General features: G+C 29.2%; 15 protein-coding genes, 1 long non-coding RNA gene and 1 pseudogene across 25 annotated transcripts; 6 read left to right on the top strand and 11 right to left on the bottom strand.

The window, feature by feature from the left end:
• Nucleotides 1-21224: 21224 nt before the first annotated feature.
• Nucleotides 21225-25280, bottom strand: LOC132949134 (uncharacterized). Its single transcript, XM_061019913.1, has 3 exons — nucleotides 24653-25280; nucleotides 24017-24521; nucleotides 21225-23935 (listed from the first exon to the last, which is right to left on the bottom strand). Exons 1-3 carry the CDS (start codon nucleotides 25130-25132, stop codon nucleotides 21225-21227), a joined length of 3696 nt encoding a protein of 1231 aa, XP_060875896.1. The 5' UTR covers nucleotides 25133-25280.
• A 2539-nt stretch (nucleotides 25281-27819) lies between these two features.
• LOC132948266 (sodium/potassium/calcium exchanger 4-like) lies at nucleotides 27820-40100 on the bottom strand. Of its 2 annotated transcripts, none has more exons than XM_061018673.1 (10): nucleotides 39946-40100; nucleotides 38525-38674; nucleotides 38261-38467; nucleotides 33980-34170; nucleotides 33611-33758; nucleotides 33452-33559; nucleotides 33100-33345; nucleotides 31280-31381; nucleotides 30986-31215; nucleotides 27820-28914 (listed from the first exon to the last, which is right to left on the bottom strand). In XM_061018673.1, exons 2-10 carry the CDS (start codon nucleotides 38658-38660, stop codon nucleotides 28840-28842), a joined length of 1443 nt encoding a protein of 480 aa, XP_060874656.1. In that variant the 5' UTR covers nucleotides 38661-38674; nucleotides 39946-40100; the 3' UTR covers nucleotides 27820-28839. The 2 variants fall into 2 exon arrangements, with proteins under 2 accessions (XP_060874656.1, XP_060874655.1); XM_061018672.1 differs by having other exon boundaries at nucleotides 27820-28871.
• LOC132948269 (innexin inx3-like) lies at nucleotides 38006-51835 on the top strand. Its single transcript, XM_061018675.1, has 5 exons — nucleotides 38006-38087; nucleotides 46734-46913; nucleotides 47306-47637; nucleotides 48175-48654; nucleotides 51743-51835. The coding sequence occupies exons 2-5, from the start codon at nucleotides 46757-46759 to the stop codon at nucleotides 51833-51835; spliced, it is 1062 nt and encodes a 353-aa protein (XP_060874658.1). The 5' UTR covers nucleotides 38006-38087; nucleotides 46734-46756.
• A 4276-nt stretch (nucleotides 51836-56111) lies between these two features.
• LOC132948579 (probable citrate synthase 2, mitochondrial) lies at nucleotides 56112-64372 on the top strand. The gene is made up of 7 exons (XM_061019107.1): nucleotides 56112-56253; nucleotides 56355-56429; nucleotides 59530-59688; nucleotides 59762-60148; nucleotides 61928-62263; nucleotides 63414-63722; nucleotides 63805-64372. Exons 2-7 carry the CDS (start codon nucleotides 56382-56384, stop codon nucleotides 63982-63984), a joined length of 1419 nt encoding a protein of 472 aa, XP_060875090.1. The 5' UTR covers nucleotides 56112-56253; nucleotides 56355-56381; the 3' UTR covers nucleotides 63985-64372.
• A 16412-nt stretch (nucleotides 64373-80784) lies between these two features.
• Nucleotides 80785-84887, top strand: LOC132949562 (ADP-ribosylation factor-like protein 5A). Of its 3 annotated transcripts, XM_061020510.1 has the most exons (6): nucleotides 80787-81260; nucleotides 81323-81775; nucleotides 82017-82095; nucleotides 82174-82382; nucleotides 84364-84599; nucleotides 84667-84887. In XM_061020510.1, exons 3-6 carry the CDS (start codon nucleotides 82050-82052, stop codon nucleotides 84713-84715), a joined length of 540 nt encoding a protein of 179 aa, XP_060876493.1. In that variant the 5' UTR covers nucleotides 80787-81260; nucleotides 81323-81775; nucleotides 82017-82049; the 3' UTR covers nucleotides 84716-84887. The 3 variants fall into 3 exon arrangements, with proteins under 3 accessions (XP_060876494.1, XP_060876493.1, XP_060876490.1); XM_061020511.1 differs by having other exon boundaries at nucleotides 80785-81763; XM_061020507.1 differs by having other exon boundaries at nucleotides 80787-81775.
• Nucleotides 84888-87400: 2513 nt separating this feature from the next.
• Nucleotides 87401-101197, bottom strand: LOC132949133 (uncharacterized). Its single transcript, XM_061019912.1, has 11 exons — nucleotides 100961-101197; nucleotides 100067-100384; nucleotides 99756-99906; nucleotides 98709-98816; nucleotides 97495-97694; nucleotides 94492-94611; nucleotides 93644-93895; nucleotides 91119-91319; nucleotides 88698-88872; nucleotides 88503-88613; nucleotides 87401-87929 (listed from the first exon to the last, which is right to left on the bottom strand). Exons 1-11 carry the CDS (start codon nucleotides 101087-101089, stop codon nucleotides 87724-87726), a joined length of 1971 nt encoding a protein of 656 aa, XP_060875895.1. The 5' UTR covers nucleotides 101090-101197; the 3' UTR covers nucleotides 87401-87723.
• A 123-nt stretch (nucleotides 101198-101320) lies between these two features.
• On the top strand, nucleotides 101321-107608 carry LOC132949558 (uncharacterized). Of its 2 annotated transcripts, none has more exons than XM_061020503.1 (5): nucleotides 101321-101529; nucleotides 102323-105041; nucleotides 105348-105416; nucleotides 105470-105559; nucleotides 105626-107608. In XM_061020503.1, the coding sequence occupies exons 2-5, from the start codon at nucleotides 104217-104219 to the stop codon at nucleotides 105686-105688; spliced, it is 1047 nt and encodes a 348-aa protein (XP_060876486.1). In that variant the 5' UTR covers nucleotides 101321-101529; nucleotides 102323-104216; the 3' UTR covers nucleotides 105689-107608. The 2 variants fall into 2 exon arrangements, with proteins under 2 accessions (XP_060876486.1, XP_060876487.1); XM_061020504.1 differs by having other exon boundaries at nucleotides 102311-105041.
• Nucleotides 107609-108401: 793 nt separating this feature from the next.
• LOC132949560 (cathepsin B-like) lies at nucleotides 108402-113598 on the bottom strand. The gene is made up of 6 exons (XM_061020505.1): nucleotides 113435-113598; nucleotides 110193-110417; nucleotides 109893-110093; nucleotides 109185-109344; nucleotides 108966-109076; nucleotides 108402-108889 (listed from the first exon to the last, which is right to left on the bottom strand). Exons 1-6 carry the CDS (start codon nucleotides 113555-113557, stop codon nucleotides 108684-108686), a joined length of 1026 nt encoding a protein of 341 aa, XP_060876488.1. The 5' UTR covers nucleotides 113558-113598; the 3' UTR covers nucleotides 108402-108683.
• A 5410-nt stretch (nucleotides 113599-119008) lies between these two features.
• Nucleotides 119009-122944, bottom strand: LOC132949561 (cathepsin B-like). Its single transcript, XM_061020506.1, has 5 exons — nucleotides 122723-122944; nucleotides 122269-122646; nucleotides 120848-121004; nucleotides 119533-119640; nucleotides 119009-119464 (listed from the first exon to the last, which is right to left on the bottom strand). Exons 1-5 carry the CDS (start codon nucleotides 122819-122821, stop codon nucleotides 119253-119255), a joined length of 954 nt encoding a protein of 317 aa, XP_060876489.1. The 5' UTR covers nucleotides 122822-122944; the 3' UTR covers nucleotides 119009-119252.
• A 990-nt stretch (nucleotides 122945-123934) lies between these two features.
• On the bottom strand, nucleotides 123935-125768 carry LOC132949774 (uncharacterized; annotated as a pseudogene).
• An 880-nt stretch (nucleotides 125769-126648) lies between these two features.
• LOC132948317 (uncharacterized) lies at nucleotides 126649-128682 on the bottom strand. The gene is made up of 4 exons (XM_061018738.1): nucleotides 128020-128682; nucleotides 127122-127184; nucleotides 126814-126903; nucleotides 126649-126747 (listed from the first exon to the last, which is right to left on the bottom strand). The coding sequence occupies exons 1-4, from the start codon at nucleotides 128680-128682 to the stop codon at nucleotides 126691-126693; spliced, it is 873 nt and encodes a 290-aa protein (XP_060874721.1). The 3' UTR covers nucleotides 126649-126690.
• Nucleotides 128683-129911: 1229 nt separating this feature from the next.
• On the bottom strand, nucleotides 129912-132027 carry LOC132948122 (uncharacterized). Its single transcript, XM_061018446.1, has 4 exons — nucleotides 131284-132027; nucleotides 130386-130448; nucleotides 130078-130167; nucleotides 129912-130011 (listed from the first exon to the last, which is right to left on the bottom strand). The coding sequence occupies exons 1-4, from the start codon at nucleotides 131944-131946 to the stop codon at nucleotides 129955-129957; spliced, it is 873 nt and encodes a 290-aa protein (XP_060874429.1). The 5' UTR covers nucleotides 131947-132027; the 3' UTR covers nucleotides 129912-129954.
• A 1540-nt stretch (nucleotides 132028-133567) lies between these two features.
• On the bottom strand, nucleotides 133568-137215 carry LOC132949132 (uncharacterized). Its single transcript, XM_061019911.1, has 3 exons — nucleotides 136550-137215; nucleotides 134582-134644; nucleotides 133568-133624 (listed from the first exon to the last, which is right to left on the bottom strand). The coding sequence occupies exons 1-3, from the start codon at nucleotides 137213-137215 to the stop codon at nucleotides 133568-133570; spliced, it is 786 nt and encodes a 261-aa protein (XP_060875894.1).
• Nucleotides 137216-141281: 4066 nt separating this feature from the next.
• On the top strand, nucleotides 141282-150038 carry LOC132948585 (sodium channel protein para-like). 2 transcript variants are annotated; one of them, XM_061019114.1, is made up of 13 exons: nucleotides 141282-141460; nucleotides 141541-141751; nucleotides 142002-142132; nucleotides 142192-142475; nucleotides 144563-144736; nucleotides 145652-145774; nucleotides 146548-146670; nucleotides 146745-146939; nucleotides 147041-147185; nucleotides 147704-147807; nucleotides 147888-148158; nucleotides 148230-148534; nucleotides 148668-150038. In XM_061019114.1, exons 1-13 carry the CDS (start codon nucleotides 141442-141444, stop codon nucleotides 149457-149459), a joined length of 2877 nt encoding a protein of 958 aa, XP_060875097.1. In that variant the 5' UTR covers nucleotides 141282-141441; the 3' UTR covers nucleotides 149460-150038. The 2 variants fall into 2 exon arrangements, with proteins under 2 accessions (XP_060875097.1, XP_060875098.1); XM_061019115.1 differs by lacking the exon at nucleotides 145652-145774 and adding an exon at nucleotides 144931-145053.
• A 5450-nt stretch (nucleotides 150039-155488) lies between these two features.
• LOC132948878 (uncharacterized) lies at nucleotides 155489-157079 on the bottom strand. The gene is made up of 2 exons (XM_061019558.1): nucleotides 156037-157079; nucleotides 155489-155976 (listed from the first exon to the last, which is right to left on the bottom strand). The coding sequence occupies exons 1-2, from the start codon at nucleotides 156225-156227 to the stop codon at nucleotides 155802-155804; spliced, it is 366 nt and encodes a 121-aa protein (XP_060875541.1). The 5' UTR covers nucleotides 156228-157079; the 3' UTR covers nucleotides 155489-155801.
• A 204-nt stretch (nucleotides 157080-157283) lies between these two features.
• On the bottom strand, nucleotides 157284-229219 carry LOC132948876 (sodium channel protein para-like). 5 transcript variants are annotated; one of them, XM_061019554.1, is made up of 25 exons: nucleotides 228491-229218; nucleotides 177877-177970; nucleotides 177453-177681; nucleotides 177170-177202; nucleotides 174276-174431; nucleotides 173841-174046; nucleotides 173215-173343; nucleotides 172525-172616; nucleotides 172172-172384; nucleotides 172035-172101; nucleotides 171787-171931; nucleotides 171396-171560; nucleotides 171046-171327; nucleotides 170532-170675; nucleotides 169788-170036; nucleotides 169562-169658; nucleotides 169039-169107; nucleotides 164843-165123; nucleotides 164524-164697; nucleotides 164275-164437; nucleotides 164021-164208; nucleotides 161495-161699; nucleotides 160818-160940; nucleotides 159617-159731; nucleotides 157284-159354 (listed from the first exon to the last, which is right to left on the bottom strand). In XM_061019554.1, exons 3-25 carry the CDS (start codon nucleotides 177603-177605, stop codon nucleotides 159348-159350), a joined length of 3456 nt encoding a protein of 1151 aa, XP_060875537.1. In that variant the 5' UTR covers nucleotides 177606-177681; nucleotides 177877-177970; nucleotides 228491-229218; the 3' UTR covers nucleotides 157284-159347. The 5 variants fall into 5 exon arrangements, with proteins under 5 accessions (XP_060875537.1, XP_060875536.1, XP_060875538.1 ...); XM_061019553.1 differs by having other exon boundaries at nucleotides 157285-159354; nucleotides 164843-165150; nucleotides 228491-229217; XM_061019555.1 differs by lacking the exon at nucleotides 177170-177202 and having other exon boundaries at nucleotides 157286-159354; nucleotides 164843-165150; nucleotides 228491-229215.
• Nucleotides 229220-253980: 24761 nt separating this feature from the next.
• LOC132948419 (uncharacterized) lies at nucleotides 253981-255645 on the top strand. Its single transcript, XR_009665024.1, has 3 exons — nucleotides 253981-254017; nucleotides 254101-254190; nucleotides 255358-255645. It is a non-coding gene; the product is annotated as an uncharacterized LOC132948419 (long non-coding RNA).
• The last annotated feature ends 13785 nt before the right edge of the window (nucleotides 255646-269430 follow it).

Below are 269430 nucleotides of genomic sequence, written 5' to 3'. Positions count from 1 at the left end.
GTAACATGGGTACTGTCTGGTTTTTTCCCGTTAAGGGTCCCGGCGCCAGTTTTTAAAATTGTCCACAATTCTATAAAATTTGAAAATTAAATTTTATATTTTAGTTGCCACCTCAATTATAAGACTTCCACTAATCTACTACCCGATACCTATTTAGGGGGGGTTATAGGGTGTATTATATCGAAAAAAACGACTTTACGGGAATAATTCTCAAGCTTTATAGAATTGTCGGATTTTGATGACTATTTTTTTATTTTAAAGAAGAAGACTTCCTCAGCCCGCATCGATCTCTGATTTTGTATTTTATTTCAAATAATTGTATTAAAAAAATTGTAAAAAAATGCTTTTTATCTTGTATTTTTTTAGACATATTATAAAGTTTTAGAATAAAATATTGAAAAACAGAGATTGATGAGGGCTGTAGAATATTTCCCTCTAGCAATTAAAAAAAAAATTATGAAATTTGGTTGATTCTGTGTAGACGTAACTTATAACTTATAACTTTGGAACTAAGTCTGACCGACGAATTCTGATTGAACCATTGTACCTACTTAACTCATTGAACTATTTAAATTTCCAAAAATCGAGCTAAACTGATTTATTTCAATATATTTGTGCAATATTGCAATAGTGATTAGTGATTATTATGAAGTAATATTATTTTAGTTACAGCTACCATATAGGAAATTTGGGTTTTATTAGATGTTACTATAAAATATACTAAAAATAATAATATTTATAATTTATATAATTAAAAAAGTACATAAATATGATTCTTCAGTTTAAAAAAAAGTAATGGGGGGATACTGCAACATCTAAATCCCACTGTGTGGGTGGATATCACTATATCAGTGGTATATTATGCTTATTGTTAATACTGCAGGTCATGACACTACGTGTGGACAGTCGTGGACTACAGAGAAGCCACAATATTCCAGCTGCAGTGGGGGTGATAGCCACTGTCCACTGATAGCAGGTATCACTATTTGCATTTTTAGTGACTTTTTTGTACCAAACGAAATTTCCTAGCTGTTTTTTTCCGCCGATTCACGACCACAATAACATTAATATGTTATACCGACTTTCGATTGTGCCTTCCGCATTCTCGTGGCTTGAACGAGTTTTCCGTGTTCTCAATTCAAATCCAATCACAATATTATGCGTTATGTATGATAATTTAATGTCACGTTCCATTCAGTGGTAGACGGCCTTCCTCGCCACCCATAATATAGGTTTTATTTTAGTCTTTAAAGCTCTCGCCTTTATCACTATTACCTATAATATACAAAGCTATATTACGTATCTACTAGCACCGGATTTTATTTCGGATTTCTACGGTCCGAGACTACCTATACTTATTTTTCCACATATATACGGTCCGTGAGATTACTTTCCAGAGTTTGCGGCCTCCCGTATCACTTATAGATCGACGAGATCGATATCTTTTAACCTTTTAAGTGCTAATAAGTTTAAACAATTGGGAAACATACATTTAGTCACCAGGGTTACTTACGAAGTATATAGGTACCTATTAAAAAAAATTAGGCATACACTAGTTTATAGGTATGGAGCGTGTATGTCCAAGTTGCAAGCTGTGGTTTTGGAAATATATTTACATTTTAAATTAATTTTAATATTGGAAAATATTTTGATATTCAATTTGTATATTATTATATGTACTTAAAAAAAATTGTTCTGATTTCCTCGATGATAATATTTTGATTAATGGAGTAAAAATGTAATATGCATGAAAGTGTGAACGCGCCGCGAAGTATCGTATTTAGGATTATGCAGTTGCTCTAGCAAACTAGTTCTCTAGGTATAGATACATATACATATTTTATCGACTCGATACTATAAAATGTGCTTATAGATAACTTTTTTATACATATGCATCCTGCTCCTCCCCATAGACGTTTTAATCCCCCTCCAAACGTTTTAATGTTTAGCCCATCCTGCATTGCAGGCGCTACTAGGGGGGTGCAAAAAGGTCTTTAGCATCCCTAAGTTCTAATTTAGCACCCCATGTTTTTATAGGTCTAACTATCATTATTATATTGAAATACCATAAATTGTATGTTTTTAAAATATGAAATATTATAGCACCCCACGTTTTAGAGGTCTAGTTGCGCCTATGCATCCGCCTGGTTGTAATCCAAAATATCGCATAAAAAAATTGTCATTAAACCAATGATGAAAATTCTTTATCTAATTATATAAAATCGATAAAAAAACATATAAGCTTATATATAGCTCAATAATTATTGGTAGTTTATAAAAAATCTTAGTTAATATTTTTCATGTTTAACTATAACAGTAAATACAATATATTGTATGGATTTATAAAGACGTATTAAATGCCAAGTATTGAGTAACGTGTATGGTATAATAAGAGGCTAGTCAAGTTAATTGTGGCCAAATATTATCACCCAGTATCCGACTATCTAATTAATTATCTAGCGAGTAGCTTCTCTTACGTCACCTATAGTTAACTATACTTTGAAATTTGAAATCGATTATAGTTAAAAATAAACGTATTAAATAAATAGTATAAAATAAATTACATGTATATTATGTAATTATATTATTTAAAATATGTAAGATATCAGGTATAGGTGTACAGGTGTACATTATAATATTGTTTGCTCTGATTATTATGCATAATCAAGGTTAGGAAAAGCAGTAAAATAAATTGATGTAATAATCATTCTACAGAAAGTATATTGTTCTGAAATTATTACTAAAATCTTTTTATTATTTTAAACATGCCTAATTTTAGTTGTATTACCATATTATAACACTAATTTGTCTACACTACTACTCATATAATTGTAGTTTATTCTATGTCGATATACGTTATACATATAAGGTAGTTAACGTTTATATTTGTGTAAATAACAAACTTTGGACATGGTTAGAATGAGGACTTATAGTTGTAACTTGTTTTAAATTTATTATAGTTTAAATATTAAAGTATTTTCGTATTTGGCATAAAGATTATAATGAAAATTATATCTATAAATAAAAATATTCCTGAAAAAAAATTACAAAATAAATTAATTTAATTTTACATTTGGCGTTTATAGGTAGGTAGTTAATGGAATTTTAGGGAAGTATTAAAGACATAATAATATGTATATAAACTATTCGTTTTTAATTTTTATATAGAAAATAAAACAAATTTTATAGTGATCATAAACTCTTTTGTGCACACTAACCCTTCTTTATTAAGTTTCAAGTTTAAGATTATTTACTTATTACACTATTAAAAAAAGAATTAGTTACATTATATAGGTAGGTTTTATTTTATGATGTTAAAAAGCTTGTTGCAATGATACTGACTTAAATTATATTAGAGATACCTAACTATTTTTTTATACACATTTATTTGTTTAGTTAATCTTTATACGACTCGCATCTCGAACAAATACACGATATGAAAAACCGCATAAAAATCTTTGGAGTTCTAGCTATATCTATGTATTTTCTAGAGTTTTTCTCGCGACAGTAAAATGTAGGTAATCGACAATTGTTTCGAAATTCAGGAAAAGAATAACGATTCTCTCATATGTTTTCATTATTCGTGACATTATTAATTATGTTTCACAAGATCCAATGAAGATTCTGTTTTACAGAAAAACATCGCTTGATAAAAAGTATTATTTTTAACTTATAATATATGGCAATAGACAATGACCGGAATATTAATGTCTCCAAGCAATAAGACTTTACGTAAATTACTAGGATACCTGACCGGTATTGCTAATCTACAAAATAATGTAATAGGTTGATGACGACAACCTTTATTTTTAATAAGATAATATATTTACATATTGTCACTGTAATAATTATCCCAATCGCCTGACAAACTAGGTAACCGATGTTTTGGTAAACGGATATACACATTTGAAAGTGTTTTGAATGTACTTATGTTATTTTTTATTATATTTATCCTCTCTTCAAACCGAACAAAATATAATGTGTTATATAGATGGTAGATAGGTACACATTAAAAGAAACTAATCGGTGCTAGCCGCTAAGTGATTAAAAAATGTCAAACAGGATTTTTTATAAGATACCTATCAAATTAAATGTAAAAATAATTTGAACTTTAAAGGTATGACCAAACATTTGTAGGTGTTTTATTATATTAAATGATTATTTATAACTTTTATGTGACCGCGAACATGTTCAGTGGGCACATCATTATCTTCTCGAAGAATAAATAAAAATAAAATAAATATATTATAAAGTAGCGTGTTATTAGATATTTTTCCTGTGCAAAGAAAATTGAGGAATCATAGATATATTTTTGGGTATAGTTCCATAGTGCAGTAGTAAAACAACTACAGCATATTACTCGATATTTTTCATCATTCCTCTACCAGGAAAATCTATGAATCAGAAATATATTTTTGTTAATAAGTAACCATGACCTAACCTAACCATATTTTGCAAAATCGGTTGAGAAATAAAATATCTTGTCCAAAAACTTATTGATGTTAAAAAAATAACTATTACCTTTGTCTTATTAGTTATTAAATAATATAATATTATTAAGTAAGTGAACTACCTAAAATAATTAAATACAATATTATATCAATAATAATTAGTTTCTATATCCTATATATGTATAGTCGTATAGAATAGAATACAAATAAAAATGTTTTATTTAAAATAGACTTTTAGTAAGTTTTTAATTTTAAAATGTATAGGTATTAGGTATATATAAACTGGACAGACAAATTAACAAATTAAAAAAAAGGTGGGTAAGTGGATGTCGCTCTGCTGTACAGTAGGTTACAAGTGGATCACTGTAATGGATGGTGTTAAATTTGAATTCAATGATGTAATATCATTGTATGAGAAAAACGATTCTGAGCGAAAACGGACAGTCAGCCTATATATTATAACCTATTTACGTGGAGCCTTGTTTTAAATTTTCAATCCTTAGCCATAAAAGTTAAACATTTTATACATTTTTAACTACAAAATAATTAATAAATTATAAATTTGATAAATGTTGTCAAAATTTGAACTTTTAATGCTTATAAAAAAAATTGTGTCTATGTATTTTTAATATTTTTCAACTGCTATTAGAACGATATATCAGGAGCCTTAATATATTAAATTTTCACGCTTTTTTACCCAACAAATAAAATTTTATTGATATTTATAGAAAAAAAACTAAAAAAATTTAAAACTGACAATGTCCGTTAACAGCTCAAAAAGAGTCAAATTATTTTCAAAATTTTATTTTTTTCTTAATTTTTCTTTTGTTTTTCACGTCGCTTTTGAAAACTACTGGGAATTTTTTACTTTTGATCCCCCAAAGTACCAACTAGATTCACTTTCCTACACACATCATTGTAAAATCAATAAATTCATCGTTCCACTCAGAATCTAAAAAAACATATATCATTGTAAAATCAATACATTCATCGCTTCGCTCAGAATCTAAAATACCTACAACAATTTCTATATAATATAATTTTGTATATCATAAAAATGTATATAATTTATTAATTAATTGACTAAATTGTAAACATGGAATACCTACTGTTTATTATTACAAGATTGTTTGGTGACATTTCGAATTAATTTTTTATTATTTGTACCTAACCAGTAACCTTTTTACCTCTTAAATTGAAAAAACATGTTAAACAATAAAAACTATTCTCTCATTGAAAAGTTAAATGAAAAACGTTTTGACATACGTACATTCGTTAAATTAATATGTATAGGTACGAGGTACCTAAATATTATATAATATTATTATTTACAACATGTAAATGTTCCAAATAATAATTTGTTAAATAAATATTGTTTGTTCGTACACGTTGATTGTTATCTAATTACATTATCCTACCTATTAAGTCGTATCATTAAACATAATAATTATATTTTATCATATTTTTAATATTATAATTTATATTATGTTATACTATATCCTTCCACAGACGCATACGATAGGTAATTAAACATTAAGATCGACTACGAACAGCTATATAATGAGTGGTGTAAGATAAAAACTGTAGCGTCAAAGCAATCAAAAACTAGGTAGCTTTATTATAGGTTTATTGTTTTATCAATATAGGTAGGTAGGTAGGTAGGTAGTAAATAATATTATGCGAATTCTGCATATTTTTTTATAATACCAAAAAACGTCTCCGTACTTATGATAATAACTGTTATAGCACTCACTACTCAGTACTTAGGTCTCAGTATTCTTCACTTCAGTAATATCAAGGAACATTATATAACTAATTGTTTAGAGCACTTATATCAAGTGTATGCGTGTGGTCGTGTAATCCACATGAATATACATTATATACATTATATACTATGTTACATAATAATATATCCAATATAAAAGTCTTAAAATTTAGAGCTAGCTACCGAAAATAGCTAGTACCTATGTATTTGAAAATAATATTAATAATAACTAATAAGTAATGCCAAATTAATCTATTTAAATGGTTAGCTTTATAACATAAACTTTAAAAAGGTGGGTAAGTGGATGTCGCTCTGCTGTACAGTATGTTACAAGTGGGTCACTGTAATGGATGGTGTTAAATTTGAATTCAATGATATAATATCATTGTATAAGAAAAACGATTCTGAGCGAAAACGGTCAGTCAGCCTATGATTTTACCAAGTATATTTGATGATATTATTGTGAATAAAGTAATTTATATATAACCTATTTACGTGGAGCCTTGTTTTAAATTTTCAATCCTTAGCCATAAAAGTTAAAAATTTATAAATTTTTAACTACAAAATAATTAATAAATTATAAATTTGATAAATGTTGTCAAAATTTGAACTTTAAATGCTTATAAAAAAAATTGTGCCTATGTATTTTTAATATTTTTCAACTGCTATTAGAACGATATATCAGGAGCCTTATATTAAATTTTCACGCTTTTTTACCCAACAAATAAAAATTTATTGATATTAATAGAAAAAAAACTAAAAAAATTGAAAACTGACAATGTCCGTAAACAGCTCAAAAAGAGTCAAAATATTTTCAACATTTTATGGTGTATAGAAAATGCTAATATAAACATTCAGTGAAATTTTCAAGTATCTACAGTCATTCGTTTTTTAATTACAATAAAATAAGAAAATTGTTACATGAGAAATCAAGTAAATATCAAATGTTGTAAAAATATAAATTTCAGACGCTCATAAAAATTTAATTTAAGTTTCTTCTAGACATTTTTTTTTTTGATAAAGGTAGACAAACTTATGAGTAATCTTATATTACATTTTCAAATCTTAGATTTAAAAAGAAGAATTTTTATGAATTCTCATCAAAATAATTTGCTATTTTTCGTGATTTTTCCGTATTTTGTCAAAATTTGAACTTTAAATGCTTATAATTAAAAACTGTGACCTAGGATTTTTAATTTTTTTCATCTGCCTTTGAAACAATAACCTAGGAGCCTTGAATTAAATTTTCAAGCTTTTTTAATCAACAGATAAAATTTTATTGATATTTATAGAAAAAAAAACTAAAAAAATTGAAAACTGACAATGGCCGTAAACAGCTCAAAAAGAGTCAAAATATTTTGTAAATTTTATGGTGTATAGAAAATGCTAATATAAACATTCAGTCAAAATTTCATGTCCCTACGTTCATTTGTTTTAGAGTTACACCAAAAACCAAAATCGATTTTCTCGAAAACAGATTTTGCGTAAAAATTCCCGTTTTTCCTTAATTTTTCTTTTGTTTTTCACGTCGCTTGTGAAAACTACTGGGAAATTTTTACTTTTGACCCCCCAAAGTACCAACTAGATTCACTTTCCTATCAGAAAAGTTACTATTGAAGAAAATCCAAGCACTTTTACTGTCCTAAAATGTGATGACAGACACAAAAAAAAAAAAAAAAATAAAAAAAAAACACACATCATTGTAGAATCAATACATTCATCGCTTTGCTCAGAATCTAAAAATTGAAGGAGGGTGTTGGCGACCGCAGGCAAATGCTTTTTAAGAAACCAAAAAAAAAAATTTTGAAAAAAATTAACTGTAGGAATACACATTACAAAGTACAAACTAAATAGCTCAGAATCTTAAACAAAAAATACCATTTAATATATTTAGTTCATTAAAGATAAGGATTATTCAAGGGTACCCGATTGTCAATGTTTAAAAAATTTGGCTAGAGGTAAAATCATAAAAAAAAAATTGAAAGAGGGTGTTGGCGCCCGCAGGCAAATACTTTTTAGGAAATCATAAAAAAATTTTGAAAAAACAAAGTCAAAGTCCAAACTAAAATGCCCAGAATCTTAACAGAAAAATCTATTCAAAATATTTAGTTCATTAAAGAATGATAATTCATAGGGCACCAAGTTGTCAATTTTCAAGTCAATACCAAATATTCAACTAGAGTTACATTACTAAAAAAAAAAATTGAAGGAGGGTGTTGGCGCCTGCAGGAAAATGCATTTTAGAAAACAAAAAAATATTTGGAAAATATTTTACAGAAGAAGGTACCAGAATGTCAATGTTTAATAAATTTGGCTAGAGGTTAAATCATAAAAAAAAATTGAAGAAGGGTGTTGGCGCCCGCAGGCAAATGCTTTTTAGGAAACCAAAAAAAAAAATTTTGAAAAAATTTAAGTGTAGGAATACACATTACAAAGTCCAAACTAAAATGCCCAGAATCTTAACAGAAAAATCTATTCAAAATATTTATTTCATAAAACAAGGATTATTAAAGGGTACCCGATTCTCAGTGTTTAAAAAATTTGGCTAGCGGTAAAATCATAAAAAATAAAATTGAAGGAGGGTGTTGGCGCCCGCAGGCAAATGCTTTTTAGGAAACCAAAAAAAAAAATTTTGAAAAAATTTTACAGAAGAAAATACATTTCAAAGTTCAAACTAAAATGCCCAGAATATTAAACAGAAAAAACTATTTAAAATATTTAGTTCATTACAGATACGGATTATTCAAAGGTATCCGATTGTCAAAGCTTAAAAAATTTGGCTAGAGGTATTATCATAAAAAAAAAATTGAAGGAGGGTGTTGGCGCCCGCAGGCAAATGCTTTTTAAGAAACCAAAAAAAAAAATTTTGAAAAAATTTTACAGAAGAAGGGACCAGAATGTCAATGTTTAATAAATTTGGCTAGAGGTTAAATCATAAAAAAAAATTGAAGAAGGGTGTTGCCGCCTGCAGGAAAATGCATTTTAGAAAACAAAAAAAAATATTTGGAAAATATTTTACAGAAGAAGGTACCAGAATGTCAATGTTTAATAAATTTGGCTAGAGGTTAAATCATAAAAAAAAATTGAAGAAGGGTGTTGGCGCCCGCAGGCAAATGCTTTTTAGGAAACCAAAAAAAAAAATTTTGAAAAAATTTAACTGTAGGAATACACATTACAAAGTTCAAACTAAAATGCCCAAAATATTAAACAGTAAAAACTATTTAAAATATTTATTTCATAAAACAAGGATTATTCAAGAAGTACCAGATTGTCAATGTTTAAAAATTTGGCTAGAGATATTATCATAAAAAAAAAATTGAAGGAGGGTGTTGGCGCCCGCAGGCAAATGCTTTTTAAGAAACCAAAAAAAAAATTTTGAAAAAATTTAACTGTAGGAATACACATTACAAAGTTCAAACTAAAATGCCCAAAATATTAAACAGAAAAAACTATTTAAAATATTTATTTCATAAAACAAGGATTATTCAAGAGGTACCAGATTGTCAATGTTTAAAAATTTGGCTAGAGGTAAAATCATAAAAAAAAAAATTGAAGGAGGGTGTTGGCGCCTGCAGGCAAATGCATTTTAGAAAACAAAAAAAAATATTTGGAAAATATTTTACAGAAGAAGGTACCGGTATGTCAATGTTTAATAAATTTGGCTAGAGGTTAAATCATAAAAAAAAATTGAAGGAGGGTGTTGGTGCCCGCAGGCAAATGCATTTTAGGAAACCAAAAAAAAATGTTGAATAAATTTAACTGTATGATTACACATTACAAAGTACAAACTAAATAGCCCAGAATCTTAACAGAAAAATCTATTCAAAATATTTAGTTCATTAAAGAACTAGGGCACTTCATAGGGCACCAAGTTATCAATTTTCAAGTCAATACAAAAATTCAACTAGAGTTTTATTACGAAAAAAAAAATTGAAGGAGGGTGTTGGCGCCCGCAGGCAAATGCTTTTTAGGAAACAAAAAAAAAAAAATTTGAAAAAGTTTTACAGAAGAAAATACATTTCAAAGTTCAAACTAAAATGCCCAGAATATTAAACAGAACCTAGCCAGTCTCTTTTCAAATTATATATTATGTACACAGGTACTCAGCGTACTCCCAGGTATAGCCGGTTAATCTTGAAAAATGTTTATACAAAAAAATCTACTAGAGTTCAATGAAGTGAAAAAAAATTGTTTAAGAAATTTGGGTGAAATAACACTAAACAAAAAAATACGCTGGAAGCTAAATACTGCAATACATATTAACTACAATCCAAAAACTAGGTGTTGTTTACATTATAATAATGTGATCAGTTATTATGATCAGAGGTGTATCACGGTAATATATGTATTAGAAAATGTATAAAAACGAATGTAAATTATAAAGGATGCGAAGAAATTAAATAATAAAAGGTCCTGCACGGACTCTACTATGTGATTGTAATTTATAAAGGACATAAAATGATTAATTTAAAATAATATTATGTTTGGTGGGTCTACAGTCAATATTAAATTACAAACTATAAAGTCTAAATGCAAATAAAAACATAGTCAGATATCTGTTTTATTCTTTGTAAATATGTGCGGAAAAATGTTAGATTTAGTACAATGTAAAAAAATGTGGAAAGGAAACCCTGAGAATTCTTTGACAATAGGATATTAAAACACAAAACCATATATTAAAATAAAACTATTGATTTTATACATTTTCTATTTAAAAAAACTCATAAGTATTGAAAACCTTATAAAACCCTAATAAAATAATATTTTGTTATATTTTAAAATACATTTTATAATTTGTTTTGGTAAAAAAATCATTTTAATAACTATACTGGTACAACTCTTGCTGACAGTCTTTAAGAGCGTGTTAAAAACTATGATAATTAGTTAACATCTAATTTCCTGCCCTATCCGAACCTAACTTAACCTAACCAAATTAATAATATTTAAATATTTTCTTTCATCGTTATGTTTACAATATCGAATACCTTGATAGTTAGTAGGAAAAGATCATCGCAAAGCTCACGACCGGTGATGGTAGTCGTCTATCATCACCATAGCTTCAACTAACCATAGGTTTACCTAACTAACCTTCTCATGACTCATTAGGACACTTTGAATAAAAAGATCCTGAGTTACAGGCTGCCAAACTCAAGTGTTTGATTATCAAGTTGATCCTTAGATTGTTGACAACCTTAATCCATGCTATGGATGAAGCCCATAGATAATAAAGATATGGATAGTCCACGCCTATTTTAAATACATTTCAGGCCGCGTTCCCGGAGGGGAAGGAAATTGAGGCTCCTTTATATTGATAGTCGATACTCGAGTTATTGGCCTCAATTGTTCCCCTCGAAGATCAGACCGCTGATAAGACTATTATGTCCTATCCATTATGTTATATCTTTATTATCTATGATGGAGCCATACCCAGCTTAAACAATTTGAAGCACATAAAAGCGATCAACGAATCTCTATTATTATTTAAATATTTCAATTCATAATATGAATTCCCAGCCCTGTCCCCCATACTCTGATATTAAAAGCGCAGCCCACCTTCATATTATTCTCTATGCAAAAAGTAAATTTAAGACAAATTTGTAAATCAATGCACAGTCTCTCTATTGTACTAATATTTGTGATTTCATTAATTTTCAGTATTTATTATATAATTAGATTGGGAAAACATAAGACAATATCATTTACACAAGACTGTGGCTAACACAATCATACTTTGATAAAAGTAAATGATATAAGTACCTTCTATATTTGAATTAATCGTTTTTTTTTTTTTTTCGGGTACTTTATTGGTGGACAGCACTTTAACTACGGTCTCTTAACTTGCTGAGGAAACCTTGAGCCATTTCCTTTTAGGAAATCAATTAAATCCTCACACATAACTCTTAATTCAAGAGCTTGTAACTAATACAATCATAATATAATATGAGTATAGTACATTTCGTAATATTTTTTTATAATATTTACTGTTACTGAAATATTAAGTTTGTATTTCTAATATAATATATGTTATGATATTTATGGACGACACTTGCACCATGGCCCCTCGATATAGTAATGTGGCGACCCGGCACATCTCTTTTAGATAAATGATTAAATACTTAATCAAGTCTTCCAATTTACTAAACGTTTATATTTTGTAGATAATTTGAAGAAAAATTTAAAATTGAAGAGAGACTGTGTGAATTAACAAAATTTTTGGTATGAAATGTTTATTTGAACACCTTTTATAATGTATTATATTGAACTTAAGTTAATTTTTTATAATGTACTATAGTAAACATTTGAACATTTATTACAATATACGTATATTATACATAGATTTCAAGTATGATTTTTTTTAGTTTTTTTTTTTAAAGTTACCCACCTACTACAATACAAGACACTTTATTTTTTATATTTTGAAGCAATATATGTTTTGGATTATTTACATCTATATAAACTAAATTTCAGACCCATAGTTTAGTATTTAAAGTTTGTATGATCAAAGTCATGGAACCAAATTTTATCAGACTCTACTAGAATGTTGTAGTTAAATTAAACTATAATAAGTATGTGGAATAACATGAATAACATGTACCTAACCTTCTATGATAATTTGTTATGAATATAATATTTTAAGTAATAGCTCAAATTTAGCACTTTACATTACTTTACTTAATACATTTTCCTAATATTTTAACAGAAATTATGGAGCTAAAAATATAGAAATACCTATATTATGACACGGTCCATAGTTCATAGTTTTGTTTCATTTACAATAGTAATGCTTTTTAATATACTTTTTCATAAATTAATATTTATTACAGTTGGCTTTTATGATTTGTTTGAACTATTAGTACGTATTTTTGTTGGGAGATCCCTATTATTACAACACCGTTACCAATATGCGTTTTTTTTTTTGGGTTAGTTAATATAATTGCAGGTTTTCATGATTTCTTCGTATTTATGCTTATTTTCTTAAAATGTTTTTATATTTTCGGTTCATCCGTTACCTACCAAGTGTGTAAATAAAAAATTTTTTTTGTAAACCAATTTGAATTATAATTTATTAATTTAAAAAATGTTTAATAAAAACGTTTTCATTCAGTATTTTTTTGAATTTTAAGTGCATATTTTTGAATATTTCAGTGCATATATTTGCCTGTTTTTAGTGCATACATGCAGGCAAATATTTAACACTTTTTCATTGCATTAAATTCACAACCCTGATAACTTGATAACACTAAGAAGATGTCAGATTTTTAGCGCACCATTTATTTCTCTCTCTGACCCAATCATTTTAGTGTTTTCTTAATCGTACATTTGGTATGCTGCGCGTGGGTCAAAGATGGTAAACAAATAGTGCGCTGACATCCCAACCGGCAACATCTTTACACGAATGAGCTGGGTATGGCTCCATCATAGATAATAAAGATATGGATAGGACATAATATCTTTATTATCTATGGGCTTCATCCATAGCATGGATTAAGGTGTCAACAATCAAAGAATCAACTTGATAATCAAACACTTAAGTTCGGCAACCTGCAACTCAGGATCTTTTTATTCAAAGTGTCCTAATGAGTCATAAGAAGGTTAGTTAGGTAAACGTATGGTTAGTTGAAGCCAAAGAGTCAATAGGGCCTTTGCAATTCAAGATCTTTTCCTACGTATTCGGCATTGTTAACATAACTATTCTACCTTTACATTTTTTCTTCCCCCGTCTCTCACAGCTATATACAGGTTCAGCCACTCTCATTCCACACCCCCATATGATCGGTATTCTGTCCATCCATCTCTTCTTCAGTCTTCTCGCCCATCATTTCTCCGTTAAATTAACTTCTATAGCCACTCTCACTATCTCTTATCATACAGTGACCGAACCACCTAAACCTATTCTCTCTTGTTTTCACTACAATATGTACACTACCCTACACTACACTTAATTAATTAATTTCTTATTCTATCCTCTTTTGTACCTTAACACCTTACTTATTATTCTCATATCTGCTACTCTCACTCCGCTTACCTACCCTAACCTTACATTTCTTTTTCATCTTTCCCTTTCATACACCAAACATTCTGAAATCCTGTTGACCCATTTCCTTATCTTCCCTATCTTATTAATTCCTATTCACTCAGTCTCTAGTTACCTACAAGTCATCGTACTTGATTATCGGTGAAAATATTTAAATATCATTGAGCGAATTCCCTACTCAAAAGAATTGCTTAAAAAAATATCATACCTCACCAATTTTCTAATTTTGAACACGACTTTATTGATAGCCCGAATAGTGTTATACCAGTATAGTTACAATACAAATATTGAAAATTTTCGGGCAATACATCCCCTGATCAATTAACTATAATAAAAAAAAACCTACTGAGAAATAAGAAAATACATACCCCGTGACGGAATCAAAATCTGCTACGAAACTTAGTCTTCGAAACACTGAAACGTTCACACATTTCAATCTGCTTATGATATATTATTCCCAGTTTGAAAATGTTCACTGACGAATACCATTTCTGAAATAACACGCATCTTATGCAGTAAAATATTCTACAATATTCTAATGACCTATGCGTTACAGTCTACAGATATTATATAAACCTACCAATAAATACCTAATATAGTTTGTATTTTTAAATGTTGTATTCATGGATTTATTAGTTTTATTTTTATACCTAACAAAAATTACATTTATTCACAAGTCAGTTATCAACTAGAACTCGGCTACGAGTAAGACAGCGTTTGGATTGTTCGGACTGGCGTATAATTTATTATTATTAGCCTTTGGTAGGCAGTAGTAAACGTATATGCTTCTACGTTACTTAGTTAACAGATTTTCCGTGACAATAAATATTTAATTCAAGTCTAAAAAGTAAATGTAAGACCAAAATAATATAAAAACAAACTTACGCATAAACATCGACTCATCCAGTGAACCCTAGCTGTACTGCAGCACACGCTGTCGTCGAAGAAACAGCTATCTTCATCCGTCTACATCTCGTTCCATCTCCATCTCTCTCTACATCTCGCTAATTGAAACTTATCTAGTATACAATACTAGTATCTTTATGATCTGTAATATATAATGGTGTTCAATAAAAAAGATTGAAATAAGATAAAAATACATATTTTTTTGGTTTTGAATATGAAAGCTGTGAGATGATCGATATGAATTTTGTGAGAAATCTAGAGGTACTAGAAAACTGAGACGAGTGTGTTGAATGAAATAAATTAAAAAATTGATTAACACAACAATCGCTTAAAAATAATTTAATTCAAATAATGAGATGAACCTTATTAGATCATTTAAATTTTCCAGAACAAGCCCCCAGTTGTTGGTCGCATGCCAATTTTAACCATATACTACACCACAAGCTTATAGACATTCTATAATGCATTCTGCTGCCGGTGGCCCTAGACACTGTTGGGGAAATTATATTTCTTTAGTAATTAAATTACGATACGAATTATAAGTTACGTAGGTACTTGTCCAACACTCGACTACCAGAATTTAAATTAAAGAATGTGATATACCTAGGTAACATATCGATCGATTCTAAAACAGAAACTTAACCTAGGTACAAATAATATCACAATATCAAATAGTGAAATGTGGAAATTTGAAGAAAATTTCCTATAGGTATATCCCGTAAAACCCCCAAAATAAAACGTACGTTTGAGGTGTTCTCTTAAAACCCAAATATTTAATGCCCGTATCCCGTATGCATAGAAAATGTATGTTTCACATTTAACGAAAACTATAAAACTATCGTGACGGAACTGAATTACGAAGAACGTATAAAACAAAAATAATCGTCACCAAGTGATAGGTATAATCTGGTATGTACTTACAAATCATATTAAATAACATTAATCATTATGTATTTTCTTATTTTGTTAGGTAGGTATAAAAACCTACCTTCCTACTTATAAAAGCATTACCTAATCATTAATAAATTAATTAATAATTTTTAAAACATTGTGTTCAAAAAAATAAAAAAAAAATGTGATTTTAATTAGAGCCTTGTAATGTACCTACCTATATTTAAAAAATAAATAAATATAATAATAACTGTTGAACTTTAAGGGACATAATAGGTAACACATTCGTGTATGTAGTATTACACTATTTATATACCTATACGAGTATATGAGTAGGTATATTATTCATAAGTGCGCACACGTCAGGATAGGCAGTTGACCATTCCGTGAATATACTTTTATGTGTACATGGTTATACATCCCTAATCCCTAAGATATAGAATATAGATATTAGGTGAACAATAGAAGTTAAGTATGTGACACTAAATTAATAGTTACCTATAACTTATAACGTTGTATTTGGAAAAAAAATTACCAGTTATTAATTAAAATTGTATCTTATGACTATTATCAGCTGTAAGTCATAACATATATTTCTATAAATTAAACCAAAATATTTATATATTTATATTAAGTACCCTGTATAGGTATGCACCTATTAATTATAGTTATTCTACAAACAGGGACTGGAAAAACGACGACGGCGTTTATATCTCCCGTATTTTATACATTTCTAGTCCGGAACTAAAATATGCGCCTACAACACTTGGATAGCACATTTTTCGTGACATTAAATATTTGTTTTAAGTCTTAAAAGTAAATTTAAGCCCCAAAAGAATATAAAAACAAACTTACTTTAATTATCGACTCCTTCGGCGGAATCCGTGACGTGTGTGAACTGCGACGCCCATGAGGAAACGCTCCAGAATACAGCCAGAACTAAGAATATTGTGATTTATGAAAAATAAAATTATACGAAACGCAGTAAGTTTTTTGATCATATCTTCTTTGCTTATTGAAATTTTAGAATTTTTAATCGACTGTGTCTTCTGCAACGACTTTGAGATTTGCCATAGATTAAATAAATAAATGATAGATATCATACTAGGTACGTCAATATGATGAATCCATGGATATAATATAATGTAACTTTTTATATCAAAGACTTCTATGTTAAGGACCAATTTGTTCATTGAAATTTGATATGACAATAAACCAAAATAGTTTATAATTTTGAATTTGAATTATAATAATATGATATAGGTATTATTTAAATTATTATTTTCGTTTATCAATTTAATTATTGATTAAGGTGGTGAATAGATGTCAGAAGCACAAGAATATTTTTATAAGAGCACATTGTATTTTATGAATTATTAAATAAAAATGTGATTACTGGATGTTAGAGTTAACATAAAGCCATAAACGTATACAGCCATAACGTAATCTTATGGTCTGTGTAAACGATAAGTATTCGTAATAAAGATTCAATTTTCATATATAATATTATATTATAGGCACTCAGTATGTAATCATATGTTTATTTTTAGTTTAATTTAATTGTAGGTATTTAGTAAATAATAATAGGTATACGAAATTGTGTTTTTGAATAGCAATTTATTGTTTGTATTAATACCTACACCATAATAGGGAACTAAAATTTTGTAAATGATGTACATATTTATTTTTGGTGTTTTAAGGCTGCTGTAAGATCAATTTATGAGAATCCTTGCATTAAATTGTTAGGATTATTTGATATGAATAATTATTTTATTACATATAGGTTTATTACATATTGGTAAGTCGATCAGAAACTATATTTACACTGAATGTTAATAGTAAAAAGCTATTAAAAAATCTATTATTTGTATTTATTTGTTAATAATAATTAAGACTTAAATATTAGCAGTAATCTTGTTCCTTTCACAAAATGTTTTTAAATTATTTTTAATTTAATTTACATTTATCCCAAAGTGATATCTGAATAATCATTCAATGATGAATTTAATAGTTACATTCTCGGTTATATTAATTGGATTATAAATTAAAATAAACTACAGTTTCCAGCTTCTACTAAAACATTATTTTATATTTTATTTTATGTTTTTAATTTTTTAAACGCAGTCTGCACCTTGTGTTGGTGATTTCACACGTAATATAATAAAATTGATACTAGTGATGAGTAGGTAAGTACCTTATTGTTTAATCAAATTATTTACACGATTATTAACTAAAAAAATATCTATGAAGTATAAACATCGGCATTTCCATTAACTATAAATTCATAATTGTATGAGCTATACATGTTACATATATTTTTCGAAAAAACTATTTAAAAAAACAAGAATAATTCCTATTTGATGTCACACGGGTTGATCTAGCAACTGACTGCTACGACAACTGTGCAATTTTTTTTAAGCATAATACGTTTTGAAAACATCCAGAAAAGAGTTTGTTTTAAGACTGCAGTCTGTCTTGATAACAACTAATTTAATTTAGAGTGTATTGTTATATTATATTATAATGAAATTAATAATTATAGTAAAATATAAAATTGCAAGACATTTAATACCTTTATATCTATAGCCATCTAGGGTATAAACTACACTAAAAAAGGTGTAAGTATGCTAATAAAATATATGTGGTGTGTAATGTATAATGTATTTATGTATATAAAAATATAAAATATAAACTATAAAGATTAATAACATTATATTGTTTTAAATACTTCGCGCAAACCTAAGGTGATACCCGGCGTATAGTATAATATGCAAAAAGGTGCGTATTAAACTTGGCGTGGTGAAACGAAGACGGTCTCGCGTATTTTATACATTGCGCTATTGGGATTAAACTTATAAATGCTTCTACGTCACGTAGTTAACAGATTGTCCGTGGCAATAAATATTTAATTTAAGTCTAAAAAGTAAATGTAAAATAGTAGGTAATAATATGAAAACAAACTTACTTGTAAACATCTACTCTTCCGGTGAAACGTAGCTAGAGTGCCGCCATCGCCGAAGAAACAGCTATCTTCATCCATCTTTATCTAATCATCTCACTCACACATGAGCTGAAACTGGAAAGTATCAAAATATTTTATGAAAATAACGTGATCAAACGAAAATTGCGAATTTGTATTACAACTTATCCGGTTTAACGAACTGTCCGTTTATATTTGTGGCCTATTAGTTTTTTGTTCACTGAAATCAAAATATACAATATATTATATTTATAATACAATAGTATTGCTGAAATTATTAGAATTGTTAACCGTCGCCGACGAATTTCGACAATTGACGATTGCCATAGATATCATAAAATATATTATTTACTATGATAAATCCAAAGAACTTATATATTATTATATAAGTACTCAGTATACCTATACGGTATATTTATAAATCGTATTTACAGAAATCTTTGTGATCTGCAATGCACCTATTCTGCTTTTCTATTTCAATTATAGTTCGCATGCCAAATTTAACTATACAAACTGGTCCGCAAGTTTATACTGTTTATAGACATTCTAATACATTCTCCCGCCAGTGCCAATAGACAAAGTGTTTGAGAAGTTATATTTTTTTGGTATCTAATTAATTTACAATATGAATTATTATAAGTTACCTATGTAGGTACTTGTCCAAAACTCGACTACATGCAAATCATTGGTTTTTATGTTATAGCCTTACGAAGTTTACGATTTTCGGTGTTTTACGCACCTGTACGACGCTTAAAGTTTACCGAGCTTAAGTATTACAAATTAATTTTTTTTTTAATCTAGGTAAATCAACGTTTTAAAATTGATGATGCAAAAATAATTCTGACACCCACCCATGGTGGTTTTACATAACAAGTCGAGGGATGTTTTTGATTTTAATTGTTCGAGCAAGCGCAGTGTGGTATACCGGGTACATATGAAAATACCAAAAATTTCAATTAGTTATAATACATATAACTTAAAAATAGGACTGACCGCTAAGTTCAGACTTCCCTGTCGTTTTCAGTTAAAAACTAATGATTTCCGGCAATTATTTTTTGTAATATCGTTCTTAATTCGTTGTTACTTGTAATATATACATATGCCTATTTTAAAAATATTATTCGTGGGTAATTGAAACGTCTAAAATATATTATCATATACAAATACGATAATAAACAAATAATAATAATTCAACTTAACCGGCTACGGTATTAATAATATTTAATAATATCAATATAAATATAGTATACAATATCCTAGGCTGACAAATCGTCTCCACTGAAAATGGTTTTTCGTATACTATGATATTATATCATTGAATTCAAATTTAACACCATCCATAACAGTCACCCACTTGTAACCTTCTGTTCAGCCGAGTCACTTCCAATTTTTTTTTTTTAGATTCTGAGGGAAGCGATGAATGTATTGATTTTACAATGATGTGTGTTTTTTTTTATTTTTTTTTTTTTGTGTCTGTCATCACCTTTTAGGACAGTAAAAGTGCTTGAATTTTCTTTAACAGTAACATTTCTGATAGGAAAGTGAATCTAGTAGGTACTATGGGGGGTCAAAAGTAAAATTTTCCTAGTAGTTTTCAAAAGCGACGTGAAAAACAAAGGAAAAAACTGGAATTTTTTACGCAAAGTCCGTTTTCGAGAAAATCGATTTTGGTTTTTGGTGCAACTCTAAAACAAATGACCGTAGGTATATCCCGCAAACACTAAGCGATTGGCCTTGCGACTTATTAATTGTCATTGCGAACGCAAGGCGAACTGGGAATTGCAATCGTTTGAAGTCAAACGGAAGATCAGTCGGAATCATTGGTATTCGAGGAATACATACATTTTCACCTGCGTACTTTCCGTTAATAATGGTTGCCTCAATTAAATTCGGCATAAGTCTCTTTACCGAAAGTCGAGTACCGTTGCAAATTCGCGGTGGATTCAAATTACGCAGTATCAAAATAACTGTACCAACTTTCAGTTGCAAGTTATGTGGTGGAAATCCTGGTATCTCCAGAGAGTTCAAAAACTCCGTTGGATAATTTACTACATCATCGGGATTTGTTATTGAATCAACGGATTTGTATGTCACCAAATCGCCAGCAATTTTTGATTGAATGGTGAAATTCAGTGCGTGGACATCATTATTCTTTGCTGCAAGAATTGCTCGTTGACTTAACCAAGCATAATTCTTTTAATTCTCACTAATGTTTGGGAAAACATTTTCAATAAGAACTAATTGAGTGTCTACAAATCGGCAAAAGTCGTTGGTAAGAGTAATTAATCCAGATGTCGCATCAACTGGGACTTTTCCATTTCCAAGATCTAACAATTGTTTGGAAAATTGTGCAGCACTTTGATCATTTTGAAGTTGAACTCTAATATTAGTGGTTAGCGATAATGTTTTTACGTTATTCCATAAAGGTGATGCCTTTAGGCAAGCATTCAATTCATCTGCAGGCGTTCCACGGGGGACTACTGGCAACGTCTGCCTGAAATCGCCTGCCAACAATATCATCAAGCCGCCAAAGATGTTGTTATTTCTCCGAAGATCCTTCAGTGTGAAGTTAAGTGCTTCAAGTGATTTCTTATGTGCCATTGTGCACTCATCCCAAACAATGAGCTTGCATTGCATTAACAATTTTCCCATTGCACTGGATCGGGAAATATTGCACGTTGGAGTATCAATTGTGTTTAAATTGAGTGGCAACTTAAGCGCAGAATGTGCAGTACGACCGCCATCTAGAAGAGTCGCCGCAATTCCAGATGATGCTAACGCCAAAGCTATGTCACATCTTGATCGAATAGTGGCTAAAATCAATGAAATGACAAATGTTTTCTCTGTTCCTCCAGGTGCATCCAGGAAGAATAGACCACCAGTATTATTGTCCACCGCTTGCATTAATGTTTTGTATACTTGTTTTTGCTGTTCATTCAGCAACGGAACATTATTTCTAACGAATTCCTGCAATGTATCAACATTGTATTGCAGCTCTCGATTTAATTCTTGGTTGAATGCATCGTGCATCGATCGATTTGGCGCAATCATTCCTACTTCAATCAGTAGCTTGTTTGCAATAGTCAAGCATTGATCCTCAATCAGAATCAATCCTTCATTGTAGATTTCATCGGTTATTTGGATCTCAGGATTATTCGTTTGAATACGCAAGCGATGCAAGATATCTTCACATATGGCGTCTTTGTATTTGTTCCATAACTGAATTGGTTGTGAAGGAAAACATGTGGTGATGATAATTGCGAACAGCGTTCGTATTTGGTACGCATTTGATGAAACAACTGAATCTGCAAGTGTTAAATCCCAATGAGAATCGTTCTCCAGCAAACCCAATAGTTGACATGCTTCTCGATATGTTTGGCATTGGTGGCCATTCACAGTTTTCAAATGCGCAAATGATTTCGGTCCACGTACATTTACTAACAGCAGTCGCAAATAAAAACATTCATCGTTTCTAGGATGAACAGTGTACATACGACCTAGTGCATCAGTTGAAAACACCTGTGGCCAGTCTGGAACTGGGGTTCCTTGTTTGCGACGTTGGAATTTCTTTGTTGATTGATTCCAAGTGTAATACTTGGGCATTTCAACGTACATCAGCGTCGCTGCGAATGGATCTGCTTCACACATTGCAAAGAAGCTAGTCAATGTTGTCGATGGTGGTCTCTCAGCTCGTTGTGCCGCATTAGCCTCAGTGAAGTAAACTCTTTGGCCATTTTCCAAATGCACTGCTAAATGTACAACTGTGGGATATCTTTCATGAATTTGAAATGACAATAATCGCCACAGTGCTTCATTAGTACTGACGTATCTGCCCATTTGGAAGTTGCTGATTTCGTCATTCACATTTTCCGACGCAATACCAAACACAGCCATGTCGCTGCCTTTTGTGACGTACTTGCACAAATATTTGATTGATTTGGCCGAATGACAACTCTCAACGTTTGCATGTGTTTCGAAAATTCGTGATAGCAGCGGGCAATATGGTACAATGAATTCATTTCCGATCTCAATCTCTTGATTTTGAACTTTAACTTTGATAGTTCGACCGTTATCTTCTTTCGAACGCCGACGATAAACTGGATATCCATCGTTCCCTGTGACTGTTTCAGCAACTAACGGTCGCGGATATCGTTTTGTGCACTTTCCATCAGCCATGCAAGGCGATAATGGATTTAATGCACCGCACGGTCCATGCACCATCTGTGTCGTCACAATGTCGTGTAGACGGGGATCAGTGACTGGATCAGGAATTTCAGCTGATATGATGTCATCCACTTCATTTGAATGTAATTTGTTCAGCAACCAAATTAGGATATGAGCATGCGGTAGTCCACGCTTCTGCCATTCCACCGAGTACATATAACAACGTGTGTCACCAAAAACTCGATACTTAGTAAGCACATCCATCATAACCTTGAGTTTTTGCTGAAATACTCTGGCGATTATGTCATGGCGATCTTGCGGTTTTTGACCCGGTTCCAACTCGCGTTCAATTTCCGTCCACTTCGGATTGCATGTGACCGTAATAAATAAATCCGGAGTTCCATAATTTCGCACGTACGTCATAGCGTCTTGAGCGTATTCGTGCATGTGGCGTGGGCTTCCGATATAAGTTGATGGGAGAACCGTCAGTCGTCCAATATTCTGAACATCACCATCTGAATGAATAGCATCACGCAAGTGTATATAGTCCTCAGATCGTAGCTTTGGCTGATTGAATCTGATGAACGCTAAACGTTCGGTCTCGACTTTGACATACATGTCGACAGCGAATTGCTGGAATAGCCGACCGCACTTCAGAATGACATTCTCCTCATGTGTACGAATCATCATACGATACGCATAGTAATTCATTGCGCTTAGATTTTTATTATTCGTTGATACTCCTGAAAATGCAAAATTAAATGAATTGTTAATGGAAACCAATAAAAGTAATAATGGAAATAATTAGTGTGTGAATATTGTACCTGTAATTGGATCGACCATCTTCAACGTGATGTCGTATCCGTCTTGCCCTTGCCAATAAATGATTGGATATTGTAACGCATCGTACAAACGATGTGTCTCGTTTACACGATGCATGATATTGCTTCTTCGCTGAACGACAATGTCTCGTGATTTAGTTGGATCGCCAACAATAATTGCAGCAACATCATTAACGGTGGGTGCATTGAATCTTCGCACATGTTCACCTGTTGGAGTACAATCCGCTCTTATGACAAATTTGTGCGTATCCGATGGCATTCGTTCCAATGCTGTTTTGAACATATTAACCACAGCATTATTAGCGTGAAAAAATGCTTGCAACTGTTCAATAATTCGTCTCTTCAACTGTTGTGCTCCCTGAATATTGCACCGCACGTTCAGCTGATCCACCATCGACGAAATGAAATATATTTGCAGAAATTGATGCGGTTCATCTGGTGTGGTTGGCACCATTGAACCATGCAAATGATATATTTGACCTTGTATCTGTAATTGCAAATAATCATTAAAATTTGTTCATGAATACATTGTAAATCGTGTGATGGTGTAGTGTGTGGTGTATATGAAGTTGTTATGTGTTGCAATTATGTGTTGGTTATGTGTGTTGTATCTTTTACCTTGCAAGTCGGCATGAAGCCGCCTTCTCGAATGATATTAGCTCCAAAGGAAGTCATGCGAAAGCAGTTATTGTATTCAAGGATGTGTTGAAGAAAATGGCTGGAATCGGGATCACTTCCATCAAACAATGTTTTCAGTGGCTGTGGTGGTGTAAGTAATGGATCCAGTTTGACTTTTCCTTTTGCGCAGCACAATCCAACCGTTTCTCTTTTGAACTTTAACGCATTGCAATATCGGCATATAGTCGTCATTCGTCCAATATCCAAATTTTCATCATCACTGTAGTTCGCAGTGGGATCATATTGGAATGCCAAGCGATTGTATGATGCCAATGATCTTCGTGTGCTCACGCGATGTCTCAATCGGTCATTTTCTCTTATTATATTTTGTCTTTCTTCTCTTAAGTTCCTTGAATAGACTTGTTGCTGGCTTGCATGTCTTGTGCGGCGGCCGATGTTCGCACGTCGTTCTCTAGGCATTTTGGACTATGGACAGAGTGTTGAATTTAACTTCAAATGCACGATCCACATAATTTACACTGAGCTTAAATGAAATTAACTGAGCAGAGAATAATGACTATCTGTCAAACACTTTATCACGCACCGTTGCTATTGGTTTGAAGTACATGCTATGTATAATAGATGGCGTTGTACGTGAAAAACGATTTCCCCACTTTTCTGTTGAATTTTTCCTGAATTTTCCAGAATTTTCTTTGCTATAAACCTCACGGAGCCCAAGACCTTTCCAACGAATGCAAAACCGTGGAAATCGGTTCGTGCGTTCTGGAGTTATAGCGTCAGGGAGGAAAACCGGACTTATTTTTATATAATAGATTAATTATTTTGTAGTTAAAAATTTATAAATTTTTAACTTTTATGGCTAAGGATTGAAAATTTAAAACAAGGTTCCACGTAAATAGGTTATATATAAATTACTTTATTCACTATAATATCATCAAATATACTTGGTAATATCATAGGCTGACGGACCGTTTTCGCTCAGAATCGTTTTTCACGTGAATCATTTCAATGATTTTAGTTAATAATAAAAAACTTATATAGAACCTTGTCTGAAATTTCCAAAGTTTTTGACACACAAACGAAAATTTGATCATAAAGAAGTCAATATAAACTATAAGTCAAAAATATCAAACAAATAGCTCAAAAAGAACGAAAAGTATTTTGAAAATTTCACTATGTCTTGAAAATGCATATAAAAACATCTGTTGGAAATTTTAAATCGCTGCTAATCTTTGTTTTTGAATTACAAAGAAAGAAAAATTGATTTTATAGAAAACCAGTTGTTCGGTATTTTTTGTTGGTTTTTTTTCCCGATTGATTTGATAATTATGTGCGGGGAATTTTGACCCCTAAAGTACTAAGACCATTAATTTTAATTGAAAATATACCTAATATTTACCTATACTTACATTTTGACACTTTGAACTTTAATGGTATTTATAGGAAAAAAACTAAAAAAATTGAAAACTGACAATGTCTGCAAACAGCTCAAATAGAGTCAAATTATTTTCAAAATTTGATGTAGAAAATGTATAGAAAATGCTAATATAAACATTCGGTGAAATTTTCAAGTATCTACAGTCATGCGTTTTTTAATTACAGTAAAATAAGAAAATTGTTACATGAGAAATCGAGTAAATATCAAATGTTGTAAAAATATAAATTTCAGACGCTCATAAAAATTTAATTTAAGATTCTTCTAGACATTTTTTTTTTGATAAAGGTAGACAAACTTATGAGTAATCTTATATTACATTTTCAAATCTTAGATTTAAAAAGAAAAATTTTTATGAATTCTCATCAAAATAATTTGCTATTTTTCGTGATTTTTCCGTATTTTGTCAAAAAAAACTAAAAAAATTGAAAACTGACAATGGCCGTAAACAGCTCAAAATTGCATGTCTTCACGGTCATTTGTTTTAGAGTTACACCAAAAACCAAAATCGATTTTCTCGAAAACAGATTTTGCGAAAAAATTCCCGTTTTTTTCTTAATTTTTCTTTTGTTTTTCACGTCGCTTGTGAAAACTACTGGGAAATTTTTACTTTTGACCCCCCCCCCCCCCCCCCAAAAAAAAATACCAACTAGATTCACTTTCCTATCAGAAAAGTTACTATTGAAGAAAATCCAAGCACTTTTACTGTCCTAAAAGGTGATGACAGACACAAAAATAAAAAAAAAAAATAAAAAAAAATAAAAAAATAAATAAAAAAATAAAAAAAAAAACACACATCATTGTAGAATCAATACATTCATCGCTTCGCTCAGAATCTAAAAAGTAACTTAACTTTTAACTTAACTTAGTTATTATTTTCATGAAAAATTGTAACTTAACGTAGTTACTCAAATTCAGTAACTTTTTAAAACTAACTTTAACTTAGCTTAGTTATTTTTTATTTTAAGATAACTTAACTTTAACTAATTAAAAAATTGGTTAACTTGCCCAGCTTTGACAATACCTATGTAAATTGAAAAAATACATTCCACTAAGTATCTATATTGGTTTAGGGTTATCTATTGTATATTATAAGTATAACTAATAAACTAATTTGTCACAAACAATTTTTAATATTTCCCACAGTTTCTTTATATATTTAAAAAATAAACATTATAAATTGGAAGTAATACTAGATTAAACATTATGACTTTTGAGTTACCTATTTAATTTTAATTGAATATTCTAAAACTGTTGGTATTAATGATTTAAGTAACAAGCGTTCGAAAATATACGATAAGAGTAAAATTTAAGTATTAATGTAGCTATTTTTACGAGACCAGGAAAGTTAAACAGATTTGTTTATTTGTTGGTTCATTATTATAACATAAAACGTGGAAACTGAATGCTGCAATTATAATTTTATGTTATAAAATGAAATGGTTTCTTGATTGCGAGCCAGATAAAGTTTATCTACAGGCCGTGATTTGGTGACGACATTTAAATTAAAAATCGCTGAGATATATATCACCCATATAACCACAAACATTTGAAAACATTGAGGTATTATAAATTACAATAATCAAAACATGTTATTAGTACAATTTAAGGGTATAAATCAATAGACAAAATGGTTGCTTCAATAATATAATCATTCAATGAGAAATATTTATTTTATTTGAATAGAAATAACACAGAAGTATAAAAAACATATATATTATGGTTTATTGGTTTCTACTAACTAACAAAATTGAAAACTTAAAAATAATAAAATATATAGATTAATAATTACTATAGATTATTATCTATTAATTTTGATAATAACATTAGTTATTACTTATTAGTTATTATTAACATTGACAAATTATTCTATGAGTATCCAACGGATTATTAAATATTAAAAACATAATTGGGTGGGAAGAGGAAAAGTAGAACGCATTCTAGATTAATATTCATATAAGTAGGTTTTTTTCATTACAGTGAAGGTCAATTGATAGTATTTTATTTTCATATTGTATGAAATAAAATTAAAACATACAACAAAATGTAAGGTAAATGTCGCTAATTCAATGATAGTTAATACAATCTGGTCTAACTGTTTAATTTTAAATCTATAATTAACTATACATGGGTTTCGTTAGCAAATATGTTAAAAGATTAAGTATAATTTTACTTAAATATGTAATACATTGGAAACCTTTGTATTTCATTATTATAGGTTAAATTAAACGAATTTTCATTTTTAAATAATTTATAAAATAAAAAATGCTGTACACAAAACTATATTTCCGACATTAAAAATAAAAATATAAACTTTTTAAATATAATAATTATAATATGAACCTAGGTACATCTAGGCTATATTAAGTATTTATTGAAGTTTCTTTCAATAGTTTTTGCTTAACACAAGTAGGTATCTATAATATATTAATATGTCTAATCACAGCACATTATTATATATTATTATTTAATAACGTAAACGATCTTATGCTAGGTACCTATTTATACCAGACATTAAAATTGTCTCAAGTATTTTTAGAAGATAAGACGGGTCGGTCCTTTTGACGTATACTCAATGATCCTGATATTTCAGTCTTCAGAACCTAAATCAATATTCCGTGGCTCATTTCAACAGCGGCATTAGCCATAGACGAGTACTATTGGCTATTTACATGTCATCGTTCACCAACTCACGCAAATTGATTGAGCAATTAAGCTACACGAATTTTTCTCATTTTGTTGCATACTCATTGTACACCATGGCTGAGCAAATGAATAACCATATGAAAACAAGAAATCCACCTGACTATAATACATGAACAAATATTATTATTTTCTATCTGACAACATCGGCATTTAAAATGTTTTTGGAAGTTTTTTTATTAAAATTATTAATAAATCATCAAACAAGTATTTATCTATTAACTAGGTATTTGGATAATAATATAATATTAGATAAAAGGGAGTCAAAAAAATAATAGACCGTTTATAACTCAATAACGACTGGACCGATAGGTATCAAATAATTCTTTCATTATTAGAATGCTACATCTTCCCTGAGTGGCTGTATGCTTATTTAAAAAGGAAAAATTAAAACCCGGAGAAGTGCTCAAACAGGGGTTTTGAGATTTACGATAGAAATTTTTGTTTATAAATTGTTGTTATGGTTGCTATTATAATAATAATTATTGGTTGCCATTGGTTAATCGTTAATTAAATTAATATTATTTAATATATTCAAGATTATTGATGGAAATGATTAAGTTTTTTTTTATCGAAAATAGAAGCACCTTTTGTATTTACGTGCATATCTCAAAAAGTACCTACTCAAGGGATTTTCACACGGTTTTCACTAGTAGGTCGGTCGAGTCACGGGGAAGGATTTAATGAAAATTGGTCTTGGAAAAATTAATTGGGTGGCTGAAAATAATAACAATAATAAATTAATGTTTGTCTGTATGCCCTTTGGCCCTTATGCATTTCTAAACGATTGGACCGATTTTGATGAAATTTATGTATGTTTGAGTGGGTACCGGGATGGTTTAGATTCACAATTGGATTCGGTAGGTCCAATCCCGGGGAGGTGCTCAAACAGGGATTTTGATATTTACGATGAAAATGTTTGTTTATAAATGGTTGCTTTTTGTTATAGGAGAAATAATTAGTAGAAAATAGTATTTCATTTGTATATTGTAGGGTGCCATTTGTTGATTGAGCAGATCTGGTACAAGCATGCATCAAATCTAATGTTCGCACATTGCCTATCGAGGTGGCCGAGTTGCACTTACTGCAGAGAGTTACACCCAAAAGGAGTTGAACAATCACAATTTTTTTAAGAGTTGTCATTTTGTACGAGCAACAAAGTGCGCGGGATCAGCTAGTATAATATAAATTCCAATACAATAAGAGTCTTCCTCAAAAACAATTTTGTAAATGTTTCAAATTATATATGTTTTGTCGTTGTACCTAGGTACAATTAAATTGGCAACAGGAGTATTTATGTAACTACGGTCTACGACCTACTATTAACTTTTAATTAATTTCGAGATAATTTTCCTCGAACAAGACGTAGGTATACGACGGGATAAAAGAGATTTGCAAAAAATAGTTTCACGATGAATATCTGGGGATGAAGTGAAAAGTTCATCTAATCTGGTGAGTCAGAAATCAATTTTAGTCTATTTCACCAGACAACCGTTTGGGAAATAAAATTGTTAAATAGTATTTTTATTATAATGTTTTTGATCAATAAGGTTACTTAAATAAAATTGTATTTATCCTTTTAAACATTATTTATTTTTGGATAAGACTCATTACACATTTAAATTATTTAAAGTTTAAACTGGTAATAAAAAAAATGTTTTTAATTAATCAAATACTATTGTACCTACATGGGTAATATTACCTAGTTGACATTTGTCAGTTTCTGACTACATTTTTAGATTAGATAATATATTTGATAAAAAAAAAAACCCTCAAACATATCGAATACCTATTAAATTTGTATAAAGTTACGTTTTCCTTGCAGTGTCTAGAGTCAACAAACAGTTCTGATACAGTCGGCGTCTAGACGCAGCGTCATAAGTCATAACGCCACGCTGTTCTAGTGCTTGATTTGAGAAAAAATTAGATGGGCATGTAAAAGGGTTTTACAATGTGAGTACTTGAATATCTAAATGACTTATTCATTCAAATATAATTAGAAAATATGCGTTATAAATATTTTTAAAAAGAAGAGGGACTCCATCCCACCGCCCCCCCCCTCAAGGCCTTAACACTCAATACAAGCACTGTGTTTCACTTTTTAACACTACAAGGAAAACGTACTTTAAGTTATTCAAATATGAATCATATAAAAAAATAAATAATATACATACTTTTTTAGTTAACACAAATGATTTGGCACACATCAATAGCATAAAACCAATTGTACTTAACATTACAGCAATCGCACTATCGTCGAGACTTCTCGAGTGAACATTTATGGATGCACTTGAGTTTTCTTTATGGAACCACATAGCTTTTATAAACCATGGAACACCCAAACAAATTAAAACATCAAATGTTGATGAACTCAGTGCGGTACATAAAGCCATAGTTCCTTGTCCTAAAATTAAAACAAAACATTTATTTTTTGCTGTTTGTATTTTATATTTTACAATTTATTAAACCTTGTCTTGCTACTGCTATACTAGACACCATTTCGGGTACACTCATGCCAATTGCTAATAATGTAATGCCCATAACTGAATCAGGTATTAAGAATTCATTTCCTAAAAATGATTCCAATATTCATTATACTAATAATTACATATATAATAATTTATCTGGTTAATAATAAATATAAAATAAAGTTTGTTGACTGTTGTATATTTTACTGGTGTAGCTCTATAGCATTTTAGAGAACCTATTCAAACCCAATTCAAATTAATTATTAAAATTTATATGTATACTATGATAGGACATTTCTGAAACCAATAAAGCACCAAGTACCTTAATTTAAATCATCTTGCAATGGCTCTCGTTATTTTCAAATCAAATGTATAATGTATTATACAAAATAATATGATGAACTATACTGTGCGGCACAAGTCTGTGCCGATGATAGCGGACCCATTTGAGATTTATTTATTTCTATGATAGTTCAATTTGTAATTTTATTATTGAGAACTGAACAATTCATTCAAGGTTATCGATACCTAGTTAAAAACCTCAAATATCACTATAGGTACGTAACATATTTTTTTAAAAGTAGAAACTTTACAATACAAACAATTAGGGACAATATTCAATATGGCAGTAATGCAGTATGCATATTACTCAAAAAATCGTTTTTGAAGACAATAATTTATCACTGGAAAATGTTCCAACATTATAAACCTATCATTTTATAACATGATTAAATTAATTTCAATAAACATACATTATACAAAGTATACTAATCTAATAATTCATTTTTTAGAATTTTTGTATTATTTATGTAGTTTTGACGCTAGTTAAAATGAATTTTGATAATCGAATTCGTTATTGTGATTTGTGAACAAATAATTTTTGAATTACCATAATATAATGCTTTTTTTATTTCGAAAATACGCGGAAAATGTGCGTATTGTCTAATCACCACTTGTTTATGCCCATATAATATAGACCCCAATGTCTCTACTACCTACATCCTACAAATATATTTCTTTTATTATTCTTACTTTAAATTGTTTGTATCAAAAATTAATATAACCTAACCTAACGTAACCTACTTAATTATTGCTTTTTATATAGACGGGTTTGGGTTAAGGTTAATACTTTAATAAATTAATAACATTTCAAGAGAAGCTTTAGTATGCCTATAACTTACTCTTTAGTCTTTAATAGTTTGATGTAATCTTTTTTTTTTATTATTATTATTTAACAAATAATAGTACATATATGTATATGTAGTAGGTACCTATTATTAATTAAATATAATAATATATTAAGGAACCAGGTTTTCAAATTTTCTACAGTTCTATAAAATTTGAAAATAATTTTTAATATTTTAGTTGCTACTTTAATTATAATTATTTTCCACTAACCTACTGCCCGATGCCTATTTAAGGGTGGGTATACATTTCAGTGTATTATATCGAAAAAAATGACTTCACATGAATAATTCTCAGGCTTTGTAGAATTGTCGGATTTTGATAACTATTGTTTATCTGAAAGAAGAAGATTTCCTACAGGCCGCATCAAACTCAGATTTTTATTTTATTTCAAATAATCGTATAATATAATTTATAAAAAACGCTTAAAATGTTATTATTTTTGAAGACACATTATTATAAAGTTTGAGATTAAAATATTGAAAATCGGAGTATTGTGGAATAATACTCTCTATTTGTTTAAAAAAAATTATTAAATTTGGTTAATTTTACAAGACAGGATCATTATTCCCGTAGAGCGTATATTTTTGTGGACAAAATTACATTGGCATCGGGTTTTTTTATAAAATGCTCACCTATAATTGTAATCAATTCTACAATGATAAATGATCCACATCCAATCCAAAATATACACATACACATGGTAATCGGTATCCAAAAAACTCTATCTTGACTATTGCAGCTCGGAACAGTCACTTTTAAGATTAAGACTATAGGCCATACTAGTATTTCTTTGATATTTAATAGTTGATCACGAAGTCTGTCTTTCCATTTGGGCAAAATAATATGCTCTTGCACTATAAATCCATTTGCTACAATTCCTAAAGGTTGTTAATATGCATATATATTATATATATCTATATTTAAACTAATTTACATAATACTACTGTTTGTCTGTTCATCTACAAACTTCATATGCCAATTTACCATTTAGAGGAAGAATCGGTTGGTTCTCACTGCACCCTTCGAAAACTTTGTTCTCTTGTTGAGATATATATTTAAATATTTTTTCAAGATATGAGCTGTAAGAGAGAACTGTTGGGAATTATTGACAGCCATGAAAATAAGAAACAATAGATTACTTACTTAATAGGTACACCATGTAAACTATAATTAATATCAACGCTTCGTAAGCATAAACCTTGTTATCAGCCAATGACCAAACTAATAATGATATAGTTAAAAGATACATCGATACATCACGTGTGATGGGCCAGTTTTCCAGGTGTATGACCTATAAACATTTTCATTATATTTTACTAACAGTTAACACTAATGATCTTGTTGTATTGTTAGTTCTAATTTGTATCTATTTACCGTACTTAGTGCATTATTAAATCGTAGATATTAATAATATCAAATATGTATCGTATCGAGGTATCATAATTCCTAGTTTATTGTTGTACATAGGTAGGCCATAGGACATAGACTATTAAAAAAAAAAAAAACAAGTACCTTTTGATCAGCCATAAGTATACAAAGTCCAGGAACTAATAGTACATTAAATAAGCCAGTGCCAACTACAGTTCCGATTCCGACATCGCCCTCTGTAAAGAATGTAGCTAGTATATTGACGAATAATTCAGGACATGCCACTGCTGCAGCCATTACAGACGCTCCTGCAACATCTTCACTCAACTTCATCCCTAAAAAATTATTGAACATTATGTCAAAATACACGATACAAACACTATTATATCTAAATAATGTATTGAGAGTAATTATTTCACAATGAACACTACTTAACAACTAACTAACATTATTTAAAAAAGTATTAGTTTTTTTTTTAATAATACTTTTAGAAAATTGAAGATAAGCACATGGAATTCTAAAATTTTCTATAGATCTTATTATTTTCATTGTCGGTAAAAGCCTATTTGTTCAATTTACAATTCTATATACTTGTACATAAACATTTATATACAATTAATCTTCTTCAGGTTTTTAAATTATATATATATTTTACTATTTAAAAAAAAAAGTTGATAATGACGTAACAATTTAGTTAAATTGTCAAGTTATTGTACTATGGTAAAAAGGTCGTGTACGGTTGTGCCTTGTGCGTATGTGTTTATTATATAACCGTGAGGCTGAATGATGACGTAGAATTTATGAAACAATTTTAATGATAACCATGGCCCAATAATTTCAGCTATTTTACAATATAGGTAAATTATATAATAATAGACATGTCAAAACAATTTCATATATATTTTAACTGATTTAATATAAATTTGTTTATTTGTAGTACATTTTGATTCTGAGCGATAAATTTAACGACAATAATGTGTTTATTTTTAAATTCAAGAACAGTAAAAAACTAAAAATCAATGAAACTTATAAAATATTTTTACCAATTTTAAGCTATTAATGCCACGAACCTATTTATTTTCCACCATTATATGATACACTGGTATTAATCTATAAATGAATAACAATTATTACATATTATAAATAAAAAAAAGGTGGGTAAGTGGATGTCGATCTGCTGTACAGTATGTTACAAGTGGGTCACTCTAATGGATGGTGTTAAATTTGAATTCAATGATATAATATCATTGTATAAAAAAAACGATTCTGAGCGAAAACGGTCCGTCAGCCTATGATATTACCAAGTATATTTGATGATATTATTGTGAATAAAGTAATTTATATAATATAACCTATTTACGTGGAACCTTATTTTCAATTTTCAATCTTTAGCTACAAAAGTTGAACATTTTATACATTTTTAACTACAAAATAATTATTACATTTTAAATTTGATAAATTTGTCAAAATTTGAACTTACAATGCTTAAAAAAAAAAATTGTGCCTATATATTTTCAATATTTTTCAACTGCTATTGTAACAATATATCAGGAGCCTTGCATTAAATTTTCACGCTTTTCTACCAACAAATACAATTTTAATGATATTTATAGAAAAAAAAAACTAAAAAAATTGAAAACTAATAATGTCCGTAAACGCTCAAAAAACGTCAAAATATTTTCAAAATGTTATGGTGTATAGAAAATGCTAATAAAAACATTCAGTGAAATTTTCAAGTATCTACAGTCATTCGTTTTTTAATTACAATAAAATAAGAAAATTGTTACATGAGAAATCGAGTGAATGTTGTAAGAATATAAATTTCAGACGCTTATAAAAATTTAATTTAAGTTTCTTGTAGACAGTTTTTTTTGATAAAGGTAGACAAACTTATAAGGAATCTTGTATTACATTTTCAAATCTTAGATTTAAAAACAAAATTTTTTATGAATTTCGAACTCAAAATAATTTGCAAATTTTCGTAATTTTTCCGTATTTTGTCAAGATTTGAACTTTAAATTTTATAAATAAAAACTTTGATTAAGGATTTTTAATATTTTTCAAATATCATTGTAACAATATAGTAAGAGCCTTGTATTAAATTTTCACGCTTTTTTACCCAACAAATAAAAATTTATTGATATTTATAGAAAAAAAACTAAAAAAATTGAAAACTGACAATGTCCGTAAACAGCTCAAAAAGAGTCAAAATATTTTCAACATTTTATGGTGTATAGAAAATGCTAATATAAACATTCAGTGAAATTTTCAAGTATCTACAGTCATTCGTTTTTTAATTACAATAAAATAAGAAAATTGTTACATGAGAAATCGAGTAAATATCAAATGTTGTAAAAATATAAATTTCAGACGCTCATAAAAATTTAATTTAAGTTTCTTCTAGACATTTTTTTTTGATAAAGGTAGACAAACTTATGAGTAATTTTATATTACATTTTCAAATCTTAGATTTAAAAAGAAAAATTTTTATGAATTTTCATCAAAATAATTTGCTATTTTTCGTGATTTTTCCGTATTTTGTCAAAATTTGAACTTTAAATGCTTATAATTAAAAACTGTGACCTAGGATTTTTAATTTTTTTTCATCTGCCTTTGAAACAATAACCCAGGCGCCTTCTATTAAATTTTCAAGCTTTTTTACTCAACAGATAAAATTTTATTGATATTTATAGAAAAAAAAACTAAAAAAATTGAAAACTGACAATGGCCGTAAACAGCTCAAAATTGCATGTCTTCACGGTCATTTGTTTTAGAGTTACACCAAAAACCAAAATCGATTTTCTCGAAATCAGATTTTGCGTAAAAATTCCCGTTTTTTCTTAATTTTTCTTTTGTTTTTCACCTCGCTTTTGAAAACCACTTGGCAATTTTTACTTTTGACCTCCCAAAGTACCAACTAAATTCACTTTCCTATCAGAAAAGTTACTATTGAAGAAAATCCAAGCACTTTTACTGCCCTAAAAGGTGATGACAGACACCAAAAAAAAAACACACATCATTGTAAAATCAATACATTTGTCGCTTCACTCAGAATCTAAAATGTAGAAATTTTACTTTAAATCCCAATTGTGTAATATAAAGGCAACAATAGCATTAGTTATACCCACTGTTAGTTCTTCTAACCATTAATTAATACCTTTATAATTTGGCATTAGATTAATTTATTTATCTCAGTTTGAGAACTTTTTCGTCTGCTATAAATATTATGAACTGTCTGAACCTTTTGAATTGTAAGCTATAATAATGATAAAGTATTGTAAAAAACTTAAACGTCATATTTTGATTTATTCTGTTTGACGAACGCGGGAATGATCAATCAATGAATCTCTCAGAAGTCAGAAGTGTAAATTTTTATGTACATATTTCTAAAACTTAAACATTTTTACAATATATAGAGATATAATTTTGTTTATCATATGCCAACATTGATTACAAATAACTCTACTACCTACATAGTATTTTACATATTTTGTAACAGATGATATTATCGTCATATCAAATTATATTTTAGCGTTATTTCTTGTATTGTGATTTTTACCAAAAATATATTTTTTTATAAACTTATTTTTTTTTATAATAATAGGTACCTAGTAAAAAAGCAAAATTTTAAATAGTAAATTATTATTATTATTAAAATAAATAGACAACTTAAAAATGTATTGTTTACAAAAACTATTTTGTTTGACTGAACTTATGAGTTAGTTTTTTTTATTTATTTTAGTAAATATATCATAAACACGTTCACGTGATTTTATTAAGAATAAATTATTAACTGACTATATAGATTATTATTATAGCTTTAATTACTATAATTTAATAAGTATTACAATATAGTAATGATATATTCTATTTTTAAAATATAATTATTGCTTAAATGTATAAATAAATTATCATGATTAATGAATATTAATTTCCATTGTTGTTTAAGATGTAAAAATAAGCGAAACTATTTTGAACTCCTTTAAAAAGCTATTGTTATCAGTTATGCAATATAACAATCATTGTACCTACTGAGTGATCTGTTAATTGCTTTATAAATTGTATAGTCAAAGTCTAAATAAATTGATAGGTACCTACATGTTTTGTTATATAGAATCAAACAACAGTAGTACCTACAATCTGCTACTGATTTCATTTATTACATTATTGTTCTGAATTAATAACATAAAATTATTTCGGATTTTACTGCAATGATTTAGCAACAACAAATAATAGTTATATTATTAAGCAGGTAAGAATTCTCATGCAATAGTTTATTTATAGAAATGCGTAATGTTATATTATAAAGATGAAGTTCAAAAATTTAAAAATAAATGTTTTCCTACTTTTTCATTGAAAAAAATTCAATAATTAATTATATTTTATATTCTGTAGCACAAAAATTGATTATAGATATTTACTTACTGTGAGAAATTATATGAATGCATGGTACCAAATAACGATTGCATACTACTCCCAAAAATAAAAATAAGTATAAAGCAACAACAGAAGTACACAATATAGTGAAAGTGCGTTCCTCAAAAATAAAAATCTCTTCAAAAAACGATTTTTCTCTTTGACTGTTTGTTTTATTGATACTTGATAATAATACACGCCCGACATGTTTAATATCTGAAAAATATAACAATCAGCTGATAATTTTACTAAATTATACATTTTAGAACATACCAGATTCGTGTGAACTTCTAGTATATGACTTCAAACAATAAAATATGAGCATGAACATCGCTAAAATAATCGAAGATAATCTTGCTTTCCAGTTTTTTTGGTTTACTACACGTAAATAGTTCTCAAATGTCACCATATTTATTTATGTTTCTAAATAAATTTAAAAAAAAATTTTTAATTTAATGTGTAAAATTAAACAGTAAAATTATTTCTATTGAAATACGTCAAATTAATAATAGTCAAAACTCAAAATGTAAGTGTTTACATGGTCTCTCCCTCAAATTGTATGTAACAATTAATAGGGTCGGGATTATAGGTTCTTAAGCGATCCCTGCCGTTTTTAGGTTAGACAAAATGTAGGTTTTAGTTTACCTAGGTACAACTATAACATTATATATTATATTCATTGTTCATGGTTCATATACTTTTATAAAAACACTTGAAAAACTGTGAAAAACATGTAAATCATGCATACAAAGATGTATGAAATAAGGGGCTTGACAAATCTTGATTAGTTTTGGGTAAATTGAACTCCGCTCTGAATACTACTTTGAACACGACCAATGAACATTTAATTGAAATAGTGTAATTAGTAGTGATATAAACAATTTCTTATACAATACTAGTTTGCGCAAAGTGAGCGAAGCGAGAAGAGTACCTACCCGAGTCCGAGTGCATAACACTCAATGTGTGTCTGATGTTTTTATAGTTCAGGGATATAGGTACCACTATAATACATGTTAAAAATAACTATTTTTTATTATTTTAAAGGTGCTTCGTTATAATAAGATTTGTTTTAACTTTTAATGTTCATTTTATGTACTAAAACAATATACGTATTCTTAATTTAGTAAATAAAGATAAAAAATAACTATTATAACTGAATATTAAATCATGAATAATTAATCAAATTTAAAAATATTTATATTTATATACTGCAGTCTACAGCTGAGCATTTAAATTCAAAATAATATAATTATTATCTTAATCTATGATCAAAAAAAAATAGCTGTTTTCCAAGTTAGTACATATTTTTACCAAATAATATATTTAAATGTTTAATATCAATACATATTGTTGCTGCATCATTTTTCGTTTAAGATTTGTTTGCTCCTATGGAAATTGTATTGGTTTATTTAATCCATCTTTATTTAAAATGATTTTAACGAACGTGATTGAATAGTATTATATTAAAAAATATTTATTTTTAAGAATAATTATGCGGCTATAACAAATTTAAATAGACATACTTAATATAATATAGTATAGATATTAGATACATATTGAAAAAAACAATTACTAATGAGTTCAATATTACTATATTTAATATATTAAATTAAGAAAATGTTTAGTTAAAAATACATAAAACACATATTTTGTTTATTATAGTCCTTTAATAATAATAAACCTTAAAATCTTACCTATATTTCTGATAGTAAATAAAGCTGTCTTGAAAATGCAGGTGGTTAGGTCAAAGCGCAGATCGTCACTGGTTTAATTACTAATATGAATAATCTATATGAATAATAGAAATCAGTGTCTAACAAACTATCATAACAGAATATACGTCATAACTTGATAACAAATCGTAAATACAAAAACATTAATCAACTATATAAAAAATTAAATAAGGGTATCACTTATTCACTTGCAATTCATATTTTTTTACGTGTAAGTGTAATGATAAAAAATGTAATTTCTAAATATTGTAATTGGTATAATTTCAAATTTAAAAAAGATTAAAAATTTTATACTATGTAACCTAGTCATATGAATAAAAAACCCAACGCAAAAGAATAGTATTATTAATTAGAATGATTATTTACGTATTGAGAATAAGATAAGGTCTGTTACTACGATGATCAATGATCATTTTATGGAATTAACAATAGATAAACAAAGGAAATTTTATTATATCATATTCATTTTAGTCAGATAAAAGTATAAAACATTGTGTTTTAATAATTTAAAATTAAAAATAAATAATAATTATTGTTGTGTTTTTAGGTGTGTCCAGTAATGTAATAATATATTAGGCAACCTTTTTGGACCTTGTGAGAGCACGCGCTAAAGAGCACGAATTCATATTTTAATGCAGTTCGAGGCTGTATAATATATATTATATACTATACCTACACAAATATCATTGATAATAATCATTTGTTTTATAAAAGAAAATATTTTTCAAAATTATTATAATAAGGTATTATTATAAGGTTATTATAAGGTACCTACAAAAGTCATTGATCAATAAAATATAATTTTTACACTTATTTTCATAAATGCATCAATACACAATTACATTCCTACTGCAGCATATTATATTATAATACTCGTGTTTTAAAATATACAATATCTTGTTTAGACATTTTGACCTGTGCTTCAAGCAGTGGACAATACAATATAATTCTTTAACTATAATAATAATTAATAACTACCTATTTTAGTATATAAAACCTACGATTCTGTGCTTTTGATATGCATAAATCATAGACAACTAACAAGATTAACAAAGTATTGAAAAACTAATAAAATTAGTCAGATAAACAATAGTTATTGTTTTGATAATCCAATATGTACATAGTAATGTGATCCATTACATTTTTTAAATTTTAATAATATCAATAACATAATTTTAATTTCTATTAATTTTAATCAAAAATAAATCATACATTATAATTCAAATGGATGGCAATAAATTATTTAAATAGGCGTTGGGCAATGGTACCAATTATCATTTATCTGTATGAGTGTAAAATTATAATATAATATGCAATGTGATAACTGATAAGGATAGCCACACAATTATAATTTATATCTGTTCAAGCTAATGAAAGTAAATTTAATAATAAAAGGTTTCTGGAGCCAAACAAATTTAATTTACGTTGTTTTTATACGAAAATTTGAACAGTCGTCAGTTGAAGTCATATTATACTCATTTAACCTGACTACAGTAGGTACTGTCTGGTCGTCGAAATAACATTATAATAGTGGGGAATGTTTACGTTTTTATGTTAGTGTTTTGTTTTACAAATAAAAGTATTGATGACGTATAGTATTAATATTATAAAATCAAAATATTTTTTTAATTCTGAAATATATTTATTTGTGGGTCACCAATATTTTGATTATGTTTATAAGTCCCTAAAATTGTTTGGCCCCGGACACAAAAGTATCTTAATCCGGGCTTCTTGTTCTATGATCAAGCACAATTGTAGGTGTGGGTTAATAACAATCAATATAATCATTGCTTAAAATTTAAATAGCTTGACATTTAGTATTAACTATGTGAAGTTATTTAGATATATATACCTGAAAACTGGTGTATAATTTTACATAGTGAAGATGTTAATAATATGTTATGTTGTGCTACATAATGATTTATATTTGTTATCTAAGTGTTTTGCAGTGACGTATTTACTGGGGGTTTTATGGAGGAAAAGCCTCCTAAAGCCACCCAAGTCTTTTTTAGGGTTCAGTACGGTAAGACACTAAGATTATTACTATATAATAAGGCTCCGCCGTCCGTCCGTCTGTCACCACTCACCAGGGTGTATCTCATGAACCGTGAAAGTTAGACAGTTGAAATTTTCACAGATGATGTGTTTCTGTTGCCGCTATAACAACAAATACTAAAAATCCGTCAAAATATATAATATAAGTAGTGTTACCAACTTGTATTATAACACCGGAATGGACCGTTGGTGGCGACGGGGCTGGCTGCGTGCTACGGGTACCTAGGTATATACCTACGTCGTGTTCGTGGTATCTTTCGCAACCATTACCGCGGTGTACGTCTTTTGCGCGACTGCGCGCATTTATTATTACATTATTATTATAATATACGCACGGTGTTTGCGACTTTGCGTCCATCAGGCTGCCCTCAGCCTGGTATTTTAATGACATATTATTTTCAATAATCCTGTTTCTTTTAAGATCATAACACTGATCTGGATTGCATAAATATTGTTTTATATTAGTATTAAATTCTAAATTATTTTATTTTACCTGTTATTTGATTACATGACGCCTAGGTAATTCATATTTATTATAGATAATGGTATGGGACCCTTCGTGCGCGAGTCCGACTCGCACTTGGCTGGTTAGTTTTTTAGTTTTTACGAGTACGACATTCTTATAAGTGTGTTGGATAATATTTATATATACTTGATTAAGTAAATAAAGAAAATTAATAAAAAAATAGTGTTCGGTTTTTAATTCCCAAAAAAATTAATTTTTGACATAAAAACTTCAAAATATGAACTTAAAATATTTATTTTTTTTAATACTTTATAATACAGAACAATTTTTATTCAAATTTTATTAAAATAATGGGTTGACTTAATTATTTTGAATTAATATATAAATGACATATTATGTATGTAATCGGCTGTTGTTCCTTCTCATGTGACGATGACGGTCCGGTAGGCAGTAATTAAGGTAAAATTGGAAACTCGTGTTATTACTTATTTTAAAACCTGATTATTACATATTTTAGAACAAAAATGAATAAATACATAATTTTACATTTTAGATTCTGAGCGAAGCGATGAATGTATTGTTTTTACAATGATATGTGTTTTTTTTTGTGTCTGTCATCACCTTTTAGGGCAGTAAAAGTGCTTGGATTTTCTTCAACAGTAACTTTTCTGATAGGAAAGTGAATCTAGTTGGTACTTTGAGAGGTCAAAAGTAAAAATTTCCCAGTGGTTTTCAAAAGCAAGGTGAAAAACAAAAGAAAAATTAAGGAAAAACGAGAATTTTTTGCAAAATCTGTTTTTGAGAGAATCGATTTTGGTTTTTGGTGCAACTCTAAAACAAATGACCGTAGGTACATGAAATTTTGACTGAATGTTTAAATTAACATTTTCTATACACCATAACATTTTGACTTATTTTGAGCTGTTTACGGACATTGTCAATTTCCATTTTTTTTAGTTTTTTTTTCTATAAATATCAATAAAATTTTATTTGTTGGTTAAAAAAGCTTGAAAATTTAATAGAAGGCTCCTAGGTTATTGCTTCAAAGGCAGGTGAAAAAAATTAAAAATCCTTAGTCACAGTTTTTATTTATAAGCATTTAAAGTTCAAATTTTGACAAAATACGGAAAAATCACGAAAATTAGCAAATTATTTTGAGTTGAGAATTCATAAAAATTTTTCTTTTTAAATCTAAGATTTGAAAATATAATACAAGATTATCCATAAGATTATCTACCTTTATCAAAAAAAAAAATGTCTACAAGAAAGTCAAAAATTCATATTTTTACAACATTTGATATTCACTCGATTTCTCATGTAACGATTTTCTTATTTTGTTGTAATTAAAAAACGTATAACTGTAGACACTTGAAAATTTTACTGAATGTTTATATTAGCATTTTCTATACACGATAACATTTTGAAAATAATTTGACTCTTTTTGAGCTGTTTACGGACATTGTTAGTTTTTTTTTTATAAATATCAATACAATTTAATTTGTTGGGTAAAAAAGCGTGAAAATTGAATATAAGGCTCCATAATATATTATATCGTTCTAATAGCAGTTGAAAAATATTAAAAATACATAGGCACATTTTTTTTTTATAAGCATTTAAAGAACAAATTTATAATTTAATAATTATTTTGTAGTTAAAAATTTATAAAATGTTCAACTTTTATAGCTAAGGATTGAAAATTTAAAACAAGGCTCCACGTAAATAGGTTATATATAAATAACTTTATTCACAATAATATCATCAAATATACTTGGTAATATCACTAATATCATAGGCTGAGTGCTGACTGACCGTTTTCGCTCAGAATCGTTTTTTTATACAATGATATGACAACATAGCGACATCCACTTACCCTCCTTTTTTGGACTTGGATCAGTCAATATTTTTGTTTATATCATTTTCTTAATATAAGTAAAAGAATACCCAGCAAATAATACCCATTAAAGTTAAGCAAAAGACGGCGTTCGTGCTAGTAGATAAACAACTACATTCAGCTATAATATTGGTATTATTTTATTATTTACTATAATAATTTAATTACTTATGTTATGAATATTTTTTGTCATCACTAACAATAGTCGATGGTAATTATACTGACTATGTACTTAAAGTCTCAAAAGCATTTGATCGGATCAACCATAAGCTACTGTCTCGTTAGTCGTTTACCATAGGATTCCGGCTTTGGTGAACTTACCCTTTTCTGATTGACATCCTACTGACACAGTCACCCAAAATTGGTAAAATTACATGGTATTACCACCAATATTTATATCTATATAATTATAGATATTTATTCTACCTGTAATTTTGCTGTATTTTTTTTTGAGGGGGGGGGGAGCCATCGCCCCTTGTATAATATGTTAATTATGTTAAATTATTGTATTATTGTTGTGTGCTGTACTAAATAAGGAATTTTTATTCCGTAAATTAATTAATAAATAAATAAAATATTGTATAACTTCTTCTTCAGGTACTCCTCAAGGATCTATTCATTCCCCTTCTTTCGCTTCTGTTTGTAAATCAAGCCATTATTATACATAGTCTTATTACGTAGTAAACTTTTCATATTTGAAGATACTGCTATGAAACTCTTTATGCTATGCTCCTCCAATCTGCCCTTGCTCTCGGCTTGCTAACTGAAGTGAGCACTTAGGTATCTTTTTATAAAATATAGATAAATACAAAAAAACTCAAAATAACGACATTTTTTAGAATTTCAACTCCGTTAGCAACAATAATCCATAATAAACCTATTGACGTCTATTGTCCTATTATCTCTGCGGGTAATTCTGTTGTAGATCTTGGTTTTTGCGAATACCCCCGTCCCCCACCCTGTAAGATTCTCCAGGGATATGATTTTACTAGGACACCGGGATTAAACATAGAGAAAATAAAATTATTTTTAAGCTCCATACACAGATATCTATATTATAATATAGAATAATATAGCATAATATGGATATCTATGGCTTCATGATACAGTTTATTCTTTATCAAGAAAGTAATAATAATCGTCTATGGCTAACATTATTGTTTCATGTTAGGTTCATTTATGAGTACATTACTTTTTATTTTATACAAACTACTATTCATATTCCGGATATTTTACAGATCAATAAAATACCATTCTGCCATAGTTCTAAATTTGTACGTTTCAAATTTTCCCGTAGGTAAGCACATTTAAATTTGGTAGCTATACCTTAAGTAGTTTACGTTAATACAATAATATTTAAAATTTAAAATTTAATATTCTACAGTTGTAAAATTATTTTGGTAATTATTACCTTATTTATAATACCTATCTTTATTTGAAATTTAAATATTTTATGTAATAAAAATTAAATCATAATTAGGTAGCTAAAAATATTAAAACTAAATTTTAGGTTGTAGGTGCATATTTTTAGGTTAGAATTTTTATTTTAAATCAAGATCTGTTTTAAATTATTAGTATAATACTGAATAGGTATAATATTATAATAATATGTGTAATTATATAGTCTCAACTTTACATTAATTCAGTGGCGTGGTGAACTTGAAATTTTTCAGATGCTATATTCTAATATTTTCCCACCTTTCAGCACCAAAAACCCGATAAAGGCGCACTCACTGTCATATTTGTAATAACCTGTCGTAGTTATTACTAAAATACTATGGTTAATACTAAATTATCACCTATTGCGGCTATTGGCCATTATATACTATTATATTCATCCACCACCCCTTGTAAAACTCTGAGACGGCCACCTCTCGATTACCCCACTTCGCAACGCAAATATCTTTGTCATAAATTAAATCAACCTACCGTAAACTATCATGAAATATACTTGGTATTATAATATAAGCTGATAGACATCTTTGCTCAATATTGTTATTCATCATTGAATTCAAATTTAACTACCTATATATTACCTTACATTACTGCAGTGACTTACTGAATGACGAGGTACACTCGACACCTACTGCACAGCAGAGCAATTTCCTACTTTCCCTCTTTTTTTATTTGTAAATTTAATATGTAAGAAATGAATAATGAAGAATAGAAAAAATTTTAAAAACCATCGTATTACTTATTGGTAATTAATTATGTTACATGCAATATATAGGTAATAAATTAATAGGTATATCTATATTCTATAGCAATCTGGCAAATTAGTCACGTATACCTAAATTTAATCCATATACCTAATAGATTATGTCTTAACATTTACAGGAGGATAATATCAAGGAGAAGATATGATTCCTATCTTGCCATTCGATATTATTGCAAAATCGTTTAAAGTATGCAATGATAAACCTGTGATCGACGATTATATATTCCAATGCCACTATAAACTAACTACCAATATTTTATTAACGTTCTGTATATTGGTTACATCAATCAATTTAATAGGTTAGTACTTATTTTAAAACTATTAATTTTAATACTGAAATTGATTGATGATTTTATTACCTAAAAAAAAATTGTTTAGTAATATAGAATAGACAGTGGCGCCGAAGTCCAAAATGTTACCTATGACATTAGACACCTGCACATAACATATTTTTGACACCCACCTATTTCTTATAATTACCTTACCATACACCAACTATAGTTTTTATGTTGTCTATTAAACAAATGTTCATAAAATAACTATAGAATGACAAAAGTGACCCCCTACCTACTAAAATCACCTATGACAATTGTCATAGGTAAATATATATTTTTGCGCCACTGAGAATAGATACATATCATACGGGTGATATTCATTATCCATTCTGTGTTTAATATTTATGTTTATAAAGGAAATCCGATCGAATGCATAACGAACTCATCAAAAAATAAAGAAATGCAAAAAGTTATAAATAGTTATTGCTGGATGTCGAGCTTATACACATATAATAATATGAAACCAGAATTCGGTCTACCTAATATAAAAAATAACGAACAAAATATTAGATCCCATTCATACTATAAATGGGTACCATTTATGCTGTTCTTTCAATCTATGACATTTTATGTGCCTCATTGGATATGGAAAATATGGGAAGGAGGAAAAATACGTATGATCACAAATGGCATGCGTGGATTTTGTGCGGGTCCTGCTAAGACAAGACGTTTAAAACAAGATAGATTGGTTTGTATTTTAAACAAAAAAGTAAAAACAAATAAAAACTATAACCATGAAAATATTTTATAAAATATATCTACTTAATATTTTACCTTACAGGCTATAGTTTAGTTATATCATTGATTATAAATACTAGGTATAGTCTTTATAATCAATGGTTAAATTCTTAAGTCTCATAAGTCATAATAATGTGTACATTGTTATTTAGTATTTATATAGATATAATATAATAACTAATTATTTTAATTCAATCATAATTTTCATCACGAAGGATCTTAATCTTAAATATATAGCTATCGCCTACCTATTATAATATTGTATGGACATGATTTCATGGAATTACGGTGTATGACAGAGTGATAACAATATTTAGTTCAAATTAATTGTTAATATTGTACAATCAATTTTTTAAAAAACAACCATTTTTATCATTTTTATTTCATTGATCAGGAAACAATAAATATATGAATTAGTGAATATTTAAATATACACAATTTTAATTAATGTATTTTTAATAAAATATTAGTGATTTCTTAATTACAGGTACAATATTTCATCGAGAGCTTTCATACTCACAGTACCTACACAATTGGTTATATTTTGTGTGAATTAATGAATATATTCAACATTGGTTTCAACATTTACATTACTCATAAATTTCTTGGTGGATCGTTTCTAACTTACGGAATTGAAGTGTTTAAATACTATCAACATCCTAGCTACTTTAACCCAATGGAAGATATCTTTCCTCGACTTACTAAATGTAATTTTTTCAAGTATGGACCATCTGGCACTATTCAAAACATAGATGCTATGTGCATTCTCGCTCAAAATGTTTTAAACGAAAAAATATACTTATTAATATGGATTTGGTTTTTAATACTTGCTATTATATCCATATTTGCATTGGTCTATAGAATCACTATTATTACGCAAATACTATTGAAAACCACATTATTGATAAACATGTCCAAATTCACAAATAATAAACGAATAATTTCAATGTTAGTTCGTAAATTTCAAGTACGTATAATAATATTATATAATATTAGTTTATTGTTTTAGACTTTAGATATAAGTAAACAGTTATAATAATACCTTTTTTTACAATGTACCCAATGTACCTATTGTATTTCTATTTTTTTAGACCTTGGACATTATAATTGTTGAAAAATATGTGGATTTTTTTTAGATTCTGAGTGGAGTAATGAATGTATTGACTTTACAATGATGTGTTTTTTTAAAAAAAATTTTTGTATCTGTCATCACCTTTTTAGTTATATATAGGGTTTGAGGAAAGCCGTATGTTTAAATAAACGGGTGGTTTACGTTTGGTCGAGTTTGAAAAAATTGCAATATATTTAGGAAAATTGTTTTTCAAGTAGTTAAATTCACTTTAAACATAATTTTCAATTTTCAATCAAATTGCATCGTTTATTTCATTTCGTAGTAAAATTGTTTCAATTTTAAGATCCATATATTTGGCATACTACCTACAGGTAATAAATAATAACTAACACTATAACAAGTTCACGTTTCCAATACGTTCGAGCAAATGTATTCGATATTTGTCCCATAGTAAATTATTTTATTAATTTAGGTTTATATAATATGATATTTTACCTTAATATTTACAAATGTGTCTCTTATAATTTATATTGTATCATACTTGCTCAAGGGGGGTTTAGGGTTTAACCCCTCCCCCCCATGGACACTTTACAAATATAATATAATATTACATATAATTATCATAATTTATTGGAAACAAATCTAGTTTAGTGTCCACTCGAATTTTTCAATTTTTTTCGGAAACCCGTGTATTACAACGAGTTAAGACCGATGTCGCAAAAATAAATTTCCTGAAATCATTAGTTTCTAAATTATAGCCGTACAAAGTTCACAATGTTTGGTGTTTATATATGAATCTAGGAAAAAAAATCCCTAAAGCTATAACTAACCGTACTGTTAGGTAAAACAGCTGTAAAAAATTATAACTATTATATTATTATAATATTGATAAATAGGTACATATTAATATATTATATTATATGATATCGCTGTATAAATATTCATTTATTTGTTAATTTATAAACGGATAGGTATACACTTTGCATAGGCGCAAATTGACTAAATTTTTTGAGGGGACTCAAGCCCTTCTTCCCATAGGCCATATTGCTTAGTACCACAGAATATAAAAATGAATACTAATTACTAGATTTTGAACTGGGGGGACTTGACCGGCATTTGGGCCCCCCCTCTATTTGCGCCAATGACCCTTTGGTAATAAAAATTAAATGTACAGTAAGTTGAATCTCAATTTGCCAAATATTATACTGAAATTATACTGACATTTTCTGTTTTACTGAACAGTCTTTTTCCAATTTTTTATGTTTTAACTTACCTATGTAGTTAAGCATTGGAAACGATGGGGAAGTCTGAATTTGGTGATCAGACTTATTTTAAAGTTATACCTAGCTGGGTATAAATAAATAAATTAATAAATAAATAAATTTTTAGTATTGTATATATTCAAAAATATCTAAAATATAAAAATATGCTCCAACCGATGCAAAGTAGACTTGTTGACCAATTAAAACATCTTTACATTTTTTAAATTGAACCACTAGAAGTACTTTAATTTTTGTCAGTCACTAAGGTTGTTTTGATGAAAATTAATAGGGTTTTCAAGGGCCTTAATTAATATAGATATAAAAAATATAGATTTTAAAAATATTATACATATCTCGTTTCACTCAGAATCTAATATTTTTATTAAATTTAATGACATTTTTTAATAATTAGATTAAGACCATTGGTAAATAATTAGGTACCTACCTATATTTTATGAAAATACAATTATTGAGATTATTTTATATTTATATAGGTTATGATAGAAGAGGACAATTTTTATAATGTAGATAACGATTTGGCATCAATAATAATAAGTGATGAATTATAATTATTACTTATTTCATATTATGTTTGTTGATGTTATTTCATTCTGATATAAATTAAAAATAATAAGTTAGGTATTTCTAAGTTTCAACTTCAAATTTAATTTAAACATACATTGGAACATAAGGTAATAAAGAAATTATAAATGTATAGCATATTGTAACTAAAAATAACTTAATAGTTAACAAAAATTTTGAATTTCAAATTCTAGTCGGCAATTTTTAAGAATACACCCCCCTATGGTTTTTTTTGAGATCATCCCTGATTTTTGGCAATTACTTTTTGCACCATCGTTCTTAGCTGGTTGTAAATACATACATAGGTGTCTGAAAAATAAATTTAAAAACTCGAGTAGCTGCTAAACTAGATTTATAACAAAAAAAATTCAAATAACCCCCCCCCCCCCCCCCCCCATCATATTTCCTTTGAACGCTTCTGTACTCGCTCAAACACAGCATAAGGAACTTGGCCATACACATTGTTTTTTATTTTTATTAGGTGGGTAAAAAGGTAATTCGACCAAACGCATGATGCTAATATAAATTACTAAAACTAGTGATTAATGAGAAATTAATTTATACCATGAATCTTATCACACCGTTTACGGAAAGTCGGCCTGACTCAAAAGTTAATAACAATAATATATGATATAAATACCTAAATAGGTACTATTATAATATTTAAATATCAAAAATATAATAAATGTAATAATGTTTAAATGTTTCAAAAAATTAAATCAAATCAACTTGTTGTAATACTAATAGTAAAATGAACTACTTTAATAGCAATATAAAAAATCATATTATAAAATATTATAGGCCGAGTTCTCGCTCAAAATCGTTTTTCATGTGCAATGATTTAACATTTAATTTTAATTTAACATGTCATACCAGTGGCGTAATTAGGAATTTGGTTTGGGGGGAGATATACGTTTTTAGCAAACCTGAATGGTCATTACCAATACTTTGATCAAAATGTTAACGGTAAAATTAAAGTGTTTTTTTTTTTGGGGGGGGGTCCATCCCCCTAATCCTTCCCTTAATTATGCCCCTGTGTCAAACATTAAAGTGACTTACTCAAAATTCAACACATTATTATTAAAATGTAAAATAAAATTTCAATATAAAATAATTTTAGATGCAATTTATATTTTTAGGTAGGAGATTATATACTCCTTAATTTCGTTGAGAAGAATGTACATTGTATTCAATTTAAAGAAATGGTAGAAGAAATATGTATTCAAGTTTGAATGTATAAAACTATAACAAAATTAACTAATCTTTAAATAACTTAAATTTTTAATAAATAATCAAAAGTTATAACCAGATAAATGTTTAATTTTTAAATTAGAGGTATAGTTGTCATATTTTACAGTATTTAGGTACACATAGATACTAAACGGTAAATGTAAGTTGCGTCCCAAAAAAAAGGTTCTGATAACAATATACGTAAGTTGCGGCCCGGTATTTCTCAGGTACATACGTAAGTTGCGGCCTGTGTTTCTGTCATGTATACGTTAATTGCATCCGACGGAAAATCCGTAAAACTAACATTTATAATGTTTTTATCGATGGTATTTATAATGGTATTATCAAGAGTATATCCTGTTCTCTATCTGCAAAATTTTACTGTAGTAACATTTCATACGATGAACATATTTTAGTTCACCTGTAACCGTTCTATACGAGTGCACGTGGAGATTTTTGAAAATGAATGTGATCATTTTAATACAATGCTAAGTGAAAAAAATAAACCATTAAAAGTGATTGCTGGTCAAAAGTTTCGTTTTCACAAGTTTTTAATAAATGATGTTGAACGTTGGTGTTGCACCGTCAAAACGTGTAAATGCTTTGCAAAAGTAAATAGTCTTATTGATACTGAAATTGAGATTTTTAATGAACATAAACATAAGCCATTACCAGAAAATATTTTAACTAGACAAAAAATTAGTAACAATTTAAAACGGAAAGCAGTTGATGAAATGTTTATTAGACCATCAAAAATTTTACATTCTGAACTGAAAAATGATGATATTGAAAATATAACTTCTGGAGATGTTTTATTAATAAAAAGAAATATACATAATGCTCGATATTCAAAGCTACCCAAATTACCAACTACATTAACACAAATTCATGAGACTTTCAAAAATATGGAATTTAAGACAATTAAAGGTGAAGACTTTTTGTTAGTGAATAATAATGAAACAAATATATTAGGTTTCTCGACCGTTCGTAATTTACAAGCTTTGTGCAGTTTGAACACGATATTTGTAGACGGTACTTTCAAAAGTTGCCCGAAATTATTTTATCAACTCTTCACGATTCATGGTGTGTTAAATAATAATTATATCCCACTTGTTTATTTTTTACTGCCATCAAAGTCAACTAATTGTTGCATTTCAGCATTTAGTTGAAGAATGTAGAAAAAATGACATGCAATTCAACCCAGTTCGAATGTATGTCGATTTTGAAAAGGCTATACATACTGCTGCAAATGTTGTCTGAACCTTCTATTCAAGTAAAGGGGTGTAGATTCCACCTAGGACAAAGTTGGCACAGAAAGATTCAACAGTTGGGGCTTAGTACCGATTATAAAAAAAATATACAGAAATAAGTAATTTTTTAAAACTCTTTTTTGGACTTCCTTTCTTAAATCCACAAGATGTTGAAAACTGTTTTACTGAAGACATTATGGCAATACAACCACAAGATGCTCGAGTATTAGAATTCACAGACTATATATTAGATTAATATATAAAAAATGACGCTGACTTTCCACCAGAAATATGGTCAGAATATTTATCATCGACATTACGCACGACTAACAATTGCGAATCTTTCCATAGAAAATTAAATAGTTCGTTTAATTCTTCTCATCCTAATATTTTTAATTTTATAGATATTTAAAAAAATATACAAATTGATACTTATATAGCGTTACGAAGTCAAGGCTCAGAAAATAGAGTAACAATTGAAAAAGAAGGATATATTAAAAAAAAAATGGAAGAATTAGAAACTAAAAAAAATACTCAAATTGAATTTGTGAGGCAATTGTCATTCAAATTTTTACCTACTTCTATATAGACTTAAATAAGTTATACTGAATAAGTTAATAATTGATAAAGGACAAAGTTGGCACAGAAAAATTCAACAGCTTAGTATCGATACAAATATACAATTTTAAATAATAATAAATAAATATAATAATTAATATTAATAAATAATAATAATGTAAATAGTTAATTACCAATATTTTTAATCATACCAACATTTTACACAATTTACAATTTACACATACACAAAAAATACCCGGGACGCAATTTACATATACCCAAAAAAATACTCGGGACGCAATTTACATCAATAAGGTACATTGGGACGCAACTTACAGTCACCCATATTAAAGTATGTATGATGAATCAGTTTTCATACCTAGAATAGGTACCTACCACTGATTCTATCAGGTTATCCTTTCTAGTTTAAAAGACTACAGTTTCCTGCAAGTTTCCTCAGTAGCGTCGTTTCAGTTTTCAATAGAGGCGGCTAGGGAGCAAAAGTTTTGACCCACCCAAAGCGGTAACTTAAAAAAAACGTTACTTTCTTTTAGGTAAGTTCTCCTAAGGCTCTAGCACTAGAATAATTTTAATGCCCGAAGGAAAGACATCAAATATAGTTTATAATGAAGTCCTCAGCACAAATTAATTATCAAAAATCTGTTTAATATACCTATACAATTAATGTGTTAAAAATAAATATAAAATAAAATATAAGTTTAAATTTATGAATTTATAAATTCCTATACTATTTGTTATTGTTATAGATATTTATTATGCGTTTCTATCCCTGTAGGCAAACTTTGATATTAGTGTGGTAAGATGAGACATATAACTTTTTTCAATATTATAATAACGTAATTTAAATCCTTTAAAGTGAACAAATAACTTAGGAACTTTAACCTACATTAAATAGGTATGTAAATTACGAGTTTTATTAAAAAATACAACATACTATACAAGTAGACAGGTAGTTAAACATTAAGTGTTTCGTCTTACCCCAGATGGCCAGATTCCACTAATTATAAGGTAATAAATTGACATAGATTTAATATAGGTATAGGACATAGGTACTAGAATATCATAAAATTAACAGGTATACGTTTAATTAGAGATTATTAATTTTTATTATTATTAATGGATTTATATTTCAAAATTTCACTATGTTTTTTTATTCTGGTGAACAGTATTTTATTTCATAATATAGGTAGCCGTATTACTCTACTCCGCCCGGGTTAACTCTGCTGGGTACCTATAAGAAAACAAATTGAATATTCAAGTAATTTAAGATCCAAATTGATGGTTTTGTTATGTCGGTACAACGGTACCGATGATTACTTGAAACTGTAATATTTTTATTTTGTGTAAAAATGATGTTGAAACTTGAAAGCCTTGTTTTTCGTTTATAGGCAAATTGTAGTTTTGTAAGTAAATAGGATCTACATGTCAAAAAAAATAATCATTTTATAGTACCTATCTATAATCATTATAGATTATTTTTAATTTTTAATTTTTAAAGATTCACGTATCAGGCATCAGTCGTACTTTTTTGATGAACGGTGATCATGCTATATAGCCATATAGCTATATTCTTATTTTTTCTTTAAATTAGATGCGATACATTTATTATAGGCAGCTTATGTTCGGCAAAAACCTTATTCCGGCCCTGTAGTGTAGTGTTTACTGTTAACTGTTTTATGTTTAGTTGTTAGCCCGACTGTTAGGTCACAATATCATCCGTTGTTCGTGTACAATAGGTATACACAATACAGCAGGCAATTATTCTTAAAAAGTTTTGGTTTAGGAAATAACGTATGAAGAACACTTTGATAGGATTATTGGATGTAGATAATTGCTGATATTTTATTTTATTTTGCCTTGCCCTTGGGTTGCGATCATAAAATAACACGTTGGTCGCGCGACCATTCACCGCTCGACCATAGTAGCGCACAAATGACAATTGACATTATCAATTAATACTATGTATATTATGATTTATAGTATTTCAAGTATTTGCCACTATTTATCTATAATAGTAGAGGTACCTACGAGTAATTATTATTATAATATAATATTTTCAATTTTTCTGCGGTTGAAACACTCAACACAAATTATAGAATATAGATTTTATAATCGTGGCCCATGGGTTGGATACTTGGATCCACGATTCTAAAGATTTATAATAGAAATATAATTATATAATATAATACATTATAAATGTATTAAGTTCTTTATAATCGTGGTTGGACGATTACATTATTACCGTGCTCGTTTGCGCCGACATTTCGGTCACATCCCAGTGGTCACACCGACGATGGGCATCGCAACGACTCGTGACGTCACCGTAGTGTCATTTTTGCGTGTGGATGATGTGTCGGCCACACCGGACCTTGGGGAAGGGCATCCTACCGATCTAACTCGTTTGCCGACGCCGCCGCCGCCGCCAGGGTCGTACTCCAACTTGCTCGGTTCGCCTGCCGCCGTACCCGTTCGGCTTCGGTCTTTTCACGACCGACCCGCGCCACAGCTCAACGCCATTTTACCGCCCGCTCTGCCGACTGGTGCGCATGTTCGAAATCAAACACGCTCAAACGCTTTGATTACATTTTTTTGTACGTAAAGGAGGTTGTGAAGTGTGGACGAAAACAGTAGTTTTCGAAGCACGTTTGGCCGTTGCTTTTATTGATTTGTTTTTTACAATTCGTTTTTTTAGCTCCTTCGACATCACCCAGCCGCAAAAATGAGCCTGTTCCGTTCGACCGCCTCCAAACTCTTGGAAATCAACCAGGTACGTTTAGACAGGAGAACGACCTTTTGAATCTTAGAAAGGTTTCGTTTAAGTTCGTTTTCAGTTTCCCCACTCCGGGCACCCATCATCACTCGCGCTGCTAAGGTGTTTTCCGCGGAGTGATATGCCCATTTTTCCTACCGAATATCAATTTCTCGACGATTTGTGAATTGTGATACTTTGCTGGACCTATCTTATCATACTATAGTATAATAATATAAGCTTTTGTCCAAGTTTAAATTTTAAATTTTACCGTAAGATATGACTCATTACCTATTTCCTGAATTTATGTGCGATTTGTTGGATAGGTAACCTTACATACCTATTACTTTGTGTAGCTTGTGTACATCTAAGTCAAGATGTGGTGGGGAGAGGACTATTTTTATGTTAGTTTCTTCGAATATTTATTTTTTATGACCTGTGTTATCAATACACAACCTAGCAGTTTTGAGTTATTAGGTAATTACCTATTTCATAAATGACCTCCATCAACCTTGAGGTGATTCCCTTCAAACGGCATTAAAAAATTGGCAACATATGCTAATTTATTTTTTTATTTTAATATAATGAATGGAAATGACTTACATTTTTGGCACCATATCCAATTTTATTTTTTAGGTATTGGGTCATGGTTGAATTATTGTCTATTTATTAAGTGTTAGATTAAGTGTTGCTTATCAATTTGACAATAATTTAATTATATATTATACATATATGGGTATCCTATTTTTTGCAATTTTATTGCTATAAAAAGTTTATAGCTTTGGTTGGTATAAGCCTACAGAGTTTTAGGATTTCTAACGTTTGTTGACTACAACTACAGATACTGTATGATTCAATAATTTAATTCAATTGTATCTTCTACTAATTTCTCATTATCATATGAAAATATAATTATAGTCAAATACTCATGATTGGGCCCACCAAGATTATCTTGGTAGCTCACTGTCCCAATCTGGACCTGATAATTATAAAGAGACACAAATTAGTATTGGACTCTAATTTATTGCAAATTAACAATTTTTTTTATCATTGGGTACTTAAACTGTAATCAGGCTCCTGAATAATTTGAATAAGACTTAAAGATACTTTTAAATTATGTCTATATAATAGAACATTGATTTATAGGTACCTATAAACTAGGATACTAGGTGCATATTTATAAAACTAATAGGTTATGAACGTAAATCTATTTTATTTAAAAATAAACATTAGATTTACTTATGTAGTAGTGTACAGTACCAAATTTAAAACATTTTATGACAATATTTGTAATAAAACAGAATTTTGTCTAGCAGTCCTTAACACGCTGACTGGCAGGCCGACTGCCCGCGGTAATATAGCTGACTCTCCAACAGGGCCACGCTCTTTTTTTGATGTCATTCGTTTTGAATAATATCAGTTTTTCTTTTTTATTATACCTATAGTAATATTGATTCATTTTTAAGTGTATAATATTTTAGTCTGTTTAAGGCAACTAATATATCTTCCAATGCTAAATTTTCTCTTGAAAGCCATCATCAAAACATTTTCATTATTAGTCCAACCCCATAGAAAATTTTCCATTGATAAATAAATGTGTTTATGGCTTATAGAAAATAACATATTTATTCAATTGTATTTTCAAGTTCTTTTACTATATAGGTACCTACATTTAATATCTGTGTTTTATTGTAGTTATTTTGTAGTAGGTACTTCCTTGTATTGTTAATTCTCTATGGGTAATCGTACACATATTTAGGAGTATACAATTTGAAACTTATATATGAGATATACCTAAAATTAATAGCAGAAATTATAGGCGTCACTAAGTGGTATTAAGGGGGGTACTTTTGTTACACATACATTTTGTTGTAGAAAGGTATTGTTTTGCTACCAAAAGATTATAATATTTGATATTTATTATTCAAGAAACAGATTTTGTAAATATAAGTTGTAACTTATAGTATGAAGTAAAAATATTGTCGTTAAAACAATTTTTGATTGTTAAAATTTATGAGTACCTACTTTATTCTCATAATATAGGTAACCAAGTTCAGTTAAAACGATAAATATATTATACTGAGTACCTAAATATATAAAAAATATATTTATGTTTTTTAAATAAATAAACAGAAGGCAGTTATTAATATATTATAGTAATGTCAATGGCAGAAATTATACTATATATAGGTAGGTAATTAAATATTTCGTTTAAACATCAGGTTAAATAAAAACTTATTCCTATTGAACTTACATGTACTAAATGTGTTATCTTATTCAAATAATTATTGAAAATGTGGTATTATTAAAAATGTTACGCATCATTAAATTATCTAATATATAGTTTATCCTCGAGTTTATCAGTATCATAAAAAAAAAAATCATTAAATTATTTTTTATGATTAGGTACCTGGTTAATATTATGATTCCATACCTACGTAGATAAGTCTAAACTTTTTAATTAATTGTCGAAATGTAAATTATTTTTAAAATTAAATCTTAAAATTATTTTTTCATTATCTTATCATTAAAAAAATAATAGTCTTTCTCCTAATACATATTATGTAGGATCTTTATGATTATATATTTATATATAAGTACATAGCCTATTAGCTAATTTAATTTTATATAGTCTGGTATCTACCTCTTAAATTTAATATTAAAATAAAATAAAATTATTAAAAAAATATATATTTTTCAAAAACTCACTAAATAACCATTTTTGAAAAAAAGGATTTTCTCATTTTTATTATTTTTACGTTTATTACAAAGGAAAATCGATTTGCTGTACCTGTTATCCAAAATCTTTTTCAATGTCCCTCTCCAAATCTCTCGCCACCCTGTTCCTTTCTCACTCACTACTTCCACAACTATTTATGATTTAAAATGAGCCACTTTGTCGCTGAATGTATTTAGCGAGGTATTTAGCTAATCAAGGCCCTTCTTTTTTAGCTTTATTAATAATTAAATTATTTCTCTAACAATTTATTGTATTAAATATATAATCTGTATATTGGGCGAAAGCACGTTTTGTATTATAAAATAAGCATATGAGCCGTGTATTTGTTTAATTTATTTTGTTCATTTTTGAAATATAATTATTAAATATTCTTGTTAGGTCGCTGCTCCATTATGGACTGCTTCCCGGTCAATGGCATGTGCATCTACCGATCTGAAATCTGTAGTTGCTGAAAAATTAAAGCAGAGTGGAGAGGAAATCAAAGCCTTCAGAAAGCAACATGGATCTACAGTTGTCGGTGATGTAACTGTAGACATGGTAATTAAATATATATAATTCCAAATAAAAAAAAAAATACTCATATAAATTAAATGTTTTCATTTGTTTATAGATGTATGGTGGTATGAGAGGTATCAAGGCTTTAGTTACAGAAACATCTGTATTAGACGCAGATGAGGGTATTCGTTTCCGTGGTTATTCTATTCCTGAATGTCAAAAATTATTACCCAAAGCACCTGGTGGTTGTGAACCTCTTCCTGAAGGATTATTTTGGCTTTTGATAACTGGCGAGATTCCAACACCTGAACAAGTTAAATGGGTGTCTAAAACCTGGGCTGAGCGCGCTGAATTGCCATCACATGTTGTCACCATGCTTAATAACCTGCCCAACACTGTACATCCCATGACACAATTAACATCTGCTGTTGCTTTGCTTAATTCAGAAAGCAAATTTGTACAGGCCTATACCAATGGAGTTCATAAGTCACAATACTGGGAGGTAAGTTCTCGTGGTTTTTTCTTTTATCATTAATTATAATAAATTTATAATACTTTCATGTTATATAGAAAACCCTGATACATTATGTATATTTCTTTATTCCTATATTAAAAACCTATTTATTTAATATAGATCAGTTGCATAGCTAGTAGGTTGCTAGTTGGTTCCTGCACAAGTCTAAAATGTTATATACCGCCACTTCATCAGCATACCAAACATAAATTGTCATATAATTTGATAATGAACCAAATACACTGAATTACCAATAAAATATATTATGAGAAACATTGTTCAAAGTTATTCCTTGATATAGTACAAGCGTTTGACCATATTTTCTAACTTTTAAGTCCTATCTTGAAAACAGACTGCTGTAGAGCAATATGATATTATAATTCTTTCTACTATAAAATCAATGTTGAAATACCCCAAGGAAACAATATGTTACCTATCTTCTTTAATATTTACAATGCAGATCTCCCCCAAAACAAGCCATGCAACTCTAGTGACTTGTGAGTATGATACCATTCTATTTGTATCAAATGAAGATTAAGATAGCAACCCATGTTATACAATTTTACCTAAACCAAATTTCTAATTGGTCCAATAAATGAAAAATCAAAATACATAAAAGTAGGTCCAAATACATTTCAGTCTTTCACCTTTAGTCTGCGCCTGACTTAAACCGTTAAGTATATCACTCAATAGTACATTATGCAGTTATACCAAGTCAAAATGCAACTAAATGTTTAGCATTTCACTTGTAAAAGACTTGCTGGGGCCTAACTCACAAAATACAAAAGTAAACAATTTTACATACACCTTCATCTCTTCCCACTACTGTCAAATTCAAAGAATTTAAAAACAACATTTTAGTATATAAAACAATCATAACCTTACAGTGTTCAAATTTGTTTTCAAGCTAAGCCCTTCATATAAAACCTTTACAAGCTTTCCAGACTGTGTATTGGACCAGTGTTTCTTAACCTTTTTTTTAGAACAACACACTTAAAACATTAAAACATTAATAGATTTTTGAAAAAGTAACAATTATAAATCTATAAGTAAAATGAGAATAAGACTATCTTCACAATGGTTTTTTTTATCTGTAGTTTTAGACCATCACGTTATAACGTCACAATAATGTAATATATTTATACTTTGAAACATACAATATAAATAAACAATTTTATATACGCACATATATCACTGATTGAAAACATCTGTCTTAGACAACGAACTGATGTCCCATAGTATATGACCATTAATCTTCAAAAATTCCCTAATCTCCTACTTCTCACATACTCGTATCCATAAATAATAATAGCAATAAAAACAATATCTAAATAATAAAAGGTGAAAATATGAACAGTTTCTCCCACTCCCGCCCATCAAGCTATCTCTCGCTACCTATTGTTTTCACATTTACTCTTATGCTTCCCTTACAATAAATTTTGTATCAAGTTTTATTTACCTAATAAAAAATAAATAAATATGTGATAAGAAGTAGGTTCTTTGACAGTGTAATATTGTTTTTTTTTTTTGACATCACTAATACAAAAAAAATAGTTTGTATTCTAAAATCTGTTATTAATAATAAGTTATTCAAACCTGAAAACTTTTTTGCAAACTTAATATTAAAAAATGATATAAACAATTGGCCGATTTGGGTATTTTTTGTTTTTAGTTAGGTATGTTGTGTTCAAAATATACTCAATATTTATGTTTGTTATATCAGCAACACAAAACATTTTAACTTATTTTATAATTTTATTGATCTAGTATACATATGAAGACTCTATGGATTTGATTGCTAAATTACCAGTAATTGCAGCAACAATCTACAGGAACATTTATCACGGCGGAAATCAAGTTGGCACTATTGACACTGAACGCGATTGGAGTGCAAACTTTACATCCATGTTAGGAGCAAATACTTCTGAAGAATTTGTTGAACTTATGCGATTGTACTTGACCATCCATTCTGACCACGAGGGTGGTAATGTATCAGCTCATACTACTCATTTAGTAGGATCCGCTTTATCTGATCCCTATCTTTCATTCAGTGCTGGTATGGGTGGTCTTGCTGGACCATTGCATGGACTTGCTAACCAAGAGGTGATTATATTTAATATTAGAGATTTTATCAAACTCAGGAACAGTGATGTATATAGGAATTGTTTTCACTAGGGGCCCATTTACCTCTAGTCAAGCATAGCACTAATATAGCAATAACTAGAAATGTTTTAGGGAGCTAAGTGGTTATTATTAAAGCATAAACAATATAAATTGAGATTGCAGCATTTTATTTTATTAATATTTATTACTATATTATAATTATTATATATGAAAAATTAATTTTTATATACATTTTTTAAAAAAAATATTGACAATTTCATCTATAATAAATGTTATATTACAATGAATCATCATCAAAGGAAGTCCTGATAATCTAACAATTCCATTTTTCTTGTTGATTCCACAAAAATGTTTTTAACAAACCTAGTTTTGAAATATGACTGTAAACAGTGTAAATACAACACTGAATGGAAACCAATTTTTAAAAAATAGAATGCTCTGTTTACGTATCTAATTGACATTGATGGTTATCACTTGTCAGCAAGTATACAATTCTAATTCCAACTTTCATAATTCATATAGACTAGAGTGGTCCAACCCGCAGCCCTCAGTTTTTTTTTTTGTCCCCTGCCCCTAGAAGACATATTAAAATCATAACTTTTTTCAGAAAAAAACTAAAAATTACTATAAAACATAGGTATAAGTGCCATGAGCAACGTCCATAACCATGATTAAATTCAGCTCGCTTTATTTGTGCGTAGGTATTGTGTTTGTTTAGTAGCTACAGTGATTCCGAATTCACGTGTGACAGATTTTTTTTTCTTTTGGCGGCCCCCAGTGTATTTATGAAAGTGTAAATTGGCCCGCCAACTATAAAAGGTTGGACCACCCTGATATAAACTATCAAAAAACATAAACCTTAGGTATGACTTCAAAAGTACGTACAGGCAACAGGGGTATGGTTATGTAATATAGTATATCCATAAAGCAATATGCATACAATGTTTTTTAATTGAACCTATAATTTCATTATGGACCCTGTCAAAGGGACCTCCCCTATATACGCTTCTGCTCAAGAGTTACATGTATAATTAATTAATGGTTTTAGCGTAATATTTAATATAATCAAATAATATGAATTCAGAATTACAAATCATTTAAAATAAATTTATATTAATTCCATCTTTAGGTTTTAATATGGTTGCAAAAATTACGTAAAGAAGTTGGAGATTCTGTAACCAAAGAACAACTAAAAGAATTCATTTTAAAAACATTGAAAAGTGGACAAGTTGTACCAGGATATGGACATGCTGTGCTACGTAAAACCGACCCACGTTACACTTGCCAACGCGAGTTTGCTTTGAAACATTTACCTAATGATCCATTGTTCAAATTAGTATCACAAGTATTTGAAGTTGTACCTCCAGTACTTAATGACCTTGGCAAAGTCAAGAACCCATGGCCCAATGTAGATGCTCATTCTGGAGTTTTATTACAGGTGCGTGGATTTACCTAGATATAAAATATTATAATATTATACTGTCTCAAATCATTCTTACATTTTTAATATTATTTTATAGTACTACGGCTTGAAAGAAATGAACTACTATACAGTATTGTTTGGAGTATCCCGCGCTCTAGGAGTATTAGCTTCTTTGGTTTGGGACCGCGGTCTTGGTCTTCCCATCGAACGCCCCAAATCCTTCTCTACTGAAAAGATGAAGGAATTGGTCAGCAAACTGTCCGCAAAGGCTGCATAAACTGTGTACTGATAATGATATTTATTTTTTTCAAAAGAAAATCCTGCACATAACTTATTTTGTTTATTTCTTGATACCCCGTCCAATTAATTTCTTACCTTGTCAATAGAATTAAGTCAATATACCGGTTTTTTTTTTTTTTATTAAATAATAGCATACTTTCAGTTATTTCAATATTTTGTTTTAATTATTAAAGTAAAATCTCAAATCCAGTTATGTGAATTATAAATATATTTATATATTGTTGTTCGTTTTCTAATTTCCCAAACAATATGTATAATGTAGAAAAAAAATCCATAATGCGTCCTCCTGAATTACTTGGAGTATAACATTGCTGTTGTTTATTAGTATTTAAAAATTATTAAATAGATGATAAATTATTCATTTACTAGATTTTGTTGATTGTTTATATTAATTGACAAATGCATTTTAGTGCATTGGACAATAATTATTTTGTACAATATGCTTTTATTGAAAACAATTTTATTGTAAAATAATGAAGTTTTGTAGTTTTATACCTGTTCTTTTAAAAATCTATTGTTGATTAGTTATATATGACATAAAATATTAACATCACAATATCATTATGAAATATGAATTATAAAATGTTATTATGCTTATAAAGTTATAAAAAAGTCTTACTTGTAGTTTTAAATTATAATTATAATAATACTCTATTCGTATTTTCAATACTGAACTTAATATTTAGTTAAGCTGTATACAATTAGGTATGTGACAAACAGTGAAAATATAAAAAAAATGTTTATGCATAGAAATAATACTATTATTTACTAGTACAATAAAACAAATAATACCTATCCACATTTTGAGATGGTTAGTGTTTGAATAAAATTGTTTGTATACATTTTTTAACTTTTTCTAATTTACAACATGTTGAAGTAAAATAAATATCTATAGATGTAATTTATTTTAAATGTTGACATGAAAACTGTCAAAAGTCCATTGATTCCTTCGTTTTTAATAATCACCAATTAGATTGTAGGTTAGGTTAGGTTAAACATGGTTAGCGCGCTATAGTGTTTCGCTATCTAAGGCGTAATGTAGCGACGCTACGTCAATCGCTACAAATAAAGTAGTGCGCTACTCCCGACCACTGCCTATACTTGATAATATAGTATAGTTAGGGTTAGGTTATTATTGTATACCTATTGAAATATATATTTTTATTGAATAGGTACTAAGTAATCCAAAAGAGAAATATTTTTCGTGTTGTAGGTACCTATTAACTGTAATAAATCTAAAAACCAATAAAAAACTGCATATTTTTGCATTTTTTAAAAATAACAGTTATGTGCATAATGTGTATTACATTTGGTAAAATATGTGGAATAGGTACGTTTCTTTTTTTATTTAGGAACAGTAAACTACAACTATTTTTAATTAAATCATCAAAATATTTTCCGTTTGTTAATGAGATCAATTATAGTTGTCAATCATCAAACACAGATAATATATTATTTGACTAGGAACACTCAGGTTTTTTGTTTAACAGTTTTTGTCGGCTATATATAGTTAACTACGTGCTCGCACGTCTGTAGGTATCGTATCGACGGCTCTCATAGCTTGTAGAATCGTGTTTTCAGTATTTTTTTCTTACTGATTAGTACCTACCTATTAGCACATTTTTGTTGTACATTTGAAATGTAAAAATGTTTTTTTTTTATTTATATATTATTTTTACGGTTGTATACAATTTTAACTGCATATTTTCATTCAGCTTTATACTTAGGCAAATTTTTTTGTGCATATTTTCATGATTTTCAATGCTATAAATTCCCGAGCACTCACTACCTATATAGCCTTTATAGAATAATTAATACCTGTTGTAATAGGTAGGTAGGCGATGAGATTTAAAATTTAAACTCACTACAAATGCTATTTTTACTAATTATTATTATTTGTTCTCTATTAAACCACAGCAACAATTAATTTAAGAAGTAAAAAAAATACATAGTAATTAGTTATTACCTATTGAGAAGGTACTAATTCAGTAGGTAGGTATCAGAATAAAATAATATACAACAGGCGTCGACACATTGACTTAATTGTTAGCAAACCAAAAAAAAATTTATAAAAAAAAATACGCACATCCTTTCCCCGCCACCCACACATGACCACTTGTAATCAATCTAATTATTTAAGTATATAGTATTCGATAATATCAGAGTTGGCTTTTAAATAATAATAATATGAAATCAGTATTCAGCACAGTATTGTAAATAGGTAGTACTTTTATTTTGTTATCAAAATGCGTACCTAACATAGGCATAGAATGGGTAAGGGGGGGGGGGGGGGTCTAAGGGAGCTACAGCCCCCTGGAAATGTTTAGCCTCCCCATCCCGTATATTTTTAGAATATATTATGTGGTGTACTAAAAACGTAATAGGCTATAGCCCTCCTAAATAAATTCATCACGCCTATGATACGTCTTATACCTAGATAGGTAGGTATTTAAATCAATGAGTACTATTTTTTTCTGAATATTTGAAAAAAAAAATATATTGAAATACTTACTTACCTACATCATAAAGAATTGTTATTTATTTTTAAATTTGTTTAGTCTGATTTCAAGGTTACGCACCATTCTACATACCTACCAATATAGTATATCGAATTGTACCTATATGGCTTTGTATAATATATATATATTAAATAACCACCTAAAATATTATTGTTATTTATAAACTTATGGTAAACAAATGTCTGTATAAGAGACTTGTTTTATATATATATATAATATAGGTAATACCTATATAAATATATAATATTATATATACATAGACACAATGAAAATCAACTATATCTATATACGTGTGAACACGATTGTCGATTGTGCCCATATAATAATGCGTTGACCAAACGACAAGGATATAATATTAGGTAATAAGCATGAGATATACCTGCTATCTACCTAATTATCGTAAATACTGGTAATTTTGAACAAGGTTTTTAGTAGTACCAGAGTAGCTACTTATTTATACGGCCGCTAGATCGGATATTATATACATCATAGTCCATAGATTCATAGGCAGTAGGCACATTAGGTAGGTATGTGTAATATTCATATAGTGCTAGTTATAGTAGGTTACCAGTCTTGTTAAGTATTCAAATACTCGTATTTAAATACTTTTTGACCAATGTATTTTAAATACTTAAAAAATACTTTTTGTTTGTATTTTTATTCTAAAATACTAAATACTTTTTTTAATTCTCGTGGTCTATTCTAAATTCCAATTACTAATATTTTGGAATGTATTATTTTAATTACTATACTTAATTTTGTTTCTACAATATTACTTTAAAATGTTTCTAACTTCTCATAATTTATAAATAAGGTTTCGCCAAAATACAAGCAGATAACAGAATGAGTAAATACTGAAACCCCCGTCGGCTCCTCACTCCCGTATTATACCATGGCATACAAGAATACAAAACACTGACCACCACTGGTTGGATTGGCATTTATCTTGAATCTTTAATTAGTCTTTCTTCTTATTTAATGGGTGGTACTGTGGTAGTAGTTTATAATTTTAATACAAGTTTTGGTATTAATGTTAATAATGTTATTGAACTTTTTTTTATGTCATATTTATTTTAATTTGTACAATATATATAAAATATTTTTAAAATAAGCACAATAGATGGAGGGTTACATAAGAGGGTTTGGTTGGCTTGATTAAAGAAACTATTTAATAATAGTACCTCATGGCGTGGGTAGTAGACTTGTTATTGAATTGATTGAATTATTGATTATTAATTAGGTATTCATTTATTGAACTTAAAAAAAAGTATTTGAATACATTTGAAAAGTAGTCTTAACAAGAAGATACTGATCTTATAAGATAAATATATAATATTAAACAGACCAACAGTATACGATGATACATATTGCGTAAACATTAAACAATTACTTTTTACTAACCATATATTACTGGCTATTTATTTATTTTAAAAAATAAATAACTTAACTCAACTTAATAGGTTAATTGTAAGTTTCCATATAACTTTTAACTTAACTGAGTTAAAAAAAAATTATGATAACTTTTGATTCCTCCAACTTTTTTAAATGTTTTCTATCAACTTAACTCAATTAAAAACGATCATTAACGTTCCTATTATTCCTACTATTCCTACTATTCACTTTGAGATATGTACCCGTGTATACATATTATATTCGTGACTTCTGAAATAAATATTATAATCAAAGTCAATGACTATATAGTCACTATAAACACATTTAGTTTACCTACCTATTATCGTATTTGTATACAAATTCCTATACAGGTTACAGATACAGCTTATCGTTCTCCTTGACGAAACGGTGACATTGACCATCGTTTGCTCTTATTTGAAGGCCATATTATTTTTTGTTTTTTTTAGGTGTTCAATTTGTTATGATACATTCGTCGTGTATTCTATAATAATATTTCTATTATACATGTAACATACTAAGTACTAACATAATACTATGTGAATATTTGTTGAGTTGTGAGTATCACAATAATATGTATTATGCCTACTGTCTATTGGCTATTATAGGTACCTGCAATGCTCGGAAGTTTTAGGGAACGCATATTTTTTTTTGTCTTTGAACATCCAAATAATTTAGATGCAAATTTGTTTCACACTTCCCTAATGTCGTATACGACATTTTATTTTGCCAATTTTTGCATACCAACGGGGTTAAGTCATATTTTACTTATTTTGAATTTAAAGTGTTATTTTTTTTGTTTATATTTTTAGGTATTTTTTTATTTTTTATTTACATAATACACGAACAAAAATTATTCTATAGACAAAATTATTTTCAATAATTATAAATTAGAAAATAACCAGTTATACAATATTTTTCTCCTATCAAACAATCCGGAGTGAATATCTTTTTTTAAGCAGGTAATCGGCATTTGGTTAAAAAAAATTTGGACCTAGATAGTCGGCAAAATATTTTTAACAATATTTAACAGGCAAACCATAAGCTCTCTATAATACCTATTAGTAAAATTGATTTGATTACTTTTAAATGAGATGAGTTTTTAATTATGAATATTATAATATAGGTAGGAATTTTTTTGTTTAGTACCTAGGTATATAGACTTATTGGTAAGACACCCAAAAGCTAATAATTTTGGTTTCTTGAATATTCTAAGGATTTTTGTTTAAGATTATTCTTATAATGCAATTTATATTTAGTTGTAAATTGTTTATATCATTGTCACAAGACCGTATTGAAAAATAGATTGATAAAACGCAAAATATGTGTCATATTATATGGCATATATATTTTAGTTAAACGAATTTATAATTATGCAGCGACGCAGCGTTGCTATTACCAACTAAATTATTAATGTTAAGATCCTAAACTATATCGTATATATAAATATATTCATACGATGAATGGTCGAATGGAGTCAAACACATTTTGTTGAATTTTATTTATATTTGTTCATCAATAATGTCGAAAATTAGAATTAGAATTTATCGAAAACTCGCATTTTGATATTATTCCCCTTTTTTTAGTGATATGGAATAATTATAGCGCATATGTTGACGTTTTTAAGTGCATATTATAATAACACTAAAATGTATCTCTTTTAGTGCCACTGCAGTACCGTACGCAGGATTTTAGTTCGGTTAAGGTTTTACATCGGTAAATAATTTATATTATTTTTTTCTAAACAGTTTTTTACACACCAAATTATAGTTAGTCTCAAATTTAGTTTACATTTACAGTGTTTAACCTGGTCATCTATAGAGCACCTCCACAGGCAACGGACTGTAATAAACGTGGAATGTTCTAAATCAGTCAAAAAAAAAAAAACTGAAACCATGATTGTCGACGTCTTTGTCATATTCAACAATTTATTTTATATCTATTAAAAATGACCAACAATATTGATCTGTGTGTATGAAAATAGACAATAGTGGTAGGTATATATGATTTTTTTGTAGGAAAAAGAAATTTTAGGGGAGGAGGAGGTGGTTATAATAAATATTTAAATAAAAAATATATATATTTATTTATACGTCATATACTGATATCGATGTATAAATATATTATAGTATCTGTTTCAATGTTTATAGTGGTAAGTGGTGACGTATAATGGTATACAATAATGGTACCTATACATAAAAATATAAAATACATTGAAAATGTATGTAGCCATGTATAGTATAATATAATAAATATATATATATGTTATATTTTATGCTTGAATTGTTAGTTGTTTTAGTACTTATTACTATAATAGTATAATACTATTTACTATAATGGCTGGTGCTATAAGTCTATAACATATTATTGATATATTGAGGCCACTCAACGCGAAATAAACTTTTGTTGAAATTTATAAAATATTGCAACGTCCTTGTTGTATAGGCATAATATGTACATTGTACATGTATCTTTGTATATATGTGTTCACAAAATATAAAAATATATAATAATAAACATCAACCGGAAAATCCCCCACAGCGTTCCCTCTGCATGTAGTCTCAATCAAAAAAGTCCTTTATCGCTTTCATAATAAATTCAATCTATAAATGGCTTATAAAATATATAAATGGTTTTTTGGGCTTAAAGGTGAACAAATTATTATTTTAACTAAATGCCTGCATTTTTTTTTTTTACATAATTTGAGGTAATACAAAATTCCTCATAGGTTGTAAATGCAGGTAGATTAATAATATCATCAAATATACTTAGTAATATCATAGGCTGACTTTAGCATACCAACTTAAAAGTTAAAAAATCTAAAAGTCAGAGTATGAATTAATTCATAATATAGGTAATTATAGGAATAAATGCTGGTGAGCATTTTTGGTGAATCGTCCTGTACTCCTGTACGGCTGTACCTATACAATATACATGCTACATAGGTACAACAATAAATTCCTCTATATCAGTAGTTCTTAAACACTTCAGAATCACAGAACACTCATAATTGTATACGATTATTGCAGTCATAAAATAAAACAGTAGGGGGGAGCACGTTGAAATTATTGTCGTGTGGGACAAGTTGATTAGTTTTGTTTTATAATGTATTTAGAAATGTAGTTATAATTCTCATTTCTCGAAAACATTAAGAAATATATTGATATTTATGTGTAAATTATTATATAATAATAAAATATGTGCTCGTCTTATTATTTGTTAATTGTTTGCTTATTGCACAACAATTACTAATAATTAGTATTTAGTACGCGAAGGACGTAAGCAATAATGTGTCTACTGCAGTTTTCCAAAATCTTAAGTAGAAAAGTATTTGGTTACTTAAATATTATATACTAAATAGTGTTATTTAAAAAGGTTTATTTGATATTTACAAAATTGTATTCAACATAACTTAAATATTAATCCATTATAACCTTATTTAAATGTAATATTGCCCCAACCAAGCAGAGACAAGATTACGAAATTGACAAACCAGCATAAATTATTTTTAAAACATAAAATTCTGACTATTAAGAAACCAATAAATTACCATATTTTAATCTTGGTAAACCGAAGAGCGAAGATTGTCTGTAAAAAAAATTAACATAATTATTTACCTGCCACTTAAGGTCAACTTGCTCCAATTTAAAATTATATGTAGAGGTATACATAACAGTTTATATATCAGCCAATATAAAATTATGTAATTGTATAGTGGGTGCAACTGTACAAGCAAAGACGATGAAACTAAAAATTCTTCTTCTCAATAAACGTTTTTTTTTCACGGATTTAAATGTTGACGGAACACTTTAAGTTCATAATGAAAAAATGTAGCACCCCTATGTTCCACGTTCACTGGTTTAAGAATCACCGATCTCTATAAACTGCTTGTAAGTTGTACCTGCGATCGTAAAGTATTTTTTTTCAAGCCCAAACTTTTTTTGCAATGTAAACTCTGCAGTACCTAGTGAGTTCACAGTAAAAATACAAAAGATAGGTACCTAATATAATAATATTTAACCTCAATCGATGTCAGACGACTATGAATAATGATCCATTAAAAGTGTGGTCATTAAAAACAGATTTATCCTATATTACTGTGGACTGCTGTTGACTGTTGTTAACTGTGAGTGTAATGCAATAATAGAAAATTAGGTAAAAAACCACCGTCCGAAAATGAGCAGGATTTTAAGAAGACTTTCTTCTTTTTTAGTTCATAATATTATAACTATAATAATGTATTATAATATTATCATCGCATATTATACGATATACCTACGATAACAATATAGGCTATACCCAATCGTTGCAGTTGTTTTTGTTTTACAGATATATAAGACATTGTAATATAATATTATATATTATGTATTTGTGTTACATAACCGTACCCGTACGCTATAAATGCCCCCCCCCCCATTTTATCCTGAGTGGTCACATAATATATATTATATTACACAAGAAAAGAGTATTTAAACGATTTATTACAGACGTTTCAAAAACAAAAAGTCAATGAATTGTACCGTGTTATTTGTGGACTTGTGGTATACTGTGTACACAGTATGCTTTGCCCTTATTATATAGTAATATAACTTATATAACCTAATATATTATAATTAAAATATAATATTGTATGGTGTAATTATTCAATTAATATACACGGAATTTTTGTACAATGAAATCGTTGAAAAAATGTTGAAAAAAATATAATAATTATTGTAACATTATACGACCGTGTTTTAAGATAATACCTACCTAGTACCTTGTAATATTTTCTTTTCTTATTATATTGTATTGCATGATGACATTTAGACAACAACTCGGCTTACATTACGATTCCTATATTTCAGCGGTACCTAATCTACATTAGATTATGACATGTCTAACTTAAACGATGAATTATTTGTGTAAGAGATAATATTATATCTAACATGATAAATAAAATAAATAAATACTAAATATTCACTCTTTAAATAACGTACGTTTAGTGGTTAAAACAATTATAATCATTACAATTATAATCCATCGTTGTTCGTGCTTTGCTGCGGGCGTCACTATATAGGCCATATCAATAATAATGATATAATTAATTATAGGCATTAAGCTGCATTAAGCTCGGTGATGACGAGACAGTTGTAGGCAGCCGAAGAATATGCAATTGATGACAATATAATATAATACTGTTAAATATTATACTCATATACCCGAAATACGTGTCTTGACTCTCACAATAAGTTACATTCGTCAACTACATTAAGTTACAACGTAATAATATTATACAAGACATATTATAGTAACAACTAAAATATTATTATTGCACAAACATTGCCTAATCCTAATTTTTATGGATTATTATTTATTCAAAAACCTAATTGTAGTAAATATCTACTTGGTAATATAATTATTACCACGTGAACAATTTTTTTTAACTCGATATTTTAAACATCGCATACAAATATAACCAGACAAACTTGATAATCTATGAGATTACTATTTCGTTTATAAAGGTTAAGAGGTCTAGATTATTATGATGAATGCCTGAATGTAAATGTAAATTATGTAGATATTTACGTCCATCGTCTATCTGTAGACTAATTAGTAATTCTACAGGGTTAGCAATATTAAATATATCAATATTAGATATGTATGTGTGTAGACGATTTCTGGATATTTATTTATTGATCAATATACCTAATTATTTATTTAACGTCAATGATAGATAATCCATCACCGATTCCAAATGAAATTGTCAAATAATTAGTATCTATAAAACATAATAATTACAATCATTACAATATGATAGTGACAACTGACAATATACTTACTGAAGTCTGCAATCATTGTTTTTATATTATTATATTGGTTGTAACTTGTAGGTAAGTACGTGGACCAGTGACCTAAAACATAGTACCCCGTATAAAGTAGATATTACCATAGAACAATGTTCTATGATATTACTGTATTAAAGTATCAACTAAATTCACTTTCCCATCAGAAAAGATACTGTTGAAGAAAATCCAAGCACTTTTACTATCCTAAAATATGATGACTAGGGCTCGGGATTTATATGTAAATACATATTTTCTCTGCGACATGATAAACTAATTTCGGCAAGTGATAAATTTGTTTCACAAGATTTTTGATAAAACGAGCTATATTTGATTTTACATATTTTTACATATTTTGTCATAAATACCTGTTTTTACATATTTCACAACTATTCAATTTTTTCTCACATATTTAGACAATTATACTGTTTTAATGTCTTTTCTTCAGAGTTCAGAATTATTGAAAGGTTATCATGACTATATATTAAATTGACGATCTTTTGAATTCGAAAATTTAAAAATGAATGTTATTAATTGTAATCAATATAATTAGATAAATATACATTTTTTATTTCATTTTATTATATTATTAATTGTTATTATTATTTTTTTTTGATAATACATATTTTGAATTCTTTAGCACATATTTGAGTACATATTTTTGTTGTATAAATACATACTTTGGTTATATAAATACATATAAATCCGAGCCCTAGTGATGACAGACACAACAAAAAATTTAAAAAAACACATCATTGTAATATCAATGCATTCATCGCTCCGCTCAGAATCTGAAAAAATAAATAAATTAAAAAACATACATCATTGTAAAATCAATACATTCATCGCTCCAATCAGAATCTAAAAAACTTAGTCATATTTTTTATTATCAAATTATTATTTATTTAATTTATCGGTAACAAGCAAGTTTTTAATTTAACATTACGATAGTGTTATTGTTGTCAAAAAATAACTAATTACAAAAAATTGTCTACATTTAAATGAATAAATCAAATTTTTTAATTTTATTTAAAAAAAATTGTTAGTTACATATTTTGGTTATTTTAAGTGCATATGTGCATGCATATTTCCTACAATTTGTGTGCAATAAGTCCCGAACCATACTCATCACTATTCACTCACTATAGTCATTACTTATCAAACTAGGTAGTCACATACTTACTAATATTATAACTGTACTAATAAATAATAGGAAATACCTATCCATAATATATATCGTTGATTTTAAAATAACTAGTTAAAAACTTTTATTGAAGTTGTGGGCGTTTGATTTTTACAGCTATTTATATTATTATTATATCTACCTATACATATTATTATGTATAGGCGTAGGTAATGTTTCATGCCTTCATCTGCGTTTAACAAATGTAATCCATACCTAATGTATATAATATATTCATGTATAGTGTATACTACTATACTGTATAACGGAGAATCATTGTGAGTGACAAAAAAAAAATCGAAACCTTGGGAACCAGCTCCTTCAAATACCATGATATGTATACGGAAATGGTTTAATATACGTTAGGCAACTTATTTAAAATGTAATAAATTATTCTATATTTCTATATTATTATAGGTTATATTTATATATGTATAATAGATATAACGCACCTATATATAATATATTAAGTCAACAAATAACAATAATGAACAAGGTTATATTATATAGGATAGACAGGTAGGTACTGTAGTGGTGAGAATTTTACCCAATTACCAGGCACGTAATATACCATATGACAACTATAGGTCCCTGCGTATCCGCGAACCTACATCGATACCTTTAGATCAGTAATATTCGTAGTTCTTATTATTTACCTATAAAATTTTGTTTTAAATATAAACACATTTTTGGTTTGGTAAATGAATGAACGAAGTGCCAACACTGCATGCATATCTTAAATTGAAAAAAAGAATCACAATTTAGCTTTTGCCATTTTGTGCCAATTTAAGCCTTGATTAATGATTCTTCCCGTTAGAGTGTTAGACAATTCAAAAATCCGATAAAATTAAGAAAAATTGATGACGTTCTGCAATCATGATTCATGAAACAAAATTGTTTCTGCTGAACGCAAAATGGCTGTTATAAGTTTTTAAGAAGGAACAACTTTGAAGAAGTGCACAATACTATGTAGGTTCGGTGCCTCTGAATTCTTATGTAGTTTTTCAAGTGAATTCGAGCCGATCATACACCTGCAATGCACCATTACGATTACTATAATTATTAATATACCTACGTATTAATGTATTATACGCGTAGGTATATTATATTTTATATTGTTATAATATAGTACAGCACTTTCACAGTTTTCCACTTTCTCGCAGCTCCAAGAAACCGGAACCGTGCGTTTAGATACTGTGCTGTTAATGGAACAAGGACACTCTGAAGTCATATATCTATTATGTATATATTATTTTATAACGCAACTCAATTTGTATCATCTTCAGACTTCAGCGGAAGATCAAAGACAAATAAATTGAATACGTTTGTCGTGTATGCCGTACAGTCATTGGTGAATTGGTCGTTTGAATGTTTATTGTTTGATAACCGAAAAATACTCAAATCGGTTAATTTTTTCGATATTTCTATTTAATTAGGTATATTATAGTGTTAAACTATACTATATCCATGTCAAATTTGGCGTGGCTTAAATCGTTTTAAAGTGAAATAAGTACTGTTTGTCAAAATTAAAAAGAAAATAGACTTTCATATTTTAATTATGTCAATTTAATTTTGTGAGGGACCGCATAACATTACATTTTACGTACAAATATAGAGTTAATAAGTAAGTATATATACTAAGCCACTAAGGTAATCCACATATATAGAAGACCTGAAGACCTATACATTTTCCTGTTTCCCCAGCTTGCAGCTGTTAGGACTCAGTTATTCGTTTTTGATAAAATATCGTATTCAAACTTCCAAGGCTATTTAACATTATACGAAATACAAATACAGTTATCGAAATATTTAAATCGTAAACAATGTGTGCCCCTCGTAATATAAAATTGGAAATTGTATATTCACCTATCGCGTGCATGGATTGGCTTTAAAAAATTACAATCCGGTTACATTAAATTCAGGGAAATGAAAAACGTTTTTAATTTTAGTGGTTTTACAATATGGTGTTTTTTTTTTGTTTAATATTTAGTGTTGCGATATCAATGTATTGATTTTATAATGATGCGAGTTTTTTTTGGTGTCTGAAGTAGTCATTCTTTCTAGTAGAAAAAATGCGCTGATCGTCCACTTTGATAGGGACTTATTTCTGATAGCAAATTGTATTTAGTTCATAGGCGGAGCCAGAAGTGTTCTTCAGCGTATGCAGAATCTAAATCGGCCCACCACAATTAGGGGGAGGGGGGGGGCTAATCCCTAAAATGTTCTTAATGGTCACTTTAAAAATAATATTTAAAAATAATTTAGATTTAAGTATGGTATAAAAATATAACTGCATAACCTATGCCAGTACAGATAAAAAAATTATATAGTTTATTATATAGTAGGTATAAATAAAATTCACTCAAAAATATTATAAAGACATTCGTCTCTTAAAATCTACCGCTATCTTGAAATCGTCTATTACAGCATCAACATTGAGTGCCATTTCCTGTTCTACTGTTAATATCATCAAAGCATTTAATCTGTCTTGCTTCATGGTATATCTCAATTTGAATTTATTTAGGGTCAATTTAGAGAAAGACCTCTCAGAAGTACAACGTGTTACTGGGATCACTACAAACTCTTAAATGACATAAAAAAATTGGTTGAAGCTTTTATAATGATCATTAGATTTTAGCCAAATTAACCATTTATGGATTTTACTTTTCTTAATTAAATTAAATTTAAATTAAAGCAGCCTTCGGGGCGATTAGGGCGTGCAGCTGCATATATCCTGTACGCCCCGTGGCTCCGCCTATGATTTAGTTTGTTCTTTAGTTGGTAAAAAGTAAAAACGTAGGTATTGAATATAAACTAGAAAAAATAATTATTACAATAATATAATTATATTATTATAATAATTGTTATTGTTTGGCAACTATGGATAGTAAAAAGTAAGACCATTCAGAATCATTTTTTATTTTTATTTATAATATTTTGTATACAATGGTTTATCATTGAATTCAAGTTTAATACATTTATTACAGTGATCTACTCAATATCACTCGACACCTACGACCTACCTATACTTTACAGCAGAGTAGTTACCTATTTTGTTATACATTTTACCTGTAATTAAAAATTATAATTATAATTTGTAAATAAATTAAAAATTTAAAGTATGTAGAATTTGTTGCTGGGTATATGCAGCTGCATACCTATTATTATACTCGACACACCCTGTGCACACACCTATATATAGTTCAAAGTTCAAACAACACTTTTTCTTTCTTATAACCAGTAGAAGAATATTTAACATTAATTAGTTATTGTTAAAACTTTTACCCATTAAAATCCAAAATTTAAATTTGTGACTAAACCGATCGTTAGACGATGTGAAATCTTGTTGGATGTTCAAAATTTGTCGACTCGTAATTACTAAGAAGTTTAACTGTCTAGGGGAAAACAGAATATCAGCTAATTACCCCGTTGCGCATTGATTTAATCCGGGATTTGGGTGCATATAAACGCATTTTTATTTTTTAATTCACATTAAACTAATGTGCATTTATTATTTAATTCGGTTCGTCAAATCGAATTAACTCTTACTCCGGGATTAAGAAATGAATGTAAACGCTTTAATGCGAGTTAATTTTTTCGCGGGAATTTTGAAAAACATTTTTAGAATTGTTTTGGTCATGGAATACAAAGTATAAAACATGGACTAAAAAACATTCGCATTAACTTAAAATCTTATTCGAAATCTAATCTTGATATTTTAGGTGCATATAAACCCGCTCCCTAATGCGCATTAACTGCTGCATTGCTGCATATATAAACGTGGTAAATAAGGCTTAGGAATACAAATAGGCAGGTACATGATAGGTATCTATTAGATAACGCAACGTGGTCGTAAATCGTAGTATAGCTGCTATCACTGATTGGCGGACACATATATTTTCAATGGGTGGGTTTACATAAAAAAGTTATACAATATAATATTATGTAATGAAATAATTTTTAAATTGTACTCATTTTATTTATCTATGCATAGGTACAGGGACGATCTCAAAAAAAAAATCATGGGGGGGGGGGGGGGGTGTAATCTTCAAAATTTACGACTAGAATTTGAAATTCAAATTGTTTGTTATCTATTAAGTAATTTTTAGTTACATGCTATAAATTTATAATTTCTTTACTACCTTATGTTTCAATTTTTAGTTTGAACTAAATTTGAAGTTGAAACTTAGAAATACCTAACTTATTATTTTTTTACTATACAAAAAATATACAGAGCTAGTGTATCTTATGTCATTGTACGCAGGTTTTTTTTAACAATTATGGATCGTTGATAGGGAATTTCGTTAAAACAAAAAAAGACACGTGTTTCTTTATTTTTAACAAGCAATTTTTTATAACATTTTCAAAATTTTTCAACACGCAGTTGTACCAATAATAAAATCGACTTTATATTTAAAGATAAGCAAAATTTCAATATTAATAATTATTATTATTATTATAAGTCGATTTTACAAGTGTAATATACCGACATTAATCGTTTCCTTCAAACAAATACAGGCATACAGCTTATGATATTTACCATATTTTATCATAGGCAATATAAAATAATTGTAAAGTTTAAATAAAAATTAGATAATTACATTTATTCCCAAAAAAAAAAGTAAGAAATACAGTTTAATTTTTAAAGATTTATTAATATTTTAGGAAACAAATGAATAATTTATTTTGCGGGTGCTATTACAAGTTTTGGGGGGCTAAGCCCCCCCCCTCCACGCTAGTGGCGCTTATGGTTATGAGCCGTTCATTAGGTTTTTTTTATCTTGTACCGACTGCCGTTCCCGCAGTCTCGCTATACTTTTGTGAATCCGCTCCATAACTCATTACGAAAATATTGAGTTAAAACAATATTAACATTTAAACAATTTATTTCCTCGTCTTAAAAAAATTGGTTTAATTCAGGTGAAAATAAATTCCATTTTGCCGACTGAAAATCAAATATTGCCGATTGGGGGGGGTGTAACACCTCCCCCCCCATGACCCTTCTTCGGTTCGTCCCTGCATAGGTATATTGTAAAGAAATACCAAGGGGGGAAACCCAAAACCCCCGTGTGTTCAACTGTGCTGTGTGTACTCCACTGCTACCACTAGTAGATACCTATTACCAAGTACCAGTGTCCAGTACTACATATTATATAGTAGGTACATAAGTATTGAAAAAAATGTATCACCTACCTATCTAACCAACATATTTATTAATAATTGACGTGACGTTCTTAGGTACCTAGTACCAAGAATTAAGATATATCTAGCACTTGTTATAATTTATTATAACAGCCTAATATTTATGATTTAATAAGCGTGGGAACACGTGACGTCGTGACGTATTAGATAGTTATTGTTTAGGTGACTAAAATAATATTTGATCATGCACCTAACCACAGATGAGAGCTACTATAATATTGCTAGGTAGGTATATCTAATAATTAATATTGAGCACCAACTATTAATACTTGTACACAACACTATTGTATATGAGAATAAAGAATAATATTACAATTTAAAAGTAATAATTATATAATAGTTACAAGGAAGTAGGGACATAGGAGCTATAGTAATTGGTATGTAATTAATGAGGTATACAAGTCCTATCTCATTTTATAGTAAATTTTATTACGTCTAATATTCTGATCTGTGCATAAACATGGGAGCTGTTGCGTTAACTCACCACGCACGTTATCAATCATAGAAAATCGAGAAAGATAAGAATAGGAGGTAATTTATTTGTACCACCAACAAATAATAGTATTTTGTACTGTTATCTATCTAGAATATGTCGAAGACGAGCAGACTGGTAGAAGGAGACCGTAGCGATAACGCACGAAGTCGAACAAAGAATAATAATTATTAGTTTTTCTGTATTATGCTCCCATTAATCGCCCCACCAAGGCACCAAACACCACTTTCACTTTCAACCACCAGCGATCAACCTCGTACAAACAGTGGCGCTCAAACAGGCGCGTTTGCAGCTGAATCCGTCTAGTAGCGTGCAAAGGTTATCACCGTAGGTGACCCGTCGGACTTAGTGGTATACTGGTATAAACCGCGTATGCCTGTTATGTGTTGTTATTGTTGTTGTTGTTTTAACAACTACACTTATTAATTATTATTAACAATTAACATGTCACAGCGTTAAATATTAATTGTTAAAATATTGCATTTTCCCTACTCTCCTGTAAAAGTGTGAAAACGAGTCACCGCGATCCCGTCCGGTCGCGTTCCCCTGCCGTCCAGCCATCTATTAGTGTTGTCCGGCAGTGCGTTCTCGACGTTCTCGTCCGTCAGTCTCAGTCAGTCGGTCAGTCGGTCGGTCGGTCGGTCGTTTTCTCAATTCTCATTATTATTATATTAACGTCATAGATGTGGTCGCGCACTGCACCACCTGCAGCCCAAACGACGGCCGTGAAAATTAGTGCGGCGGAGGCGGCGGCATCGAAGTCAGCAGCAACGGCAGCGGCAGCTATGACCTCCGTACCTCGGAGGTGCCGAACGTGCGTCGCGACCAGCTGAAACCCGACACCCGCTGCGGTACGATATTTTACGCGTCCGCCGTGCGTGTGCGTATTCCGCGAGCGAGTACACGACGTCGGATAAAATATAATAATAAGGACAATACCTATTAGTATATTACGGTCAGTTGCAGCGGTGACGGTTGTCGTCTCGCTCCCACTGGTGCTGTGATATTATCTTAGCGCGCGCTATATCGTCGTTCGCGGGTTTTCGTCGTGCACCCGGACGTCGAAGCGAAAGAGGCGACGAAACACGCACTTACCTTCTTCTGTGGTCTGCGGCTGGAGATCGGTGAGTGTATAGGTATGTACCCTATGTCATCTGCTTACGACAGCAGTAGAGCGGATGTGTATAGTTGTAGTACCTACGTACAGCGTGGGAACGGGTCCGAAATCGAGGCGTACTCTTGACTGCCTGCCTGTCCATCCAACATAGTCAAGCGGTTGTATAATAATTGTAGTACCTACGCCTCGATTAGCAGCTCACGCTGTCGATGAATTTCTGATTTTTTTTAATTTTTCGCTCTGGTGACATTTGTCCGCAGCACCCCTATCAATTCGGCTTACCCACAGTCACCATGGGCCTCCTGTTTTCAAAAATATGGAGTTACTTCGGCACCGAAGGTAAATGTTTTTAAACGCCGTCGCCACACGACTGCCAATTCAAATGTCTAATAATTTAATGTTTTTGTATTGTTGCAGAGCACAAAATCGTCATCATTGGCCTGGACAATGCGGGCAAGACTACCATATTGTATCAGTTCCTAATGAACGAAGTCGTACATACTTCACCGACTATTGGCTCAAACGTTGAAGAAGTTATATGGAATAATATACATTTCATAATGTGGGATCTGGGTGGACAGCAGTCCCTCAGAGCTGCTTGGTCCACCTACTATTGCAACACTGAGGTATACATTAAGCCATAAACTCCGCTTTCAATCTTGAGATAATTTTAATAATATGTAAATATTTTTCATAGGTGAGTAGGTGTTTATAATGTTAAATTTCTTTTGTAATTACAATAGTAGGTATAATCATGTTTTTAAGATAGATATTAAGAGGATGCTACTTATGCATTTTTTGACTTTGTCATATACACGTATGAGTGTATGATATAGCAAATTTTTGTTCACTGGTTTCAATAGAGTGCTTTTAGTTTTGATATTAGAGTGAATTGACCTTTAAGAGGATGCTACGCATGCATTTTTTATCTCCATCTTATAAAAATTATATTATAACAATAATAAAAATGCTTAAACACAAATAATGTTCTTACCTAAAAGTTTAATAATAGGTCAATATTGTTGTATGTTTATAAAATGCAGATAATAAACGCATGGGTAGCATCCTCTTAAAGAGTATTTACTAATAATAGCTTACTAAAAAAAGATGTTAGTTGTTTAGAACAGCAAGATTATGAAGATAAGTTATAGACATTTCAGTTTTACCTACTAAACTAAGTATATATCAGAAAAATATTTTAAATTTATTGTACGTTTTGCTATTTCATATAATATACCTAACGCAAGTTATTAAGAGGCACCTTATTACAAATCTATTTATAATAAATAAGGTTGTAAAAATGTAGTTTCATAGGAATCAAAGTAGATTATAATAATAATAGGTACCTATAATCTACCGTAATAGGAATGAAAAAACCTAAAATTGCAAATATTTGTGTTATTCTATTTAAATATTTATTTAATATATTCAATCCTAATGTTAGACTTGTGTTAGAAATAAACTAAAATGTCAGGACTTGTTTTTAGTACCTATATATGTATACTTAGTACTCTCCAACTTACTAAAATACCGGTATCAAAAAATCTTTTGAAAAAATAAAATCATTTACAGTTTGGTAGTAGTGTAAATGTTAATATAATGTATTAAAATTTTTATTATGTTAATCTTATTCAAATAATTATTCATATATATTTCAAATTTGGTGTTATAAATTTTTGTATGGTTTTGATAGTTTTTCAAAGCTATGTATCTATGTATATTCTAAACATTTATATTTACAGTAAAAAAAATGGTTTTATAATTTTTTAATTCCTTTTTATTTTCAAAAAAATTACTTTTTGTTTTTACATTAGGTACTTACATTATATTTTTAATTTCTACTTAAGTGCAATTTATATATTATTCTATTTGCTAAATCATTTATAAATTATAATTGTTGATAAAACAATAGTCAGATCAAGCACGTATAGGTTATCATTTATTTTCTAATTTGGTTGCTGGCCAGAATATATTGTATAATATTATACATCAACATTATATAACACAATATCCTAGTAATGGATGCCATTTTTTCTCTATGTGGTTGATCTAACTATTATTTAATAATTGGTATATCTTCTCAATTAATAAATGTGTGATTAAGTAGGTACTGATTCCCAATTATATTTGGCCATGTCATATTTATAAATTGTTAATAAGGGATCAAGACTCGAGAGTGATAGAATAAATATTTAGGAGCTGTGCTTTGACCTTCATTTATTTCATATTCAATTCAGGAAGTGTTGAAAAAAACTTGTTCTATACTAAATAATATTTTATATTTAAATTATAATACTGTATAAGTATAGTAGGTATTTACGCACTAACGCTTTAATATTGAGTAGCATAATAATTACATGTTAACTTACAGTATTATTTGTAATGAAAGGTAAAATTAAGACAAATTCTACCAATGAGCATATTTTAAGGTTTATGATAAATTAATTTTACAAGATGAAAATCAAAATTGCTTATGATTTGTTTATAAAAAATATCCAGATGAAATACTCGTATATTTATCAACATAGTTGAAATTTTATCTGTTTCAAATATGTTGTAATTAACAGTTGTAGACACTTAATGATATTGCTTGTATGTTTGTTTCAGTTTGTGATAGTGGTCATTGACTCAACAGATCGCAGTCGTCTGGATTTGAGTCGTGAAGAACTTTATAAAGTGTTGAACAATGATGAACTATCTTCAGCTGCGATTCTTGTTTATGCCAACAAACAAGACATGAAAGGTGCATTAACTGCTGCAGAGATCAGTAAACATTTAAACTTGACTTCCATTAAGAAACAACAGTGGCATATCCAAGCTTGTTGTGCGTTGACTGGTGAAGGGTAGGTGATTACATTAATAATATTGTAATATAGCTTTAAAAAAATGTTGATACTATTTATCTTGCAGATTGTATCAAGGGCTAGAATGGATATGCAGTCAATTGAAGAACAAATAAACGCTTTCGTTGTTATTATTTTTTTATATGATGATTTAAAAAATTCCTGTTGTAGATAATCAAATGTGTAAAAAATATATTAATCAAAGTAAGTATAAATTATTGAAGTATATTAAAAATAAAATGTAAATAGTATTTTAAAGTTAAAATAATTAATAACTATTCTGTATAATTTGTTTGTTTGTTTTTTATTTTTACAATTTTTGGTTGAGTTGTGCCATTTAAATGTTTGGTTACTAACTAAAGTTATAAATAATATAAATATAAATAATTTGATTTTCCAAATCTAATTTGAGCTGGGAAACAATTCAATATGTTCTTTGTTTAGGACTTGTGTATCTACAAAATCTTATAAAACCTTGCCAATTACCAATATTCTATAGGTCACTTGTACTGGTTGTACTGGTGTTCATATAAAATATATACTTGTCTTAATATAAGTTTGTAATTCTATTAAGATATAATCATTTGAATAATAAAATATGAGGGGGGGACAGTTCTTCTGCAGTTCAACTTTTAACTGAACACTTATTGTTTTAAAACTTAGATAATATGGGTTACATGATAAATAATTTGTTTTATCGGTTTCATTTTTGGGTGGTGATCACCCATTCAAGTATAAACAAGAAGGAGCAGCTTGACAGCAGTAACAAATAGTTTTTGAAATGTTCACAATGTTCACAAGTTTACTCTGCTATACCAGACATAAATAAGATGAACTTGGAGTTAACAATATTAACGTGATAATGCCTATAGGAACTAACAACGATCAAACTACACAATTTTGAACTTACGTATTCAGTACTCGCCTGCCTGTAGTGGTTTAAAATAGACTATTTTATATTAAAATTTGCTGTATAATATTCAATCTTTACAATAAAACATTCCTGAAATCCTTACATTATTCTACACTATCTAAAAACATTACAATATTAGTTATGCGGAACAACAAAATATATAGTCAATGCAGTTAAAATGAAGATACTACCTATAATTATATATTAGTCCGTGATTATGATATAGGTAGGTTGTAGGTACCATCATTGCTATTTATATTTAACCCATTAGCGCCGGAGTTTTTTTATTTACAATTTTAATTAAAATTTTGTTGAAAATGTATATAATATATATTATACCTCAAAAATGATTGTAATAAATCTATGTTGCCATATGGCAACGCACGGTGTTAATGGGTTAACCATGGGTACCATGATAAGGGGGTGCAACAATTTTCACTTATGTGATATAATAGTATATTCATAGGCGCAATTTCAGTTTCTGACTGATGGGCTTTACATATTTAAATGAAATAGACCTGTGGGTGGCTCTGCCCTCCTCACCCCATGTTAAAATACATTACATCATTACTTTATTTTAATATTATATAACATGTATATTTTTTCTAACCCACTTTCCTACATTTAATGTACGTATTATAATTATGCATTTACACATTGCTAAAATGAAAACTATTTTATTAAATCAAATTACAACATTTAGGTACTTATACATATTATACTATAATTGTGACCGTCTATACGAATTTGAAAGTTTATATTAAAAATAAAACTAAAACTATAAAACTATGTATATTGTAAACAAATTAAAATGTTATCAGTAATATATTGTAATTGCTAATTTATAATACTATTATAGTATTATTGAACCTATATGACTATATTATGTTTGGTGGATCCAATTATCTATTATGGAAAACAAATTAATCATTCTTTAAACTTTATAACATAATTTATTCAAATATTTACTGTATTGGTATATTATATAATTAATAAAGGATTTAATATACTTCAATTGAAATTTGGAGGGTCTAAATTTAATATTGGAGTGACTTAGCCCCTCCAAGTCCTCCCCAAATTGCGCCTATAAGTATGCTATTAGCTATTATCATTATTATAATATTATATAAATAGGTATAATAATTTTAATTACTTTTATTTGTCACAGATATTATTATTAAAATTATCATTACTTTCTCAATGTATCTAATCTCCTGTTATTTAATATTTTGTATTCAGTATTCACTGCCATCTGACAATATAAATTATAAAGTAATTCAAATGTTCATTATTATAAATATCAAAGTTATTTAATTATACAATGTGGTTGTTTAATATTTATAAATAATATATTATTAAGATTAAGGAAACATTTTATGACTTATCTGTCAGCTTTAAGCTTTTTCCAAAATTGAATTTTAATGCTAGAATTAATTTAAAGGACTTAAAAATGAATTGCTGTTAAGTCAAATATTATTTGTGTATTAAGTTTTTTAAATTTACATCAAACTTTTTTTATACATTTGATACGACAAAAGGGTGAATTGAAATTTAAATAATAATTTTTAAAGTAAAAAAGTGGATTACTTATAGTTTTTATAATAGTAGGTATGGTACATAGTAACCAGGTAGGTAGGTTAAATCTTAAATCACTGTAAATTATGTATTTGCAATATTTATATGGTTATTCACTACCGCCATAGTATGAAACTATACTAATATTACCAATTTGTTTGTGGTGTCATCGTGAAAACAATTATTAAAGTTTGTTATATTATGCAGTGCTTGATTAGGAAAAAATTAGAGGGGAATTCTGTGGATTTTGGATGAAACTATGAAAGAGCGTTCCACACAGACCCCCTGCAGTTATAATCACACCAAAACAATATTAAATTTGTTCTATAAATATATATATATATATAAAAAACACTTATGTATTTATTAATTATTTTTTTAAAAACATAAAATTGGTTAGTTATGTATTAATAGGTTATCTAATGTAATGTAATAGTGAATAATTGAAAAAAAAAAACAAAAAAATGTCCTGTATTTTATTTTTACGTATTGTGTAATCACCTACAAAAATATTAAATATATAGGTCGGTAAATCAGTACCTACATATTATATTGCTGTCATATTTAGCGTTTTAGTATTATTATAGCTAATAGGTAGCCATATCTAATACATATTTAATTGAATTCACTTGGTCATCACAATTTTGGTACGCCGGCGTATCTGAAATTCTCAATCCAACATTCGTTTACGAAGCGTCTGATTTTGAAAAATCCTTTGTCACCCCAAGAAGTTCCCCATGAATTAGCTAACAACCAGTACGCGTGTACTCCTTCCAGACCCCATCCGATCATCCGAACCGACAACAGCCCCAAATAATCACCGGTGACATGATGGTAAACACCTGTTGTAAAAATAAAAACTAGATTAATCTAATATTCTAATAATACGCATGGCCAAAATATTACCTAATATGTTATTATTTGTCATATTAGTTATTAGGTACTCTTTAGGTAACGACTGCAGGGTTGGGAATAAAATCATTATTCTAGATATCTGCAGAACTTATATGGATTCCGAAATCCGGATAATCATAGGTAAGTTAATTTAACTCACCATACGTTATTTTTTAACCTAGTTAGATGTAGGCTGTTTAAACGAAATATTGAAACACAAGGAAATATTATATTTGTTTAAATAATATAATGGTAATAACTAATATGTAGTTAAGTAGTAATAGGTAATACCTACCTAATACTTATGCACTATTAAAGGTTGTTAATTAATTACAAAATAATATAGAAAAATAGGTTTGCGTAGAAAACGTAATGTCGTAATATAGGTAGGTTTATTATACGTATACCTAGATTATAGGTTAGGTAAAATATTATAATATAATATATTAGTATATTACGTAGGTATTACGTAATATACTTAAGTATGTATTATATTGTAGTATTTCATTTAAAATTTATACCAGATTTGTAAGTGAGAAAATCTTCGTAAACTCGCATCGTGACTACGTATGGGCCGTGTTTCCTCAGGTTTTTCCTCGCTGCACACCCGTCGAACGTAAAAACTTTCTTGGCTGTCACGAAAAACAAAATAGTATGTACTATATTATACTTTTCGTGGTAGTAATATTATCATTCTAAATCACTGTCTTCCGAACCTTTGATAATGTCGTCTAAGTATTTGCCTTCGTGTCGTGCGTTGTAGCAGCTCAGATCACATTTCGGAGTGGTTGCTGGGTCGCCACCGCACACGCCGTGTGGACCGAGCACCGAACTTGGATCGGCGGCCGTCGTGGATGCGTTGCACGGCTGCACAAGCCACGGTTGACAGCCCTATTAATATTAATTTAGCGAAGATAAGGAGACATTTTAGTATAATAATCATAATATTATTATGATCGTGGCCGCTGCAGGCGGTCCCGGTTCATAAAATTATTTTAATAAGTGATACATGCGTCCATGCGTGTCCCTTACTATAAAATAATATGTTAATATGCTTTGGTCGATTTTCCTATATATTATTTAAAGTAGGTAGTAAAATAGAATCTCAGACGATTATACATTAAAAAAAATAAAATAATTTTTAACATTTTTTTTAAAATGTACTTATAAAAAAATATTTTTTAGCTATAAAATATTATTAAACGTTATATTTTAATGCCAAATCTATGCGAGACAGTGATTTTACTTTCCTCATCTCAATAAAGCCGCTACTTTTTGTATTGTCATGTCATAAAATGATGAATGTTTTTATACACCACTATTTTATTTAAGAGTAAGGGGAGATAGGGGAGATGATAAACTGCGGCAAAATTCATTATATATACACTGTTAATTCTTTGCCATTCTGCCTAAACATTGTTGTAAATTCCATCACGCTGAATAAATATTAAACTTTTAGCTACTTCTACTAACATTTAACACTTATAAGTAGGTACTAACTAGTATTATCAAAAGTAAAGGAATCGATATTACCGATATGTTTCATTAAAACTTAAAAATACATTTGGATTTACTTTACCAATTTCTACGAAGACGCAACATCACATAATTAATTAAACGATATACGTACATAAGTACACGATATGTATATGATTTAGGTACTATAGTATAGTATATATAGAAGGCAGTGTTGGGAAGGAACGCGTTCCTTTTATAGGAACGAAGCTCGGAACGCGTTCCATTTAAAATATAGGAACGAGGAACGGGAACGAGTTCCTATTTTGAAGGAACTTGAACGAAAATTTCCGTTCCTCAAATAATGAAAAAATGTTAACACGTTGAGTGCCACAGTATATTTTATGAAGCGCATATAGTGTGTTTCCGCGCCAAAACTGAGCCGCGACGCCGTCGGTCGACTACGTGTCGTGTTCCGGGTCGTTTCCGGTTCCGCGCGCCAAATTAGTTCTTCTCAAACAAAACAAAATGTCAGTATAAAAATATTTTTTCAAATAAATTGAATTAAAAAAAAAAAAACAGATTGTTGTATCATACTATGTCCTATACTCCTATGGGCTATAAGCCTATAACCTATAGCATATCTCTATGTGTGGTGTATCGTGTATAGTACACACTATACACTGTATACTATACTACTATAGTAATATACATGTATAATATTATGCAATTATGCAATATGAATGTATATATATAAAGTTTCAAGTCTACGCTATACAACTTTTGAATTATAACAAAAAAAATCTAAGACAAATCATTTTTGTTAAAAATCGGTGCTCCTAGAAAGGAGTGAGTTAACCGATTTCAGTGGTGGTCAATGGTGTTTTTTGCGAAAAATTTTTAAGTCAGAAATAATCGGTTAACTCTCTCGGTTCGATTATTTCTGACTTAAAAATTGTTCGCAAAATACACCATTGACCACCACTCAAATTGCAAAAAAAGGAACATGAAGGAACGGGAACGCGTTCCTTTTTAAAAAGGAACGGGAACGCGTTCTTTTTTCGGGACAGGAAAGAGGAACGGGAACGAGTTCCTTCCTTACAGTAGGAACGAGGAACGGGAACGAGTTCCTTTTTAAAAGGAACTTTCCCAACACTGATAGAAGGTATATAAAACAAATTGCTGCAGTTTGTATAATGTATCTTATCGGTTTTGTCGCAGATTGTATAATGTAAAATTTTTTTGTCACAGTTAACGTACCTATCAGCTTTTAGAAAAAGATTAATTTTGCCGCAGTTTACATACAGCCGGAGATAGTACTATAGTAGTATTAAATAGCCGATTCAGAAACCTGCTCCTGCTCATTTGCACTCTGCTCCTTCTCCTCCCTGCACCATTGTCACTTGTCCACCACCACTGAACTAAGCACACCAATTCACTATGCCTTGGCGGCGGACTATGGAGTAGGGAGCAGATGAGCAGGAGCAGATTTCTGAATCGGCTAATTAATACTACTCTAGGGGGGAAGGGGGGCGAATATACCAAAATCCCAACTTTATTTCAAATATTATGCTTCACCGAGGAAACTTTATATTTGTGAATTCTAAATATACATACAGGTTCCCAAATCATTTTCACGTCTTACAGATATAAATATATAATACGCTTATAAATATGGTTACCTCGTTGCTCCCGTAGTCGCCACCAGTAACGATTCCTTTTTTTAGTATATACCTCCACGCGGCTGCAGTATATCCTCCGCTGCATCCGTTACCACAGTCTTCGCAACAGGAAACTAGTTTTTGCGGCGAATAAAGTGCCGTAATGTTACCCTGGGATGCGATACATATGCGATCGTTCATCGCCGATGTCACAGAAATCGCCTAAATGAATAATAGTTTTTTTTTATAGATTAAATTTGAATAAATTAGTGTATGGTGATGTTAAATCACTGCAATGACGTATCCTTAATATTGAATTTGTTATTCACTACCGTCAACCGTGATAGTGTAACACTGCTAATGGTTTGTGGTGAAGACAATTATAATATGTCCTAAGAAAAATGAGGTTTGTCGTTCACCCAACTAATACTGAAGTCTGAAATACCTAATGAATATAATATTATAATAGAGTATAATATTATATAGTATATACAATGTGCCCCGTGAAGACGTGACCGGCCGGCGTCATGGTATCCTTAAGGTACCTTAAGTCATGAAAAAACCCCTTTAAAGGGGGTCTATTATTTTTATTTTTTTAGATATGGGAAATTCAACTTTTTTTTTAATCAAAACCGAACTTACCGGTGTCTAACATACATTTGCTGTTGTCGCCGAGTGTTGTGTCTTCAAATATTTTCAACTTTTTATCTTAATTTATTTTTATTTTAAAGCTATTTTATTATACTATCAAATATAATATACACAATCAAACCAGAAATGAACAAATTATTTTTATTAAATCTAAAAAAGTAAAAAAAGTTATCAAGAATTAGAATTTTTGAAATGGAATCGTGTACAACTCCAAAAAATAATATAATCAATATTGTATTCATTATTAATTTTAAATATTATATAAATTCCGATTGTATTAAAATATTTATTCAAATGCTGTGATGCATATTATTTTAAAGTAAAATAAATCGCTTATTAAACATATTTGTTAGCATAAATACCTACTTATATATTGAAAAAAAAAAATTTAATAATTATCTGCGCATAATATATTATATTAATAGGTACGTTGAATCATACGTTTATAAAAGTCATTATGGATCAGAAATCACGACTCATTTTTTTTCTTAATAATGTGCAATTATTAATAACTAATTTTGATTAAAATATGGAGATGTCGATTAATTGTGGTTGCTCTCAGGTCTTTATGTTATTTGATAGATATTTTATAAAATAATCTATATTATATGTTACTAAACAATAAAAACATGTTAGTTCAATTAAGATGGTAGGTCTCTATTGATTTTAATATTGGTACATTTTATAATTTATAATAGGTAGTTAAACAAAATTCAGAAAAATGATTATAACTTTACTACTTTATTACTTTTTTTTTATAGTGCATACAATACGTATTACTGTATTAGAATCAGTAATAATATTAGATTTTTTTCATATAATTTAACCAGAAGTATACAATAAATATTACTCTTATAGTTAATAGTTTTAAATTATTTAAGATATTTCAATATATTTATGGTAAATTAATTTACAATATATGAACATTGACAATGTTCTAAATAATAATCTTATTTGCTGTAGATTATTTATAATATTATCTTTAATTACCTACTTGGTGTAAAGTTTATTTAATAATTTATTTTTAATGATAACAATATAAGTTGAATTTATTAGACTTTATTATATTATTATTTATTATTAATATGTAGATAATATAATTTATAATTTATCTTTAATTGACATACTTGTACATTTCTGTGATATATTTTATTTAGGAATATCAACTATTTTTTCATTCTTTTTTAGAAATACTTGAAATACTTGAAATATTATAATATTTTATCATGGAGTGTATGTTTTTAGATATTCAGATTTGTGATATCAGATAGTCATGTGAGTAAACTCGAGTGATCGCGACTGAGTTGTAATTCATATCATAACTTTAATAATGATTCGTGGGACAGTTCATGCATTTATGTGGATATATTTTAATAAATCCTCTCGAGTTTTGTCCCCGCAGTGTCACAAATTGTATCCCGCCACTTCTCCACATCTCAGTGGTAATAAGATAAGTTGGTAGGTACTTTACGTTTCGATTGAAAATAATTTTTTAAAAAATTCGCTAGAACAGTAAATCCTTTATAACAATCGATTTGATGAACCAGAAAATATTGGGTCTATATACTCTGTACGCTAGTTGGTAGTCATATCGTACCATAAATATATCATTATGGGTAGTAGTTTTATAAAACGATATTATTTTAGGATGTGCACGATTCACACCTAGGTTTGACTTTAAGTATATTTCGCCACCCGCTGCGATATTACAATATGTCCATATCTATCTATGACCAATATGCCGCCCCTAATTATTATCCACTTAAAACTTCCACTCGGTTCAGACGCACCGCTTTCCATTAGCCATCCCCGTTCACATCTATATCTATACCTAACGTTCAAGGCGTACATATCATATCATTTATATCAGTGTAGATAAACAACTTTTTGTATACCCAATCGGCCGCACAGTTGCCTTGATTCCAGATGTGCGAGATGGAAGTGCAATTGAACCAATGGTATCGGGCATCAAAAGTCTCAGGCGTTTCGTTTGCGTCTCCACCATCGTCTTCGTTGTCGTTATCACAATCGCCACCCTTGACTGGAACCCCATCGAAGGTCTCGTGTTCCAGACCGATCCACTCGGGATGGTAAAAAGTTCCCACCAACTTCTTGTGGTCGTTTGTATGAAAACTGTTTATTCCGGCCTGAATGGAATAAAAAAATTACGACGTAGGTACTTAAATGAAGTTATACTGCAGTAGGTAGGTAGTAAATCGAAAATAATATTAGAAGAACAGCGATATCATTTTAACTGCTAATATACCGCTGAGAATGCATGCAGTAGTATATATAGGCATACAGCTTATTTGTTTCATACCAAGCTGCACAACACGGCATATATAATTTTAAAATCAGCTATATTTTCAGTTTTCAAAACATAATATTTTTATGCGAATGGCATAATATTATAAACTATTTTAGTAACTAGTTATTCGCGAAGTTTTTAAGCACAAAACTGGATAACATCTTTAGGGTTTTCAATATAATAGCATTATGATTTTTTTTTTTTTAGTCTATATTGGACTATATTAGACTAAACAATGATTTTTTATTAGAAACAAAAAAAAAAAATCTGGAAAAGAGTGTTTGATTTCATATACCTATACGGTACCATCCGTAATAATTGGTTTCACAGAACAACTAAAAATGTGCAGGGTATCGTTTAAAATGGTCATCGTTAAACTTTCATACCATACATAATATATTATATAAACTACGGTGGGATATTCTTAGTTCTTACCTGCCATGCCACGTTGGCGCTGTTGACGTGTGTGACGATGTTATGCAATTTATCATTAGCGTTACACGTTAACCAAAAGCTGGATACGAGCAGCAAGACGATATTCATTTTTAGATGGCGTTACTTGAGTTTTTGACAGTCGTTAACTTGTGAGAGAGTAATGACGTATTGACAGAAGAAGAGTTGTTTACGTACATATATCTACATTATTTTTTGCAACTCAAAAATGTTTGTTTAAGAAACGAGTGATTAAATAAAAGTAAGTACTTGAACGAGTACCCATTATAATATAATCTTTCTTGTCAACATTTATCTGTTGTCCAAATGTTAAATATAATATTATTTTCGCACATTAAAACTTTGTGTGGTTACTATGACCTTGAAATGTAACTGTTGCCCGAGGGCGGCGATACTTAATTTTATAAAAGAGAGTTAAATAAAAAATAAAAGGAAAAAGGATAATGATGGTAGTAATTTGTGACAAAAATTGTTTAAGGAGGACATACAAGTAGATGAAAGAATAATAATAAACTATAATGGATTTAAATTTAACAATAACATTCAAAGATAATTTTATATTTATTTTAGAATATAATTTTAAGTGCAGAATGTATATAATATAGTATGTTGATATAAAATATCTTTGAGAAAGATTCACCATACGTGTGTATAAGCCATATTGACGTATCACGATTGCCACAGTAAAAATTAATTATATGTATTCAGGTATTCTAATGAATTACCTACTTATAAGGTACTCTGCACAGGTACTAAAAATGTATTTTTAATTTTTAAAACTTTTAGATCAAACATTAAAGATGAAACATTTGAATTTTAAAACGACGTAGTCTATAAATAATTTCTCACATTAGTTTCTTATTAATGCACGTGAATACGTGATATCTAAAACTGACTACTTTCAAAAACAAAATACTCATAATACATCTACATAAAAAATTATGATCGTTTTAATCAATCAACAAACGCGGTTAGTGTTATTTGCTGTCATTAGTTATTACCAGGGCTCGTAAGTTCATGCATTTGCATATCAATCTTGCTAAGTTATATTTAATGCTAGATGGCATGGAAATCCATTTAAAAGTACCATGGTTAAGTATGTGAAGTTTTATTTTGAATATTTTTGCATATTTGGCATAATTGTGAGTTTTTTTTTATTGGGCATATTTTGCCTACCTTTTTCAAAACTTGATTTTCAACTGTATAAAATATATGATGGGAATTGTTTTAAAATTTTTCAATTTTTATTTTGAAATGAACTACTAACTCGATGTTTATTTTATTTGATTATTATTTATTAGTACATAGATATTTTTTAAATATATATTTTGGAATTACATTTAAACAAGTAAAACATAACTTTTAAAAATATGAATGGATACATGACAAAAATGTCTTATGATTTCTTCTTTTTTTTAATCTGCATATATATAGTGCATATAAATGCATTTTTCTGAACTTTTTAAGGCATATTTGGCTAGTTTTTGACGCATAAGTGCATGCTTATTTGGATGCAAAGGAACTTATGAGTCCTGGTTTTAAAAGTAGCTTTTATTAATAAAAGTGTCCGCTTTCATAATATTATCCAACGATCCGGCAGGTTCATACTAAGTTTTAAAATAAAAAAGTGCCAAAAATGCACACATAGACGATGCAACACGTGAAAACTAGCCGGGTATAATTACAAGAAGCAACATGGTTTACGAAAAAAATTTCTTGAGAAACTATAACAAATTTGTAGTTGAATAATGAAGTTATCATCTAATTGAAATTTATATATTTTTCAAATAATTTTGACCAATATGAACAGTCATAGCCAATTTAACTAGAAATCATTGTAGCGTATTTTCCACAATTTATTAAATATAAAGAGATGTGAGTTTGCATTATACACTATACAGTGGTATAAAATTGTATTATATGAGGTGTTATACATATGATCTGTTTTAGTAAAACCAAAAAGTTAGTAGATATATATTTATATGCAGTTTGTGGTAAATAATGTTGCTAAAATTCTAATTTATGTCAACATTTAAAACATAACTTAAGAAAATTGATTTGATAAATGATGTTTAAGAATATAGATTAATTTACTATAAATTGGAATTACAATATTTTAAATTAAAATTATTTTTAGATATTATATTTGATTTTTCAGGATTGGTATAGCATAACTAAAAGTATTAATTTATTCTAAAATAATTGTATTATTGTGATTTTTAAAATGTTTTCTGAAATTATTAAGCCATTTTAAAATTGGTCATTAGTTTTATAATCTGTGTTCTATTTCCGATGATTTAAGGTACTATACAATGTTCTGCAATACAATATTACTTAACAAAAAAAAAAAAATTAAAATATCGTATTTTAACATCTTTAAAAATAAAAACAACAATGTACAGAATGATGTAGATTGTACGTATTTTAGTTGTTATGTAATGAATAATGAGTTATTCCACTTCACGCAACTCGTGCCATCGATCATATTTATTTTACAACAACTTACCATTATTGTAACTAATACCTATAATCTATATAATAGTATTATTATATACCTAAAAATTGTTATCCTAATATTACAATGTTGATTTGTTCTATTTTCAACATACTAATCGATCTAACGATCTGCCAACGAATTTGAATTTTTGTAAAGTCTACTTGAGATCCAAATTATTATCTTGTTAGGTCATACACTCATACCAAAGTCCTAAATTTTCTTTTTTCAGAGACATTATAACTTTTTAATATCATTAAAATTATAATACTTTAAATAGTGAATTCCAACATTTTATGTCATATAAAAGCTACGCTTACAATTATATTAAATAAAAAATTGGATTTTTATTTATTTTCCTTTTAATTTTATGTTTATTTAACAACATAATATTATTAGATAATATTAAATAACAATACAATTCTTTGATACAAAAGAGAAGAAAAAAACGTCAGGTAATCATCCCATCCTGACAACTGACATATAAATCACAACGGTAATCCAGCGTACATAAATTCTTCTATATAACATTCGTTGGCACCTCGTAATATTTTGACAAATCCGTTATCACCCCAGTACGTGTTAAACGAGTTGGCTGCCAACCAGTATGGCGTGCCGTTCTCTTCTCCCCAGCCTAGGATTTTAACCGCTTGAGTGGTAACGTATTTTCCAGAGTTGTATGCGTAAACGCCTTGAACAGAAAAAAACGCATAGTTTTGATATAATTAAAAATAATAATGGTTGTTACAAATTTATAGATCAACACGTTTATCCGATGGGCCATGGCGTAGTGGATTGGCCAATTGCCACCAGGTGTCGCAAGTTTCTAATACTCTCAAATGTTTTTACCCCCGGGTGGTACAATTATCTTAGGATAACTTACTTTACCGAGGGTAAAATTAACCTAGTATATTTTTAATGGGGGTATAACAAACATAGAATACTTTTACCCTCGTAATATTTTACCCGCATGGTAAAACGCTTCTAGAGCATATGGGAGATATGGAGATATGGAAGATATCCCGGGGCCCGGGGTGAAAATCGATTGTTACACCGACACTTGTTGTTTAGCCTTTCAACCGGTTGCTGGTTCTCGGATGTTACTATCTGAGAAAATTAAGAGGACGTGATACCCGCATATGTTGTCTCCGTCTTACAATCCGCATTCCGTGCGTAAAATAGCAAATTGTACGATCAGTAGAAAACGTGTAGCTCCGTTGGTAAAAAATAGTGAACGGAAGGAATTGACCTCATATAAAATTTAAAGGTAAAATTATTATCTAGGAAATATATTTTAATTTCAAAGCGAGTTATGAGTATTTTAAGATGTACAAACAATTTACAATTTTAGAATACTCATAACTCGCTTTAAAATTAAAATATAATAAAAAGCATATGATATTGCCTAGATAATAATCTTTTCTTTAAATGTTGTAAGAGGTCAATGTACCCTAATTTTTTTATTAACGGAGCTACACGTGTTCTTTTGTGCGTACAATTTGCTATGTTACGCACTTGTAAGACGGAGACAACACATGCGGGTATCACGTCCTCTTAAGCAGCCCGAACGTCATTAGGTATGTGTCGTGACGTGTTTTAAATACGAAAAAATCAAGTCTTTAAATAATAGTAGTTGTGATAAATAAATATATTATTAACTCTTAAAGTCTAAAATCTCTTGATAAAAAATGAAAATCATGCATACCCGATTGATAGTTGACAAAGTCTTGGTACATGTAAAACGACGCCGTTATCGGACCGTTTTCGTAAATTTCTTTCATCGCCGTATATCCTGGGACGCGATAATGCGTTCCTATACAATGTAATGTATTATGTTATAATATACTACAAGTAGGTACTTTAGTAAAATAATTAAGTCATAACACTCATATCTCATTAAAAAATGTCAATCATTTTGCATCATTTTTACTAACATGTAGTTGTGAGCTACGCACTTACATACCTTTCCTTTGTAAATTCGCAATTGAATACGAAATTACCATAATTTATAAATAATAGGTACTAAATTATGATAATTAAAATAAGTTATTTCAAATTGTCCTATTTTTAGATTATAACAGGAGCTATTTAGGCTAGTACATGAGTATAATAGATATATACCGATAATTGATTTTGCAATAATATGGAGTTTTTTTACACAATCAATTTTTGAGGGAGTAAAACTTTTTACTATTATGCCAATATTAATTTGATTTGAAATGAAAACAGAAGGTACTTTGTAAAGTTAATATTTTTAATTTCAAGAAAATTACCATAAACGCATATACAACTTAATGTAAATAGGTAAATATCAGTTTTTAACAAAATATTCCACCATTTTTGGGCAAACTGAGATCGGTTCAGATTCAGAATATTGTTTTAAAATATGACATTTGTCACGATCAAATTGAAATAATACTCATTCCACTTGGATACATTGAGGTAGAGGTCAACATGCAGTGGCGGATCCAGGGCTTAATTTTAGGAGTGGCATGGGGGGGGAAGTACAAAAAGTTTTAAAATTAGTTACAAAATTGGCTAAACACAGTGTAAAACAAAGGAAAACTACGGGATTGGGGGGGGGGGCAAATGCCCCCTTTGCCCTTCCCCTAGAGCAGCCACTGTCAACATGTATAATAATATGTACCTATTAAACATTTTATATTCAAACACTAATTTGAATGTTAATTATATTAGAATGATAATCATATCAATGTATACGAAATATAATTTGTATGTAAAAATTGTGTACCTTGATGATTGTCTTTCACGTATCTCGTCCCATAGTCGGGATTATAACATTGAACCTTGCACTCTGGAGTGAATAGTGTCTTATTCGAGCATGCGTTTTCTTCTGCAGTTTCTGTATGCTGGCATGGTTCAATCGTGTACGGTTGACATCCCTATAAAAAGAGAAAACCTGCCGTGTAACAGTGGAAAAAGATGGTAGGTACCCAATATTGATACCAAAATAAATAATATTATAATATATAATATGCGTTTGTTAATACTTAAATAAGTTTCCTAAAAATTAATAAGTTAATAATACATTTTTCATTATACCTCGTTCGAACCGTATTCACCTCCGGAAACCAACCCGTGTCTTCTGTAGAAGTCCCAAGATTCAAAATGTTTGCCGCCCGAACAGCCATATCCGCACAAGTAGCAGCAGGACAATATTTGCTGTGCCGATAGTTTTGGTTTTACCGTTCCATTTGAATGGATGCATATCCGGTCACTTATGGCTGACGCCACGGAAATAGCGTAGCTCGACTTGCAGTTACCCTGGTCGTATATCTGTCCAATGGACGGGCACATGTACCATTTTGCTCGGGCGTCAAAGCTTTTTGGCAGGTTCAAAGGATCCCAAAAACCGCTGTTCTATACAGATAGAATATTATTTCCAAACGTTCATTTAACGCGACTGTTGTTAGAATTGTTTCACTTTATGTATACAACAGTCACTAATCCACTAAGCTATATTTTTTTACCAGTATTACATATTATGTATATATATTAGACTCTTAATACGTTTGAAGATAGGGGAGTACAAATTTGATGTAAATTATAAAATTGAAACAGTTAAGTTATTTCTGTAATTTTAAATACTTATTATGTTTATTGATTAATTGATTAATTGATTAATTGATTAATAGGACATCCGAGTACGTCACTGCTCACGCAATATTCCTTACAGGCATTGTGTAAAACAAACAAAATTATTTACTTCGGCTATCACCTGAAATGTAAAATTTATCGGTGACAGCAAAATTTCGAGTTGTTGAGTTTTTTTGAGATCACGCAATTTAGATTATGCATTGAGTGGTTATGCTAATTTCGAAGAACCACAGGTTTTTTTATTTGAGACTTGAGGTGTCGATAATTCCAAGTTATTAAAGTCCGAGTTACCATGACTTGCCTGCAGTACCTATAGTGCGTATTAGTTTTTTTACATACCTCTGTTTTCGTGGCACCCGCTGGTACGTTTACATTGCCTAATAAATCATTTTTGTCGTTTAAAGATGCGCACCGTTCGACGAGAACGATTATGCTCACCAACAATACCAAAACGGTTACAACAGACATCTTTTGTGGGTGAAATCAAAACGAGAATGTACAATTCTTGTGGTTTTGGTTTTGAAACGTACTTCGTAATATTGTCGATAAACAATATTCTGACGTCTGAAGCGCCAACTTATATATTATTATCAATATAGGTACTTGATAAAAATAGGTATGCGTTGCGATATCTTTTTAGATAATTATAATTTAATTATTAATTAAAATAATATTCTTAACATAAACACCTGGTGTACAATAATGGCAGCGGAGTTGTTACTTACCTAGTTCTTCGACAAAATCGTCAAACCGTAATATTGTTGATATTTTCCACATTATTATGTTCATTTATATTATATAGTAATTATTTATCAAATCCAATATCGAAGATTATAGTGTAATTCATTGTGAACTCGTAATAACGATATACCTATTCGTTTTTCGTTTATCTCGTCCAAAAAATAAAGGTAAGTACGTTTTTAATGAATCGTTTATCGCAGATTTCATAGTTGTATGAAGTACCTCTTATAAGTGTTTACTTCAAATTTTTAATATGCCATATACTCTGATTACTCTAATTTAAATATATTGTATTTAATTAATATAAAAAAAAATGACACGTACGATGTTTCTTTCATGTCATTTACAAATCCAAAGTCATTGCGTTGAATTACCTTTTTAAATGTACGAAATTTTTTTAAAACCAACAATTTAAGCTACTTAATTTACTGAAATGTATATAATAATTATTATCATATAGACTTGATTAAAAAAATCACTTGATACATTTATTGATTAATATAACTGTGTGGTAATCCATATTAGATTCTGAATGGAGCAATGAATGTATTTGGTTTTAAAATGATGTGTTTTTTTTTGTATTTTAGTATTTGTCACAAATTTTGGATTTTTTAAAAATGCTTCAAACATTCTTCAACTTTCAACTTTTCTTTTTTAGTAACAAAGGGGAAATATTTGATACTTTGGGGAGTTAAAAGTAATTCCCAGTAGGTACCTACTTTTTTTAATAATTGAGAAAATTAAAAAAATATTAGGGAAAACAGGAATTTTTATATGAAAAATCGATTTTTTATCTTGTATTGTAATTTAAAAATGAATAATTGTAGATACTTAAAATCTACTCTAAAATTTGTTTGTACTAATTTAGGAATATCGTAAAATGTTTGTGTTGTATTTCATGTAAATTTTTACTTTTTATTTAAAAATGTGAAGAAGATTTTTTTTTAGTTTTTTTTTCAGATGAACCATAATCAATAGCAAGAAAGACAGAAGGACTCTGATTGACTGATTTCACAACTTCTCAAGTATCCATAGAATAATGCAGAAAAGAAAATAATCGTAATTATGGTCGAAGATTTTTAATTTAATTTAAATAAAAAGTTGACTTTAGTAGATTTTGATTTTGAACGGTAGAACGCATATGAACCATAGCCCAAATTGGATATTTTAATATCTAAACAATAAAAAAATAACAATTTTAGTTAATTTGCTTGGTAAAAAAAATATTATCTGTAGGAACTTGAGTTTTTTTGTCGGTTTGTATAATACTTTTAACGTCTTATAAAAATTAAATTTTCAAATAATTTAGATTAATCTCAAGTTACTTATACGACAAACCTATTCAAATTTCTACAGTATGTATAGTAATATTTTATGAAATAATATTATAATAGTTAGGTATTATATATAGGTAGGATGATAAACTATTTTTTTTCATAAATTAGTCGAACATACCGCGACCGTATAGAAAAAATAAATATTTATAGCAGTATAAATTTATTATAAAATATCCTATGAAGAATAGGCCGTCTTCGGTCAGAACCGTTTTCGTACGATTAATTAATTATTGAATTCAAATTTAACACATCCATTATAGTTGCCAACTAAATGGATATAGGCACACTTGTCACATACTATACAGCATATTGATTTTCCCACTTAATGTTTAACTTGGATGTTCACTAAATATTAATGCATATAGCATTTCTAGGCATTACATAATTTTCAAATTATTTTGGCTTATATCATGATATTCATAGAATTTTTTAGTATTTTATTGATTTATATAAAATATAATTTTTTTGTTTAAGTCGAGTGTTGAAATATCAACACAACGTTACCAAAACAGCACCTAAGTGTTTTTACGGGAATTAAAAAAAAGTGTACGCAATACCACATATATTTTTATGATCATGTGAAGTTCAAATTATGATGATTATTGCTTCAAATTGTAATATCTTCTAAATTGTTTCTATCTTTTTAAATCTAAAAAATTAAAAGTTATTTTGCATTAAGTTTTGAAAAATTAATTTTTTGTTCATACATCATAATGTTTATATTTTATAGTATTAAAATTGAACAATGTTGATTATGGCATTTCAAGCAAGCAGCTTTCTGTATTTTATTTATCTTAATTAAAATAGTAATAATATATATATTCATATTGTATATGTTAAATTATCAAATGTATGAGCATTTTCTGTCATCAGATCTGTTCAGGATTGTGGAACTGACTCTCAATATTTGCAGATAATTTCGAAATTTAATATAAAATATCTATAGTGAACTAAATAATTACGCATGGATTGTATTGTATAATATAATGCCAATGTAAACGTAAACAATGTATAGTTTTGGTTTGTAATTAATATAAGCTTAAAGATGAAAAATGTATTCATTTTTGTTATGTTTAGTATAATAATAATATAATATGCGTTTGGGTTTCAAAATATTTTACATATACCTAATGTAAAATCCATTACTGCAGAATAACTCACTCAAACATGGACTATTTTATTAAAAAGTGTTTTTGAGGGTGTGCATACACAACGTATTCATATTCGAACTTAAAAGTGTCCTAAACTAATCCTGTATAGGTGGATAGTTACCTGACCAAACCGTTCATTGTATTCGTGTTTACATATCCACTTGAGGCTTAAGGTACATGCAGGAGTATATCACTCGAAGGTTATTTGCTACCATTAATCGATCTTGACTATTGAAATTCCTATTGTTGTAAAAAAAACAGCAATTCTTTATTATACGCCTGAATCAAATATTGTGTACGGTATACCTATTGAGAGAAAAATTACAGATATCGTTAACATAATTCCGCGCGAATTACGTTTACGTCATGAAACCTTTACACGGTCGCATAAAACCGTTGATACATTTCTGCCTCCTATTTGGTATGGAGTTTTGTTGTAACGACTTTCAGATCGTTTATTTTCTATTGATATTCATTAATATGTCAGTAAGTATTTACATATACTATGAAATGTTCATTTATGTCCAAACGCATCTGTCGGAAATGTTTGACCTGTCTACAATAACGTCCGTGGTTCGACTGCATATCCGATTTTTAGCGCATCCGTTAATGATTGTATTGTTGTATGTCAAAAAGACGACCATTATGAACTACATAAGCGACTTTGATGATCTCGTCCACAGAATCAATGATGTCTCACTGAAGCCGTATATGATAAACTTCTTCGGTTGGCTGTCGACTATCTTGGTCGCGGAATTCATACAGATAATGGCGTTTCATCATCGCACGAACTTAAGATTTTTTACGATCTCTGCCACTGCTCAGTTCGTTATCTCTAATGTGTGGCTAGTCACACCAGTTTTGATGTACATTTTTCTCATCTCCTTGGTCTCCCACGGTATACGAGAAATGAACAACGACATAACCTCGATCAGAGCGTGGAGAACGCACATCCTCAAATGGAAAGAGCTGCAACACGTGGGAATAGTTCTAACTAACTCGGTGTTTGGAAAGATTATCATTATTTTTATAATGTTCACCATCATGGAATTAACCTTTTTCTGTTTTGCGATATATTTAAGTTGGAGAAGGAATTATCCTAATGAAATGTTTGCATACTTAATAATCCTGTTTGTTCGGGCAGGCTTGATGTTTCAACTTTTCCGAACAAGTCATAGTTGCAAGATAGAAGTAAATAAATTATTAAAATAATGCATAGTTGTATATTATCTTATGTTTAAAGAAAAATTATTTTCGTTAACCATTCGCAGTCATTTCAATATAAATATTTTTAAAGTTAAACAATTTTTGTCTATCTTTGAACCCTTCGTATGTGTTCAAATATTGTCCAATATAATTTTACATGATTAACTAAAATTATTTTAGATGGAGCAGATCATTTTTTTAATTTCTGGGGCATCACTATATAATGACTATAGTTAATTCATAAATAATTTGTTTTTATTTTCAATAATGTCTAATTATTTTATTTTTAAGAAACAGATGAAAAGGACACAAATACTTTTGAATAGTGCTGGTAAAACTACAGTATCAGATTACAAAGAAGTATGAAAAAGTAAATTGAACAATAATATAATAGCTAGTTTAATTATACTTAGTTTCAGTTCACCTCTATGTACATGCTGCACACTGATTTCAGTTTCATGCCGTGTAATATTTTTGATATTACGTACAGAAATTTAGTAACTGTAAGTAATTATTAAATTGTACCAACCTATAAGGGAAAATAAAAATAAAAATAAATTTTTTTATAGATATTCACCATAATTGCTGCCTACTCGGTTTTTCAAATTCAGATAAAACTAGTTTCATATTAATGCAACTAAATTATATATATATATATATATAGATTAATATTTGCGTAATTATATAAACATATTATAATACCTAATTAATAATATTTATTTTTATCATAATCAACTATACAATCAAATATACTTCAATACAATGCGTTCAAGAATTTAGATTCTGATTGGAGTGATGAATGTATTGAGTTTACAATGATGAGTGTGTTTATTTTTTTGTTAAATAAACAATAAAAATTTTTTTGCGTTAGGTCAAAAATGTTGAGAATTTTATACAAGGTTCCTCATAAGTTATAAGTCATTAATAAAGGAATTTAAAATAATATTAAAGATACATAACTACAATTATCTTTTATAAGCATTTCAACTTTTAAAGTTCATTATTATATTTTTGCTAACTAACCGAAAGTTTAATTTTCAATGACGGTTAAAGCGTTGGAAAGCGTCCTTTTTCCGTTCAGCAATCCCCAAAAGTGCTGAATGCGCATATCACGCGTATCCCCAGACAACCAGACGCTAAAATCTATACCACGATCCTTACAAGACATAAACTTTTGGTTACATCTTAATATCTTATATTCGTATTATAACATCCATGCATGACGCTCAAAATAAATAAAACCAAATCGTTTCTTTCGTGAAATTGTTTTCGTAGAATAGTATAATGGTTGTTGCATAGATCCCTGCATTAGGTACCTTTGCCGTGATCGATGAACGCAGAGTCGGGACAATAAATAATATGTGTGACTCATTCGAGAAGACAATTTCAGTCTTGGGTGAAATGCAGTTCGTGCCACCTACGTCGCCCGCGACTGAAATAGCTCACTTCACTTTATATCATTGAATTCAGATTTAACACCATTCATTACAGTGACCCAATATTGTAATCTATTGTACAGCAGAGTGAAACTCACTTATGCGGTTTTTTTTTTAAATTTTTTAAAATTAAAAAATTATATAAGATAATTGAAAACAGTAACTAGAATAATAATTCAGTGTAATTCAAAATTAAAATAACTTGTACGATTATTCTTAGTGTTAATATTATAATATAAAATATGAGCGCCCATAAAAAAAAATTATTATGGATTTACGCTTAATTTTTTTTATAATTCCCACTAACATCCTTTATGCTTATAAATAGTTCAAAAATAGTGATTATATTTTGAATTTTTTTTTGTGTTAAGGAGATGCCAATTTAAACATTTGGTGAAGATTTCATGTGTCTACAGTTATTATTTTTAATATTACAACAAAAAACAAAATTGAATTTTTCAAAAACTGATTTTGCATTAAAATCTAAGTTTTTCCTTTATTTGTTGTTTGTTTTTCTTAACGCTTTTGAAAAGTACTGGGGATTTTTATTTTTGACCTCCACCCCTCCAAAGTACCAAATAGATTGTTTGTTGGATACATTTCCTTCAAAAAAGATTCTGAAGTAGAAAATTGAAGCATTTTTACTGCCTTTAAACGTGATAAAAGACACAAATAAAAAAAAAATCATACATCGTAAATTCAATACTGTCATTGCTCCGCTCAGAGTAGTAGAATAGTACAGGTCGTATTATATTTGTTATTATTTGACATAATAGTTGATTAAAAATTAAAATATATAAATTAGTAAAATATAATTTACTTATAGTTAGAAGTTGTACATTTTTCTCTAGATTGCTCCATGCTATTAAATTGCATACACACATTGCCGTGTTTAAACTAAAATCTTATTATTTTTATTTATTATTGGACTATTTTTTGGAATATTTTGTTTTTGACAACTTTGAATAAAAACATTGAATGTATCAAATATATTCTTACAAAATAAATGTTTGTAGACAAATTTAAGTTACATACTCAATTTGTTAACAAGTAATTTAAAATTTTATATATAGTTTAAAGGAATTGTCAATTTGCCGAAAGCAGCTACAAACGTTTAAGGCGCATTTATTAAAAATAAATAATTATTATTTATTTACGTAACTATTGTAGTTGATATTTAAGTTGGTATATATTTTTGTTTTTTTTTCTTACAACGAAATAAATTTCAACCATTTATTTATGTATTTATATTAATTAATTCAATGTATAGTTAAAAATGTATATAGTTTGGTTCCTACTTCATATTATACTATATAATTCATAATATATTTGTATTGTGCACAAAGGTGAGCAATGTGAGATGAGTTCTTAATATCAGAGGCGTATTTGAGATGTATCGTTAACAGTGTGTTAATCATACGATGAAAACGACGAAAATACCGATCATCAGTAAACCACTAGTAAATTGTAAATCCTGTGTAGTATCTACTGCAAATAATATGCAATACTGGTATCTACGCTCTTATCCAATAATATAAAATATAAATATAATGTCAAACCAATGTAGGATTAAATGTGTCGGCTGCAGGCAAAGGCTCAGTACAAAAGGTGCTGCACTGCTGTGTTTAACCACGTACACGATGTAGTTAAATAGTTAATATTATAGGTACAGATAACTAGAAGAATAGTTTATAAAATATGTTTCATATACGTGACCACGTCCCACTGTGAAGGATACGTTGTACAACTTATACTGCAATCTGTCCACCCCACACTCCATTGACCAGTGACCGGTCAGTTACCAATTCTGCATCATAGTATGTGCCGTGCAGCGAATCCACATGGCTTTGTGATAAGGATAACAAATTATTTCTTATGGAAACATTTTTTTTTTTGATTGATTGTGCGATTATGAATAATTATATTTATTTTAATTTTTATAACTTTATAATAATTTTTGATTTACTTCGTATGTATTATTATAACATATTGTATTTATAATTATAGAGAGTTACTAAATATTTTTTATAATTGTAATATTTTTATGAAATTAATACGCAATTGTTCGTTGAGAAATACAACATATTATTATAATGTAGGTATCAATTTGAAATCCCATATTGTGTTATATCGTTTGCTAGTTTCTAGTATATTATTTCATAAACTAGAACTATTACGTTTGCGTTATAACTTATAATACTGGTCTTCCGCTTATAAAATAATCTTCAAACAAACATTCATTGTAACCACGACGGATTTTGAAAAATCCTTTGTCTCCCCAAGAAGTGCCCCATGAGTTGGCAGCCAACCAATATTGAACGCCTCTGTTTACACCCCATCCAATGACCTTTACCGTAATCTGACCAAGTAATTTACCAGTTACATGTTGATAAATTCCTGAAAATAAAAATGAAAATACAGTAATTGTATGGACAGTAATTTTTCCGAGATTAATTTTTATTTTATATTATACCTGACTTGTATGTTAGGAAATCTTCATAAACACGCATTATAGCAGTTGCAGGCCCATGTTTTTTCAATTCATTCCTGATCATTCCTGCACAATTCCAATCAATTCGTATTCCTAATATAAATGAAATATTTCAATATTTACAAAAAAAAATAGTTAAGATATTACGAAATATCAATTAATTATTATAATCCAATTTCGAAAAACTTTTCATCAACCTACCTTTTGAAATGTCTTTTAGGAAGGGTTTTGAATAGTTTGGGTTGTAGCAATTCAAAGTGCATTTTGGTGTCTCTGATTTATATTTTCCGCACATATATGATGGACTTCTTTCGTCCATAACCGTATGGTTACATGGTGGTATCAACCATGGTTGACAGCCCTATAATGACGTATTCTTTTTACTTAATTAGTTAAATTTATAAATCATAATCTATATTTTAATAACAACAGACGTAGTAAAAACATATTGGATTCTTTAAAAAATATTAAATTTATGGAACTTAATTTTTTTTATTTATTGGATTAAGGCTTTGACGACAGAGGTCATTAGCCTGTACGGTTGAAAGGGTTGGTACTATAAGGTTGGAACGGTTGGTACAGTTGTAAACACGTGTATGTGTGGTAAGGTTTTGCGCACTACGAACCCGGATCACCCATCCTGGAACTAGTGCAGCTTACTCTCAGTCAAGTTGCGTGACTGATAGCAGGCAACGCGCCATGCCAAGTCACAACTTTAAAATTGTAAGCTTTGTTAATATGTCATTAAAAAAAGAGAAAATAAAGAAGGAATTGTACGATATATCATTTCAATCCTAGTTGACATATTGTGTGAAAATGATTGCTGAGTGAAATAAATGTATCCAATCGCCTAGCAAATTTATTTCGTGTATTTAATATTGAATATGAATTGAGAAAAATTCAAATTACTTCATCGCTACCGTAATCGCCTCCTGTGACCAATCCTCTTTTCATCCAATATTGCCACGCGGCTCCGGAATAGCCGCCATTACATCCGTCACCACAGTCATCACAACATGACAACATTTTTTGTGGAGAATAAAACGCTGTTATATTTTTTTTTGACTTGATACATATGCGGTCGTTAATAGCTGAAGTGACGGAAATCGCCTGAACAAATCCATAATTTACCGTACACAAGTTTTGATAACACTTGTCACATTATTACGAAATTTAACGAAACCGCAAACGAATAAAAAAAATACACACCCAGTCGGCAGCACAGTTTCCCTGGTTCCATATGTGAGCAATAGAAACGCATTCAAACCATTTATTTCTGGCGTCGAAGGTTTCCGGCATATCGTTCGATCCATCATCCGTATCGTAATCATTGTCCTTGTGACCGATAATATCGATATCTTTACCATTTTTTTGAAAGCCCAAAGTTCCAACTATGTTTTTGTAGTCAGACGTACCGAGTTGGTTGATTCCGGCCTACACATAAAAATGTTATATTAGATGGTCCTAGCTGATTTAGTCCAGCCCATATAAAAAATGTATTTTTATTAGCTGGTACGAACTCTGTGGACATATTTTATGACTAGTGTTCAAGTGAAATATAAAACTGGACATTTTAATAAGATTATTTCAGTATAAGTATATATACTTAGGTTAAACATATTACACCTAATAGCTTATATTGTCCACGATTATAATAGATATAATAATACCTTTATTTAGTATACATGTTGGTGGATGATACATCAATGGATAATTTGTCAACATTTTAGATTCTGAGTGAAACGATGAATGTATTGATTTTACAATGATGTGTGTTTTTTTTTTTATTTTTTTTTTTTTTTATTTTTTTTTTATTTTTTTATTTTTGTGTCTGTGTACACGATAAGTAGTCGAAATAATGCTTCGATTTACGACTTCAGTATCTTGTTCGATGGGAAAGTGAATATCGTTGGTGCATTGGGGAGGTCAAAATTTTAATTTCCCAGTAGTTTTCAAAAGCGATGTGAAAAACAAAAGAAAAATTAAGGAAAAACGGGAATTTTTACGCAAAATCGATTTTTAACAAAATCGATTTTGGTTATTGGTGTAACTCTAAAACAAATGACCGTAGATGCATGAAATTTTCACTGGTTGTTTATATTTGCATTTTCTATACACAATAAAATTTTGAAAATAATTTGACTTTTTTTGAACTGTTTACGGACATTGTCAGTTTTCAGTTTTTTTAAATTTTTTTTCTATAAATATCAATAAAATTTTATTTGTTGGGTAAAAAAGCTTGAAAATTTAATAGAAGGCTCCTAGGTTATTGTTTCAAAGGCAGATGAAAAAAATTAAAAATCCTTAGTCACAGTTTTTTTTTATACACGTTTAAAGTTCAAATCTTGAAAAAATACGGAAAAATCACGAAAATTTGCAAATTATTTTGAGTTAGAAATTCATAAAAAATTTTCTTTTTAAATCTAAGATTTTAAAATCTAATACAAGATTCCTCATAAGTTTGTCTAACTTTATCAAAAAAAAAATTTCTACAAGAAAGTCAAATTAAATTTTTATGAGCGTTTTAAATTCATATTTTTACAACATTAGATATTCACTCGATTTCTCATGTACCGATTTCCTTATTTTCTTGTAATTCAAAAACGAATAACTGTAGATACATGAAAATTTCACTGAATGTTTATATTAGCATTTCCTATACACCATACAATTTTGAAAATATTTTGACACTTTTTGAGCTGTTTACGGGCATTTTCAGTTTTCAATTTTTTTAGTTTTTTTTTCTATAAATATCAATAAAGTTTTATCTGTTGGGCCAAAAAGTGTAAAAATTTAATACAAGACTCCTGATATATTTTTACAATAGCAGTTGAAAAATATTGAAAATACATAGGCACAGTTTTTTTTTATAAGCATTTAAAGATCAAATTTGGACAGAATTTATCAAAATCTCGAAAATTATCAACCATTGTAATTAATAAATTATAAAATGTTCAGTTTTTATAGCTAAGGATTGAAAATTTAAAACAAGATTCCATGTAAATAGATAATTCGGTTACCAAAAAATCTAAAAAATACACAAGCACAGTTTATTTGTATAGTCATTTTAAGTTCAAATTTGGACGAAATTACATAAAAACCTAGAATAACTATTTTAGTTATTTTGTTGTGATTGTATAATATTATTCGTGGGCACTTGAAACTTCTAATTTGTAATATTTTCATCGATATATTATGATGATAGTATCACGGTTTGTTGTTGATGTATAACGCGTTATATGTACCTAATGGATATTGTGATATGATTAATTTGGAATTTATTATAGGTCAATTTTTTTTTTAATACCATAGATAAGTGTATAATATGTCTTATACCTAGACTGACATATCGTCTCCACTCAGAATCGTTTTTCTTATACAATGATATATCATTGAATTCAAATTTAATACCATTCATTATACAGTGACCCACTTGTAACCTACAGTACAGCAGAGCGACATCCACTTGCCCACCTTTTTTTGTTTCTATTTTATCTATTGACTTATTGTAAAATATTAAAATTACACTTGCAGAGTAAACAATCATTTCAAATTAAGATTACTTCGACTTCAAAGAATTATCTTTTCTTGTCACCGAGTTTAATTTAATTCAATCAAGTCTAAACTGTATGATTGCATACAGTTTGACACAATACTACTGAAGTAAGTGTTACATTATTTTGTATTCATTTGAAATTAACGAAAAAACATTGCATTTGGAAAACTATTCTGAATGATGTTTCCAAGAATTATTAATTGTTATGTTTCTTTGCAAGTAAATAGTAATAAAGTGGTAACCTGAATATTATCAGTAACTCTGAAGTTGAAACTTTGTATTCACTTTTAAATTGAGACTCTCTTATAGTAGCCGATTCTATAAATAATTTTTATATAAACATAAAAATACCAAACATAAATTAATATACCTAATTAAATAAAAGTAAATAGTAATTTCATATATTATAAAAGTTATGTAGGTATTACATAAATATTTTACCATACTTAAATTGTTAGGTAAACGTAAAAAATGCCTAAACAATTATTTTTTATCTATAAATTAAAAACTATTATGAATATTACTATTTCAAATCACTAAAAATATTATAACATTAATTTTTAAATTAAGTAAAGTTATTTGAATCAGTTACTTCTGCAGGTTTCATGATAATCTTTTTTTTTTAATAAATTCAATTTTTTTTTAAAATGGACGAGTCATATATTGTAAGGTACCTACAAAGTTGAAAAAGTTTCCTAAAACAACCTATTTATAGTAATTTCATAGACCTTAAAAATAAAACAGTTTGTGATAAATATTGTATGCCCATAACTTAGGCGCATGAAATAATTGTTATTATATTGAACAAACATTAAATCGTTAAATAGCATTTAGGTATCTTAATGGTTGTATCTTATTTATTTTAATTTTTAAATAATTATATTGTTGAACTTACTTCCCATGGTACGTTAGCACGGTTTACGTGATCAACGATGTGTTGTAGTTTAAAATTTGCATAACACGACAGCCAAATATTACAAAATAATAGTAACAATAAAATCTCATTATTTCTCAACATGATGATGATTGAAATTGGTAATTTCTATTGTAAGTGAATACCAACAAATAATTTATATAGATATAATATATTGTTTAATGAAGACTGATATTGTTATCTCTTAAATTAACACTTAATTTTAAGTGTTATGTACGTTTTTAAAGCAGATTTATGTACTTAAATACTTACTTATTAAAATGTATAATGACATTGATATACCTACTTATAATACAGATATTGTTGAAGAGTAAATAGTATTTTGTCAAATTGTGTAAATAGACTTTTTATACATTTATAGATAAATCTATTTAAATAAAATATTAGGTATCTGATATGTACTTGATATTAGTTTATAATAAAATATGTAATATCTACGTGTGATAGGTACTATATAGGTAGTATATTGTATGATAATTTAATATAAGCGTAGAACTACCCACACTATTTCCATAGATTAACATTTTGTATTACTCGCCATTGACTAGATCACTGTAACGAATGTGTTAAATTTGAACTCAATGATAAATCATTGTACCTACTTAGTATAGACCTGCAAGGACCATACATTTTCGGCCTGGTACATTAATTTTATCCTCAAGCCTTGCCTGGCCCGGTCCAAAAGTTATTGTGGAAAAAAAGGCCCGAAAATAATGCTAAGCTCATAAAAAGCCCAGTCCGGTCCAACAATTTTTTTCTTAAGCCCGGTCCGGCTAGATCTAAAACATTTTGTGAAAAAAAACGCAGGCTCAGCACGAAAATAATGCTAAGTTCATAAAAAGCCCGGTCTGGTACAACAATTTTTTTTCTTAAGCCCGGTCCGACATTTTTTTTAAGGCACTATGGGTGCACTAGCAATAGTACTGTAGACTGTTGTTGTAGTAACTGGCAATTTGTATTCTTCAGTCAAACACAAAGAGTTTTTTATAAATATTCCAAATTAACGTTTCTATTTATCTTTAAATAGGTTTATTATACTCCCTCATCAAGATATTATTATTACATTAGTTGTGATTGTATCCATTTGTACCAACGTCAGTTCTATCGTTACTATTTATTATTTTAAATTATGATAATTTATTGTCGAAGAAAAAAGTCCGGTCCAACCCCTTTTTTATTTTAAACTTTTAAAGATCCAATGTCACTACGGACTGGGCTTTTTGAGAATCGGGTCGGGCCCGGCTTTGCAGGTGTTTACTACTTGGAGTACGGTTGAAAACAAGTGAAACCCATTCCTAGCGGAGACGGTCTGTCAGCCTATATTTCTCAGGGTATATTATTTTATCTTTAAATTGAAATTATTAATTCAATAGGTTGAACTAATTTTAAAAACAAATGGCATTTAATATCATATAATTATCATTACTATTACTAGCTATTATAAGTCTATATCATGGTAGCACAGTATGAATATCTTCGTAACATAAATAATTTAAAATGAATCTAAATATTTTTTAAATGTTATTGTGTAATGTGTTCCTAACTATATTAAATTACAGCAAAAAGTTTCCATTGCCTACTTCCTTCCTTAAAATAATATTATTTAAAATATTGATTTTTGTTTAAGTATTCAATGTTGTCAAAATCTGAACTTGAAATAGGATTTTTACTGTTCTAAAAGGTGACGAGTCTGATGACAAACAAAAACAAATTTAAATTAATGTACTTGCCAGTAACTTAACCACTAAACATTTTGAATTTTATATTGTATAAGTCGTAAATTTCATACTTTAAATTAATATGATGTTTCAAGTGCCTATACCTATGTACTATAATATACATTACTATGAGCTATATTTTATTCTCAATAGTGAATACAAAATTATTTATTCATATAAACTGTATTATTGTACTGTGTTTATTTAAAAAAAAACTTTTTCAAAAACGGTTTAAAATGGTTTATTTAATTATACTACCTACCTATTTTATATTTTAAAATAGATAATTATTTTGTTCAACCATTGAAGAGATAATTAAAGATAGAGGTCCACGGCTTTCTACGATCCACAATATTAATATAATAAAGAATAATAGTAAGTAGGTATAAGGTTATAAAACTGAAAAAAAATAAATACTTTATACATTCTATTTTTACCCGTATAGAAATATAGAATCATAATAAAAGGACCACTATGGCACTATCTATACTTAATATTCAAAAGTATGGTGGATTAAGGTGTATTATATACTTATATTCAACGGTGTAGCAAATCTAAACTCGTGCATAATCTTCTACATAAAACCGAGGAGCTTGAGAACTTTCGCATATAATTAAAGTAATAAGTGTTAGGTCAATGATAATATAGTATATAGGTAATCTGTGTGTGGTATATAATTTGTGGAAACTAGTTTATTGTATAATTAACTAAACCGGGAAGATGCAGCGATGTAGCGATGAGTGAGTGACTGACTCAGTGAGTGGTATTTGGCTTATATATAATATATATGTTACGGTGAATGATGTAAACGTGGTAAATGTCGTCATTCTCTGGTAAATGACGTTATTTACCTAAAAATTGGTGAATGTTGTAAATGTAGACATTCCCCGGTTATTGACGTCAATCCCCAGTTTAGTTGGGGAAAGAGGGCTTGTGACAAAACCAATTATACATTCCGCATTCAATTCAAGAGCGCAAATTGATTTGATTGACATGCAATCTCAAAATTATAATAATTATCGCTATATAATGAATTATCAAGATCATTTAACGAAATTTGTTATTTTAAAACCTCTGAAGACAAAAAGGGCCGAAGAAATCGCTTTAAATCTGATAGATATTTATACAATATTTGGTGCACCCGCTATACTCCACTCGGATAATGGTCGTGAGTTTGTTAATTGTATTATAACAAATTTAAATGAAATGTGGGGAGACATCAAAATTGTTCATGGCAAGCCTCGTCATAGCCAGACCCAAGGATCAATTGAACGCGCGAATAGGGACGTTAAAGAAATTTTGGCTTCTTGGATGGCTGATAATAAATCAAAAGACTGGCCAATGGCGTTAAAATTCGTACAATTTCAAAAAAATCGGGCTTTGAACTCAGGTAAGCTATTAGGTAACTAAAAACTATTTTTTTTAATAATTTTAATTTTAATTATTTAATTATTTTTTTTTTAATTTAAACATGTTTATAATAGGTATTGGAAGATCACCATACGAGGCGATGTTTGGTTGTACAGCGAGAACAGGGTTACTTTCAGCAGGGATACCTTACGATGAAATAGAAAAACTTAAGTCAGAAGAGGATATTGAAGAACTATTTAATAACAGCAACCATTCAGATCATATTAATGCAGTAGAAGATGATTTAGTCAGAGTTGGAGATCTTGAAAATGAAGTAAACTTGGAGACTGAAAATGAATTAAGAAAATTTAAAAAATTAAAGACAAGGAAATAACATCAAGAGAAGCCGCAGGACATGGAATAGCTGGTCATCAAGGATTTAATCGATGCAACTGCAAAACTGGTTGTGGTACTAAAAAATGTGCTTGGAATGCAGCGGAAATGTCGTGCAGTTCAAAATATCATGGTAACCAAAATTGTACAAATAAATAATTTATAATATGCACGTATTTAATTTTTTAATTAACCTATTACCGCAATCTCCACCATTCTACCTCTACTGCAGATATAATTACTTCTCTTTCGGAATTGGGACACCTGCAGGTTACCCACATTCATAACATTAAGCGCTCTTCCGATAAATCACCTCTACCTCTCTTTTTCGTCGACCTCAAAAAAGCCACCAACAACATGGATGTATACAAAATCGAGTATCTGCTGCACTCCAAAATTGTTGTCGAAAAACCCCACCCACGTAAAAGCCCACCGCAATGCCATCGCTGTCTGTCTTACGGGCACACTCAGAGTTATTGCATCCACATTCCACGATGCATCAGATGTGGCGAAGAACACAGATCTGACGTATGCACTATGTCACCAGAATCTCCGGCCAGGTGTGCTTTATGCCAAGGTAGTCACCCAGCAAATTACAAAGGCTGTCTCGTTTATAAAAAACTAAATTACAGACCACCTCGTCGTGAACATTTTATATCTACTCCCAAATCTCATACAAGCTTTCCTAAATCCACCTCAAATCCCAATACTGATAAACCATCATATGCTGAAGCTACTTCCTCCAATCATAACCATTCCCACTTATCTCCTAATACAGAAACTTTATTTACATCCTTTATTACCGAGTTCACTGCAATCATAAAACCCCTCCTGTCTCTGCTAACGGTTTTATTAAATAAAGGTAAATTGTAATTCCATATACCGTTATACGTCCACCATAATTTATTGTATCATTTAATTTTATATTATTATCTAATTATCTAATTATCTAAATTATGCTAGAATAAGATACTATATATTGTAAACCTTATCTATATTATATATTGTAATAATTGTCGAACTATAATAGTTATATACTGGAAGTTCTAATAAAAAAAAAAAAAAAACCTATTATCCCATTCAAATAAATACAAAAAAAAATTGAAACATCCACCAACAACAAATAATTATTATAAAAAGTACCTATGGTAAAAAAATCAGTGTATTATTTGAGATTTATCATCATTTACCACAAGTTTTGGTAAATGACGTCAATGACCGGTGAAAGATGTACATTTGAGTTTAAAATATGTGTTTTTACAACATTTACCTACATAATTGAATCATTTTGGTTAATGACGTCATTGACCGGGGAATGACGACATTTACCAATTTTCGTCTTTCACCGTAACATATATATAGATTCAGTGCATTTTAAATACCAAACCAAAAAAAAATATTTTTTTTTCGTGAGCTGAAAAAAATGCATGTTTGAGCTACCCTTTATCTAATCATAGGAGTTGATAAAATAACTAAAAAGTAAAATAATTCACACTTTGGGAATCGCAAACTGCTGCTAACCAAAAAAATGTTCAATTTCCATAATTTTCAGTTTTTCCTGAATTTTCCGGTTCCAATTTTTCACCCGTAAAACTTTAGTTAGACAGTATTATGAATATTTTTCAAAAATGAAGTAAGCCCAGCTGTTTTTAAGTGATTACCAATGAAGAGCATTTAATTTAAATTTAAATTTATAAATAACTAGCTGATCCCGTGCACTTCGTTGCCCATTAAAAACGCCAACTCTTTATGAATAATATGTTCAAAATAATAATAGCTTCAAAACCCAGGCAATCATTTATAAACAAAAATTTCCATCGGAAATCTTAAAATCCCTGTTTAAGCACCTTCCGGGGTTGGTCCTCTCCCTTTTTAAATAGTTAAAATTAAAATTATGTAATTATTATTGAGTTTTCAATGGTAGGTACTTAAACAAAATGTAAATCATAGTCTTTGAAGTGATAGGTTTTTTTTTTTATTTTAGCATCATGTATTTTATATACATGTCAAACATGTTAAATACATTACCTATTCAAAGTAGGTAAAGTAGGAGCAAACAATATAAACACTTGAATGATGATTATTTTTAATTGTATTTTAATTTATACGTATATTTGATATATTATATACATATAATCTATTATAATGTTATAAATGTTATAATACATTCCACATATTATATTTAATGTATACATTAATTATGATACCTATTGATTATATTGTGTAGGTACAAATTACATTTTATATTATTTTATATTTATCGTACCACCGAACACGAATTATTGATAATTATTTTATGACATCTTGAACAGTATTTACTACAATGGTAATCCAGCGTACATTTTTTCTTGGAAGAAGCATCCGTCATTACCTCTTGAAATCTTAAACGTTCCGTTGTAACCCCAATCTGTACCAAACGAGTTAGCAACCAACCAGTACGGGACACCATTTTCTACACCCCAACCGAAAATTTTTACGCTATGGACAGCAAAGAAATCAACATCTGACTGCTCGTCGTACTGATATACACCTTGAAAGTTAAAAAAAAAAAATTATTAATGAATGTAACTATCACAAAAACATATAATTTTCACATACCGGATTTGTAATCAACCAAATCTTCGTACATATAAAACTGGGTTGTTATCGGGCCGTTATCAAAAATTTCTTTCATTGCCATGTAAGGAGATAGTTTATAATATTTACCTATAGTTATAAAAACAATAACGATTAAGTACAAGAAATAATATTGTTTGTACATTAATGATATTAAAGACAAGATAATACATTTTGAAAAATAAAATACAAAAAACGTATTTAAAATGCACTGAATCTCTCTCTCTCTATATATATAAGCCAACTCACTCATTCGTGGCTACTTCTCAAAAACTACAAAAAGTATGAACTTTAAATGTGGAACGGTTATCATTCTTAAATGATAATATAAAAGATTTTTCAACATTCACAATTCAAAGAAGTGCAAACAGGGATGTTGAGATTCACGGTAGATATTGAAAATGTTTTTGTGTATACATAATATAAATTGTCGCCATTGGTTAATCAGGCAGATCAGGCACGAGCATGCTTAAAATTGTCGCGCTTATGGCCTCAAACTAAGAAACAATATCTTAAAACCAAATGTATGTGTGTAGCCTATATACTCAAAAAGTACAGAATTGAATTCGATGAAAATCTTAGAGATTGTTTTTAGAGACGTCAGAAACGTTTAGAGAGTAAGTAATTTAAACCGCGTTAAAAATATACCAAGTGCTAAATCAACTCTGTGACTTGCGGTTGCCCATCTATATTTTATATAGCTAGGTACACTGGTGCCGATTTGTCCATGAACTGATGTACCTACACTAAAACTGAAATAAACTCTAACCGAGATACACCTAATTAGCGTATTTACTAAATAGGATTTTCCACAAAAAAAACTGCAAATGGGCGAAGCCGAGATATCCAGTTAGTATATACCTAAATAATATTAAGTAATTTGAAATGTAAATCCTATACATTTTAGAAATTCGGCAGTTCTTTTTTATTTTGTTGAAAACAATGAAAGTTTTCATAGCAACCATACATAGTTTAAAATGTATAATAAAGTCATGATACCGACGATATTTTTAAACCTTTTTTTGATCCAAATAATAAGTACCTATCCTATGAATTAATAAATAAACGTTTTTTTTGTAAAAGTAATTATTCGATCAATGGTTGTTTGATTATTTTGCTTAACATTAATTAGAGTTTAATCTAATATTAATCAATTTATGTTAAGATAAAAAAAATATAAAACCTTAAAACATAACTACTTATAAGAAAATCACATAAATCAAACTGTATTCGATAATAATATCATATAATATATTATATAATATACATAATTATAAAATAGTATTATATTATCCACCTTTATAAATATCAGTTCTGAATGAAGTGTAGTAATTTGGGTTATAACACTTTTTTTCACATGTTGGTGTTTCCTCTCTGTGATATGTCGTACAACTGTGTCCAGGTGGATTTTCATGTATTAGTTTACATGGTGGAATTGTATATGGTTGACAACCCTAAAAAGTAAAATCTCATTATATAATAGTTTTGTAATTTTGAATGAATAAAAGTATGAAAAAAGAAATTAATTTTCACGTCGAATCAAAAACTTATTATAGAGCGTCCAAGACTTGTCAGGATTGGATGTAATACTTCATGTAGGTAGGTAATTAAAATGTAATAAAATTTTTTTTTATTTTAATATTTTATTTCAAATTCACTTTGATGATGATGTTTACCTATTCATTTTTAGGAGCCAATTTTTAATTAGTAGGTATATAATATGTATAATATTTTTTTTTATTATTAATGAACTCGCGGAAACTTAGGCAATTGGGTGGTTTTTAACTGTGGGGGAGGGTACTGTAGGTTTTTCTAAACATGTGTGTTTAGTTTAGCAGAATTTCAAATTTGGTACATGTAGGTTTCTGCCATGCCCGATCAGGGGATGGCGGCCTCTCTCTCCAGACATATATCTGCCCGGAGAGAAGTGCCGCCCGTGACCGAGATTCGTGTATAATAACATAAATATAAAACAATATGAATACCAAATACCTACATAACAGTTAATATACAATACAATTTTCGAAACCATTGTGTTAAATCATATTATTGTTACTCATAAATCATAGTAAGTACAATACAAAATTATAAAAAATAATAATACAATTTAACAAAATAATGTAAATTAAAATGGGTGTTTTGGATACCTAAAATTAATTGTTTGATAAAAATAATTAAATATACCTATAACCTGTAGGTTAACAATAATTCACTTTAATGTTCAATTTCGTTCTGAAGCGCCACGTTTGTTTTTAAATTGTATCACCAAAAAAGAATAAATCAAGAGAACAAAAATATAGGTTAGAAATCAAATGTGTTTCTACATTCAGTATCTAAAATTATAAAAGCGTTTTTATTATATACCAAATACATTTTAGTTAAAAACTAATTGTATACTTTAAATATTAAAGGTAATAGAATTTTAAAATGTTTAGGACAGTAAGTTTATTTCGTTTAATCATGGTGAGTTTTTCTATTATAAAATCAATTGGTAATTTTAACGGTAAATATTTTATATTCAGATCGGTACATATAGAGTAGTTTATAAGATTGATGTCAAGGTAGTATTTTGTTCGCTGATTATTTAAAATTTCGAATGCCAAATATTCTAATATTGATAATTATTGTTAACTTTATAGTGACACTGTGAATTATTATATGAATATGATATAGTAATAATTCTGGTTTGTTGGACGATATATTTATGTATAATAATACCTGGTTGGAATTATAATCACCACCTGACACAAACCCATGTCTCCTGTAATAATCCCACGACTCGAATAGTGATCCGCCATTACATCCATGTCCACACAAATAGCAGCAAGAAATAATCTGCTGTGCAGACATTATTGGATTTTTCGTTCCATTGGACTGGATACATATTCTATCAGATACTGCAGAAGCTGCCGCAATAGCATAACTCGACCGACAGTTTCCTTGATTATAAATATGACCAATCGATGGACAATTTGGCCATTTATTTCGGGAATCAAAATTTATTGGGAGACCATTCGTAAAATAAACACTATTGCCTCCTCCATATGAGTTGGAAATTGTATCACTTTTGCTGTTAAGTGCTGGTTCTGGAAATTCCTACTCAAAACGTCTGTTATTGTAAAATACTTTAAAATATACAACTTTTAAAATACGTATTAAAATAAGAGCAAACCTTAACGTGATTGTTTTCATTATATTGGTAGTTTGATGTAGTACTCTGTCCGGTGGCATACGTAATTAAAATTGAAATAAATACAAATTTAAAAATCATATTTTCATTTATTTAAATATTACAAAACAGTTGAAATACAAAGTTTTGACGCTACGTTGTAAAACTATTCAGGGACAGCTGTAGTCACGTATAGCCAAATAGCTTCTAGAGTGGCTCTATATAAAAAATAAAGATTACATAGTACTTAAGAAGCATTTAGGCTGCTTATTAAACTTTTGAAATAGGTATTATGTTACAAAAAATATTGATTACCAGAATAAATATTATTATCATATTAAAGCTATTATCATTATTTGAACTGTCTGATGTTGAATATTGAACAATATACATTTGGTTTTAAAATGATACTATTATAGTAATGTTTTTTTTACTTTGTATATTCTACATGTAACTACTTAAAATAATACAAGTGTGTAAATATTTGTTACAAACGAATTATAAAAATGTAAATTATTTAAGTAAGTATTTATTATTTGTAGGTATTCCTAATCAGGAGTAATATAAGTTATTGAGATATAAATATTATAAGGGTTAAAAAAAATAGATATTTTTATAATTATGAGCTTAAAATTATGAGCTAGTGATAACATTTTTTTTAGTTGATAACATAATATAGTGAATTATGGCGGTAAATAATTAAGGATTCATTACAAAATGAGCATTTTTTAAATTAAGTCAGTCTCGTCATTCGTGAGATTTTAGTATCTATATTATTATATTATAAACATGTAGGTACCGTGTAACGTTGTTTTCATTAGGAAGTGAAATTATTCTGGCTAGGCCAGTTGTAGTTTCTTGTCAATATTTTCTATTTACTTTTTTATTCAATCTATTAAGTTTATTACAGTGATGCTATTTATTTAAATATTGCAAGGAACTCTGCGGGGTTTCAAATTATTTTGTTTTGAATTAACAATCGTTAATTTTATTTCAAAAATAATTTGAAATTGTTGAAATATTGATAGACTTTATAAAAATTTGAATTTTAAATACACACTGAAAAAATCGTTTATATACCTAGTACGTGTATATACGTAGAATATACCTATATATTATTATTATAACCACTAATCAGTATGAATAGTATAGATAAAATGTAGTTGCTATTTTTAAAAACTTATATACTTACACATAATATTTACAGTAACTCATCGGGCATTTGGTATTTTTCAGAATAATTTCATCTGAATTGGAAAAATCAGAAATGCTGTGATTAATGTAGCAATCTAAAAAAATAAATACATTTAAATTTAAATCATCATGATTATTTTTATTAAATTACAACATACTGTACTCAGACTTCTGTAATTCATTTCAAAAATATTGCACGGCATGAAAGTGAAACCTGCGTGTAGCATATGTAAAGAAGCATATTTTATCTGAAAATAAAAGTTATCACAAGACTAACTATTCAAGACTTTTTGTGTTTTCAGTAGCTGCAGATAAATTGATAAAATATAAACATTTTTATAATAATTAATGAATAAGTATTATCTACATATTATATTCAAAGTTATAAAAATCAGTTATTAATCCTGAGAAAAATATATCTCGTAAAAAGTATACAGTTCTTAAGTGGAAAAAGAATCTTTGAATGTACAATATAATTAGGTATACATATAACATGACATCAAATACAATAAATTAACGTTCCAACGTTTTGTGCGCATTTTTGGATCTCGGGAGAATGATTTTTTATAGTATAATTTGGTATTAAATTTGTTTAAAACATAAGAACAACTGGACAAGTGTGCATCTCAATTTGTTAAAACGTTTGAATGGGTTCGGAAAATTAGAAAATATAAATATTTCTTACTGCCCTAGTCCCTGCTGTGTTACCGAAAAATCAAGACAGTTATTTAAGTCCATTACAATTGATACTATTATTGTTTATTAATATATTTTATTTCCAGGAAAATATAGTGATAAGAATATAGAACATATTTTAGATATTTTATATAAATGTACCGAAACGTGCCCACCTCTAGCTTGCAGTTATTTGACATGCGGATGACCTCAAACAACCAGGCAGCGCTGAACAATGCGTTGATAAAGTAAATCAATAATCGCAGTGCGTTCTTGTCATTGTAGCCGAACAGGTACACCAAGAACACATAGAACACGATCTCTGCAATCGTGCGAACGACGAACGCGACGATGGTGACGCCGAACTGGTGCCGAGCTAGATGGACGGCCGCCCGTCTGAGATCATCCCACCGGCCGTGGTACGTCCGCCATTCGGCCACCGTGGTCAGCCGACCGTTGATGTCCCGGATGGCCGTCCGGATCGTGTCCATCAGGAACGTGTACATCAACAGTGGCACCTCGGACCATACGTTGTAAACGACGATCATGCCGTACTCGGTTATCGTGAAGTGCGCGAAATTGGTGATGAAATGGAACATGGCAAACTCGATGAGCACAGACAAGCACAGCCAGATGGCCGAGTACCAAGCGAACGGTGCTAGAGGTGTAGCCACGGCCGTTTCGTTTATACCGAGGTCAAGCTCGCGGAAGACCTCTGGCAGCGGCCGTCTGTTGTACTGCCACATGATTACCATCGCCATGGGTGCCAGCAGGTACGTGTACACCTTGGCCACGCTCATCACCGTCGTGATGTCCCACATTAACGGCATATGCTACTGCACGACGAACGTCATTTAATTGTACCCGTACGCGCAGTACGACAGATTGACCAGTACGATTAGTGCGTCCACGACGGCGGCCACGGTACCGTTCGGCTCGAGTCAAGTCGGCAAACGTTCATCGTGGATTTCAGGCGTCCACGCAACTTTGCCATTTACGCAACCGTATTGACTGTCATCGTTGTGATCATCATCATCATCATAATCCTCATATTGGTTATTGTTCTAATATATTGGTTTGAGGACGGTGTTCTGCCATTTGTTTTTTCTTCAATGTTTTTTTTTTCCTGTTTCTTGACTTTTGGACTAACTTATTGTATATTGTTGACATTTTTATTGTATGTGCTTATCCATGGTGGCGATTCTTAGCAAAATTTTACTTGATAGTTAAATTGGATATCAGAATAATGATACCGTACATCGCTGGAAAAAATCTACTGGGTAAAAACTGATCTGAATGAAGCTCAGTTGAATAAGGGAAAAACTATATTGCAATACCATCCTTCTTAAAAATAACGTGCGAGAAAGATAATCGCACTCGAATACCATAATATGACATTATAATATATAATATTGACTTTCATTTTTCGATTATATTCGTGTCACGGTTGACAGAGCTAAATACATACTATATAATCAAATGTATGATGCTCATGATACTTTTGAAGTTTTGAATTTTTAATACATTAATGCATTAAAAACGAAAAATATACAAAACTATAAGAAAAATATATTACAGTTTAAGTAGATACAATCAAAAATAATCTAAGTACTATATCATAATATAGGTTATCGAATAATTATTATTTCATACTTTTAACTATACAAAATTAAGTGACCTTATACTTAATAAACTAAATGTATTTATTGCTTGCTGCAGTTTATTAAGAATTAATAATTAAGATGTTTTCTTATTGAAGTAATACACTAGGTTTGATAAAAATTTCACACAGGAATTGTATGTAAAATAAAATAGGCGTTTAAAAGATACAGCTAAATTCATTGTTTGAAAAACAAAAATAATGTAACTATAGTCTACATATGTACGTACACTAATTTCTTTAATGTTCCTCCTTTATTTTTAAATTTACTAACAAAAAAATATTATATACATAGTTATATTATAAGGATACATATACGTATATTATTATAACAAACATTAAGAATAAATAACACTATTTTGCTATTTTTAAAAAGTATATACTTACACACAATATTTATGGTAATATTCTGATTTAATCTAATTGTATAGCATCTGGTTTTTTAGGTTAATTTCATCTGAATTTGAAAAATCAGAAATGCTGTTATTAATGTAGCAATCTTAAAACAAATAAATACATTTAAATTCAAATCATCGTGTTTACTTTTTATTAAATTGTAACATACTGATCTTAGACTTCTGTAATTCATTTCAAAAATATTGCATGGCATGAAACTGAAATCTGCGTGTAACATATGTAAAGAAGCATATTTTATCTGAAAATAATAAGTTGTGTTTATAAGCTTTGAGCTAATTTAATTGAACGTTTGAAACAAATACCAAACCTCTCATTATTTGGAGGTGCATATAATTAAAAGCCCTATAAAGCCATTATACGAAGGTACTTATAGTGTTAATTAAATAAGATATAATATAAATTATTAGGTTATTTTAGTAATTTATTGCTCTATCTTACTTTATATTTATTATTTACCTGTCTGTAGTCTGAATTGAAGTTAATGCTAATCGAATTCAAGACTTTTTGTGTTTTCAGTAGCTAATAAACAGATGAAAGATATCAATTATTATAATTAATGATTAAGTATTATCTAAATCTAAATTATAGAAACTAGTTATGATTCAGGAGAAAAATATACCACGCAAAAAGTATCTAACTAGTTCTTAAGCACTCGGAAAAGGGATCTTGGAATGTAAAATATGACTATAACCGTTTAATTGAAATTTATTATTATTTGCATACAATTATACTGTTTATTTAAAAAAGCATTTATTGTAGTTTATTAAACAACTTTGAAATGCAATTTTGATCGAAAAGGAATAAATTACTTTTAAATATTCTTAGAAAGAGATAGCTACAGATAGCACAGGAGCCCAGCATAAGGTTTTAAATTTTTAAATTTTTTAGAAGAAAAAATATTAGGTAGTTAATATTTGAAGTACCTTGGGTAGATATTTTGGATTATAATTTTTTGTATTCTATAAATCATGATATAATCAAAATATCAAATACAATAAATTAATGTTTGAACGTTTTGTGCGTATTTTTGGATTTCGGAAGAATACATTTCTAGAATATAAGTTGTATTAAATATTAATATCTATTTAAAACATAATATGAACAACTAGACAAGATTACATATCGATTTGCTATAACATTTGAACGGGTTCACAAAAATATTTTGGACTGGTTGACTGTATATGTTAGGTTACTACTGCGTTACCGAGAAACCAAGACAATAAAAGGCATTACGATAGTTATTTAAGTCCATTATTATTCTTATTATCATTAATATTTATTTTTCTAGGAGAATACAAAGATAAGAAAATAGAATATACAGAGGTTTTGTGTGAATGTATCGCAACGTGCCCACCTCTAATTTGCAGTTTTTCGACATGCGGATGATCTCAAACATCCAGGAGGCGCTGAATAACGCGTTGATGAAGTAAATAGATATTCGCAGTGTGTTCTTGTTATTGTAACCAAACAAGTACAGCATGAACACAAAGAACACGATCTCTGCGATCGTGCACACGATGAACACGATGATGGTGACGCCGAACTGGTGCCAAGCCAGATGGACGGCTGTCCGTCTCAAATCATCCCACCGGCCGCGGTACGTCCACCATTCGGCCACCGTGGTCAGCCGACCGTTGATGTCCCGGATGGCCGTCCGGATCGTGTCCATCAGGAACGTGTACATCAACAGTGGCACCTTGGACCATACGTTGTAAACGACGATCATGCCGTACTCGGTTATCGTGAAGTACGCGAAATTGGTGTCTAAGTGGAACATGGTGTACGCGGAGAACTCGATGAGCACAGACATGCACAGCCAGATTGCCGAGTACCAAACGAACGGTGCTAGAGGTGTAGCCGCGGCCATTTCGGTCATACCGAGGTCAAGCTCACGCAAGACGTTTGACAGCGATCGTTTGTTGTACTGCCACATGATTAACATCAGCGGTGGCGTCAGCAGGTACGTGTACACCTTGGCCACGCTCATCACCGTCGTGATGTCCCACACGAACGGCATTCGCTGCTGCACGACGGTCGTGACGTGATCGTATCCATACGCGCAGTACGACAGATTGGCCAGTACGAATAGTGCGTCCACGACGGCGGCCACGGTACCGTTCGGCTCGAGTCAAGTCGGCAAACGTTCATCGTGGATTTAAGGCGTCCACGCAACTTTGCCATTTACGCAACCGTATTGACTGTCATCGTTGTGATCATCATCATCATCATAATCCTCATATTAGTTATTGTTCTAATATATTGGTTTGAGGACGGTGTTCTGCCATTTGTTTTTTCTTCAATGTTCTTTTTTTCCTGTTTCTTGACTTTTGGACTAACTTATTGTATATTGTTAACATTTTTATTGTATGTGCTTATCTATGGTGGCGACTCTTAGCAAAATTTTACTTGGTAATTAAATTGGATATCAGAATAATGATACCGTACATCGCTGGAAAAAATCTACTGGGTAAAAACTGATCTGAATGAAGCTCAGTTGAATAAGAGAAAAACTATATTGCAATACCATCCTTCTTACAAATAACGTGCGAGAAAGATAATCGCACTCGAATACCATAATATGACATTATAATATATAATATTGACTTTCATTTTTCGATTATATTCGTGTCACGGTTGACAGAGCTAAATACATACTATATAATCAAATGTATGATGCTCATGATACTTTTGAAGTTTTGAATTTTTAATACATTAATGCATGAAAAACGAAAAATATACAAAACTATAAGAAAAATATATTACAGTTTAAGTAGATACAATCAAAAATAATCTAAGTACTATATCATAATATAGGTTATCGAATAATTATTATTTCATACTTTTAACTATACAAAATTAAGTGACCTTATACTTAATAAACTAAATGTATTTATTGCTTGCTGCAGTTTATTAAGAATTAATAATTAAGATGTTTTCTTATTGAAGTAATACACTAGGTTTGATAAAAATTTCACACAGGAATTGTATGTAAAATAAAATAGGCGTTTAAAAGATACAGCTAAATTCATTGTTTGAAAAACAAAAATAATGTAACTATAGTCTACATATGTACGTACACTAATTTCTTTAATGTTCCTCCTTTATTTTTAAATTTACTAACAAAGAAATATTATATACATAGTTATATTATAAGGATACATATACGTATATTATTATAACAAACATTAAGAATAAATAACACTATTTTGCTATTTTTAAAAAGTATATACTTACACACAATATTTATGGTAATATTCTGATTTAATCTAATTGTATAGCATCTGGTTTTTTAGGTTAATTTCATCTGAATTTGAAAAATCAGAAATGCTGTTATTAATGTAGCAATCTTAAAACAAATAAATACATTTAAATTCAAATCATCGTGTTTACTTTTTATTAAATTGTAACATACTGATCTTAGACTTCTGTAATTCATTTCAAAAATATTGCATGGCATGAAACTGAAATCTGCGTGTAACATATGTAAAGAAGCATATTTTATCTGAAAATAATAAGTTGTGTTTATAAGCTTTGAGCTAATTTAATTGAACGTTTGAAACAAATACCAAACCTCTCATTATTTGGAGGTGCATATAATTAAAAGCCCTATAAAGCCATTATACGAAGGTACTTATAGTGTTAATTAAATAAGATATAATATAAATTATTAGGTTATTTTAGTAATTTATTGCTCTATCTTACTTTATATTTATTATTTACCTGTCTGTAGTCTGAATTGAAGTTAATGCTAATCGAATTCAAGACTTTTTGTGTTTTCAGTAGCTAATAAACAGATGAAAGATATCAATTATTATAATTAATGATTAAGTATTATCTAAATCTAAATTATAGAAACTAGTTATGATTCAGGAGAAAAATATACCACGCAAAAAGTATCTAACTAGTTCTTAAGCACTCGGAAAAGGGATCTTGGAATGTAAAATATGACTATAACCGTTTAATTGAAATTTATTATTATTTGCATACAATTATACTGTTTATTTAAAAAAGCATTTATTGTAGTTTATTAAACAACTTTGAAATGCAATTTTGATCGAAAAGGAATAAATTACTTTTAAATATTCTTAGAAAGAGATAGCTACAGATAGCACAGGAGCCCAGCATAAGGTTTTAAATTTTTAAATTTTTTAGAAGAAAAAATATTAGGTAGTTAATATTTGAAGTACCTTGGGTAGATTTTTTGGATTATAATTTTTTGTATTCTATAAATCATGATATAATCAAAATATCAAATACAATAAATTAATGTTTGAACGTTTTGTGCGTATTTTTGGATTTCGGAAGAATACATTTCTAGAATATAAGTTGTATTAAATATTAATATCTATTTAAAACATAATATGAACAACTAGACAAGATTACATATCGATTTGCTATAACATTTGAACGGGTTCACAAAAATATTTTGGACTGGTTGACTGTATATGTTAGGTTACTACTGCGTTACCGAGAAACCAAGACAATAAAAGGCATTACGATAGTTATTTAAGTCCATTATTATTCTTATTATCATTAATATTTATTTTTCTAGGAGAATACAAAGATAAGAAAATAGAATATACAGAGGTTTTGTGTGAATGTATCGCAACGTGCCCACCTCTAATTTGCAGTTTTTCGACATGCGGATGATCTCAAACATCCAGGAGGCGCTGAATAACGCGTTGATGAAGTAAATAGATATTCGCAGTGTGTTCTTGTTATTGTAACCAAACAAGTACAGCATGAACACAAAGAACACGATCTCTGCGATCGTGCACACGATGAACACGATGATGGTGACGCCGAACTGGTGCCAAGCCAGATGGACGGCTGTCCGTCTCAAATCATCCCACCGGCCGCGGTACGTCCGCCATTCGGCCACCGTGGTCAGCCGACCGTTGATGTCCCGGATGGCCGTCCGGATCGTGTCCATCAGGAACGTGTACATCAACAGTGGCACCTTGGACCATACGTTGTAAACGACGATCATGCCGTACTCGGTTATCGTGAAGTACGCGAAATTGGTGTCTAAGTGGAACATGGTGTACGCGGAGAACTCGATGAGCACAGACATGCACAGCCAGATTGCCGAGTACCAAACGAACGGTGCTAGAGGTGTAGCCGCGGCCATTTCGGTCATACCGAGGTCAAGCTCACGCAAGACGTTTGACAGCGATCGTTTGTTGTACTGCCACATGATTAACATCAGCGGTGGCGTCAGCAGGTACGTGTACACCTTGGCCACGCTCATCACCGTCGTGATGTCCCACACGAACGGCATTCGCTGCTGCACGACGGTCGTGACGTGATCGTATCCATACGCGCAGTACGACAGATTGGCCAGTACGAATAGCGCGTCCACGACGGTGGCTATGGTACCTTTCGGCTCGAGTCCTAGCCCGAACAGTCGGCAGACGTTCATCGTGGATTTCAGACGTCCACGTAACGTTGCCATTTACGCAGCTGTTTCGACTGTCATCGTCGTGATCATCATTATAATCATCATCGGCATAATCTTTATATGGATGGGCATTTGTTTTGTTCTTCAATGTTTTTTTTTTTGTATTTCTTGTCTTGTGGGCTCGCTCGTTGTGTATTGTTGACAATTGTATTTTATGTGCTTGTCTATTGTGGTGATTCTTAGCAATATTTAACTCGATAATTATTACGGGTCACAGAATAATAATATTTGTACATAGCTGATAAAAAATCAATTGTAAAAAAATATGCTCTGAACGAAGTCCGGTTGAACATTCAAATGAATGAGAGAAAAAATTATATTTCAATACCAGGATTCTTACAAATTATGTGTGAGAAAGATAGTCGCACTCGAATGCCATAATGCAATATTATACTGCATAATATTGACTTTCATTTTTCTATTGTATTCATGTTACGGTCAACAGACCTATACATTCTATATAATCAAATGTATGGCTCATGATACTATTGACGTTTTAAATTATTAGTATACGTGAATGTTTGAACAACAAAAATTATATAAAACTATAAGACAAATATAATACAATTTAAGTAGTTACCTACAAAAATAATTTGACACGTTGATGGACACGACTGTTAATAGCATTTCATCAAATTCTGTCAGTTTAGTGTAACATTGAATTGGCCAATAATATGGCAAATGGTATGATGAATGCTATGGCATTCATGGTATCCTGTATCCTATGACTTAAAAACATGATTACGATAAGATGGTCATGGTGTGATCATCAATGTGTTAAGTACTATATAATAGTATAGGTTATTAAATAATTATTATTTAATACTTACAAATATACAAAAAAAAAGTTATCTTATACTTAATAAACAAGATTCCAGCAATTTGCGGAAGTTGCGTAGATAATTGTTTAAGTTTTACTGTTTTTAGAATTTCCCTATTATTTAGAAAAGTAGTGTTAATTTTTTACTATTAACCCCAAAAAAATTATATAGGTTTAATTTATCTTATTGAAACCACAATCGACATTACAATTAGTAGTTATATTTCTTGCTCCTAAAAGTTGTCTTTATACAAAAAATTATATATAATTAAACCAATGACTCATCGTTTCACCCAAAATTTAAAATTACATTATATATTGCTGTTTATTGACGGATTTTTAAATCCTTTTAGTTTACTATAATATTATATTATTATATTCTTAGGATTATCATAGATGTATTTAAATAATACTGATGTTAACTGGATAAGATATCTAAATTAAATTCAATGATTAAAAAAATAATATACATAGTTTTATTATAAGGATACCTATACCTATATTATTATAATAAACATTAAGAATAAATAACAATCTTTTGTTCTTTTTAAAAAGTGTATACTTACACACAATATTTACAGTAATTCTGGTTTAATCTAATTCTGTGGCATCTAGTATTTTTTAGGTAAATTTCATCTGAATTTGAAAAATTAGAAATGCTGTTATTAATGTAGCAATCTTAAAACAAATAAATACATTTAATTAAATTAATTTTAACTGTTTTTAATTCCTCAAGCCATAAGTACTACTGTTGGGTAGTTCTTTAAAATCATGTTAACTCACGTTAAAATCACATAAACACCGCATATATGCCTATTGTAAAAAACCTTACAGATTATATATTTTCTAAATAAATGTTAAAAAAAAAAAAAATTGTTTTTATTTGTCATTATTGACCCCAAATACAAATTCTAAACATAATATGCATTAATTATAGATATAGGATCATTAGAATCATTAGGATTAGTTGAATTTTTTGAACAACATTTTATGCTCACTCAAATATTTGTTAATGAAGCCTCTATAATTATTTCTAAATGGAAACTTGTATTATTAATTTAATGATCTAAAATAGAACACTTTTCTAAAAATAATTGTAGATAAATGTCAAATATTGAATGAAAAGTATTTATTTATAAGTATTACGTATTAGAGAAGTTTTGGTACCCGCGAACTACAGTAGTTTCTTGCTGCTATATAGTTCTAAATCTAAACTTTAAGTTATCATGAATAAAAACCATCAGCTATATTTATTGTTCGATATTAATTATACATGAATATTTTTGATTATTATATTAAATATATATATTCGGTATTCTTAAACAGTTATACCAATAAAATCTGATTAATATACCCGATACATAGATTATTTCGATCTAAAGATCTAACTATAGGCACTAGGCAGGCATGGTCCATAACAAACAATTCACCGGAGATTTGGACCGAATACCGAACTTCTCATTATTTGTGTGTTGTGCATAATATTATTATAATTCAAAGCCCAGTTAGGAGACACACAATACTATATGTTAATTAAATATGATCAAATATAAATTATTGTTTGTCTTACTTTCTATTAGGTTACTATTTACTCGATACTTAATTACTGTATCTTATTTTATATTCATAAATTACCTGTTTGTGATCTGACTTGATGTTAATGTTAATCGAATTCAAGACTTTTTGGGTTTTCAATAGCTGATAAATAGATAAAAACATGTATTAATATAACTAATAATTAATGAACAAGTATTTTCTATAATATAAATCAAGTTAACCTGTTGACATTCCCGAGCAAAATATATCTCGTAAAAATTATCCAGATAGCACTCGGCAAAGGATATTTGAATATAAAATGGGTACAATTATATATCAATTTTTAACAAATTATAATTATGAATGCACATTTTTTTATAACATTTACTTAAATTATTAGTTTTAAAAAATTTTCAATTTACATTGATCATTATTTAATTTGTATAATTATATTATTTATTTTAATAATCATTAATTGTAGTGTATAATCGACTGCAAATGAAATGTGAAATTAATTACTTTTTCAATATTCTACGACAAAGATAAGGTCATCGCGTAATATTTAAAATTTTTAAAAGTTTTAGAAGAAAAACATAATTAGTCAATATTTAAAGTAGTCATATTTTGTATCATTAGTTTTTGAATTAGGTACATAAAACATGACATAAAATGCAACAAATTAATGTTTTAACGTTTTGTGCGAACTTTCGAATTTCGTTACAATGGTTTTCTAGGATAAAACTATAATGTATAATATGTATTGTAAACATGTGAATAACTTGACAAGCGTGCGTATCATTTGCTAAAACGTTTGAACAAGTTCAGAAAGTAAAACATATTTTGAACTATTGAGTACTAGTACACAGGTACCAAGGTGCCTACTGCGTTACTGAGTAACCGAGACATAAGACGTTACGACAGTAAGTTATTCAAGTCCATTATGATTTAAAAATAAATATTGTTAATACTATTAAGATAATTTTTTGTTTGGAGGAACAACTATATATTAACACTAGTTGATCCTGTACGACGTTGTCCGTGACAAATTGAATACCTGTGGACTTACCTCTTCTTAAACTCTGTTTAGCCACATAGATTCTGTACTAAAATACATATTTCAGAAGTGCCATTAAGCCAACAGCTTATATAATAAACAGCTTTGATAATAAATAATAATAATAATTATTAAAACCAATACCATGCATTTACAAACAAACATTTCCATCGTAAATCACAAAATCACTGTTTGAGCACCTCCCCAGGTTGGACCTCTAATTTACCCTTTTTAAATTAATCTATATTATTCAGGGATAATGTAACATTCTAATGGTGAAATAATTTTTGAAATCAGTCCAGTAGTTGTTGAGTTTATTTATTACGAACATCCAAATCTTTTCTCTTTAAAATAATAGCATAGATTATATTATGGAAGTATTGACATAGATAACTGTATTTTTCTTTTGGTCAATAAATATTATTGTTATTATTATTATTATAAAGATTATTGGCGTTTAAAAATTTGACTGAAACAAAAATTGACTATTTATTTTATATTTATATATTATAGCTGATCTTTCTCATTTCGTTGCTATTAGAAAATGACAACTGTTATAAAAATTGCAATTGTTCAACTCATTTTGAGCTCAACTCGCTGCAGTAAATGATACTCAGCCACTCAGGTAGGCAATGTGTGATAATTCGATTTGATGCATGCTTGACCCGATCTGCCCGAATAACCAATGGCAACAACTAATAAATAAATACTAATTTTTACTAATTATTTCTCCTAAAACCAATATCAACCATATACAAACAAACATTTCCATCGTAAATATCAAAATCACTGTTTGAGCACCTCCCCGGGTCGGACCTCTAATTTACCTTTTTTAAATTAACTCATTTTACTCAGGGATAATGTAGCATTCTAATGGTGAAAGAACTTTTGAAATCGGTTCAGTAGATCTAAAGATTAGCCCTTACAGTCTCACAAACTTTACCTTTCAACTATAATAATATAAAAAATACTATAGAATAAATAAACTATATTAATGTACCGGACGAGCTAACCTCTAGCTTGCAGTTTTTCGTCATGCGGATGACCTCAAACATCCAGGCAGTGCTGAACAATGCGTTGATGAAGTAAATTAATATTTGCGGCACGTTCTTGTGATTGTAGCCGAAAAAGTACAGTATGAACGCGTAAAACACGATCTCTGCGATCGTGCAAACAACGAACGCGACGATGGTGACGCCGAACTGGTGCCGAGCCAGATGGACGGCCGCCCGTCTGAGATCATCCCACCGACCGCGGTACGTCCGCCATTCGGCCACCGTGGTCAGCCGACCATTGATGTCCTGGATGGCCGTCCGGATCGTGTACATCAGGAACGTGTACATCAACAGTGGTACCTTGGACCATACGTTGTACACGGCGATCATGGCATACTCGGTCGTCGTGAAGTACGCAAAATTGGTGTCCACGTGGAACATGGTGTACACTGAGTACTCGGTGAGCACTGACATAAACAGCCATGCGGTCGAGTACCAAGCGAACCACGCCAATGGGGCGGTCTCCACGGCCGTCTCTGTCATGGCGTGATCCAGCTTGCGCACGACGTCCGACAGCGACCGCTTGTTGTACTGCCACATGATCAACATCAGCGGTGGCGTCAGCAGGTACGTGTACACTTTGACCACGCTCATCACCGTCGTGATGTCCCACACCAGCGGCATCCTCTGCTGCACGACGGACGTCACGTGATCGTACCCATATAAGCTGTACACCAGATTGGCCAGCGCGATCAGCCCGTCCATGGCGGCGGCCACGGTACCTTTCGGCTCGAGTCCCAGCCCGAACAGTCGGCAGACGTTCATCGTGGTGTTCAGGCGTCCACGCAACGTTGTCATTTACGCAGCCTTTTCGACTGTCATCGTTGTTGTGACTGTCATCATCATAGTGGTTATTATTTTAATATATTAGTTGATGATGTTGTTCTGGTATTGGTTTTGTTCTTCAATGATTTGAATTTTGTTCTTGAATTTGCGTTTCTTTTCACGCGGACGCATGCGTTGTGGATTAATTGTTGTTGATATTTTTATTTTATGTGCTTGTCCGTGGTGGTGATTCTTAGCGACAGCGACATTTTACTTGGCAATTAATACGAATTACAGAATAATAATATTGTACATTGCTAGTAGAAAAATTAATTGGGAAAAATTGCTCTGAGCGAAGCTTGTTTGAACATTAAATTGAATAAAGAGAAAACAATACTGCATATTGTACCTAACACCAGCTTTTTTACGAATAACGTGCGAGAAAGATAGTCGCACCTGAATAAACATAATGTGATATTATACTTAATATTTAATTTCAATTTTCGATTAGTTTCATGTCATGGTCTACAGAGCTAAATACATACTATATAATAAAATGTAAGGTTATCGATACTTTTGACCTTTTAAATGTTTAATATAGGTACACGAATGCTTGAAATACGTAAATACTTCTACGAAAAGTATTTGAATATTTAAAATAATAGTACCACAATTTATTTTATTTTTCGCAACACGATTTTTGGAACCTCAACTTCACTGTAAAGTTAGCCAATAGTAAATTGTTTTTCCATCTCATATGTATCCGCCATCCGTGTATTTTTCTGACTTAAGTCCCAGATCAAATAATTCAAAGAAAAAAAATGATACTTCAATATCTAATAATGTTGACATATTTTATTTTATGTGGCTTTATAATTTCTGCGTCTAGATTTCTATAGTGGCTTGAGTTGTGGATGACATGGCTTATTTCCTATTCTTGACATTTTTTAAATTCACATTGCTCCATTTAGCATATATAGATAACCATTCATTTAGACTTAAATAATATACAATTCTAAAAAAGTGGGCATGTGGGTGTGGCTCTGCTGTACAGTATGTTTCTAGTGGGTCATTGTAATAGATGGTGTTAAATTTGAATTCAATGTATAATAATATCATTGTCCACTGTATAAGGAAAACAATTCTGAGCGGTTTGTCAGGTGAATATTTGATGTTATATTTATATAGTTATTACTTATTATTAATACGGTAGCCGGTAAGTTGAATTAATATTTTAAAATTACAACGAAATAACTAAAATCGTTATTTTTGCTTTTTTAATAATGTAATTTCCTCCAAATTTGAACATAAAATAACTAAAAAAAAAACTGTATTTTTATATTTTAGGTTACAGAATAACCTACTTATGTGGAACCTAGTTATAAGTTAGGTTATAACTACTTACAAGTTAGGTTACAACCTAAGTTGTAAGTTTTCAATCCTTAGCTATAAAAGTTGAATATTTTATACATTTTTAACTATAAAATCATTTTAGATTCTGAGCGAAGCGTAGAATGTATTGATTTTACAATGATGTGTTTTTTTTTTTTATTATTTATTTTTTTATTTTAGATTCTGAGCTTAGCATTTTCTATACACGATAAAATTTTGAAAATAATTTGACTCTTTTTAAGCTGTTTACGGACATTGTCAGTTTTCAATTTTTTCAGTTTTTTTTTCTATAAATATCAATAAAATTTTATTTGTTGGGTTAAAAAGCATGACAATTTAATATAAGGCTCCTGATATATCGTTCTAATAGCAATTGAAAATTTAAAACAAGGCTCCACGTAAATAGGTTATTTATAAATTACTTTATTCACAATAATTTCATCAAATATATTTGGTAATATCATAGGCTGACTGACCGTTTTCGCTCAGAATCGTTTTTCTTATACAATGATATTATATCATTGAATTCAAATTTAATATCATCCATTACAGTGACCCACTTGTAACCTACTGTACAGCAGAGCGACATCCACTTACCCACCTTTTTAAATTTTTAATTTAATAAATGTTGAGAAAAATCAAATTTTAAATGTTTATAAAAAAAAATTGTGCCTATGTATTTTTTATATTTTTCAACTGCTATTTAAGCAATACATCAGGTACCTTGTATTTTGACGTTTTTTGGCCCAACAAATAAAATTTTATTGATATTTATAGAAAAAAAATTTTAATTCGAAATTGTCTGTAAACAGCTCAAAACAAGTAAAAATATTTTGAAAATCTTATTAAGTTCCTATAGGAATTGATAAAATATGATATAAATCCCACGTGTCTACGATTATTCGTTTTAGAATTACAACAAAATTAGAAAATCGCTACATATGAGATATCAAGTGAATATCCAATGTTGTAAAAATTTGAACATCAAACGCTCATAAAAATTTAATTTGATTTACTTATAAACATTTTTTTTTTTGATAAAGGTAGATAACTCTATAAGGAATCTTGTATTACATTTTAAAATCTTAGATTTAAAAAGAACAATTTCGTGATTGTTACGCCTTTTGTCAAAATTTAAACTTGAAATGCTTATTAAAAAAAATTGTGACTTTGGATTTTTAATATTTTTCAAATGTCATCGTAACAATATATTAAGAGCCTTGTATTAAATTTTAAAGCTTTTTTACCCAACAAATACAATTTTAATGACAATCATAGAAAAAGAACTAAAAAAATTGGAAACTGAAAATGTCCGTAAACAGTTCAAAACAAATCAATATTTTTTTATCTTGTATAAAAAATTATAATATAAGCAACCAGTGAAAATGTCATGTGTCTACGGTCATTTGTCTTAGAGTTTTACCAAAAACCAAAATTGATTTTGCGTAAAAATTCCAGTGCTTGTACAAAATTACAGGGAAATATTTTGAACCCCCAAAGTACCAACTAGATTAACTTTCCTATCAGAAAAAATGCTGTTAAAGAAAATTCAAGCATTTTTACTAAAAAGTGATGACAGACACAAATAAAAAATCTAAATTTAAAAAGACACACTTCATTGTAAAACCAATACATTTATCACTCCGCTCAGAATATAAAACACTTTCACAACTGACAAACTATTTTGTCTATATTAATGTTCTATTTTTTGCTTTTTTTTTATCCCTCATAGTGACAATGTCGAATTTTCAAACCTTATTCATATGCACCAAAAATCACTTATCAGTTCTTCCTGTTCCGTTATCATTCATCATTAATCATACTGCTCTTAAAAAAAAACATTTACTATTCTTACATGAATTCGGACTGAAGATCGGAAGTTTATTAATATTACATAAATTAGTTTTGTATCATGATTAAAATACATATTAAAATGTGTAATTACTATCCATCAAAATTAATTTGTCATCAATAATAATGAACTAATTGAATTGAGTTGGAATTAAAAATGTATAGCTTGTTAATTGTTGGACACTTGTTATGTTTTATAATAATTTAGTATCATAATATTTATATATATAATATAATGTTATGTTGATACTAACGGGAAAAAACATTTCTTGACATTTTTTACAATGAATTATACATATATAGGTTTATATATTGTCAACTCAAATCGACTTGTTTTTGATACAAATAATGGTTAAATTATAATTTTAAAAATTAGTACTAAGTTTTAGTAAAATTGTTATGTTTTGAATGTAGGTACGGTAAAACCGATTTTTGAAAACGGAATGTGGACATGCACTGTGTTTGAGTAAAATATTAAATATATAGGTACCTATTATTTTATTAAATAGTTAATTTGTAAGTTTCCAAAATATTTACATGCACATATTATTTAAATCATCTAAACAGAGTAAAAAATTAACCAGAATACACCAATAATATTTATAATATTATTACATTTAAAGGAAGTGGATGTGTCCCAGGAGCGCTCCCGCGACCTCTTTCAGTAACGATAAAATCAATAACATGGACTCCAGTCCGGATTACAATGTAGGTTAACTCTCGTGTTATTTACATTATTTCTAAGATATGATATTTTCATTTGTTTACCAATCAAAATAGTAATGTAATCGTTTAAGTTTTTAATATAGCATAGTAGAGTGGTCAACATAATATAGTTGGAGATGAGTGTATACAGTAGTGGTAAGTACCTTCCTATAATAATCATTTGTTATTTGTACGGCGTGAAATTAAAAGTAGCCATTGCTCATTTTTGTGTTCAGAGGAACTCCTGGACGCTGGAATCATTTATAGGAATAAAAAAGAACAACTAGATGTGACTATAGGTGATGGAATGGAGTTACTCATACGTGGAGAAAAAAATAAGAAAAAGAAGCCACCGACTAGTAGCTCGTATAATTCGTTTGGAATGCACCAAAGTAGTACTGACGAGAACTATTACCTAAAGGATAAATACGAATATGATACTAGAAGGTGACATTCTAATTTTTATTTATACATAATATATAATATTTTACAGAATAAAAAAATCAAGATTAAAATTAAATAAGTTTAATTTCTTCAATGTACTTTTTTCTGAATATTGTTCAAATCTTCTGCGTTCTATATATAGGTTGCAAATAATTTTAATTCGCCAAATTGAATGTAGTTCTATAATAATTTAATCGTTGTTTATATTAATTTATGAAACATTGATAAAACATTGTTTTTATTGTCTTAATAGTACTAAGTCTTACGGAAGCCATGAGCATGATCCTTACGATAGCGAAAGCCACAGAGGAAGTAAAAGAAGCTTACACAATGCTGAAGAAAAAAAAGATCCTAGTAAGGAAGACGTCGAAACCAACCAAAACGGTGTGTAGTGTTTGGTCGCTTAAAATATTTTATTTGAAATAATGTCAATATTGTTTTAGTTTTGGGAGGTAATGACGGGATTGCTGCAGAAGAAATTAATGACGACGAATACAAAGAACAAGGTACTGTCGAAATGGTTGAAGACGTATTCGAGGAAGAAGAATACCCCGAAGACTGTTTTCCACCGAACTGTTATAAAAAATTTCCATTCCTGGCTGGTGACGATGAAACACCATTTTGGTTAGGGTGGGGACAGCTAAGATTGAAAACATTTCAACTTATCGAAAACAAATACTTCGAAACAGCTGTGATCACAATGATTTTACTTAGCAGTCTGGCGCTGGTACGTACACAAACACTCCTATCTTAAAATATTATGAACACTTTGCATACACCCAAGGCCGTAACTGGCAAAAAATTTCGGGGGGGGGGGGGGGGGGGGGTCCAACATTTTTTTAAATATAGATACTAAACACTTCATTTTTATGTTAAAAATATAAAATTGTATTATTATCATTATTAAAAACATATTAGGTCATTATTATAATATTCAATTTACATTGATATAGACTATTTAATTATTATTCACATTACAAAAGCACAAATCAAAAAAAAGATAAAATATAAAATACAATGTTTTGTATAAAATAAAATAAAATGATAAATTTAATCTTATTTTAAATTACTGTTTTAACAAAAATATACAATTATTATTTAATACAATTTATAGTTTATAAACTATATTCACCGCTAAAATTTTTCTACTTTTAAAAATTTCGGCGGGGGTCCGGACCCCTGGACCCCCCCCCCCCCTCAGTTACGGCCTTGCATACACCTACTTTTTCTCACGAATACCGATGTCATGAAAAAATTGACACATTCATCCCAGTGTCCAATTTAAGTGTTTAAAAACGCTAATAACATTGATATCAATGTTAATTGCTAATTTAATATAGTAATAAGTTATAACTAATAAATAATAACTAATATCTATATAGGCAATAGCACACAAATCAATTTACCATGTAACGTTATTTACTAGATATAATAAATAATAATATTGTCAATATTTTATTAACACGGAGTAACAAATTCCCAGGTCATATCATATTAACTCAATTAAGACTCATTAAATCATTAAAAAGTTGAAACAAGAATATATGTACGTGAACTATAATATAGCATTCAGCATGATATCAAGGATTAATATTAAATTAATAATTTAATAATAAATAATAATGTGCTATTAATTATAATCATTGGCAGTTTTATAATAATAATAATAATAGCAACAATAATAGAAACATTGGGTATATATTTATTATCAATTTATTAGTTATTATTTATTTCATATTTGCACTAGGATCAATATTTCATATATTTTTTCTGTAAATCTTTCATTTACTTTTTTTATAGATTAAATTTGTTCGCAATGACAGTTATATTATATTATATTCTATAAATTAAAGATATTTTATGTTATTTAAATACTATTGAAATGTAAAAGTTAATCCTAGTATTTCTACAGTATACACAGTTAGAGAAAATATTTTTAATTACTGACCAAAATTGAAGGTCACAACTCGCTTTACTAATATTTATCTTAACCATGCGAATTTAAATTATATAAAGCATCTTCAAAATAGTTTTTCCTCTTTTTGTTTTAATCAAATATAATTTTATAAAGAGCGGGTAATTGCAGCGGGGTGGAGTAGGTCAGCAGTGGTGAAAGTTTGTGCATCGTCCCTTCGGTCTTCGGATAGGATAGGCAGTGTATTATTACAGTATTTGATTTGAATGCATTCAATTAAAAACTATTCTGAGCGGACGAAAGAAAATTTATACATCATAAATATGTATTAATAAGTAACCATTAATTGTATATAATTACCTAGTGTGAATTAGGTAGTTTTTAAATTTTATTCGTTTCAATGGTGATAAACAAAATGTTTGAAAAAAAATAGGTTAGAAACATAAATGTTGGTGGTTTTTCCCGTCGCATTCAAAATCTACTGAGAAAATCGAAAAGTAACCTCTGTAAATCTTGGTTCAATTTTCTAAAAGATAAGATATTATATGTTTAAATCGAAGCACTCCTCCTGGTAGAAATATTGTTTACAGGATAAAAAAAAATAAACATCATTGTAAAACCACTAGCTTCCTCGCTCCACTCAGAATCTAAAATGTCTCTTATTTTTATAAAAATAACTTTATTATTGATTTCAATAAAATCAGATTTTAGTCACATAATACATACATGACATTGGGCTTAGTATATTATTAATAAGTTTTAATGAAAATGTTTTTAAATGCATTTAGTTATTACTTATATCATTTCAAAAACTAGATTTTGAGCATTTAGAGTTTTCAAAAAATTACAGTTACTTTGTTAAGCTAAAATATGTTTGTACAAAAAATATATATCCATAGGCGCTAGAAGATGTACACCTTCAGCATCGACCGGTATTACAAGACATATTGTATTACATGGACCGGATATTCACTGTTATATTCTTTTTGGAGATGTTGATCAAGTGGTTGGCGTTGGGTTTCCGCAATTATTTTACAAACGCATGGTGCTGGCTGGACTTCATAATTGTTATGGTAAAACGAAATGTTTTTATTGATTTATTACATGCGTTATACTCGCTAAACTTTAATTAATGTTCTTCAAAATTTGTTTGAAAAAAAATGTGTAATAATTTTGAGCCCTATTTTTGAGAGGAAAAATATTACTATCGTCGCCGTTCTGCGCCATTGTTTTTGTACACATCAGACACTATAATATTATCTTGTAGTTGTCATTAGTTAACTTGGCAGCGATATGGGCTGGGGCGGCAGATATACCAGCGTTCAGGTCAATGAGGACTCTTCGGGCTTTAAGACCCCTGAGAGCGGTATCTCGTTGGGAGGGTATGAGAGTAAGTACGAGCTGTCGGAAAATTTGTGATGTGGACATTTATACTCACTATCTGTGTTATTTTCTTTCATTGTGTACAAATATTATATATAATATTATATATATGACATTAAATATATTATTATATATTATATTATTGTATAATGCGTTTGTTATACTTTTCTTATGTGGCCACAATAAATAAATACAAAGCCATAACAGCTGCTACACGATGTTAAAATATTAATATTTGACTTGCAGTGATTTTTTGCCTGGGATGCGATTTTGTGTGCGTATGCGTGTGCATTTGTTTCGTTGCAAAACGGCCGTCGGGATCTTCCTATAGCTGTTATTAAACGAATCAATAATAATATTAATTATAATATAAAAACACGTTGGATTCGTTTACGAATATAATATTTTCTATGTGAATAGTTACTATACATCGTTCAAAGGTCGACCGGATGATGCCCTATGTTGAATATTATACTATAGAAACTTTATTATTTCTATGCCTAGAAACGTACAAACCTATGTTTAAGGGAAACACAGCTAAATCATTTTTTTTTTTTTTTTGCTATACCGTTATAATGCGTATTCTATGGATCTACTTCACACAGGTTTCTCTGATAAATTTTGTTGCTGCCTTGTTGGGAGCAAGTGGAATCCAAGCTTTCAAAACTATGCGAACTCTAAGAGCTTTGCGGCCACTGCGAGCTATGGCTAGAATGCAGGGTATGAGGGTACGTGATCGACAATACATAATAATGAAATACAGTTTTAAAATCCAGTATTATTTTTATTGTTTATATCTATATAGTATACATATTATATTATTGTATTACAATTATTATGAATTATAGTTTCGGTATTTTTCTCCAAACGCTATACTAGAACATTTAGATGTGATAAAATTATATTTTATTATCAAGTTCGTTACATTTTCGCAACACTGTAGTGCTCGAAGAAATTAATTGATTTTATTTTTTTTAAACGTTATCAATAGGTTGAATATATCTATATATATTTATTGGTGTTATTTTTTTTTATCAATTTATAATATGAACCATAATGTTATTGAACTCACGATCATAATATTATATTATTATTAGGTATGGCAACATATAATATATTATTATGTATACATAAAACAGCTACTTATATTATGTATATGGTCTGCGCGTGTTTCGAATTATTTAGGTAGTTATTTTAATGTGCGCAGATATTTAAAACGATTATATTTACTTGTATGAACTTGGCTGTCATTCTACTTAGATGAAAACCCGCATACCCTTTGCGCTATTTATTGTAGTTTCGCACCGTTTGGCTTGCACGTTTATGCTGTGAGGTTTACATCCTGTGCATGGTAATATGGTATATTAGTATATACCATATTTTATTACTATACAGCATGTATAATTATTAATATTCTCATATTTTTATGACCTAATTCGTTTTGTTTTGATAACATTATACTATAATCCGTATTCGTAGTAACATTATCGTATTATAACAGGTGGTGGTTAACGCGTTAGTACAGGCCATTCCCAGTATTTTCAATGTGTTGCTGGTATGTCTGATATTTTGGCTGATTTTTGCTATAATGGGTGTACAACTTTTTGCTGGCAAATATTACAAGGTATTACAAAACTTATCTATTTATTAAAAAATGTGCCTATATATATTTCCAATACCTACCATATGTTTATGTAGTGTGTCGACAAGGAAGGGAACACGTTGAACCACGAAATTATACCCGACAAAAACGTCTGTTTAAATGAAAATTATAAATGGGAAAATTCTAAAATGAACTTTGATCATGTAGGAAACGCGTATCTTTGCCTCTTCCAAGTAGCTACTTTTAATGGATGGATGGAAATAATGAGGGACGCTGTAGATTCAAGAGACGTAAGTGCATACAAATATTTAAATACTATATACAATATTAATGTTACTTTATGGTGTGCGTATCTAAAACACTCTATGTATAATAAATATATGTTTTTTAGGCGTACGGGAAACAGCCAATTCGTGAAATCAATAATTATATGTATTTTTATTTTGTATTTTTTATTATTTTTGGTTCATTTTTTACTCTTAATTTATTTATTGGTGTGATTATCGACAATTTCAACGAACAGAAGAAAAAAACAGGTACCTTAATATAATATACATACAGAATCATTCAGTCTTAGTAAATTTTTTTAAAGTAACCTAAGAAATATTAGGAAAACTTAGTAACTGAATAAGTTACCATTTTAAAATCAATAAATTCATATAATTTAAATTTACGAAATCCAGGACTATTTATAGAACTATAAACATTTTGAGGGCTAGATACGTGTCTTCAATTTTCACTTGAGTGGCAAATACTTCCTTTCTAGTTTATATTATATTTGAATAGTAAATATTACATCTGAAACATTATATTAAGAAAAATAAGAGAAATTTTCTCAGACTGAAATACTAAACCAATTTGAATAGTAATTCTTAGACATATTATGTTGGAGTGTATAATTATTTATTCATAATATATTTTCAAATAAAATATAAATATATTATATTATATTATAATACTGGATAGGTAATGATTATTTGTGTTAGTCAACTTTCATATTCCTACAGTCTGCAGTAAAATATAATTAATCTAGAATAAAGTTATGAAATTTCAGGTGCTTCACTTGAGATGTTTATGACAGAGGACCAAAAGAAGTATTACAATGCTATGAAAAAAATGAGTTCCAAAAAACCACTCAAAGCAATTCCCAGACCTAGGGTAAATTTTACTGTTTATACAATAACTACATTATTTTTGAATATCTATAGTTGTGATGTAAATATTTAAATATATTTTAGTGGAAGCCACAATCTATTGTCTTCCAAATCGTAACAGACAAAAAGTTTGACATGCTAATCATGTTGTTCATCGGATTTAACATGTTGACTATGACACTTGACCATTACCAACAGACCAAACTTTTTACTGACGTATTAGAACGTCTTAACCAAATATTTATCGCTATATTTTCAACCGAATGTCTACTAAAAATATTCGCATTGCGGTATTATTATTTTAAAGAGCCGTGGAACTTATTCGACTTCGTTGTTGTCATACTATCCTTAGCGGGTATATAGTGAAATAATAATATTATATTACAAGCAATTTTCTGATCATAACACCTGATTTGACTTCCACAGGTTTGGTGTTGAGCGATTTGATTTCCAAGTATTTTGTGTCACCAACGCTCCTTCGAGTGGTCAGAGTAGCCAAGGTGGGCCGAGTGTTACGTTTAGTAAAAGGAGCCAAAGGCATCAGAACTCTATTGTTCGCTTTAGCCATGTCACTTCCAGCGTTATTCAACATATGCTTGTTACTGTTTCTCGTCATGTTCATATTCGCTATATTTGGTATGTCGTTTTTTATGAACGTAGATAGCCACGGAGGCTTGGATGAAGATTACAATTTCCGTACTTTCGGGCAATCGATGATACTTCTTTTCATGGTAAGCTGCTACAGTCAGTCTCATAAACGTCGTGTCTGATGAAAACAATGTGATCCTATAAATAATTATATAATAACATATAACCGAGTCTATCAGGTTATTGATCAAATACATTATACGTAAATATTTTCAGCTGTCTACGTCGTCCGGTTGGGACGCTGTACTGGATGGTATAACAAACGAGGACGACTGTGAAAAACAGAACTTAGAGATGGGTATCACGGGAAGTTGTGGAAGCAGTGCTGTGGGCACAGCGTTTTTGCTGTCGTACCTGGTGATCAACTTCCTCATTGTCATAAACATGTACATTGCGGTCATTCTAGAAAATTATTCGCAGGCCACAGAGGACGTGCAGGAAGGACTTACCGACGACGATTACGACATGTACTATGAAATATGGCAGCACTTCGACCCCGACGGCACCAGGTACATTCGATACGACCAGCTGTCAGACTTTCTAGACATTCTGGAACCACCACTGAAGATCCACAAGCCGAACAAGTACAAGATCGTGTCCATGGACATACCGATATGCAAGGGTGACCTAATCTACTGTGTAGACATACTAGACGCGTTGACCAAAGACTTCTTCGCGCGGAAGGGTAATCCCATCATCGAAACCGTGGCCGAGATTGGAGAGATGCAAACGCGACCCGAAGAGGCTGGATACGAGCCAATTAGCTCGTCTCTGTGGCGTATGCGTGAGGTTTATTGCGCAATTATCATACAGAACTCGTGGCGAAAGTTCACGATGGCTGCCAAAGAGCAGACGGCGGATGACGACCGGAGCGACGGGGCCGCTTCACCAGACGGTCGTGAAACCGCTGTGTTGGTCGAGAGCGACGGATTTGTAACCAAAAACGGTCACAAGGTGGTCATTCACTCAAGGTCGTCGTCAAAAAGCTCAAGACTCGCCGACGTTTAAAACGCGAATCAATAAGTCCGTATTGCAAAAACAATGAATTTTGTACGTTATTATTATTATTATTATTATTATTATTATTGATATTATTTATAATATATTTATTACGATTATTATGGCAACATTTATGATTGAGGCTTCATATTATATTATATTGTTATATTCTTGATTTTCACTTAACATTTTTAACACTCTTATAATACTACTATTGGCCAACTGCTGTGATATATATATATATAAATTAAAAAAAAAATATTTTATAATTTGTAGTATATAAGGTTTACACGAGAGCTTAAAATGATTATTAAGTGATATTATGCGTATGTTAACGATGTTATTTTTTTCCTATGCATAGTGTTTCGTAGCCAGCAATGAAGTCAAATTACTCAAACAAAACTTCACGGCTTATACACACCATATTAAAATACTTGTATTATTGTTACTATTATGTTTATTATTTTTCAAATTTCATAATTTTATTAATGTAAAGTTTTTAATATAAAATACACGAATACTATTATATTTTCACATGAATATGTCCAAAAAATTATTACAGTTGAAATAAATTTATTTTGTTTAAAGCATTGATACTTAGACATTGTCACTGTTAATCGTTATGCAATAAGTTATGTGGTTTTTATGAGTCCATTGGGGACTTATTTGGAATAGCCAGTATAGACCTTAGTTCTTTAAATAATTATACTTCCTAATAATATTGGTATTTTGACCTCTCGGCTACTAACTTTTTAAGTTTTAATTTGCCTTGATTTTGTATCGATTCTGAGCAAAATAACGAAGCAATTGCGTGATATATTTAAATAATATATGATTTTATTTTTCAAATATATTAGTAAAAATAAGCTTAAGAAGTCCTGTATCCTGTTATACATGATTCAGATTACCTAAATCTTACATGGCTGTCACGATTATGATATTTATTTATATTTCTGAGCATAATATTATGTTATGAAAGCATAATGGTTTAATTGTATATATTTGTGATATTTTAGCTCTATCAATTATGCATTAATAATAATATAATTGGTCTTTTTAAAAGTATAGACGTTGTGCCAAATAATTTGAAAAACTTTGTTGTATTGAATACTAATACAATTCTTTGATTCTACGAATATAAAATAATTAGTCATAATAAAGTGGATTAAAATTAAATTAATTTTTGACCATAATAATATTATGTTGTCAAAAAATATTAAATATTTTTTTACATTTTCGGATAATAATTTAAATGCTACCATGTTTGGATTTTTGGTTTTCCGGTTATTATTTTCTTTTTCATATTTATATTAAGAGGTTGTAGCGTTTTATTTTTTTATAGCATTTACCAATAGTTTTTAATAATTAAATGAAAAAAAAAAACAATAAAAATCCTAATGTTTTCTGATATCTTTAATTTTATTTATGTTATTCAAATAATAAAAACACTACGACACATATAAAGTTATTCCCTATGCGTTGTGGAATTTTGGTAAGTCTACTATAAATACCGAGGGAATAAAGGTAATAGTCGACACTAGTAAGGGACGCTTACATTGAATGGGGGCCTCTAACGACCCTGACAGTTGGCCTTCGGCCTACAACTTATAACTTACTTAACTACATTTTATCAATTGGTTTTAATCTGCTTCCATCCTTTGTCTTTCCCTCTCCTGAGACTATTTCCTGACCGTGATTGACTCCACGATCTCAGTGAACTTCTTTGTCATCCTTGAGGCACTCTCCCGGATCCTCTTCCTTTGTTCGTCGGTAGGTCCTCGTATGGTGGACCGCATAGTAGATCCTGGACGACGCCGGCCGAGGTCGCCTGCCCAGCGAGCCCACCAATTCGGTTCTTTCATTATCCTAAAATTGACACTAAAAAATCGTGTGCTCCGTGGTGTCTACAGTTGCAGGGCAGTGCACACACGACGGATTTTTTGCCCTTGCCTTAGACCAAAGATATTTTTGAAAACATCCATGGTTGGTAAGAGTCGGCGCCATGTGGAAGCTCACTGACTTTTTTCCCTGATACCTCCATCACTCGATATTCGGAATCAGTACCTTTGTCCAACTCCCCTTGATCGTCCGGTCCCAATAGCCTGCCACTGACGGATTGTCTCCCTCCGTAGCTCAGGGTTTGAGTACACGGCCCCAGTCTTCTTAAGCCCGGTGATTGATTTGCGTTCTATGGCTAAGAGATATACAGAGGGCATTCTTGCCAGGACCAAAGCTCCCATATCCGACACTGTCCTGTAGCACCTAGCGACCCTGAGAGCGGCACACCTCTGGGACTGCGTGAAGAGGGACTCCGATTTCCTTGTCCCGACGATGCTTTCCGCCCACACTTGAGCGACATACAGCCACCTGCTATGGACAACACTCATCTGCAGCAGTTGTGTTTTGAATTGTGAAGGGCTTCCTATATTGGGCATCAACCTGCCCAGAGCGAACGCTGCCTTTTTAGCCACGGCTGCTACCACACCTGCGTGAATCACAAATTACATTTTCACCTCTATCTGGTATCCGTTGATGTTCAGTTGTGGATGGCGATGTTTGTATTTGCCTGTGAGGATAACACACTCCGATTTTTCCGGGGCCAATGTTAAACTATTGTTGGTCATCCAACTAACGATGTCCTTCAGAATAGGATTGACTAGTTGTTCTAGTAACGTTGTGGGCAACCACCACTACCACCACGTCGTCAGAAAAATAAATGCCACCAGTTTTACCACATAACAATATACAATAGACACTCGATCAGCTGCAGATCGGGTTTGTGTATCCCTACGGTATGAAGTATTGGACTCGAAAAATTGTACTGTATCCGTAATCTGATTAAATATTGGTAACGTGTATTCCTATTTGTTACGATATTATATAAAACGGAAACTATTCATTGACCACGGACTACGACCGTTTTAATTTATTCAAAGTTTTTTATGGATGATATTGGCAGTTTCAGAATAACGCCATACATTTTGCTATGAAATATGAATTAAATATTATAATATTGTTATTTGACATTTTTCAAATAATTTATAATATTGATATGAAATATTTAATTGATAAAGTATTTACCACGCCCCCCGGAAACCGTCTTCAAGGCCACAATAACTCGATTTGGCCATAACACCTAGTGTTTAACCCCTGGGTTTACGCTGCTGGGGATATCTTTATCTAATCTAGATAAATGTATATACAATTTTCTGTAGCTTATCTATATGACATCTTCGTTATATATTCTCAACACTGATAACGACGCGTAAAAGGTAACCTACACGATGGTATAATATACCTATTATTCAATGGTCACACCTTTATTTGAAGCTACACATAACATTTAGGCACATAATAATATCTGCACATGTTTCTCTGGGCGGTTACGGCTGGACATGGATTTATAATATCATAGCTCCAGTGCTGGGAATAGATAACTAAAAAATTATCTAGATAAGATAAGATAATTTTAACAAAATATTATCTAGATAAAAATAAAGATAACATAAATGTAATTTATCTAGATAAAGATAAATTATACAACAATACATTTATCTATATAAATATCTAGATAAATATCATTTTTTACACTTATTTTTATTGTTTTTTAGTATTTTCCTAATATTAGATTTATATCAATATAATGACATAATATTTATAATAACAACGAATTGAGCCTTTAAAATACAGTTCTACGAAGTTAATTTTAATTTATTTTTAAAATGGAATTGGAAAATAAACTTATACCTAATTGATTTTAATACGCTTATTATGGCTAGTAGAGAACGACGTATAGTGCAAGCCCGCATGCAGGTTCTCGTATTATCGTAATATTGTCGTTGGAAATAATAACAAGAATTATATTCTTCTAATTTTAAAAATAATTTATATTATATTAGAATTTTAGTAACATTGGTTTTATAATTTTGTAGGGGCACTATAATATTTATCTAGATAAGCCCATTTTTATCTAAGCTAAACATTAGATAAATCGTAACATAATAATTATCTAGATACTTTAAAAGATAATTGGGTGTGTGAATATTAATCTGACTACATCTGACTAGATCTGACTATATCAAACCTAGATTACACACGCTTTGTTATAAGTGGCGAGGACAATATTACAACTGCTCGCGGTCGCTAGCCACAAAATCCCAAAGATTTGACTGGTACGAGAATTATGTCACAGGAGACGTTGTCGTGTAAGGCCTATGGATAGATTTTTAAGGTGTATTATAATAAATCAGGATAATAATATTATTAAATCATTTAGACGGTTTACGCTCGTTCGAAAAACCTATATTAAGCATCAGTATAATATTAACAATTTCATAGATATTAAAACGTAATTCGCTTTTGAGTAAAATCTATGAAATCGTTAAACATATTTTATCGAAACCATAAACTGTTGACAAACTAAACAGTATAATGTTTGTCACGGTTTGTCGAGCAACGTGCCTTTCTGGAATGCTAATACGCCGATATAAGAACAATTCCAACATTTTCAACATTTTTTTTACACAATATTTTTAATTACCAATTAAGTTTTATTTAAAATATTCGTATAATGTATTAATATGCACTAAACATTAACAAAATAATCTAAAAATAATAAAAAAAACGCAAAATAGAAGTTTATTTTAAGTTTTTGATCCTTTGATGTTTATGAAATGGATTTTGTATACTTGAAAATAATTTTCTTGGGAATAGTCAAAAATAATGTATTTTGCATTCAGATCCGGTCCCTATTAATGAGGTTTGGACTAGGATACTAAGGTAGTCACCATGCCACCATGGTATATTGGTATGTTATGTTACAATAATACAGTATGTTGATTTCGTGAAAATAGGTAATGAAAAAAAAAAAACAGGTTAATACATAAAAATTAACACACAATAAATAATGTCATTCAATAATTTTACATCAATTCGCAATAATAATTATAATGAATTTGAAACTCAGAATGATACTAGGTATAATTCTTATGAGAAATTAAACAATAGATATCCATTGAATATTCTATTATTATAATTATTTATTATCAATGATATAATATATACGTAGCATACTAGCATACCTACTTTTGATGAATTACACAATTCATATAGTGAAAAATTTTAATTAATTTTAACTGACATAAAAATTATCCAAAAATATTGCATTTATTATATTTTTAGTATTTAAATAATATTATATTATATTATATTTAATATTCATATCATATAAAATGAAAGGAAAAAACTTTTGAGTCAATAACGACTTATCATGGAACATTAATATTTACGTTTACGCATATATATATTTTTACGGTTTGTGGTATGAATACGAAATAGCATACAATTAACCTAAATATATTTTTAAAATATCATTGTGTATATAATCATATAAAATATAGTATAAGTAAAAGTTTTAACTGTAAATTGATTAAAAATAAAGAAAGAAAATACCCGCGCGTAGAATAGAAATATTAAAAAAACAAAATTACATGAAAAAAATATGATAATATTTTACTACAAATCCAAAAATTGATCTTTTAAAATTTTTAACGCAAACGCCTACCAATAAATATTAAATATGTATTAACAAATAAATAAATTAATGTTTTAATATGAAAAATAATTGTAATTGTAATTTGTGCAATTTTTAAATTTAATGACTTTTTATATAAATAATTGTACCTAATTGTAATTTGTGTAATTTGTAAGTTGACAAATTTGTGAACAATGGCTATCTAAGGAAGCTGTTCTAAAATAAATAGTTCAAACAATATTTTTAAACCCACTAGGTAGTCATAATATAATTATAAAAATTATATAAGTCATATAACATCAGAATACGATAAGACAGAAAGTACTAAGCCTATAAGATGAAGGAAAATTTAGTTTGAGTGTAATAATTTTCCACCATGAGAAATGACCAATTCAAAAATTTGTAGGTACGCAGATTATGTACAACCTATACGTGGATAAATTTCTTTTAAAAAAGGTTTCTATTGTTCGTAAATTGTGCGCAAATGAGTTGTAAAAAAGGTAAATGTGCGTAAATGAGTTGTAGCCAAAAAAATATGTTTCAAGTTTCTACGATTAATACTTTTTAAGTACTTACAACAAAATAGCAAAAAAATTAATGAAAAATCGATTTTTTTATCTGTGAATTTCCAATTTTGTCAAAATTTATACTACAGATGGTCATAAGAATATTTTTGAAATGGCGATCAACTTTTTTTAAATTCAAGAATATAACCAAAACATTTTGTATGATCAGTTTTCTTAAAAAAATGAATGTTTATTAATTTATTTGAAAATTTCATTAACGTATTTTGTGAAAAAAGTCACATTTCAATATTATTATGATTTAGGTGGTCGTTTTAGTGTTTGTTTGTTTGATTTTTTTTTTACACAACATTTGTGGTTTTCTTCGATTTCTTGCAATATTTTGATAACAGCACAATCTACCCCTTCCAGAAACTGTTTTGATAATTCGGGAACATTTTTGTATAAATTTTTCAAAAAAACCATGTTTCTAAAATCAAATGATCATAGTATAATTTTATGAATACATTAAATATTATAACCTACCTACCTGATATTAACACAACTGACGTCTTCTGGACTGGATGGTCGGTCGTATTGAGCAGTTGAAGTAGAAGGAATATTGTAGTCAAAATTATTAGCTGTGAATGAAGCAGTTGGTTGCCGTTTTTTAGAGTTATTAAATTTAATTGTTTTTTTATTTTGACATTGAGAACAATTGTTTTTGTCAAACGATGACATGGCCAATACGAATTAATATAAGTACTCTAAATCATCGATTATATTATTTTTATTTTGTCAATACGTAATAAATAAAAATATTACTTATACGATTAAAAATATTATGTTTCCAAAAAACCAATAATCTGCAGTGATTATTATTAGGTTGTTATTAAAAATACCTAGATGATATTATTTAATATAAATAATATGATGCAACTATAGTGACTGGAAATAAAAAATAATTTTTGTTTTCATTGATTACCTAGGTATTTATTTAAATGTTGAGTATTTTGTATAAGCTGATGCTGCTGTTGCAATAAAAAAATAGTGATTGCAGTTTATATGGTAGTCGAGACAAAATTATAATACCAAGGATTTGATACAGAAAAGTTTCTAATTTATCATCAAAGTCGAAAACAGAAAAGAAAAATGTATTATTATAATCAATAAACTAATGATGGTTTGTAACGACGAATAATATAATAATAATAACAATAATATAACATTAATAATTGTATTATTAACCATCGTTTAATTATAATATAAACAATAAATATTATACTGAGTTTAATCTTCAATACTTTTGCAATTTTGATCATGTTCGGAGGATCCTGTAAGTATACGAAAAATTGGTAGTAAATACGGTAGGTAAATATCGGTAGGTAAGTAGGTACTAAACTATAAATTTACATTTTTTTTTTTATTAGTTAACTCGCGGAAACTTAGACCATTGGGTGGTTTTTAACTGTGGGGGAGGGTACTGTAGATTTAAACACGTGTGTTTGTTAGTTTGGCAGATTTGATGTATTTTTTAGTGGGCACCCGTAGGTATCTGCCATGTCGCCCGGGTGTCAAAGTACTTCTCTCCTACACCGTAATTTGCCCGAAGAAAAATGCCACCCGCAGCCGAAGTTTTGAACCGGCGTCGGTGCGCGTCGCAACCGACGCCTTAGTCCGCTCGGCCACTCCGTCTCCCATAAATGTAAATTGTAATACGTTATACATAATATATAAGAATCATCGTATGGTCCAAATAGTGGGATTTAAATGAACACACTATTTTTTTTCTCAATTTTTTTTATTAAAGAGACAAACAAATTATTGCAAAATATGAAATGTACATTATTAAAAAATATCCGTAGGCAATATTATCCGACAATTTTCGTACCGCCAAAGAGGGAAGGACATGCCGGTGCGAAAAACGTCGCATACATATTTTGTTTACATTATTCAGCGTTGTCCTTGTCTCAGATACAGCAGATAACAATATAATTAAATTAATTTGGTTATTAATTTGTTTAGTATAAATTTACCCCGAAACAATAATAATAACGTCTCTTAAAAAGTATGCGTAAAAACAATAATTTTGTTAACCCTTTAAGCAAAAATTATAGGTAAGAGGGTGTTTACACAATACTTATCATCCATCAATTAACAATTTTTTACAATATTTTCTAAATCTTAAAACTTTCAACAATATTCAAAAGTGTAACAAAACGATTTTTCAATATTTTTTTTCAGTAGTACAAATTTTGAATCTAAAAATAACAGTGCGTTTAGGACGAGTTTAATTGGTTGTTTTCCAATAAAAATGCATCGTTACAAAATTTGTGCGGTTTTCGAGTGATTGAGTCAAGCGTTTTTTTTTTGTTCTTTAAGAAAAAAGGTCATATTAAGTATTTACGCTTCGTTTTTTAAAAATATTATGTTCTCTCCAAAAACTGATAGTTATTGAATGCTTTTAAAGCGAAAGCGACGTCATTTTGGTAACTCTAATCTACCTAACACATTTCATTTTGAACTAAAAACTTAACAGATTATAACAAATTTAACTAAAAACTATATCAAAATTCATTCATTATTTATAAATAAAATTTATCTAAAGCGCTTGATGTTATTTCTTTCTTTTCATTTTGGTGTTATCGCTTGTTCAATGTTAAATCCCATATTTTAAACACACATATATAAATATATTTATAAATAAATAAATAAATATATATATTTATATTTATATTTATAGGACTGGATAAAAGCAGTACAAGGTCAAGCCAAAACGAAAATGAATAATTTCTACAAAGTAAATTATTTTATTATAAATCATTAATATTAGTTTAATTATTTTTTTTTATTATTATTAATAAACATTTTTACAAATAAATTCGTTTGTTATGTACATTATTTTACTTTCTCTTGAAAAAGTGGTTTTCCGTAGACAAAACAAAATAAAAACAAAACAAAAACAAAAACGGGCGAAAATAAAATAAAAATTCAATCACAGATACGACGTATATAGAAATATCACAGATCATTTTATTTTAAACTGCGTATTTATTATTATTATACATATGTATATATAAGTAATTATCTTTCTTGTTAAAGGACTGTCAAATAAAGCCTGGTTTTCTGAATGTTTTTATGTGCTTTGATAATTATTTTTGATTGTATTATATTATTTTACAGTCTATTAGACAAAACTGTTTTACCGGTCAAACTGTATAGTGTTACAATATTGAAAAGCGTGTCGAGCTTAAATACTAAATAAGTTGTTTTTATCGTTTAGGTTACCAAAATGACGTTCAGTATAATGTATACAATAATTTAAGTGTGAATATACTTTAGCGAGTATAACTTAAGCTCTTCAGTGTCATTTTCACAGACCTACCTAAAACAACACCACAGGCTTTTGTAAGTGCATGTGCAATGGAAATATTCAAACATGCGTAAAAAAATCACATCTGGCACGGTAGGGATCGAAAAGTTGAATTATCCAATCATTTTTTTGATTGTGTTTTCAATTTATTAAACGCTTAGAGACATATCAATATTATTCACGTAATCACGTTGGATGAAAAGAAAAAATACCCACTGACATTTACACGGAGAAATGTAATAATTCGATCCCTAGTAGTCACGGAGAAAAACATCGTTATTTTTCATCCAATAACAGTGCACGTGTAATTCATTTATGGCATTTCTTACAGAACAAATGTAGTAATTTAAATTCTCAGTGCTTTGTTTCGGTTCTCTTTTATTTGATCATTATTTTCATAAGAAAAAAAGAGAGAAAGTGAGCTGTTTTCCTAAACAGCGTGATGTGTAGCCGGCTGAAGCGGTTCTAACAGCCGAGTTAATTTTATGCTAGCATCTGAAATGTAAAAAAAATTAAAAAATTAAAATAATGAAAGTGAAATAAACAATAAATATTAATTACTTCTTAGTTATGTACCTATTTTTAGTTATAATTTTCATCTTTATCATATTAATTTTCGAAACAGTTTTAAAATGAACACTATTAGTTATTTTCTAGTTAATTCCATACCGAAAGTAATATATTTTTAAAACAGTAAAACTGAATTATTTATAAAATGTATGACTTATTTGTAAGTATAAGTAAGTATAAAAATTACTTTAAACTATCCAGGTCGAAACTTTCCTTTTTGTAATCGTTTCCAACTTTGTTCCCTTGATGATTTCCAATTGAATTCCCAACTTGATTCTTTTTTATTTTTTGTTTTACATCACCTGTATGCACATACAATTATGGATAGTATAGATAAGACGGAATTACAGATATTTATCATATTCCTATCATATATACTACCATATTATTATATATTTTAATTAATTTTTTGTACATGAATAATCCTCTAACTAAATTCAGGGTTTTATCAAAACAGCATAACTTTTTTTCGTTAATATAATTTCATAAAATGATTATATCTACGTTTTATAGAAATATATTATAATATTGTTTGGCTTGCTTTGCAAAAATGGCCAATTTAAAAAAATATCATTGTTAAAGAATTAAAATAGCTCACTTTTAAAAATAATAAAATTCTAACAGCTATGTGTTTTCCGTTAAAGTTTTGGAATTTTGATGAAACAATTTGTTTTAATTTTGAATTTAATGAAGTATTTTTATTTTGTAAACTTGTTAATATATTAATCTTATTTTCATATTGGTCTTTTTGATGGACAATAGATATTATTATTACCATGTTTAAGTATCTAACATTGGAAAAATACTAAAATATAAAATAATACTTTTTTAATCATTAAAATATATATAGTCACATGCATTATCGATTAATTTCGAAATGGCAAATGTCACGGCTATAGATAATACGTGGCCAATGTCGAGATAGGCCCATAATATAATATTACTAAACTGATGCTCATCTATCTCTTAAAGTAAAAATGGCCAATGGTACCTATGTATTAATTTGGTCATTCTGTACCAGACGTTGTCCGTTTTAACACAAGTAACATAATTAAATATTAATGACATTATCCTGCAAATATGAAATAATCTCAAATTTATCCAAATGTGGCATTGGCCCTAATCTTTCACCAAGCCATAGAACTATAAATTTTAATTCATATATATATATTGATATATATACCTACTATATTGTACAATAATGTTCCAAAATAAAAAATAAAAAATAATTTAGTAGCCCTTTATGTCTTTTATGTTAAATACATATTACAAACAAGTAATTTGTACTGTACTTTCATTGATAAATTATTTTATTTATTTATCAACAAATTATTGAGGTAATATATTAAGGAACATACCTAGTATTTTTTTAAATGATGTAAAATTACCTGGAATTGTGAATTCCATCCCGTCACCAATTGTCATCTCCACTGGTTCCTTAGCGTCTTTAAATGGCGCTATAACATCCACAATTGTCTCGTCAGCAGGCAAGTCAATATCTCTGTCACGACCTATGAGCGATGAATTCACAAATGTAGAGAATTTATAAGTATTCATTTTGTATTGATACCTACTACCACAGTACTACGTGTAATGTGTAATATAATCTTATTCACGGTGTACACATTATGCATACGTACGTATTGGTTAAAAGAAGCATTTTTCAAACATATTTTATCAGTAGGTACCTATACATTTATTCACTAATTATTAAATATAAGTTACGCATGTTATTATAATTATTATTAAGATGGATTTAGAACTGTCGTGTTTTATTTAATAATATCTATCAATAGGTATAACTATAAACTATTAATTAGATGGATAATATTAAATAATGTTTTTAGAGTAAGAATGGAATGTGTATATTATATAAAATGCATGCCCGCATATACACATTGCACACACGTTTATATAAGTATCAAATGTGTACATTATTGTTATTGTAAATACGTTGTTTATTCTGTTGAGTTCCGATAAAATAAAAATAAAAAATTATGACTTTGTCATTCAATGGGAAATATGAATTTATCCTTGGTCCAACTAGTGTTAAAGCACTTCTCACCTGACGCCTGGACCGATATCTGATTGGTGAGTTTCGCTCGGAGTGCTTTGAGGAAGTCCATTATACGCGTTTTCACCCATTTATTGAATCGGCTAATACGTTCAAATGCTTCTGTGATCTTGTTTGTGTCGCTGTCAGCCGTAGGCACTGATAAATTCGACGAGCCAAAATTACTCAGCAACAACGCCAAGAAAAGATTAAGTACCTGAAATAAATCATTTATTTGAACAATAGACGTTTATATTTTGAGATATTGTTGTCAATTTTACAGATCCAGATACTCGTTCATTTTATATTATACTATACCTAGTAGGTATCTATTAGTTCATATTATTATGGTTATAGTATCACTAGTACCAATACTATTTTACTGAGCATGATAGCAAAAATTAAATATGGATATTTTATAAAGAAAATTAATTAAATTTGTATACAAATTAAATAAGATTGTAATTACGAATTTGTACATAATCATAGGCATAATGCGCAGGTATGGCTAAATTCAATCTGATCAGTGATCACCCACCCCCTTGTCATGGTAATACAAGAAAAAAATTATAGACATTTTCACTACAAAAGACCCTTTTGTTGGTGACTTGAAAATGTAAACAATCAGTTTTCATTATTTCACACATACAAAATGCATCAATATTGGTTTTTAATTTTAACCAAATATAATCTAATAAAAAATAAAAAAAAAAATTTTAAAAACACACTTTTCCATAAAAACATTTAAAAAAAAATTTTAAAAATTGCACTAAAAAGACAAAAATAATTCTCTGTACTTAAAAATAATGAAAAATTTATTGATGAAAAATTTAAAAGTGTGTGGTGCTCATACACTTGACATATATTCCCAGTCACTATCTTATAAACATGATTGAACAAAGAAGTGTATGTGAGACTTTCCTTGGCTTTTAAATTTTTCATTATTTTGCTCTTATACTTGACATATACTGCCAGTCACTATCTTATAAACAGGATTGAACAAAGAAGTGTATGTGAGACTTAGCTCGGCTTTTAATGTTTTGTATGATGCACCACACACTTTTAAATTTTTCATCAATAAATTTTTCATTATTTTTAAGTACAGAGAATTATTTTTGTCTTTTTAGTGCAATTTTTAAAATTTTTTTTTAAATGTTTTTATGGAAAAGTGTGTTTTTAAAATTTTTTTTTTTATTTTTTATTTTCTACTTTTTAGTTGAAAGTAAATAATTAAGAACATGAAGTTACGAACAGTCTGTTGCTCTTATTTTCACTGCTGACTGTAGTGTTTAAAGAATATCGGTATCCGGTGTTTTCGGTACCTATATCAGAATACCGGTATAATGTTATTTGGTAATAATTACCGTTGTTACCATAGATATTATAATAATGGATAGGACACGCCTATACTTGCTTCGTAAGAGGTTGCGGTTTTTTTTGGGGAAGAGAGAAAGTTCAATATCTGCGAGAGATATTACGGCGACGTCGTGGGGACAATCCTTTTTTTTTTTTTGGTCCATGTCCCAAAATGACAACGGATTATTGTATTGTCATCTAAGACCAAGGTCTATACCAATTTTCAGAATTTTTCATCTTCAAAAAGTGCCTCAAATCGAGCGCGCAAGATTTGATCACAGACAGACGTGAAACCAAACTTAAGAAAAGTGTTAAAAACAATTTATTCAAAAAAGTTCAAAATATAATATATTATATTATTAACAATTGTCAATTAACATTAATATTTATTTATTATTATAAATTATTCATGGGATTAGGGCTATTAGCTTATGAGATATTATAAATATTTAAAGTTTAGATTAGCAAAGTAGTAGACATACATTTTGCGGGGTAACCCCGTACCACTCCACACTGCTCATCTAAACTTTAAATACTAATAACGCATAAACTACTCGCACTAAATTTAATTTTTATGTATCAAAATAATTAGATAAATATTTTGCTTTGGAATTTGAAATTTAAACTTTATGTTGTCATTAAAAAAATTTAAAAATTAGAAGGATAAAAAATATTTAAAACTATAGTTTTTTAATAACAAAGTTCTTTTGTAAACGACTTGAAACTATGTAAAAAAATATTTTCAAAAACAATTACATTTTTTGAAATAACGAGTGTTCAATTTTAAATGAATCGCCCTGTATAGTCTCTCGGGTAAACACAAACGTTTAAAAACTAAAAGGGCTACACCTACTTTTAGTCATATCTTCATAAGGTATCAACCCACCCACATATACAAAAATCTCAGGTGGGGCTAAAGCCTAATCAGCCCTACCCGTGCGCACGCCTATGTACATAATAAGATTTTTCTATGATAAAAAGTGTTCATGTAAGAGACATTAATTTTATTAACGAATGATAATGGACTATAGTTCTATGTTGTAGGTTCTGGAGTAATGTTGCCACCCCTAAATTCCTAAAAAGTTGACACCAACCCCAATGGCATTCCACCGTTCTCCTAAATTCTTGCACTAAGCAGTACATAAATTATCATATTTATGTATAAATAGTACTTATATTTACCACGAGGTTACCGATGACAACGGTAGCCAAGAAGAATGGTATACACGTTGGTTCTCCAACGTGTAAACAGTCCCACATTGATTCGATCCATTCGCCACATAATACGCGAAATACAATCATAAACGAGTGCAAAAAATCGGTGAAGTTCCACCGGGGAAGCTCATGGTCTTTGAACAAGTACATTTTTTCTGTAAAAAAAATATTATTTCATTTGTGTTTTTTTCATTTGTACGCTTGAAAATATTATACGGTACCTGTGTAGTTTTTTCCAAATAACTGCATACCCATAACGGCGAATATAAATATGATTATGCATAACACAAACGTTAGGTTACCCAAAGCACCGATGGTTCGACCCATTATGGATATTAAGAGATTCAATGTTGGCCAAGATTTTGCCAACTTAAATACTCGAAGCTATAGTTGAACATTTCAAAAAATTTGTTAAGTGTAACTATATTTTTTCACAATACGGTAACCATAAGAAACCAACAAATACTCACCAAACGAAATGAACGTAATACGGATAGACCTTGGTAACCCGCAGAGAGCAGTTCTACTACGGAAAGAATTACGATGATGAAGTCAAAGATGTTCCAGCCCATTTGGAAGTAATATTTAGGACTCATCGCCATCAGTTTCAGAGCGGCTTCGACGCCGAATGTCGCACTGAAAAACTGTAGTCGCATTAGGAATTAGTCGGAAACTCAATATTAAATTTGGTAAGCTTAATTTATTATCACATTCGAGTTTCAACCTATTTATGTTAATTTTGCTTTATACCTAGCCATACTATGATTTATGTCATATTGTCATACTTACAACATTGGCCTTGTTGAGAATGAAATCCAATTTGGGATCCATTTCGTGATGATCGAGTGCCATGAATAACGTGTTGACTACAATACACAACGTGATGTAGAGTTCGACGAACGGATCGAAAACTATGAACGCGAGTCCTTGCTGAAACTTGAGCCACGGCCATCCACAGTCCCACACACAGAACGTGTCAATGAACTTCAATAACCATACTTGGAACTTTTCCCGAAAAGTAGGTTCCTCATCTTCTTCCTCTTCATCCTCGCCATCTACCGCATCCTCATCTGTTGGAAACACGTACACCGTGGACACTGTACCCCAGACACCCACGAGAGTACCCCCCGTTATTACTATTAATATAACATACATTTACTATCTCAGCACTTTTTTGTTTTAATTGCTTATAAAATATTATTCCATCATAATTCAAAGTATAAAAATTTATTTTACCATTTTCATATTAATCATAATATTAATATATATCTTATTCAAGAGTCTGTAAAAAAAAAATAATTTATTAAATCCACACTCAGTCTTTTAAAAATATAAAAATCACCAAATTCAACTTATAATATTTGAAAACGTCCTAGAACAGCCTGATTATGTTTTCTTTGAACTCTATTGTATGCATAAATAATTTTTTATTTTAGAATATAAAATATCCAACAATCAGTAAAAGTGATATAAGTTCAAAACATTCTACATCATTTTTAATGTTGTAATTGTAATAAAAATACATCTGTGTTACGCTCATAGACATAGACTAGGCTTCTTTTGCAGAGACAGCATTTAATGAGTACTATTAAAATTGTCAGTTTTCAAAACTGTAATAGAAAGTGTGGGAGAAAGATAGTAATTCTTAAACTTATTTTCTGAGGGGGGAATTTACTAGATCAAAGGTTTTTTTTCATTGAATGAGGCTGTTTGGTGTAATAATTTAAAGTGAAGGAATTGTCGCCTAATTAAAGTTTAGAACATATTGTACCTATTAATTGTTATTATATTATGTAAATATTTTCTTTACTGGCAGTGATTTTAGAAAATGGAAGATGCAGCACAATATGTAATCTCTGATTTTACCGTAGTCATGCTTATGGTTATGTTTCAGAAATACTTAAAAATATATTGAACACCCATTGTCAGAGTAAAACATTATGCAATTAATGTAGTCGTTTTTTTAAGGTAGGTATATCAAAACTTTTCTCAATCTCAAAAGGTTTTCTAAAAAAATGTGAGTATGAATGTTATTTTTAAAATCATTTAGTATTTACATACAAGTGAATTATTGTAATAACATTAAATAAAGTTTTGAAAGATTAATTTGCCATCCAGTGATAAATATTAGTAAACACACGTGTGAGATATAAAAAATAATAATTAATTAAGTCCGTTTAAAAACTTATTGATTCTACAAGATTATTATTGTATTTTAAAAATATAAGCTAATAAAATGTTAATAAATTGACTTTAGTGCAGTATGAATAATATCAAATATATTAACTTCTAAGCGAATTTACATGTACTTAAAAAGTAAACATGTTTGGTTGCGTCATCGTATATAAGAAAATATAATAAACGTATTTAGTATTTTACTATAGAATTATTAAATGAATGTCATAATTTTGTATACGATTGTCGCTTTGTACTTTGATTAGTCAAATGACATCAACTCATGTAATATTTTTGTATTCTTTTATAATATAAATAAAGCTATTTGGTGATAATCATCTAAGTAATTAGTTTTAAAATTAGGAAAGAAATAAATCAACGTAATTAATAGTGGAATTGTAATGCAGTGCTAATGTCTTACTATATGAATATTGTTAGACATTTCTAATTTGTTTATACTATATAATATTCTTATTAGTAAAATTATCTTTAGATAAACCATATTATATACTTTATGAAAGTTTTAAAATATAATTGTATAAGTTAAAAAAAAAAACAAAAATATTGATTCCTTTCATTTGTTTTAAGTGCAAAATGTTTGATTGAACATTTAGGATACAACTATTGGAAATTAAAATTAAGTTTTTTATAATGTAATTATCTGTAAATATGTTTGTGCTCTGGTTTACATTTGGAATGTAGGGTAAATAAATTGACAAATTCACGACATCGTTCAAATAATTTAGAATTTATTAATTATTTTTAAAACACTAACCTTTAATAGTAGTTACTAGTTAGCAATTCACGATGAGAATATGTTCATCAATCATTTAATCAAATTCATTTAAAATATTGATAACACTTAAATTGTATTAAATTACAATAGTGTGTATAGCTACATATTAATTAACAATTATAATATTATAAAAATTAATTCATAATATTTATTATGTTTAATATAAATTGGAGATTATATAATGTATAACCTACATTAAAATTCATAATGTATATATTACGTATATATACATATAGTATATTTTGTATTGTATTACTTAATATAAAAAGGTAAATGTGGATTTAATTATTAAACATAAAAAAATGTTCAATGAGTTACTGCTTTGTATTGATCTTAAATATTTTAGGAATAAAAACGTTGGCTAGCTCAACTCGGCTTGTAAAATTATTTATGGAAATATAATAATTTATACGTTGCTTATATTTATCCTAACTATATTATATTATATAATTATTTCTAACTACAATAAAAATATCTAAGTACTGTATAAAAACAATTCAATTTGTCTAGTCATAACTATTATCATATTATGCAATCTACATATAAAATGTGGTTAATAATATATTATAATACATAAAACAAGTGAAATAAAATATATTACGAAGCTTGATTAGTAGCTATAGTAGTAAGCTTGATATACCCAAATACAGTTAAAATATACAAACTATAAGTACTACCAAGATGATATTCATATTTAAAAAAATATCAATCTACGTGATGTAATACTCCATGGTAGATTAAACAAATCCAATGTAGTAAAACGATAAATATTAATAAAAAAGGCGAGTTATTTTTTTATAATGATATAAACTAACAATAATTTAACGTTCACATAAATATAATTATGATCGCAGACTCTTGGATCTTTATGTTTCATTTCAAGAAGGAGAAGAATTAAACGCCATATTATACTGTCATGCACGGACAAAAGTACTGATTAGCAATTATAGTTATATTAAGAGTAATAAATAATAAAAACACCTTTTGTCTAATAATAATAATAATAATATTGTACCGCACACATGTTCATGAATTTTTTTTCTTTTGCGGGCACGATGAGTGTGCTGTACAGGGATGGGCTGTATTTCAAATACCTACGCGAATCTAATATACTTATCATTGATACATTTTAACTAACCTATCTAGTATCTTGTATGTGGGTATATAAATAATTTTTATTGGATGTCTTATATATTTTTTTTTTTATTGCGTTGAAATATTAGATTCAAACGAAAATATTTTTTTTTCAGAATTATGCAAATAAACTAATTATTTATTTAAATAGTTTGTCTATGTTCTTCATTTTATTTCCATAACTGATTGACGAAATCACAGAACTAATCGCTAAACATGTTTAAAAAGGTTGGAACTTTGAAGTGTTCAGTACTAAATAGCCATGTAACATTGTAACAAAAAAAAAAAAACATATTATTCCTGAACGCAGATATAATGATTACGTGTTCTGGATTTCTAACAGAGATATAATAATATTATTGTTACTTTTAGACTGTAGTATTCATATTAGTAAGTATTTAGTATGTACAATTAAAAACTATACTAAGATAAATAAATAACATGGGATTAATTTAGATTTTAGCAATAATTTTACTTCCTAAAATTATAATTTAAAAATATATACCTATTGTATCTAAATGTAAACATTGATTTAGGTATTTAATATCTTGTATCTAGATACTTTCATGCCCATCCCTGAAATAAGATGAACCAACAGAACGAAGTGTGCTGCGTCCGGCGAAGGACAACAAATCGTGTCGACAGAGATATAGTGTATGAGCACATATTTTAACATGCAAATCTATACAGGGTGATAGCAATGTATTGTTTATACAGCGTTTTTTTTTTGTCTTGGGCCATGTATTACGTTATCACAAACACGACGCGTACAACATAAACATAAGACATAAGTAATTACATTATTATTATTATTATACACATTCAACAACGACAACAAAAACAACAAGAATATTGTAAACCATTTGGTTTTGGCGCATACCTGCTTTTTCGCTACCCCTACTCTGACGCCCGGCTGCCTGTTCGATGATATCGTTCAACACCATCACGTCTGAAACAATGATTGATATTATATAAATACCTATATATTATAACCACTGCAGATCATTATAATTATTATTGTATCACTATCACCCCCGCACAGGCATGGGTCTAGGAATGACAAAAGAGCGAGAGCTAGACTCAAACATTTAGGTACCTTTTTATAAGTTGTACTTGTACTCGTATAAGTATAAATTAAATATGCACAGTTTTAAAAAGTGATAAACCGCCAATAAACATTTAAATTATTATAATAGCTAATAGATGGTAGATACTTTTTGATGCTAAATAATTTCACATTTTAATGTATTAATTAATAAATGAGAAGATTATCTTTGATACACTATTCAAGGTGCTTATCATGGTCATTATTATTATTACTTTATGACATTAACCCCCTGCGTGTATAACAATAATACAATATACAAGTATACAACATAACTTTTATGACACGATCGGTTTACCTCTCATGTCGACAACCGTGTGCTTTTGCGAATCGTTGTACCCGCACTCGTCAACTTGTTGTTTCGATTTGGACATGGAACTCGAATCGTAATCGTCCTGAAACCCAATGCACGATCAGTTGTTACTTGCTAGCATTATACACGTGTAAGCATACTACGTGTAAGCATCACTACCATGACTACAATCACTACTGTCACTACCATTACTACTATATGGGGGCCTTACATCTCGGTTGTATCTCTGATCGGATGGGTTGAAATAGTTTCTGGCCGACCTCGACCTGAGTTGTCTCTCCTTGGTCATGGGTGGTTTGAACAGATCCGCGTGCGACGTGTACGTAATTCGGGACGTATGTGACGTGTAACTGCTGTGCCTCGAACCAAAGTTCGCGTATGACACGGGCACGATGATGGCGCCATTCTCCTCGCTCATGGGCGTCACTGCGTTTGAGTCGTCGGCGTACGGCAAGTGTTCCTGAAAGTTTCAGGACTCAGGATTTAATGTTCGTGGGAAACGAGGGGGACTCGTATATTTTCCTACTTCCCCTTACATACAAATACAGGGCAGTAGCAGACAGTAATAATTATTTTTATCACCTTTATCGACTAAAGACGATCGCCTACGACCATCTGACCTAATCGCCAGCATATAAATCTAAAAATAATGTTCAACGAAATAATTGAGCAGCAATCGCCACAAAAAAATCTTAACATGCAGTACAACTCTTAATCTGTGCCCAATTTAATAATCAAATTAGAAAAATAAAACCATCATCGTTGTAATAATAATATATTTGTGACGAAATAATATACTATAATAATGTATAATGTAATATAAAAATAGTTTTGGGGAGGCTCTAGTCCCAAATCTCCCCCCTCTGCGGATGCACCACTACGACATTCGTGTCCTAGTTAGAAAACGTAGATTCGAGACAGCGTGTTAGAGTTTCGGATTATCTTTCGCACTTACCTCCGCGTCAAGTAACGTGTTTAATACCAACGGCTTGGTATCCGCTCCGGTGAACCTTGGTCTACCGTTTCGGTGAGACAGTTGGTGGCTACCGCGTGATGCCCGTCGGATGTTAAACGGCGATCCCGGCAGGCTGAGACTGGCCTGGAATTAAAACAAAAACGTCATGAATAAGCTGGAAAAAATACTTGGCCAAATAACTGCAGTGCTGGGAAAAAAACTCTATTTTGTTAACTGATGATCTAAGCTTATAAATATTATATATATATATTTACATATTTCGTTAAATTTCAATAAATTATACTATACTGATTACATACATTATCAATAATAAACATTCATTGCGTTTATAAATACTTTTATTTATGTTAAAATAAATACACCTAAAATTTGACTAAGAAAAATACTTTTAATAGTATTGGTAATCACTAATCATACTAAATGATTAAAAATAAAAAATTCATCATTGAGTTTTTCCCAACACTGCGACCCGGAGTCGTGCACAGGGGCGTACTTTTCTTGTTTTGCCACTCTGCCTGTCCACACTCCCGGTGTCCGAGTGTTTGTCATGGCTCGTGATTGACACCGATCGCAGGCTCATTTTCTCTCGATGATGATCGTTACCCATTCCCCGGTCTTGGCCACTGGTAAACATATTGTCGTAGCTTTGGCACGAAAAGTCCGAAGGCGATTTCGGATGTTGGGTGACGTGCCGCGCTCTCTCCGCACGCTCCGCCACTCTTTCCTCGTGAGCTTGCCTCCGGACTTCCCTGTCTTTAGCTGCTTGTTCAGCTTCCTGCATGTTACACAATGCACGTTGATTATTACACGTTTGGACGGTCAATTCGATAGCGAACAACTCACCCTGATCGCTTCTTCCTCGGCTGCCTCTTCTTCTTCCGCTTTTTTCTGCAACTCGTCGTACGACATCGCTACGATAGCTAATATCAAATTGACAAGATAAAACGAACCGAGGAATATAATCACAATGAAGAAGAACATATGCCATGGTCCAGCGGCTCTTAACACCTAGATATGAACATTTTATAACTTTTTAGAAGACAAAATAAGTACGTTGTTCATATAATATATAATAATATATAATGTAATACCATACGTGGTAGGTTTTTGTAATTCATTATAAATGTAAAATATAAAATATTTATATATAATGGATACAATTAATATCCACTTATACAATAACAATACTCATGTATAAACAGCAATAATAATATAATCTGCCAACGTCAAGTACCTGTTGGTATAATGCTTCCCAGTTGTCTTGAGTCATTAATCTAAATGCCGACAGTAAAGCCCATGCAAATGTATCAAAACTTGTATATCCATAATTAGGATTTTTTCCAAAACCTTGGATACACATATAACCATCTTTGCATTGACTAAATACACAGTAAAAATACAAACGAATTATAACTACAATCTAAATTATGAATATATATTATCTACCTAACATTCGTTATCTTATAAATTACTATGACTCACCCAGCGCCTGTACCGTTCCCACATAATGGATAATCTTCTGGTTCCTCTTCACCGGGCTGCCAATTTGCTGAAACACATGAATAACATTATAATTATTACATTATACTTAAATAACTAATGGCAACATTTTTACATACATTTATTCGACATGAAGGCAACCCAATTTTCATTGGTTAAATTTCCAGCTGAACCGTCAGTGGGAAAATACTTTATACATTTTTGTGTTAACACGCCCATATAAATTTGTAATCCCAGTAATGCGAACACAGATAGTGAAAATATTGTTAATATAATGACATCCCTGAGGTTTTTCACGGATTCTATCACAGCTCCAACGATAGTCTTTAATCCTAAAATATTAAATCAACAAAATCTTACATCTTTAATTCAATCATAATATCTGTATACACAATATACACAATATGAATGTTAGGGCCAAATATGCATGTTAGTATAATATTATAATATAATTATATCGTTTTATATTTACCAGGCACAATGGCTACAGTTTTGAGCGCTCGCAGTACTCGAAATGTTCGAAGAACCGCTAAATTTCCAAGTTCTATACCCATAGTAACGTAACTGAAAATTACAATATTTAACTACACATGCTATAATTAAGTTATTATATTGTACTAGTTAATTTGGATACCGATAGTCCACAAAATATTTAAACCTACCTTCTAAAACAAAGGGCTATAAACTAAGTATGCTAATTAAATAACAATAATATATACTATATATGTATGTAAATATAATATATATAAACATATATATTTTAATATGGCTATGTTTAATTTAAAACCCGATTCTAAATAGTATCGGCTATAGGTCTAAATTCCGAGTAAAACGATTACACTAAACTATAAACAAAAAATATATATTTTTTGAAATTCGATACAAATACAATAATAATGTATCGACATATACGTCTATATACATTAATAACATAGGTACCTAGGTACTTAAAATAAAACAAAAATTTAATTTCCCATTTTCAATTATAGTACTTTTTTTTTTGTTGTAAGTGAATAAACTAGAATTTGATTTTATCGTATATAGCACCCTGCCAACTTTAACCTCCTCCCCCTTTCATCACCAAAACACAAATACATTATATCTTCAATTGTGGTTATATCGCCCTAATAACGGTATCTACAAATCTACTTCTACTACTCACGCTAATGCAATAACAATGAAGTCTAGCCAATTCCATGCATCTCTAAGATAGGTGAAGTGTTCTAATATGAAACCTCGGGCCATTACTTTCACAGCCGATTCGAATGTGTAGATGCCGGTAAATATTACTCTGGAAACGATTAGATTACAATATAAAACATAAATTATAAAAATCAATAATCATCCTAACGCTACATATACACATAATAACACTATCCTCAACAATTTACCAAGTTCGCTAGCGATCTAGTATGTATAAGCTAAGACTCACTAACGTATAATAATAATAATAATAATAATAATCATTAGTTATATAAATTTCGGTAATTTCTAATAAAATATAATATAAACCTAAGGTTGAATAAGATTATAAATTGGAACATAATATATGTGTGAAACGTTAGATATTATAATAGGATTTAATAACAATAACAATAATAGTAATAATAACAATAATAATAATAATAATAATAATAATAATAATAACAATAATAATACCTAGTAATAATAATAATGACAATAACAATAATAATAAAAATAAAAATTAAATAAAAACAAAAACAAAAATTAAACAAATAGACAGTAAGAATTCAATAAAAAAAGTTTTACTATTATTGATAGACTTACTCAGACGCTTCAATAGTCGGAGTTGGGGGCATTATCATGAACACACAGTTTGTAAGTATAGTAGTGATGATTGTTACAGAAAATATCGGGTGGACTAATATGTAAATAGCCACCCGGCGGATAGGGTTGAAGGGGTCGAGTGCCCAGAGGCCGTCGGTGGCGCTGAACCTGAAGATATCTTTTCCTTTGCTAATTACTACAAAAGTCTGCAAAAACAAAAACAAAAAAAAAATTATGGACGTTCGTTTTGGTCAACGGCATGACACCATGACAGTATTTAAAATTTGATACAATGTCATGACATTATGACGTAGGAATTTTATGCACTTGGAGCGACCGCTATGCCACAGTTGTCGCCACCGCTGACCGAGACCGAAAACGGCCTTCCGCGGCGGTGGAGACTTGCAAGGTGGCGTAAACCTGGCCCGTACTTACTTTTTGATTGTGATAGTAAGGGTCGATATCCTCGAGTGGTACGGACGCTAATTCCGGTGGAAACGTGCCGACCAAACGGACCGGCAGCGGAGCTCCTTGTTCCAGAGTCGCGTCCGGCTGGGGACCTTCATCTTCGTCCTCGTCCTCATACCGAACCTGTTAACAGCAGAGTTGTACGACTGTCGAGTTTACGCGGAACCACCGGCGAGTTTCACCGGCGAAACCTGACCAAACGGCGTTTGCATGACTATATAATAGCGCTATTGTTATAATATAGTAGTATGATAATATTAATAATGACAACAAAATAATACTACCTATATAATAATATTGCAAGTTATACGACGATGCAGCGACTATTATACTTGTTGTTTTAGCGTGTTGTATTATAAATTATAACAGTTGATGATATTTAATGTTGTGGACACTTGTGTACAGATCAAAGGCAAAACTAGATGGAGGGGTTAGGAGTATTCGAAAAGGGATTCCCACGTGTGGGTGCCGTGCCACTAAACTTAGTATTTTTGTAACCACCTAAAAATATTTATAAATTTATTCTGTATATGTACTATACACTTGACAGTGTCAAAATTATTTCAGATTTCACCTATACTATCCTATCTTGATAGGATAATATAATAATACATTTAGTGAACTACAGTGGTCATCGGTATCGGTCCACCTGTAGTGTTATGGATGTAATTTTAATGAGTTTAACTTCGTCAAACATAATGGTTCATAGTCAATGACTAGTGACTACCCTAAGTCAATTATTCATATTTTTGATATTATCTGTGAGACCGTTTCTACCAAATGAGTGTGGCATAGTGTATTTATAGGTATGCGGGTGTATATATAGAAATAATGTTGAAATGTTCTAAACGTGAAATCGGAGTCAATAACTTATTAAATGTCATATTAATAATATTAATTTTCTAAGCACGTGCGTAATGTACAGCGTACATCGTAGGTACCTATAATAATATGTGAATAATATAATACGGACGGCCCAACGACCGCAATTCACAATGCACTTTGACGTTATAATTACGCACGTCGTGTCGGACATCGTGCATACATTTTTACGATATTTAACCGATTTGATACGACATGGTTTTGTCATGTGAAGTTGCACCACATTGTGTTCGACCACAATGCGATCGAAATTTGTTCACGTCATCACCTGGTACCCCATAGTACACCGGATCGGCGTGGAATACAATGCACTCCTATTATTACAGCACAAGCCACATTGTAGCCCGCGTATTCCAGTTATTAAAGGCCGTGAACATTTTTTATCGCAGAGTAGGAGCAATCGATTTAATGCAGATGAGGTATTAATTAAACGTGGGTTTTTCATTATTTTACTCACCGCATTTAACTAAAACTGTTCAGATAGGTTGATAGATGGGTAGCATGTCATTGTTTTGTAGATAATATATGAAATTTAAAAAAAAACTAACAATTTTTTCCTAGGACGAATGATAAGTAACAAAATGTTTTGTTCTCATACAAAAACAAACATCATTAAGTTTGTTTAACCGTCAAATTATTTGCATAAAATGTTTATATTAAATTGTATTTTGAAAGTTAATGAAAGTAATTTAAACAACAGTCATATTATTTATTATTTATTCATGTATTGTAAACTTGTGTTGTTATTAGTTTTTCTTATATTAGTTAGCACAAACTCTTTAAATGCATCTTACGATGTAGTTAATTGCACAAGTAGCATGAATATGGATAGAACAAATTTTTGAACTCGCATGTCATGCGAGTTATATTTACTATCTATACGTATGTAAATTTGTTAAATGTTAATTAATTGGAATTTATTTCACAGAGAAACTAAGTTAGGTTAACGTTAAATGTATCAGACTAAATGATATTTAGAAAACGAAAATTGACCTATTTCAACACAAATAAAAAAAATAATTAATTTGAAATACGTTTTATGCAATCCAATTATTTTTTGTCATAATACTGTGTTTTAAGTATATTTTGAGATTTTATCAAAGAACTTGAACAATGATTTAAATTAGTTTATAGGTATTATTAGCTTTTAAATTCCGTCAAAACTGTTAAATTAATATAATTAAGATTTAATTTCCATAATATATTTATCAATAAAATAATAATGAATAATACAAATTTAAACATACAATTAATATATCGATTTGCTATAAAATGACATGTTTTTATATTTTTCTTGGCTTGATGATTAATGTTGATACAAACACTTAATATATGGTCCAACCACTATACATTTATGATTGATCCTCAATTAATGAGTTATTCCTCGATAAACTTGTTTAGGTAATTAATCAGCTGAATTTATTAATGATCAATATTATGGCGTTTTAGTGTAACATTACTATTATAGTTTAGCTCATTCCTTTTATTTTGAACGTGCTAACTTGCGTTTAGTCTAGCGATAACTATTCTAGAAACTACTATAACTATAAATATATGCGTCTTAATAAATTACAATAACTACTTTAATATTATAATACAGACCTAACTAAATTTACATTACGATATAATATAGGTATGTACCAATATATTTAAATATATATCTTCTATAACAGATTTTTTGCTTGTTAAGCTCATGTTCATGATTCATGAAAGTATACATAATTTAGATATATAAATGACTTTGACATTATGTTATGTGATACTAAGAATTTGTGTGATGACATGCTTTTTGTACATTTGCTAAAAATATTAAGTAGCAAGTAAATTAGTACGTATTATGTACATGGTAATAGTATAACAAATGTATAATGTATAATATATATACATAATATATCCTAAGATATGAAAAATGTATGAATTCTAGCCTAGTTTGTGGCCTAACTATAAGTATTTCCGCTATTTTTTTTCTACTTGCTTACGTCTTTATTTTTATTTCTCTTCCATGGCAAGGGCTGTTGTCAAATAATAAAACAAACAACATTAATATTAGATCGTTTCCAGAACTTGGCACAGATATACACTAGTTCCGTCTTAAATTCCACATTTAAATCACATTTAAAGCTAATTGTAGTTTTATTTTGGACGTCAAAAAGTGTTCGGCTATAAATTACGCTTCCAAAAATATGGTGGAAGGGTCAAAATTTAACGACGAGAACGTGGGATGGACTCTGGCCGACTTGGCCAGAGTTCAACCAAACTCACCTCCCCTTCAGCTCTTTTTTCCTCAAGTTCTTTCTGTTTAGCATGGTCTTCAGCTATGCGCTGTTCGATGGCCCTCAGTGATTCGCGGGTGAACGGACGGAATAGGCTTTTTTCTTCACTGGAGAATGAAGAATCGGTGTCAGCAATGGACATGGTCGAGTGCACCTCTTATACCCTCGTCGGCCTGCCCCCTCCGGACTGCTGGAGAGGGCTCAAGCACGTTAACCCTCTGAAAGAATAATATAAAGTGATCGAACCATTAATTAATTGAGAAATTTTTAATTGTACGGTAAAATATATATTTTGGGACCCAAATAATATCATTAATTATGAAAGTGGCTTTCAATCGATAAAAGTTATATTTTATTTTTTAATTTTCCATTTTTCATAGTTATTACAGGATATAATATTATTATTTAAGTACCTCTCGTCCATCCGGAAAACGGCACCTGTGGCGCTCTATTTTGGATACATCCCTTAAACAAGACAGTTTGAGCAGGGTTTGTACACTTGACAATCTGAAAATACAAATAACAAATTTAGATTAAAACATATACACTCTATTATATATTTTATGAATTATGATGACTTAACTTAAATTTAAAATTAAAAAATATTGAATGATTAACTACAACTTTTAAGTGTTAAATGTTTTTTATAAATTATATTAATATAACTATCTTCCAGACAAGTAGATGAATAGATTATAGTAAAATTTAGACACTGAAGAAATATGCCACCGATTTCGTTTTAATAATCGTTATTAAACACATACAAATTTAATTAAATTTATTAAAAGGTTTTTCTTTAATTTTTAATTTTTATTTAAAGTATCATATCTCGAAAATTACATGTTATATGACAAAGATATTATGACCGGGTCGTGTTCAATTAAGTGCATTCGGGCAAGACGTAGCAAACATCGATTTCTGTTCTGCCGAATCGTATAATATACAGTAAAAATAGCAGAAGCAGCATGAAACGACGATACAGGGTGAATCGTGAAAGAGAAAGTAGGTAAAAAAGTAGCCTAAAATAAAGGGAGAAGTGTCAGTGGTGGAAAAGGAGATATAGACAGATGTGGCTACCAAGAAAGGGAGAGAAAGAGGTTGTTGACCAGAAACTATACGAGGTGTCGCCTAAACCAAGTACTTTATCCGCATACGTAATTATTGTGTTGTGTAAAAAAAAAAAACGTCACTACACCCAATTTTAAACTTTATGACACGATTGTCGTTCGAAAGTCTTGAAATTAATGTCTCTAGCTATTTAGCATAATATTATCTTTGAAATATCTATAAGTATACTTATAATTTATATAAGTAATTATATTTAGCATGAGAAATTATTTACAATAACAATAGTTTTTTGCAAACTTTAATATAACAAATAAATAAAAAAAAGGGGGTAAGTGCAGCGGGGTGGAGTAGGTCAGCGGTGGTGGAAGTTTGTCCATCGTCCCTTCGGTCCTTGGACAAGATATAGTGTATTATTACAGTATTCAATTTGATTGCATTCGATAAAAAACAATTCTGAGCGGACGAAAGAAAATGTATGAATCATAAATATTACATTGTATTAATAACTAATAAGTAACTATTAATTGCATATAACACCAAACTTTTAATTTACAAACAAATTATTCGTCCATCAATGACCTACGGTATTCAGCTTTGGGGTACGGCCAAAATATCAAATATCAGTCAATTTGCCTTTGCTTCATTTCAAAAGCCCCCTGGTACGTCAGCAATCCCTCCCTCCACTCTGACATCTAAATCCCAACCATTCATACACTTGCCGCTCACTAATATAAATCATTCCACAAAAACACTTTCAATCACTCAAATCCTCTAATTTCAAACCTCTCCTCTCTTACTCTTCCCAATAACCCACCTCGTCGTCTCAAACGAAATTGGCACAGGGACCTCCTTAACATTTAATAATTAAAAAGAAAAATAATTTAAAAAAAAAAAAACCTGCTTAGAATTTTGAAGTAGGGTCATTGCCCCCCCCCCCCCCTTCTATCACGCCGTCCCATCTTGTATACTTGTATCCCCCATATTACCCATTGTATAGATTATTACAGATTGTATATATTCTTGTTTTATAATAAAAAAAAAATAATAATAAAAAAAAAATAAAAATATACCTACAAGGAATTAGGTAGTTTTTAAAATGTATTCGTTTCCATTGTGATGAACAAAGTGTTGGAAAAATAAATTTTGGTCGTTTTTACCGTGGCGTTAAAAACTATTGAGAAAATCGAAAAACGACCTGTCTAAAGTACCATCTTGATCCAATTTGCTAAAAGATAAGATACTATATTATGTTGAAATCGAAGCACTCTTTCTGGCTATTTTTTTTACGGGATAAAAAAAATAAACATTATTGTAAAACCACTAGCTTCCTCGCTCCGCTCACAATCTAAAATATAGATTTACAAATGGAAATTTTTCAAATTTTTGTCATTGTTGAGTAAATGTTGGACTAATCCATAGAATTATAATAATAATATAAGAACATTGTTGAATGGTATCTTACCATTGTCGTTTACTCGTTTCTATTGATGCATACGACGTGTACGATATTACTATGAATATTAAAATATTATAACAAAATTCACAACCATTAATGATATTATCATATTAATAATTATCATTATTATCATGTATTTCATTCATTCATTGTCCGTATAGTAAACGCGATGTCTAGTACCGTAATATTATTTGTCGGTCTAAATGCACCCAGAGGAATCGTTGTCACTTTCATGAAAACATCGTAAACCCTAGGTACAATAAACGAACCAATAACAATAAAGTACTTCTTCTTGCTCAAGAATTGTACGAATAAAATATACTCGTATGTATATCATAACAATACATATAATACAGAGGTACGTTATTTATAAATGTATATATACAAAAAAAAAACGGGAAAGTGCTATCGTATATGTACAATACATGTATGTATCTACTCCGGAACGAAACTAATATTATATATTTTCTAAAATGTTTATTGATTATTTCTTACAGTTTTATTACATTTCTAAGGTTGGTTGAAGAGGGCGTGTATACTTGCGGGTATAAACAATTGGCTTTGTCCTTGCGCACTCGAATTATATGCGTTGCATAAGTATACGATGCTAAGTGAGTATTTCATTGTGAGCTTTATCATTTGTTTGGAGAGGATTTATAACATATGAATATGGGACGACTACATGGGGACTTTTTTTTTTTTATTTAATTTTTACCTTTTTTGTACAATCCATTCAATATTGAACATGGTGTACATGCTAAATACAAAACTAATGAAAAAATGGCTTTAACAAAATATTTAAACTATTATATTAATGTGATAGTATTGATATTCTCTGTAAGAAGTATCGTGGTAGGTGGTATTTTTTTTTCTATTTTTATTTATTCTTTAAGAAGAATGCTAGGATATTACAGATTGAACATACAAATAATGTAAAAAACTATTGCATAAATGCATTAGTATAAATATCGACAATGGATGTAAAATAAACATTAAAAAAAATAACAATTGTAATAGTATTTACTTTTTAGAACAACTACATTATACGATGTGTGCTCTTATTATCTTTCTGTTGTAAAGTTGTTCATGAGCAAAAGAAAAATCGTTAATATAACAGATGAATTATTACATTACCAAGGAGAATGAGCACAATATATACTTCATATTATTTCCACAGGCTATTAAATTTCAAAACTAAAAGCACATTACGGCAATATATTTTCAATAAAATATATTATGATCTAATGACGAGTTCTATTTCATACAGTACAACAACATAATTTTTATAAGAATATGTTAATTATTATTTAAATATCCTTCGTTAAATAATTCTAGAATATTTTACATTCCGAGTGATCGTTATAATATATATGTCATCGTTTTCAAATGATGTGTGTATTTTTTTTTTTGTGCGGACTCATCACTTTTAATTTTTAGAGAAGTAAAAATGTTTCAATTTGAAACTTCCATATCTTTTCTGATAGAAAAGTAAATATAGATGGTACTTTGTGGTGTCGAAACCGACATGTTTGTAAGACTAAAAAAAATTGGATAATTTTCTTAACAGTTGGGAAAATCAAAAACAAAATAGGGAATAACGGGAACTTTTGTGCCTTAAACCAGTTTTTTACAAAATATTTACTATTTGTAATGGCATTTAAATTAGTCTTAAGAGATTTCCAATTAATACCATATTACTAATATTGAAATAAATTTAAATAATAATAATATGTTTTTTCCCTTGTCTTTCTCTCTTGATTTTATGGGGTCAGCAACCCTTTGTCGTTAATCGTCTTACACCTCGACAAGGCTCTGACCCCACCTATTCTTTACTTACGTGGTGTACTTACACCTGCTAGGTATTTTAATGTATTCTTTATTCTGTCTATTCATATGTTTTTCGGTCTTCCTCTTTCTCTCTGTAATAGTAATATGTATGATAAAAATCTATACCTACTTAGTAATATAAGCTGACAGATTATCTCAACACTCATCTTTTTTGTATTCTGAAATTGTTTATTAATGAATTCAAATTTAACACATCCATTACAGCTAGTGACCCACTCTAGAAATGTACTGTACAGCAGTAGTTCTTACCCACTTTTTTTTTATTATTTTTACTGACAAAATATAATAATTGTAACATAATAACTTGAAATATGGTACATACGTAGTATATTATATGGGTAATGTTTTAAACATTTACTCTAGACATTTATTATTTCGGTGAAATTTAACATAACATCATTCACAAATTCACACATTTTATTTATTCGTATGTGCTGTTGAACTTGTTGAAATACGATTGTTCTACAGAAATTAAATTCATTTCAAACTAAACTTGTATAGTGAATTCAAAACACTTTATTACAGCGTGGGTATATTATCACAGAATATAAGAAATTGGTATTGTTGACCCGAACGGTATTAATATTTTAATCATTTGGTTTCAAGGAAGTAATACATACCCACATGAATTGTTGTCTCAGTCTTACTAAAACATAGCCTAGCATGATAAAACGTTACTTTTAGATAGAAAAAAATATTATTGAGGATATTTATGATATTTTAATTTTTAAATAAGTTATGACTGTTTTAAAATGTACAAACGATTTACAGTTTTAATGGATATTCCTGACTCGGTATAATATCTTAACCACACCCGGATCAGAAAAGGAACACCGTTAAATTGACGTTATAATAGTAAATTATTGATCGTTGGTGGTGGAAAAAAAAGTTTCGTGTCAAATGTGTATTCACCTATACATTATTGAAAGCTTATTTTCTAATGTAGGTACGTTTTATACACCATCAGGGTAGGCAGGAAATCTTAAGACATTTTGAACTTAATGCGTTTTGATGATTTTAGGGATTGTTTCATTTTTTACATTTTTTTTATCGTTTGTCTCTTCCTCTAACCACTTGCCAATAACTGTTATCTATTATCCAAGTGGTATAAATTCTCACGAGCGCCAGTGTTTGGTACTATAATATATAAAATGCTGTATACACACGCGAATTCGACGATTAAAAATTATAGTGTCGAAGAATGGTATCCGATATATGGGTTTGAAGTTATTGGGTGTGCATGAATTACCTTCGAATCTTATCAATTTCCGTACCGGGATAGGAGCCGAATACTGTAAGGTTTGGTGAACGATATCATAGCAAGAAATTTCAATTACCTATTCCTGTATAGTTACTTATACACTATATCGATTCGCCGAGTTTGTTACGTAGAAAAAAATAATGAAAAACACGACTTTTGAATCTAAAATTGCAATGGTATGTAACTGGATTTATAAAATATGACTTTTGTTGGCATTATAATGTATCAATAGCACGCACTCTGCAGGTAAGGTATACATCAACATCCTACGATAGAATTAAATTAAAAATCTATTATTTTTTTTATTTTTTTTTATATCGCAGTCACAGTTATATTCATGAAAAACGTTTACAGTAGAAATGAGATTGTCTAGTTAAAAAGTATAAGCCGTTGGTACTCTATTATATTCCCTGTGGACAAGGTTGGACCAAAATTACTGCCATTCGTTGCAAGGTCGTTCCCACAGCATAGAAGACTACGTGTTTTTCGAAAACGTTGTTCGTTTTAATATTGTAGTTATCCCATACTGTGCTGGTATTCAAAAATAATACAGAAACTCTTAGGTGTCGAGTGTTTTTAATAGAATTCTACAGCTTTATGAAATTTCCGTGGCACATCGATGGAGTCGTTTGTAAAGTATAAAAATAAATAGTGGGTGGAGTTTGTGCGAATACCTAGCTGCTTTATTGCACTGCACGAAGCAACGTGGTTCTGGTGTTAACCCCATGAACCCCAATTGTATAATAGCAATATAATATAGTACAGGTCACGCAAACCACTATGGTCGTCGCATTGCAGCTTCTCCCAACTTTCCGAGTGAGGCATGCACGATTCGACGATTTTTTTTTTTTGTTTTTAACGAAAATAAAAACGCACTAAGAAAGTTATTTTCACCATGCGATTAAATTATACAGAAGGGGTGAAACATTTAAATACACTCTTTCTTTCTCCTTCTCTCTCTCTCTCTCTCTATATATATATATATATATATATATATATATATTTACTCAGCATAATATTATATATTCTACTACTGTGTGCTACGAAACCTCGAATTATTTTTATACCATCGTCGTATTTAACTTCAATAACGCGCCGAATACATTTTATTATACGCGCATCGCGTGCTCGCGTAACCAAACTGACGAAATTGCATTAAAGTTCATCACTACGACGACAATAATAATGGGACACCATTCACATGACGTATGTGTCATTTGTATGTAAAACTGTTAACAAAGAAGGGAAAAAATAATCGTAATAACGACATAAAACATACATAATACATTGTTCGTATGTTGGTGTTAATAAATATAATAAAAAACTTATTAGGTACGTATTTTGTACCGGTAAATTTATAGTGTATTAGAGTAATAGTGGTTTGTCCGTGTATGTAAATATAATTTTAGAAACCAAAAATTATACTTAAAACCAAAAATAAAATATCGTCTACTAAAGTCCATATAATACATCCTACCTACGTCCTACATGATATAATATATCATGTAGGTAGGATGTACAGTATACATTTTGTTTTCACATTGTTTCATTCGATGGCCTCATTTTGTTTTCTAAAAAATGGATACGTATAAAATAGTCTGTTGCTGGATCATTACATTCTGTCAACGTTATTTATGAAATGTATTCACCTTGCCTTACATGGGGTAAAAACGTATTTGCCTCAACTACATATTGCTGTTGCGCGCACGTACAAAAAAATAAATAAAAAATTGCTCAATAAAATAAAAAGAACAACTCACCTAACCGAAAATTAGTATATTGTAATTAAATTTTATGTTTGATATTTCATTATTATTATTTCTCTTTAATATTTGAAAAACAAATTGAAATTTCATAGTAATTTTTGTTTTATATTCTTAATAATATGACACAATTTCTATAAGAGCAATAGGTGCAAGTAATATTAATTCAGTCTTAAACAAGCCAAAAAAAAAAAAATACGCGTTTCAAGAAGTAGCTTTGTAATTAATATTTTTTGAAGTTTAATGTATAAAAACTGTAATAATACAAGTAAAAATAAATAAAATATGTTAAAAAAGATCAAAGCTCAAAAGATTTATTATTTTTCTTTCCTCGGTATTATTTAAATATTCCATAATTTTAACTTCTATGAATAAAATTAAAAAGGTATATAAATATCACAAGGAAAATTAATCACAAAGAATTGCATTTTGATTTTGATACTTCTTTAGTCAATCTGATAAACAAGAAATTCTTTTTACTAAATTTAGTAAGCTAAGAGGAACAAATATTTTTATAGAAAAATAAAGTGTTCAAAGTGTTATTATTAATAATAGTTATGTAGTAAATGATTTTTAAGTTTAACGTTTAGTGTTTACAATTTATACTCAAGACATAATACATATTAAAATAGTTTGATGTTTAATATAATATAATAATATACTAGCTGATCCTGTACGGCGTTGCCCGTGACAAATTAAATACCCGTGTATTTACCTCTTCTTAAACTCAGTTAAATATTGTAAGCTGCACAGATTCTGTACAAGATACATAAAAGTAAAACTACGCCAACAGGCGTATCGCTTTGATAATAATTATAATTATTAAAACCAATAGAAACCATTTACAAACAAACATTTCCATCGTAAATCTCGAAATCACTGTTTGAGCACCTCCACGGGTTGGACCACTAACTTATCCTTTTTAAATTAGCCTATGTTACTCAGGATCAGGGATAATGTAGCATTCTAATGGTGAAAGAACTTTTGAAATCGGTCTAGTAGTTTTTGAGTTTATTCGTTACAAATATCCAAATCTTTCATATTTATAATCAGGCGCGGCTCCAAGGGAGGGGCCACTGGGGCCATGCCCCCCCTAGGCTTTAAAAAATGTTAAATTTCTTAATACAAATTATATTTGATATTTCTCATTGTGAACATTATTATATGTGAACAAATTGATCAACAATCATAATTCATAAGTCATAACATTGTAATTTGTAACATGTAAAAAATATTATTTTGTCGACGGACGGTTTACGTATATCAACCTATCATGACGATAACATATAGCATAACAACATTGCGACGAAACACGAAAAACCCCGAGTATTCTAAATAAGCCTATAAAATATTATAAATAATATTTTATAGGCTAACAGACAACAGTGTACTTAACCGTATAAGTATAACTGTATAAGAGGTTATTTATTGACAAACTTACATTCCAGGTTATGTTACTTTCTAAGCCCCTTCAGTAATTTAGTGATAGCTAAAAAAATGGTCCCCCCTTGGTAAGTCTCTGAAGTCGCGCCTGTTTATAATATTTATATATTGGCATAGACTATAATATAGAAGTATAGATATTATAGATATAGATAGACAATGTGTGATAATTCAATTTTATGCATGCTTGTACCTGATCTGCCCCAATTACAAATGACAACCACTAATAAATAAATACTAATTTCTACTAATTATTTCTCCTATAACCAATAGCAACCATTTACAAACAAACATTTTCATCGTAATTTCAAAACCCCTATTCGAGCACTTCCCCGGGTTTGAATTGACCCTTATTAAATTAGCCTATGTTACTCAGCGATAATGCAGCATTCTAATGGGGAAAGAATTTTTGAAATCGGTCTACCTAGTAGTTTTTGAGTTTATTCGTTACAAACATCCAAATCTTTCCTCTTTGTAATATTATAACTAATAACTAAATAACTATAGATAAGCATAAACTATATTTTGTTATATTATGGACATTAACTAATAAATGATAAATAATAAAAAGATTTTATGGGAAATTGATTTTTAAATTGGATGTAAAATTCAATGAAAAATAATGATATTTTTATACTTATCAACTGGATAAAACCTTAAATTGGAATTTGAATTCCTTATACATTATGTTTTCTCTATAAACGAACACAATATTATATTTCGTACAGTTATCAAAAACTATAATTATATATTTTTTAATTTTGCATTTTTATTTTAGTTTTTAAAATACACGTTCTTTTATGGTCATAAATATTCATTATACTTATACGCAACAAAACTAACACGATATATACACAAAAGTGGTCACAAAATAAGTAAAATCGACAAAATAAAAAAGTAATATACATGAATATTTATTATACACTATTTATATTATAATACTCAGAAAAATGTAATATATTTATATAATTTTTTATTTTTCGTATACAACAGAATTAAATTTTTACCAAACAAATAAATAGTTTAAAAAGTATATTAATTTTAGTTTTATGATTCCATGCGTACTTATGATTTTATAATAATATATTGTAGTACAATACATTAATGATTTTAATCCATAAATATATACACAATTTACCTATATCTACTTCACTTTACAATCTAAAACCTTTTAATATTTTAGTCATCCAAGTTCACTAATTTATTTATAGTGGATATTTTAGAAAACCACTGACTTATTAATCAAATATGCTGAACACTTTTTATTCATTCTCAACAAAGTGATCAATAATAATAAATATTTTACATCGTTTTAAAGAATTATATAAGTGTAAAAATTCTATATGCTTATTTTATCAATAAAATAATATAATAGGCAGTATATTTTTTTTTATCGTCAATTTTTTGACTTTGTATTATAAAGCAGATTATTATAGTTGAATAGGTTGTCTAATGCATTTATTCAAAATTAAATTTTGGAATTTTTAATTATACTTAAAGTATGAAAATCATATTTTCTAATTCTTGAGATTTTCTGTACTACTTGAGGAGTAACCTGTGAAGATACAAACTTTTATTTTACAAACTAGAACCCCACCCCCATTTTCTAGAATCCATCAATATTTTTATTTGTAATAATCTAGTAATGGATGTATTAAATACTATAGAGTTCAATGATAATATTAACCATTGCATACGAAGAACGATGCGGAGTAGAGACGATCTGTCAACCTATGTTATTAACTTCTGAGTATATTCTATTATACATTAATATTGGTAATATAGTAATTTATTTTAGTAATAGCAATATGATAGGCCTTAAATAATATAATGTATAGATAGGAAGCAATAATTTGAGATTATAGTGTTTACTTGAAATTTTTAGGTATATACATTATGATATTTTATTAACATTAATATTATAATGTATATACCTACTTAATTTGAGGAACCTTATACATCGAAGTTTATCCAAATTCGTCGAAATTTAAACTTCAGACGATAATATATAAAAAATTATTGTAGATTTAGGCTTGATTAATTTTTTTAATTCCAGTATTAATAACTTTAAAAAAAAAACCATAATTATTTTCGACTTGAAATTAAGTGGGGTAGGTTAATTAGTTAATAAAAACCGACAATATCATTAATCATTATAAATAATTTATCTGTTTGAAATAGTACATATAATTAATAATAGTTAAAAAAAAATAATTAATGATTTTGATTAAGGGGGCCTTGCTATTATTTTGAATAAATATTAAATCTGGTTTCAATTCATTTAAATATCAGTTTATAAATTAATTAACATATAATAATTTATAAGTAGAATACTCATTAAAACAATTAATTAATATTTAAAACTATACAAAACTTTTCATTAAATTCAGTTTAAAAATATATAAATATTTCGGTAAAATAAAATGGAATCCAATATACCTATCTAGTGTTTAGTTGTTAAATAATTTTCGATGAATCTTTATGTTATTATGATTATGAAAATATATTATAAAATTAAAGTCCTTCGGACTACGTCCTGAAACTGCTGAAAGAATGGATCTTGAAATAATAATTATTGTAAACAGTGGGCTATTCTTATCCTATCGTTCAATCTCCTCTTAATCCTACGAGTAATTTAAAAGTACCGCACTTTTAGAGTCAACTCTGTAATGGCTCCCAAAGCACTTTGACTAAAATAAATTGTCACATCCGCCACTTTTTGCTCTCTTAACTCCGATGAGTGGTACCCAAGTACCAACGATTTTAAAGCTCATTATATATTTTTACGTTGTGAATTATTTTAATAAAAACCATGCACGTTTATAACGTGCAATATATCATTGTATACACAGGCAAGACTTTTTGTCTAAAAAATACACCTCGTTCGATTATAATTTAATGCGATGACGTTTTCTTTTACCGTTTGTATCAAAATAACGGATTGATTCAATATACAATTAAACAGTCAGACAATGAGCAGACGGAGTTAGCTGTAGTGATTAATTACTCCTACAAGCATACAATTTAATAAACCATAGACTAGTACACTGCCTGATATATATAAGTGTATTACTAAGGTTAGCGTAATGGATTCGAATAAGGTTTGTGTGTGCGTAGGAGGGTGTTGGCCCTCGTTGGCTATGTCGTCGGAAAAGGGTGAAAAAAAGAACACACAGTCAAGATCCACCGCGAAAATCTTTAATCATTGTTGTTTGCCAGCGAGAGGGTTGGCAGTCAGGGTGGGACCGCGTAAGTCGTGACGGCGGCGGCGAAGTAAAGAAACCCGAAGAAAGCGCATTTGTCAAAGTTTAATTAAAACGAAATAAAAGTAAGTGTATAGAAAACCGGCCACCACCGTTCGAAAAACAATAAATTTTAATGGATATCTGACAGATGGGTGTATAATGATGTAGAGGTATTGTTTGTGGTGGTGTGGCGGTTAGGGTGGCGGAGAGGCGTACGAAATTAATGCTCAACGTCGTGGTAGTATTATTAAAGTAGTTGTAACGGCAGTCGGTCGTTATGAAGTCGTCGTTTTTGTCATAAAAAAAAATGTACAATGTATAATATTATGTATATTGTAAATTATTTATAAAAGGATGCATCAGTGGTAACCGAACTGTATATTTTGCCAGTCAGTATTGTTATAGTGGTCATATATTCTGTCAACAAATTTGACTTAGACCCTTACTCCCTATCCACTTATATTTTACGATGTACCTACAAGTTGAGTTTTACTTAATTCAATAAATACTTACCACAATACTTATGCTTAGTATTAGTTAACTCATCTACCCATTAGATGTTGTAACGTACTCCAAATACATGTTCTACCGATTTCATACAAAAAAGGTTATCGAATAAATAAAATATCATATTGAAAATCTAGCTGTTTTGTGAGAAGAATAACACTTGAATAAGTTTAAGATAATGAATTAACTTATTGTGTGTTTATAACCAATTTTAGATTCTCAGCGAAGCGATGAATGTATTGATTTTACAATGATGTGTGTTTTTTTTTTTTTTGTGTCTGTCATCACCTTTTAGGACAGTAAAAGTGCTTGGAATTTCTTCAACAGTAACTTTTCTGATAGGAAAGTGAATCTAGTTGGTACTTTTGGGGGTCAAAAGTAAAAATTTCCCAATAGTTTTCAAAAGCGACGTGAAAAACAAAAGAAAAATTAAGGAAAACCGGGAATTTTTACGCAAAATCGGTTTTTGAAAAAATCGATTTTGGATTTTAGTGTAACTCTAAAACAAATGACAAATGCATTTTCTATACACGATAACATTTTGAAAATTATTTGACTCTTTTTGAGCTGTTTACGAACATTTTCAGTTTCCATTTTTTTTATTTATTTTTTATACAAATATCAATAAAATTTTATTTGTTGGGTAAAAAAGCTTGAAAATTTAATACAAGGCTCCTACTATATTGTTACAATGACATTTGAAAAATATTAAAAATCCTTAGTCACAGTTTTTATTTATAAGCATTTAAAGTTCAAATATTGACAAAATGTATACAATTTAAAATGTAACAATTATTTTGTAGTTAAAAATTTATAAAATGTTCAACTTTTATAGCTAAGGATTGAAAATTTAAAACAAGGTTCCATGTAAATAAGTAAATATATAAATTACTTTATTCACAATAATATCATAAAATATACTTAGTAATATCACAGGCTGACTGACCGTTTTCGCTCAGAATCGTTTTTCTTATACAATGATATTATATCATTGAATTCAAATTTAACACCATCCATTACAGTGACCCACTTGTCACCTACTGTACAGCAGAGCGACATCCACTTCCCCACCTTTTTTGATTTGAAGCCTGTGCTCCAAAAACGTATTTTAACGTTAAGTTAAAAATAATATAATTTAATTTTAGAAAACTTAACAATTTATTATATTGAGATTGTAATTGAAAACAAAACAAACAAGAAAAATCCGTAACATTTCTATATTTCTATTTACCACATTATTTCAAGACACTTCCATTTATATATCATTAAAACATTATTTTAAATATTCTATAATATAGAATTTAAAATAAATGACTTATCCTGTTTTTATTTTATAAGGTATTCAATAACATAAATATTTTAAATACAATTGAATTTTTACGTCTGTTAAATTTTATATTTGGTAATATTTATTACAATATAATACTGTTATATCTATATAAAAAATTTAATTTACTGACAGTTAAAATTATATTCAAAAATATAATTTCTATATATTATTTATTTAATAATAGGGTTTTAATGATTGAATTGTATTTAAAAAATTTAAATTTGTAATCTGGAACAATTCATGATTGTATTTTTTTAAACCGATCTAATAAACCACAATTTCCAATTCCTTTAAATAATAATAATTGGCTCGATTATTAAGTGATATTAATAATTAATGCAAGCTTTACGAGTACGAAAACAGATTATTTCAATTTATTAATTACCTATAGGTATAAAATAAAAATACAGCATTCGTAAAATCAATTTTTTTTAATTATGCACATTTAATTAATTAAAAAACTATAGAAGATTTAGTCCACAATATGAAAAAATCTACTAGGTACTCGTTATAGGCTTATAAAATGTTTTTTATTATTTTACTTTATTGGTATTATACTTTACTAAATAAATGCAAGCGGCAATAATATTTAATTTTACTAGGGTCGATATTATAAAATTATGCCATATTTAGTGGATTTTCAAAACATTTGAAACTATAGAACTGTTTCGCAAATTATTCACAGAACAAAAGGGGATATAAAAGGGGAAGACAATCCGAGGGTTAAAAACTGGGATTCTAAAATTAAACTTGTTTAGTAGAACAGGTAAGTCAATTCGACCATTAATGAGTTTTGCCAAAAATGACATGTTTGTTTGAACTCGCTTATCAGCCAGCGTGGTCGGGCCAAGATGTTAAATTACTGGATTATAGTCATTAGGTGGACAATCAATTGATAACCTGAAAAATGCCACTGTAGAAACTTACATTTGACTCTTTTAAGTTTGTAGCTGACACTCATAGTTGTTGGGCACCAAATTACAGTTCTATACTAAAGTATAGAACGAACAAATGAGCAAAAAATAACTTTTAAGGAACTAGACAGCTTGAAGTCCATAGAAATTCTGAGCAAGAACCCTAGCACTTTCATGGCTTTACAAGAATTTTGTCTAAATGAGCATTAAACTTAAGACAGCGATCAAATGTTATACCCAAATCATTTACAGACTCGCCAGTAGATTCAAGGAGGAAACCACAAGGTATAGAATAGTTAAAATTAATAGGACAATCAACTACTAACAGAACGCAAAAAGCCATAAAAGTGGATTTAGGTATTTGAAAATGGCTTTTTTTAGTCCATTAATCGTTTACTGACTGACCATTGATAATTGATGCATATGAGAAACGTATAATGTAAAAACGTATTATGTACACTAAGAAACGTATTCGACTACTAACTAGTACTACCTACAGTCTACAGTACAATTCAATAACTATCTAGTGACTTATGTGAATGTAATTGGAGTTTTAGGTGAAAGACTATTTTTTAAAAATGTTGACATTCTAAATCCTAATATTTCACAACAAAACTTGAGAAAACAAAGCAAAATTTATCCATTTCAACTAAAACTGTTACAAATTCGTTTTGAATAGTTTTTTTTCGAAGTTTAAATATATTTCTTTTATTTTTGATTCCATAAGTTTCGTGGAAAACACGTATATCAACACGTTTATTTTAATATATATTTATGTATATAGAGCTATCTGTATAATACGCATCATAGGTCGTTTTCATAACAAAAATATAATATTAACACATTTTTTTTTAATATACATTTTCTAAGAATCACAATATATGAATAATGAATATTATTATGTATGAATTTATATTTTATTTATGATGCTTTAAAATTTAAACAGTTTGTAAAAATTGTACTTAAGAGACATTTTGTAAACTAAGCATGGTTCAAAAAGTCAAGACCTTATGGTAAATGTGTTGACCAGTTTATTAGGCGTAATAACATTTTAGTATTTTACACTGCAGAAATGTCCAAACAGAAATCTACTACGATGATAGATGTTCTGAAGAGTTCTGTAGTGTCAATATAAACTATGACATATTGCATAATACGTATAATACAGGCCCATGCTTCAAAAGTTTACATTAAAAAAGTTTGCTAGATAAAATGCTTTTACTCCAAGTGCGTTGGCCATTGCATGTCTGTAGTGGAACACGTGTGGACTTTAAGGAGTTGAAACGACTCGGGGGGTAAACAACGTTACTCGGCCCTTTAAACGGCCGAGACAGATGGATGTACCTTCAGATAAACAGTAATAGTATAAAATATAATGTAAGGTTAGATTTATCGATATATTACGGATCGACACATCGTCAGGTCGTTTGAAAATCATTTTTCCAAGTACTTGGGGCTCTGCATGTGGCGTGCCCGCACTAGAATACCGTGTCGGGATACATAAATACACATACAAAACACACACTCTCATTTTGTGTTTTCTTCGTTATGGTCCGTTGGCATGTGCGATGTGCACATGACACGCGTTTCTGAGTATTCGAGATGAGTGAATAGCGTACAAACCCAATTTCCTCGTTTTGCCGACAGATATTATACAGGACGATTCACCAAGCACGCTCACTCCATTTTTTTCCTTTGACAATGAATTTATTCAAATTCTGATTTATGGAATTTCTAAACAATATACCTACTTAAGGATCGTATTTTCAATTATTTTATTTTTATTTTTAAACATTTTTATAACATCTAAAGAGTGTCCTTAAGGGTCGTACAAACTAAAACCGAGAATGATTTTTTTGAAAATTTTATGAATTTAATAAAATTTGAACGAATAGTTTCTGAGTTATTAAAATGTACAGACTATAAGAATAGGTATCAGTCCTTGAAAATGGTGCTTATTTCAAAAATATAAAATAGTTGTAATATTGGATCTAGTATTTATTATACCTACTTGGATCATTTGTAAAAATTATAAAATGTTGATAAATTATTACTAAAATGTTATAACTAAAACGTTCAAACATTATCAAGACCCAAACCTTTATATCGTCCAAACCCACTATCGTAATATGGACCTATTATTTTTAATGTACTATGTTACAGTTGTAATATTATTCAACTCAAAAACCACTCGTTCTAAATCCAATTTAGATACCTACATTGGTACACATTAAAAGTCACCTGATTAACTATTTACATGAACAAAAAGGTGATTCTCAATAATTGAAAAAAAAAGTTGATATCACAACACCACGCTCCTTAAATGATATACAATTAAAAGTATATGAAAATATTATGTTCTTTAAGTATATTTAAAAATACAATATATCAGAATTTGAATACATTTATTATTGATGAAAATAATGGGGGTGAGCATGCTGGACGAATCACCCTGTACATTTATATACATATACAATACCTGTCGAACCTACATTGGCAGCGGTGTTGATAAAATATTGACGTGAGGGTTTCTGCCACCACCGTATCATGAAAGTTTTATAAAGCTGAATTTATGTCCGCGCGATACACCGAAACGTGATTGCCGTCGAACATACAGTGTGTGTGTGTGTGTGTGTGTGTGTGTGTGTGTGTGTAAAAGCGTTTTTATAACGTTTTCGACCTTTTTTGGCTTTTTATGACTGACGTATATTTCATATCACTTTTCCCCTATACATTCTCCCAGTAATGACATTACATTATATAGGTGTCGCGTACGGGATGGCGACGACATTCTATCCTTTTACTTAATTTTTTTCAGTTTTTCCCACGAATACATTTTGACATGCCGCTGTCACCGCCTTGTTGTACACACATCATACATTAGTCTCGATCCTCATAATATAAACGCATGTGGTCATTGCGTTGTATGTGAGTTTAACTGCGTATACAGGCTGTAGTAATGAATTTTAAAAGAAGCTTCCACGAGAAGAAAATATCATTATTGCACATTTCGTAGCTTTATAATTGTACATGTATACGATTTATAACAATGTTGATATTTATTCCGAATATTGGTGTAGGCCAAACTAAATTTAGTCCCAAAACTAAGGATTCATTTTGTCCGCCTTTTAAAAAATTAAAATTAATCTAACTAATGGAGAACGGAGCTCAACTAAACCGGAGAAAATAAATATAAATCGACAATGTTGGAACTCTGCGCGTAAAAGATAATTGAAATATCCACTACATACTTTGAGATCAGTGCCACGCATTTGCGTATTTCGAAAAGAAAAATAATCGAATAATTGAATCGTAATAATTTTATTGAAAAACTCGTTACTTATAATGCGTTTCGGTGTTTCATTAATATATACGTGCGTTTAGTATCATCAAACTTATAACCATCACTTTCTTTCATCAATTTAGCCTTATTATCATGGTGTAAATATTAATCTTAATAGAAACTTTTATAAACTATAACGATGAACACTAAAAATATTTGGAAAAATGAACCAGGTAAGACATTTGCTATTAGGTGTTCGAAATGTTTTGAATAAATTGCCTACCGTTTCCAATCAATAATCGAATAAACAATAAACATAAAATATTTAAAATGTTGCCGGTTGATTTGGATGTATAAAAAATAATTATAGCATAGACCTGCAGGTGAACTTATTCTAAATTAAATTTATTTTTTTATTATTAAAAATAAACAAATAAGAAAATTACAATTTGTTAAATTAAAAGCAATTAATATGTTTGTGTGGGATTACAATAAAAATAAAACTGGATGACGTGATGGGGCGTCCAGTTTCACTGCTTCAACTTGATTGAATAAATTATAATTTATTTTATGTATATATTTTTAATTATTTAGGAGATTACGTAGCCAATTTAACTTCGAGTGATAATAAGTGTTGTACTGGAGAGTAATAGAAAAAAATATTAGGTAAATGGAGATTCAGGTGATGTATAGTGTTAGTGTGGAAATTAGTATAGTGAATGAATGCAAGTAATGGAGAGTAGGGATTTTAATGTATTTGTGAAGAGTGATATTGCTAATGTAACACGGAGGCAATAAATAAACATTGGTTAACATTGAAAAAATACAGTTTAGGTTTGAGACTTTAGCCGATCCACCAATTTTGATACCATAAGTCGTTGCAACCTACATCATGAATCAATTGTTCGTAAAGACGCATTTAATTATTAAAAGAGATGTTTGAACTAATATGGCGTATGCTATTAAGTTTTGATTCAATGGATATTTTCTTAATTTTAACGCATATAGCTCAAGTTAGATTTTTATTGACATTAATACATACCTAAATATTTAACTGAGCCATTTTATTATTAAATGTTACTTTAAATATATAGTATTGAATACAACGGAATGTGTGAACAAAGGCTGGCTAACTCCATGATTGAAATACTTCTGACGTCGACTATTTAGGAATACAGCTGGATACGCTTAAACAGGTCACTACAAACTACGTACGTTATTCCGATAAGGTGAAATATTTATCACCCATTTTCCCCAAAAGACGAAGGTCATCCATAATGAATCAAATAATTTATTTTATTGTACATTGATAAAATAAAATAATGAAATAGGCGTTGGAGTACATTTAAAAAGGATACAATGTATTTTAGTATTTACTACTGTTGTACGAATATCTAGTAGCCCACAGGGTTTAAAAAAAATCGTACTTCATATTAATTATAGTATACGTGATACCTAAAATCATAACTTGACTAGAATGGATTAAAAAAATATCGACAAAAATAACTATTGATTTCAAAGCTTTATAATATACAATTAGGTTTGGTGCACGAATTGAACTTTAAGCTTACCCTTAATGTCAACATTGATATACATTCCTAATTCATTTTATTTTTTGAAACCCAACGAAATGAATCCAATGCGGTCAGAATCCAGTGTAATACACTGTTTTGTTTTAGGAATTAGTTTTATCCAATATTATAAATTTTATACATACAGAGGTCGGACGCCAAGAGCTATAGTGCGAGCAAATGGTGGGATTCAGCAGCTGTATGTGGTCCTCTTTTATTTTCGCTTTTCTTCATATTTTTTTTTTAGTAATATATTTATATTATTTTCAGACTAGGTACGCATACATACACACGCGTACATAATGTTCAATAACGGCGACCTGGAGGATCAATACCTGTGGTTATATTTGTGTTTATGTGTACCTAGCTAATTCCAGTTGCTCACGAACACGGAACGCGAACGTCACGCCAGTAGAATAGTCAGTCAAAAAATATTAATTTACACTAAGCATTGTGTGACCTGCAGGGTTACCGTGCATAACAAAATAAATATATAATATTATAACGACACCTATGTTAAATATATTATGCACGTGATTATGCGGTTTCATTTACTAATTACTATAATATACGCGCTCCATACGTCATATATTCATAAATATAATATAAATATTTATTTATAATTTATATTTAGTGAATTAGGATCGGTTAAACACATTTGACCGAAAAACATACTAATCCGTTTTAATGGTGTTGCCTTTGCTCAATGATACATACATACAAATAATTTCTTACGTTCGTTTGTATATCACTATTTTTACATGATTTTATATTTTTTTAATTTCGAAAAGAAACAAATTTTACAATTTACTAAATACATGTATTAAGTCTCGTCTAATCAAAATAGGTTCCAAAAATAAGGTTTAACAATAAACCGTCATTATACCAAGAATTTTCACAATATGTACATACATTACGTACATGTATAATATATATACATATAGAGATGTAACACAGTAAAATCTTATTAAGTGAAATAGAGAGAGAAATAAAAAAACAAACTGAAATCTTAAATAAATATTATACACATTAAAATATTTAACAATTTAAAATCTAAATTAATGTATAAACTAATTAAAATAAATGATTTACAAATGCGTTGAATTTTAATTCTTTATTGAATTCAGTACCTAGCGTAATATTCATTTTTAATATTTTATAATAATAATAAAAATATTTATAATACGTATTGATTATTGGATACCAAAATGTTTGAAATATTGATAACTTATAAAGCGAACATTTTTGTTTTACTATTTATTTTTCACCATCATTATTAATATGATCAAGTTAACAATTTTAATTTAAAAAATACTTATAGGTACCATCTTCTAACAAGTAGTAATAAGGTACATTACAATGGTAGTTTATATAGCAGTGGCGTGACGAAGGACTTTATTTGGTGTCTATATACGTGCCTCAGATTTAAGGGTGGTGGGTATCCTGGAGACTAGGAGCATTTCAAATATAGTAAATAATTTATTAAGTACTCACCAAGACAGTGAGACTGAGCCAATCATTCTCAGTTACCATTTACGTAAATAAGTAATTATTTATATATAAGTATTTATAATTACTAATATAAATTAGTGTGCCTCATAAGTTAATGAAGTTCGCTACACCACTGTTATATAGTGTTTTGATACGATTTATTCAGTTTCAACTATAAACGATAAAAACCAAATAATAATTTTTCATTATAATATAATATTACAAAGAAAATCATTGTTAACAAAAATTGAATAGGTATTTAGAATAATAATTGTAATATAAATCAATTAAAGATTACCTAATTAAATAACTTTAATTTTTTTTAATGAAACGTTGGACTAAAAAAGTCTTATATTTAGACAATTTTAAAAACTTTTGTAGCTCTTTAAAGTACTTCATATTGAAATTTTTAAATATAACTAAATAAAATAAAACTCTACATTTAAGATTTTAATATTTTATTGAATAAAATTCAGTCCTACAAATATTATGCTTTTGCACAATGTTTTCATTAGTTGCACCATTGTTTTAATTACACAAATATAAAACAAGATACTTGACCTTTGCTTTAAATGACATTTATACATTTAAACCTCTACTATATAATAATATTGTCATTACGTTACGATCCATGACATTTTGTCACTGGGTTTGATGTACCTAATATATTTTCATAAAATATGTTAGACAAATTATAATTTTATCACAAATTGTAATGTTCATAAATAAGCATGATATTAACTTGGTTTTTAGTATATTTATCATCAGATTATTAAAATAAATTTTAAGTGTGTACAAGTTAAATGTAGGTTGATATAACTTCAAAAAATCATGATTGATTATTAGTTTTTAATTGTTATCATGCATTTACATTCAAAAATACTTGGTGATAATAATAATTATTTTATGACATTATATATATTTTCACATACAAAATTATAATAGAAAGTGTTGCAGGCAACACTAAATAAAAATCGGTATCGTACAATACGTAAATGATTATATAAATATTGAAAACATGAAACTTGATTTTCGGTGTAATTTATTTTTTACTTGAGACAGTAGGCACAACATTATAATAGATTTTATAGCATATAACAATAAAGAGTAAATCACTGTAGTGAGAACAATATTGCTGGTGTATGAATGGTAAAATGATATCCATACATAGGTACTATACTTATACCTACTATTATACAATAATTTAAGAATTATTACCAGTATTATAGGTAGACAGTAGTTGACTATACATAATCTTATTTTACAACTTGATTCAACATTTATAGAATTCTAAGCTTTATCGAGAAAATAATTTTTATTTGTGAGTCTTACTATGGAAAATGTTATGTTCAAAAAGATAACTATAGAACGAAAAAGCTATTTGTTCCATGAGTCACGTAGGTACCTATTATGGAATCTTTGGCCCCGTAGGCCGTAACACGTCTTGTCTTGGCATTGAATAAGGTGAACATTTGAGGCCAAACAAAATAATAAATTATCTATTGCTTGCTTAGTTTATTTTTCTCTATTTTTTATTCATTCATTTTAGCGTGTAACAAAATGTAATTCAGGAAGATTATGGATAATAATACATAATTTAATTAAATAACAAAATTACCGCATAAGTGCAATAACTGTGCTATAATAGCGTTAATCAAATTAAACAGTATTAAAGTAGTCGACGTTCTTTAAACATTGTAACTATAGTAGAATAAACAATATAATACTAACTATTTGTGAAAATGAAATATTTATTCTATGGAAACGCATTCAAGTACTTATTCATAAGCGTTAATCAGTCATAATATACGTAATTGAACTTCGAAGTAAATTAATTTAAGTTCTTGTACATAAATTATGTATGTGACACCTAGGTACCTATGTTAATAATATCAACCCTATATTTGTCGCGTGTTATTTTGTAATGTCAATTGTCTCGTGGGATCTAAACAGTTTTAACAATACCAATAATTATTGTTTTAAATTATTCAAATTATTTTTAATCTATAAATTGTTATTGACCCTGAAACACAATAGTAAATTTCAACAGTATTAACTACTATGCAAATTATTACCATGATATATTATATTAATGTAAAACAAAATTAATATCTTAAATAAAAATCGAAAAATCGTAGTTGCTTGTAAACGGTAGGTACTATTTAACAAGTTAAAAACACAATGAAATAAATAAAATGTCAGATATAATTTATCGAAATAAAAAATATATATTTATACGACTTCATTTTTCTATCAACATCATCTTTATGAACAAGGCATAAAATGTTTAAGTCGAGTCGGGTACAACAATAAAAATGTAACATAGCATTCGGCTTCGACACGAGTACCTATAAAATAATATATAATAATATATAATAGGTATCTGCTAGCATATAAAAAAAAACCCAAAATTGAAATAAAAACATTGTGCATACCTATCTTCAAGAGAAAGTTAGGTTAACATTAGTAAATAGTTGACAGCCGTATTATAAAACTTGTTAATAAAACTCTGGGGTACATAATATGTATGATGTACCAGGCGCAACCAACGAAGGTACATTTAAAAGTTTTATTAAAAGACAATTCATGTTTTGGAATCATATTAAGATTTGTAACTGTTATTAGGATGAATTATTTTAACAATAACGTACCGATATTATATGCGTTATAGAAATTTAAGATAAGTCTTGTATATGAATATCAAGAATATTACGAAACAATATCCGACCCAGAACTACTTCGTGAACATGCTGCTTCATATTTATATCGACAACAACACATGGTCTTTGTTGCCTGATGTATTCGGAAATTGTGAATATACTTATTTCCTCTTGATTTTTCATCTACGTGTAGTAAAATATAATAAGGTAGTCTTTTAAAAAGGATTTAGCACAATATCTGTTAACCTTGGATAACACGTCATACAAGCTGAAGCAGAACATCTATTCGCTTTTTTTCTCGATTCGAATATCAAATTATGATCATATGAGATATAGAAGAACAATAAATAGTAATTTCATTTTCTAAGGAGTTATTGATATAGTTACTTCAATATTTTTAGAAATATTATCTTAAAATAACAAAACATAAAAAATTTTAATTAATTTAAAAAAAAAAAAGTATTACTTTCATAATAATTTAAATATCAACATGTCGTACGCATAGGGCAATAAATTATTAATACTACTTTCAAAGTAAGTTTTGTGCATCTATGTAATTACGCTTAATTAATTTGAGTACCTTCCTAGTTTGTCTATTGATTGAGAAAAATAAATAGCGGTTTTGCAAAATTAATGATCCTGTGATAGATTATAGTGACAATACGTCAATGTCCTATCAGAAATTACGATGTCTACAATGTAATATGTGTTGCCAACTCGTGGCGCTGGAAAAAAGTAAGAGGTGGTATTATATTATTAGATAGAAATAGCGTATGTAGAATTCAATATCACAATAATATTTACTATTTAGTATACGTCCTCTGGAGTACCGATGATTAAACGGAGACCTCTCGTTGGCCGGTTGAATAGGAAAATACCAAGGAACTCGCATCTGATGTATAGTTGGTTTCCAGTGTTAAAGTTGAATTCGATGATAAGTCATTGCATATGTGAAAATACAATCCTGAGCGAATACATTATCTTTCTTTAGATCCATTTCTACGACAGTTTCAAAGTACCTACTTCTTTTATTTTATTTAATAGTTTTAACTATTTTTGCGAAAAAATGCACATACTGGTATTTAGAACTAATAATTCAATACCGATGTACCATAATGCGTGTAAAGTGTGAATATATTGGTAGATGTATCTACCAATATATCTAAAAAAAGTCGAATATGTAAACGGTCTGTAAATAACTCAAAAAGACCCAAAATGTTTTGAAAATTATTTCATATCTATAAATGCTAGTATAAATATTTGGTTAAAGTGTTTCTTGATATTCAATAATTACAATAAAAAAAAAACCAAATCGCTTAACAAAATATTGTCGTTTTTCTAATTTATTAGGAAAAGTTTTTTAAATGTCATATTTTTGACCTAACACCTCACCTAACTACCAAAACAAAAAAAGTATCAATTTCATAAAATTTGCCAACAAAAACTCCTCGAGATTAAAGATTCAAAATAAAAATTTATATTGTTCCAAGCGAGTAAATAACGCCTCACAAATAATACAAAATATAGCATGCCTTTTATTATTATATGGCAATGGAGACAGCATAACACTATTATCATTAGAAATAACAAATACTGATTTTTTTGACATCCCTTGTTTTTAACGTTTTTGTCACGTCCGATACTATATTGCTATAGTTATAAATTATTATCGTTGACAGTCATCGTCCAATAAAAGAGTATTTTATTAATACTAGATATTTACAGAAATAACGAACAAAATAATATATCAGACACTTACTTACGAGCGTATTTGACCAGTCGGTGCAAATAATACGTTCACATATTTTATTATTACGATACCCGGTGAAGAGATGACGTAATTTTTAAAGGCTAAATATTCTCCCAAGTTAATCGAACTTTAACAAATATTTTCAATAAAACGTGTACAGGAGTAGGTGTGTTTAAAAGATCCTAAACCATACATATTATTGTACTTGTATTGTGAACATGTCAAAAACAAAATATCTATTAGTCCATTGTAGAAAACTGGATAGTCTGAGCTCTGGAATCGATTGAAGATTATTTTAACGGTTCGACGATCAATATGAGTCTTGAACACGTCACGATTTTGTTCCCAATAGTTTTAGAATATGTATAAATCGAATTCTATCTGACCAAAAGTCGATATTAACGTCTGGGCGGGGAGAGGGGGAAGACATCGATGCGGTGTTGTAAAACGATTTATGTGCGTTCCACACATAGATTCCTCGGACGTTTGGGAAAAATAAAAATCAGACGCCTCTTCCCGGCGACATGATAGTTTATGCGTGGTGATGGTGTAAACGGCCAGCCGACGGTAGATTTGTATTCGGAATGCGCGGTCCTATGTACAAGCGTTGTATATTTATATATATATTATATACAACGTGTTTGCACGCACAAAAACACACACTTTCGTAGGTACGCTTTTATAGTCTCAGGTAGGTAGGTAGGTAGGTAAGTAGGTTATACGGCACGACGTGTGTGCGTATGTTCTATTCCCAAATGGCGGGGCAGTGTAGACGGTACATGGAAATACGAAAAAAAAATATATAATAAAATAAATAAATAAGACGACAAAAGGTACAAAAGGACAAACCGTATTCATGAAAGAACCGAAGAAGACGAGGTAGTCGAGACGGTGGTGGTGCGGCGGAACTAGTGGTGGTGGTGGTGGTGGTGGTGGTGGTGGTGGTGGTTATAGTAGTAGTACGAGTACTAGTACTAGTATAGCATTAGTAGTAGTATAGTACCTAGTAATAGTAGTAGTTGTAGTAGTATAGTAGTGGTGGTGGTATAGAGGTGGTGATGTCGGCAGCTGGAAGTTTGAGGGAGGGCACACCGGTACGGACGGCGAGTGTTGGGTGGGCGGGAGGGGTGGCTGAGGTGGCACGCAGGGAAACAAGCCCGGACGACGCCCTTGCCATGCGAATGTATGAGCGCGTGCGCGCGCGCGTGTGTGTGTATACACGTATGTGTGTAAGTGCGTTCGTTTGTGTAAGTGTGTTCGTGTGTGTATGAGTGTGTGTTTGTGTGTGTGTGTGTGTGTGTGTGTGTGTGTGTGTGTGTGTGTATGTAGTCGTGATCGATACGGCGGCGTCGAGGCGCCTGGCCCATACCACTACTACCATAAAACGTCAGGTCAATATAAGAGTTTTAAATGGGAGATATATAATATATACATATGTGTGTGTTTGAGTGAGTTTTGATAATTTTACGTCGAATTAGGTTTTCACTACGAAATGTGTGTGTGTGTGTTCTAAAGCGGCGCAGTGGTGGTATGCGGCTGCATATAGGTGCGACATAGTGTATTGTGTGTGACATTGTGCCGAAGCTGTGAATGACAACAACAATTCTGCGCCACAAACATTACGTTACACGACGCACTGACTTAATAGGACATATTACTATATTCCAAATAAAAAGAAATTAAAGTATATTCCAATGTATATATCAATTATTACCAAAACAATAGACGGTCCGGTGCATGTCGATGGGAGGTAAACTTATTGTCTTAACCCGAAACACTGACGAAGAGCAGTGAGAGTAGACAATTAAGATACCTAATACCTAGGCCACTGTCCAACAACGGAGCGGCTTCAAAGTAAAATATACGATTTGTGCAACAGTATAGGTATCTAATTGCTAATATTCTTAAGCAGTTAAGCATGTTAAGAGAATTTAATTGCAATAATTGACATACTCGTAACTTGCTCAAATATTACTTATTAAAATATCGTAAAAAAACTGATGTACGAACACAGATAATATTTTACCTTTAAGTTTTATTATAAGTAAATTCCCTCTTATATTAAAGCTGACTATACACCATTTATTCGGCAAATGTTCTACAATTTCGCATGGTGTATATTATGTGCCTATACATATTTTGTAATATGGATACAATATGCAACGCTGATGTGTGTGATGCCTTTTTAAGTAAGTGGTATAATTATCTAATCATATTAATGATAATAATATAATCATGTAGTCACTAGTCAGGAGCGGCTTCAAAGTAAAATATACGATCTGTGCAACAATATTATACGTCATGATAGTATAATATTATAATATTAATAGTAAAATATTGTATTTTTTGTTCGCCTTCCCTCGCACCCCACGTTGCTTTTGCCAGGACCTGTAAATAATATAGTCGACACGACCTAAGTTCAGATACCACCGCCGTCGAAGATTAGATTTTGTCTTTTTCATATACGCGGGACACAATAACGTGGATTTCTATAGATGTGTGCCTTTTTGCCACCATCATCTCCACCACTTCACTACCACTCATCAAAACTCCTTCATCGGTCGTTTTTGATCACCCCGATATATAATTAACTCTCCGAAGTCTATAGGTATTTATTTTTTTTATTGGTCTTAGTAACAACTCGACAGCAAAGGCCATAAGTTAGTAGGTGTTTTGTGTTTCAGAAAAATTCTTTAGGTACATATTACGTGGAATGTCCGAATGTGGATACATCTATGTGCGATTCCTTGGAACCATTAAGTCGAAACGATATTTCAGCATTATTACAATTTTCATACCTACCCGATAACTGTTGTCTGTTTAGTCATAACTAACAATTAGCTATAGGTTACAGAATTACGACCACTACGTTTTAGTCGTCACGACGTGTCAAACCGTCATACAAACTTGATGAGAAATATGTTTTATTCTGACTTATTTTTAAATTGTCTTCAAATACCTTATTGTAGTATTGTTTCAATTGGCACAACAATAATTGTTGTAATGAACACAATATGTATAAACTAGCATTACTTATCGGGATTACATTACGTATCAGTGACCATAAATCATTAATAACTTTTTCACTTGGATAATCGTCCGGTATTTACCAAACAGTTTGAAATATAGTATTCGGCAGTAGGTGTTAATTTAATTCCGTTGATAATTTAATGATATGAACCACTATTAATTCTAATATTGTTCGTTTGTATTACAAAAAACTAAAAAGAAAAATCCGCGAAATTCTTTGTAAATATATTTGAATAGCAGAGTCATATTACACTACCCATGTATATATTATTATATGTGATGTGTAAGAAATCTATTATAATTACTTTTTGTTTATTTAGTTTATTTTTGTTTAATTTTGAAAGCTCCTAGCCAAACTAAAGGCTGCATTTAAACTGCAATGCATTGAAAGTAAAATTTACAACTAAATTCAACCGAAGAATATTATTAAAGTAGTAGCTGAAGAATTTAATGATAATTATTAGATGAATCTCAAATGTGTTAAAGAATAATAATAATAATAACGAGATATGAGCATTTACAAGATAAGTGTTGCTTGGTTTCTTTGTTATTTCAATAGTATTTTCTACTATATAGCCACTATAATATTACCTATTGTATATTTGCATAACTTAAGTAGATACTTCCTGATGAATAATTTAGAACAGTGCAAACCGAAGGAAGGCGTGGGCTTAAAAATTAACTATACTGTGAATTCCTGCACGGTATAGCAAACGTAGTGTTGTGACAAGCCGTCATAATAATAATAATACGTTATACTTGACCAGCAGAAATTACAATATACAAACAGTTTGGATTTTATGAATTTTACGGTATGCACATGGATAAATCTACGGTGTGAGCTGCTCGGCGGCCAAACTCGCAGCGGCCAACCGGAGCAGATCAATATTTTTGAGAGTCATAAACATCAACGGGCGCCCGCCCGTGTACCACGACGTTGGAAATAGTGCACGGAATTCCAAATGTTCACTAGTCCTTGAATAGTTAAAAGCAACAACAAAAAAATTATTTATTTTTATTTTCTGTGTTTATGGCCGACGAGAAACAATACAATTTAATATTTATCTTTAATAAGAACAAAGTGAACTTTTTCGATTAAAAAAATGAAACAGTCTTCTTGGTCGAATCAACACTATTTATCTTACCATGGATAATATTCTAATGTAACAAAAAAGTTCTCAGAATTGTGAGAACTAATGTTTGTATTCGGTACGGAAGAATTTGTAAATTTGTGTCTTAAAAATGAATGAAACAAAAAAATTGTCCATAATTCAAAATCGTAATATTATTAAAAATAATTCATACATTGTATTGCATATACACAATGATAAAAAATATATATATTTTAATCGAAGTATTTTATTGACATTTCCCAATATTTTTTTCTTAAAAATGATCGGTACTAGTCACTAGATAGGGTGCTTATTAATAGGTGCTTCTTAATTATAACTTATTACGTTCAAAATCTTATATTAATGTTATTTTTATTATTAAAAATAATAAGTTTAATGTTATACATACTACATACATAATTAAAGTTTAAAACTAAGTATAATATATTTATTAAAAATGTAAAACAGACAACGAAAAGACACTGATTAACTAAGTATTCCATAATAATGAATGAAAACTATTTAACCAATCTTACGACTGAAATCCCCATATGTAAATACTTAATGAAAAAATAATTTTTGTACACGACTTGTCTATAAACAGTCGGAGATCTTACCCCGTTATAACCAAAAAACTAAATTGAAGGAAAATCCACAAGATGGCAGTGCCGTAAAAAAATTGTTTTTTATTTAAAAAAAAAAAGCCTGTGTTCCATACCTATCACATAATATTATATTATAACATTCATATTGATATGAATTGCACAAGATGTGGTTATTATAAATTTAGATATTTAAGTAAATTTGTATAATATATTTACAACATCGTTTTAGCGAAGTCAAATATTTGCAGTCCAAGGATAGTACCCAAGTTTATTGCGATAAACAATCAAAATTGATCGTTCCCTGTATACACGTTTCGCTAATTAATTTCTTTTAGTAATTTTTAATTAGATGAACGGGGTTTTTTAAAAATATAATAATAAATGTAATATATGAACACAATATTAGAATAAAAAAAAAAATGATTAACTTGTTAGAGATATGCACAAAAAAAACATTTATACTGCACACTGATAAAACAACGGTTTAAAAAAATAAAATAATAAGGATAATGTAAATTGAGTTGAATAGGTACTTGTATATTGGCTGGTACAAATAATTTTCAATAAAATGCTCAGATTTTTCTTTTTATACCAAATCAATATTCAAAATAATGATAATTTATTTAGATATGTTTTAATGTACCAATTTGAGTTCAGATCGATATTGTTACTTTATGTGAATACTGTGAATGTTATTTTTATTTGATTGTTTTATTATTTGTTTCTACTCTAATTTTTGTTTTAGTAATAATTTCAGCATTAGTGCAGTATAGTTTAAATAATAATAGTTCCTTACATATTATATGTAATATAAAATATTTTAGTTGTGGAGTTACCAAAACTTAATTATTTAAATTTATATGCCAATATTTTTATGAATTAACTATTAAAAGTATAAAATATGCCTTATAGACTATCTTTTATATTATAACCAGTATTTATCACTTTAATAATATTAAGTAAAGTATTTATTACTCGTTATGAAATGTTGTTGATTTTAAATTAACGGAAATTACGGTTCCTATGTATCTTATCGTAATCCGTATACAGGAAGTTGAAAAAAGAATGTATTTCATTTTTAAAGCTCCAGCTTAAATACGTATTAAAATGCTTATTTTTGTAAAGATTATCTAACATAAAATTATATTTTACAAATAATATAATAAAGCTATGATCACATAAGAGTCATACGAGTACTATTACTTTTTATTTTTTTAAATTCACAATTTGTCATTTGGTATATGTATACCTACTGTAGATTCTGACAAAATATTTTCCTATTTTCTTATTCAAATTTTAAACAGCACTTTTAATTTAAATTAATTTTTTTTTTTTATTAGGTTTGAGGCTTCGACGACTGAGGTCATTAGCCTGTAGGTTGGTAGAGCTGATATAGTAGGGTTGGGACGGTCGGTACAACATGTATGTGTGGCAAGATTTTTGGGCACTACCAAAATTGCTTACTCTCAATCCCGTTGCGAGATTGATTTTAAACACTGTGCCGCGCCGAGGCCACATTAATTTTCTTTAATTTTGGTAAATATAATATTTTAAAATAATTAAAATAATATAATATATTCTAGACAGCCATAACGATAAAATCCAAGTAGGTTTCACCGAAGGAAAATATCATATATCCCATTTCTATTTATCGACGAATATTTATAAAATATTATAACAATACGGACATTGATCTAGATGCAGAAAATCTAGTTACAATTGGGTTTGAAATTTTTACGTTAATGCAGCATTAAATGAGACACAATTTAAAACCTATTCATCTTTGATGAGCTGCTGAAAATGTAATTCATTTTTTTCGTTTAAATTATTAAAGTTATGGTATATTATAAATTTGTTATTTTTAAAATTCATAAAGTTATAAATAAATAGTATTGTTTAAAAATATTTAATTTTTTTAAGTATGAAGGTGAGGTGAGGAGAAATGAATAGTATATGTGGTTGCTGGGATAATTTATCATGACCCACACTCCTCCTATGTCTTAAAGTATATATATCTTATAAAATTGTATTATTAATAAAATATGTAATGTACTAATGTATTTGCACTAAAAGTATAATCATAACATTGTTATAATGTATTATAATTTATATTTATGCATTATGAATTATGATTTCATTCATACCTGCCTTAAGAAACTTGTTAAGATTTTGGGCTAATTTACGTATTAGTTGTAATGTTTAAAGTATTGCTTTAAGATTTGCTGATACGCTAAAATACTGGTTTTAAAATAATATAATATTATTGTGTACAAATGTACAAAAAGTTTCAGTGGCGTACTTATACCTAAATTTGGAAAAAGGGTTTAAATCTAGGAAACCTTGAAAAAGACATTTAAAAAAATGTTGTCCCGTCCAAACATATTGTGGTTGGGGTGGTTATAACCACCACCCTAGTTAGTACACAACCCACTGCATGGCTCTAGTAGGTATGGTTCATTAGCTCGTAAAATAACTAAAACAATTTAAAAACAGACAAAAAGATAAAGTGACAGAGTGTTTCACCTTTTATGATAAATTATTATTATTATTATTATTATCTTTATTGATGGAAAAAACTCCATTACTTACTTATGGTGAGTAATGCAACCACATCATTGGACGATTCAAAGCATAAATGTTATAATATGTGGTTGCATAAGCAATCATCAGATATAATAAGTAAAAACTTAATATCTTATTGTTATTATTTTTCATTATTTTACTAACACACATCTTATAAAAAGGTGGTAACTATTCTTATGATTTATAGTGCATGTAATAATAGATAAATTATATTTTAACAAACTTGAATATTTCTCATTGACGAGCTGCTAAAAATGTAATTATATTGTATCTATTATATATGAATAATATTACAAAACATCATAACATTGTAAAAAAAATAATATTTTTTTATTCATAACATGCCACTAAATCAGAATTAAACCGCTAAGTTTTGGTTTGAAAATATTCTATTTGTATTACCTTGTGTCTTGCTTAACAATTTGAACTGTAAACATAAATATCACTTTATAATTTATATAATTTCAAATTTCAAATTAAACACGTAAATAAATTTATTTATATCAGTAATTTACTTTGTTTCATTTTCGATAATACTCTTCACTATTCAGTATAGCAGATAGTACGTACAAATTACAATTAACGAAAAACGTATACGCCAGTCATACTGTTTTTTCTTTGGGCGTTTCCTCGTGTCTTGCGTGTCTTGCATGTCATACAATTAATATGTGTGATAGTATTTATTTTTATACTAATGCCTTAATTATTATTATTTTTTCAACGAATCGAGATACTCCATTAAATTAATGTTGAAGGTACCTTTAGTTGTTGAAGTTCCATTTGTCAAAAACTCAAAACTAATAAAATAGTTAAAGCTAATTGAAAATAATATAAAAATTTAGCTAAGGAAAATATTATATATTTTATTATATAACATTAAGTTATACCATAAAAGGTTTTACTAATTAAGCGAAATCGATTATTAGATAAAATAAAAATAGTATATTATAATTATTAACAAATAAGTAAGTGATCAATTTAACTTCGTACCTACATTAATTTCATTTTTACATTTTTGTGATTCTCAAAAAAAATTAACAATATTAGATTCCGAGCGAAGTGATGTTTGTGTACCTAAAGAATTTACAATAATGTGTGTATTTTATTTTCTTCCCACACTTTTAAGGGTTTTGATAATTAACTTCAAAGATAGAAAATTGGATCTAATTCGTACTTTTTTGGATCAAAAGTAAAATATGCCCTGTATTTTTCTTAATTTTTTGTTTTTTTTTTTATAAAAATTGTTCATTTTTTATTTCAATACTTTTTTTATAAAATGTAAGTGTTTGAACAATGAACATAATAAATTATAAAAATTATTGTATGAATATTGAATACGTTCTTTATTCTATGTAATATTCAAAAGTTAACATCAACAACAGTTTTATAGCTAAATCTATAATACCTATAGTAATAATGTTTCAATCGTCATTTGTCATAAATTCGTAATCCAATGTATTCACCGTACTCGGGTAGTCCTGACCAATTATCATCCTGCTAAAAATAGACGACATTATCGATATTACGATAACATAATAATAATAATAATAACATATCAATTATTGATATACTATAGCAATATTTAGCAATAATATAGCTTATAGGAAACATAAATATATTATACTACGTACTATCCACTATTGTTCGATATTAGTTGTGGTCTGTGGGCCCAGGGTCATGGCCCTCCCTAGCCCCCCTTAATCCGGGTTTGATAACAATGTACTTTAGTATATCCATGATACATGCAGATAAGTTATCTAGCACCATAATAATATTATAATCGTTTAACCTTTTAGACGTTCATGACCGAAGTAGATGCACGATCCAATAATATAAACGTGAGGGGTGAGGATGAATTATGAATATTATAGAGCGTTGGCGTATCAAGTCCTTAAATTAGAAGTCTTAAATAGTATGTAATATTTTATAATAACTATTAATTACTCCTTTATAGGAGTGTTAACACTACTCAATAGAAGTTTATTATAACAAAAAAAAAATTGTTTAATTTATTATGTTATCGTTATTCTTTAGAAACTCGAGGACATGTTGTTTTTTTTTTTAAAATTATTACAGTACCAGTCAAAGGATTTAACTACCATGTGCTGTGAAAAAAAATATCATTGGTCAGACAATAGGATACATGCAGACGATACGTCATATTCGTTGGGTGTCGATTACGCGTTGACAGCCCTCCCTCTTGTTATACAGTTACCGAAGTCTGTTTATGTCGCACAAACACATAACCAGTGATATTTTTCAGACACTTAAATATAAAATTACATCGATTTTCACGCCTTCCGTTTCATAGAACTATATCATGTTCGAAAACACTATCGAGTCGCAAACACTTGTATAAATAATTGCATTGTCCTTTCGTATTTAACACTCGTATATTATAAAACAATATCGATCAACAATGTAATTTTGTCATTGTTATAAAATGTAAATTTATTCACAAAATAAATAATATGCGACGATGCAATATGATAATTTCAAATTGTAATCATTATAATTTTTCATCGTAATACGTAAGTCTTCTTGAATAATTACATAAGAAAAATCTATCTATATTATTATTATCATGTAATCAATTTATTGAGATTGAACAGTATTCCTGAGTGGCTGAATCATACAATTTTATCTCTTGAATTTAATCAACAACAGATAATATGATAAAATATTTATTCAATTGAATTGAATTTCAATTTCCCTGCATTTTACTTACTCTATTATTATAGAATAGTTCACAGAAAATATTTATTTACATATATAGTACCTACATTATATTACTTATATAAAATATTTGATTTACTAAACAGTATATTATAGGTAGGTAATAGGGTCTCGATAGTTATTTTCCCTATAATTCCCTAAAAAAAAATTGTGAATTAGAATAATAAAATATAATTATTTTTGCAATATGTATATATTTTATTATTTATTTTATATTTTCTGATTTGTGACAAATAATATTGTTTTATTATAATTAGCAAAAAAATAAAAGATTACCTATACTATCAAATAAAAGTCTTCGAAAAAACATTAATATATTTAAAAAAAATATATAATCATAAACTGATTTACTAAAAATCATTGTAAGATCAAAACCTAGTTTAATCTATTGAGATTTTTATTAGCATCAATACTTCAAACAAATGTGTACAACAATTATATACAAACATTGTATCAAATAAAAATAAAATAAAAACAATATCCGATTTATAGATTATTGATTTTGATGACCGGCAAGGACACATTTGGGTTAGTATAAACCATTATTAGTTTGTCTTAAGATTTATATGTTATAGTTTTTAGTTTTAATCTGTAAGTCATCATAATATGTGCATTACACGATTATTTTAGCAGAGTTAAACTCAGATTATCCAAACCAACTCAAATTTTAAAATTTAAATAAAATATAGTTTTAATTTTCAATTAACAAGTGATATCGACATTTTCAAAACTATTATGTGCCAACAGTTCACAGTAAAAAAAGGTTGGTTGTCTTTCGAAAAATAGAAGTATGTATGTCTGACTCTCCTTAAATAGTATAAAAATCTAAATTGGTCATTTAAAATATGGTTCTTAAGTATACTTGAAAATTTCAAAAATCAGAATTTGAATAAATCTATTCTTTTAAGAAAAAATGTGAGTGAGCATGCATGATGCGAATTGCGAATGCTCTATATAATATATTATAATACACACCCACATAATATTATAACGACACGGAAACGGTTTGTTGTGGATCGAGAATCGCAGAATTTAATCGCACTTCACTACACAATACTTTGAAATGAAATACGAAAAAATAATACATCAAAACAGTGAAGAAAATAATATTGGACGGCCGAGATGGCTTAGGAGAAAATGACTGTTTCTGATGACCGACCCGCGGAAAATATCACGGTTTGCCACGAGTATATAGGTACCATTAACAACATGCGGTCGCATCGGCCATGATTATCGCGGTTAGAACCTCGCCGGGTTTCACCGATACATGTTTTGGCAACAACTTCTAGAACACATTCGTCCGCAAATTCCATAGTCAGATTGTATAAGCCCGCGACTTCCGTACTCCAGGAAGTTAACCACTTGGTCGAGATGTAATTCAACCCATGGTACATTTGTGGCGAGCGGATAACAGCAATATAACTCGCCGGTTATCTGCCGTCGCCATCAGTTTTCACTTTTCACCATGACCATCGTCTACGTTAACCGATTAACAATGATTTTCGGTCGAACTGTTTTTCGGTCGCCGTCCGCAAATAGGCAGGTACCTATCATGTGTGATAGAATTTTAGTGGAATGAGAATTCATATTACCTCTGGCCCTACGAAACGCCACCATTCGTTTCCCGAAGATATCGTGAGATGCAATTAGGTATTTACCAATATTATATGTTATAATTTATACGAAATTTGTAGTTAACACTGCGTATGAAGATGATTATTTCCTATAGGAGTATACAAGAGCTAGACCCAGTGATGTATTCGCGGTGATGGTAAGGACGTAAGGGGAAACACACTGTCCGCCGAAATATCACTAATATTTTAAACCTAATTCTTTAACTCGGTATCACATTATATTTAAATGTTTACCTTTTAACTGTAATGTTTCAATTAGAAATTAAACATCAATATAATATGTATATTTAGTATTAGATTAATAAAGTATACATACAATATTATATAATATTACAATATTACCAGGTTTACGAAATTGTAACACTAAAAAAAAATATTTTTATAGGTATCGTCTTAAAAACACTATATTATTATATGTGTTAGTATTAAAATAAGTTCAAGGTTAAACTAGCAAGCTCGACTAACAATAATATATGGTTACACTTATAGGTAGGTAGGTACTATAAGTACTTATATAATATACTCTATTCCATATTAGTTTGACCAGTCTACCGACCAAAACCAGTTGCCGCCGCGCATCCCCTCTTATAAACGTTACTACAACAAGAAGTACCGTCGGTTACCGACATACGCCGACCAATCACGGACATCTGGCACTGTTTGTGGGGGGGGGGGGGGAGGGTCTGAACGTTCCGGCGGCTCAGTGTGCATGCGCGAAAGTGGTCAAACTAATATGGAATAGAGTATAGTTCCGTAAATAATTTTGAAAATATAATTCATGAACAATATGTCATTATTATTAATTTTAATGTTTCGCTAGACGTTTGACGTTTAACGCGTGATAAAAATTGTATATTCACCGCAGGCAGATGTTTGTTTGACAAAATGATATTCAAAATATAATATTTTACCAACTTACCAAGGTGGTTATACTACTCAGATATTGTAAACGACCGAATCAAAGTTAGTATTAAATAGTCAAAATTATCAATATCCGTCGCTCTGAACCGACACGCAGGTAAACAGTGCGAGTGTGAACCGTAACTACATGTGCGCAGCGCAAAGCAGTGTTGACACGGAATAAAGTGGAGGGGAAGAGGTAGTTGTGTGCTCAGGGTTAAAGATATATGTTGCAAGGAATCGGTAGGATTATATTTTATTCAAAATACTTTCTTTCTTTTTCAAACGTAAAATTATTGGTTGTACCCACCTGCCTACCTATGATCGTTATACTAATGAACAATATTTGGATTGAAGTATATTATATTTGTGTGATGCTCCGTGTGTGTTTTAAAATGCATATGACACTGAATTTAATTCCTTTGGGGACCACCACAAAAAGCCACAAACACGAATATAATATTATAAACTCGCTCACACGCACGATACGTCCTATGGGAATTCCACATGCTTAGTGGACACATTTCCACCGTGTGAAGTGTGTGACTAGAAAGTAGCATAGTAGATGTAACGACATCAAAGGACACCGTACGCGTATCTACGTTTATTATTATCTAATGCTGTCAGAAAAATAACAGTACCAATATTGATCTGTCCGCATCAGTTGAGTTCGTGCTTTCCGATTGCATACAAAATAAAACCAACTATTTTATTGCCAACCATTACAACAACGCAACGTCACAAATCCCGGGTTCGATTACAATGGTAATAATGATAATAATAATAATAATAATAATAATATAGGTGTTATATTGTACATGAACGATAATTTCTAAGGAAATAAATAAAATATAGTGTTATAAAAATTTGCTTAATACGAGATTAGATTTACCCGAAGGCATACAAGCATGTTACTATTTTATAGTCTTCGGCAAAGTCGTATAAGTTGTAAGTCCTTCACCACTTTTAACAATGTCCACTGCGTTTTAATATTTTTTATTTTATATGTTTTATTTGGTACATATAGGGTCACGTGGAAATTTCCTTCTGAGCATTTTGTGTTCAAAAATAACGTGTTTATATTATAGTGTGTAAATGTACATACAAAATATTATTAGATATGATGTATTAATTCACCATAATATTATACTAAGCTTATTATAAAATCTTTTTACTATTATACCTATCTGTTGTTTTTTTTTTATCATAAGTAATAACCTTTAAATTAAATTGTTATTAAAACGTATATTATATAATATATATAATAATGTAAAATTATTATTGAATATGTATAACATGTTTATTTGAAATAATTTCTTCGAAATTAGCCACGATCTATTATTATTATAATTTTTATTTGTTTAAAATGCTATCAATTATTGAAATTGTATTATCATTGAGTTTTAATATAACTTTAATGCATTTTAATTTTTAAACGATTGGGACCAGGTTAATAACTCTTGACATAGACAATTTTACATAATAATGATAATAATAATACAAATTCAATTACAAAAGTACCGTTTAATTATATCATTTCCACTAATAACAAAAACTATTAAAAAAAATATATCCCTAAATTATTTCTATGTAATTTTTAACCGTCGTGACCATCAAAATACTGATGTAAATATAGACATATAATATTTCTGTGTTATACAGTGACGTATATACGGGGGGGGGAAGGGGCATTCATATCCCCCCTCTGGAGATCAAAATTTTGTACACAATACAACATATTATATACATATATATATACTATATACCTACCTAGTTATACGATATGCATTATGCAATACGTGTTAATAAATTAAACTAAAAATAATCTTAGATTAATTAAATCGAAAGAAAAATCAAGATAATTACATAGATTTTTACGCATACGCAATAACTTCATGTACCTGTAACTTTCGAAAGAAAATATATGTCACATTAGTGTTGGATTTACTCAATAAATGGAATATACAAATTAATAAAATGTATTATCGCATTATATAACGTGCCACTTAAATGTTCAAAATGCATACTAATTGTCAATATTAACGTAAGATGTTATATTAATTATAATAATGATTTTAGCGTAAAATTAATTACATAATGTTTCTGCGTTGTATGATTCAGATTAGTTTATATAACCGGAATATACGAGTAGCGTTGTGTACACGTACAATTATTTTAATAAATAATAAATGAATGGAATAGTGTTTACTGAAATCACGAATTACGCACAACTATTTAAGTGACACTGTTAATTTATGGTTAAGTTGGCAAGAGAATTTAAAAACCATACAGTAAATATATGAATTACCTACCTACATAAGAAAACAGATGAAATATTTTAGGAAAGTAGTAAACAATTTTTTTACAATTACAATTATTACTAACTATGCATAATTTTTTAAATGAGGTTGTTAAACTGTGCAATTTATGTACTATGAATACTACTAATAATAATAATCTTCGTCAAGTTATACCTTTTAAAGATAATCTTATATACATATAACGAAAAAGTAGGTCCACGAAAACTATATAAGTACACGCTCTATAACTCAGTTAGGTACCTACCTACTTTACTAAGTACCTTAGTCTTATTTTAGAATTCTGTCTGCGGAAGATAGATGTACCAATAGTTCAATTTCATGTTCAGCAAACAGCATTCCAAAATATGTTTAATAGAGTACTGAGTTATATGGGTAATTTAATTATTCATTGTACTGTTTTCACGGACACACAGTCGTATAATAGGTATATTATAGTGTTATACAATTATTATTAAATTATAATATATTTTTTGTTACATTGGAAACATAAAATAAATTGTTAAAGCGTCTATTTAAAAGTAATTAATACGTAATTTATAGTTCATTAAAAATAATATTTTATTAACTTAATATTACAGAGGAAGCTCATTGGTTTCAAATTTCGGAAATATTTTGTAACTGTATTTGTGATCAAGAAACGATACTTCGCCATTATTATTATTATTTATACAAGTTACATATTTTATCATATACCTACATTATTAAAATTAAAATAAGTTTATTTTTATAATTTCTATACTCAAGAAAAAATTTACTTAGCCTCCTCTAGCTTATACTATTATTAGTTATTTTGAACCAGTGGTTCTAAAACTTCGCTCTCCACGAGAGTGCATGATATAGTGACTCTGCGGTGATCCATGCTGATTAAATCATGGTTTTAATTTTTTTGGTTTAACGTTGACATTTTTAGATGATAACCTAAATTTCATGTATTTTTATTTCTTAGCAGCTAAAAGTCTTTGCAAACAAAAAGGTTTAAGTACACTGTACAGTTGCATTAAACTATGATACATTTGTATATATTATATTTGTATAGGAATAAAAAGAATGACGTGTAAGATATTTAAATAAACTTTTAATGATTTGATGAAATGTCGAAAAGTGTCAGCTAAAATATTATGAGGTCCTTCGATACCTAGAGTTATACCCTTTGAGAAAACCCATTGATATAAATTTGATTTATTACAATGAATCAAAAATAAAGTTACGGTAAAAAAATAGCAAATTGAGTTAACACCTCGTATATAACAACTATACTCAAATTTTAACTGCAAATAAAATCAAATAATAGTAGTTTACAATTTTATTATATAAATTAATGAACCCATTATACAATAAATCATGAAAGACCTTAAAATGTAATATATTTTTTTTATATATATATTTGGCAAAATTATGCTTCAACTACACATTAGGTTTTTAGCCTACATTAACTTAATATAAACAAATAGGTATTAATATACATTAAAACTTAATACAAATATTGACACGTTATTAACAATTTATGGCTAAGGTTTGTATTGCGGAAAAGTGCACTGATTGCGATGGTGTTCTTTTCATTGAGTGCTTGGTGAAGTGTGAGAGGGTTATTGAAGATCTTGCGGGCTTCGGTGTGTTTGGGGCAGTTGATGACTATATTATGATCTATTGTTAGAGTTACATTACAAGTATCGCATACTTGTTTCTTCTTGATGAGATATGCATGTGTTAGGTGAAAGTGGCCTATTTTAGCTCGAGTAATTGTTACTTCCTCTCTTATTTTCGTATTATTTAATATTTATATAAAAAATTATTAATATAATCGTGCATTATAAATTTATTTTTGAATCTTAAAATGTTTAATTAATATCACCTTGTTAGTGATTTATTAGATAGTACTCCAATACGATATTTCATCCATACTTAGATTTACAGCCCTAACAGCATTTTGTAATGATAATATTATAATATTATTATAATAACTTTGTACTAATATTATTCGTTATTATATTGTTATAATAATATTTTTAAACAAAAAATTGCTGTCTGGGAGCCTACTGATATAGTATTATTGTTCTAGGTTATCACAACACAGGTGGTTTTATAATAATTATTGGAACGTTGAATGTCAATTTACTACTGCCAACATCTGCCAATAATAAGTACTGTCGATACAATACAGTGAAATTACTTAAAAAACAAAATATAAATTAATTAATGACACATTACACATAATATTATATAATTGAAAAATTACAATTTACAGTTCGGGTAGTTTTAATTATAAACGTAGGTACCTACAATTATTGCCTATTGGTACACGATATCCATTATATTTCATTATAATAATATGTTCTAGACGGTTGTTTTATATTTTAATTTTTCCCGCGCGATTATAGTTGAGGAGAAAGATTGTCCAAATATAAGTTTTGTTTCGAACACAATACAATCAACAATATAACAATGAGACAATTTCGAAATATGGTACAACGATATCGTGAATTAGACTGTCACTGAGATTTTCCACATCCATGCAGTATAGTTTTCGTGGTGCCCGGTTTACTTATTTGATTTTAGCAGTTCTGTGTAATTCCTGACCACCTGCTTTAATATAGACCACAGATGGCTTTTTCATCTCTTGAATAGATGTATCTTCGAATTTAAATATTATCTATCAGAATCTTCTTATACCATTATTCCTTCATGTTTTTTTCTGTTATTAATTTTACTTGTCAGCACCGCTGGTGTCTGAGTGAGTGTGTTAGGGGGTGAAACAATTTCTTACATTTCACAACATTCAACCGAAAAATAAATATACGAATGAAATAACGTCCAAATACATTATTTTCAATTATAATATATTACGTCTCGTGTTCTCTTGTGAAATTAAAATCCAGTAGATCAAGTCGAAAAATAATAGGTAAGAGTACTGAGTACCTACTACCTAACATCAAACACCAATGTGCTATTCCATCTCATATTTACACACGGAATAAATGCTATCTCATTTTACAAAATAACAGGGTTCGGCAAATTATTTACTGGAAAAAAAAAAAACTATAATAACAGAGTTACCGGCAAGGAGATGGAAAATAATAATACTTATTCACTCACATATAATTTGTCATTGTCGTCATTGTTCAGACACGTCAATCAATTAACCCGTAAAACATGGACTTTGAATATTTCAAACTAATTATTGTCCGGGAACATATTTATTTCCTGCAAAAACTTGAAGGATGATATTTAAAATTATAAAAATCTCATTAAACGAAAATAAATCTTAATTTTCATAAATAATTGTTGCGAGGTGCATTTTGTTTAAAAATATGAATTCACAAATACCTAGTCATTCACATAAATATATTTCAATATTTTATTAATAAATGTAGATAATATAGGTACTAATAAAATCTAAATGGGAAGGAAGATGGCAAAATTTACGTAATTTAGCACCAATCGCTGCCACTGATTTCACGTAAACTATTTTACATTTTTTTTTACAGTGAAAAATATTCTTCGGTTTTTGTGCATATTGTAAATACAATAAAACAATCTAGTTATCAATAAATTACGTATAGGTCACTCAAAGATGTCCCATGGACATCTTATGCGCAGAGAAGAACCAGCAATGTGCCTAACCTGCGGAGAACCTTTCACAGTCAAGCACCTCCTTATCAACTGCCGTGTCCATACAGATACCAGAAAAAGTCTAAAATTGCCCGACAACCTCTTTGAAGCCCTCAACCCTATCCATTACAACACCAACAAAATAATCATATTTTTAAAACAAATTGATATGTATAATTTAATTTAAGAATTTATTGTATAACTATACTCTATTATGTACTAATTACCAATTTTTGTTGCAAGCTAATAACCTTAGCAGTTGATGCTGTACCATGAATAAAAAAAATAAAATAAAATAAAACAATCTATATATTGCGAGTATCTACCTATATTTTAATGACTGATTAATGAATTAAGCAAAATGAAAAAATGTCTATTTGAAAAGGTTATTGTAAAATATTTCTTTTGACGTTAGACAACAGTGGTCTTTATTATAATATATGAATATTTTTATATAATTTTTTTTAAATACGTGTTTTTGATGTTTACAAATTAAATTGTAATCTTTTTTAATTCATTCTTTAAGATAAAATACGTAATTGAATTTTACATAGTTTCATTATTTTATTACTATTGTTAAAATATTAAATGTTGTTATGTTAATTGAATAAATAAATACCCCGTAATGTCACTGACAATAATTTGACACTTTACAATTTCTCTCAAATAATTGATCAGATAGTTCATAGCAATAACAAGTTACAGGAACAATATTTATTGCTACTTAAAACAATATAGTAGGTTTAATATTAATACAAAATGTAATATAATTATATGTATATAATTAGTGAAAAACTATTAATAATAATAATATAATGTAAGCATGAATAATATTACATTAAAATTAATAACAATAAAAAAAATAAGCCTACCAACTTACAATATTATATTTCACATCTATGTTTTAAACTTAAAACTCAAACATGCAACATTAAAAATTGATGGGATAATATTATCTTTCATATTATTTGTATTACCATTATTATAATTAGTAGTTAATGCATAATGTCTACACCTTAATTATGTAATTTACATTACATGATTACATTACATAATATTATGTGCTAAGTTATTAATTTACAAACAACGTAAGATAGCGACTAATTAAATTCAGATAAGATACCTAATATTTTCGGCGTTATACGATTAATAATCTTACGATATACTGTACTTTGCGAACAATCATCGTTTGGTAAAATGATTGCGATTAATTGACATGTAGTGAATTATTTACGACCGATTGAGGCGTACATGCAAATAAATGTCACATTTTTAATTAAATTTGGATGATTCATAAAACTATCAAATAATAGGCAATAAATGATAAATAGGTAGGTTATTTACAATCAAAAATTTTATTATATAGATGCTATTTAGTATTTACTGAAACCAGACCAATGTTCAACTCTTGGTGAAGCTCTCTCCGTCAAATGCCTAATTACCCACTGTGCAGACATCAGTGTAAACCACACAAATACAAAAACAATATTTTCAAAATGTTACAACTTTATCTAATTATTTAGTGTATGTATGTTATGAGCTGTAGTCTAGATGTAATCCAAAAATTAAATTATAGTTATTAATTCATGTGTTTATATTTTTAAATTTAATGGTGTGTTATGTTTGTGAAAATTAAATAATAGGATATCATTTTGTATTAATTTACCTACGTTTATTAAAACAATTGCTCGAGATAACGTTGGACGCTGTCATGAGAGTATGTGATTCATTATCTCGGCAACTTATCTTAATAGACGTACGTATGATAATTTGTAATATTATTTTTCAATGTAAATACCTATGATAATTTGTAGAATTATGTTGGAATGTAACTGTTTTCTATTGTAATATTAATATGATACGGCGATTTGGATATGCAATTTAGCTACATAACAGTCCTGTCGTGTATCTATCACAAATACACGTCATAAGACATTATAATATGATATTATTAATAATTCAATGCCTTTCATTGTTATTAATGAATAAATGAGAGTTGGATAAAATTATAATATTGCGTATTACGTAAGGTATATCTTTAACAATTGGAGGAATCTTAGGTAACTGAGAATGAAATAATTAAAATAGTTAATATTGAGTTCAAATTACGACTTAGCCATGAAACATTATTTATAAAACTATTATACTATTTAAATGTATGTACTATGTAGTTCCTAACAACTTATTAGAATATACAGAATTATCATATTATAAAATCATGTTTAAAATACTTCACACCTCTTTGACAATGTTTTTGTACGGAAAAATAAATAATATATTTTTTTAATTCTAGCATAAAGTATAAATTACTGTTTTATTTAATGAGATCATCATTCATGTTTTAATTATTCCAAAAATGAAAAATATTTGAAAATCAAATATGATTTTATGTTCAAATTCACACACAAAAAAAAAACTAACATTGAGCAATATTATGTAACAAGATCATAAACCAACCTCAAAATTCTCAACCGCAAACGTCAGTAAACGAATAAATTATCATATCTGCTAAACTTCGTATACACACAACTTTGGTTATAATATTTTTATTTAATGGAAAATCAGGTATAGTGTACGTTTTTGTTAAAGAAACATGCAATGAATTTTTTTTAAGGGTTCGTGAAATGAGGTAATATCTGTTCTCATAAGGAACACGATATACAATTTGTAACATGTATATGGGTACGAACATACAACAATGGAACACGTCACAATGGTTAGTGGGTTTGAAGAGGCCATTACTTAAGATAGATAGCGTCACAAACTTAATAATTGCCAAAACGTGGTGAAAAATATATTGCTAGTATAGTTACGGAGTTACATAAACTTCATATCCTTCAGATAGAATATATGACTATAATATGAGTGTATATCACTCTATTCGTATGCGTTTAAAAACCAGTACACTGAGATGTAAAAAAAATAATAATGCTTTATGGACATAATTCCATGACCAGGTTATTGTTCGTATAATATGGACAAATGTGGTTGTAACTTGATTATTATTATTTTTCTTTTTCGAAAAAGGCGGTTGTCAGAAGAAATGGTACAAAGGTAAACGAACGTCGGTCGACTAAAAAACGCAATGTTTGCGAATACCTAAAGTATAAGGTTGAAAAATATTTTGTACTACCTGCCGTTCGTGTTTACTCACATTTATAACATTAAATTTGAAATTATATATGTATATAAATACATAAACAAAAAAAAATTAGTATTAAGACTTTCATAATAGGTCAAGAAGGTTTGACTTGCTAAATGTAAATAATTACGCTTCCATGACGTACAGCTTATAATATAATATAAATTCATGCCTTCGTTCAAAAAAAAATACAATGACGTCATTAATGAGGTGAAAATATTTTAACATGGTATTTTTTTTTACCTACCTAGTTGTATGGTAATACAATTATTTAAATTGATCAATATAGTCTCTGACCACTTTTGTGCGTGCAAAATATTTTCTGTTGTCGTTGAATTATATTTTGTTCAGCGACACACGTGATATTTTATTAACAGTCAAAAACAGCAAAAACGTTAAGCACAAATAATCAATTCTCACTTTTACGCGTTGAATTGCATTACATAACATAATAAAATCTAAAAATATAATGATAAAAAAATAAGTTAACTTTACGCAGAGGATGTGTGCGTTTCGAAAATCTGAAATACTATTTAACTCATTATTATGTACCATGTTTAACACTTGAACACCTTCTTACTATGGTTACACCATATTCTCAAACTTATAAATATAATCTATGTAATATGGACATATGGTATATAATGTATTAAATAATCCAACAACTATAACTGTTCAAAAATGATTTTATCTCTGGTAATAAACTGAATAAAATGAACATGTGCGTATACTCACAATGTAAATAATAATTATAATAAATCTAGCTGATCCCGCGCACTCCGTTGCCCGTAAAAAAATACAACTCTTAAAAAAATTGTATTTGTTCAACTCCTTTTGAGTGTAACTTACAGCAGTATAAGTGCAACTCAGCCACCCTGGTAGGCAATACGACTACGTCGGATCGCGGACAATGTGTGACAGCGTATCAAGTAAGCAATCCACCTGCTATACTCTCAGTGCAACTCGGCCACCTTGGTATGCAATGTGCGAAAATTCGATTTGATGCATGCTTATACCTGGTCTGCCTAAATGGTGACCAATAACAAATAAATACTAATTTCTACTAATTATTTCTCCTATAACCAATAGCAACCATTTTTAAACAAAAATTTCCATCGTAAATCTCAAAATCCCTGTTTGAGCACCTCTCCGGGTTGGGCCTACTGGGTCCAATTGTGAATCTTAACAGTTCAAGGACCCACGCAAGCGCACACAAAAAATGTCATCAAAATCGGTGCAACCGTTTAGGAGGAGTTTGAATACTTACACACGGACAGACGAAATATAATATATTATATATATATATATATGATACAGATAAAAATAACTTCTAAAGGTACATTTTTTCAAGTGCGTGCGAGATGCACTTATTTGTAACTTCTAATTTAAATTAGACACAAAAGAAATAATTACGTATAAGGTATTTCTGTGTTCTGTGGTAAATGATTATAAAATGTATTATGATTTATAATAAGAATTATTACACAATTATACAAAATTGAAAATAAACAACCTTAACCCAAACAATTAGTACCTACCTTAATATTATTATTATTTAAATTGTATGTATTACTGTATCAGCACAACACGTTACTAGCTAATAGGTATAACGCAACTATTAATTTAGTAGTTTTTAGCATGTTTAATTATTATTGTTTAATATCGCGTTGATACTATAAATTCGATTAACTATCTAAAAAAAATGTAGGTACTTAGCTCCCAATATAATTTCTGGTTGCAAGCACTGGTGCATAACATTTAACACGTACAAAACCGATTGGATAATAATAGTATCGGAAAATCCTATACGTATTGTAGGTATTACAATTCTATTATAATAATTATTATAATTACTATGTGAAAAATTGAATAACGTTTCAATAATAAATCGGAATACTAGCTTTTATAAAAAAATTATAATTAAAATACATAAGCGAGGGCCAAACAGATAAAACATTTAGAACCGCCCACAATCAGCCTAATAAAAAAATGTTGAAATTTCGGTCAAGACAATAATAATTAAATTATGATACGAATAAACCAGCTCGTTCTCTTCACTGACTGCTGGCCGCAAAATCAAACGAAACTCTCAGACAAATATTTAAAACACATTATTATTATTATTATTTTATTACAAGAGAAGGTTTATTTACAACCTGTATTTATAGTAATACAATAAGCAAATTACATAAAATGAAAACAAGAATAAAATATAAATAGAAGGACAAGAAAGCAGGGCTTGATACCGTTTTCAAAACCGATTTCAGAAACCGGTATAAACCGTTTTAAAACCGAAACCGAAACCGAAGCCGTAATCAAAACCAAAACCGGAAAAAATTGGATACCGGTATTAAATTCAAAATCGAAACCGGAAAAATTGGATACCGGTATTAATTTCAAAATCGAATCCGTAAAAAATTGGAAACTGGTATTAAATTCAAAACCAAGATATGAAAAAATTGGAAATCTTTATTTTTTTTTTTTAATTGACGTGTTTTTAAATATTCATGATTAAAATGTTGATAACCATTTCATTATTCGCAAAAGAAAATTGGAAACCGGTATAAAAAACCGAAACCGAAATTTCTTAATACCGGTATTCCTAAGTTGAAATTGAAATCGTAAAATTTCAAAACCAGTATACAAAATCGAAACCAAAACCGAAATTTCCTAATACTGGTATTGAAAAATTGAAACTGTAATCGAAAAAATTGAAAACCGGTATACAAAATCGAAACCGAAACGGAAATTATTTCAATCGGTTTCAAGCCCTGCAAGAAAGAGAAAGCACCGATTGGTGGCACCACGAGTACACATTAGTTTTACTGTCTTTTACATACGCCAAAATTAATATATAGTATATCAACTACATTATAATAATATTTATATTATTTATACTATAATAGCATAGCGTATGTCCCTCGGACTTTAATTGCGTCATTATAACATCATCCATAGATACCTATATTCGAAAGAACAAAAAGCTATAATAGATACCTATAATATAGTATTATTTTCGTGTAAGGTCCACCTTAAGGGTACAATACTACACACACACGACCTATACGGTTTTGAATATTTAATAGACCCATGGTACACCCATATCATTAAATTTAACGGTATCGGGTGTGTACATATTATTGGATACCAATTGCGTGCAAACAGATTGATATACCAGCTACTGGTTACCACGACACGCTGTAAGCAGTGTACGCTAAAATACAAGAACGCTGCAGTCAACGAACTCTGCGCACACCGAGTGAACTTTTTATAATAAATTATATATATCGCCCATAGGTTAATAAAGTTATCACGGTCCATTGTCCAGGGCTTCGGATTTATATACCACGATTGTCCCCGCAAGGCCGGTCAGAGATTGTGTGAATTCTGCGGCTTCAGATCTGCAAAACTTAAGTCCCGGCGGCCGCGAGACGACAAAGTCGCGAGCGCCTCACACGGATAAGTATCACTCAGTTCCACCGCTGTACGTAACGCGACTTCCACACCGTTTCGAGCACCCCCTCCCATTGCCCGGCAACTGTTAACGAGATTGCTCACTCGAAGACGCGCATCATGACCTGTCCCGTGATCACGGTACGTACTGGATAAATTTCTCCGCGGAGACGTCGCCTCGCGATAATTTTATATTTTATACACATACGACACTGTGAACACTGCAGTAATGTTACAAGGTCGAACGCATACAAAAAAAATTCTACGACAATATGCAATAAATTATTATCGTCGCATATGCTATTTATTTACCTGCGATGCGCGTGTCAGTGGTGACGAGAAGCCGCCACTGCCGAGCCGGATCGTCGATCAGGTTCGGTGCTTTCCATTTGCTGTCGGTCCGGTTGTGGAATATAGTGCCCAAGGAGTGTTGTAAAAATTATGTTTGAAAAATTAAAAATTAAAATTAAAACAAAAAAAAGGTGTAAAGAATTTTTGAAAAATTCAGTTGGCGAGTCGTATGCGACAGACAACTCGATAATCGATTTTCTGTAGTATTACACGGAATCCAAAGTGAGTGACACCGACACCACGCGATACGGACGAACTAGACGACAAAGCAGGAGACACGCGAAGTATATTATAACAAACAGCGGCGGCAACGGACGGGTATATTATATTGTTATAAATGTGAATGTGTGTGGGTGTTTGTGTGTGTATATGTGTGTTTGTGTGTGTATATATGTGTTTGTGAGTGGAGGTATGTGTAGGTATGTGTAGGTGTGTGTGTGTGAGTGGTGTGTGGAGGTGTGTGTAGGAGTGTGTTTGTGGGGTATGTGATGGTAAAAAAAAAAATCAGTTTTTACAAATAGTAATGCAAAGCCCTCCAAAATTAGCCGCGTATCGGTCGTCCGGCTCGCCTAGTAAACGTCATCCCACTGCTGAGCGGGGTTTTCGTCGTCGTAGCCACCGTAATCGTAGTCACCACCGTAGTCGTCGTAGTCGTCGTCGTCGTCGTCGTCGGCGTCGGTGGCGGCGGCCGTCGGTCGGCGTCGTCGGTGGCTCGTGTGGCGGTGCGTTCCAGCGCCGAGCCGAGCGTCGCCGTCGAGTTGCTCCGGAACTACACTCACACACGCACACTAACACACAAACACACACTGACACACAGTCGCTGCGCGCCCCCGTCCCGAGCAATCGATAGCCGATAGCCGCCGCCGCCAAAACCCTGGGACCGCGCCCTCTCTGACCCTTCCTCGCCACGATCGCGAAACGCGTCCGTCCGGTGATGGGAGGGGACGAGGACGACGACGACGACGACGACGACGACGAAGACGACCTATGGACGGCGGCGATTCGTGAAGGGTACTGTGTGCAATAAGGGGTTTGGGGGGGAGGGGGCACCAAGGTTTACGATAGAGTGCGGGGGAGGTGTTACAGTGTATAATATATTATATAGGTACGTACCGCGCGGTGGTGTGCGGGTGACACAGGTGCCTTTTAGGTTCACTCAACCCTTCCCCACCACTGACTCTAACGAGCTAGTTTTCGGCCGGGCGGCATGTATAACATTATTATAGGTAGATATAGAGTATATAGAGGTATAGGTCGCCCTGGGGAATACATCATCAATGGCGAGTTTAGAGCGTTTTATACTTATGAGCGCGTGCGGTCTTTTCCGTGAATTTTTCCGTTGCGGAAAACCCAAAATTATCACGACCACAATTTTCTTCTTCCACATTGATGAAAATCCCGAGAATTTATCGGATTTGAACAGACTCAAGTAACCATCGTCTATCAATTTTTGAAACATAAATGTATAATATTATCATCATAACAATATTATCACCGTCACGTGTTGTGTACTTAATACGTCTCGTGTGTATACTATTACCTATATTATGTGGGTAAAACGATCATTAATTAAAAGATATATTATAAAATATTAGTATTATTATTGTTTTTGTCTTTTTATAAAAGATTTGTTGGATATAGCGGTCGTATATGAATATGGTATATAGAGCCGTGTACATAGATAGTTCAAAACTTCTACGAAAACTTTTTATGAAACATTGTTTTTTTTGTCATATACGTATAATATACAGGGTGTTTCACTAATCATCTCCATCTTTCACCGTCTAATAAAAAATGTTTTCAATTTTTAATTTTTGAAGTTTTAAGTATACTTAAGACTATATTATTATAATGCCCCCACATCTCCTCACAATATGACCATAGATTTATGATCTATGTTAAATAACTCAACAACTACCCATTCAAATTTATATTTACATATATTAACATTTTAAAAAAGAAAGTAAACTTCAGAGTTAAAAAATAGTGGATAAGTGGATGTCGCTCTGCTGTACATTAGGTTACAATAGTGCGTCACTGTAATGGATGGTGTTAAATTTGAATTCAATGATATAATATCATTGTATAAGAAAAACAATTCTGAGCGTAAATGGTCAGTCAGCCTATGATTTTACCAAGTATATTTGATGATATTATTGTGAATAAAGTAATTTATATATAACCTATTTACGTGGAGCCTTGTTTTCAATTTTCAATCTTTAGCTATAAAAGTTGAACATTTTTTACATTTTGTCAAAATTTGAACTTTAAATGCTTATCAAAAAAAATTGTGCCTATGTATATATCAGGAGCCTTATATTAAAATTGCATGCTTTTTTACTCAACAAATAAAATGTTGATAATATTTATAGAAAAAAAAACTAAAAAATTGAAAACTGACAATGTTCGTAAACAGCTCAAAAAGAGTCAAAATATTTTCAAAATGTTATGGTGTATAGAAAATGCTAATATAAACATTCAGTGAAATTTTCAAGTATCTACGGTCATTCGTTTTTTAATTACAATAAAATAAGAAAATTGTTACATGAGAAATCGAGTGAATATCAAATGTTGCAAAAATATAAATTTCAGACACTCATAAAAATTTAATTTAAGTTTCTTGTAGACATTTTTTTTTGATAAAGGTAGACAAACTTATGAGTAATTTTATATTACATTTTCAAATCTTAGATTTAAAAAGAAAATTTTTATGAATTTTCAACTCAAAATAATTTGCTAATTTCGTGATTTTTCCGTATTTTGTCAAAATTTGAACTTTAAATGCTTATTAATAAAAACTGTGACTAAGGATTTTTAACTTTTTTCATCTGCCTTTGAAACAATAACCTAGGAGCCTTCTATTAAATTTTCAAGCTTTTTTACTCAACAGATAAAATTTTATTGATATTTATAGAAAAAAAAACTAAAAAAATTTAAAACTGACAATGTCCGTAAACAGCTCAAAAAGAGTCAAAATATTTTCAAAATTTTATGGTGTATAGAAAATGCTAATATAAACATTCAGTCAAGTTTTCATGTCCCTACGGTCATTTGTTTTAGAGTTACACCAAAAACCAAAATCGATTTTCTCGAAAACAGATTTTGCGTAAAAATTCCCGTTTTTCCTTAATTTTTCTTTTGTTTTTCACGTCGCTTTTGAAAACTACTTGGAAATTTTTACTTTTGACCCCCCAAAGTACCAACTAGATTCACTTTCCTATCAGAAAAGTTACTGTTTAAGAAAATCCAATCACTTTTACTGTCCTAAAAGGTGATGACAGACACAAAAAAAAAAAACACATCATTGTAAAATCAATACATTCATCGCTTCGCTCAGAATCTAAAACAAAATTTTAATAAACGCACTAATAAAAAAAAAAACGAAGATCTATAATATATATTATTATTCACAAAAGTAGAGTTTTTCGTGTCGATTAACATGATTTTTTTTTTCATCATTCGTTAAAGAGCATGATTTTATTTTATTTCAATTATTTCAAAAATTAACCTACAAAACATACTCTCTATAATTCGATTAGTCTAATTAATCCTCAGTTTAAATTGCAATTGTGTTAAAATGTTATCTTAATAATGATAATGACCTCTGCCTAGCACAAAAAACACTATATAATATTTACTATTGATATTGTATCTATTTATCTGAAAAGTTGATCATAATATACTTACGCCTTCTTTGAAGTTTCACAAACACGCTTGATAGTTGTTCTCAAATTACATTAAAGGTCTCTTTCCTCTTTATTATCGTATCCGTCTCTCGTGTCGTAATTTTATCGAACAATCTATAACAATTATATGAACAACTAAATAGATACAGTTATAGTACTACAAATACCTACTCATTTTGTTCTATTATTAATTAAATTAAAAAGATTCTGACCAATAAGTAAAATGCAAAAAAAAATTATGAACACTTATGACATTATATATATTATGTTAGGAGAGTACATAATTTTAAAAACCTAAGTTATAGAATATTATTGAAAATTGTATTCAAAAAACTACTTGTTTGAAAATGTAATTAGGTAGGTACATTTTTGAAAATTAAAATACAATAGGCAGAAACTGCATTATTTTGTTATGGTTCTTTACTTTTATTTACATCTCTAGTGGTAAGAATATTGTAAATATTTGCAAGAATTTTGTCTCAGGAGTTTTCCTTTATATTGTTTGTATCAGAGTGAAATGATTGCTTAATGATGTGCCAATATTGCACCGGTGCAGAAATCCGGAAATGGGACAACAAACAATCGACATAATAAAAATGGAAAAACTTATGCACTTGACAAGTATTTTTCAGACACTTTCAATTCGTATACGGTCTAAAACTGCAATAGATTGGTACCACAATGGATTTTTTCTTCGTTACCCTTTTTCTAATAAATTTCAAGTAAAAGGCAATTTATATTATTTGAACAAAAAATATGAAAAACTATTGTTTGTTCGCAGATTTAGACATATGGTTAAAAAAATATATAATAGCAAAAACGATCTATCCTTCAATAAATTGTAACTATAATTTTTAGTTATAAGGTAATGTAATATCCAATCGCATTTTGCAAATATGATTAAAACTGAAATAAAAATCAGTCAAATTCTAAAATAGTATCAGCAATAAAACGAAATTTCATCTATGGTATATCAATGGTAATAGTATACTCGTACAAGTACTTTATGGTATTAACTTTTAATATAGTAAGTATATCACAAACATTGAAACATATAATATTATGGTTGTACATTTTTTTTTATAGCATACAATGTGTTGGACTGATTTCAATAATGGGTAATTTAATTGACCGTCAAGTAAACTTTTACACTCAGTCCATTGGACTTTTGTCCCGGTAACCTTTTGGGCTATGATATAATATAGAACATGCAATAGCGACTGGTTAAAAAAGAAAGGCAAGACGAGATTTCAAAGAGACTGTAGTTACGGCTACACCATTATACGGATTTTTAAAGTGCCAGCGTAGTTAGGTTGATCATATTATTATATTAAATCATACTTAAACCCAGTAACAGCGTATCTTTTGGTGCCTACATCATTTTTCGTAGGCGGATGCCGTTCACGCATCCGGACGGATGAATATGATATATTATTATCATCACCGTTAATATTATGTCGACACAATCTATGGAGACGAAAATATGGCATTTTAATCCCCCTGCGGGCGAACCCCCGGAAGAAGGAAGAGTAAACCAGAGGCTAAAGCCCAAATTTTGCAATAGCAACGCCAGGAAATAATCAGTTTCCTCATACGGTCACGGCTATGCATATATATGTATGAGCAGCCGACAGTGAAGCGTACATAAGAGTTCGTGAGACCTTTATGTGAAAGGGGCCGGGCAACAACAACAACAAAAAACCGTACATAAAAAATGATTTTTTACACTGTCGACGTCGCTGGACGACCGAAGTTAGAACCAAGAAAAACACACAGTTGTCAGCACTATAATAATACATGTATATTATATAATATATTTATAATAACATAGACTATGCTCTGTAATAACATCGTTGTAGGTAGGTTTGTCAATTTGTGTGTCTGTGTCGTCCGAAACTTCGTTGATTAACTGGGTGTATAATATACATTTTATGTATATATATATATTATATTATAAAGACAGTAGCCTGCAGCATCGCCACTGTCGTAGCGGTTCAGTGGTAGTTGTGATGGTCTCGAGCGAGGAATTTCATTACTGGTGATGACGACACGAATTCGTCTTTTTTCTCGAAATATTACTCTCAACCTGTCCTCACCAAAGATTTCATGGTGACCATTTTCACTACTTTGCCAAACCATTTTCCTTTTTATTTATATATTATAAATAAATACGATGTACTCTCACTCCCTCTCTCTCTGAATTGAAACAATATTTTGATGAGATATAACAGAATGAAATAAAATATCATGAACCGTGGTAGTTCTATATATACTTACAACCTACCTATATATTATCACACATGCTGCCAGATCCTAATATAACTTACACAAAATATATAATTTAATAGTTGAATTCATACATGCATAAAAATACACAAAACAATTTAATTTTTAATAACCTTTTGTCTTTTGATACATTTCAGATTACATATTGATACTGAACAAAATTTAAGCGTTTCATGATAAATTCACATTATACCTATTACATGATATAAGTATATGTACTTACACTTTGAGCAAAGTAAAAAAAAAAAATAGCAATACTCCGTCAAACCCTTACTGCGACAGATAACCTTTTTTTGTGATTCAATAACCAGGAATGCGGTTACCTATATGTAATAATAATGTGCATAGGAAGTTTCCAATACAGCTTGGTAAGGGTAAACCGTATTTAATTGTTAAGATGATAAGTTTATTATTTAGTCATCCAATATAAATGATTTATTTTTGGTTCATAAAAAAACTACAACATAACGCAATGTGCAAATGATCCATATCCACGTACGACTAAAATACCGATGACTTTGTATCGTAATATTTAAAAAATGTAATGTATAAATATTAATATATTATGTACAGACGTACAGTGTACACATAAAGAACAAAATAAAAAGACCGTGCATTCCATACGTAATATTATACATTTATAACATCCTATACAGTACACCGTAGGTACTTTGAATATGTTATTACTTATTATTATTATTATTTTTCATACAAATTGGTAAAAATAAATAAATTAATCTCATCGAGTAGGTAGTACAAAACTCGTTAAAAGTTGCAAAATTATGTAACGCGAAAAAGGCTGTATGAAAATAAACAGTTTTTATTGTATAATTTAATGGAGATATTATGCGGTAAAACGTACACTATATATACACGCGCAATGGTACATTTTATTGTTATGTTTATTGAAAAAAATAAATTATCGTTCGTTACGATACGCTTGTGAGTTACGTATGCGATAAGTAGAATATCGATTTGCGGCGTTTGTTTTTATCACAATATATCCAACGTGCTATTTACTAATATTTTGCGCACATCGACCATAAAAAAGAGATATAAAAAAAACAAACCTTTCTATGGATATAATCAATAAAAACGTCGGTTTTAACAGAGGAACGATGTAGTTTTCTGGTCTCCTTAAATTGAATAAAATGCATGCTACACACATATTTAAGTGTAATTTTCCTTGATTTTTTACTACTCTAACAATAACGAAATACCTACGAGATAACTTGTTCGACCCACCTGCAAATCACTGCACTAGTTGCGCAAGTATATTATAATGTATATACCTATTAAAATTTAAAATCAACTAACAACTTCCACATAGGTACCTATGTATGAGTAAAAAATTCAAATTTCAGGATCTGCGAGGTAAAATATGTGTAATTAAAATGTTACCTTATTGCATGCAACGAAATCGAAACGATATTATTTCTAAATGATAAGTGCAGTGATTACTTGTATGTTAACCGAAACAATAGCTCGAAAGTATTATAATTATTATAATAAGTATAATACTTGTGAATTGAATTTTTTTGTATGTATAGGTAGTATAGTGAACAATTACTAATAATGTAGATACAATAGTATGTGAACACAATTAGATCATCGTCTGGATAAATATAAATTATACGAATGAAGAAAATTAATTTAATGTTCCTATACTTCGTATGTCGTATGGTATATTTAGTAAATAATCAAACATCAATACAACATTGAAAATATGATGTAAGTACTTTAATATTCACAGCACTCTTGTTTTTAACAAAATTGATTAGTTAAATAAAGTGACTTTTATTTAAAAAAAGAATATTTACAATCTATATTTAAGACATAATGAGTATATGTGCGATAACAGGGAAACAAATAACACGATTTACATAATTTGGGAAAAGAAGCCACCCACTGATGACACTTTTGACTCGGTTCAGAATAAAGCGACTTAAAATAAATTATAAACTAAAATTATTTATTCATGTAAAAAATAATTATATCTTTTCAAAAATGATTACTTTATATATTATTCTATTTTATATTCTAAACAATGCAATGAATTTATTGATTTTACAATGATGTGTGTTTTTTTTATTTTTGGGACTGAAGACTGTTTCTAATAGAAAAAAATATTCTGACCATCAACTGCGATGGATGTTTCTGGTTGACAATTGAATCTACTTGGTATTTTTTAGTTTGGAACTAGTTGGTAAGAGGTCAACATTTAAAATGTTTAGTATTTTTTAGGGCGATCGGGAAAAACTAAAGAAAAATAAAATACAGTAATTGTGAAAATAGTAATAGGTACCTATTATGATAAAATAATTGTTGGGTAACCTTCGTTAACAATAATGTAGAATGTCTTCTTTCAAAACCGTTTTTCATCGTACACATTGATTTATTATTGAATTAAAATTTAACGCTTTACAGTGCCTACTCAATGATGAAGTACACTCAACCTCTACAACTGTATAATAGAGCGATTGCCCACTTAACACTTTACCCTTTTATTTTTATTGTGATAATATTATGTTCGTGTACAGTAAAGTAATAGTTCAATAGTCTAATGATTTCAGATTTGTTGTTGCTTTATATAATATATTTATTTTAATAATACACCACTATCAAGAGACGAAGGCAATGTTTGTCCGGCTTGTTTGAGCATAAATTTGAAAAATATTATATATTGAACGGCGTAATGTCTAGGCAATACAGGAACATTGTATCATGTTCAACACATTTATTAATTCGGGATATCGTAAAATTATTTGATTTAAAATTACCCTAATGAAAAAAGTCAAGTAGTCTAAACACAATGGTCTGGTACTTGGTAGACAGTACGTTATTCCCGCGTATTCCCGCTTATACGAAAATTCATGACCCAGGTAATCTTTAACTGGTCGTTGAATTTGTACCTGTATTGTACATACATGAGTAAGAAGACTACCATTTTGTTGGAATATTATTATTTCTGCATCTATTGTAGGTATGTGGTTTGCAGTGTTCCCGATAGCCTGAACTATAATAAAGAAAAATGGCATGTTTTGAGGATAATAAAAGTGCAAGGTTAGGTAGGATCAGAAAATACTAACCCAATTAAATGGTCTGTTAAAATGCCGAGCAAACCCCTTTTTTCAAACCTTTGTTTATGATAATTATAATATAAAATAATGTAGAATAGGATTTTATTATCAAAACCAATTATTAACTTCAAATGGTCATTTTTAGTAGTTGAGAAATTAATTATAACCCATAATTAACTAAAAAAAAACAATACAATAAAACGTATGTGTTACCAAAATGTACTTTTAAAAAATATTGAATTCTATTTCAAAAAATATTATGTGTGTTTGTATGAATTGGATTTTTGTAATAAAGTAAAATGTGCTTAAAGAATAATACTTTGTTCAAAATAATATTTAATTAACTTTGGTATATTTTTAGAAAGAATTGGTTGCCTTTCAAATTATCAACAATAATGATAGTTATCAATTATCATAATGATATTATAGTGATGAGTGATTTTGATACTATGGCCGATTTTACGGCTTTTCGATACATCTCTTCTCTCTTCGACAGGTACAAAATAACCACGAACAGACACATTAAAAAAAGTTTATGGAAACATGTCTTCATTTATATTAAGTGTACATATTATATACTCTTTTTTTTAATTAGGTTGCAGATGAAGATATTCTATTAAGAATTGTATACTGAGTTAATATTTTTTTTTAAATAAAAATAGTTTACAAAATATGTGTAATTATTTATATCTGATACAGTGGCACATGATAATTATGTAATGAATAAGTTTAATGATTGAGTCCAAGGTGATGATATAGGTACAGTAATAGAGGAGACAATGAATATTTGTTCTAAAAGACAAGAAGTCAATGTTGTAAGTGAAAAATAGCCTCAATTATGAAGTTTATCAAACGTAGCTTAGTAAATAATGTTTGTGTGCAATGATAAAATATGTATTCTGTTAATAATCACGTTAAAAAGTTAGGCATCTTCTATGGTGTCAACTACATGTTTCTTGTTATAGGTAACTAAAATTCAGGACTGATTTTAGACATTTTAGACAAAAAATATACATAATTATAGTATTTATTTATATTATTGATGACTAACTTAATTAAAGTTATATATTTAAAACTGTTATAAGACCGTAACGCATATCTCGCCACCGGCCGGCACACACACACACATATCTGTTACCTGTTCGTCCCTATATTATGTTGATATTATTGTTTTTATTTTAATATAATTGTCCGTGTCAGCTGTGAGTTATATAATATTATGTAGATTGAAAGGCCGGACGAGCCGGTACGTGTAGCACGGCCGCCCAAGATGTCACCAGTCCGTTACGTAGTGTTAAAGTAGAACTATAATTTTTACGTGCGAAAAGCGCCATTCTTTTTATATTATTACTATATACTATATTGAAAATTGTGGGCGCGAATCGCCATCCTTGTATTTTTATTAATTCATTTTTAGTGAGCGCTAATCGCTACTAAAGTATTATTATAATAATATATTGTGCAAGCGCAAATCGCCAACTACTATTTATTATACCGTTGTTGTGGACGCGAATCGTCACCGAATTTGTTTTATTGTCGTTAGCGCAAATCGCCACGAAGACTTATTTTATTTATTATCATATCTTATACATAATTTGCAATTATTGTAACTTGTCAATTATTATATTGCTCATAATTTATTGTGTTAACATTGTTTAGTGATTAGCTACAGGACCAGCTGGCCAGTCTACGCTCCACGATCTGTGAGTTATTTATTGTTATTATATATTTTATATTACAGCTCAATTAGCTGCCTTCAATTATTATATTGTTGGGCCACATATTTATATTATTCTTTAGCAGCTCAAATAGCTTGCCATATTATTAGTTTATTGTATTGTTGAGCCAGTAGCTTATATTACACCTTTACGAGCTTACAGCTAAAACGGCCAATATTATTATCTATCTAGATTGTTTTTATATTTTATACTTGATGTTGCTGTGATTTATATATTACTGTTCTTGATCATTGTGTACAATACAGCAACTCGTTTTTACCAGCAACCGTGTTACTCATTTATTTATTTATTAGACTTACCCTTTTTGTCACTAGTTTTTAAGCATACACACACCTTACACATCACCACACCACATAGCTCACTAGTATTTGCGCGGCGAACCCAACCAATTCTAGCTGAGCTATAACAGATATACACACAAATACATAGGTCGGTCGGTGTGTGAGCGTTGCGCGAAATCCTAGTGGTACCGGGCGCACGGTCTATATTTGTATCGTCCCGGCCCGAACAAAAACTATACGTCTTTATCATTGATTAATTAAAAAAATTCTAGTGCCTATTCTATTACCTCTGGAATTGCCTGCAAACGTCTACCGTCTACGCACCTCAGGGTTGAAACTATTAAAAAAAGTAAAATGAGTTATAAAATGTTTGTTGGTTTATGGCAATATATTTCAAGATGTAATAAAGCCTAAAAATAATTTTACTAGCAAATTAGATATTATATTAATTAGCGTAAGATGAACCTTTTTTTTTGTTTCATCAGAGTACCTCTACTATATTTCTTTTCCTAATCAACCACTAAAAATACCTAATACCATATACCAAATACCTAATACCATAACCTAACCTAAATCATTTGTATTGTGTTATGTGTGAATAATGAGCTTAACAGTTTCTGAATTTCTGTATAATCAAAACTAGGGATAAAGTTGTTTTTTTCAATATCGTTTTAGATATAATACGAAGTGCGTAAATGGCCTAAACTTCAATACAATATGTGTTTTTAAAGTGTTAAGTGTTTATCAAAGTTATTCAAAAATACATACAAGTTTGTATAAAAGTCCTTGCAATTTCTTTTTTTAAGGAGGTTATACCCAGATAGTCAATCTTTTCATTTCAATTGTGAGAAATAAATTATTAATAGAGTGCATTTTAATATTTTGTTGATGTGGATTACCACATAAATCACATAAAAAAACATATTGCTGCAGAATAAGAAGATTACTAGAAGGCTGACAAGTTTTCATTCCACATGCAAAGATCGATCCTGATTCGTTAACATAATATGCCATATACTCATGTATTATGCATCATGTATATCATAAAAGATTCTAGATACGCATAAGCGTATGTAGTTTTTAGGGCTACAATGCAATATCAATTTATTTATAAGTAAAAAGCAGCTACATACGCCTGACAACAATTTGAAAAAAAAAAATATTTTAGGTATTCAGTTTTATATAGGTAGATAAAAAATTCAACTTACTCAAAAAGTCAAAAACCTTACACCCTAAGATGGTTGAAAAACATTTTTTATTTATAAATAGATAAAATAGTTACCATTACAAATTTACCAATTTTCAAAATCACTTAATATTTGGACTAATCCTTAGCTATTTACGTTAGTTTTTAGTTATACGTTGATAACAATATTCAATAATATTATTATAATTAATATACAAACACGATACATTTGGATACAATTATTTCAACCTGCTATATAACTTATATAAAAATGAATAACAAACAGTAATATTATACAATATTAAATATTATGATATATTTTTAAATCAGTGTCTGACATTCTACACTCAGAATCACATGAAAATAAATGCATAAATGAACTGGAAAATACTATGGCGATAGATATTTCGAATATTATATTTATAGATAGCGTAATATGATACCAATATAATTTGTGTACATAGGTAGCTCACGGCATCACAGTTATCAAAATAATAATCGATACATTATACTGTTATAGCAATGTATACTTTTTGCGTCATTCCGTCATGTAGGTACCTATATAAATAAATATAAGAACTTGGTTTCAAAATACAATATAATATTATTATAAATGTTATTATAAGCACCGGAATATGAATATAAATACATACCTATTATTAAAAGTGGATAAGTGGACGTCGCTCTGCTGTACAGTAGGTTACAAGTGGGTCACTGTTTAACGGATTGTATTAAATTTGAATTCAATGATAATATAATATCATTGTATACGAAAAACGATTCTGAGCGAAGACGGTTTGTCAGTCTGGATATCAGATATTATATTATTGTTATTATTTACTATAGCCTGTAAGTTGAATTAATATTCTAAATTACAACAAAATAACTAAAATCGTTCCATCTTGATCCAATTTTCTAAATGATAAGATACTATATTATGTTGAAATCAAAGCTACTATTCTAAAGCACTTCTTCTTGTAGAAATTTTGTACACAGGATAAAAAAAAAATAATCACCATAGCTTCCTCGCTCCGCCCAGAATCTAATATATGCATAGATCCACAAGTCATAAAAAAACAGACAACAGATTAAATGTTATAAGAATATTTTATAAACAACTTTTAAAACTGAATTTATTCAAATAGAGTAACCTTTAAATAGCAATTTTTTACATTGAAATGGGTTCGTAAAAATGGTTATTAAGCTAATATAAAATTATCGACTACAATAATTATTGAATAAACAGATAGGTATATAGTGAACGATTAAGTTTGATAAATTATAATTTTACATGGAATAATTTATGTTTTATTGAATCACCATATAAGACAATATCAAATAAAACTTTTGTTAAATATTTTAATTCAACGTACAACTAAAAATGCTCATATTATGACCTAGTAGTAACAAACTTCATTGTAACCCTTTTTATCTGACACACATAATATACGTAAATATAGTTCTTGACTTAAGTATAGTAAAAGCAGTTTGCATGAGCAATTATTTTGATTTGTGAAGAGAAAATTTCCACAGAAAAATGACAAGTCTTCCATTTTTGATTTCACACTATGTATGCTTTGTCACGATTTTTCTTTTTAACTTTGTTTTTAAGTCTGTATGCTTGTATGAGTATATGTATTAGGATTTAAGATACATATTACATTTTATAATGTTATGTAATTTTAAATGGAAATGTATTAATTGATTGATGTATTACTTGAGTATAATATACGTCGAACTATAAAGTGTTGTACCTACCATAATCATTTGGTATGCAGGCAGTAGAGGGATACCAAGAAAAAAATGTTTTACCCTGTGTTCACGCGAACAACCACTCAACCATTTTTCTATCTAGTTATTGATTTTTAGTTTTAATAAAAGTAATTTAAATATATATAATATATATATATATATTTTTATAAATAATATTTTTGACTATGTTGTACATGACTACTATTTGATATTTACAACGTAATTCTTCTGCTCGCAGGAGTATAGGTTTTAAATGTGGCAATTAGTTATCCAATATTTATTTTACATGCTGAAGCAGTTTGTTAAATGAGCCCATCAGTGATCGGGTTCACCCATAAAGTCTTTATGATAAACATGATTATTTCATAATTTAAGCTTATATCTAGGTATGTTATTATAGGTAAACAATTGTATCGATCGTTTAATCCAACTAGAAATAATAATAATAATAAAATAATGTTTAAGAAATTGCAATACGTATTTTTCCCCACAGCTGTGGTATGAAGATACATTTAATTTTTAAATTGGTTTTTCCCAAATTTGAAATTACAAGTCCCTAGTTACATATTAATATATTATTAATATATTAAATATTACTTATACTTATCTATACATTTTAAGAATTTATTGTTATATTATTAAATATTATTACCTATTTCAATTTACTGTGACATTTATTTTAGTATATTATACAACATTTATAACCCTAATTAATTGTACCTACTTTCAGTTTATACCTACTACCTACCTACCTACTTTCTTTAACTTCTACTTCTTCAGTTTGTGAGATCTCGAGTCCTTTGTAGTCTGTAATTACCTCGAATCCGTATATCTACATCGAGTGTATTTATTTATACATATTACATAATATTCCAATTATTGATATCGCATTTTCATTGTCGTTCGCTTAATATTTTACAGAACTGAATATTTATTAGAATAATAATTTATATAATACCTACAGTGTTAAGAAAGGAATGTATGTAATATGTATATTATACGATGTACGATGTACCTATTAGCTTATAATATCATGCATGTAATATGAATGTATGGTTTTATAGAGATTATAATTAAAGCACATAGGAATCTAATAAGAATGTAAATAATATACCTGATAACAACTGTCTAAATCATTTAATCGTCATCGATGTTAATACTGTGGTATTGGATAATAACAGATGCATTATTTTGAATACATATAAAATATTGTACAATATTTGTTTATAATAGTATAAATACTTTTGTATTAGCTACATAGGTAAATTACTAAATATAATTTTATCAACCTGCCTACCTACAACCTTAAATAATAAGTAGGTACTATAATAGATCTTGTAAAAATTGAAACAAATATAGATACAGTCACAGATTAAATAGATATAAATAAAATTATCTGGGTACCTACATAATTTCATTAAAAAAAAGGTGGATAAGTGGATGTCGCTCTGCTGTACAGTAGGTTACAAGTGGGTCACTGTAATGGATGGTGTTAAATTTGAATTCAATGATATAATATCATTGTATAAGAAAAACGATTCTGAGCGAAAACGGTCAGTCAGCCTATGATTTTACCAAGTATATTTGATGATATTATTGTGAATAAAGTAATTTATATATAACCTATTTACTCGGAGCCTTGTTTTAAATTTTCAATCTTTAGCCATAAAAGTTAAACATTTTATACATTTTTAACCACAAAATAATAAATAAATTATAAATTTGATAAATGTTGTCAAAATTTGAACTTTAAATGCTTATAAAAAAAAATTGTGCCTATGTATTTTTAATATTTTTCAACTGCTATTAGAACGATATATCAGGAGCCTTATATTAAATTTTCACGCTTAACAAATAAAAATTTATTGATATTTATAGAAAAAAAAACTAAAAAAATTGAAAACTGACAATGTTCGTAAACAGCTCAAAAAGAGTCAAAATATTTTCAACATTTTATGGTGTATAGAAAATGCTAATATAAACATTCAGTGAAATTTTCAAGTATCTACAGTCATTCGTTTTTTAATTACAATAAAATAAGAAAATTGTTACATGAGAAATCGAGTAAATATCAAATGTTGTAAAAATATAAATTTCAGACGCTCATAAAAATTTAATTTAAGTTTCTTCTAGAAATTTTTTTTTTGATAAAGGTAGACAAACTTATGAGTAATCTTGTATTACATTTTCAAATCTTAGATTTAAAAAGAAAAATTTTTATGAATTCTCATCAAAATAATTTGCTATTTTTCGTGATTTTTCCGTATTTTGTCAAAATTTGAACTTTAAATGCTTATAATTAAAAACTGTGACTAAGGATTTTCAATTTTTTTCATCTGCCTTTGAAACAATAACCTAGGAGCCTTCATTTAAATTTTCAAGCTTTTTTACTCAACAGATAAAATTTTATTGATATTTATAGAAAAAAAAACTAAAAAAATTGAAAACTGACAATGGCCGTAAACAGCTCAAAAAGAATCAAAATATTTTGTAAATTTTATGGTGTATAGAAAATGCTAATATAAACATTCAGTCAAAATTTCATGTCCCTACGGTCATTGGTTTTAGAGTTACACCAAAAACCAAAATCGATTTTCTCGAAAACAGATTTTGCGTAAAAATTCCCGTTTTTCCTTAATTTTTCTTTTGTTTTTCACGTCGCTTTTGAAAACTACTTAGAAATTTTTACTTTTGACCCCCCAAAGTACCAACTAGATTCACTTTCCTATCAGAAAAGTTACTATTGAAGAAAATCCGAGCACTTTTACTGTCCTAAAAGGTGATGACAGACACAAAAATAAAAAAAAAAATAAAAATAAAAAAAAAATAAAATAAAAAATAAAATAAAAAAAAAAATAAAAAAAAAACACACATCATTGTAGAATCAATACATTCATCGCTTCGCTCAGAATCTAAAAATATTACATAATTTTGTTATAGTTGTTGGATAATTATTATTTTCGTATTCCAATTATTTTACACAGGACTCTTCACTCATTTTCGACGGTTATAGTTCGTCAGACGGATCTAATGCTTCAGCTCGACGGCAACAGATGGCGTTAGTAATTCCTTTTGATACATAATATCCTACTCTTTGTTCTTTTTATATTTTAATTAATAAATCGTATAATATTACATTTTTTATAGCTTTTTTATTTTCCAATTGGGTTTTAATATTATTTTTACTTAATAAATATCTACAGACATTTTAACCATCGATTATATTATTATATGCAATTAAGCATAAGTATCAGATTGGTACGGAGATAAGAATTTGAATATTGATGATATTATTATTAGTGTTCCTTATTTTTCTTCTGGCAATCTGGCTTATAATACTCTGCAAGAGTTTTTGCCACAATCACAACAAGCCGCCACTACAGCAGATTTTGAATTGTATTTCTTCAGTTGTTCACTCCTATTCTTTCCAAATACTTATCAACCATGTCCACCTTTTATTGAATATAGGTACAATTAGTGCTACGTAAGATTGATTTTGTATACAATATATTGATTAGTTTATTTATTTTATAAATTGTCATTCTTAAATGTCCCTATCTTTTTATATTTTGAGTACCTTATGGAGTTATACATAATTGATTTGATAAAAATGTTGGTTTATTTTTTTAACATAAATATGTTTTTGGGCTGGGTACTGATATTTTATTTTTATAACCAATTATGCAAAATAGACGTTTTCGTTGTCATGGTTACTTATTAACAAAAACATATTTTACATAATTCATAGACTTTCCTTGCAGAGGATAAATATTGAGTAGAGTGCTATGTTTTAATTATCTTTTTTTTGTAGAAGGATAACATAGCTCAGATAGATTCTTAAATAGTTTTAACCCTTTTATTGAGAAAACATAGATTTTAGATAGTACCTATACCTAGTGATCATAATATTATGATGAAGCTTAAATTAATTTCAGTAAATTCCCTTAGCGTAATATTATGTACTTACGATCGTCCAAAAACGTAAACAAACTGCTTGGTTTTAACTGCTTATCCTCTATAATCGTTTTTAAAATGTAATATTACACAATTCTATATTTTGTCACGAGATGAACAAAGTGAAATTAATTAATAATTATAGGTACTGAAGGATTTTATTCGGTTCGGTTTTTCTTTTCCATTATTTTTTTTTTACATTACTATTTTTTTCTTGAGAGCTTTTGGGTAATTTGACTGTTAAATACAATTAATTTTGTCTAGGCGTTTGCTGCTTGAATTTTAGAACGAATTTTACTTCTAAAAAAAGCATTTCTTAACAAAACATGTAAAACATGGGGTTGAAAATTATTTATTACTTGAAATATTACTATATTACTATTCCTTTCGTTAATCAGAAAAAAACATATTCGATTATTATTTTGTACAATCAGTAAACGGAAATCCAAACAAGATGGATAATATTATTTAGACGTTTGATAATTAAAAATAAGCAAAATACTAAAAACTGTGAAAATGTAAACGATTTGTATTCAAAAGGGTGAATGAGTGTTATGACATCACCTTCAATGGTTAGAATATCTGCTTTTCTTGATAATTATTTTGTCTATAATAACTAATAAGTGTCGTATACGCCGATCACAGACGTACACAAATAAACGAACAAATTAATTATAATGAGCACTTTTATTAAAACTTTGACGTCCAGTGGCGATCGAGTCACACGATCACCACCTGGCTCTAACACCGGTGGTCAGTGGTAATCGAGTCACACGGTCACCACCCACAGAACCCTTTTCTGTCTAAGCATGTTCCTTATATATTAATCTTAAAATCGGATCACTATCGAATAATATCGATTGTCTTATGATTAAATTATACTTAATTGTTATTATATTACATAATTGTTGTCTTAACCTAGTTGCATGTAATATTTTTAATGTTTATAGAATTTGAATTATTTTGGTATTCTACTTTTTACCTATAATATTGTTTTCTTAACCTAGTTTTTAATTTTTATATACTAACATTTCTTATTACTTCATCCTTTTAACTTATACCTGTATTAAACGTTTAATACAACATAAGGTAGGGCGATAAAATGGATCAAATAAAAAGAAAAGATCAAAGGTCATCTACATTTTATAACGAAATCACGGTGATGACGGTGGTACAGTGAGAATCGAGGTGAGGAAAATTCTTGGGGACAAAGAAACAGCTCATTATTTTAACTAATCATGGTATAGGTATTAAGTATAAAGATTCTATATATATTTTCATAAAACTCGAGAGGAAAAAAAGAATAAACTCTTATTTTAAACTGAGTTTAGAGTATATTATTGTAACACTTTTAAATAAAAGTAACTCGTTATGTAACTTGACTTTAACTTTTTGACTCGTTTAAGCCCTGTCTTAAAATTTGCAATTCACAATAAATCGTTACTTACTTGTTGAGAGATACAAATCAAAGAAGTATAAATCGAAGTTTAAATATTTAATATTTGTTCCTGTATACTGGTATTATAGGTGTAATAATAACACAATGTTCAAAAAGAAAATATAGTTGATGGGTATACCGTATACGAATATACTTTTTAATTTTCTTTAAAAATCCGTCAAGTCGATTATAGATAGCTATATTTAGAAGTCCGGTCTGAAAAAAATAATATACTAAAAATATATGGAAACATTTTTACTTTGATACCATTTGAATCTAATCACGGTTTGTATAACTCATTCATTAACGTACTTTTCAATAAAATATGAAATATAAAAAAATCTGTTTTTTCTTTGGACCAAACGTGGTTTATCACCTACTATAGGTGCCTAAAATTCAATTACCTACCCAAATTCAATTATAAAGGAAGGCATACAAGATTTTTTTATTTGCTACCTACCCAAAAACATTTTATACAACTATCGTTATTATGTTGTTAGTTTAACGTTTTGTTTTATGAATTGAACACACCAAAAGGGTTTTTAGTGGTATTGAATAAGGAACAATAGATAAAAGACGAGTGTTAAAGATGCCGCCACTACCGTCAACAGGTGTAGCCCTTATATTGAGGATTACCATTAAATCGATAATTGAGATCGATCGTCAAAAATGAAAGCGAGTTGTCAAGTTTTAATGGTAGTGTATTGAAAAAAAAAATGAAAAGTGATAAAGCTGTCTAAGACTACTTCATATCAAAAGTTGCGTTCTATTGTCCAACACAACAGGACAATACTCAGCGTTAACTTCAGTCGAGTATTTTTCGAGTGCTCGCGCGTAACAATTCCCGAGAGTGTTTTTAATCGTATTATTTTTTTTTGCTCTTGAAAAGGACGACAGGCTAGTACAATATCATGTTGTGTACTGCAGTTAAAACGGTATTTTATATTATTCAAATATCATATTAATATATACTTTGGGGAATTATGGACTCGCCGTGGATTGTCAACCCCAACGTTTCGTATTACGTGTCCAAAGTTTTCGGATTTCTGCCGTTGGCCGGAAACAACAGGGTTAACATTATAGCTTCGTTGTACAGTTTGATGTTGTGGACATGTCTGGGCTTATCCGGGGTTTACGTGAATGTGTACCATTTCAAGAAAAACCAAAACGTAGGGCCGCAGTACAGTATGCTAATGAAGGTATGTTCACCGTCGTTCTAACTAACAAACATAGCGACTCTCTTGACGCGAATGAGCCGATTTTTCTGGAAATATTAATATATTTTATAACTTATTATTAGTAATATATTATTTTCTGTTAGAAATTCATAGAAATTTGTTCTACTGGAAAGTCAAATTAAATTTTTATGAGCGTTTGAAATTTTAAAATTTTTAAAACATTAGATATTCACTCGATTTTTTATGTGGCGGTTTTCTAATTTTGCTGTAATTCGAAAACGAATAACCGTAAATACTTGAAATTTACACAATATGTTTATTATATCATTTTCTATACTTCATAAAATTTACAAAATATTTGACTCGTTTCGAGTTGTTTACAGAGAATTTAAAATTAAAATTTTTTTTTTCTAAATGTAATTACAATTTTATTAGTTAGATCTAAAAGCGTGAAAATGTAATATAAGGGTCCTAATATATTGTTACAATAGCAGTTGAAGAATATTAAAAATAGGCACAATTTTTTTTTTATAAGCATTTTAAGTTTGAATTTGACAAAATGTATCAAAATATCGTAAATATCAATCATTGTTATTAAAAAATTATAAAATGTTCACTTTTAGATTCTGAGCGGAGCGATGAATGTATTGATTTTATAATGATGTGTGTTTTTTTTTATTTTTTATTTTTTATTTTTTATTTTTTTGTGTCTGAGGACACCTTTTAGAGCAGTAAAAATGCTTCGCTTTTCTTCAACAGTACCTTTTCTGATAGGAGAGTGAATCTAGTTGGTACTTTGGGGGGTCAAAAGTAAAAATTTCCCAGTAGTTTTCAAAAGCAACAAGATAAACAAAAGGAAAATTAAGGAAAAACGGGAATTTTTACACAAAATTGAATTTGGTTTTTGGTGTAACTTTAAAACAAATAACCGTAGATACTTGAAATTTTCACTGGTTGTTTATATTTGCATTTTCTATACACTATAACATTTTCAAAATATTTTGATTTATTTTGAACTGTTTAGGGACGTTTTCATTTTCCATTTTTTTTTAGTTTTTTTTCTAAAGATATCAATAAAATTTTATTTGTTGGCTAAAAAAGCTTCAAAATTTAATAGAAGGCTCCTAGTATATTATTTCAAAGGCAGATGAAAAATATTAAAAATCCTTAGTTACAGTTTTTTTTCTAAGCGTTCATAGTTCATAAATTGACAAAATATGGAAAAATCATGAAAATTAGCAAATTATTTTGAGTTAAAAATTCGTAAAAACTTTTCTTTTTAAATCTAAAGTTTTAAAATGTAATACAATATTCCTCATAAGTTTGTCTACCTTTATCAAAAAAAAAATGTCTATAAGAAGGTCAAATTAAATTTTTATGAGTGTTTGAAATTCAAATTTTTACAACATTGGATATTCACTCGATTTCTCATGTAGCGATTTCCTTATTTTGTTGTAATTCAAAAACGAACGAATTTAGATACTTGAAAATTTCACTGAATGTTTATATTAGCATTTTCTATACACCATACAATTTTGAAAATATTTTGAATCTTTTTGAGCTGTTTACGGACATTTTCAGTTTTCAATTTTTTTAGTTTTTTTTTCAATAAATATCAATAAAGTTTTATCTGTTGGGCCAAAAAGTGTAAAAATTTAATACAAGGCTCCTGATATATTAATACAATATCAGTTGAAAAATATTAAAAATTTTTTTTTGTAAGCATTTAAAGATCGAATTTTGATAACATTTATCAAATTTATAATTTAATAATTATTTTGTAGTTAAAAGTTTATAAAATGTTCAACTCTTATAGCTAAAGATTGTAAATTGAACACAAGGCTCTTAGGCTCCACGTAAATAGGTTATATATAAATTACTTTATTCACAATAATATCATCAAATATACTTGGTAATATCATAGGCTGACAGACGGTTTTCGCTCAGAATCGTTTTTCTCATAATACAATGATATTATATCATTGAATTCAAATTCAACACCATCCATTACAGTGATCCACTTGTAACCTACTGTACAGCAGAGCGACATCCACTTACCCACCTTTTTTATAATTAAAAATTGAAATTTAGGAAGTGTCATTACTGGGTGGCTTCTTCCGACAACTCATTCATGTCACTGTAATTTAGCCCATATTCTTATTGTGCCTCAGCCCTCAGGGTGCAGATTGTATATCTCTTATAAAAAAAATAAAAAAAAAAAATTTAACCTACTGTTGTGGATATTAATGCCTAATAGGTACTGAAATTAATTACTTTAATCACAATAATATCATAAAATATACCTACTTAGTAATATTATATAGGCTGATAGACCGTCTTCGCTCAGAATTGTTTTTCGTATACAATGATATTATATCATTGAATTTATTCAAATTTAATACTATCCATTACTGTGACGCACTATTGTAACCTAATGTACAGCAGAGCGACATCCACTTACCCGCTTTTTTAAATATTGTATTCAAGGATTTATTAGTTTTATACTTAACAAAAATAACATTTCACTACCTAGTCAGTTATCTATTAGAACTCGACTACCGGAAAAATATTGTACTCTTTAATGTTTTGTTAATTTGTATTTTAATAGCTTATGCAACATTATGGTTGTATTACTATTACTGATATTATAGCAGGTGTGTTTATTTTATTTTAAGAATTTATAAATAGTATACTAACTAATTATATATTAGTATATATTACATTAACTTCTGAAGCATTTTGTTCAAGAAAACAAAAGATAAATAGGATTACAATAATCACACCTTTTTAGTGTTAAACCTAAATTGATATAGCATTGAAGACGACCTTCTCTCCACGAGCTTGCTTAGAGAAGAGTAGGTAATCAGCTTATGTGATAAACTTTTGATAAACGATTGTATTTTATTACCTAAATTGAAATAAATTATTATTATTTATGTGTGTTTGTTCATAAGCCAAGTGTTGATGTTAAATAATGTTAAAAACTTTTCGTTGATAACATAGCTCACTGCCAACCTCCCGATTTCAGGTGATTTTTATCGAAGTGCTGACCAAGCTCATCGTGACCATCTTCAGCATCTCGATTTCAGTCCATAGGAGCCAAGGCTATATTCAGGTGCTCGAAAAATTCTACAAATTCGACGATTCGGCGTCGAGGATTCCGTGTCAGCCGGATGTGCGCAGTCAAACGTTCTACTTGTTGTACGTCTTGGCGATCGGCGTCCATAATTTCGTGGGTAGTTTTTTCTACTCAACAATCGCTGGGTATATACTGGTCGCGTGGAACGTGTTTTGCTCATCGACGATGTTGGTAATCGTCCAGTACATTACATACGTCCGGATGCTAAGGGATAGGTACGAGTTGGCCAACAGAATTTTCAAAAAAAGTGAGCGCACGTATTTGTTAATTCTACAACTATACAATAATATACAGATAAGATCATAACGAATAAATAATTAATACATATTATACACATACATCCATTATCCTTTGAGTTCTGGTGAATTCGGTACAGGCATAGCTGGTATGTATCTAGTTTACCTGGTATGTACATGGTAATTCGGTATCTGACATCGCATAAATGTATAATGTACACAGTACGATGTCTTACGGTAATTTCCCTCAAATGAAGCATATAATAAATTATATTTGGTATTAACCAGTAACCACTTATATATAAATATACCGAGCATACATATGATGTATGGCGTGGTGCGTCATCCTGTGTTTTTCAAATGTATTGCTCTGCTCTTAAAAAGCTAAAAAAAAATGTTTTTTATTGTATACAATATTAATGTGTTGCACTTGCATTATATGCCTAGCATATCACCTACGTGTTTTCAATACATGATGTAATTGTTGTGTAATTCACTGTACTGCATGACTGCCGAGTTCCAAGTTTTTAACATAAATATTTTCCTTCGAAATCTACCCTAAAATTCTTTCTGTAAATATTTTTTTTCCCAATGTCCACAAATTAACCTAAAAAAATTTAGAAAAATATAATTGATATTATTGGTTATTATAATATAGTCCAAAGTCCAACATAGATAAAGGCATATTATTATAATAAATTGTATCATCAATAAATTATTAAGCTTTGTGTAGATGTATATGCTATATAATGTGAAGCTTATGTATGATGATTGTTGTAATGATTATGTAAATATTGTATCTACAAGTGTAAACTGATTGATATTGATCTTACAGGTGTGTTGAATAACTCTTTGCCTAATACAAAATACATCTATCCCAAAGAAATTAACAGTTTGTTTACCGAACTTCGTGAACTGACGGAGGACGTAAAAGCCTATTACGCATATCACGCAGTACTAATCATCATCGAATCGGTTATAATACTCGTATCGACTGTAACGACATTGACAGTCAACTTCCTCAACGAATTGGATACCGATTTCATCCGTAACGGATATTTCATGGGACACTGTTCTTTGAGGTTTTTGTTTTTGTTTTTTGTGGTTCGAGAAACGCATACGACTATACTGGAAGTACGCATAATATAATTTGTACCTATTTCAAACAAAATATAATATCGTTATATTTTTATAGAGTACTAAAGCTATTTAAATTTACATAATATATCGATTAATTAATTAAATTAAATTATAATAATAATAATATATGATTTCTGCATTTTTATAAAAGTAATCATCTATAGTTGAATATATATATATACTCTAGTTGAATTACAACCATATCTTGAATCAAATAAAATATTTATTGAATTAAAAAATATATTAAACGTGTGCTCTACTACTTTTACACTATACAATATAATATTATAAAAGTGTAAATACTAAAACAATTATTTCGCACAGGCAAAAAATACAGTTTTGATTGGTCATGAAGCATTGAGTATCATATCAGATGTCACGACATTGAAACATGTAAGTAAACTATTATTTCAAATACCTATACATATTTAAAGTATTTAACTGTTTTGAAATTTAAAATATTCATTATTTTAAAGTTGGAAATAATCATACTAAATTGTTGGAATCATCCGGTTATATTTGATGTATATGATTTCTTCGATTTGGACTACAAACTTCTTCAGTCGGTATGTATTTATTTTGAAGAATACATATTGTGTTGCTATATTCTGTAACTATTAGGTACAGTTGATTAAATAATCATGAGTTATGATATAAAAAAAAAAAATCATATTCATAACTCGCCAATTAATGTTTTGATATTAAAGCACGGTGTATAGAACGAATTAATTGGTAGTTACGATCAGTGGCTGTATAATACTTAGATAATATATATTAGAGGGAGTGTCGGAGCCAGTTACAATTGAAAAATGATACAGCTGGACTAAATATATGAGCCGTATAGGACATAGGTACCTACTAGGTATATCATTAGATTATGTTATAATTTTTAGTCCTACGACGTACCTATTTACGATAAAATATTTTACACTTGTTTAGTAAAAATGAATAATTCTAAAACATTCATTCGTACAACACTATGCACTACCACTATCATATTAATATATATCCTCAAAAGTTAATTTACTTATTTATACGGTTATTTATTTATTGACGATTAATTAATTTTATATTTTTGATAATATACTCTACGTGTATAACGTGGACTCGCGGGGAAGTATTCGATCTCTTATGGGATACGATTTAAATAAATGATTTTTCTCAGAGTAAGTATATACTATGTAATATGCTTTTGGCGACACATTATGGTTTTCGTTGGGCCCAACTCTACCTATCTTATTAAGGTCTATACAATTGCAATTGGAAAAAAAAACGGGGAAAACAATAACTATAATATTATAGTTAAACAAATTATAGTAAATATAACTATTTAATAGGTAAAATAACCAAAATGATTTACTTATTATTACTATATAAATATAGTTAATAGTTATGGTAATGTTTACTATATTTTATAGTTAATGCAGTTTTTAATGTTTGAATTAACTAAAAAATATAGTTAAAATAGCATATTTCAGTTCGAATAACTATAATAACTTGACTAAATATTTTAGTAAATCTGATTAACCTTATAGCTATCCCTATAGCAATTATAATGTACAGTTAATCCTACTATTTTTATAGTACAAACAACTGTTTTGTTTTGTTCCGCGTGGTATACATCATGTAATAACTATTTAAGACTGCGCATTATACATAATATTATTATAGTTACGTGATATAGCACCTTTCTGCCGGATTATTATAATAATTATAAACTATTGTGTTTCCAGATTGTAGCATCCGTGGTGACATACGTAGTCGTTTTGGTTCAGATACAGTTGGTTATCATGGACATGTAGTCTTAACAGTAGTTAATCTCACACAGCTAACTACAATAAGTTCTTATATTATCTTATAGTCAAATATTAAAATAATAATAATATGTAATCACATTCATTTTTGTAATCAGCTATAGGTTGTATACGTACGAGTTACGAAAAGAGTTGTCTGCAATGTAGTATTGTGGGTGATCAAAAATTATAAATTTAATTCGTTTTTAAAATATAAAACGTAGGAATATCGCATATTATTGTGATCTTTATGATTTTATCCTCGCTATTTTTGTAACGAGAATTTATAGTCATCCTGCACATCCAAACAAATAATATATTTATAAATATTAATACAAATATAATAATGGTTTAGTATAACAGTGTTAAACTATGCTAATTAAACCTGACGTTTCAGGGTGGGTCGTTGCACATATGGCCACCCTACCATACGCCACTGATGCATGTTAAACTATAAAATATATATCTTTTGTATCATAATATATACCTAAATTCGTATTGGTGTATAGGATAAAATAATTTTAAAGTTTGAATAATTTATTTTTTCATCACAATTATTCAAAACGAAACAACAGATTGTTAAAATAAGTATTCAGAGTTTATATTTATTGTCATGTTATTTGTTTTGCATTGAAAATAAATTTTAATTTGCTAACTTGTATAATATTTATAATTTTGTAAATTATGCGATTTAAATGAAATATGTATAATATTTTATTAGTATAGGTACTACTGTGCCTATACTAATGTAGATATACCTACTATAGTACTGTAGATTTTGTGGTATGTTATTAAACATTATTATTTCTTAAACTACGATATTATTATTCGTTTAATAAGATTTTCATAAATTGTATTTAAATTTTAAACTACCTTTGTTTTTATGCTAATAACATGATAACTCATATAGAAGCTATTCAATGTGAAATGTACTGTATGAATTTATTAATATTATTATATTTCTAAAATATCTTTGAATTTGATTAGTTGATTAGGAAGTATATATTTGTGGCTTACATACTTAGGCAATAATACTTAATAAAAAAAATGTTATAATTATTCATTTATTGGAACATATAGTAAATATTTAATATTAAGTAGGTACGTACAATATTATGAACATAGAAATACTCGGGTTATTTATTTGTTCCTATTATTACTTCCTTAGACAAGTTAAAATCTAAAATAGTTTGAGTATGATTATATGTAACTATATTATATAAAAGTTTTTAAAAATAACAATCCCTTCTTCCCCAGATTATTTTATTATTATAAAGCTAACAAAAATTTTAAATGTAAGTATAGCATCATAAGAGTATTTTATTTGGTAAATTTAAAGTTATTTAGATATTTAAGTACTTACATAGCTATTGTTATAAGAAATTATAAGTTATAACATTAATATTTATAAGATATGTTTCTGTATTATTATAGATTAAAAATTATTGAATAGGTACTGTTATGAAGTACAATAATATAAGTAATAACAATATCATCATAAAACATAATATAGTAATGTGAGAAAAAATAAAACATTGTTATGTAGGTAGGAACTATTACTATTACTATATACCAATATGAAAAATAAAATTAGCACAAATAGCTTATAAATAGTTGAATCAATTAAATTTCAATTTAGATTATCAACTTTTTTCAAGACAACCATCTGCAATCCAACTATAAAGATGATCTTTTAAAAAAGATGTTTGCATCACCACAGGATCTTTTATATGGTATAAAAATCTAGCTATTCATGTTTATATGACCAATGATCGGTAAATCACCAATATATAGCATTATCTTGAAGTGTGGAAGTATGTTTGTCCTATTTAACACGGAGAATGGGTTATATAAAACTATCATACTTAAGCACGTATTGACACGATAAACGACAGTAGTTGTACACGTAATTTCCACGCGCTTTAAAAGCAATATAGGTACTCGTCGCCCGATTGTAGTTCGTAACATAATATTATTATAGTCATGTAAAGGTGTGTCCAAAGTTTTAATACGAACGAGATTTACTGTCTTTTATGCGAGCGTCTTATTTTTGATCTATTCGACGGCGACGATTCAATAACCTAAGCATATATATATTATAAATACCTAATATGGTGCAGTCTATACATATAATACGCTTGGGAGACTGCCCGCCACCTGCCTATCGTGCGCACGTGTAGTAAAACGCCATTTTCTTTGGAACATTTTTTTTCTCTTTAATCAGCCGACAATCTTTTTTTTTTTCCGTTATCATTGTTGTCTGTTATATATCAACGACACTCCAATCGTGAGCCGTGGATTTTATTTTCCGGTCCATCGGTTGTCGTCGTCGTGTACGCGCGCGCGCACGCCTGCAGGCCCATGCGATAGACCAGCGGGAGGAAATCAACAATGTGGACGGATTCGATTAACTGGCGTTTCACACACACACACACACACACACACACACACACACACCTTACTCTGTACCTAGCCTATGGTCAGGTACTGCTTATATTACTACCTGCTTACACAATATATATATTATTATATTACCTATTATGCACTCCGTTCGATTGAAATCACGGACGGCGCTATTACCCGCCACATTGACTTTTCAGTCTCGTCCTATATTGTGCAGTGTAAATGTTATAATATTATAGTATTACGTACCTAACGCGCTCATCAGGTCATCCGTCTGCTGGGACGCGCACTATATATATTATATAATATTCACCTGTCGGCGCCACTTACACGCACGTCGGATGACCGCAACGGTAGGATAAAAAAAATAATAAGAATAATATGAATAATACTCCTATGTACGTCGTAGGGTAATAATAAAAACCGGTCAGGACGTGCTCGGCGACGGACTAATATTTGTAAACCGCACGCGCACACGCATATGGCACGCCCACTGTGTGCCGTACGTTATGATATAATTTTATTCTCATTAACCCTTTGCGATATATCGTATTGGTTACCCTTTTGCTCCCGATAACAGTGATAATAACAATAATAATAATAATAATAATAATAATAATATTATTATTATGCAGGTGTCAACGGCGGCGAATTGGAAACAGATCTAATCGACCGTTTAGTTCACATGACCGTGTCCGACCGCGCGGGGTTGTCCCCGCACTCTGTTATAATAAATAATAATGTAGGTACGTTATTAATATTACGCAGTCGTCGACAGGTATTATTATTATAGATGATATATTATATTATGTATTGTAACGAAGTTATATCGAAATATGGGAGGTACAGCAGGTAGCTAGAAATGTAACTGCGTGGTAGCGCTCGTTGACTGATCGCAAGAAAAAATAAATGTATACATATGTGGGTAACTATACTATCTACAAAAGTATGAAGTATATGACGTACCTAGTTAGAATACCTCGTGTGAACATCCCTCACGAGGAACAATAAACAATTATGTATAGGTAGTACACAAGGTTATTCACTAATCATGCTCATTGCAATAATTTGACATTTCTCACTACCCTTTTAGGTTTTAATATAGAATTCAAATTCAAATTCAAATTTTTGAAAATTTTAAGTTTTTTTAAAGATTGTATTTTTAATGATTCTTTTCTTAGTTCATAGAATTATAATTTCCAATCACAACATAAATATATTATATAATAGCATAATATCTTTTGACGTTTGTTGTAGATTCAGCTGGTTTTGTCGAAAATTTAATGAATATGTAATAAAATCGCAAATAATATATATTATATATTAACTAGCTGATCTCGCGCACTAGGGGCCTGTACTACATGACCTGTTTTTTTTTTGCTCAAAAACATGCCCTACAGGAAAAACTCCCACGCCTCGTAAAGTGTTCCGATTTCGATGATTTTTTTTTTTTTTTTGAAAGAGAAACACTTCTTACAGGGCGCATTGAACTTTGGTTTTCAAAATTCTATTTCTAAACAGCTTAATACGATTTTGAGTATGACCAATTTTCACAAAATGTTGTTATTTTAACCCGTCATGGTATCGCTATGCAAAGTCCCGCCATTGGTATTGAGTGAGCGCTGCGCTCACCTCATTGTTTTTTCATCATTATTTATTATATAATGAACATAAAATATTGAAACCAACAACGAATTATTTATAGTTAAATCTTTTACAAAAAATGTTCTTGCAATTTTTCTTGATTATAAATTGTTAACCACTAAAAATTAATTTATAATTTTTTATACATAATTATATAATAGTATAATCATTATCATTCATCTTCGCCCTAGTGGTCTGGAATATTTTGCTGATTATTAAACAGTACCTACGCATATGAATGTTGTGTGCTCCTTAAAAATAGATCTGAGTTTACAAAAAATTATTTGGTTGACCTATTGAGTGAGTGCAACGCTCAATTTATGGATATTAACAACATTGCATGTCGATATCTAATGAAGAATCATTTATACAATTTTTATATTTGCAAAAGTATATTTAAACATGACGTGTCGATTGAAGGTATAAATAGTATCAGATGAATCAAGTAATAAATAAATAAGTGGCTCTCAAAATACTAACAAGGTGAGCGCCACGCTCACATCGCGACCACTGACGGGTTAATTATATTTGTTTTAAGCAACGAAACTAAAAATCAAAGTCCAATGCACCATGTAGAAAATTATCCTCTTTGTAACGAAAATAAATTAATTAAATCAGACCAGTCCACAATACTTAAGAGTTTTTCCCGTAAAGCGTGTTTTGAGCAAAAAATCATGCCTTTTATTTTTGGTCGGCGGTGCCGTTGACATTTGCGCACATGCAGTGCGTGCGTAGATAGCCCGGTAGTCGGTACCCGCATACAATCCATAAAGTAATATGTGACATAAAAAAAAAAAAAAATGTTAAAGCAAGTGAATACAAAGAATGTGTAAAAAATTAACCCAATCTAAGTCAACATCTGCATGAAAATAAAAGTTAAAAAAAATAGAAAATAATGAACTTCATTTAACTTTTAAGTTAGCATAATAGTAAGAAAATAACTGTCAAAATAAAAATGTTAAACAACCAACATATTGAAGTTGGCATATAAGTGAGAAGATAAATGTCAAAGCTAGGCAATACTATAAAGAAAGAACAAAAAAAATTTTAAAAAAAATTTAATTAACGTAATCTAAGTTAGCATAATAATATTATTAAGAACATTTAAAAAAATATAATGTAAATATAACCTATATGTTCAAACAAAACGTAAATTAAAAAAATAAATTGTTAAAACAAATACAAACTAAAAATAAAAATTGTCAAAACTAACCTATTTAGGTACTAAATACAAAAATATATAAAAAATGTTTAACTTAGTTTAAGCTTGCAGAGAAAGAAATGTCTATGAACTAGGTGCATTGGAAAATAATTAACTATGAAAAATGTATAATTAGATAAGCATATCAAAAATGTAATTGAATAAAACTAAGTAAAAGAAAATTAGTATTTAGAAATAAAATATAGAATAAGAAACAAAATATGTAAAAACTCTTTTGACTCTTTTTGAGCGGTTTACGGACATTGTGAGTTTTCAATTTTTTTAGTTTTTTTTTTCTATAAATATCAATAAAAATTTTTTTGTTGGGTAAAAAAGCGTGAAAATTTATTATAAGGCTCTTGATATATCGTTCTAATAGCAGTTGAAAAATATTAATAATACATAAACACAATTTTTTTTTATAAGCATTTAAAGTTCAAATTTCGACAACATTTATCAAATTTATAATTTATTAATTATTTTGTAGTTAAAAATGTATAAAATGTTTAACTTTTATGGCTAAAGATTGAAAATTTAAAACAAGGCTCCACGTAAATAGGTTATATATAAATTACTTTATTCACAATAATATCATCAAATATACTTAATATCATAGGCTGACTGACCGTTTTCGCTCAGAATCGTTTTTCTTATACAATGATATTATATCATTGAATTAAAATTTAACACCAATCATTACAGTGACCCACTTGTACCCTACTGTACAGCAGAGCGACATCCACTTATCCACCTTTTTTCTCTCTCTCTTCTATTTAAATATTTGTATTGCTCTCACTCTCATACCCACGAGCGGTGTTGTGAGGGCACAACACAAAAAGTGCAGAGTGGATGTAATGATATGCTCACACACCATTATAATAAATAAACTAAAATTTTACAGAATAATAAATAATGGCCATACTGTCGTTCGTAGAAATCGGCCATCCCCGATAAAACCATTATCGCCGACAAAAAGGTTTTTGCCACCGAAGAGAAATCTAGTTCAGGGAAGTACAAAAACCTTTGATAAAACCGCCTACCACTCTCTGGTCGGCATATCCGTTCCTTAAACCAGTGCATGAGCACCAGCCACCTGTGTCACAACCTCTCAAATCTCAATACCGATTTCAACGAGCGACAACTGGACTTCTTATGAATTATGATTAGCCATAATAATTAGTGTGTTCATTGTTTTGATTTGTGTATTTTGAAGTATTACTTTGTGTCAACTAAAACTCCTACAACATAATCCACAAACAACTGCGAATCAGGTAAGGCATGTAATATAATATTTTATATTGATTGCAGTTATTACATTATATGTGCTTTTTACATAAAATTATATTGTACGGTGTATTTGATCTAATTTCTCGAATACACGATTTCGAGAGCCCTCCGAACACTTGGAGGAAGGTAATAGCGTAATTTTACAATTTTAACATCTGATTTTAATATAGGTAACTATCGACAGGAGTCGTTTTTATATTTATCATATTTTTGCGTTAGTACAAATATTACTCTATGATACAATCACACTCACACTAATCATCATTGACGACTAACACAAATGCCATGGGTGGCGGCAACGAAATTGCATATTGCCTAAATATTGCGCCTTATTAAAGACACACGAGCAGGACCCTTAAAAAATTGTGATTGTTCAACTACTTTTGGGTGTGACTCGTTATAGGGAACTATGTCTGCTGTATCATAGGTTTTGAGTGTCACCTTGTGTCATTGTGAGTGATGAATTACATTTGAGCTCAATAATAAATCATTGCACACTATAGTTAAAAACAACATTAAAAACATTAAAAACGATTATGAGACTTATATTGTCTAATACCTACTCTAATTCAAGTATCTACTTAGGTATATGGAAATTTTATAATAAACCTCTATTCATATTTATATATTTATTATATTATTTAAATAATTATTCTATTACTAATACGGTCTGATAAAATTGAATACATTTTTAACATAATCATCCACGGAAGTCAGGGATAAGTTGGCGCACTTAAGGTTAATTATTGTTTAAATACTTTTTATGAATAGTAGCGCAATTATGCTAAAAATATCTTCAAAAACATAAAATGGTTATATAGAATTAATAAAGAAGTTTAATTTTAAGTCTTTTTTAAGAACTTCAAACATAAAATGCGTCAACTTGCCCAACCATTGGGTAAGTTGACATTTATGTTGGGGAAGTTTCATAATAATAATACGCCTAGATATATAAAATTTAATTTATATATATTTATCTATAAATTTAAATATGCATAATTAATCCAAATATTGTATTAACTTTTAATACATTTTAATAGCTTTTAAAAATAAATTGTATAATTAACAAAAAAATAAATATTGGGGTAATGTAAATCAAATATACATCATATCAAATGATACCTAAGAAATATATGTTATTCAATTTATCCGTTAAAATATTTGATTTTACCTACTGCTTTCTGTTAATCGTTATGGTACAGTTTAAAATATTACATTGGCAAATCTCGATTTTGTGTTTTCTAAATAGATTTGTTATCACTTATCAAAATAATTTGAAATTTGAGAAATTAAATGTTTCAAACTTCATTATGTTAGTTTTATAAAACTATTGAATATCGGCCATTGGGCCATGGACTAAGAATTAAGACACGATCTTAGGAATCAACACGTCAACTTACCCTGAGTTCCTCTATTATAAATTAGTATAAAGTATAATATAGTTATACTAACTAAGATAATAATATAATACCGACGTGTAGATAGGTGGATAAAGTGAGATTATGATGGTATAAGTTCCTAGTATAAATAACATTAAAATATTCTAAATATTTTGAAAATGTTACTATGCATTGTAAACAATAAGATTGTAAATGGTTAAAAGTTTCAAGTCTCTATGATAACTGATTATTAAATTTTGAATTTATAAAATCAAAATATGTAATTACAAGCGTTTAATTAAAAATCATTATTTTTTGTATTATCATAGTAGGTATCTTATTACATGAGTACAATTCAGCACACATGGCAATACGATTTCAAACGTTTTTAAAAATAAATGTTGACTATATTGTATCATTTAACGGAATTCAAAATTAAGCTATTCCAATCAACCCGAAATATAATGATAGTGTTCCACGTCCTCTATACGTCGCATTATCGACTGCTTTATAATGACACATTTCGTTTATACCAATATACCAATGTAGGTCATCGTTTTTGGATCGATAAATATTCATTTATTTGTTTAACTGTAATTAATTTTTATAAATGACAATATATATTAACTATTCGTATTCTCATATATTATTACCAGGCTATGAATATCCTATCCTAGTATAATGGATTAAAAATATGAAAGGTGCATTTTTCAATATTTTATAAGATACCAAAAGCAACGAATCTTCAGTCTTCAGACACCTACATTTTATAAAAATTATTAATAATTACAATTTAATTGCAGGTTCTAAACAGACACTGTACTATACTGTAATATAATTATTATTGAAATTTTGGCTGTTGTCGTTGGTTAGGTACTATTGTTTCTCCTTAGTAGATTTTTCCAGTTGTAGTTGGTAATTGACCACCGTTATTCACGTTAGAACCAATTTGAATGTTTATATTTTTTGTAATTAAATATTTTAAATTGACGTATGTACCTTTTAATCTACGTAATTAATGTAATATAATAATAATAATATAAAAATAAACAAATTAATTAAACTTTTGCGAGCATAGACATATTATTCAACAACATTTTTTTGCTACGGTTCTAGTTTTCATTAATTCATCATATACCTAAATTACACACGCAAAACAAAGTTTATGCATTTATGATTAACCCTGCAAGTCTTTTTGCAACATTCATCAGAAATAATCTCATCACTGCCATCATTTGTGATTTAAATACATAATATTTATCAAAACGTTCAAAGACATGCACTATTATCGTTCGGTGAGATGGACTCTAGTTATAATAACTATTTTCTGTATGAACGGATTACTCAAATTAAATTCTGTAAACATTAAAATTATTTTTTTCAGTATGTTTATAGATTTTCGTTATCGAAAATAGGTATTGCCATTTGAAAATCGAATGTTGATAGTCTTTTAAAATTATCAAAATTGTAACACAGTGTAAAATAGTAAATCCTAGAAAGTTTAAAAAAAAAATTATTTTAAAATTCTTAATACTTCCCGAGATATTAACTGGTTCACGATAAAAAAAAATCACCCTGTATAGTTACCGCATATTATGATTATCGAATTATGAAGTACTTATATCTATGCAAATAATCTAATATTACGTAAAAAATATGATTTTTATCGGTTGAACGTAATAAAATATATACCTACTCATATAATTACGTAACATTCTGTAATGGTATTGATTATTTATAGTCAACGGTAAAAACAAAAATGTAAAATAAATAACTATGTACCTAGTTTTACAAGTTGAGTTGCTCTATTAGGTACGTATTAGACAATAAAATACTGTGGTGAGAGCAACCCCTATACGGTAAACCTACTATTTTTATAGTCAAGCTTATTATAGTGTGTGGAGGGGTGAAGTTATAATCAATGTTTGGGATATTTCAACTGTACACTTTGTGTAGTAGGTACAGCGCACTATAACAAATGTATAGGACGTGAGATGTACAATATTACGATACCTACTACCTAATAATATGGTCTCGGAAAATATTCTCAAGAAGATTTTTTGTTTATAAATTGTCTATAAATTATTTTGGTATAATTACATCTAAAATACTTTTATAAAATAAACAAAACATTTTTAACGATTATATACGTTTTATGTCTATAACACATTTATTTTAAATAATACGATAATTAATAAATAAAGAAAATAGTATACATGAAATACCAAGTATAGATTATTATAAAATATAAAAAAAACCATAAATTATATAATTAGTATAATAGTATCTATGTATCAGTATCCTAAAAAAAATAGTAATAATAAAATAAGGGGGAAGTAGCGGTAATCGTTCTGATGAACAATATAATATATTATAGGTGTCAAGTTAACCTCGTCATTGAGTAAGTCACTGTAATGTATGTATTAAATTAGAATTTAATGATAAATCATTGAATACGAAACACGATTATAAAAGAAGACGGTCAGAATATATATTTATGATATTTTATTTTATTTTTTTATTAGGTTTTAATGCTTTGGCGACTGAGGCCATTAGCCTGCAAGGTTGGTAGGGTTAGTACAGTAGGGTTTGGATGGTTGGTACGGTCGGTTAGGAACACGTGTATGTGTGGCAAGGTTTTTGTGCACTACGAACCCGGGTGGTCACCCATCCGAGAACTAGTGGCAGCAGCCCTTGCTTACTCTCAATCACGTCACGTGATTGATTTCAGCCACTGCGCTGCACCTCGCCACTTATGATATATTTATACTACTACTATAGTAATTTATTTATTTTACTATTAGTAAAACGGTAGGTATTGAATCAATTTTTAATGTAGACATTGCATTTATTATATTATTAATATTTAATTATTATTGTAATATATTCTTTTATTAGTATTATATTATATTAGGTATTGTTATTCGCTTTTTATTTTTATTTTTTATTTGAATATTTTGTCTTATCCATTGGATATTTTAACCCTGAATATAATATCCCATAAATAATTTGACTCAGGGTATTTGAATACAGGATATTTTGTCTTCAGAGTTTGGATATTTTATCACAATGCCGTTGTCCAAGGTCTGCTGGGAGATTAAGAGATTTGAATGATTTTCCAGTCGGAAGAGGAAACGTTTGAATAAAATTGAAGATGGGAATTTTAGAATTTTTTCGTAACCATACGATTATCTGTAGTCTTGAGGATTATGGAACGTATGTATTTTTTAATATTTTATTGATTATTAGCTGCTCCCCGTAGTTAGATGCCGTAAGTTTATATAGGTACATACAAAATATAAAATCAAATTCGCGTATAATATTAATATTACATTGGTACGAGGTTTCTAATAATTAATTAAAAAGTGTTTTAAATCTATACTATTTATTCAAACTTAATATATTTTGTGTACACATTATATTATTTTATATGTTCCTAACTGTTGCTAACCTTGGGTTTTAAAATAACTTGAATTATATGCCATATTTCAAAATTAAATAAAAGCTATTACCCATTAGTTTCCATATAAATAATTTTAGTAAAATACATATACACAACAATACTAATAGCAGTATAACAACGTAATATATATTCGTGTGACAAATGTGTTATTATATATTTTAAATGTATTTGTGTTATACGTTCCAAGGACACAGCTATTTACCAAGGGTTTTAACACTCTGTCTAGGTTTTTTTTTTCGGGAAAAATCAGTGCGTAGTACTATTTTACTGTACAATCAACTACCTACTACTACACTCGAGCTGTCACAGTGCGTGAATTCGAAGTCTGTATTGTGTGTGTGTGTCGCTTTGAAAGAATTAAACGAACCACCGTGCCATTGATAATAACACAGTCATCTACCCACATCAGATTCGACCACGTTGCCGTTAGTTAGTCATTGCTCGAAATTATTATTAACGTATTACACTATATATTATACACTATACACGCTGCAATATACTCTACCCACTACGCACGTCGACCATTATAATACACAACTTGTTGCATTATAATAATAATAATAATAAAAATGAATAAAAAAAAATAAAAAAATACTAGGTAAGTACCATCGAAGGGTTTGCGCGCATGCTCCGGAAATCCTATACTAATGTCCAAAGTACAATATCCGGTCGAAAATTGACAGACCGTGTCAGCATCCCCATCACACACACACTCACACAAAAACACAAACACGAACAAACGTATACCACATCACATAAATCACTAAATTTAAATAACATGTTTTCACCCGAATGAAATAACACACGGAATATACGTATACATGCCTAATGCCTATAATAAATTAAAATGCAATATTTTATATTATGCTCACAATAATTAAACTGGTAGTTGTGTACCTATATAGATACTGCACCGCGGTGCACTGCACAGTTTACAAATATCGTCGTCCCTACCTGTTCGTCGGTGGCGTTTATCTGACAATACTATATATACCATTATAATACCAAATAATATGTAAGCAAATAAATTAATTTAAAAAATAAAACCATAATTTACACGAATGATCTACAATAATATTAAAATTGTAACGAAATGCGATTCTACAATGGTCCCGGGGCCGAAAGCGGCCTGCGTTTGAGCCGAAGCTCACGCCTCCGCCGGAGGACGTTCTTAAATCTAGCGCCGATAATTAATGACGATCTAACCTATATAAAAAAAAAAAAAAACAAGACATAATCGTGTTTTGGTATACACGAAAACGGTTTGGACCCGCCAATGCCGCCTGCAAGCGTAACGTGTTTTAAATTTGTATACACGACATATTATTATGTCGGGTTGTTTTTATTTGATTTTTGTTTTCTACAGTCGACGATCGATGATCGCGTGTGCTGAAATTTCGTCTGATTAATAATTAATAGTGGTTATTTATTGGTTGCAAGAAATCATCAACTATGTCACTAGTCTGAGAAGTTTTGCCACACGTTGCACTACGAGTCTGTGTGTGAAATTTACCGAGTAATAAATGTTTAATTTTGTTAAGTATTGATTGTTTAACTGTTTTAAAATTGACCATAATTAATATTATTAATATTTTCTTTATTCATACGTTAAAAAAGCGGGTAAGTGGATGTCGCTCTGCTGCACAGTAGGTTACAAGTGAGTCACTGTATAATGGATTGTATTAAATTTGAATTCAATGATATTATATCATTGTGACATTGTATACGAAAAACGATTCTGAGTGGATACGATTTGTCAGTCTAGATATTTTATATTGTTATTATTTATTATATCCTGTAAGTTGAATTAATATTATAAATTACAACAAAATAACTAAAGTAGTTTAAGATTCTGAGCGGAACTTTGCCAGTGACAAGTGACAACTTATCTAAATTTGATTTTTTCTTTAATAGTCCACCAGATCTTAAGCATCACTACTCTAATTTTTGATTGTTAATTTAAGTTTAAGTTTTTAAATATTTTAATATTATTGTGCCTTACTTATTTCTATTATTTTATGTATCTTTCTTACCCGTATGTATACTTATGTTGATTTATTATATTACTGTACTTGAGCCTCCAAGACGTTAATTCAGTAAAATAACTGAAACAGCCACTACCTTCTACAAAAGGTTTTGCTTACGTCTTCTATCCTATCACAATCCATTAATTGCCCAGATAAATTCTGACACCCAAACAGGAGACTTAAACGCAGATGGTGTAATGTTACGATGGTGTAAAGATCCTACCAATTCACAAGAAATAATAAAATAAAAATGAAAAATACTCCAGTTCATAAAATGTTACCATTAGGTGGCATCTTTATCACTTTGCATTTCAAGTCATTTGCGTATTATGTTATCATATTCAAACACTCTTATCGTAAAAAAATATTTACAGATTGTGTAGCCTATACCTATACCTTATAAGTTGGGTTAGTTTAAGTTTATCTATTTATCATGATTTTTATGGTAATTTTCTTAAATTAAAATGTTCTTAGTATAGTTGTTTCTACAACGTCATAAATAATATTGTTAATAATAAATAAGTAGCTTCTGAATACGCGTATACAATTTTAAAGAATATATTATAACAAAATAATTTTAAAACTTAATTATCGTTACGTTATTATTAT

Source organism: Metopolophium dirhodum, chromosome 7 (assembly GCF_019925205.1).
Source record: "Metopolophium dirhodum isolate CAU chromosome 7, ASM1992520v1, whole genome shotgun sequence".
Taxonomy (NCBI): domain Eukaryota; kingdom Metazoa; phylum Arthropoda; class Insecta; order Hemiptera; family Aphididae; genus Metopolophium; species Metopolophium dirhodum.
This window is presented reverse-complemented; position numbering and strand designations above follow the sequence as displayed.

Bases quoted from the DNA above. Each gene is read 5' to 3' on its own strand.
- LOC132949134 (XM_061019913.1), bottom strand. From the start codon at position 25,132: ATGCCTAGAGAACGACGTGCGAACATCGGCCGCCGCACAAGACATGCA. The intron at 24,522-24,652 runs GTAAAAGATACA...TTGCAATTACAG, and splicing joins GCTTCATGCCGACTTGCAAG to ATACAAGGTCAAATATATCA. The intron at 23,936-24,016 runs GTACAATATTCA...TTGCATTTTCAG, and splicing joins GATGGTCGATCCAATTACAG to GAGTATCAACGAATAATAAA.
- LOC132948266 (XM_061018672.1), bottom strand. From the start codon at position 38,660: ATGGTGACATTTGAGAACTATTTACGTGTAGTAAACCAAAAAAACTGG. The intron at 31,382-33,099 runs GTGAGCATTTTA...AATCATTTTTAG, and splicing joins AGAATTGATTACAATTATAG to GAAATGAATTCTTAATACCT. The intron at 31,216-31,279 runs GTTTAATAAATT...TTTTAATTTTAG, and splicing joins TATAGCAGTAGCAAGACAAG to GACAAGGAACTATGGCTTTA.
- LOC132948269 (XM_061018675.1), top strand. From the start codon at position 46,757: ATGATTCCTATCTTGCCATTCGATATTATTGCAAAATCGTTTAAAGTA. The intron at 46,914-47,305 runs GTTAGTACTTAT...ATGTTTATAAAG, and splicing joins TACATCAATCAATTTAATAG to GAAATCCGATCGAATGCATA. The intron at 47,638-48,174 runs GTTTGTATTTTA...TCTTAATTACAG, and splicing joins GTTTAAAACAAGATAGATTG to GTACAATATTTCATCGAGAG.
- LOC132948579 (XM_061019107.1), top strand. From the start codon at position 56,382: ATGAGCCTGTTCCGTTCGACCGCCTCCAAACTCTTGGAAATCAACCAG. The intron at 59,689-59,761 runs GTAATTAAATAT...ATTTGTTTATAG, and splicing joins GTGATGTAACTGTAGACATG to ATGTATGGTGGTATGAGAGG. The intron at 63,723-63,804 runs GTGCGTGGATTT...ATTATTTTATAG, and splicing joins ATTCTGGAGTTTTATTACAG to TACTACGGCTTGAAAGAAAT.
- LOC132949562 (XM_061020511.1), top strand. From the start codon at position 82,050: ATGGGCCTCCTGTTTTCAAAAATATGGAGTTACTTCGGCACCGAAG. The intron at 82,096-82,173 runs GTAAATGTTTTT...GTATTGTTGCAG, and splicing joins GAGTTACTTCGGCACCGAAG to AGCACAAAATCGTCATCATT. The intron at 82,383-84,363 runs GTATACATTAAG...TGTTTGTTTCAG, and splicing joins CCTACTATTGCAACACTGAG to TTTGTGATAGTGGTCATTGA.
- LOC132949133 (XM_061019912.1), bottom strand. From the start codon at position 101,089: ATGTCTGTTGTAACCGTTTTGGTATTGTTGGTGAGCATAATCGTTCTC. The intron at 97,695-98,708 runs GTATGCATGATT...TTTCTGTTCAAG, and splicing joins CTTTGTCAACTATCAATCGG to GCGTTTACGCATACAACTCT. The intron at 88,614-88,697 runs GTTCGGAAGACA...TTTTCGTGACAG, and splicing joins CTTAGACGACATTATCAAAG to CCAAGAAAGTTTTTACGTTC.
- LOC132949558 (XM_061020503.1), top strand. From the start codon at position 104,217: ATGAAACCTTTACACGGTCGCATAAAACCGTTGATACATTTCTGCCTC. The intron at 105,042-105,347 runs GTAAATAAATTA...TTTATTTTTAAG, and splicing joins GTCATAGTTGCAAGATAGAA to AAACAGATGAAAAGGACACA. The intron at 105,560-105,625 runs GTAAGTAATTAT...ATTTTTTTATAG, and splicing joins CGTACAGAAATTTAGTAACT to ATATTCACCATAATTGCTGC.
- LOC132949560 (XM_061020505.1), bottom strand. From the start codon at position 113,557: ATGTTGAGAAATAATGAGATTTTATTGTTACTATTATTTTGTAATATT. The intron at 110,094-110,192 runs GTGTGTATTTTT...GGATTTGTTCAG, and splicing joins GAAACTGTGCTGCCGACTGG to GCGATTTCCGTCACTTCAGC. The intron at 109,345-109,892 runs GTAATTTGAATT...ACGTCATTATAG, and splicing joins GCGATTACGGTAGCGATGAA to GGCTGTCAACCATGGTTGAT.
- LOC132949561 (XM_061020506.1), bottom strand. From the start codon at position 122,821: ATGATTTTTAAATTTGTATTTATTTCAATTTTAATTACGTATGCCACC. The intron at 119,641-120,847 runs GTGGATAATATA...TTATAACTATAG, and splicing joins CAGAACTGATATTTATAAAG to GTAAATATTATAAACTATCT. The intron at 119,465-119,532 runs GTATGTGAAAAT...TTAACTTTCAAG, and splicing joins TTTGGTTGATTACAAATCCG to GTGTATATCAGTACGACGAG.
- LOC132948317 (XM_061018738.1), bottom strand. From the start codon at position 128,682: ATGCCGTTCGTGTGGGACATCACGACGGTGATGAGCGTGGCCAAGGTG. The intron at 127,185-128,019 runs GTGGGCACGTTG...TCTGTTTATTAG, and splicing joins CGAAAAACTGCAAATTAGAG to CTACTGAAAACACAAAAAGT. The intron at 126,904-127,121 runs GTAAATAATAAA...TATTATTTTCAG, and splicing joins TCAATTCAGACTACAGACAG to ATAAAATATGCTTCTTTACA.
- LOC132948122 (XM_061018446.1), bottom strand. From the start codon at position 131,946: ATGCCGTTCGTGTGGGACATCACGACGGTGATGAGCGTGGCCAAGGTG. The intron at 130,449-131,283 runs GTGGGCACGTTG...TCTGTTTATTAG, and splicing joins CGAAAAACTGCAAATTAGAG to CTACTGAAAACACAAAAAGT. The intron at 130,168-130,385 runs GTAAATAATAAA...TATTATTTTCAG, and splicing joins TCAATTCAGACTACAGACAG to ATAAAATATGCTTCTTTACA.
- LOC132949132 (XM_061019911.1), bottom strand. From the start codon at position 137,215: ATGCCGCTGGTGTGGGACATCACGACGGTGATGAGCGTGGTCAAAGTG. The intron at 134,645-136,549 runs GTTAGCTCGTCC...TCTATTTATCAG, and splicing joins CGAAAAACTGCAAGCTAGAG to CTATTGAAAACCCAAAAAGT. The intron at 133,625-134,581 runs GTAATTTATGAA...ATTTGTTTTAAG, and splicing joins TCAAGTCAGATCACAAACAG to ATTGCTACATTAATAACAGC.
- LOC132948585 (XM_061019114.1), top strand. The intron at 141,752-142,001 runs GTGACATTCTAA...TTGTCTTAATAG, and splicing joins TACGAATATGATACTAGAAG to TACTAAGTCTTACGGAAGCC. The intron at 145,775-146,547 runs GTACGTGATCGA...GTATTATAACAG, and splicing joins CTAGAATGCAGGGTATGAGG to GTGGTGGTTAACGCGTTAGT.
- LOC132948878 (XM_061019558.1), bottom strand. From the start codon at position 156,227: ATGTCATCGTTTGACAAAAACAATTGTTCTCAATGTCAAAATAAAAAA. The intron at 155,977-156,036 runs GTAGGTAGGTTA...ATTTGATTTTAG, and splicing joins GTCAGTTGTGTTAATATCAG to AAACATGGTTTTTTTGAAAA.
- LOC132948876 (XM_061019553.1), bottom strand. From the start codon at position 177,605: ATGTCCATTGCTGACACCGATTCTTCATTCTCCAGTGAAGAAAAAAGC. The intron at 170,676-171,045 runs GTACGCCCCTGT...TTTTAATTCCAG, and splicing joins AGAGTGGCAAAACAAGAAAA to GCCAGTCTCAGCCTGCCGGG. The intron at 160,941-161,494 runs GTGAGAAGTGCT...CATCGCTCATAG, and splicing joins GATATCGGTCCAGGCGTCAG to GTCGTGACAGAGATATTGAC.